Source organism: Hippopotamus amphibius, chromosome 17 (genome assembly GCF_030028045.1).
Source record: "Hippopotamus amphibius kiboko isolate mHipAmp2 chromosome 17, mHipAmp2.hap2, whole genome shotgun sequence".
NCBI classification, from domain to species: domain Eukaryota; kingdom Metazoa; phylum Chordata; class Mammalia; order Artiodactyla; family Hippopotamidae; genus Hippopotamus; species Hippopotamus amphibius.
The window spans coordinates 35,256,761-35,501,122 of NC_080202.1; the positions used below are offsets into that span (position 1 = coordinate 35,256,761).

Here is a 244,362-nt window from a genome sequence, read left to right on the forward strand (position 1 = left end):
TTTGCAGCAGCATCTTCAGTGACTAGAATAGTGCCTGGCAAACAATGCATGCTTAGTACAGCCAGTGAGTTAGATAATTCCCTAGAGACAAGAAAAAGTGTAGATAAATGGAAGTAATAGAAGAGCCATCAAGTTGCATTTAGTTAGGGCCAGGGGTAAAGGTTTTGTTTGTGGAGAAAGTTTTTTTTTTTTATGTGAGAATAACAAGCAGACTATTGGAGTCAGAGATAAGTAGACTTTTTAAAAAAGATATTAATGTTCGTTGACTCAACAGTTATTGTAGGGCACATGCTATAATCCTTTTTAAGGAAGGGAAATTAGACAAATAAATTCCTACAAAGAGAACTCACAGATTTTGATCTGCAGTAACTACCAATTTTATTGAACTGCTTTTTAAAAAAAAGATGACACTACCTATTCCCGTGTCACTCAAAATGTGCTAAAGGGGCCAATTCCAGTACTATGCACTTCAGCTTCAGATGGAGTAGCATGCTGGATCTGAGAATTAAAGTTTAAATTGGGGGACAAATAAAAATGTAAGCTCAAGCAGAGTTCCAGTCACCATAGGGTCAATTTAACTGTGCTGTCAGTTTATATTCAGCACCACCTGGTGTGCACTGTGCACTGTGTGAATGACTGTATCGTAATAAACAAACAGATTTGGGTTTTTCTTAAACAGTAGCAAGAAAAAAGCTTCCTGTGCAAATCTGGGGCTGCCCCAAGAGAGGGAAAGGAAAACTCCATGCCTGAATTCCTCACTTCCTATTTTATCTCCCCTCTGTGTTCAGGCCTTCCTCCTTTCCACCCCTGGGTTATTTCCTTAATCCTTCCGACCCCATCTGCAAGCTTCCATCCTGTGCCACATTGGAAGGTCTCTCCCAGGTACCTGGGCTCAGCAAAACACTATGCTTCTTCTTCTCCCCCTGGGTAGTAGAGCAGTGCCAGCCCAGGGTCTGAGCCTCATTAGACTGATCAGGCAAAGAGTCAGGCAGAATGCGGTATATGCTTGCACCGTTCCTCTCCCCAGCTCCTGATATCAGAGACTGGGATAACTCCCAAGCCTCTTTGGTGCTCTTCTTTTCTCTTTTTTCCTTACATGGACTTCACGAAGAGTAGATGATTATGATTTAAAAGCAGTAAGAAATCACATTTTATAGACTCTGAGCACAATATATTGTTCCTGAAAGCCAAGTTAGAAGAAATCTCTAAACTGAGATGCACAAGAACAGCAACTGAAACAAATAACCGAGCTGAATGGTCCCAAGCACTGTCAAAAGAAGAACCGTGTACTCTACCTCTGCAATAATGGGCATATAACAGGCTCGTTTTCAGCCCATTTCCCCATCCTGCTGGGCAAGAGTTGGTTCAGACAAAGAAAAAGAGCCGAACAAACCGGGGGGGGGGGGGGGGGACAATTATTTTTGATGCCTGGTAAACAGCCTGCGCCAGAGGATAAGGCTCTTCTGCCTCTCAAACACACGTCCTTCCCTTTCCTTGTGTCTGTGCTCCTCCCTGGAAGCTGCAGGGTAGGGAGGTCTAAAAATAGGCGGTGAATCACTGCAGATGCTGCTGTGCAGCAGTTATGTAAACAGCCGGCCCGCGCGGGCGCCGAGGGTAGGAACGGAAACGATCTGGGTCAGGGTTGTCACTCGGAATAGGTTCCCCCGGAGCCGGCCCGCGGGAGGCGCGGCCCGGAGGAGGCTTGGGCCCGGGGGCCGGGAGCAGCAGGGGAGCGGCGGGCGGCCGGCGGCGGGGAGCGGAGGCGCTTGGCTGGGCGCGGGCGGCGGCGCGAGCGGGGCGGACGTGCCCCGCGCGGCCTCCCCATGGCGGGGAGCGGGCCGCGACGGTGGCGGCGCTGACCGGCCGGGGCTGGGCGGGCGGGCCCGGGCGGGGGCCTGGGGCGGAGGGAAGATGAACGCTCTCTTGGAGCAGAAGGAGCAGCAGGAGAGGCTGCGGGAGGCCGCGGCCTTGGGGGACATTCGGGAGGTGCGGAAACTGGTGGAGAGCGGGGTGGATGTGAACTCCCAAAATGAGGTCAACGGCTGGTAAGTGGGGAGCGGGGGAGGCGTAGGGGCAGAGCGTCCGGCCTGGGGCGCGACCGCGGCCTGGCGCTGCCCCCGACGCCCGCCAAGGCGAGGCCTGGCGCCCCGGGCCCACGAGGTCACGCGCGCTGGAGGCCAGCCCCGGCCCCCTTGCCTCGGGCATGGGCGGCGCGTGGTGCCCAAACCCCGGCCCGCGCGGTCCTGCCGCCGCAGCGCCCACCCAAAACCTGGCCCGGCGCCCTACCGTCCCCCCCCACCCCTTAAAGTGGCCGGAAGGATGCTGGCTGCGACTCTTACCCTAATTTGGAGCTCACCCCGGTTCGAGGCTGGAATTACTCTGAGGAACACGTCTGTGCAGAGCAAAAAGCACAAGCAACGGAGCAAATGTGGATTTTATAAACTAGCACGATTTCTTTTCTCAAGACGAGGAAAAAAAGATCGCTCGTATCCCTGTTCGGCTTCTCTGTTGTTTCACTGTAGCAGTGATAGGCTGCTGCCTACAGCTGCCTGTTGCAGGAAGACTTAATGCATCTATCGTATAGAGTGTTTTGCTTTGTTTTCTTACAACAGCTTCAAATATGGGACTTTATCCGAGACTTCAGATGCCTGCCTGCAATTGAGTCCTTTCCAACTAAATAAGGAGTCTCATTTTAAGATGTTCTGGTGGTCAAATTTGTAGTATTAAGTTCCTGAATGTGGTATTATTCTGCTCTCTTCACATTTAAATTTTAAGTTTTTATCTGATCCAGGTAATGCTTAACCAGCCTATTTTGCTAGCTGAGAGTTCAAGTGAGTTTGCAGATGTTTCCTTTTTTAACGTGGAATCATACAGTTTGAAACTGAAAGGAACATTGGAGAGGGTTCAACCCCAGAGAATAACCTGCCCTAGGTCACACAACTATTAATGTAATAGCCAGGACCAGAATCACAGGTCTTCCTCACAAATCTGTCTACCAACTTACCCTCAAGAAAACGGCCTGGGTAGCTGTCCAGAAAGCCAGGAAACAGTAGAAACTCCTTTTTCTGTTTTGTTTCAAAGTGTTTGCAAACCAGCTTGCTTTTTCTCTGTGTGCCATTTGTAGCACTGTTCTGTGGTTCACCAGCTGTGAATCATTGTTTGGACACTGGGAGGCACTGTTGTGTGGAAGAATGAAAGAATGGTGTTTCCTGCAGGTTCTTCTCCATTCCTGCTTAGCTATATGACCTTGCCCATGTCACTTCATTTTCCAGTTATTTCAGAAGCGTGTTGTGAGCATTTAAGGAGATGCCGCAGAACATAAATAGCTAACATTAATTGAGCTTGCTGTGTAGTGCAAACAAGGTTCCAAGTGCTTTATGTGTATTATTTCATTCACAGCTACTCAGGGACATAGCTATTTTTATTCTCTCCATTTTGCAGATGAGGCTACTGAAGCCCAGAAAGATGAAGTAATTTCCGCAAGGTCACAGAATTTATAGTAACTAATGGAGCTGGGAAACAAACCCAGCATCTGCCTCCAAACCATACTTTTTGTTTCTTTTTTTTGTTTGTTTTTCTTTTTGCCCTTGCTGCTGTGGTGTGTGGGATCTTAGTTCCCTGCCCAGGGATGGAACCCCACACCCCCTGCATTGGAAGTGCAGGGTCTTAACCACTGGACCACCAGCGAAGCCCCCAAACCATACTTTCTTAACCACAGAGTAGGTGCTCAGTGAATGTAAGTTGGTTAAATTGGGAAAGATGTCTAATAGGACTTCAAATTCAACATGTCCAGGGTTGAGTTCCTGCTCTCCCTCGTAGCACTAACTGCCCCCAGCCTGCTCCTGCGTCCTCGTCTCAGCATCTGAGGTGCACAGGCCAGAAGCTTTGGTGCCCTCCTTGTCTTCTGTCTTTCCCTCACACCCCACATCCAATCAAGCGGCTAATCCTGCTAGCTCCACTGGCAGTGATGTGGTTAGAATCTGACCATTTCTCACTAGCTCTACCACTCCACCTCTGGTGCAAAGCCACCATCATTCTGTTACCTGGATTAATGCAATAGCCTCCTAACTACTCCTTCTACCCTACGTATTTTCTCAACACAGCAGCCAGAGGGATCTGGACTTAAAACATGTCAGGTCATTTCATTCTGCTCAAAACCCTTTAGTGGCTCCCATCTCACAGTGAGTAAAAGCCCACAGGGTCCTACATTTTCGACTCCTTGTCCCAGCATCCTCCGTCTTTACCTCTAAGCCTCATCTCCAGATTTACCCCCTTGCCCCCTTCATTCTGCTCGCCTGGCCTCCTTGCTTTTCCTGAATACACCAGGCACAACCTTGATTCAAGGCTTTTGTATTTTCTCTTCCTTTGATTTAAAATGCTTTTGCTCCGTCACCTCCTTCAGGTCTTAGACATCCCCTTAGTGAGTCTTTGCTTGGCCCTCAATTTAAAATTGAACCATGCCCCTCCCCTGTCTCTAGCATTCCCTAATCTCTTCCCTTGCTTTATTGTCCTTATGACCAGTTGCTGTGTACCATACTGCTTGTTTTGTCTATTTGCTGACTGCCTCAATTTCTTCATCTGTAAAGTGGGAGAATGTTGCTAATAGTACCTAACTCATGGGTTGTTTAGAGGATTAAATGAATTAATATATGTACAGCTTTTAGAACAGTGTTCAGTATCATATCTGTGTTAACTATTTTTTTCCTTTTTTAGCTATTATTTTTTTATTAAGCATTGTGCTAGATAATGGGATGGAAATGTTACCCTCAAAAAACATAGTCAGTAGCATAGAAAAGGAGAATGGTTACTGCTTTCAAGTTTTAGTTGCTCAGTAACCCCAATTTTTGCACAAATGAAATTTGTGCTTCTGGTGTGAAATACTTGCCAGCACTGAGAGGCTATTCTGACTACAAACTTAAAGCTTAAAGAGTTGAAGTTCATATAGAGCTCCCACATCAACTGGAATTCAGGTGTCATGTATACGCCTTGGATTTAAGGAATAAGTGTAATAGCTTATGAAGTTGAAAATATTGCCTGGCTGCAGTGCCTGTGAGCTATGGCTGCCCGGAGCTGCACGGGTCTGGGCTATGAATGATGATCATTCAGGGCACAGGGCTGATGGGGACATGCTGTGTTGGCTTAACCCCACTTTCCATGGCGATGCTTTAGCTAGTTGGTTTGTCCCAAATGATCTGTCCTCAGATCCACTGGCAGTGTATTATTTCCTTCACTCTCAAGCTTGTCATGAACAAGTGATTTACTACTAGCAAGTGGGCACTTTATTGCCAGAAGGGAACATAGTTTTCTCATCATGCTCCATTCTTTTTTGAGTGCTTGCTTCTCATTATAATTATTCATTTTTCAAGCTTTCAAGACATCCACACACAAACACACTCTCAGCTGTAGTTGGCCCAGAATCAGGGATATATGGGACCCTTCTACTCCGAGTAATGCCCTCCTTGTCCTTGGTTCACTCATTCAGCAAATATTAAGTAAGTACCTGTATATTCAAGCAGCTATTTCGTCATCTTCACAGAGCTTATATTTTAGAGGTCCATATCAGGACTCTTATTTTCCCCAAATTGGCATTGTTTTCATCATAGAGTACATTTTAAAGGCACCTGGGTAATCTAATTCTAATGAATAATCGTTTGGGATGTCAAATATCACTTTGAAACATCAGTGGAGTTGCTCCCAGCCAGCCTGAGAAGCTGGCTTTCTGTAAGTCATAAATATTAAGGTGCCCAGGGCAAATCAGCTTTTTTCCTGGAACCAAATGTACTTTCTAGGTGGTTATACTTCTCAGGTGGATGACCTAGTCCTCACTATTGAATATTTGTTCTGTTCTTTACCATATTTATATTCGTCTATAAGCTCTGAAGATATTAATCTCAGTTCAATTAGAGAGTTGGTGAATGAGGGCATTTCAAAACAGAAGGGAAAAAAGTAATTTCCTTCCATAACGTTCAGCTTTGGCAACTGGGGATGAATTTAGTAGCTCTATTAGATGGAGTTTTGGCGAGCATGTTAATTATATTTCTGTGCAGTGTTAAAATAATAGCTCTTTAGAGTGTACATAATCCCTTCCTGTGTGTACAATAGTAGATAACTAGTTTTGCGTAAATGAGTCTAATACTTTAGAGGAGTTCTCAAAATTTTTGGCTGTTGATGTACATTTTTCAAGTGCTTTAGGAATTAAAGTATGTGTGTAGTGCCTTGTGTTTAGGCAGATGAAGATATGTTTGTAGCCTTCTGGTGAGAACTAGAGAAGTGAACTTTTAAACATGGAAATTTGGAAATCCTTTTTTGTGTGTGTAAAGGCAAGTAAAGAGGAAAAGAGTAACTGGGATTCAGACAGGATTCTGCTGAGCAAGCTGCAGATGAGAGATGATCAGTAGCCTGACGATATTTAATCTTCAAGTGACATTTGATGCATATGAAGCAAGTTTCCATAGTCTCTCTCTCTTTTTTTTTTCTGTCTGTGTCAGGTGATAGTTGAGGCACGTGGGATGTTTGTTGAGGCATGCAAGATCTTTTGCTGTGAAGCTTGGGCTTCTCTCTAGTTGTGGCGTGTGGGGTTTTTTTTTTCCTCTTCTCTACTTGTGGTGTGCAGGCTCCAGGCCAGGGTGCACGGGCTCTGTAGTTTGTGGCACATGGGCTCTCTAGTTGAGGCACGTGAGCTCAGTAAGTTGCAGGGTGCTGGCTTAGTTGCCCCACAGTATGTGGGATCTTAGTTCCTGACCAGGGATCGAACCCATGTCCCCTGCATTGGAAGACAGATTCTTTACCACTGGACCACCAGGGACGTCCCTTCCATAGTCTCTTAAAAGGAATATGGCCATGTAAAAATATATTTTAAAGGGGCTGGGATAATCTTTTGAGCAACACTGATAGAGTTAACACTCAGCAGTGTCAATAGAGTTATCTGGCCAGCCAGGCAGCCAGCCTTCTGGAAGCCACTGAATTAAAGCTCTTAGAATAATTAGCTTCTCCCAAGGGCCAGAAATGAAATTTAAAAATAAATTTTCAGTATATTAAATATTTCGATCATCTGCTTTCTGAAAAGAGAAGTTAAGATTACCAGCCTGATTTTCTGGTTCTAACAGCTGAACTTTAACAGGCTTGCATATATTTATTTACTGCTGTGTAGAATTTGAAATCCCAAGTCACCTCTCCACTTTTTCAATCACTCTGTTTTTCTTTTCTTTGGCATAGGACCTGTTTACACTGGGCATGTAAACGCAATCATGGTCAGGTGGTCTCTTACTTGTTAAAATCAGGAGCTGACAAAGAGATTCTTACCACAAAGGGCGAGATGCCGGTCCAGTTAACATCAAGGAGAGAAATTAGGAAGATTATGGGAGGTGAGTCTGTGTTTTGAGGCAGCTTTTGATTTTGTCACACTAATTTAAGACGTATGGTATTATTGTATATGTTCTTGATGCCAAACAGCCAATCTGTTTCTAAAAACAAGATAGTCTTACTGAGCCAAGATAATTATTCCATGCTGTTTCTGGAAAGGTAGGCATTATAAAGTTTTGGTTTTTTACCTGTAAACTTTAAGATGATAAAAATGGTAACAATAAACCTGCAGTGAACACTGACCAAAACATTTGTGGTATACCATAGGACACCAGCTTTCACAAGATACTCTTTACTTGGTATTTTTTTTAATAAATTTATTTATTTATTTATTTATTGGCTGTGTTGGGTCTTCATTGCTGCACACAGGTTTTCTCTAGTTGTGGTTGCAGCAGGCAGGGGCTGCTCTTCATTGTGGTGTGTGGGCTCCTCATTGCCGTGGCTTCTTTTGTTGCAGAGCACGGGCTCTAGGTGCGTGGGCTTCAGTAGTTGCAGCACATGGGCTCAATAGTTGTGGTTCACGGGCTCTAAAGCACAGGCTCAATAGCTGTGTCACATGGGCCCAGTTGTTCCTCGGAATGTGGGATCTTCCTGGAGCAGGGATGGAACCCTTGTCCCCTGCATTGGCAGGCAGATTCTTAACCACTGCGCCACCTAGGAAGCCTCTTACTTGGTAATTTTTAAAGGGCTATGTGTTTTTGTCTTTTTAAGTGGAAGAAGATGACGATGACAGTGATGACCTCCCCCAGCTGAGGAAGGAGTCAGAACTGCCCTTTGTTCCCAACTATTTGGCCAGCCCCGCCTTCCCTTTTATCTGTACCCCTGTGTCAGAGGATTCAGCCCAGCTGCAGAATGGGGGCCCCTCCACACCTGCATCACCCCCTGCAGATGGCTCGCCTCCGTTGCTGCCTCCTGGGGAACCTCCCCTGCTTGGGGCCTTTCCACAGGACCACACCTCTTTGGCACTGGTTCAGAATGGAGATGTGTCTGCCCCCTCTGCCATACTCAGAACACCAGAAAGCACAAAACCGGGTCCTGTTTGTCAGCCACCGGTGAGTCAGAGTCGCTCCCTGTTCTCTTCTGTCCCGTCCAAGCCACCAGTGTCTCTGGAGCCTCAAAATGGGACATATGCAGGACCAGCGCCAGCATTCCAGCCATTTTTCTTCACCGGAGCATTTCCATTTAATGTGCAAGGTAACCTCTCATCAGCAAACAGCCTCTGCAACAGGGCAGATGGTATCCAGAGGTCTAGTGCTTTACTTCCTGGTTATTTTTTGGGGCGGGCAGTGTTGTTATTTCTTTTGAGTATAATTACAAACTTACAGGAAAGTTGCAAGATTAGTATAAGGAACTCTCTTTACTCAGATTTACAAGTTATCTTTTGCCTTTTTACCCTGAACTACTTCAGTGTGTTTTTTCTAACAAGGATAGTCTCTTACATAATCACAGTACAATGATCAGATTTAGAAAATATAACCTTGACATAATACTATTCTCTAACCCATTGTTTGTATTTTAGTTTCCTATTTTTTAATTAATTATTTATTTACTTTATTTATTGGCTGCACTGGGTTTTCGTTGCTGCACATGGGGTTTCTCTAGTTGCTGAGAGCGGGGGCTACTCTTCATTGCGGTGCACAGAATCCTCATCGTAGTGGCTTCTCTTGTTGTGGAGCACGGGCCCTAGGCATGTGCACTTCAGTGGTTGTGGCACATGGGATCAGTAGTTGTGGCTCACGGGCTCTAGAGCACAGGCTCAATAGTTGTGGCGAACGGGCTTAGTTGCTCCATGGCATGTGGAATCTTCCCAGAGCAGGGCTCGAACCCGTGTCTCCTGCATTGGCAGGCGGATTCTTTACCACTGCGCCACCTAGGAAGTCCCATAGTTTGTATTTAAATTTTGTGTCACCAGTGCCCTTTGTCGCTATCTTCACTTCCTCCACTCCTGCCCACTGCCCAGGATCACCCTTGTGTTTGGCTATCATGTCTCCCTTAATCTGAACATTTCCTCAGCCTTTAGCTATCATTTTAGACCTCAAATTTTTGAAGAGTCCAGGCCAGTTATTTTGTAGAATATGATTTTGTTTTATTTTTTCTCTATTTATTAGGCGGTATTCTATAAATAAAGGCTTTCCTTTCTCCATTTATATCAGTATGAACTCATAGATTCTTAGTTTATTTATTCAGTTATAATCCATTAGTAGGATTATTTTGATGTTCCAATTATGCCGGATTTATCCAGAGGGAGCCCCTTGGAGCTAGTTCTTGGGTCTCTTGGACATGTCCATCATTCTTGGAGCACTCCCTTACTTTGTGGTGCAGCAAGATGTTTCAGGCTCCCTCGTGTGACTTTCCCTGCTCCAGTCTTGGAATCAGCTATTTCTCCAAGGAGCTCTGGTTCTTTTTGGTGGAGAATGGTATTCAGAAACTAGAATGTGAACACTAGGTATGCTCTTGCTGCTAGTGTATCATTTCTTCTAGGCTTACTCAGAAGACAGAGTTAGAAAAGAAAGAAAAGCAAGCAAACAATAAAGAGCAATTGAATGATGAAAGGAAAGATTCACCAGGAAGATAGAGTTATAAACTAAACATGTGTGTACCTAGTAACATAACTTCAAAGCAGTCTAAGTTCTCATTTAATTGTTACAACAAAATCACAAACTGGGTAGTATTATGTACATTTTATTTTATTTATTTACTTATTTATTTTGGCCTTGCTGCACAACTTGCAGGGTCTTAGTTCCCCAACCAGGGAATGAATGTGGGCCCTGGCAGTGAAAATCATGAGTCCTAACCACTGGACCTCCAGGGAATTCCCATTATGTACATTTTATTTTATTTATTTATTTATTTATTTAAAGATTTTTTTTTTTCTTGGCCACCCTACGCAGCACGTGGGATCTTAGTTCCCCGACCAGGGATTGAACCCGTGCCCCTTGCATTGGAAGCACAGAGTCTTAACCACTGGACCACCAGGGAAGTCCCTATGTATATTTTAGAAATAAAGAAACTTAGACGCAAAGAGATAGGTAATTTGCCCAGAATCACACATCTAGTACATGATAGAGTATGGTCATACCCATTCGTACCACATCATTCAAGGTTCACAAGGGCACAAAAGACAGAGTTGAAAGCAGCTCCCACAATTTATGACAAAAGCAACAAACTCTCCATTGATACTTTAGATGGAAAGTAGAAAATGAATATATGCTTCCTGTATATCAAGATGTACGCTGACCTGAGTGGATTAGTGAAGTTAAAAAAAAAGAAAAGAAGGCGTGCAAACACACACCTACATATGTACTTTTTTCTGTATATCTATATCAAGTTAACCTAGATCTTTTAAAAAATATTAAAAACTGTAAGTTTATCCTAATACCTCCAATTCCAGTCAAACACCAAGGGTGTAGTCTAGTCTTACCTTTCTTTTTCTGTATAAGTAACTCCCTCACTTTCTGGTTTTGAGGACCTGTTACTATTGGTGCTGTTAACAGTGGCCCAGGGGTGCCGTGAGGGATTCATATATAAGGAGCAAAGCAGAACCACCAAACGCACATAGATGCATGGCTTGGGCCATCATGGCAGCCAGGCTCAGAATTTAGGGGAACATTGCTTAGATTCCAGACCTATGAATAATGGTGTTTGTTCACTCTCAAAGCCAAGATTCCTCCCTTATTAAGGTATCCTAAATTCAGATCCTAGTTAGACTTTAATTTTTTCTCATGGATTTTTTTTCCTTTTTCTATAAATGTGTGTATTTATTTATTGGCTGCATTGGGTCTTTGTTGCTGCCCACGGGCGTTCTCTAGTTGCGGCAAGCAGGGGCTACTCTTTGTTGTGGTGCGTGGGCTTCTCACTGTGGTGTCTTCTCTTGTTGCAGAGCATGGGCTCTAGGTGCACAGGCTTCCGTACTTGTGGCACACGGGCTCAAGAGTTGTGGTTCACGGGCTTAGTTGCTCCACGGCATGTGGGAGCTTCCTGGAACAGAGATTGAACCCGTGTCCCCTGCATTGACAGGCAGATTCTTAACCACTGCGCCACCTAGGAAGTCCCAAAACTTTGATTTTTATTAGTAGCTTATCTTTTTGCTTTGTACTGTGTTTATTGCAAGGAATTTCGTATATAATAAATGTCTTTAGATCCACGGTTGTTAAATCTTTGTAGAGTAACTTTTGTACCATATCGTTCTCGTGCCTTCTTTTCACCTCTCTTCCCCTTCCCTTGCTTATGTGTACTTTGATACCCAAATCCATTCTCAAGCCTTTACCCGCTCAGCTCCAGCAGCAGAAGTCAGTTGTCCTTCTGTACAGCTGGGATGATTGTCCACCATCTCCGCCTGCTGCCCCTTTACTGTGTGAACCACAGTCTTAGATGTAGGACAGTGCAGGCAACTGCACTAGCAGAGCCAGAATTGGGCCTGAGCAGACCATGCTGGTTGTGCTTCGTTTTCTCATTGGGTAGCATAGGCCTTCCGCACAGGGCATTATTAAGGGTAACCATCTTTGGAAAAGATCTTAAATTGCATCGACTTACTATGCCAGAATCTTTCATTAACATTTCTGCCGCCTTTTCCCTAGAGCTGGTACTCAAGGTGAGGATTCAGGACCCATCTCTTCGAGAAAATGATTTCATTGAAATTGAACTGGACCGACAGGAGCTCACCTACCAAGAATTGCTCAGAGTGAGTTGCTGTGAGCTGGGTGTTAATCCTGATCAAGTGGAGAAGATCAGAAAGTTACCCAATACTCTGGTAAGAAAGGTAAGAAAGGTCTGTTAAGGGATTGCTTTTTCCATTTGGAAAACATCTAGCTTCCTCCTTGGGTATATGAGTCATAGTTGAAGAAATGAGAAGAGAAGAGAAAAAGAGCAAAGAGTGGTTTTCCTTTGAGCTTTCTTTCCTCTACTGGGCCTATAGAGACATTGGCATTTCTGAAAGTTGTAGGATACCAGAGAGAATGTTCTGAATTACCATTCACATATGCCTATTTTGGGTTGTTTCTCTGTAGTGATCTGTAAGGATTTCCTTAGTGCACTGTCAGATGTGCCTTGTGTTTCATAGCATAAGAACAAGGCTAAATTATAGGGCAAATTTACGTAGATACATATATGGTCCTCCTAACATCTCTGGGTCCCCTGAACGTCAGGCTTCTGGCTTCTCAGGGCCCCTGAGGAAAACATCCCTGCACTGCCTCTCCCCTTGGGGTGTCCTCATCTTGTAGCAACTGCTGTTAAGGGCTTCTACCACTCCAACCCAGTTTATGCTCCTGGTGACTTTCCTGCACTATCGCTGGTATCAGCACAGCACAGCAGACACATGGAGACAAGTGGCTTCTCTTAATCTGTTTAACCTATTTTTGTTTTAGGACAAAGATGTTGCTCGACTCCAAGATTTCCAAGAGCTGGAACTGGTCCTAATGATAAGTGAAAATCATTTTCTGTTCAGAAATGCTGCATCCACACTGACTGAAAGGCCTTGCTACAACAGGAGAGCTTCAAAACTGACTTACTAATGCAGCAGGGACTTTGATCACTGAGTATTATGACAGTGTGCATCACCTCTGGGCCAAGGACAAGCCATTGATCTAAATGCCTTGGATGCCCGGGAGGGCCCCAGGTGCCACTGCATAGGATACACCAACATCGTTCTGCCAAGGTAGGAAGCCCCTGACCCCCAAGCAGCGGTGCCACTCTTCCAAGTCTCTTGGTGCACAATAAACCTATTGCTTGAAGCTGTGAACAGCTGAGAAGTGGCCTGGAGAGGCAGAAGCCAACAGTTCTATATCCAGTGTGTTTTTTGTGCAGCACGTAGAGAGTTGTCTAAGCTGAAGATGAAAGAGAGCAGAGCCTATTTCTAGCCAGTCCTGTTGACAGTGCACCTGAAGGGCCAGGACGCACTTCTCTTGGTTGCATGTTCACAACTCTCTTGAAACATGAACTGACTAGAGAGGAAACCTGGGAAAAGCACAGGTGCTGGACATAGGAATTTTGGTATGACTTGTGGCTGTGAGGTTTCACATAACATATTTATAAATGTTACTCAGGTTAAAAGTATTTAAGAATACAGTTACCTAATTGTAAATATGCTGTTAACCAAAAGAGCTTCCCCGCCCCCACTTTTTCCATTGTAAACACTCTTGACTGCTTCTGTCTCTAGACTGCCATTGCCTAGTCATCTCTGCATTAACTCCCCTTGGTAGTCACTAGAGGGCTCTCTGATGCTTTCTGAAAGAGCAAGGGCCTTTTTCTTTCTCTTTTTGTTTTTAAACTGAAGCGCTTCCTGTCTTCGTGTTTCTGTTTAATTGCACTGAAAGAGAAGAGCACAAACACTGCTGGTCCATGTTCTCCACTCTCATTTTCCACTACAAATGAAAACCAATTTTCCAGACTGAATCTGTTGCTATTTTAAAGGTTGTTGTGGGAAACTGAGCTAAAAGAGTTAGCATCTTTATTTTTGTATCAAAGATAAAGATTATTTTGAAATTATTGGGATTTTTACACAACTCTGCAATCTGTTGCTTTTGTAAACCAGTTGTTTGATTTTAGGGATTCCTCCACAACCACCACCAACCTACTTAACAAAGTCAATTGTGAATCTACCAGGCATTGTTCTGGAAACAAACACCTGATTAAACTCATAATTCATAAGAATTCTTCTAAAGAACGCACTTAAGGATTCTTTTCCTTCCCTTCAGTGTCATTAATGTTAAAAAGAAAAGCTACTGTCTTGTTGAAATAAACAGCTTAACTTTAGAAATAAGAACGAGCACACTTAGACAAACAGGAGATCAGGGGTTTGAAGCCAGCTGTTGAAGAGCATCCCTGCTGTCTTAAGAAGCTTTCTCCCCATAGTGCCTATCGTTTCCAAAGAAACTTAACTTCCTAACTGTGTTAATCTTATTGGAACACTACGATTGAGAGAGAATGTGCAGAAGATGTCAGTGGAAGAGAATGTTGTGCTGAGATAATGGCCTCCTGCTGCCTAAATGCTGAGCTGAGGTTGAGGTGTTTTCAAGGCTAACGTGGAGTCACTCTGTTCCCTGACTTAACTGTATTACACCACTACTAGTGGTGAGTTACTCACCCTTGTGCAGCGTTTACCTAGCAGAGTAAAGGTTGCCTATTACTCCCTTTCTCTGAAGTGCTTTAAAGAAGAAACTTCCCTTGTGTTTCAACCAGTCAGAAGCTAGTGTGTCTAGACATACGAACCGTTTTTTCCCTTACCTTTGAAAAAAGTTACAATTTACTGATACAATTAAGGCTCGTTTTATCCCGGAATATATAAATCCAGTATTAATTCATGTCTAAATCATTGTGGTTAATACTTTTCCAGCCATCCAGATCAATTAGAAATTCTTGGAAACAGGGGAAGCCCCTGGTGGGGAGGTGGCCTACAGAGGAGTAGCTCCAGGGCGTTTCCCGGGCTTAGAAAGGGAGGCTGAGGAAGTTGCAAGTGAGAGGTGGGCCCTGCGCTGCTCTCTTCTCCCTTATAAAGCCCTCTGTGGTCAACTGACTCCTGCATATGGCAGTGGAATTAGACTGCGCAGTTGCTGGTAGGTGAGTTTAAAGTCTTAATCTATGCATTCAGAGAAATATTTTTATATGCTTTGTGTAATTTATAACAAGGATGATTTTTTAGCTTTGTTAACAGTGGATTTGCCCCCCTCCTGCACTGCATAGTTAAAGCATGTGTTCACGCTGTGTGTAAACATTCACTGAAGATTTTTCTCTTTGTGCACTGCTGACTGTTCAAGCATAACAAGTGTTATTAAAATTAAATATTAACTAAGCCCATATTCTTTAATTTTGCCCTCCTAAACAGCACTATATTTCTAATCATAAGGGGTTCAAATTGTTGGACAGTTCCAGGGACAAAACCCTCTGGAGGGAAAATAGAAGGGACTGGTCCCCACCTGAGCCTCCTCCATCCTGCTGCTGTGGCGACGCTCACGCCTGTCAGTGGCTCCGGAGACAGATATTTTGTGTGGTGTCTTTCCTCTCAGTTCACAGCAGTCAACTTCATTTCCCCAGAGCAGCTGAGCCAGCTAGATGGAGGTCATCCTCCATTAACCACATTTTTTGATTATCCTATTTACTCTACACCACTGAGCCCCTCCTTTGGGCTGTCAGCGCCTGTCAGGGTCTCAGTGAGCTCAGAGGCAAACTCCCAAGACAGGAGAGGAAACACAGCCTTACACCGTCAGATTTTTAGCTGAGAATGATGCCGAGTGAATCTGCATTTCTGTTGGTTTGGGGCAGCTGGAGCCTCACAAAGCAGAGGTCATGCCAAATTGGCCTGATACATCAGGGAGCACAGCAGAGACCTTTTCTTAGCTCCAAGGAGAGGCAGCATAATTTGGGCATTTGTGCTTTACTTGCTTTATCACAAGGATGGAAGTCTTCTTCCATACACTCATAAACATCCTGGGCAGAAACAGCCTGCCAAAAAAAATGTGACTGACCTTTAACAAATAGTCCTGCAGCACAGGCTGGCCTGATGCATATAGAAAAATCAGATCAAAGGAGCCATCTCCACACCTGCTGCAAACCATTTAGGGTGGAGGAACACCACCAAAAAACCATCAGCCACAACCAGTCACATTATACCAAGAATAAAGGTCGCAGAAATGAGAGTCAGAGGAGACCAGAAAACTTAGTAAGCTAACAAAGAGACGAGATCCCTTCCAAATAGAAGGCCATGTGCCTGGTAAATTCTGACCTGCATAAAAATAAACACTTTATTGGCTTGCTCAAAAAAAGCAAATTGAATTTGCCCCCTCATCTCTTTTATCAGCCTGGGACTGCGAGGATAGGGTGCAGCAGCTTCACCCAGAGTAAGGAAGATGAACGACTTGGAGACCTCACTGGTGATGGGGACCTATCTGGAACAGACTGCTAAAGGGGCTGGGAAATAAAGCACCATGAACTTTTCATCCCCTAGAGAAGCAGGTGTAGTAGTCTGAGGGATGACATAACTGGAGGTGTTCACAGCAGCTTTCCCAAGAGGCCTTGGGTCAGATTTCAGGGGCTTTATTTCTCACCTTTTTACAGTATCTGCACAGCAGAGCGGGAACTACTGGCAATTACCCAGTAGGTTTTGGCTGTGAAGACAATATTTCCAGCCAAAAGCGCTTGGGTCTGAAGTTTTCAGATATTTCCAGCCATGTAGATGTGGATAAAGGCTACCTCTGCCTCTCCTTCCTTCCTCCCTGCCTCCTCTCTCTAAAGGTCCTAGTCCCCAGACCTTGTGAACAGAGAAGGGCTACATTGGGCTGTGTGTATGGTTGACACGTAGCTTTATTTCATCATTGTTCCATTTTTAATGGATCCAGGCCAGCACCCCAGGTACCAGACTTAGTTCCTAGGGACGACCTGACCTGGCAGTCTTCTGTTCCAGAAGGAAAAGGCTTTATTTAAAAAAAAAAAACTTCAGAGTAGAAAATATGAGAAATCATGGGGGTAGGGAGGTCATCCCATGAAATGATTGAAAACAGGACAGTGTGGAAATAACACCATATTAGGAATCAGGAGACTGGGGGACGAGTCTGGGCTCTGCCCCAAATTAGCTATAACCTTGGGCACGTCATTCCCCTCTTGGGTTTCACTTCCTCACCTGAAGCAGTTAGCATGGCTCTCCTGCAAAGCACTTAACAGGGACAGAAGCTGACAAACGTCCCCAGCGTTTGCCATCAAGTCCAATCTGTAGACATACTTGGTGTCCTTTCCCTTCCTGATGAAAACCAGGAAGACATCCCAGGAATATAGTTTAGGCAAGTCCAGCATCTCTGGCCATCCCGTAGAAGATCCCTCTGGCTGCAATGAGGTTGGTTGGAGAATCAAACTCAGCTATCGTCCCTTTGTCCAGGACCAGGACCCTAGCCAAAGAAAAGAAGCGATCAAGTCTCCATCAGCCCAGGTCTGGTTTCATGGTCCAACCCTGCCCTCTGGGTACTGCTCAGGTCCCGCAATGACATGCCAGCCCTCCCACTTCAGTCAACCCACCAAACACAGTGCTATGCCACATGTGCATGCCTGCAAGGCTGGTTATTTTAGCCACTCCGTTTGCTGTCCTGGCAGATGAGGCCGTTTCTGGGATCAAACGCAAGGTCCTATTCATCTCTGCTAGTCGGGGCTCTGAAAACCTTCCCTAATGAGCCCTTCCCCTCGCCGGGGTCACAAGGGCCTGTGTGCTTCCATCTGCTTTGTGCCAACTCACAAAGGAACACGGCGGGAAACTGGGCTGCAGTGAGGCCTGACGCTGGAATCTGGGACTTTGCCTGCAAATCTGGCTGCTGCTGATGGGTGGGTCTCCCCCCACCCACGCACCCAGAGTCAAGCCTGGGCCTGGGATTAGAATCTCTTGCCAACTAAACACAGGGTGCACCTGATGCAGGGCCAACAGGCTGGCTCCCAGGGTGAGGCAGAGGCAGAAAGGGCTCCCCCAAGTCCTGGAAATGCTCCTCAGTAGGAGGGCCTGGGCTGCACGAACTCTGTTTCCCAGCCTATGGGGCTCCCAGAAACGTGTCCTGGGAAGAGGTGTGCCTATGGACATCACTGCCTAGCCGCTGTCCAAATTGAAGCCCAGGAGACTGCCTCCCTCTCTTCACTGGCTTCTCATTGCCCTTAGGGTAAGGACTGAATGCTTTCCCATGGTCCTCAAAGTGCAGCAGAGTGAGGCCTGTCTCTTTCTCCCCCTCCTCTTGCTTTTACTGCCCCTTCACCCTTTCTACTCCAGCCTCATGTGCCCTCCTACCTCAGGGCCTTTGCATGTGGTGCAGCCTTTTTCTGAAATTTTCAGCTCCCTCCCTATCCCATCTCCTCCCCTGCTTCCCCACTTTTATTTATCCTTTAGGGCTTGGCTGGTGCTTCCCTTCCTTTGGAGAGTAAGTGTCCTGGCTGCCCTGTGTGGATTGGCTTCCTTTGGCCTACACACATGGACCCCTGCTTCCTTCCTGAAGGCTCTAACTACATGTTCAGTAGTGTGATTATTTGATTAATTTCTGCCTGCCCCACTCAAATGACTGAACTCTCAACCCCCAAGGTCAGTTCAAGTTTTCGCTCCTCAGGGCTGCTGGTGTAAACCATTTTCAGTTAGGCCTGGGAAGAGATCTTCCCAGTCCAGCCCTTTCCCTTGTCTGGGCCCAGGGCCCAGGCCTCCCTGCCCACCCTCCCTTCTCCCAGTGGGATCCTGGATGGGAGTGGAGAGTAGGGGGTATGGTCGGGATGGAACGGACAGTAGCATCAGGCAGTGTCAACTTGGTTCCCAAGCCCCTGGGAGCTGTGTGGGGACACTTCTGAGAGAGGGACAAGCTCTGCCCATTGCCCCGTCTGTGTATCTCCCCACCTCCCCACGCCCTGCAGGTGTTTGCTTTGTGAATGAAGCCTTGTTGGTGTACTCCCACCGTACTCCTTCAGTACAGATTCGTTGCAGCCTCCTGCCTCTTCCTCACTTTGAGCCCTCGTGTCTCCAAGGGAGCCAGCCTGGCAGGCCAGCACCAGCTTGCTTCCATCAGGCTTCTGAGTCACCCAGCCCCTCCCCTGTCCTCTGGCACCACACCTTGACATCAGCCACAGTGAGGGACTAGGTTACGTTTTTTTTCCTTTTGGCTGAATGAGCTGCCTCCCCAACAAAGCCATAAGATACCAAGAGCAAGGCTCCGTCCCTGATCCTTGGAGAAGCTGGTTCTAGGGAGAATTACAGTAAGGGGCTAGGGAGGAAATGAACATCTCAAGGATTACCCGTACTTTTAACGCTTTACGTCATTGACTCCTTAAAACGACTCTGAGGGAGAGGTTTATGAAGCTTTGGGAGTTGCCCAAGGTCATGCAGCAGTCAGCAGCAGAGCCAAGCTTGGGACTTGCCCTCTGCTTTCCCACAACAAAGCGTCTACTCCGCATGGTGCTGTCAGGGTCCATCCCACCGAGACAGGGACCCAAGCATCGTGCGTCTTTCCTCAGTGGCTTCCTGCTCTGTACGCCCACCTCACAGGGTGGAAATGAGGCGCAAATGAAGCCATGGCCACGTGGGCGCTCTAGAAACAGTGCTCAGGAAGTGACGGGATTTGTCATGAAGGATCCAGTTCCCTCACCTCACAGCACTGGGGGCGGGGAGGAAGTGGACCATGCCTAAGGAACCCCAGTGTGCCCCTTTCCCACATGTTGGTGACCCCTAAGTGTCCCTTGTGTCTCAGAAAGCATCACTGTGCCCCCAGTGCCCAGGTAACCCACACCGTTCTGCCCCCCCTAAAACTTAGGCAATCCCACGAGGCTCCCATATCCACATATCCAGATAACCTTAACCTGCCTGCCACTTCCCCACAGCCCAGGTGACCCCTCCAGGTCCCTCCCTGCTTGGATTCCAGGGCCCAACCTGGTGTAGTCCATGATGGTATTGAGCCGATGTGCAATGGTCAGCACCGTGCAGGTCTCAAACTGGGTACGGATGGTAGCCTGGATGAGGTCATCAGTCTCCAGGTCGACGGCGGCTGTGGCCTCATCTAAAACCAGGACGCGACTCTTGCGGAGCAGGGCTCTGGCCAGGCACACGAGCTGCCGCTGGCCCACGCTGAAAATGGGGAAAGCGAGGCATCTCCAGCTGGGTGCCCCCAACCTGCCCCCAGGCCTCACTCCCCAAACTCTTCCTGCCTCCACTCCTTCCCAATAGCACAGGGCTGGCTCTCGGTGTAACCTCTCCCATTTCTGCCTTAGCCCAGTCCTCCTGGAACACAGAGTTGAGGTCTGGACCCCACAGGGATAACGAGGGGCCTTGAGGGTAGAGCCAGGGCTTAACAACGTTGTGACATTCCCAGTCTGTCTCTGGCAGCCCTGGCCTCCTCTTTCTGTGCTTTCTTCCCTATCCTTGCTCCTCAACCTGTGTCACCATGTTTCTCTGCTTCAATCTAATCAGTCATTTACACCTTAGTAATACACACTTAAATGACTCCTCTTGGATATTTGCACACATCTTGCTGAGCCTAATATCACACAATTCAGGCATCTCTCGCCCCCATGGGGAATATAGGTCAGGGTTCTGTTGTGGGAACAAGGAAGGGACAGGGCAGAGGAGGATACGGGGGGCTTCCCGTGTCTGGTCACTGGGGAGGTGGAGGAGGGGCAGAATGCATGCCTTCAACCTCCTGCCTTGGAATCTAGAGCTAACGAACAAAGCCGGCTGTGTTCCCAACCACAGAGGCTGCAGCACCCCCACACCCAAGGACAAATACCTCAGCCCTTCCTAAAGGGGTGAGTCACTACAGCCCGAGTGAAGGCCAGGCTCTCTCCCTGGCCTATTCCCGCAACTAATGAAGGTTCTGGCAGCAGAATGAGCCGCCAGATAGAACTCAGGGCTGATTGATGGTGGGACTGGCACAGGATACAGGTTATACTTAGAGTGGCTACAAGCTCAGTGAGGGAGGAGGGGAGTGGATGTGGGGATGGAGGGGATGCTCTGGGGAGAGGTGCTGATGGCAAGCACGGATAGGAGGACAGACCAAAACACAGCTATGGGGCGCAGGGTCTGAAAGCCTGGGCTTGTCCGCCAGCCACCCCCAACCTGGTTGTGTAAGTGAAATCCGGGTACCGTGCACATTCATTCTTACCAGGCTGCCAGGGGAGGTGGCGGCGTCCCACCCATGGCTATGGTGCAGCAAGGAAAGTTTTAGGACAAAAGCTCCCACTTCCTTGAGTCCTTGCCCCACCTCTTGCTAGCTGAGCAGCTTTGGGCAAACAATTTTATACTTCGGAGCTTCATTTCTGGCCCACAGGACTACAATAAAGATTAAAGGAGAGGGCTTCCTAGGTGGCGCAGTGGTTAAGAATCCGCTTGCCAATGCAGGGAACACGGGTTCGATCCCTGCTCCAGGAAGATCCCACATGCCACGGAGCAATTAAGCCCGAGTGCCAAAAAAAAAAAAAAAAAGATTAAAGGAGACAGTAGAGGCCAAAGCGCCTTGAACACTATTAAGTGCTGAGCAAACATACAGGTTTTTGTTTTTGTTTTTGTTTTGTCTGGAGAGAGTCCAGTCCGTAGGTATGCACTGAGCAGAATAATAAGAATAGCTAAATTTCTCAGGAGCATATCCAGTTTAAGTGCTTTCCATTTCATCACGATAACCCTAAGACTGCTCTGTCCAAGTGATGGCCACTAGCCACATGTGACTGTGGACCACTTGAAATGTGGCAAGTCTGAACTGAGATGGCTGTAATAAAATACACATGGGATCTTACACTAGAAAAAATGCCGAATATCCATAATAGCTTTTATATCAATTACAATTTGAAATGATAATATTGTAGATATATTGGGCTAAATAAAATACACAAAATTTATTTCATCTCTTTCTTTTTCTAATGTGGGTACTAGACATTTTAATTACACCTATGTGGATCATAGTATATTTTTATTGGGCGGCGTAGTGCTAAAAGATATGGGACTGTTATTATTATCCCATACTCCTTTTAGAGTGAAGGCAAAGAAGGCACAGAGAGGTTAACAAATTTGCTCCAAATCACACACCTAACAGGTATAAGTATCTCAAGGCTTTAGACTCTGTAAGAAGTGACTCCGGCCCTCCCTAATACGTGGCCCAGCAACTGGGGATATAAAACCTGGGGCTATAAGGAAGCAAAGAAAGGCCTGGAGAGCTCACTTTGCCCACTTCTAAACCACAGACAAAACTGCATCCTCCTTGGAAAATATATAAGACTTCTCTAAAGCTCTGTAGATTTCCTCTTATCTGCTCCACAGGTTCAGTCCACACCCCCCTTCTCAGGCCAAGCGTAGCACTGACAATCACATAAGAGAGGACCGGTTACGGCTTTGGAATCTCCCAGCTGTGTGGCTCTGGCCCTGTCTCAGTTTCTCTGGGGCTTGTGTGAGGAGTCAATGAAGTAGTGCACAGTGCCTGACACACAGAATATGCTCAATACAAGACAGCGCCCCTTGCGTTCACGCCGGCTGAGATGGGAGTGGGAGGGCTGGAGCAGGCTGGAGTGGGGAGGGCCGGAGGGGGCTGGCCTGCATTTGGTATCATTTGATGCTAGATCCTCTAGTTCAGCAGAGTGCTATTACTGACCCACCCACTCCCAGCTGTTACCTGAGATTCTCCCCGCCCTCGGAGCACTGGAAGTCCAGGCCTGCCGGCTGGGAGCTCACAAACGTGTGCAAGTGGGACAGCTCCAAGGCTCGCCACATGTCTTCCTCTGAGTAATTGCCAAAGGGGTCCAGGTTCATGCGCAGGGTCCCCGAGAACAAGATGGGGTCCTGGGGACAAAGCATGGCCTCAGAGGAAGATGGCTCAGGCCCCATAGGAGTCATGGGCCCCAAGGCCAGGGAACAAGAAAGGGATTGAGGTGGCAGCATTCCCATTCTGTCCCTAGCCCTCCAGGAGGGCGGCAATGGCCAAAGAGATAGAAGATGCCTGTGGGGGAAGTGATAAACCTCAGCTTTGCCAACCCAAAGTCCTCCACTAGAGGAGAAACCTGAGCCGCTAATCTGACTCCAAAGTGTCCAGTCGGCAGAAAAAAATACCCCAGAGGAGCCAGAAAAAGTGAAGTGTAATTCAGAGCCGTGTAACCAGGAGACCAGGCTCGAATGCCTCTGGGGTGGGGTGTGTGGAGGGGCCTAGGGTCCTGCTGGCCCAAAAGGTTAGAGGACAGGGTCTTACTGGGTAAGAGACATCTGACCCTACCAGACCCACGACAGGTGGCCACTCTGTGGCTCTGTTCCTGCTGTCCTGCTCTCCAGCCTCCCAGAGAGAGGTCCCAGTCTTGAACCTCAAACCACAGAACAGGGGTGGGGCCTGGTCAGTGTGGCCAGGCCATGCCAGGCTGGTACCTGGGGGATGATGGTCAGCTGAGAACGCAGGTCATGGAGCCCGATGTCGGCCACATTGAGGCCGTCGATGAGGATTTCGCCTTCCGCAGCCTCCAGGATGCGGAACAGGCAGAGGGTCATGGAGGATTTGCCGGCCCCAGTGCGGCCCACGATCCCCACCTGCAGGCGGTGGGGGGCCATCAGGGAGAGGCTGGGGGGTCAGCAGGGCTGTCTCCATGACTCCCCTGGGAAGCCAAGCAGATCTCTGGGCTAGGCCCCTGCTGTCCCACAGACCCACGCTCCCCAGGCACAAACCCGCCCCATGCGCACCTTCTCGCCACCATGCACTTGCAGACTCAAGTCCTTCAGCACCAGCTCCAGGCCCGGCCGGTAGCGCACAGAGAAATTCCGGAACTCCACCTTACCGTGCGATGGCCAGCCCGCGGGTGGGCGGCTACCCTCCACCACCCAGGGGGCCTGGCCGCCAGGGGAAGACAGGGTCTGCATCAGAGGGGCACCTCTTCCCCAGCCCAGCCATCTCCCACCTTCAGTGTGCCTCTCTCCCCAGGCGCCTGCCATCCTCACCCGCCAGGGACGCTGGCGGGGAGCCTCTGGTGCTCATGTGGCCCAACCTTGCGGTTCAAGGATTCTTTATCCCTCTGATGTTATTCCCCACAGAACTCTGCCCTGCCCTACTCCCCTCATGCCCCACGCCCCTAAGCGGCCCCTCCCACTGGCCCTTTTCACCATTCTTTATTACTGAGTGGCTACTCTGTAACAGGTAGTGGAATCACAATGGTGAACAAGACCAAGTCCTTGTCCCTGTGAGACTTACATCCTAGTCTAGGGGGGCATAAAATTGACAAATAAGTAAGTCTACATATTGTCAGATGATGAGGAGTGTGGATAAGTGTCTGGTGTTGCTGTTCTATACAGGGTGGTCAGGGAAGGCTTCCTGGAGGAGGTGATATTTAAATAAAGACCTGAAGGAGGTGAAGGAACAAGACAAGTAGATATCTGGGGCACGGGCATGCCAGGCAGAGGAAACAACAAGTGCAAATACCTCCAGGTGTGTTCTGGAGCACAATGACAAAGGTAAGAGGTAGCAGACAGGTAGTGGATGGCCCCATCATTTAGGGCTTTGCAGGCCATTTTAAGGACTGTGGTTTTTTTATCCTGAGGAAGATGTAGGGCCATGCACAAAGGGATAATGTGATTTGGTGTGCTTTTAAAGGATCTCTCTGCTGCTGTTTGGGGTAGGGAGAGAGGGGGGGTGTTTTGAAATGGGGTGGGGTGTCAGACTGTCAGCAGTCAAAAAGCAAAGCAGCCAATATAGATAGACCACTTTCTTGAGGGGGTGTCAAAAAATGGGCAGCAGGGCTGGGGGCAGAATTTTTGAGGATGTGGAGACGATCACGTGTGTAGACAGGGCAAATGGGAAGGCTAGGCATGAAGAGGGAGAATTTGAAGGTCCCAGAGAACGGGGGATGCAGGGATGACAGGGGATGCCTGGGGAATATAGGGGTAGATGGGGGCCCCAGGGGCAAGAGAGGCCAGGTTGGGAGGAACAGGTGGCATGGGGACTCAGTGGGGGCTGACAGGGCAGGAGCTCGGGTCACAAAAGCCATGAAGTGCTTTCCAAGAAGGAACAAAGGGCTATTTTGTCTGAATGTTGCGAAGAGGGTGAATTAGATGAGAACAGAAAAGTGTCCCTAGGTCTGAAAGCAGGGAAGTCATTGGTGAGTGGGTTCAGTGGAGTGATAGGGCCAGAAGCCAGGCTACAGGGTGATGAGGCAGTGGGGAGAGCACCTGTGGACCATATTTTAAAGCCAGCTTCACAACAAAGGAGAGCAGAGAAATGAGACATAGGGACAGGGGAAATGGAGGGTTGGTTTGAGTGTCTAGAATGGAAGCTACAAGAGCCTATTTGTGTGTGTGGATGGGAATCATCCAACAGAGGGAGCAAAATGGGTGATGTAGCAGACGGAGGGTGTAATTGAGGAAGTGAAGTCCTTGGGTGGCCATGTGAAAAGTAGAGGGAGTGGCCTTTGAAATGAGAAGGGACATTTCCTGTTAAAAGAGAAAGGAAGAAAGTGAAAGGGACACAGGCAGATTTGAAAGTCTGAGGCAGGGAGGCTGAGGGAGTTCACACCTTATCACCTATTTTCTCATTGAAATGGTAGGCAAGGTTGATGGCTGAGCACAGGGAGAAGGGGATGTGGGGGTTTTAAGGAAAGAGAATGGTCGAAACAGAACTTTCTGAAACTGGGAACACATGCTTCTTGGAGAAGCAAAATAGGAATACCCAGAGGTGGTGTGTGGTTATAAACATGAAGTAAAATCTGTGATTTTTCCCCAGCAATGTTTTAGCAGCTGAGCTCCGGCATGCAGAAGGTTGGCAGATGGACCCAAATGGGGTGAGGGCGACTGAGAGAGAGAAGGGCAAGGGAGTTGAGGGTGTTGGCACTGGTGGAGCATAGAACCCAGGCTGGATGAGCTCATGGACAGAGGGACAGAGGCAGGGCACGGGAAGAGGGGGGCGGGTCCGAGGGAGGACAAAGTACTGTGACCAACAGGGCTAGGAACACGGGAGCTGTCATCTCCCGCTACATCAGGAACTGCTTGAGGGCAGACCCTGTCTTGCTCTACCCCTCTTCACATAGGCCTCTGGTTGACACTCAAGAAGGGTTGAATGAGTGAATGAAGAGCCACCTGAACAGCTGGCCTGGACGTGTAGGGATGGTGGGCCACCAAGCTCCCCTCCCTGCCTCAGGCTCATCCCGTACCCACCTCGGTCTCTGTCTTAGAGTACTCCTTGACTCTCTCCACGGCCACACTATTAGACTCCAAGTCTGAAATCGTTTGTATCATCCAGTTCAGAGCCACCGTCACCTAGCGAGAGGGACTGGGTCATAAGTGGGCAATCTCTCCTCCCCCTGAAGTGGCTTTGGGAGGAGCTCAGACTCCTTGATTATGCTCCTACCCCAGCTATGACCCAGGTGGGCCTGGACAAACCCACACCTGTGCCACCTGGGGCTCTCACCACAGCTGTAGCTCAGGCAGTGACAGTACAGACTTAACAGAAGGCCGCCCAGCCCAGTGTTTCTTAAACTTCATATGCACAAGAAAGATTTCCCAGGGAATCTCGTTACAATGTAGCTTCTGATTCAGTAGGTTTGTGGTGGGATGCAAGAGTCTACATTTCTAACAAGCTCACAGATGATGTGGATGCAATTGGTCCTTGGACCACACTTTGTGAATCCGAGAGTCTTGACAGAGGACGCAGAGCCCCAGGTCTGTAGTATCAGAAGCTACAGTTTCAGATCCCCAGGTGACTCATGTGCACATTAAAGCTGGAGAAGAGCAACCTGTCTGGATTGTCCTTTATTTACCAGAACATTCAAGACTTGAGTCACCTGAGGCATTGCAAATGGGATCTGCTTCACAAAACTTCCATCTGCAGTTACTTAACCCTTTGACAATACAGGCTGATATCAGGGTGACCTGCCCAGGCGCGTTACCTGCTCCGTGTACTTTCTCCGCAGGGCTGTGGAGTGAGGTGTATTCTAGCTCTCCACGTCCCTGCCCCAGGACCCTGTCAGGGTTGACCTCTAGAGCTTGTGCAGGCAGGGCAAAGTCTATTTGTCTCTTGGGGCCAAGCTCCAAGATAATTCCTCTAACACTCCCAGGGGGAGACCTCCCCTGGGCTCTTACAACATTTCCCTCTTTCCTCCACTAAGATCCGCGCACCCCGCAGCACCATCCCCCGCTGGTGAAAGTGACTCCACGCTTGACTGGGAGCTCACAGGCCGCGGAGCAGAACCTGCCGCTGGCCCCCACTTGGGCAGAGCGAGGTGCTCAGGAGATGCTTGTGAAACCTGTGTGGCCTCTGCTCCAGTGGTGGCCCTGCCCCGGGGCCCGGACCTCTACCTACCTGCAGGGCATAGGACACAGACAGGCCCACCAGCCCCGGACTCAGGCTGCTTCTCCCAGTCACAGCAAAGAGTGCAGCGAAGAGCACAACACAGTTGCCCACGAACTCCACTCGGATCCCCAGCCACCTGTGGGGCTCAGGCAAGGAAGACATGGGGCAGAGGCAGGAAGGGGGCCGTTTAGGGGAAGGAGGGGCTCAACCCAGAACACCAGGGTCTCTCCCGCAGAGACCCTGGTGGAAACTCACGGGGAGCAGGGGCTGAGGGAGTGGCTTCTGACCTGTTGGAGACGATGTAGGGGTAGCAGCTCCTCTGGTTGGTGTCTACCTTAGCATCATTGATGGCCTTAAAGTCCTGGCTGCGGCCGTAGGCCCGGATGACGCTGGAACCAGTCACCGTCTCCGAAAAGTGGGAGTATATGGGTGAACGGCTGACAGATTCCAGCCGCTTCAGTTGCCGTGACGTAGCCACATAGAAGCGCTGACGGAGGATGGAGAAAGAGCTTGGGGTCAGGACCGTGGAACCCCAACTCAGTCCAGCATGCCCTCCAGACCCATCTGAGCTGCCTCCCCGTCAGTCCCACTGCCCTGTAAGACCTTGCTCCCTTCCCCTGCCCTGAAGAGCCCAAGACTTGGGGGCCTGATATGGCTCCACGAATGCATCCCACCCTTGCCGTCTGCAGAGGGAAAGAGTCAGCTCTGCTCACTCTCCCAGGCCACTTTGTCCACGAAGCCTTACCTGATTCCCCCTCAGCTCCTGACCCCTCACCTCTGTGGGGGCCTGGATTATTGCACTGACTTTGCTTTGCCTCCTAAATCAGTGACTATGCCTATCTCCACTTAGAGGCCCTAGCAATGTGTTCACACAATCAAAATTTTGCAAACTTTGCAAAAATAAGGTAATTTTGTATTCTTTTCCTTGAAGAGCCTCTCCTCACCCCTCCCCCTGGTTGTTTAAACTTCAGCCCCACAAACACACAGTTCTGCCTCCAGCTTCCATCCTCTACACTCTGGGCCCCAAGATGGCCAGGGCCGTGTAGGGTGTGCAACTGAGAGTTCCCTGTCCCAGCACAGAGTGCAGCCCAGGTCACAGTCCTCACACAGAGGCTTGAGCTTCCAGTCACCTGTGGGGTACCTTCATCAACGGATTAATTAATGGCAGGACAGGGGCTCAGCAACACAAATGCCTTTCACAGTTAGCTGTATCTGAATGTTATCGACTTGTTTATGTTAAAAACATGTATACAGGGCTTCCTAGGTGGTGCAGTGGTTGAGAATCCACCTGCCAATGCAGGGGACACGGGTTCGAGCCCTGGTCTAGGAAGATCCCACATGCCGTAGAGCAACTAAGCCCATGCGCCACAACTATTGAGCCCATGTGATGCAACTAATGAAGCCCATGCAACTAGAGCCTGAGCTCCGCAACAAGAGAAGCCACAGCAATGAGGAGCCCACGCACCACAACGAAGAGTAGCCCCCACTCACCGCAACTAAAGAAAGCCTGCGCACAGCAAGAAAGACCCAACACAGCCAATAAAATAAATAAATAAATAATAAAAGAAAAACATATATACATATGTAAGTTTAGATATATCTAAAAAGAAGGGAAGGATAATGTGTCTCAAACTGTTGACCATATTTTATTAAAAAATACGCAGCACAATTTAGAAGGGCCAGTCACAATTTACATTTTATCCTATCAACAACTCTATGAGGTAGGTTCTCTGATTGTATCCTACAGGTGAGGAAAATGAGTTTCAAAGAGCTATTTACTGAACCAAATCCAGCTGTGAAGCTGCGGGGCCTGGCCCCTTCTACATCCCGCCACCAGCGGCTCCAAGAGAGCCCCACCCACACAACGGCCATGCTCACTAAAAGCCACACCCACCCACTCAGGGCACACCTGCACAAAGAGGTAGAGGACAGCCAAAGGCACGATGACCACAGCGAAGAGTGGTGTGCTGGCCACGATGACCACGAGGATGGAGATGGACTTGTAGAAGGCGTTCATCATCATGAGGATGGTGGGAGGCAGAACCTCATCGATGACGTAGATGTCCTTTGAGAAGCGGTTGAGGATGCGGCCTGAGGGCGTCGTATCGAAGAAGGACTGCGGCGAGCGCATCTTGTTGTGCAGCAGTGCCTGGTGAAGCAAGCGTGCAGCCTGGACACCACCCACCGCCATCGTGATGGCTGACAGCATCACCAGGAGCCCTGTTGGAGGAGGCGTAGCGGCGCTCGTTCACCTGGGCCAGGTGGCGGGCGTGCAGGGGAAGGTTCCGCGATGGGGGCTGGCTGCAGTGAACTAAGCAGGCTCAGAGGCAGGCGGACTGCAAGGGGGGTAGGGAGTCGTTGGCTGTGACGGTGGAGAGAGATTCAGAGGCAAGGGTGTGGTTTGGGGGACCCAGCAGCCCAGAGATGAGGACGGGGCCACTGTAGCCCCTTCTAGCATCTCTGCAGGCTCACCGTGCACAATTCCCAAGGCGGCATAGACACCCAGCCTCTGGGAGGTGTTGTTCTGCTGGCTGTTCACCACAGCCTCATCGGTCCAGGCACTGAGCCACACGTTGGCCCCAATGGCAGCTGCAGTTTGAGCCCCGCACAGAAGAGAGATGACCAGTGTGGTAAAGAGCCCCACAGCCTTGGCGTAATCCCAGTACACGCTCAGCTTCACCTGTATGGCCACAGCGGTCGGACAGAGGACTCCTGTGAGCCCCGGGACTGCTAGGGGCCTGCCCACCCTCTCCAGCACTCCTCATCCACCCTACTCACAGTGCCCATCTCCGCCTTCTCCTCCTGGGTCAGCGCGTGGCTTGCCTTTGCCTCTGTTGCCTGCACTACCTTTTCTGCCACACCCAGGCGCCTCCTGGGCACAGGCCGACCCTGGCCCTCTCCTTCCGAGGACATGGTACTCAGCTGTCTGTGGAGGCAGCTGATCAGGCCCAGAGAGGAGGCCTCCAGCATAGCCACAGACGGAGCCCGGGAGGAGGCTCCGGCCGCAGCCAGAGGCCTGGGGTGTGTCAGGGAGAATGCCCACCTGCGCCCCCGGCAGGGCTTGGGAGCCCTGACCCCGTCTCCTGGGGGCCGAGAGCCCTCAGGAGCTCACCTCATAAACTGCTTCTGGACCTCGTATGTCACCGGCTCATCGTCCGCCAGGTCTGTGTGATTGCTGAGCGTGTCTTCCACCAGCAGCACCTCCTCATCCTCTTTGTCCTCCAAGGCTGCAGCGGGGAGGCAGAAGGGAGAGGTTGGCGAGCTCACCCCGCAAGCCCCTGATGTCCCCCAATCCCACGCCGATGAAGAGGCCTGAATGGACAAGCCAGAGGGAAGATGAGAGGGACTGAAAGGGCAGCAAGAACAACAATAAAAATAAGTGATGAATTTCGTGCTAGGAAAAAAAAAAAGGGTGACAAGAAAGACTTAGGTTAGACAGGAAGAAAAGCTTCCCATCAGGGACTACATAGAAGGGGATTCAAATATAAGGGTCGGGAGCTTGGGCTCTAGACTGGCTGATCTTAAATCCCACTTCCTCACCGCATGACTTTAGGCCGGCATGTAAGATGGGGATACTAACAGTACCTATTTCATCCTGTCATCGTGAGGATTGAAGGAAAGAATGTGTGTCAAGAGTCTGCAAGGGGCATAGCCCTCAGTAAATGCTCGAGACCCGTTAGCTGCACATACGGAAGTAAGCAAGAAAGCCCAGGAGAAGGCCTGTGAGCCAGCCCGGGGCCTGGGCTTGGGGAGCCGGGACCAGAAGACAAGGAGGGGCTCAACATGCTTCACGAGGACAGGGATGTTCCTGCTTGTTCCTTGCTGTCTCAGGGCCTGGCAGAGTGCCTGGACATAGTAACTGCTCAATAAATATTTGTTGATAAATAGATGACTCTTCCAAGCATTTGCATATTTACTAAACAAGTCATCTGTGAAACAGTCTTGCTGTGCAAGCTGGGCCTGGACCCATAGCCCTTCTGATACATGAGGGAGGATGAGGAGGAGGCACTTGACTCCATCCAGTTCACTTTCCCTCTTGAGGATTTCTGATGTCACTCAGATGGTCCCAGTTCCCCAGAACCTCCCTTGTACGACACTGGGCCTGTCCAGAGACACGCAGAGGCTCCAGGACAGGGGGCCTGCGGGGAGGGCATGGGAATACCGAGGGCCAGGAATGGCAGATACCGGTCCTGCTGTCAGCCTTCTGGTGTTCCTTGCCCTCATCAGGTGCATGGTTGTGGAGGAAGTTGGCAAAGGTGCCATTGTGCTGCAGCAGGGCTGCGTAGGTGCCCACCTCAGACACGTGCCCGTCAGCTAGCACCATGACAAAGTCCGTCTGGGGCAGGAAGCTGATGCCATGCGTCACGAGCACCCGGGTCTGGGGAGGAGGTAGCAGGCTGTCACGCCCGCTGCCCTCAGCACGCAGCCCCGGCCCAGCGCAGGGCCGCGCAGCACGCGTGAGGCACCTGTGTGCCGGCAGCATCAGCAGGCCCGTTGGGGACTCACCCCGCGCCCATCTCGCCGGCTCAGAGCCTGAGCGGCATCGCCCCCAACCCCCTCCCCACTGCCCAGCCCATGCTCCCGTTCCAAAGGCCCTCCATACCTCCAGGTCTCACCCGAACCCCTTGGCCTCCCACCAGTCCTCTCCTGTGGCCCTAGACCTCACCTGAGCCCCCTCAGCCGCTGGGAGGCCTCACCTTTCCTGCCAGCACACCTTCTGGCCCAATGACGTGGTCAAAGATATGCTTGGCCACATGGGAGTCCACAGCTGACAGTGGGTCATCCAGCAAAAAAATGTCGGCATCACTGTAAACAGCTCGGGCCAGACTGACCCGCTGACGCTGGCCCCCAGACAGGTTAATGCCCTGGATGGAGGAGGGAGGTGAGAGGTGTGTATTGGGCAGAAAAGAGCTCTGTCCATTACCATTCAGCAAGGCAGACTTCTAAATTCACATTTCATATGCCGGGTCCTGCCTGGGAATCTCTAAGACCATGGAGGAAGGGGTGCTGCTCTCGGAGTCCTCCTAGGGCAGGTGAAGACATTCTGCTCCCTGCCCAGCTGGTTTCCCTGCCTTCCACCTTCATACTCTGGGAGGCTGGAAATCCCCAGGAGGTCCTTAACAGACCTTTAGTCTCCCAGCACCCATGTGGTTCACGGATGACTTTCATAACAATTTTCCGATTTGGTCCTCATGTCAGTCTTTCCAGGGAGGTATCATTAGCCCTACTTTCTAGATGAAGAAACTAGAGCCCAAGATGTTAATGACTTTGTCCAAGGTCCCAAACTACTAAGGGCAAAAGTAAGGATGGAAACCCAGCATCCACCCCAGAATCATCAACCCTGGTATCATTCACATACCAGAGGGGAGGAAAGATGGCTCTTTAAACTTGTTATGAGAAACTAAGGGACACAGCAGCAGGGCGGGGCCCAGAGGGCAGACCCCAGAGGTATAGCCTGCTTTCCTACCACCAGCTTTGCTCATTCCCTCTGGAACAGGCCCAGCTCTTTGGGGGTACCCTGAGAAACTGACCCCTGGGGAGAGCAAGTGTGGGGCGGGAGCTGGAGCTGCTGAGGAGCAAGGGGTGGACGTGGAAGCTGTAGTGACTGAGACATGTGAACGTGCCTACATTCAACCAACCAGCTACTATGTTCTGGGCACTAAATCAGGCGCGTGTGTGTAAGGTCAGTGTGGGTCCAGGAGAGATGGGAAGGAGGAGCTATATCACAGATGGGGAGGTTGACTCTGGGTTCCTATAATCTCGGACTCCCACTTAAAAGTTTCTCATCGCCACTGCCAGGCTCAGGCCTGCGTCACTTCCCCAGACCACCACGAGCGCCTCCTCACTGCTTCCTGTGCCAGGGCAGCTTTTCAAAATGCAATTCCTCTCCCTGCTTAAAACTCTTCACTGACAAGTTGAACAACAAGATACACAATGATGGTAATGGATTATAACCCATTGAATCAAATAAGAATCCACGAGCTCACATTGATATAAAGAAATTAATGAATAAGTAACAAGGGGGAAGGAGAGGAAAGCTCTTTCTTCGAGTAGAATGCCAACTAATAACTATAGAAGGAATGGAGTTACAAAATCAACATTTGGCCAACATCATAGTAAACTGACCACGATCCCACCTCAATCAAGAGATCAAAGTTAACACTTGTCAGTAAGGCATGAACTAACATCACATGCCTCCTTATATGATGTACCAAGAAGGACACAATGTTACTTCTTTGGTCCCCTCCCCCCCCAAAAAAAGCATATGATCTGCATCTGATCCTGTTCAAATTGAGAAACATTCTACAAAATAACTGGGCTGTACTCTTCAAAAGTGTTGAAGTTCTAAAAGGCAAAGACCGAGGAATCATCCAGACTGAGGAAGACTGAAGAGATATGACAGCTAAGCGCAGCTCCTGACCATGAGTTTAGATCCTACACCAGGAAAGAAAATAGCAAAAGAGACATTACTGGGACAAAGGATGACATTTCAAATGTCAGACAGTGAACTAGACAACAATCCTGTCTTAGCGATAAATTTCTTGATTTTGATAACTCAACTATAGTTATGTAAGAGGATGTCTGTTTTGAGGGAATACACACTGAAATCTTCAGTATGTAAAAATAGATGTGAAAATGTAAAACTCAGAAGAAAAGGCAAGGGAAAAGTTTCATGATATTGAACTTGCCAATGAGTTTTTGGATAGGACACCAAAAGCACAGGCAACAAAAGTAAAAACAGAAAAAAGGATCATATTCAGATCAAAAACTTCTGTGCCTCAAAGGACACAATCAGCAGAGTGAAAAGGCAACCGTCAGAATAAGAGAAAATGCTTGCAACTCATATATCTGATGAGGGTTAATATCTAGTATATACAAAGACCTCCTACAACTCAACAACAAAAAACCTAACAACGTGATTAAATGTGGGCAAAGGACTTGAATAGACATTTCTCCAGAGAAGATATACAAAATGCCAACAAACACATGCAAAGATGCTCAACATTACTAATCACTGGGAAATGCAAATCAAAACCTCAGTGAGATACCACCTCACATCCGTTAGAATGGCTATTATCAAAACCAAAAACCAAAAACCAAACAACCACCCCAGAAAACAATGTGCTGTCCAGGAGGTTGGAGTCCTTGTTGGAGTCCTTGTGTACTGCTGGTGGGAATGCAAACTGGTGCAGCCATTATGGAATACAGTATGGCAGGGCCTCAAAAAATAAAAAAAAAAGATTATGATTTACAATTCCACTTCTGGGTTTATACTCAAAAGAACTGAAAGTAGGGTTTTGAAAAGATCTTTGCGCACCCATGTTCATACCAGCATTAGTCACAAGAGCTAAAAGGTGGAAGCAACCCAAGTGTCCATTGATGGGTGAATGGATAAGTCAAGTTGTTGTTTACTGGGTATAGAGTTTTAGTTTGGCACAATAAAAAGAGTTCTGGAGATTGGTTGTACAACAATGTGAATGTACTTAACACCACTGACCTGTATACTTGAAAAGATTTTTAAGTTAAAGATTTATGTTATGTACATTTTGCAACAATTAAAATTTAATAAATTAATTAAAAAGTAAAAACTTTCACTGATGTCCCATGGTTTTCAGGGTAAAGGCCAAAACCTTAATCAAAATCTTCAAGACTCTACCCTACCCTGTGTCTTCCGCACCCTTTCTAACCTCCAGTCGCAGAAATCGTGCCGGAATGCCAGTCCACCCACCATCCCTTGCCTCACACCTTCAAAGGCTTTCCGTCACTCTTGGTAAAAGCCACAGTCCTTACAGTGGCCTTCAAGGCCCTACGTGACCTGGCTGCCTGGACACCTCACTAACCTCATCTCCTTCTCCTTATCCCTGCTCATTCCACTCCATCCACATTGCTCTTTTTCCTGGTCCTTAAATGCCCCAATCACACTCCTTCCTCAGGGCCTTTGCACTTACTGCTCTCTCTGACTCAAATGTCCCAGACAGGGCTTTGTGTTCCCAGATACGGACTACTCCCTCACTTTGTTCAAGTCTCTGATTCTCAGTGAGGCTTTCCCAAAGCATCCTAACAATACAACCCTGCACATATTCCTATATCCCTTCCCTGCTTTATTTTTTCCCCTTAGCATTTATCTAATATTATAGATGTTACGGGTTTGCTGTCATCTCTTTCCCCCACTAGAATGTAAGCCATATGAAAGCAGAGATTTTAGTCTCATATATTTACTACTGTATAATATTGCCTGGCATATAATAGGTATGTAATAAAATCTGATGAATGATGAGAGCTTATTCCTGAGCTATTAAGATTCAGCTCAAAAGTGATGCTTTTCCTTATGTAGACTACTCCCCTTACTATCTTCGCAGTACCCGGCACAGGCCTTCAGCCTGGCCCCCAGGACATTCTACAGCCCCTACCTGTCTACAAGTCAGCTTCCCCCGCTAACAGATCTGTTTCCCCAGTGCCCAGCACAGAGCTAGGCAGGATAGTACATGAATGTGTGAATGAATGAATGCATATATGGACCTGGGCTCGATGCAGGTGGGCAGCTGTGTGTGCTAACTCCCCAGAGGGTGAGATAGGAGCCTGTACCTTCTCTCCAATCTCTGTCTGGTCCCCACCAGGTAGCACCTCCAGGTCAGCTAGCAGGGCACAGGCCTCCAGGGCCTGTTGGTACCGCTTGGGGTTCAGGGCTTGGCCAAACAGCACGTTTTCCTGAAGAGAGCAGTTCTGGATCCACGCCTGCTGGGGCACGTAGGCCACAGAGCCCTGGCCAAAGAAGAAGGTTACCTTCGGGTTTGCCCAAGGCCTGGCCAAGCTTCCCTTCCCAGGGGTCCCTGCCCCTCTCACCTTCATATACACCTTGCCTTCCAGCTTCTCTATCTCTCCCAGCAGGGCAGACAACAGGGAGGACTTCCCGCAACCCACAGGCCCTACCACAGCCACTAGTGCCCCTTTTGGCACCTGGATATCTAGGCTGGGAGCCAGGAGACAAGGAACCCAGTCACAGGAGGAATCAGGGTTTTGGTCCCCCACCTTCCACCTGGAGACCCAAGCCCTCCTCCCTTTCAGACACCACCCTGGCAAACTGACGTTCCTCTTGCTTCCCAGGCCAAAGGCTGCAGAGTGAGAGTGGGCTTGGGCTCTGCTATTGATCTCAACTTGCCCCCCTTCAGGCAGCTGAGAAGGGAAGGAGAAGCTGTTACCTGTGCAGGGTGGGTGGCAGGTCCTGGGCCCAGGTGAAGGTGCCATTGTGTATGGTGACAGCGTAGCCTGGGAGGACAGAGGTGTGCAGGGTCAGGGGGCCCAGAGCAAGGGGGAGAGGATGCTGGGGTGCGGAGAGCTGTGGAGAGTCCTAGGGGAAGGAGCCAAGGGGGAGGGCAAAGAAGCTTGGGGGAGTGGCGAGGGCGAGGGGGCAGGAAGTCCTGGGGAGGAGCAAGGGGAGCCCTAGGGAAGGAAAGCAATGGGGGAGGCCTGGAGAGGGATGACGAGAGGAGAGAAAAGAGCCAGAAGAGGAAGAAGGCAAGCACAGAGTGAGAGCACATGGGAAAGAGGATGAAGCCGGGGGGCACAAGAGAGAAGTTAAAAGCTTGGAACAGAGAATTTTCTGGAACAGTGGCTGGGGCAAGGGCAGCCCAGGCAGAGGCTTCTAGACCTGGGGTGATGATCTTTCTCTCCACACACTGGGGGTCAAGTTCGTCTTGGCTCAGGAAATGCTGGATCCGTTTCAGAGACACACTGGTCTGCATGCAGGAGGGTGCAAGTCAGCCCTGGAAGCTGTTCTTTTCCTACACACATCTCCTCTTACCCTTGCTGGTCCCTAACTTCCTGGGTGAGGCTGGGCCCCCTGAGGGCCCAGATGCTGGTGCTGGCGCCCCTCCCATGACTGAGCCTTGGCTGGCTCCCACTGCCAAAGACAGGGTCCAGATTCCTAAGAGAAGGCTGCCTCCAGATCTTGGGTTTCCAGGGACCCTACCTGATGTCCTCAGACTCCAAATGGCCCCTGACTCTAATGACCTCATTCAGCCTGGAACAATTCTTCACAATGCCAGATGGCCCTCCCCTGATTCCAATAACTCCCTGTGGATCCGCTGACCCTGCGTGACCCCATCCACCTGCCCGAACGCCAGCAGAACCCCAGGCCCTTCCCAGGATTACCTGGGCCAGGTTGCTGATTAGCTGGGGCAGCATGTTGAGGGGAATTTTTAAGATGTTGAACAGGGACACGGACACAAAGGCCTTCTCAGCATCCAGCACATTGTTCTTGTCCACAGACACGTACACCCCGAGGGTGGTCAGGGTCACCTGGGCAGCAGTGGGGGCGGATGTCAGCGTGCAGTCTGTGGGGTCCAGATGCCCGGGCCGCCCAGGCTGGGGAGCCTCACCAGGAAGGGGGTGCAGATCCAGATGAAGGTGGACGTGGCATGGAGGTAGGCAGCCCGGCGCATCAGACGGAGCTCATCCTGCCGGATGCCCTCCACCTGCTTCAAGAAGCTGGGCTCCCAGGCATACAGCTTCAGCACCTTGATGCCACCCAGGATCTCGCTCATCAGCTTGATGCGTGAGTCCTTGAACTTCATTTGCTCTACCTATGGACAGTGTGGAAAGTGCACACCCCAAGGCCCTCCCCAGACCTCTACCCACAGGGGCTCACAGCTTCCCTGCACTCACACACGCAGCAGCCGGACTCTCACCACTCCTCCGCCTTTCTCCCTGCCAGCCTGTGCTGCACCCCAGCCTGCAACGCCCAGCCTGGCCCCCCCTCTTCTCTGCTGGACAAATCCAGCTCCAACCTCAGTGCTCCAACCTCAGGGCCCCAACCTCAGGGCCCCATCCCAGGCAGCATCCTCGTCCCTGGGTTTCCTAGGCACGTTCCCATAGGGGGCCCTGTGCATGCATCTGCCTCAAATCAATGTGGGCCTGAGGGAACAGATCCCTTACTTCCAGCCCCCAACCCAGAGCACGCCCGCCAAATCAATTTATTCACTCATCCCAATTTACTGCGTGTCTACTCTGTGCCATGTGCTAGACCTGGGGCAGATAACGATCAACAACTCCAGGCCCTGGCCATCGTGAAGCTGACAGTCTGACAGGAGAGGTAGACAGGAAGCAAACAATCACCCCAATAAATGCTTAAAAAATTATTATGCATACTCCGATGGGAGTAACAGGATTCTGGGAGAGAAGAATGGGGTGGTGACTGGGAAATCAAGAGTTTATGTGGGAGGTGAAGGAAGGGAGGACCTGGGCAAGCAAGGACAGGTGAACCGCATACCAGGGAACCGTGTGTATGGTAGCCCAGAGGGATGCAGAGCTTGGGGATCTGGAGAATAGAGAGGCCGTACTGGCTGAGACTTGACCATATCCCAGGAAGTGAGGGCTTGAAAGGTAAGCAGGGGCCTTGTGTGTGGTGCTGGGGGGTTGTCATTTACTCTATGTACAGTGGGAAGCTAGGCAAGACGTCCATAAATGTTTGGAAATAAAGGACAGAATGACTGGCTAGTCACACTCGGCACCGTGGGGTGCAGAAACTCTCATTAGACCAGAAAAGGCAAGTGTGAATCCCAGCTCTGTCTGATTCTGGATTGCTGTAATCTCTCTGGGCCTTGGTTCCTCAGCTGCAAAATGAGAACATTTCTCAAACCTTCTCAGGGTTGTGAGGCTAGAGTAAGCTAAGGTCTGTGGAAGGGGCCGGGAGCCATCCGCACTCAGTAAGCAAGGTTGTTGATGAGGCCCAGGTGAGGGACTGCCCTCCACCAGGCACCCGGCCAGGGCTCCAGGCAGGAGCAGCGCAGTCTGCTAGCACCCACCTGGAACGCACGCATCTTCACGGCCACGGCGCCATTGAGCGGGATCAGCAAGACCATGAGAGCGACTCCAGCCAGGACAGAGGGACCCAGGTTCTGAGGAGGCACGATGGATAGATTAGACAGACAGACAGACAGATCACCAGAGTACAGAGACACAACCCAACAGACAGAGGCCTACTGACCTGAAATACAGGGAAGAACAGGAAGCAAAAGATGGTGGTCAGACAAACAGATGGACAGCAGACACAGATAGAGCCCAAATGACAACATTAGCAAACAGCCAACCATCAGATAATGACAACAGACAGTGACAAACAGGCAGATGTAGAAGGGTGTCCAGACACACAGGAAGGCACATACACACAGATAGGCAACGACAGCCAGAGTCACACCCACCTTGCCTCCAAGTCCCTCTTCCCTCCCCCGGGTTCTGTGAGGGAAAGACTTGATGGCAGACACCAGCATCCTCACAGTCCTGTCCACCACCCCCTCTGCTGACCCAGAATAACCCTCTCTTCTTCCATCTGAAGCAAGGAGAAGGTCAGAGCAAGAGGGCAGGGGTCAGTGTGTAAGAGTCACCTGCCAGAGGAAGTACACTGCCAGGATGATCTGCAGGGGTGCTGACCACAGCAGGTTGATGAAAGGGACCACATCCATGCAGCGCTGGGCGTCCACTGACATGAGGTTGACAATTTCTCCCACAGTGGACTCACGTTTGACAGAATTGGTGATGACCAGAGCCTGCAGGTGGACAGCAGGGTGATGACTGGGCCCTCCAGTCTCTCCAGGATCCCCAGGGCTGGCCTCCCCAGCACCCCCTGCCCTGCTCCAGCTGACCTTCCTATAGATGACACCTATGATCCCTGTGCGGAACCTCAACCCCATCACAAAGATGCAGTGAAAATACTGGTGTGAGATCAGAGTCTGGATCACGGAGCACACAAACATCAGAACGGCTACCAGGAAGCCCCACCAGCTGGGGGCCGTAGGGTTTGAGATAAATCGGATGAGGATGCTGCAAGGGGAGGGGAGAGGCATGAGGGGGGATGGTTCCCCCAGGCTGCTCCCTCTACTGCTGCCCTCCCCTTTCCCCTCAGCCTCCCCTCTGTGCCTGCCTCTGAAACCTCTCAGCTGGAGGCTGCTGGCCCTCCACATCCCCCACCCAGACCAGGGGGACTCAGCCCAGAGCTGCCTCAAGACCCTCCATCCTTCCTCCTTTCCGCCTCCATCTCCTTTCCTATCGACCATGCCCCCCCACCCCCCACCCCTTTATCACTCTCTGGCCACCTGTCTCACCAGCCTGCCTTTCTTGCCTCCTTGGACCACGTGGCAGGAAGCAATGCAACATGTCTATTGACGAGACTCTCCTGCACCTTCTCCTGGGCTGCTGAGGGCTCTGAAGTCCACCACGTGATCACACAGACTCTTGCCCCTCAAATCCATCCTCTTTAATATCAGCGGACTCCAATGCTGCCCAGTGACCTTCTCCAGGCCCTAGTCCACTTCCTCTCCCTCAGTCCTCTTCACCTCTTACCTTCTGACCTGTCCTCACTGCCCACCTCTGTCAGCAGCTGCCCACTTATAGCTTCCCATTGAGAACTCCCTGCCAACTACAAACTTCCCTGCAAACACTTGCCTTCTTCCTTTGGTCCTGCTTCAGGACAGGAGGCATCCTTCCAACTTTCCACACCGGATCTCGCTCCCCACCGCACGCCCCCCAAGCCCTGGATCTCACCCGCCTCCTCAGGAACACACTTCATTGCTGGCCCCCTTTCTCTTCATCTTCAGTATTCTCCTCTCCACTGGCAGCTCTCTGCCTTGGCCAACTGACATGACCACGTCTCTTCCATGTTAGGACAAACCTCCCCTTGACCCATGGAGCTATCTCCACAGTCACGGTCAGGCCTCTTCTGCTGTGGGTTGGGTGTAACCCCCCAAAGCCATGTTCAAGTCCGAACCCCTGCACCTGTAAATATGACCTTATTTGGAACCGGGGTCTTTGCAGATATAACAAAGTTAAGAGAAGGTCGTATTGGAGTAGAGTGGCCCCTAATCCAGTGACTGGCATCTTTATGAGAAAATAGAGGGAGGTATGCGCACAGAGACACACACGCACACACAGGAGGATGTCACGCAAAGATGGAGGCAGAGATTGGGGCGATGAGTCTCCAAGCCTAGGCATGCCAAGGACTGCCAGCACCACCAGAAGCTGGGGGGCATGGAACAGATTCCCACTCAGAGCTTCTGGAAGGAACTGACCCACCAACACTTTCATTTCAGACCTCTGGCTTCCAGAACTGTAAAAGAATATCTTTGTGTTTTCAAACGCCCAGTTTGTGGTACTCTGTTACCTTAGGAAACTAAAAACCTTTATAGGAAGTTTCTAGACCTTCATTGGCCCCGTCTCCACTGCAGACACCCTGTTCTCAAGCCCTTCCCTTCTGTCTCAGCCTCTGTTCTTGGCAAAGTCACCAACAAACTGCATGTTACCTTCCTCAGGCTCTATTTTACTGGTCAACTTGCTTCACTGGAGGCCACGGCTTCTCCCGGAAGTGTTCTCTGTGCTCTGCTCCACAATCTGAGTTCTTTTCCAAACTCTGGCCCCTCCAAGCTAGTCTTCTGCTCACACATACTGGTCAGAATGCCCTAGGGCTCTGTCTGGGGCCTCTGCGTGGGCTCTCTGGGAGACGTTAGCCACAGATATGGGACCCTGGGCTTCCACCCGATGGCTCTGAAAATGTGATCTTCAGCGAGCTGGGAATCTCTCCTTGAGGGCCACCAGCACCACAGGCCCGAAATGGCCAAGAGGCAACTCACCACCTTGCCTGGTGCCCAGGTCTCTCTTCCTGCTGACTTCACCATCTAAGCAAAAGATCCATCATCCTCCAGGTACCCAAGTCAGAACCCAGGTCACATTTGTCCCCTCCCTCTCCGTGGCAAACACCCATTTCCAGACAGTAGCTCCTGAAACCTATCTCATTCCTGACCTGGACTTTCCTTGGACCTGGTTGGCCCACTTCCATCGGCCACCCTGCCCTACATCCCCCACTCGACGGGCAGGAGATCCTTCTGTAAGGCAAACCAGATGCCCCTCCCTGGCTTAAACTCTTGCAAGGATTTCCTTAGCTCTCCCTCTCTCCCTTTGTTGTTCTGCCCTCCCTCTGGTCACCCTCCCCCAAGGATTCACAAGTACCTGAAGTTCCTGAGTCATGCTGTTTCAGGCCTTTATGACTTCGCACCTTCCCCTCCTTCCTCACCTAGTTAGCTAATTGCCTATGCTCCCAAACCTGACAACCTCCCTGGCTGGCAAGTGTACCCTGCCCCTTCCCAGGCTGGCTTCCTTCCCCCTCTGGGGGTTTTTCAGACACCTAAGTACACCTCCGCCCACTTTGTGCTTTAATAGATTTACACATTGGTTTCTCCCACAAGACTCTAAGGCCATATCTTATGTACCTCTGTCTATCTAGTGTCTGGCACCATTCTGGGACCCTGGGGACTCAATAAATGTTCACTGAATGAATGAATGCACACATACCCGAATGGAGGTAAGGGATGGAGGGCTCAGCTGTTAGCTCCTTCCCATCCCCTCACTTGAGAACCCCTTCCAGCCCAAGCCACTCATGTGACAGATGGCAGAGCCTATCATCTGGAAAGAGCACCGAAGCTGGAGTTCAGAGCCCTGGACTCAAATCCATCTTTACCAGCCACGTGCCCTTGGCCAAATCACTTCACCTCTCTGAGTTCCTACTTCCTTGGTTGTTTGTTGCTTTTCATTTTTCTGCTTCCGTATTTGTAAAATGGGAAAAGGGCACCTCTCTGTAGGATTGTGGGGAGGATTTAAAGAGAGAATGTTTGTTAGCGTACACATCAGAGGACCTGGCAGCTGTACTTGGCCCAGATAAGTTGGATGTGAATGGGGAAATGAAGTGCAGAGGCCCTGCCACTTGCCAAAGGTCACACAGAAAGTGGGGACAGCCCCTTCAGTTCCTGGTCTGGGGCTCTTTTCTCTACATGCTGTCCCCGAGGCCAGCCAGCCGGCCCTTTGCCCTGGGAAGGGCTGCACGGGAGGGAACGTGGACAGACCTGAGCAGCTGTGGGTTGATGAAAGTCAGCAGGTCCTGAATCAGCTTGAAGCACATGCTGAGGAGGAAGCTGGAGCTGAAGGTGGCCATCAGGGCCCATAGGAAGGAGGGCTCCCGGGTCCGGGCCCGGCCACCCAGCAGCACCTCACCCTCGCTGGACAGTCTCTTTTCAGGACGCTCCGCAGCCTGGTATCTGGTCCGGGGAAGAAGGAGCAGCGGGTAGGAATGGGCACATGGGTTCCTTGAAGCCAAGGGCCACCAAGGCTGGTGAGGAGCAGGTAGGAGGGGGAGCTGCTTTCTTGGCTCTCACAACTGGGAGGAGGATGGGCAATGTGACTTTCCAGCTAAGAATCCCCAAGTGACTCTGTCTTCAGGTGCTAGAGGGTATATGAAGGGGTGTCTTAACTTTTCCCCAAGGACTATACACCCAGCAATTCCCAGCCTCTGGCCCTCTCTATGCCTCTCCAGGGCAGGCTCCAAGGAGGATGCGGACAAGAAGGGAGACAAGGGTAGGGCTGGCTAGCGGCCTAGTCACTGGGGAGCTGAGCAGGGCGGGGGTGGAGGTGGGGGGAGGGACAGAGAGAGGGTGCAGCAGGCAGACTGGGGGCCATTAAGTCTTCGAGGCTCCAAGCTGTGAACCCAAGACACAGATGACCAAGTCCAAGGTCCTGGCTCCTGCACAGCCAGGCCATCAAGGGCTCAGGTGGAGCCAGCACGGCACCTCTGGGCCCCAGGTTGGGAGGAAGCAAGAGGGTTTCGTCCTGGGGGGCACGGGGGTGATGAGGCAGACTCAGAGTCTCATCTTTCTTGGCTGGGTAGTTGGCCCAAGACAGGCTCCTCGGTCCTGGGCAGGAGGCTGCCAGTGGGCAGGCCCTTGGCCAAAGGGTCTCCAGCGCTACCTCCATGCAGGAGGCAGGACTGAGAGGGGGCGCTGGCCTCAACCTTCCTTTCCTGGTCCCTTCCCCTCCTGAGGGAAGTCCCTGGAATCCACCCTTCAAGTCAGGCAGGGCAGGGCAGTGGTGAGTGCAGTGGGGCCAGACAGCTGGGTGTGGATTCTGGCTCTGCCACCACTAACGAGGGGACCTTGGGTGCATCATCAACCTCTGTGTCTCGGTGACCTCATCTGTAACACGAAGACAAGAGAACCTGCACAGTAGGGCTGTCGCAGATCAACTGCGTTATGCTTCCTATGCCTGGGACAGAGTAAGTGCTACAAAAGCGGCAGCCATTCTCCAGCATCAGTAGAGTCGGGAGGGCTGACCCAGGCCTAAGCTGAACCCCCCACCGCACCACCTGCACCTGCTCTTCTCCCCACCCCCATCCACGTGGTTTCCCAGGTCTACTAGCCTCGCCCGCAGGAGACCTGGGCTACGTGAAGGGGCTGGGGCAGAGGGGCGCGAGGACGGGGGAGGGGCCCTCACCGCGCTGCCTGCTCTTGCTGCTTCTTCCACTCCTCCAGTAGCCTCTGCATCACCATCTGGGAGCAGTCCTCCTTGTTCAGGGACCAGAGGTCCTGCTCCTCCAGGGGCTGCCTGTATCCGAGGATGGCCAACCTGGAACGGGCAGGCAGCACCACACTGGGTCAGAGTTTAGCAGCCTGGGGACAAGGGTCTCCAGAGGGGAGGATGTCCCTAGGGAGCTGTGGCCGAGGAAGGTCGTTCCTTTATCTTCACAGTGAGCAGGCTGGGGGTCACCGCCTCCCACCCCAAGTTCCTACTTCCAGCCCTTTCTCCCTCCTCCCCAAACGCTCCATTGATTCCTCGGTCCCGGTAACGCAATCCATGCTGGCTGGAGCCCTGGGAGATAACAAGGCCCAATGGATGGAGCCCCAGCCCCAGGAGTCTCCTTCCTCAGTGCAACAGTTAATAAGCTGTTGCCCAGGTCACAGACACAATTCTCCTGCTCTAGCTGCAAGGAGACAAGGAAATGACAGCGGCAAGCTTATCCCTGACAAAATAGCCGGGAACTAATTATGGTCTCTCTCTAGGACCCTGGGCCTGTCCCCACAGCCTGCTAGACACAGGCCTGTGCCCTGGGATCAAAACCGGGCCAGCCCAGCCTCTGTGCTCAGCCCCCGGCCCAAACAGACAGGTCTCCCCACCCTCGCCTGCCCCATGCCCCCTGGGGTTCACGGCTCCCCAGGCCCCTGAACTCCTGGCCTGCTCCCCTTCCTCTTTCTCATCCCCCAACTATCCATCCCCACTCTGCCTCCCAGGCCCCCAGGCTTAGGGAAGAGCCAACTCACTTTGTAAACCACCAGAAAGATAAGCGGGAGAGGAAGCCAGCTCCAGCCTCTGGGCAGGGGTTCTAGAAGGTGCAAGAATGGGGCAGAGGAAGTCAGGAGTGCACACCACCCTCTCAAGGCGGAGCAGAGGGAGGAGAGTGCCTCGTTCCTTCCTGCTCCAAGCCCCAATTTGCACACTGTGGCGGTGACACAAAGACAGAATGAGCCGGAAGGGATGGGGGATGCTGGCAGAGGCTGGTCTGAGGAGTGGGCTGTGGAACCCCCAATGCCACCCACCTCCATGAAAACTCACAGGGTCGATATTCTTGGGGGAGAAAAACGGTGGCTTCTCCTTGAAGCAGGAGAGGATGAGGGCGGAGAGCACCAGGGCAAAGTAGATGTAGAAGGTGGTAAAGCGGAAGGGGTCTGAGATCTTGCCCTGAGGGAAAGAGGGGAGCAGCATCAGAGCTTGGGGAGCCCCGGGCTTGCAGTCCTTGTCCCAAGGAGTCCTTTGGGGCACCAGACCCCTCTATGGTAGACGTCAGAAGCTGGGGGGCACCTGGGTCCCCCACCAAGAGGGTTCTGAGAGATGGGAAAGGTCATTGGGGTCCACGGTTCCGTGGAGACTTGCCCTGCTCATTGGCACCACTCTGTCTAACGCTCCTTACCAGGCAGGAAATCTTATGATACTCAGTTTGCAACTGAGGAAACGAGGCTCCATGTGGCTCCGAAATTTGCCCAAGATCACACAGACAAAGTGGATCGTCCCCAGCCCATGCTCTCATGAGCACACCTGAATGCCTCCTCTTGAGCTGGAGAAATGGGGAGACACTGGATTGATCCCCAGTGTTCCTACACCCCTGCCCACCACTGAAGATCAAGAGGAAACCAGGACCTCAGGGAGGTGGGCAAAAAGGGGAGAACAAGACAATGGGATTGCAGGGAAGTCAGAACGCTCTCAGTGCACAGCCACTGCACTCGGTGGGGGCGGCTACACTCCCGCGAACAGCCAGCAATGGCTGCATCTTGCTGCATTCCCCTGGCTTACACTGGTCCTCACGCTGCTCACCAGTCTGCTTCTCAGCAGAGATACAAGTAGACAATGACACAAAAGGGACTGAACAGCAGAGGAGGTCCTGGGAGAGAGGGAGGGGCAGAGGGGAGGAGGCTGGGACCCAGCAGTGACCTTGAGCTCTGGGGTCAATCCCCAGACGGTGCTGGACCCGGCAGGTTCTTCTCTTCCCCTTACCTGTGCCAAAGCTGAAAGGATCTTGGAACGAAAGGGGACGATGCCACAGACCACACACAGGAACCAGAAGGCGATGAGGACCCCCGAGGAACGGACGCCCTGCAGCCGCTCATACTGGATCAGCAGGGTGGCCAGCAGCTGTGCAGGGAGGCCAGAGCACACACATCTGGACCTGCCTCCATTCCTCCCCGCACCACGTGCCCAGTTATTTCTGCGGTTGCCCACTCCTAAGACGACCAGCCTCCTCTTCAGAGCCCATGGTTCCCCCATCACAATCCCACAGCCCACTGGAGACCCTCCCCCACCCAGATTCCCTGGTCCCACACTGACCATGGTGACCCCCACCACCAAGGGGGTGACAAAGAAGATGGGGGCGGTGGCCCAGCCGTGGACCAGCCCATGGAAGGAGTAGAAGAGGTCAGTCCAGGAGACGCACCACAGCAGGACGCCCAAGGCCTACGAACAGGGCACATGTTGGAGCCTCCATCCCCAAAGAAAGCGATGGTCCCCACTGGGGAGGGGCCTTTGCTCCTGAAACCAACAGACCTGCCCAGACTTGCCCCCAGGGGCTGGGCTGGGCACTGGCCAGAAGCTTCTCCAGGGTGAGGAGAGCATTGCTGGAGAACTTGACTGCACTTCCCCAAGCAGAGATTATCTCAGTGGGCTGCAGACCCACCTGGCAGGCTGCCATGGCTCTGAGCACAGGGCAGGTGAGGCTGCCGAACCCAATCCAGTCACCGAGGGTGGGAGAAGGGACTCATTGAAAGGAGAATCTCCCAGGTCCCAGTCCCACCCAAAAGAGAGCCCTGAGCCCCTGACCGTCTTGAGCCTGGAGAGGTGAGAGAGCACAATGTAGCCTTGGTGGTGGCGCCGCAGGTAGAACAGGTAGCAGGGCAGGGCAGCCCACAGGTAGATGCAGGGCACCCAGGCCAGCAGGGAGTTCTGGAAGCAGGGAGTGAAGTCCGGGTTGTCTGTGTGCACGGAGAGATTGGAGTCCTGGGGACAAAGAGAAGAATTCAGGGGCAGCCTCGTGCAGCCCGGGGCTCACGCTCCAGGCAGGGCGCTCGGCCAAAGAGCTGCTCCGTGCCCTCTAGGGCTCAGAAGCTGTGTGAACGTGAAAGTCTAAGTGTGCAAACCAGCAGGCGTTGTCCCAAGTGTGAGCTCTCCCAGGAGGCTGAGGGCACTCCATTTCCTAATTTCCTCTTATTCTCTCTCTAACTGACGTATCATTTAATCACAGTAAACTGCACCCCTTTAAAGTGCACAGTCCAATGAGTGCCAGTTGCACATACCTGCAAAACCGCTCCACAGTAACGATATAGAATAGTCCACCATTGCACGAGTTCCTTTGTGTCCTCCTGCAGCCCATCCCTCCCAGGCAACCACTGATCTGCTTTCTGTCATTCTTTGATTGCCACTCTTTTTTAAAAAAAGAATTTATTTTATCAAAGCAATATGTGCACATGGTTGAAGAGCCTACTTCCTCTCTAAGCCTCTTTCAGGAAGGGATAGGGAGCCTCTCTGAGCTGTAGTTGCCTCTCCTTTAAAATGGGGAAGCCCATTCCCTGCCCCACCTGCCTCCCTGGGTGGGTGTGAACTCAAAGGAGCAAAGGGATGTGGAGAGAGCTTGTAAACAAAGCTGGGGTGACTGATCATCCCAGTTCGCATAGGACTGTCCCGGTTCTAGCACTGAAAGTCTCGTGTCCTGAGGAACCACTGAGTCCACACAAGACACCCTTTTAGCTTTGCACCTAAGAACTTTCTTGGAAAGAGATGGGGGAACACATTCAAACACATATATTTACTAAGATTGTTTCCCCCAAGACCACCAGTGAATTAATCTTTTGTTTTTCCCTCTTGCAAAGTATCAGACATTCTTTACAGAAAGCTCATAAAACATAAACAACTAAAAGACAAACAAACAAACAAAAAACCTCACCCACAATCCCATTCACTTAGAGGCAACTCTTAATACCAGAGGATAGAACACCCTACCTTTTAATTGCCAGTTTAAATTATTATCATTTTCATTTCTGTCAGTTATAGCATACACATAATTTTAAAAGTCTAACTGTGGGGGCTTCCTAGGTGGCGCAGTGGTTGAGAATCCGCCTGCCAATGCAGGGGACACGGATTAGATCCCTGCTCCAGGAAGATCCCACATGCCGCGGAGCAACTAAGCTAGTGTGCCACAACTATTGAGCCTGTGCTTTAGAGCCCATGAGCAACAGCTATTGAGCCCATGTGCTGCAACTACTGAAACCCACGCGCCGCGCCTAGAGCCCGTGCTCCACAGCAAGAGAAGCCACAGCAGTGAGGAGCCCATGCATCGCAACTAAAAAGAAAGCATGCAAACAGCAAAAAAAAAAAAAAAAAAAAAAAGACCCAACACAGCCAATAAAATAATAAATAAATTAATTTAAAAAAAAAGTCTAACTGTGAAAAAGAAAATGGTACCCTGCCTCATCACTCCCCATCCCTAGTTCCGTTTTCCAGGGGTAAATCTGTTCAAATATGTTAACTTTGTTCTGGTAGCTACTTCCATGTTTTTAAGCAATTTGCTTTTACTAGTATTACATGACCTACCACTATTTGATAATCGCTATTTTCTTTTGTTCTGGAAGGTGAGGCTGTACCTCTCTTACATTCTCTCCACTTGAACTCCCTCAACCTTCCAGTGTAGAAACATCACAGGCTTTTGTTAAATAAATATTCAGAGTTCACACTTTTTTTGACTATGTAAATATTGTTCACTGTGAAGTTTACTACCACTGGCTCTACCCCTTTCAAACTGTGTGACCTTAGGCAAGATGCTTGACCTTCACCTCTCTGAGCCTTAGTTTCTTCAGGGGTAACACTGGGATGATAACATCTCCCACTGGGCCCCTCCCACCTGGCCCCTCAGCTGTCAGTCTAGCCCAGGCCCCCACCTCTTCCCGAGCAATTTCCAGGGGATTCGAGTCTCTTCCCTTCCATGCTCTATGAGCCCAGATCCTTGCCCACACGCTCCTGGTCTTCCCCTTCCTCCCTGGTCTTTCCTTCTAAGTCTCTCTGCTGGTTCCCCTACTTGGCATCAGAGTGCCCTTGAGCTGAGGCCTTTCTTCTTCTCCATGTCCTTTTCCATCTGCACTCAGCCTCAGGGCAATCTCATCTAGTCTCATCTACAGGCCAGTGATGCCCAAGTTTATCTCTCTACCCCACCACTCTCCAAGTCCCCAACTCTATATCCAACTGCCGACTGGACAGCTTCAGTTTACACATCATACAAGAGCCTGCAAGGGCCCCACAGTGTCCCTTCCAGCCAACCTGCCTCTGTGGAGCATGAGGTCCAGGGACACACTACTTTGGGGCATTTCACTCAAACCCTGGAAGGCAGAGGTGGTACCATGTACATCTTGTATTCTAGAGCCCTGTAATCAGTAGTCACTCAAGCAATGAGAGCTAAGGAGCAGCAGACTCTTGCTAAGCTCCAGGCACGCGGCCCCAGGCTGGGCACTGGGTCACAGAGCAGGGATATACTGTAGGCCTGGTCAGGCGGTCCCGGGGGAGGGGAGGCAGATGCCCTCTCCCACATTGTTTTCTTCTTTAAAACATTTCTTACCCAGTCCAAAGGGAGTTCAACTCAAGGATGGAAGATGCCTTAGAGGACTGGGGCAGGGAGGGTGGGGGGGACTCGAGGGAGGGTGGTGGGGGGAGTCAAGGGAGGGAGGGAATACGGGGATATGTGTATAAAAACAGATGATTCAACTTGGTGTACTCCCCAAAAAATAATAAATAAATAAAAAAAATTTAAAACAAAACAAAAAAAAAACAAAACAAAAAAACCATTTCTTATCCAAGTATAATATACTTACAGAAAAGTGCACACAGCCTGAGCATACACCTCAGTGAATTTTCATACTGAACATGCCTGTGTAACCAGAACCTGAATCAAGAAATAGGGCATTGGACTTCCTAGGTGGCGCAGTGGTAAAGAATCCGCCTGCCAATGCAAGGGACATGGGTTCGAGCCCTGCTCTGGGAAGATTCCACATGCCACGGAGCAACTAAGCCCGTGCGCCACAACTATTGAGCCTGTGCTCTAGAGCCCGTGAGCCACAACTACTGAGCCCATGTGCCGTAACTGTTGAAGCCCACATGCGTAGGGCCCGTGCTCCACAACAAGAGAAGCCACTACAATGAGGAGCCTGCACACCACAATAAAGAGTAGCCCCCGCTCGCAGCAACTAGAGAAAGCCCGTGTGCAGCAATGAAGACCCAGCACAGCCTAAAAATATATAAATAAATAAATAAATGTATAAAAAAAAAAAAAAACAGGGCATTGCTGACCCCCAGAAGCCTCTCACGCCCCCTCCCAGCCACTCCTCATCCCAGGGGGACGCTGTTCTGAGTTCCAACCACATGTGATTTTCCCCGTGTGGGACTTTCCTGGAAAGGAAACACACAGCCTGGATCTTTGATGTCCGGCTTCCTCACTGGGCACTGTGTTTGGGGGTGTCCTCCTCGGTGTGGAGTGTGAGTGGGGATGCTCCCTCCCCACTTCTGCACGTGGTCCATTGTAGGAATGGACCCATGTACTCATCCATTTCACTGTGGAGGGGCAGCCGCACCCCACTCAGCAAGCCCATTAATCCCACCCACGTCGTTGCCATCCAGACAGCGGGCCCAAGGCCACCCCCAATTCAGACCATCCGGTCTCTGGGCCTGGAGGGAACTGCCGACCTCTCTGGGCACAACCTGAGCTTCACCTCCTACAGAAAACATTCCTGGGCTGCCCCAGCCTCCAGTGGGATTTTCCTTGCTTTATTTTCTACGGACTCGGCAGCCAGGTAAGTGACTATACCTGAGAGCAATCGAGGTCCCTTGTGTTTCAGTAGCATTTTATTATGGCATTTACGTGGTCATTATTCCAAAGAACAGAAGAGGAACAATATTAGGCCCAGCTTGCAAAGGAAAAAGCAGGCTCCACCTGCTCTGGCCACAAGTCCAAGGACACCTGGCAGTCAGGAGGTGGGACAGACACCCAGGCCTCGTAGCACCGAGCTGGGGTCTCTCCCACTTTGTGCTGCTTGGACCTGCACCCGTGAACACATCCTCTCTCCACAGCAACGTGAACCCTTCAGGATAGACCCTGGGTCCTACTCTTATTCCTCTCCTCTCCTGCCCCACACCTTCTAACTCTCAGTACAGGGCCAGGTAGGAGAAGCAGCCCAGATGGACCTTGTCAGTCAAGGTCTATGCGATGACTAACAAGCGAGAGTGTGTGTAGGCGGACGAGAGCCTGAGTTCAAAGGCACAACCAGGAATCACCACGTGCACTGAGTCAGGGTCAGGGCTCTTTGCGGCAGGCAGGGAGTGGCCATGAGGAGAACCAAACCCCGATGTGGAGGACCAGAGTGGGCTGCCTCTTTGGAGCCTTCATCTCTCTGAACTTCAGTCTCTGCACATGAGCAATGGGAGTAACGACAGCATCCCAGCCAGCGGCCGACGGGGGCAGAATGAACAGCAAACACCTTGACTCCAACAGGGCCACACTGGAGGAAGCAGGTGACTGAGCAGAGGCTGCTGGGACCTCGTTTTGGTTTCACAAACAACTTCCACTGTGGCAACAACAACCAAGAGATCTTGAGAGGATCAGATGACGGCTTTGACCCACAGGGAGATCCGTCCTGGGCTCCTTTCCTTCAGACACGCATGTCGCAGCTGGGAGGAGCCCTCCAGGAGACAGTGGGTGCCTGTGCTTGTCTGTGTCCCGAGACTATTCACCTCAGACTGCTTGCTAGGAGGACAGGACACGTCAAACACAACATGTCCAGAACGGAGCTCCCGCTGGCCTCCCTTCTCCAGCCTGCCCACCCTGAGGCAGGGCAACACTTTCCTTCTCCCAGGCTCTTCCGAGGCATCCTCGATTCTTTCTCCTTCTCTCACAACCCACACCCCACCTTCTAGCAAATCCTGTCCACTCTGCCTTCAACTTATTAGGCTGAACTATGTCAAAGGGCTGTATTCGACTCTTTCTAATCTATAAAAAGGCATCTTCGCCTGGATTTCCCTGATATACCCAGGATCCAGCAGCTTCTCTCCACCCCACTGTCTCACGTGGATTGTGGCATCGCCCCCTCCCTGGGCTCCCTGCTTCCACTCCTGCCACTTGCCCAGCAGTCCCCTCCAGCACAGCGGCCGGAGGCAAGTCTTCGTGAAATCGAAGCCAGACGTCTTAACGATGCACCATGTCACTCCTCTGGTTAAAAGCTGCCAAGGGCTCCTCATTTCATCTAGGGTAAAAGCCAAAGTCTCCAAGGGGCCCTCGAGACCCTCAGTATCTGCTCCCCCATACCTCAGCTCCCCCACTCACCCCACCCGCCTCCTGGCCTCTGCGTGGTCCCCAAACGTCAGGCCTGCACCTGCCTCAAGGCAGAGGGGATGTGCCTCGGGCCCTTGTCACCTGAAAGCTTGTGCCTGGATGTCACCTTCTTCTGCAGGTCCACCCTGACCTTCCTAATTAAAACTGGAACTGTAACCCCCATCCTGCTCCTGCATCCCCATCCCTCTGGCCTGTCCTATTTTTCCCAGAGCCCTTATCACTTTCTAGGGTAGTATATAATTGAGTCATGTCTTATGCTTCGCACTTTTCTATCTTCTCCCACTGGAATACGTGTTCCGTGAGGACCGGTTTCTTGGTTCTGCTGCCCGTCGTATTCCTCATTTGCCTGGAACAATCCCTGGCACAGAGAGGGCGCTCCTATGCATTTCATGAACAGAAGAAAGAATGAATGAACAAATAAATGAAAGTCACCCTCCACAACCCACTTCTGCAGCTGTATGCCCAGGAACACAGGATGCTCTCTCTTTGACACCAAGGCACCTGAGGGGTCTCTGACCCAAACAGAGCTAAGTATAAGGACAGGGCTGGTGGAGGGCACTTCCTGGATCCCATGATACTTCCTGAAATCCCACAGGGCAGGATGGGTGAGCCCTTCTCAAACCACTGGCTCCCAATTCCCATTCTGAAGAACATCATTTGGGCTGGGACCTGAGCCCACAGCCCCTCACCCTCTGCCACCCACACAGTTTCCATGGCAACAACAGCTACCTTAATAATGTCATTCAACAGCTGGACGGGGCTGATAAGCTCTGGCACCCAGAATGGGCCACACAGCAGGAGCCCCCTCATGGGCACCAAGACTGAAATCCCTGCACATCCCAGCAAGGGACACATGGCAGTAAGGACCACAGAGTCCTCTGCCCCAGCTGCCCACAACGCCTTTAAGGACTTCCCAACCCCGGAGCCCCAGGCTTGTTGATAGCCTCTGTCAAGAGAAGAGTAATGACTTCCTTAATCCTGTGCCGTGGGGAGAAGAGATCAATTCACAAGTTCATTTATCTCAGCAGAAATGGAGGTGCAGAAAGGGCAAGGGCCTGTTCACACGCGCTCACTTCCCCTGGCTGGAACTGCAGCCTTTGGAAGGGCTTGGGGGTAGGAACGGGGGCACAATCTGTGGCCCACAGCCTGGCCAGGCTGTCTGCTTCTGAAATGAGCCTTGCCAGCCAGCAACAACTTTGGCTATTTGAGCACCACTGTGTTCCAAGACTGTTACTTGATGTTCACAACAGCTGAGACTCACAGCTGGAAAGTGATTGGACCCCGTTCCCATGGGCTGATGCTGGGACTTGAACCCAGGCTGTGCCGCTCCAGAGTCCCAGTCCCCGTTAGGGTTCCAACATGACATCCCACCTTGGGGATAGAACACATGCGTCCAGATCACTTGAAACATCCAAAATCTCCTTTCAGCCATACATCCTGCCCTCAAGTCACCTCCTTGCTTTGCTTCCTCTCACAGAGCTGAGGGGAAGGGACTGCCATCACAGGGTAACAGACCAGCTGGCGTTCTGGGAGCCACTGGACTAGAAACCTGAACACCCAGTTAGAAGGAGAAATCCAATCCCAGGATTAGGCCCCTGTTAGCACCCACTCCCAGCCCAGCACCACCACCTGGACCCAGCACTGGACACAGGGACGGCTCTGGGTGGGGGAGGGGAGGGGCCCCGTCACAGAGCAGTGGCACATCCAAGTCTTATCCCCTCTCTCAGGGATCCTGCTGCACCTGTTGCCCCGGGGACAGCCACACAGGGAGGGGTGGACACAACTCAGGTGCTCTGATCCTGCCTTCTGGGCGGGTCAGCTGGCAGGCCCCACTCAGACCTCCCACCCTGGGCCGGCCCTATGCTCCAAGACCATTTCCTGGTCAGGGGACCAGCAGACCAGCTTGGCAAAGTTCCCTCTCAAATGCCACTTCCTTGACTCACTTCCTGTGCTAAGTCTCCAGCTCTCCAGGTCAGGTCCGGGGCAGCGGGGGAGCAGCAGAATTTGGGAGAAGCCAGCCTCGGGCCACAAGGGACCAAATCTTTCTACCAGAAGCCAGAAGCTCAGAGGCCCAAAGTGGTCCCGCACCAGCTTTGTTGCCCCAGATGGGATGCAGAGAAGGGCTTCTACTTCTCCTGGCCCGGCAGGGAGGACTGCGTTCTTGGCAGGGGTGAGGTTTGGTGTCCATTAGCTCGAGGGGTGTCTGCCTCCTACCCACCTGCCTCACCACAGAGGCCCCACCTCTGCCAGCGTCTCCAAAGCTTTGGGGGTCATTATCTTCATGAGAGTCCAAGCACATTGAAATCAGAGCCTCATCTATTATTCATGCATTACGGTGGCCACTTATTCAGGCTGTGCAATGACCCTGGAGGAGGCCAGGGACGCCCCTGATACCCTGAAGCCCTGAAGTCCGTAGGGCCCTAGTCGTACACCCTGAGGCTCAGCCCCTCAGAATCAGCACTGGGCCACTAGACCTGAAGGAGGTCCCAGAGGCCACCGAGGCCCAGCTGGAACCCGAAGGGCGAGTAGTCTGCCCAAAGTCACACAGCTAGTGAGGAACAGAATGGCACTAGCTGAAGCAGCAGGAGACACACAAGCTCCAAGGCACGAGGGCTCTGCCCCTCCCTAGGGTCGCTAAACCATCAAGGGAACAGAGAAAGCGCTGGCGCCTGGCCAGTGGGAGAGCCACAGGACTCCACCACGAGCAGCTACTAGGAAATTCCACGTCGAAAGTGGGGAGAGAGCCAGGGAAATCCGGAAATCTGAGGAGGAACTGCTGAATCTCCTATTGGCCACATCTTCCCACTTCCCAGCTGGTCGCAGAATTTCAGGGCAAGACCCTGCCTCCTTCCTCTTTCCAACATCCCCGCCAAGTGCCACTAACCCTGTGCTTGAACCGTCTAGTGATGGGGAGCTCACGATTTCCGAGGCAGGCGATGCCACCTTTGGACAGCTCTCTTGGTTAGGACCTTTGCATTTCTAAGCCCACATCACCCTCCCAGGAACTCCCTGGAGCCATCAGATGAGAGCTAATTCTGCCAACAGGTCAAGACCTCCAGAGGGCAAACAGCCCCCAGGCCCTTCCTCTGTGCACTCTCTTTACCACCTGGGTGCTGCCCTATCTCCACGGCTCAGAGCAGAGTAATCCTCCAGGCAGGGGGCAACATGGTGCAGCAAAGGGACACTTCCAGCTTCTCTGTTCTAGAGGCATCTCTGGCCTGATCCCTGGGCCATTTGGTCACAGTTCATTCTCTTGGAATTTATTTACAGGAAACTCCCAAACATGATAAGAGACATTGGTAATCCACCCCAAAGTGGGTAAGACGTAAGAGAGAGACAGTCAAAGAAAGGATGAATCACTCACCCAACACACAGTGTGTGTGCACATGTCCAGGGGTCCCTTTGGGGCTCCTACCCTCGCACTTAGCTGGGGCTGAGGTGGATGGATTTAGCCACAAATTCCCCAGAAAACAGCTGAAATGGGAGCCCATAGCCCTACAGCCATGCCAGCCCCTTTCTTGTAAGTCTTCCCAAACCTAACACCTCCTTCTAACCTCATCTCTCTTTCTCTTTATTCCTCACAGGAATATCACAATCTGTCACCAATGGAGAGTTTTAAGCTCTCAAATCATTTCACATTCTCTGTCTTATTTGATCTCCACAACAGTCTTGTGCGGTGGTTAGGAGATGGGTTATTTCCCCATCTCACAGGTGGAAAAACTGAGGCTGTGAGGATAAGCTAGCAAAAAGGCTTGGTAGAGTAAACAAGTGGTCCAGAGGGGCCTGAATCATGTCCCCCTCCCCCACCTTTTCACCCTTAGCTCCGGTATTTCCTGGCTGCCCTGAACTACTTCCAACAAGGTGGGTCACCCACAAGCCCCTAAGATAAAAGGTTCAGGGACAAGTATACCTGAATAATACACAATGAAAATAAGATGCAAAGTAGCACAGCACTAATCAGTAGTCCTGAACTCCAGGCCTTTGCAGTAACTGAGCTAGAACTGAAGTTATAGCTCCGGCCTCTGGGCCTCAGACTCTGCTCCCCTTGTCTCAGCCCTGCAAACCCTCAGAGGATGAGCTGGGAACCTTCCTGCTTTCTCCCACCCCACCTCCAGTTATCAGCCACACTGGGTACCTCCTGGAACAGCTTTCAGGAGCCAAAACGAAATGTGGAAGATGGAAGGTGTTTAAACATTGAGGGGAAGAGGAGCAGTCCGCTCCCTTGTCATTTGAGGTATCCATGCAGAAACCTCACGGGAGTCACCCTTTGGACCTAACATAGATGAGTTGATTTCCATGGACCCTGAGGTTCTCAGAGGAGGTACACACAGTTCATGAGCAACAAGAAGTTCAGGGACCAGGGAGTCCAGAAGCCCAAAGGTTCATAGGTAGGCAATGGCAAAATTGGAACCATATCTCAGGGTCCTGCTTCCCAGTCCAGCACTCTGTAGCTGATTGTCTTGTGACCTTAACAAGTCCATTCCTTCAGTTTCCCCAGTTCCGTAATGAGGGGCTGGGCCAGCTGCTCCAAGCGCCCAAGCTCTGACCCTCTTGGATTCGCAGTATCATGGAAGGGTAGAGCCAAAGGACCTCGAAGCTGAGAACAAGAAAGGAGTCCTGAGTTGCCCAACTCTTGGTCCCTTGAAGACTCTCCCTGCACAGTCCTAAGTTCTCAGGGTTATCTGTCCACCCAGGAATTGATCACAACTGCCCCCTTAATTTACAAGTCCTACGCCTGGCCACCTCAGACACCGTGACCATGACATAGCCACATCAGCCAGGCTCAAGTGGCAGTGAGAGGAAGTCTACTCTTGAGCCAAAGGGGCAACCTCTGGACTCTAGTAACAAGTGACCAGAGGCTGGATGACAAATGGAATTCCTGTGGCAAGTCGGGCAGTGCCAGAGAAGTTGCACCGTCTCTGATTAATCATTAAGTGACCCAGAGAAAAAGAGAGATCCTGAAAGATACATTTTTACCCCATTCCATGGGGTATTTCATTGCCCCATCTTTCAAAAATCCACGTAACCGGGACTACCCTGGTGGTGCAGTGGTTAAGAATCCACCTGCCAATGCAGTGGACACGGGTTCAATCCCTGGTCTGGAAAGATCCCACATGCTGCGGAGCAACTAAGCCTGAGCATCACAACTACTAAGCCTGCGCTCTAGAGCCTGCGAGCCACAACTACTGAGCCCGTGTGCTGCAACTACTGAAGACCGCGCACCTAGAGCCCATGCTCCACAACAAGAAAACTACTGCACTGAGAAACCCGCGCACCGCAACAAAGAGTAGCCCCCTCTCGCCACAACTAGAGAAAAGCCCACGTGCCACAATGAAGACTCAACGCAGCCCAAAAAAACCCCCATGTAACCCCCCTCAGTCCAGCCCAAAGACAAACCAAGAGTAGGGTTCCTGACTGTATACACACACACATGCACACACCCACACAAGCACCCCCACCCTCCCTCCCCTCACCATGGATAACACACACTGGACACACGCAACGCCAAGCACATATATACAAATACTTGAAATGGGAAAAAAGATTCAGAGATTGGGATTCTGAGGCCCAGGATTTGAGACCAGCCTATGCTGGGCAGCCCCCGGATGACCACTGACAAGCCCCTTGAATCTGAGCTCATCTGTAAAATGGAGACACACCGCCACGTGCCTCCCAGAGCTGCAATGGTGATCAAGGGAGCTGCTGTTGAGGCGGTTTTGAAAGCTGTGAGATAGCTCTTGGGCTGTCTACATAGACTGCACTGGACCTGTGCTGGGGGTCTGGAGTCAGCAGCTGGGGGTCTGGAGTCCCTTCTTAGGAAGGGATCTGGCCTGTGAATCAGAAGGCCTGCCTTTTTTATCTCAGCTCTGTGTTCCTCTAACGGGTGGACTTGGAGCAAATCTCTAGGCCTCCCTTTCCCCCGTAAAAGGACAGGTGGGACCATGAAATCTGGATATCCTGTACCTGTAAGGGCCTGCCTCCAGAGTGAGGTCTGCCTCTCCCTCCTGAGGTCGGGGCAGTGAGGATCGCCTGCTCTCTGGTGCCTCTTGCCCAGAGGAAAGAAGGGACCCTTCCCAAGAAGGCAGGAACCACTTAAGAAGGGGGAAGTCCAGTGGAGCCAGCCTCCCAAAACACCTGGTTGCCCAGGTGTGGGTGTGGGCATCCGAGTCCTAGTCCATGGGGCAGGTGCTGAACGGTCATCAGGATCCAGTAACGGGGAAATGCCCCTTCTGCACCCTGCAGTCAGCCTCAGGGAGGGACTGTGGTCAGCGGGCTAGTAAGGGCACCTTCTGAATTCAGGATGCCACCCACCGAGCCCTCGAGGAGCCTAGTACTTGGCTTTCCCAGCCTCTCTCATGCGGCTGGGGAGGACAGGCAGGTCCTGGAAGCCACTAGGGACCTGGCTCTGGGCAGTGCCAACAGGCCCCCGCCCAGCATCACATCGCCCCCTCCCCGGGGCTGTCCTAGTGCTCGCTGGTGCGCACCCTCAGTCCCGGGACACCTCCTTACCCAGAACTTGGAGCCATGCTCCCCGGAGCCACACAGAGCGTCCATCGGGCCGGCACAGGACTGCGAGGAAAAAGAGCATGGCCCCCTATCAGCCCGGAAGCGACCTAGGTCCCGCCCAGATCCGCCTCCGGCCCCACGCCCCGCCCCGGCCCGCCCATCCAAGCCCTTCCCCCAGGCCCTTTGGGTCGAATTGCAACAGCGCCTCCACGAAACTGCGCTGCGGCTTCGGGAGGGATTTTGGGACAGGGGTATGCGACCATTGACACAGTGACAACCCCTTCGGGTGGCCACTGGGCCATGCCGAAGACACGCCCCAGAAAGATGAGGCTGATAGGGCTGGAGCAGCGTCTGTTTCCAAGGAGTACACCCCCCCTCCCACCGCGCTCGACTCTGCAGAGAGGGGGGGTCCCCAGGAGTCAAGGGACATGAAAAGGGACTTAGCGAGACTCCCTCCTCGTCACGTTTATCTCTGAATGTCAGTCTCCTCATCTGTGAAGTGGGAAGAGCGGTTCGCCCCGACAATCCAGAGGCGATCTCTGCTCCACAGGTTGTGCGGGAACTGGCAGACACCAGCGCACAAAGCGCAGGTGTGCTGTACGCCTAAGGAGAGAGGGACGGGTGGGGGTCCCAAGGGCATCCAGAGGGCGGCTTCCCAGGACTCTCCTAAACTGCTACCTGCCTGAGGTTCTGGCCCTCCCCGATTTTGCACCTGCTGCTTCAGCACCACTCCTGCCTCCCCTTTCCTGTCTGTAAAACAAGGATGATTACAGTACCCACGTCACAGGGTTACTCTGAGGATTAAGTGGGAAAGGTAAGTAAAGCAGCAAGCACATCTCCTGACGCCTTTAGTAGGCATCCACCATGTGTTAGTTTCCTCCACTTCAGCCTGGTCAGTGTGGGGGATGGGCGGGCGAGGCCCAGGAAGGGCCCCACCTTAGCACATTCGTCCTGAGACTGCGTCTCCATGTTCCGCATCTGTGAAATGGCTTTGGGGTCCTTGGCCTCCTTTTCCTGCTTGCCACAGCTTGGCTTTCTGGGAATCCTCCCTCCCTCTGTTTTTCACTCCCCCAGCCATCCTCTCTTCCCTAAGGGGATCCCAGAAGCCAGTCCACCACCCCTCGGGGATGAGAAGGAATCCTGCGTTCCCCTGGCACCTCCTCCCCTGCGCTTGCCTCCCAACCTTGTTCCTGTCCTCACGGCCTGCCCAGGGGATTCCTTCCCTGCACTTGTTCTTAAGAGAAGGTGTGTTCTTGCTTGGCTGCTCAGCAGCAGGTGCAGGTGGGTGCCAGCCAAAGAGCACAGGAGCAGCAGCCACCTCCTGTCCCTCTGGGCAGGCAGGAAGTCACCCGAAGGAAGTCTCTTCAGCCATGGGCGATCAGAACAGGGATGTGGGCCGGCATGAGCTGGGGGGTGGGAGCAGGGTGGACAAGACTCCCCCGTGCCCAGGCCGTGCATGCGGGCTTCTCCTCCACCACTGGCCAAGTCCTCTCAGCCCTTTGTCTGCCCCCGTCCCCTGCACTGACCCAGTGTCCCAGCCCCGTCAGACTCTAGAGAGCTTTCACACTCTTGTCGCAGTGTGTCTTGGGTTATATTTAGTCGTGAAGAATCTGTCTTCTCTGCCTGTCTGAGAGGTCCCGGAGGGCAGGGATCGACTGAGTCACCTCCAGCCTCCCTCCACACTGTGGGCAGAACCTTTAGTATACTGTAGTGTACTGTGTGATAAGCCCCTTGACGTCCCTGGGACTCGGTGTCTTGAGCAGCTTGGACAAGATGCCAGCTAAGGTCTCTTCCCGTCTCGCTGGTCTAGGCTTCTATGGGGAGCAGCTGGGGATCCTCTGCCAACCCTGCCTCTAGGTCGGGGCTAGGATGCTTGGGTTCTGTCCTCAGCATTGTGGCTGCAGCACCATCCCCTGTGGCCCCAGCTTTCTCATCTAGCTGCTGGAGAGCCATCCCCAAGCCTGTGGCATTGGGTGGGAAGCTTCGAGATCGTGGTGGGATACCTGGCAATTCTTGCCTTCTTCCATCTCATCTCTCTTGAGGAATTCATTGGGAGTTTGCCCTCCCTGGCCCCTCATGGAATGTGGCCCCTTTCACACAGCCATTGAATAACAACTTCAGTATTCCTAGGACATTATGATTTTGGTCATTCTTACCAGAGCAAGAAAAGTGAGGCCCTGTGTCATCTCACCTGCAGAGGCAGGACGAGAACCATGTCTTCTGAATGTTGGGTTATTTCTATGCATCCTCTGGGCAGGATGCATTTCCTGTATCCTTAGCTGCTGCACTCATGCCCTCCCCTCTCAAGATTGCTTGGCGTAGTACTCTCCTCCCTATGCCTCACCTCCCTTTCGGTTCCTGACAAACACTACTCATTCTTTTTTTTTTTTTTTTCAATTTGAAAGCAGTCACTATGTATTAACTGACCAGATTACAAAAATAATCATGGTAGACACCTTAGTTCATTCTTCTAATAAGCCTGTTGATCTGGTCTTCCGTGTTGCCAGCATCTCCACCTTCTACAAAATGAGTGGTCTTTTTCTTCATTCCCCCTCGTGGAGAAGACAATGTGAAGGGCCACCGGAAGTTGTTTGCTTCTTTGAAACGTTCTCCAACAGCACAGATCTCATGCGTCATGATCCTCCATGCAGACGATGCCATATTTGCCAAGAGACCGAGCAATCAACACGTCGTCTGTCAGGGCAATTCGCTTCTTGTTGGTTTTGCCATAACCATGCTTGTAGGTTAATTCATTTACTGACTTCAGGTTTGGGTACCCCTATGCAATGTGTGGTTCCACGATTCTCAGCATGTTAATTGAAGCCTTGTTGAGCTTCACAAAGGTGCCACTGAAGATGTGACGGAGGCGAAGAAGCTGCAGCGCCTTTCGAACCTTTGGGCTCACACCACTGATACCTCTGATCCTGATGACAAAAGCCAATTTGGGTTCCGCAGGTACGTAGAAGTGGCCAGCTTTTCTTGCCACCCTAGCCATTTGGATTTCAGTTCTGTACACCTGCCTGGATTCTTTGTGATCGTGCTTAGCTTTCTCATAGACAAGCTTCCTCCTTGCCTCTCGAAGCATCTTGTGGGCAAGCTTCTTTCTCAGGCACTTGATCTTAAGCTCTGCGAAATTCTTTTGCTTTTTCTGAAGGAACCTTCTTTTTCTTCTCTTCTGCACACTCCATGGTTCCAGGCAGGAAAGAGGCCTACTCATTCTTGAAGCTTTTACTCAAGCGCCCCTCCCCCAAGCCTTCCTTGCACCTCCCCCACCCCAGTCCTGGGCTAGGGACCCTTCCTCTGCACAGCCCTTCCTGCCTGTGCTCTGTCACTGACTGCCTTGCGTATCTCCCCAAAAGACTGTGACCATCTTAAGGACAGGGACCGGCTTGAGGACAATCTTGTTTATCACAGTATCCTCACACCCGGGACAGTGCCTGGCAATGTTGGTCTTTAGGAAATGTTTGTTGACTGACTAAACAAGTATCCTGTGTCCTTAAAAGAGGTCATAAGTAGCAAGGCCACTAGCATTAGGTACAGTCCCAGCACTGGGCACTGTCCACTCTGCTTTTGAATTTTCAGAACCAAGATGTTTCCAGCTTGAGGCTCCTGAGAGGAGCGATGAAGACCTGTGGGTTGGGCAGCAGCAGGGAGAGAGACTGAGCCTCCGCCAGCTTTAATGGCCCCAGCCCCATCCTCTCTCCTCAGCTGGATGCAGCTCCACGCGGGATGCACAGAGTGTGCTGCGTCTCCCCTCCAGTGAGCGTCCCAGGGGAACTCAGCATCGGGACTCTCCTGGCACAAAGATGGAAAGAGAAGATAATTGCTAGGTACAGTTTCCAGCAGGAATGACAGCAGAGAGAAGAAAGCAGCGCACGTGGGGGTCGGGGAGACCCGGGACAGGAAATGTTGCAGACAGGAGAGTGAGGTGGGAACTGACAGGACAGGAGGAAGGGTGTGGCCCAGCAAAACCTGCTACTTCTCCCCTCCACTCTCTGTCTGGCCCCTTTTACCCCCAAGGCTCCTTAAAGTCCTAGAGCACCCCCAAACCAGCCTTCAGCTCTCAAACTCCAGCTCTCGCCACCCATGCCGTGGGGCAGGGCCTCTTTCCTCCAGACCCCAGCCTGGTGGGGCCTACAGTGGCCCCACCTGGGGCCCCTGCAAGGCTGCCCCCAACCCCCAATCTGTACTTTGGTCTGATCTGGCAGGCGTAAGAGCACTGGCTGCTGTGCCCCCTTCAGGAGTTTTCAAAGCAAGAAGAATTAATTAGCTCCATAGGCCACGGTCAGCAGCTTCCACACTTGGACCAGTGCTAAGACACATGGATTCCAAAGTCCTTAGCAGAATTCCCTCGGGGGTGTTTGCTGGAGCCACCACCTCCTTGACTATCTTGCTGTGTTCTCAGAGCAGGGCGCCAGCCCACAACTAAATTCGCTTTTGAGAGTTAACTCCCCTCCTGGCAACCACTGTGCTGGATTAGTCCTGGGTCCACTGGCTGTGTGCCGGGATCACTGGGCACCATGGGCTCAGCACCCCAAAGGCTGGGATTCCCCACGCACAGACAAGTCCATCACGGGGCCCTGCAAGCCTGTTTTCTGCTATGGGGGCTGCACACAGCCCCTGTCTGTAGAAGGTGTCCGTCCATGTTGGTCTCCTCTCCCTGGCTAGGTCCCTCTACAGAAGGGGCACCAGGGTGGCACCAGGTGAAGATGCCTTGTGCTGCCACCTGGTGTTTGATGCCCTCACTGCACTGCTGTGGCCAGCCCTCCCCCCACCTGCCCCCCCCACCCCAAAAGAAAGGTGAGAGGTTGCCATGGGGCATTGGTTGTGATGGGTGGGGATTAGGGGTGATGATGGAGGCAAAAATGTTTGAAAAGTGGGAGAGGTCTGGGTGGGGCATGTGAAAGGACAGGAAGAGGATGGGAGGAGGAGGAGGAGGGGGGGAGCAGGTGCTTTGAGGTTCAAGGGCAGCATTATGCCAGGGAAAGCTGGTGCCTAGGAAACTGAGTAATTGCAGAGTCAGCCTTGGCCAGCTCTTGGCCAAGCACCTGGAGCTGAGGGACACCTTCTCTTGTGGTCAAGCCTCTGTCCACACAGGTGGAGGGCTGTGGGCTCCTCTAAGCCTCTGAGGACACCAAACTGGGAGCTCAGGAGTACATTTTCAGGAACACAAATGTGACTGCTTTAGAAAAGTCCTCCCTGGCAAGTCATTTTGTGATCAGGACTCCTCACACCACGTCCCGTTCCTTCCACAATGGAAGAGAGGCTGACGTAGTGTGACGCCAATGGTCTGGAGTTTGGCCAGGTCAAGTGTCAAATCTCAGCTCCACCATTTCCTGGCTGTGTGATCTTGGGCAAGTCACTTAACCTTTCTGAACCCATTGCCTCATGAGAAAATGACAGTAACGGTACTTCCCTTGCTAGGGTGTTGTAAGAAGTAAATGAGAGGCTGCAGAGGAGCCTCAGATTTGTTTTTAGCACTAGCTCCGCTTGCTCCTCTTCCTAGTCCCCACGCCCCCAGATGGACCTTTTCCTGCAGTCTTGAGGTGGAGGAAGCAGAAACAGCCATGCCTGAGGTGGGGGCCTGCAGCTGTTAACACAATTTCCTCTGAACCCACAAGGGGAAGGCTGAGAGCAGAAGTGCCAGCATAGATGTTCTCACCTCCAAAAGCTCCCACAACCCTGACGCTCCTGGCCAGTTGCAACCCTGTCCTGGACGCCCTAATCCAAGACCTGCTGCCTCCACCAGCCCCCCACCCCAGCCTCCTTCAGACTCCTCCACTCCCCACCCCCACTGTATCCTAGGGCAGACTCAAATAACCATCTAGACAAGCACCGTGAGGTTAGCATCCTTGTCATTATTACTAGTGTTAGTAAGATTATTATTTCCACTTCAAAACCCTTTTAATGAGACACAACAGCTTCCATCAAGGATAAAGATTTTACATTTTTGGCGGGCAGGCCACAATTCTCTTCCCCCAGTATCCACTCTGACTCTGAGGGGTCCTGGGGGCAGGGGGTGGTTGGGAAGCCTGGGATTGAGGGGAAGGGGTAGCAGTCCAGTTCTCTGGCTTCACCTTGACCCAGAATCCTCTAACCATTAGAAGACAACAAGACCTCAGAGCATCCTCCCCAAATCTCCTACCTTTATTAAGGAATAGACTGATACAGAATGCTACCAAAATATAAAAGCTTAATCTGCAGACCCAGGTGACAAAACTCTGAAGAATTTTGTGTAGATTTGCTTTTTTTTTTTAAAAGCAGTTCTCACATGCACCCCCCTCTCCCCACCCAAGGAGGCCAGACAAAATAGTTTCACACTATTGCACACCCTAAGAAGATAAGACCAGGTGTTTGCTTCAAGGAGTGGTATCATTTCTGTCCAAAAGAGCAGTTAGAAAAACTTTCACCAGTTTAGAAAATACTGGGTTGGACAAAACTTCCATGTCCAAGCATCCAGCAGCCTTCCCCCTGACCTCCCTGGGATCCCAGGTTCAGATGGGGGCTGTGGGTGAGGCCTTTCAAGCCCAAGCTGCCTTTGAGGTTTCAAGAGTCCTGGGGTTTGAAGGTGCTGGGTGTACGGGGGTAGGGGTGTTCCAGGGAGTGAGGTTGGGGCAGATGTCTGGGGGTAGCTGGCAGGGACAGACTGGCTGAGCCTGTGGTTGGTGCCCTTGGCACCAGGGTTTCGACAAAAGCATATTGCCCATAGTAGCACCAGAAAGGAGGTTCTGGGCCATGCTGCTGGCCCCTCCTCCTCTCCCCCTCCTGGCCTCTGCCTGCCTGGCTGCCTTCACCCCCTCCCTCCTCTGTGGGCTCCCACTGGGCAGGCAGCAGCAGACCATGTAAACACCTTGAGGGTGTTCAGTCATCACCGCCCAGGGGGTCAGCTCCCCACTCCAGCAGCCTGGCTGCCTGACCCTATCAACCCCACTGGGAGGTCCTGGCCCTAGCCCCCTCCATCTCAGGAGGGAGCAGCTTGCTCTTTATATAGCTTAATCCCATTGCCAGCCTTGATGGGGCAGTGCCTGCAGTGCCAGTGCTGCTCAGTGCCACCACCACCACCTCCCCCACCCCCGGCCAGGGCGGCAGGCTGAAGCCCACACTGCTCAGGTCACCGAGGCTGGAGCCTGAGGAAGGAAAACCCAGAAGCACTTGCTTCTTCTTCCACTACCCCACAAACTCCCCACTGCAGCCGCTGAGGCGCCTCCTGCAGCCTCAGTGGGCTCCATCAACTAAACAGCTTCATTACACCGATTTCCAGCTTTCAGTGTGGGGCTGAGAGCTGTCAGTAGAAATAAGAGTTAATCTGGAATCACTCTCATTCACAGAGCTGCCTGGCAAAGAGCAAGCGATAAAGCTTTGATAAAAGCAGGAGTACACCCTGCTCATCCAGCCTGCCACCAGCAGAGGGGCTTCTCTTCTCCTTCACCCCTGGGAGGCCGGGCTGCAAGGCTGCAGCCCTCCCAGGAGAGGCGTGCAGTACCTCTCTCTCTCTCTCTCTCTCTGGTGCGCAGCGGGAGTATCATGCTGCATCTGAGAATTAAAGTTTAAATTGGGGGACAAATAAAAATGTAAGCTCAAGCAGAGTTCCAGTCACCATAGGGTCAATTTAACTGTGCCGTCAGTTTATATTCAGCACCACCTGGTGTGCACTGTGTACTGTGTGAATGACTGTATCGTAATAAACAAACAGATTTGGGTTTTTCTTAAACAGTAGCAAGAAAAAAGCTTCCTGTGCAAATCTGGGGCTGCCCCAAGAGAGGGAAAGGAAAACTCCATGCCTGAATTCCTCACTTCCTATTTTATCTCCCCTCTGTGTTCAGGCCTTCCTCCTTTCCACCCCTGGGTTATTTCCTTAATCCTTCCGACCCCATCTGCAAGCTTCCATCCTGTGCCACATTGGAAGGTCTCTCCCAGGTACCTGGGCTCAGCAAAACACTATGCTTCTTCTTCTCCCCCTGGGTAGTAGAGCAGTGCCAGCCCAGGGTCCGAGCCTCATTAGACTGATCAGGCAAAGAGTCAGGCAGAATGCGGTATATACTTGCACCGTTCCTCTCCCCAGCTCCTGATATCAGAGACTGGGATAACTCCCAAGCCTCTTTGGTGCTCTTCTTTTCTCTCTTTTTTCCTTACGTGGACTTCACGAAGAGTAGATGATTATGATTTAAAAGCAGTAAGAAATCACATTTTATAGACTCTGAGCACAATATATTGTTCCTGAAAGCCAAGTTAGAAGAAATCTCTAAACTGAGATGCACAAGAACAGCAACTGAAACAAATAACCGAGCTGAATGGTCCCAAGCACTGTCAAAAGAAGAACCGTGTACTCTCTCTGCAATAATGGGCATATAACAGGCTCGTTTTCAGCCCATTTCCCCATCCTGCTGGGCAAGAGTTGGTTCAGACAAAGAAAAAGAGCCGAACAAACCGGGGGGGGGGGGGGGGGGGGGACAATTATTTTTGATGCCTGGTAAACAGCCTGCGCCAGAGGATAAGGCTCTTCTGCCTCTCAAACACACGTCCTTCCCTTTCCTTGTGTCTGTGCTCCTCCCTGGAAGCTGCAGGGTAGGGAGGTCTAAAAATAGGCGGTGAATCACGGCAGATGCTGCTGTGCAGCAGTTATGTAAACAGCCGGCCCGCGCGGGCGCCGAGGGTAGGAACAGAAACGATCTGGGTCAGGGTTGTCACTCGGAATAGGTTCCCCCGGAGCCGGCCCGCGGGAGGCGCGGCCGGGAGGAGGCTTGGGCCCGGGGGCCGGGAGCCTCAGGGGAGCGGCGGGCGGCCGGCGGCGGGGAGCGGAGGCGCTTGGCTGGGCGCGGGCGGCGGTGCGAGCGGGGCGGACGTGCCCCGCGCGGCCTCCCCATGGCGGGGAGCGGGCCGCGACGGTGGCGGCGCTGACCGGCCGGGGCTGGGCGGGCGGGCCCGGGCGGGGGCCTGGGGCGGAGGGAAGATGAACGCTCTCTTGGAGCAGAAGGAGCAGCAGGAGAGGCTGCGGGAGGCCGCGGCCTTGGGGGACATTCGGGAGGTGCGGAAACTGGTGGAGAGCGGGGTGGATGTGAACTCCCAAAATGAGGTCAACGGCTGGTAAGTGGGGAGCGGGGGAGGCGTAGGGGCAGAGCGTCCGGCCTGGGGCGCGACCGCGGCCTGGCGCTGCCCCCGACGCCCGCCAAGGCGAGGCCTGGCGCCCCGGGCCCACGAGGTCACGCGCGCTGGAGGCCAGCCCCGGCCCCCTTGCCTCGGGCATGGGCGGCGCGTGGTGCCCAAACCCCGGCCCGCGCGGTCCTGCCGCCGCAGCGCCCACCCAAACCCTGGCCCGGCGCCCTACCGTCCCCCCCCACCCCTTAAAGTGGCCGGAAGGATGCTGGCTGCGACTCTTACCCTAATTTGGAGCTCACCCCGGTTCGAGGCTGGAATTACTCTGAGGAACACGTCTGTGCAGAGCAAAAAGCACAAGCAACTGAGCAAATGTGGATTTTATAAACTAGCACGATTTCTTTTCTCAAGACGAGGAAAAAAAGATCGCTCGTATCCCTGTTCGGCTTCTCTGTTGTTTCACTGTAGCAGTGATAGGCTGCTGCCTACAGCTGCCTGTTGCAGGAAGACTTAATGCATCTATCGTATAGAGTGTTTTGCTTTGTTTTCTTACAACAGCTTCAAATATGGGACTTTATCCGAGACTTCAGATGCCTGCCTGCAATTGAGTCCTTTCCAACTAAATAAGGAGTCTCATTTTAAGATGTTCTGGTGGTCAAATTTGTAGTATTAAGTTCCTGAATGTGGTATTATTCTGCTCTCTTCACATTTAAATTTTAAGTTGTTATTTGATCCAGGTAATGCTTAACCAGCCTATTTTGCTAGCTGAGAGTTCAAGTGAGTTTGCAGATGTTTCCTTTTTTAACGTGGAATCATACAGTTTGAAACTGAAAGGAACATTGGAGAGGGTTCAACCCCAGAGAATAACCTGCCCTAGGTCACACAACTATTAATGTAATAGCCAGGACCAGAATCACAGGTCTTCCTCACAAATCTGTCTACCAACTTACCCTCAAGAAAACGGCCTGGGTAGCTGTCCAGAAAGCCAGGAAACAGTAGAAACTCCTTTTTCTGTTTTGTTTCAAAGTGTTTGCAAACCAGCTTGCTTTTTCTCTGTGTGCCATTTGTAGCACTGTTCTGTGGTTCACCAGCTGTGAATCATTGTTTGGGCACTGGGAGGCACTGTTGTGTGGAAGAATGAAAGAACGGTGTTTCCTGCAGGTTCTTCTCCATTCCTGCTTAGCTATATGACCTTGCCCATGTCACTTCATTTTCCAGTTATTTCAGAAGCGTGTTGTGAGCATTTAAGGAGATGCCGCAGAACATAAATAGCTAACATTAATTGAGCTTGCTGTGTAGTGCAAACAAGGTTCCAAGTGCTTTATGTGTATTATTTCATTCACAGCTACTCAGGGACATAGCTATTTTTATTCTCTCCATTTTGCAGATGAGGCTACTGAAGCCCAGAAAGATGAAGTAATTTCCGCAAGGTCACAGAATTTATAGTAACTAATGGAGCTGGGAAACAAACCCAGCATCTGCCTCCAAACCATACTTTTTGTTTCTTTTTTTTGTTTTTCTTTTTGCCCTTGCTGCTCTGGTGTGTGGGATCTTAGTTCCCTGCCCAGGGATGGAACCCACACCCCCTGCATTGGAAGTGCAGGGTCTTAACCACTGGACCACCAGCGAAGCCCCCAAACCATACTTTCTTAACCACAGAGTAGGTGCTCAGTGAATGTAAGTTGGTTAAATTGGGAAAGATGTCTAATAGGACTTCAAATTCAACATGTCCAGGGTTGAGTTCCTGCTCTCCCTCGTAGCACTAACTGCCCCCAGCCTGCTCCTGCGTCCTCGTCTCAGCATCTGAGGTGCACAGGCCAGAAGCTTTGGTGCCCTCCTTGTCTTCTGTCTTTCCCTCACACCCCACATCCAATCAAGCGGCTAATCCTGCTAGCTCCACTGGCAGTGATGTGGTTAGAATCTGACCATTTCTCACTAGCTCTACCACTCCACCTCTGGTGCAAAGCCACCATCATTCTGTTAGCTGGATTAATGCAGTAGCCTCCTAACTACTCCTTCTACCCTACGTATTTTCTCAACACAGCAGCCAGAGGGATCTGGACTTAAAACATGTCAGGTCATTTCATTCTGCTCAAAACCCTTTAGTGGCTCCCATCTCACAGTGAGTAAAAGCCCACAGGGTCCTACATTTTCGACTCCTTGTCCCAGCATCCTCCGTCTTTACCTCTAAGCCTCATCTCCAGATTTACCCCCTTGCCCCCTTCATTCTGCTCGCCTGGCCTCCTTGCTTTTCCTGAATACACCAGGCACAACCTTGATTCAAGGCTTTTGTATTTTCTCTTCCTTTGATTTAAAATGCTTTTGCTCCGTCACCTCCTTCAGGTCTTAGACGTCCCGTTAGTGAGTCTTTGCTTGGCCCTCAACTTAAAATTGAACCATGCCCCTCCCCTGTCTCTAGCATTCCCTAATCTCTTCCCTTGCTTTATTGTCCTTATGACCAATTGCTGTGTACCATACTGCTTGTTTTGTCTATTTGCTGACTGCCTCAGTTTCTTCATCTGTAAAGTGGGAGAATGTTGCTAATAGTACCTAACTCATGGGTTGTTTAGAGGATTAAGTGAATTAATATATGTACAGCTTTTAGAACAGTGTTCAGTATCATTATATCTGTGTTAACTATTTTTTTCCTTTTTTAGCTATTATTTTTTTATTAAGCATTGTGCTAGATAATGGGATGGAAATGTTACCCTCAAAAAACGTAGTCAGTAGCATAGAAAAGCAGAATGGTTACTGCTTTCAAGTTTTAGTTGCTCAGTAACCCCAATTTCTGCACAAATGAAATTTGTGCTTCTGGTGTGAAATACTTGCCAGCACTGAGAGGCTATTCTGACTACAAACTTAAAGCTTAAAGAGTTGAAGTTCAGTGATAGAGCTCCCACATCAACTGTAATTCAGGTGTCATGCATACGCCTTGGATTTAAGGAATAAGTGTAATAGCTTATGAAGTTGAAAATATTGCCTGGCTGCAGTGCCTGTGAGCTATGGCTGCCCGGAGCTGCACGGGTCTGGGCTATGAATGATGATCATTCAGGGCACAGGGCTGATGGGGACATGCTGTGTTGGCTTAACCCCACTTTCCATGGCGATGCTTTAGCTAGTTGGTTTGTCCCAAATGATCTGTCCTCAGATCCACTGGCAGTGTATTATTTCCTTCACTCTCAAGCTTGTCATGAACAAGTGATTTACTACTAGCAAGTGGGCACTTTATTGCCAGAAGGGAACATAGTTTTCTCATCATGCTCCATTCTTTTTTGAGTGCTTGCTTCTCATTATAATTATTCATTTTTCAAGCTTTCAAGACATCCACACACAAACACACTCTCAGCTGTAGTTGGCCCAGAATCAGGGATATATGGGATCCTTCTGTTCTGAGTAATGCCCTCCTTGTCCTTGGTTCACTCATTCAGCAAATATTAAGTACCTGTATATTCAAGCAGCTATTTCGTCATCTTCACAGAGCTTGTATTTTAGAGGTCCATGTCAAGACTTATTTTCCCCAAATTGGCATTGTTTTCATCATAGAGTACATTTTAAAGGCACCTGGGTAATCTAATTCTAATGAATAATCGTTTGGGATGTCAAATATCACTTTGAAACATCAGTGGAGTTGCTCCCAGCCAGCCTGAGAAGCTGGCTTTCTGTAAGTCATAAATATTAAGGTGCCCAGGGCAAATCAGCTTTTTCCTGGAACCAAATGTACTTTCTAGGTGGTTATACTTCTCAGGTGGATGACCTAGTCCTCACTGTTGAACATTTGTTCTGTTCTTTACCATATTTATATTTGTCTGTAAGCTCTGAAGATATTAATCTCAGTTCAATTAGAGAGTTGGTGAATGAGGGCATTTCAAAACAGAAGGGAAAAAAGTAATTTCCTTCCATAACGTTCAGCTTTGGCAACTGGGGATGAATTTAGTAGCTCTATTAGATGGAGTTTTGGCGAGCATGTTAATTATATTTCTGTGCAGTGTTAAAATAATAGCTCTTTAGAGTGTACATAATCCCTTCCTGTGTGTACAATAGTAGATAACTAGTTTTGCGTAAATGAGTCTAATACTTTAGAGGAGTTCTCAAAATTTTTGGCTGTTGATGTACATTTTTCAAGTGCTTTAGGAATTAAAATATGTGTGTAGTGCCTTGTGTTTAGGCAGATGAAGATATGTTTGTAGCCTTCTGGCGAGAACTAGAGAAGTAAACTTTTAAACATGGAAATTTGGAAATCCTTTTTTGTGTGTGTAAAGGCAAGTAAAGAGGAAAAGAGTAACTGGGATTCAGACAGGATTCTGCTTTGGCAGAGCAAGCTGCAGATGAGAGATGATCAGTAGCCTGACGATATTTAATCTTCAAGTGACATTTGATGCATATGAAGCAAGTTTCCATAGTCTCGCTCTCTTTTTTTTTTTTTTGTCTGTCAGGTGTTAGTTGAGGCACATGGGATGTTTGTTGAGGCATGCAAGATCTTTTGCTGTGAAGCTTGGGCTTCTCTCTAGTTGTGGCGTGTGGGGTTTTTTTTTCCTCTTCTCTACTTGTGGTGTGCAGGCTCCAGGCCAGGGTGCACGGGCTCTGTAGTTTGTGGCACATGGGCTCTCTAGTTGAGGCACGTGAGCTCAGTAAGTTGCAGGGTGCTGGCTTAGTTGCCCCACAGTATGTGGGATCTTAGTTCCTGACCAGGGATCGAACCCATGTCCCCTGCATTGGAAGACAGATTCTTTACCACTGGACCACCAGGGACGTCCCTTCCATAGTCTCTTAAAAGGAATATGGCCATGTAAAAATATATTTTAAAGGGGCTGGGATAATCTTTTGAGCAACACTGATAGAGTTAACACTCAGCAGTGTCAATAGAGTTATCTGGCCAGCCAGGCAGCCAGCCTTCTGGAAGCCATTGAATTAAAGCTCTTAGAATAATTAGCTTTTCCCAGGGCTAGAAATGAAATTTAAAAATAAATTTTCAGTATATTAAATATTTCGATCATCTGCTTTCTGAAAAGAGAAGTTAAGATTACCAGCCTGATTTTCTGGTTCTAACAGCTGAACTTTAACAGGCTTGCATATATTTATTTACTGCTGTGTAGAATTTGAAATCCCAAGTCACCTCTCCACTTTTTCAATCACTCTGTTTTTCTTTTCTTTGGCATAGGACCTGTTTACACTGGGCATGTAAACGCAATCATGGTCAGGTGGTCTCTTACTTGTTAAAATCAGGAGCTGACAAAGAGATTCTTACCACAAAGGGAGAGATGCCGGTCCAGTTAACATCAAGGAGAGAAATTAGGAAGATTATGGGAGGTGAGTCTGTGTTTTGAGGCAGCTTTTGATTTTGTCACACTAATTTAAGACGTATGGTATTATTGTATATGTTCTTGATGCCAAACAGCCAATCTGTTTCTAAAAACAAGATAGTCTTACTGAGCCAAGATAATTATTCCATGCTGTTTCCGGAAAGGTAGGCATTATAAAGTTTTGGTTTTTTACCTGTAAACTTTAAGATGATAAAAATGGTAACAATAAACCTGCAGTGAACACTGACCAAAACATTTGTGGTATACCATAGGACACCAGCTTTCACAAGATACTCTTTACTTGGTATTTTTTTTAAATAAATTTATTTATTTATTTATTTATTGGCTGTGTTGGGTCTTCGTTGCTGCACACAGGCTTTCTCTAGTTGTGGTTGCAGCAAGCAGGGGCTACTCTTCATTGTGGTGTGTGGGCTCCTCATTCCCGTGGCTTCTTTTGTTGCAGAGCACGGGCTCTAGGTGCGTGGGCTTCAGTAGTTGCAGCACATGGGCTCAATAGTTGTGGTTCATGGGCTCTAAAGCACAGGCTCAATAGCTGTGTCACATGGGCCCAGTTGTTCCTCGGAATGTGGGATCTTCCTGGAGCAGGGATGGAACCCTTGTCCCCTGCATTGGCAGGCAGATTCTTAACCACTGCGCCACCTAGGAAGCCTCTTACTTGGTAATTTTTAAAGGGCTATGTGTTTTTGTCTTTTTAAGTGGAAGAAGATGACGATGACAGTGATGACCTCCCCCAGCTGAGGAAGGAGTCAGAACTGCCCTTTGTTCCCAACTATTTGGCCAGCCCAGCCTTCCCTTTTATCTGTACCCCTGTGTCAGAGGATTCAGCCCAGCTGCAGAATGGGGGCCCCTCCACACCTGCATCACCCCCTGCAGATCGCTCGCCTCCGTTGCTGCCTCCTGGGGAGCCTCCCCTGCTTGGGGCCTTTCCACAGGACCACACCTCTTTGGCACTGGTTCAGAATGGATATGTGTCTGCCCCCTCTGCCATACTCAGAACACCAGAAAGCACAAAACCGGGTCCTGTTTGTCAGCCACCGGTGAGTCAGAGTCGCTCCCTGTTCTCTTCTGTCCCGTCCAAGCCACCAGTGTCTCTGGAGCCTCAAAATGGGACATATGCAGGACCAGCGCCAGCATTCCAGCCATTTTTCTTCACCGGAGCATTTCCATTTAATGTGCAAAGTAACCTCTCATCAGCAAACAGCCTCTGCAACAGGGCAGATGGTATCCAGAGGTCTAGTGCTTTACTTCCTGGTTTTTTGTTTTATTTTGGGGGGGGGGGGGCGGTGTTGTTATTTCTTTTGAGTATAATTACAAACTTATAGGAAAGTTGCAAAATTAGCATAAGGAACTCTCTTTACTCAGATTTACAAGTTATCTTTTGCCCTTTTACCCTGAACTACTTAAGTGTGTTTTTTCTAAGAACAAAGATAGTCTCTTACATAATCACAGTACAATGATCAGATTTAGAAAATATAACCTTGACATAATACTATTCTCTAACCCATAGTTTGTATTTAAATTCTGTCTCACCAGTGCCCTTTGTCGCTATCTTCACTCCCTCCACTCCTGCCCACTGCCCAGGATCACCCTTGTGTTTGGCTATCATGTCTCCCTTAATCTGAACATTTCCTCAGCCTTTAGCTATCATTTTAGACCTCAAATTTTTGAAGAGTCCAGGCCAGTTATTTTGTAGAATATGATTTTCTTTTATTTTTTCTCTATTTATTAGGTGGTATTCTATAAATAAAGGCTTTCCTTTCTCCATTTATATCAGTATGAACTCACAGATTCTTAGTTTATTTATTCAGTTATAATCCATTAGTAGGATTATTTTGATGTTCCAATTATGCCAGATTTATCCAGAGGGAGCCCCTTGGAGCTAGTTCTTGGGTCTCTTGGACATGTCCATCATTCTTGGAGCACTTCCTTACTTTGTGGTGCAGCAAGATGTTTCAGGCTCCCTCGTGTGACTTTCCCTGCTCCAGCCTTGGAATCAGCTATTTCTCCAAGGAGCTCTGGTTCTTTTTGGTGGAGAATGGTATTCAGAAACTAGAATGTGAACACTAGGTATGCTCATTGCTGGTAGTGTATCATTTCTTCTAGGCTTACTCAGACGACAGTTAGAAAAGAAAGAAAAGCAAGCAAACAATAAAGAGCAATTGAATGATGAAAGGAAAGATTCACCAGGAAGATAGAGTTATAAACTAAACATGTGTGTACCTAGTAACATAACTTCAAAGCAGTCTAAGTTCTCATTTAATTGTTACAACAAAATCACAAACTGGGTAGTATTATGTACATTTTATTTTATTTATTTACTTATTTATTTTGGCCTTGCTGCACAACTTGCAGGGTCTTAGTTCCCCAACCAGGGAATGAATGTGGGCCCTGGCAGTGAAAATCATGAGGCCTAACCACTGGACCTCCAGGAATTCCCATTATGTACATTTTATTTTATTTATTTATTTATTTATTTAAAGATTTTTTTTCTTAGCCACCCTGCACAGCATGTGGGATCTTAGTTCCCCGACCAAGGATTGAACCCGTGCCCCTTGCATTGGAAGCACAGAGTCTTAACCACTGGACCACCAGGGAAGTCCCTATGTATATTTTAGAAATAAAGAAACTTAGACGCAAAGAGATAGGTAATTTGCCCAGAATCACACATCTAGTACATGATAGAGTATGGTCATACCCATTCGTACCACATCATTCAAGGTTCACAAGGGCACAAAAGACAGAGTTGAAAGCAGCTCCCACAATTTATGACAAAAGCAACAAACTCTCCATTGATACTTTAGATGGAAAGTAGAAAATGAATATATGCTTCCTGTATATCAAGATGTACACTGACCTGAGTGGATTAGTGAAGTTAAAAAAAAAGAAAAGGCGTGCAAACACACACCTACATATGTACTTTTTTCTGTATATCTATATCAAGTTAACCTAGATCTTTTAAAAAATATTAAAAACTGTAAGTTTATCCTAATACCTCCAATTCCAGTCAAACACCAAGGGTGTAGTCTAGTCTTACCTTTCTTTTTCTGTATAAGTAACTCCCTCACTTTCTGGTTTTGAGGACCTGTTACTATTGGTGCTGTTAACAGTGGCCCAGGGGTGCCGTGAGGGATTCATATATAAGGAGCAAAGCAGAACCACCAAACGCACATAGATGCATGGCTTGGGCCATCATGGCAGCCAGGCTCAGAATTTAGGGGAACATTGCTTAGATTCCAGACCTATGAATAATGGTGTTTGTTCACTCTCAAAGCCAAGATTCCTCCCTTATTAAGGTATCCTAAATTCAGATCCTAGTTAGACTTTAATTTTTTCTCATGGATTTTTTTTTCCTTTTTTTATAAATGTATGTATTTATTTATTGGCTGCATTGGGTCTTTGTTGCTGCCCACGGGTGTTCTCTAGTTGCGGCAAGCAGGGGCTACTCTTTGTTGTGGTGCGTGGGCTTCTCACTGTGGTGTCTTCTCTTGTTGCAGAGCATGGGCTCTAGGTGCGCAGGCTTCCGTACTTGTGGCACATGGGCTCAAGAGTTGTGGCTCACGGGCTCTAGAGTGCAGGCTCAATAGTTGTGGCACATGGGCTTAGTTGCTCCACGGCATGTGGGAGCTTCCTGGAACAGAGATCGAACCCGTGTCCCCTGCATTGACAGGCAGATTTTAACCACTGCGCCACCTAGGAAGTCCCAAAACTTTAATTTTTATTAGTAGCTTATCTTTTTGCTTTGTACTGTGTTTATTGCAAGGAATTTCGTATATAATAAATGTCTTTAGATCCACGGTTGTTAAATCTTTGTAGAGTAACTTTTGTACCATATCGTTCTCGTGCCTTCTTTTCACCTCTCTTCCCCTTCCCTTGCTTATGTGTACTTTGATACCCAAATCCATTCTCAAGCCTTTACCCGCTCAGCTCCAGCAGCAGAAGTCAGTTGTCCTTCTGTACAGCTGGGATGATTGTCCACCATCTCCGCCTGCTGCCCCTTTACTGTGTGAACCACAGTCTTAGATGTAGGACAGTGCAGGCAACTGCACTAGCAGAGCCAGAATTGGGCCTGAGCAGACCATGCTGGTTGTGCTTCGTTTTCTCATTGGGTAGCATAGGCCTTCCGCACAGGGCATTATTAAGGGTAACCATCTTTGGAAAAGATCTTAAATTGCATCGACTTACTATGCCAGAATCTTTCATTAACATTTCTGCCGCCTTTTCCCTAGAGCTGGTACTCAAGGTGAGGATTCAGGACCCATCTCTTCGAGAAAATGATTTCATTGAAATTGAACTGGACCGACGGGAGCTCACCTACCAAGAATTGCTCAGAGTGAGTTGCTGTGAGCTGGGTGTTAATCCTGATCAAGTGGAGAAGATCAGAAAGTTACCCAATACTCTGGTAAGAAAGGTAAGAAAGGTCTGTTAAGGGATTGCTTTTTCCATTTGGAAAACATCTCGCTTCCTCCTTGGGTATATGAGTCATAGTTGAAGAAATGAGAAGAGAAGAGAAAAAGAGCAAAGAGTGGTTTTCCTTTGAGCTTTCTTTCCTCTACTGGGCCTATAGAGACATTGGTATTTCTGAAAGTTGTAGGATACCAGAGAGAATGTTCTGAATTACCATTCACATATGCCTATTTTGGGTTGTTTCTCTGTAGTGATCTGTAAGGATTTCCTTAGTGCACTGTCAGATGTGCCTTGTGTTTCATAGCATAAGAACAAGGCTAAATTATAGGGCAAATCTACGTAGATACATATATGGTCCTCCTAACATCTCTGGGTCCCCTGAACGTCAGGCTTCTGGCTTCTCAGGGCCCCTGAGGAAAACATCCCTGCACTGCCTCTCCCCTTGGGGTGTCCTCATCTTGTAGCAACTGCCGTTAAGGGCTTCTACCACTCCAACCCAGTTTATGCTCCTGGTGACTTTCCTGCACTATCGCTGGTATCAGCACAGCACAGCAGACACATGGAGACAAGTGGCTTCTCTTAATCTGTTTAACCTATTTTTGTTTTAGGACAAAGATGTTGCTCGACTCCAAGATTTCCAAGAGCTGGAACTGGTCCTAATGATAAGTGAAAATCATTTTCTGTTCAGAAATGCTGCATCCACACTGACTGAAAGGCCTTGCTACAATAGGAGAGCTTCAAAACTGACTTACTAATGCAGCAGGGACTTTGATCACTGAGTATTATGACAGTGTGCATCACCTCTGGGCCAAGGACAAGCCATTGATCTAAATGCCTTGGATGCCCGGGAGGGCCCCAGGTGCCACTGCATAGGATACACCAACATCGTTCTGCCAAGGTAGGAAGCCCCTGACCCCCAAGCAGCGGTGCCACTCTTCCAAGTCTCTTGGTGCACAATAAACCTATTGCTTGAAGCTGTGAACAGCTGAGAAGTGGCCTGGAGAGGCAGAAGCCAACAGTTCTATATCCAGTGTGTTTTTTGTGCAGCACGTAGAGAGTTGTCTAAGCTGAAGATGAAAGAGAGCAGAGCCTATTTCTAGCCAGTCCTGTTGACAGTGCACCTGAAGGGCCAGGACGCACTTCTCTTGGTTGCATGTTCACAACTCTCTTGAAACATGAACTGACTAGAGAGGAAACCTGGGAAAAGCACAGGTGCTGGACATAGGAATTTTGGTATGACTTGTGGCTGTGAGGTTTCACATAACATATTTATAAATGTTACTCAGGTTAAAAGTATTTAAGAATACAGTTACCTAATTGTAAATATGCTGTTAACCAAAAGAGCTTCCCCTCCCCCACTTTTTCCATTGTAAACACTCTTGACTGCTTCTGTCTCTAGACTGCCATTGCCTAGTCATCTCTGCATTAACTCCCCTTGGTAGTCACTAGAGGGCTCTCTGATGCTTTCTGAAGAGCAAGGGCCTTTTTCTTTCTCTTTTTGTTTTTAAACTGAAGTGCTTCCTGTCTTCGTGTTTCTGTTTAATTGCACTGAAAGAGAAGAGCACAAACACTGCTGGTCCATGTTCTCCACTCTCATTTTCCACTACAAATGAAAACCAATTTTCCAGACTGAATCTGTTGCTATTTTAAAGGTTGTTGTGGGAAACTGAGCTAAAAGAGTTAGCATCTTTATTTTTGTATCAAAGATAAAGATTATTTTGAAATTATTGGGATTTTTACACAACTCTGCAATCTGTTGCTTTTGTAAACCAGTTGTTTGATTTTAGGGATTCCCCCACAACCACCACCAACCTACTTAACAAAGTCAGTTGTGAATCTACCAGGCATTGTTCTGGAAACAAACACCTGATTAAACTCATAATTCATAAGAATTCTTCTAAAGAACGCACTTAAGGATTCTTTTCCTTCCCTTCAGTGTCATTAATGTTAAAAAGAAAAGCTACTGTCTTGTTGAAATAAACAGCTTAACTTTAGAAATAAGAACGAGCACACTTAGACAAACAGGAGATCAGGGGTTTGAAGCCAGCTGTTGAAGAGCATCCCTGCTGTCTTAAGAAGCTTTCTCCCCATAGTGCCTATCGTTTCCAAAGAAACTTAACTTCCTAACTGTGTTAATCTTATTGGAACACTACGATTGAGAGAGAATGTGCAGAAGATGTCAGTGGAAGAGAATGTTGTGCTGAGATAATGGCCTCCTGCTGCCTAAATGCTGAGCTGAGGTTGAGGTGTTTTCAAGGCTAACGTGGAGTCACTCTGTTCCCTGACTTAACTGTATTACACCACTACTGGTGGTGAGTTACTCACCCTTGTGCAGCGTTTACCTAGCAGAGTAAAGGTTGCCTATTACTCCCTTTCTCTGAAGTGCTTTAAAGAAGAAACTTCCCTTGTGTTTCAACCAGTCAGAAGCTAGTGTGTCTAGACATACGAACCGTTTTTTCCCTTACCTTTGAAAAAAGTTACAATTTACTGATACAATTAAGGCTCGTTTTATCCCGGAATATATAAATCCAGTATTAATTCATGTCTAAATCATTGTGGTTAATACTTTTCCAGCCATCCAGATCAATTAGAAATTCTTGGAAACAGGGGAAGCCCCTGGCAGGGAGGTGGCCTACAGAGGAGTAGCTCCAGGGCGTTTCCCGGGCTTAGAAAGGGAGGCTGAGGAAGTTGCAAGTGAGAGGTGGGCCCTGCGCTGCTCTCTTCTCCCTTATAAAGCCCTCTGTGGTCAACTGACTCCTGCATATGGCAGTGGAATTAGACTGCGCAGTTGCTGGTAGGTGAGTTTAAAGTCTTAATCTATGCATTCAGAGAAATATTTTTATATGCTTTGTGTAATTTATAACAAGGATGATTTTTTAGCTTTGTTAACAGTGGATTTGCCCCCCTCCTGCACTGCATAGTTAAAGCATGTGTTCACGCTGTGTGTAAACATTCACTGAAGATTTTTCTCTTTGTGCACTGCTGACTGTTCAAGCATAACAAGTGTTATTAAAATTAAATATTAACTAAGCCCATATTCTTTAATTTTGCCCTCCTAAACAGCACTATATTTCTAATCATAAGGGGTTCAAATTGTTGGACAGTTCCAGGGACAAAACCCTCTGGAGGGAAAATAGAAGGGACTGGTCCCCACCTGAGCCTCCTCCATCCTGCTGCTGTGGCGACGCTCACGCCTGTCAGTGGCTCCGGAGACAGATATTTTGTGTGGTGTCTTTCCTCTCAGTTCACAGCAGTCAGCTTCATTTCCCCAGAGCAGCTGAGCCAGCTAGATGGAGGTCATCCTCCATTAACCACATTTTTTGATTATCCTATTTACTCTACACCACTGAGCCCCTCCTTTGGGCTGTCAGCGCCTGTCAGGGTCTCAGTGAGCTCAGAGGCAAACTCCCAAGACAGGAGAGGAAACACAGCCTTACACCGTCAGATTTTTAGCTGAGAATGATGCCGAGTGAATCTGCATTTCTGTTGGTTTGGGGCAGCTGGAGCCTCACAAAGCAGAGGTCATGCCAAATTGGCCTGATACATCAGGGAGCACAGCAGAGACCTTTTCTTAGCTCCAAGGAGAGGCAGCATAATTTGGGCATTTGTGCTTTACTTGCTTTATCACAAGGATGGAAGTCTTCTTCCATACACTCATAAACATCCTGGGCAGAAACAGCCTGCCAAAAAAAATGTGACTGACCTTTAACAAATAGTCCTGCAGCACAGGCTGGCCTGATGCATATAGAAAAATCAGATCAAAGGAGCCATCTCCACACCTGCTGCAAACCATTTAGGGTGGAGGAACACCACCAAAAAACCATCAGCCACAACCAGTCACATTATACCAAGAATAAAGGACGCAGAAATGAGAGTCAGAGGAGACCAGAAAACTTAGTAAGCTAACAAAGAGACGAGATCCCTTCCAAATAGAAGGCCATGTGCCTGGTAAATTCTGACCTGCATAAAAATAAACACTTTATTGTCTTGCTCAAAAAAAGCAAATTGAATTTGCCCCCTCATCTCTTTTATCAGCCTGGGACTGCGAGGATAGGGTGCAGCCTCTGGGCTGCTCTGTGCTCCCACATTCAGCTTCACCCAGAGTAAGGAAGATGAACGACTTGGAGACCTCACTGGTGATGGGGACCTGTCTGGAACAGACTGCTAAAGGGGCAAGGAAATAAAGCACCATGAACTTTTCATCCCCTAGAGAAGCAGGTGTAGTAGTCTGAGGGATGACATAACTGTGGAGGTGTTCACAGCAGCTTTCCCAAGAGGCCTTGGGTCAGATTTCAGGGGCTTTATTTCTCACCTTTTTACAGTATCTGCACAGCAGAGCGGGAACTACTGGCAATTACCCAGTAGGTTTTGGCTGTGAAGACAATATTTCCAGCCAAAAGCGCTTGGGTCTGAAGTTTTCAGATATTTCCAGCCATGTAGATGTGGATAAAGGCTACCTCTGCCTCTCCTTCCTTCCTCCCTGCCTCCTCTCTCTAAAGGTCCTAGTCCCCAGACCTTGTGAACAGAGAAGGGCTACATTGGGCTGTGTGTATGGTTGACACGTAGCTTTATTTCATCAGTGTTCCATTTTTAATGGATCCAGGCCAGCACCCCAGGTACCAGACTTAGTTCCTAGGGACGACCTGACCTGGCAGTCTTCTGTTCCAGAAGGAAAAGGCTTTATTTAAAAAAAAAAAACTTCAGAGTAGAAAATATGAGAAATCATGGGGGTAGGGAGGTCATCCCATGAAATGATTGAAAACAGGACAGTGTGGAAATAACACCATATTAGGAATCAGGAGACTGGGGGACGAGTCTGGGCTCTGCCCCAAATTAGCTATAACCTTGGGCACGTCATTCCCCTCTTGGGCTTCACTTCCTCACCTGAAGCAGTTAGCATGGCTCTCCTGCAAAGCACTTAACAGGGACAGAAGCTGACAAACGTCCCCAGCGTTTGCCATCAAGTCCAATCTGTAGACATATTTGGTGTCCTTTCCCTTCCTGATGAAAACCAGGAAGACATCCCAGGAATATAGTTTAGGCAAGTCCAGCATCTCTGGCCATCCCGTAGAAGATCCCTCTGGCTGCAATGAGGTTGGTTGGAGAATCAAACTCAGCTATCGTCCCTTTGTCCAGGACCAGGACCCTAGCCAAAGAAAAGAAGCGATCAAGTCTCCATCAGCCCAGGTCTGGTTTCATGGTCCAACCCTGCCCTCTGGGTACTGCTCAGGTCCCGCAATGACATGCCAGCCCTCCCACTTCAGTCAACCCACCAAACACAGTGCTATGCCACATGTGCATGCCTGCAAGGCTGGTTATTTTAGCCACTCCGTTTGCTGTCCTGGCAGATGAGGCCGTTTCTGGGATCAAACGCAAGGTCCTATTCATCTCTGCTAGTCGGGGCTCTGAAAACCTTCCCTAATGAGCCCTTCCCCTCGCCGGGGTCACAGGGCCTGTGTGCTTCCATCTGCTTTGTGCCAACTCACAAAGGAACACGGCGGGAAACTGGGCTGCAGTGAGGCCTGACGCTGGAATCTGGGACTTTGCCTGCAAATCTGGCTGCTGCTGATGGGTGGGTCTCCCCCCACCCACGCACCCAGAGTCAAGCCTGGGCCTGGGATTAGAATCTCTTGCCAACTAAACACAGGGTGCACCTGATGCAGGGCCAACAGGCTGGCTCCCAGGGTGAGGCAGAGGCAGAAAGGGCTCCCCCAAGTCCTGGAAATGCTCCTCAATAGGAGGGCCTGGGCTGCACGAACTCTGTTTCCCAGCCTATGGGGCTCCCAGAAACGTGTCCTGGGAAGAGGTGTGCCTATGGACATCACTGCCTAGCCGCTGTCCAAATTGAAGCCCAGGAGACTGCCTCCCTCTCTTCACTGGCTTTTCATTGCCCTTAGGGTAAGGGCTGAATGCTTTCCCATGGTCCTCAAAGTGCAGCAGAGTGAGGCCTGTCTCTTTCTCCCCCTCCTCTTGCTTTTACTGCCCCTTCACCCTTTCTACTCCAGCCTCATGTGCCCTCCTACCTCAGGGCCTTTGCATGTGGTGCAGCCTTTTTCTGAAATTTTCAGCTCCCTCCCTATCCCATCTCCTCCCCTGCTTCCCCACTTTTATTTATCCTTTAGGGCTTGGCTGGTGCTTCCCTTCCTTTGGAGAGTAAGTGTCCTGGCTGCCCTGTGTGGATTGGCTTCCTTTGGCCTACACACATGGACCCCTGCTTCCTTCCTGAAGGCTCTAACTACATGTTCAGTAGTGTGATTATTTGATTAATTTCTGCCTGCCCCACTCAAATGACTGAACTCTCAACCCCCAAGGTCAGTTCAAGTTTTCGCTCCTCAGGGCTGCTGGTGTAAACCATTTTCAGTTAGGCCTGGGAAGAGATCTTCCCAGTCCAGCCCTTTCCCTTGTCTGGGCCCAGGGCCCAGGCCTCCCTGCCCACCCTCCCTTCTCCCAGTGGGATCCTGGATGGGAGTGGAGAGTAGGGGGTATGGTCGGGATGGAACGGACAGTAGCATCAGGCAGTGTCAACTTGGTTCCCAAGCCCCTGGGAGCTGTGTGGGGACACTTCTGAGAGAGGGACAAGCTCTGCCCATTGCCCCGTCTGTGTATCTCCCCACCTCCCCACGCCCTGCAGGTGTTTGCTTTGTGAATGAAGCCTTGTTGGTGTACTCCCACCGTGCTCCTTCAGTACAGATTCGTTGCAGCCTCCTGCCTCTTCCTCACTTTGAGCCCTCGTGTCTCCAAGGGAGCCAGCCTGGCAGGCCAGCACCAGCTTGCTTCCATCAGGCTTCTGAGTCACCCAGCCCCTCCCCTGTCCTCTGGCACCACACCTTGACATCAGCCACAGTGAGGGACTAGGTTACGTTTTTTTTCCTTTTGGCTGAATGAGCTGCCTCCCCAACAAAGCCATAAGATACCAAGAGCAAGGCTCCGTCCCTGATCCTTGGAGAAGCTGGTTCTAGGGAGAATTACAGTAAGGGGCTAGGGAGGAAATGAACATCTTGAGGATTACCCGTACTTTTAACGCTTTACGTCATTGACTCCTTAAAACGACTCTGAGGGAGAGGTTTATGAAGCTTTGGGAGTTGCCCAAGGTCATGCAGCAGTCAGCAGCAGAGCCAAGCTTGGGACTTGCCCTCTGCTTTCCCACAACAAAGCGTCTACTCCACATGGTGCTGTCAGGGTCCATCCCACCGAGACAGGGACCCAAGCATTGTGTGTCTTTCCTCAGTGGCTTCCTGCTCTGTACGCCCACCTCACAGGGTGGAAATGAGGCGCAAATGAAGCCATGGCCACGTGGGCGCTCTAGAAACGGTGCTCAGGAAGTGACGGGATTTGTCATGAAGGATCCAGTCCCCCTCACCTCACAGCACTGGGGGTGGGGAGGAAGTGGACCATGCCTAAGGAACCCCAGTGTGCCCCTTTCCCACATGTTGGTGACCCCTAAGTGTCCCTTGTGTCTCAGAAAGCATCACTGTGCCCCCAGTGCCCAGGTAACCCACACCGTTCTGCCCCCCCTAAAACTTAGACAATCCCATGAGGCTCCCATATCCACATATCCAGATAACCTTAACCTGCCTGCCACTTCCCCACAGCCCAGGTGACCCCTCCAGGTCCCTCCCTGCTTGGATTCCAGGGCCCTACCTGGTGTAGTCCATGATGGTATTGAGCCGATGTGCAATGGTCAGCACCGTGCAGGTCTCAAACTGGGTACGGATGGTAGCCTGGATGAGGTCATCAGTCTCCAGGTCGACGGCGGCTGTGGCCTCATCTAAAACCAGGACGCGACTCTTGCGGAGCAGGGCTCTGGCCAGGCACACGAGCTGCCGCTGGCCCACGCTGAACATGGGGAAAGCGAGGCATCTCCAGCAGGGTGCCCCCAACCTGCCCCCAGGCCTCACTCCCCAAACTCTTCCTGCCTCCACTCCTTCCCAATAGCACAGGGCTGGCTCTCAGTGTAACCTCTCCCATTTCTGCCTTAGCCCAGTCCTCCTGGAACACAGAGTTGAGGTCTGGACCCCACAGGGATAACGAGGGGCCTTGAGGGTAGAGCCAGGGCTTAACAACGTTGTGACATTCCAAGTCTGTCTCTGGCAGCCCTGGCCTCCTCTTTCTGTGCTTTCTTCCCTATCCTTGCTCCTCAATCTGTGTCACCATGTTTCTCTGCTTCAATCTAATCAGTCATTTACACCTTAGTAATACACACTTAAATGACTCCTCTTGGATATTTGCACACATCTTGCTGAGCCTAATATCACACAATTCAGGCATCTCTCGCCCCCATGGGGAATACAGGTCAGGGTTCTGTTGTGGGAACAAAGAAGGGACAGGGCAGAGGAGGATATGGGGGGCTTCCCGTGTCTGGTCACTGGGGAGGTGGAGGAGGGGCAGAATGCATGCCTTCAGCCTCCTGCCTTGGAATCTAGAGCTAACGAACAAAGCCGGCTGTGTTCCCAACCACAGAGGCTGCAGCACCCCCACACCCAAGGACAAATACCTCAGCCCTTCCTAAAGGGGTGAGTCACTACAGCCCGAGTGAAGGCCAGGCTCTCTCCCTGGCCTATTCCCGCAACTAATGAAGGTTCTGGCAGCAGAATGAGCCGCCAGATAGAACTCAGGGCTGATTGATGGTGGGACTGGCACAGGATACAGGTTATACTTAGAGTGGCTACAAACTCAGTGAGGGAGGAGGGGAGTGGATGTGGGGATGGAGGGGATGCTCTGGGGAGAGGTGCTGATGGCAAGCACGGATAGGAGGACAGACCAAAACACAGCTATGGGGCGCAGGGTCTGAAAGCCTGGGCTTGTCCGCCAGCCACCCCCGACGTGGTTGTGTAAGTGAAATCCGGGTACTGTGCACATTCATTCTTACCAGGCTGCCAGGGGAGGTGGCGGCGTCCCACCCGTGGCTATGGTGCAGCAAGGAAAGTTTTAGGACAAAAGCTCCCACTTCCTTGAGTCCTTGCCCCACCTCTTGCTAGCTGAGCAGCTTTGGGCAAATAATTTTATACTTCGGAGCTTCATTTCTGGCCCACAGGACTACAATAAAGATTAAAGGAGAGGGCTTCCTAGGTGGCACAGTGGTTGAGAATCCGCCTGCCAATGCAGGGAACACGGGTTCGATCCCTGCTCCAGGAAGATCCCACATGCCACAGAGCAACTAAGCCTGTGCGCCACAACTACTGAGCCTATGCTCTAAAAAAAAAAAAAAAAAAAAAAAAAAAAAAGAGAGAAAAAGATTAAAGGAGACAGTAGAGGCCAAAGCGCCTTGAACACTATTAAGAGCTGAGCAAACATACAGGTTTTTGTTTTTGTTTTTGTTTTGTCTGGAGAGAGTCCAGTCCGTAGGTATGCACTGAGCAGAATAATAAGAATAGCTAAATTTCTCAGGAGCGTATCCAGTTTAAGTGCTTTCCATTTCATCACGATAACCCTAAGACTGCTCTGTCCAAGTGATGGCCACTAGCCACATGTGACTGCAGACCACTTGAAATGTGGCAAGTCTGAACTGAGATGGCTGTAATAAAAATACACACGGGATCTTACACTAGAAAAAATGCAGAATATCCATAATAGCTTTTATATCAATTACAATTTGAAATGATAATATTGTAGATATATTGGGCTAAATAAAATACACAAAATTTATTTCATCTCTTTCTTTTCCTAATGTGGGTACTAGACATTTTAATTACACCTATGTGGATCATAGTATATTTTTATTGGGCGGCGTAGTGCTAAAAGATATGGGACTGTTATTATTATCCCATACTCCTTTTAGAGTGAAGGCAAAGAAGGCACAGAGAGGTTAACAAATTTGCTCCAAATCACACAGCTAACAGGTATAAGTATCTCAAGGCTTTAGACTCTGTAAGAAGTGACTCCGGCCCTCCCTAATACGTGGCCCAGCAACTGGGGATATAAAACCTGGGGCTATAAGGAAGCAAAGAAAGGCCTGGAGAGCTCACTTTGCCCACTTCTAAACCACAGACAAAACTGCATCCTCCTTGGAAAATATATAAGACTTCTCTAAAGCTCTGTAGATTTCCTCTTATCTGCTCCACAGGTTCAGTCCACACCCCCCTTCTCAGGCCAAGCGTAGCACTGACAATCACATAAGAGAGGACCGGTTACGGCTTTGGAATCTCCCAGCTGTGTGGCTCTGGCCCTGTCTCAGTTTCTCTGGGGCTTGTGTGAGGAGTCAATGAAGTAGTGCACAGTGCCTGACACACAGAATATGCTCAATACAAGACAGCGCCCCTTGCGTTCACGCCGGCTGAGATGGGAGTGGGAGGGCTGGAGGAGGCTGGAGTGGGGAGGGCCGGAGGGGGCTGGCCTGCATTTGGTATCATTTGATGCTAGATCCTCTAGTTCAGCAGAGTGCTATTACTGACCCACCCATTCCCAGCTGTTACCTGAGATTCTCCCCGCCCTCGGAGCACTGGAAGTCCAGGCCGGCCGGCTGGGAGCTCACAAACGTGTGCAGGTGGGACAGCTCCAAGGCTCGCCACATGTCTTCCTCTGAGTAATTGCCAAAGGGGTCCAGGTTCATGCGCAGGGTCCCCGAGAACAAGATGGGGTCCTGGGGACAAAGCATGGCATCAGAGGAAGACGGCTCAGGCCCCATAGGAGTCATGGGCCCCAAGGCCAGGGAACAAGAAAGGGATTGAGGTGGCAGCATTCCCACTCTGTCCCTAGCCCTCCAGGAGGGCGGCAATGGCCAAAGAGATAGAAGATGCCTGTGGGGGAAGTGATAAACCTCAGCTTTGCCAACCCAAAGTCCTCCACTAAAGGAGAAACCTGAGCCGCTAATCTGACTCCAAGGTGTCCAGTCGGCAGAAAAAAATACCCCAGAGGAGCCAGAAAAAGTGAAGTGTAATTCAGAGCCGTGTAACCAGGAGACCAGGCTCGAATGCCTCTGGGGTGGGGTGTGTGGAGGGGCCTGGGGTTCTGCTGGCCCAAAAGGTTAGAGGACAGGGTCTTACTGGGTAAGAGACATCTGACCCTACCAGACCCACGACAGGTGGCCACTCTGTGGCTCTGTTCCTGCTGTCCTGCTCTCCAGCCTCCCAGAGAGAGGTCCCAGTCTTGAACCTCAAACTACAGAACAGGGGTGGGGCCTGGTCAGTGTGGCCAGGCCATGCCAGGCTGGTACCTGGGGGATAATGGTCAGCTGAGAACGCAGGTCATGGAGCCCGATGTCGGCCACATTGAGGCCGTCGATGAGGATTTCGCCTTCCGCAGCCTCCAGGATGCGGAACAGGCAGAGGGTCATGGAGGATTTGCCGGCCCCAGTGCGGCCCACGATCCCCACCTGCAGGCAGTGGGGGGCCATCAGGGAGAGGCTGGGGGGTCAGCAGGGCTGTCTCCACGACTCCCCTGGGAAGCCGAGCAGATCTCTGGGCTAGGCCCCTGCTGTCCCACAGACCCACGCTCCCCAGGCACAAACCCGCCCCATGCGCACCTTCTCGCCACCATGCACTTGCAGACTCAAGTCCTTCAGCACCAGCTCCAGGCCCGGCCGGTAGCGCACAGAGTAATTCCGGAACTCCACCTTACCGTGCGATGGCCAGCCCGCGGGTGGGCGGCTACCCTCCACCACCCAGGGGGCCTGGCCGCCAGGGGAAGACAGGGTCTGCATCAGAGGGGCACCTCTTCCCCAGCCCAGCCATCTCCCACCTTCAGTGTGCCTCTCTCCCCAGGCGCCTGCCATCCTCACCCGCCAGGGATGCTGGCGGGGAGCCTCTCGTGCTCATGTGGCCCAACCTTGCAGTTCAAGGATTCTTTATCCCTCTGATGTTATTCCCCACAGAACTCTGCCCTGCCCTACTCCCCTCATGCCCCACGCCCCTAAGCGGCCCCTCCCACTGGCCCTTTTCACCATTCTTTATTACTGAGTGGCTACTCTGTAACAGGTAGTGGAATCACAATGGTGAACAAGACCAAGTCCTTGTCCCCGTGAGACTTACATCCTAGTCTAGGGGGGCATAAAATTGACAAATAAGTAAGTCTACATATTGTCAGATGATGAGGAGTGTGGATAAGTGTCTGGTGTTGCTGTTCTATACAGGGTGGTCAGGGAAGGCTTCCTGGAGGAGGTGATATTTAAATAAAGACCTGAAGGAGGTGAAGGAACAAGACAAGTAGATATCTGGGGCACGGGCATGCCAGACAGAGGAAACAACAAGTGCAAATACCTCCAGGTGTGTTCTGGAGCACAATGACAAAGGTAAGAGGTAGCAGACAGGTAGTGGATGGCCCCATCATTTAGGGCTTTGCAGGCCATTTTAAGGACTGTGGTTTTTTTTATCCTGAGGAAGATGTAGGACCATGCACAAAGGGATAATGTGATTTGGTGTGTTTTTAAAGGATCTCTCTGCTGCTGTTTGGGGTGTGGGGGGGGGGTGTTTTGAAATGGGGTGGGGTGTCAGACTGCCAGCAGTCAAAAAGCAAAGAAGCCAGTATAGATAGACCACTTTCTTGAGGGGGTGTCAAAAAATGGGCAGCAGGGCTGGGGGCAGAATTTTTGAGGATGTGGAGACAGGATCACGTGTGTAGACAGGGCAAATGGGAAGGCTAGGCATGAAGAGGGAGAATTTGAAGGTCCCAGAGAACGGGGGATGCAGGGATGACAGGGGATGCCTGGGGAATATAGGGGTAGATGGGGGCCCCAGGGGCAAGAGAGGCCAGGTTGGGAGGAACAGGTGGCATAGGGACTCAGTGGGGGCTGACAGGGCAGGAGCTCGGGTCACAAAAGCCATGAAGTGCTTTCCAAGAAGGAACAAAGGGCTATTTTGTCTGAATGTTGCGAAGAGGGTGAATTAGATGAGAACAGAAAAGTGTCCCTAGGTCTGAAAGCAGGGAAGTCATTGGTGAGTGGGTTCAGTGGAGTGATAGGGCCAGAAGCCAGGCTACAGGGTGATGAGGCAGTGGGGAGAGCACCTGTGGACCATACTTTAAAGCCAGCTTCACAACAAAGGAGAGCAGAGAAATGAGACATAGGGACAGGGGAGATGGAGGGTTGGTTTGAGTGTCTAGAATGGAAGCTACAAGAGCCTATTTGTGTGTGTGGATGGGAATCATCCAACAGAGGGAGCAAGGTGGGTGATGTAGCAGACGGAGGGTGTAATTGAGGAAGTGAAGTCCTTGGGTGGCCATGTGAAAAGTAGAGGGAGTGGCCTTTGAAATGAGAAGGGACATTTCCTGTTAAAAGAGAAAGGAAGAAAGTGAAAGGGACACAGGCAGATTTGAAAGTCTGAGGCAGGGAGGCTGAGGGAGTTCACACCTTATCACCTATTTTCTCATTGAAATGGTAGGCAAGGTTGATGGCTGAGCACAGGGAGAAGGGGATGTGGGGGTTTTAAGGAAAGAGAATGGTCGAAACAGAACTTTCTGAAACTGGGAACACATGCTTCTTGGAGAAGCAAAATAGGAATACCCAGAAGTGGTGTGTGGTTATAAACATGAAGTAAAATCTGTGATTTTTCCCCAGCAATGTTTTAGCAGCTGAGCTCCGGCATGCAGAAGGTTGGCAGATGGACCCAAATGGGGTGAGGGCGACTGAGAGAGAGAAGGGCAAGGGAGTTGAGGGTGTTGGCACTGGTGGAGCATAGAACCCAGGCTGGATGAGCTCATGGACAGAGGGACAGAGGCAGGGCACGGGAAGAGGGGGGCGGGTCCGAGGGAGGACAAAGTACTGTGACCAACAGGGCTAGGAACACGGGAGCTGTCATCTCCCGCTACATCAGGAACTGCTTGAGGGCAGACCCCGTCTTGCTCTACCCCTCTTCACATAGGCCTCTGGTTGACACTCAAGAAGGGTTGAATGAATGAATGAAGAGCCACCTGAACAGCTGGCCTGGACGTGTAGGGATGGTGGGCCACCAAGCTCCCCTCCCTGCCTCAGGCTCATCCCGTACCCACCTCGGTCTCTGTCTTAGAGTACTCCTTGACTCTCTCCACGGCCACAATATTAGACTCCAAGTCTGAAATCGTTCGTATCATCCAGTTCAGAGCCAACGTCACCTAGCGAGAGGGACTGGGTCATAAGTGGGCAATCTCTCCTCCCCTTGAAGTGGCTTTGGGAGGAGCTCAGACTCCTTGATTATGCTCCTACCCCAGCTATGACCCAGGTGGGCCTGGACAAACCCACACCTGTGCCACCTGGGGCTCTCACCACAGCTGTAGCTCAGGCAGTGACAGTACAGACTTAACAGAAGGCCACCCAGCCCAGTGTTTCTTAAACTTCATATGCACAAGAAAGATTTCCCAGGGAATCTCGTTACAATGTAGCTTCTGATTCAGTAGGTTTGTGGTGGGACGCAAGAGTCTACATTTCTAACAAGCTCACAGATGATGTGGATGCAATTGGTCCTTGGACCACACTTTGTGAATCAGAGAGTCTTGACAGAGGACGCAGAGCCCCAGGTCTGTAGTATCAGAAGCTACAGTTTCAGATCCCCAGGTGACTCATGTGCACATTAAAGCTGGAGAAGAGCGACCTGTCTGGATTGTCCTTTATTTACCAGAACATTCAAGACTTGAGTCACCTGAGGCATTGCAAATGGGATCTGCTTCACAAAATTTCCATCTGCAGTTACTTAACCCTTTGACAATACAGGCTGATATCAGGGTGACCTGCCCAGGCGCATTACCTGCTCCGTGTACTTTCTCCGCAGGGCTGTGGAATGAGGTGTATTCTAGCTCTCCACGTCCCTGCCCCAGGACCCTGTCAGGGTTGACCTCTAGAGCTTGTGCAGGCAGGGCAAAGTCTATTTGTCTCTTGGGGCCAAGCTCCAAGATAATTCCTCTAACACTCCCAGGGGGAGACCTCCCCTGGGCTCTTACAACATTTCCCTCTTTCCTCCACTAAGATCCACGCACCCCGCAGCACCATCCCCCGCTGGTGAAAGTGACTCCACGCTTGACTGGGAGCTCACAGGCCGCGGAGCAGAACCTGCCGCTGGCCCCCACTTGGGCAGAGCGAGGTGCTCAGGAGATGCTTGTGAAACCTGTGTGGCCTCTGCTCCAGTGGTGGCCCTGCCCCGGGGCCCGGACCTCTACCTACCTGCAGGGCATAGGACACAGACAGGCCCACCAGCCCCGGACTCAGGCTGCTTCTCCCAGTCACAGCAAAGAGTGCAGCGAAGAGCACAACACAGTTGCCCACGAACTCCACTCGGATCCCCAGCCACCTGTGGGGCTCAGGCAAGGAAGACATGGGGCAGAGGCAGGAAGGGGGCCGTTTAGGGGAAGGAGGGGCTCGACCCAGAACACCAGGGTCTCTCCCCCAGAGACCCTGGTGGAAACTCACGGGGAGCAGGGGCTGAGGGAGTGGCTTCTGACCTGTTGGAGGCGATGTAGGGGTAGCAGCTCCTCTGGTTGGTGTCTACCTTAGCATCATTGATGGCCTTGAAGTCCTGGCTGCGGCCGTAGGCCCGGATGACGCTGGAACCAGTCACCGTCTCCGAAAAGTGGGAGTATATGGGTGAACGGCTGACAGATTCCAGCCGCTTCAGTTGCCGTGACGTAGCCACATAGAAGCGCTGACGGAGGATGGAGAAAGAGCTTGGGGTCAGGACCGTGGAACCCCAACTCAGTCCAGCATGCCCTCCAGACCCATCTGAGCTGCCTCCCCGTCAGTCCCACTGCCCTGTAAGACCTTGCTCCCTTCCCCCGCCCTGAAGAGCCCAAGACTTGGGGGCCTGATATGGCTCCACGAACGCATCCCACCCTTGCCGTCTGCAGAGGGAAAGAGTCAGCTCTGCTCACTCTCCCAGGCCACTTTGTCCACGAAGCCTTACCTGATTCCCCCTCAGCTCCTGACCCCTCACCTCTGTGGGGGCCTGGATTATTGCACTGACTTTGCTTTGCCTCCTAAATCAGTGACTATGCCTATCTCCACTTAGAGGCCCTAGCAATGTGTTCACACAATCAAAATTTTGCAAACTTTGCAAAAATAAGATAATTTTGTATTCTTTTCCTTGAAGAGCCTCTCCTCACCCCTCCCCCTGGTTGTTTAAACTTCAGCCCCACAAACACACAGTTCTGCCTCCAGCTTCCATCCTCTACACTCTGGGCCCCAAGATGGCCAGGGTCACGTAGGGTGTGCAACTGAGAGTTCCCTGTCCCAGCACAGAGTGCAGCCCAGGTCACAGTCCTCACACAGAGGCTTGAGCTTCCAGTCACCTGTGGGGTACCTTCATCAACTGATTAATTAATGGCAGGACAGGGGCTCAGCAACACAAATGCCTTTCACAGTTAGCTGTATCTGAATGTTATCAACTTGTCTATGTTAAAAACATATATACATATGTAAGTTTAGATATATCTAAAAAGAAGGGAAGGATAATGTGTCTCAAACTGTTGACCATATTTTATTAAAAAATACGCAGCACAATTTAGAAGGGCCAGTCACAATTTACATTTTATCCTATCAACAACTCTATGAGGTAGGTTCTCTGATTGTATCCTACAGGTGAGGAAAATGAGTTTCAGAGAGCTATTTACTGAACCAAATCCAGCTGTGAAGCTGCGGGGCCTGGCCCCTTCTACATCCCGCCACCAGCGGCTCCAAGAGAGCCCCACCCACACAACGGCCATGCTCACTAAAAGCCACACCCACCCACTCAGGGCACACCTGCACAAAGAAGTAGAGGACAGCCAAAGGCACGATGACCACAGCGAAGAGTGGTGTGCTGGCCACGATGACCACGAGGGTGGAGATGGAATTGAAGAAGGCGTTCAGCAGCATGAGGATGGTGGAAGCCAGAACCTCATCGATGACGTAGATGTCCTTTGAGAAGCGGTTGAGGATGCGGCCTGAGGGCGTCGTATCGAAGAAGGACTGCGGCGAGCGCATCTTGTTGTGCAGCAGTGCCTGGTGAAGCAAGCGTGCAGCCTGGACACCGCCCACCGCCATCGTGATGGCTGACAGCATCACCAGGAGCCCTGTTGGAGGAGGCGTAGCGGCGCTCGTTCACCTGGGCCAGGTGGCGGGCGTGCAGGGGAAGGTTCCGCGATGGGGGCTGGCTGCAGTGAACTAAGCAGGCTCAGAGGCAGGCGGACTGCAAGGGGGGTAGGGAGTCGTTGGCTGTGACGGTGGAGAGAGATTCAGAGGCAAGGGTGTGGTTTGGGGGACCCAGCAGCCCAGAGATGAGGGCGGGGCCACTGTAGCCCCTTCTAGCATCTCTGCAGGCTCACCTTGCAGAATTCCCAAGGCGGCATAGACACCCAGCCTCTGGGAGGTGTTGTTCTGCTGGCCGTTCACCACAGCCTCATCGGTCCAGGCACTGAGCCACACGTTGGCCCCAATGGCAGCTGCACTTTGACCCGCGTACAGCAGACAGATGACCAGTGTGGTAAAGAGCCCCACAGCCTTGGCGTAATCCCAGTACACGCTCAGCTTCACCTGTATGGCCACAGCGGTCGGACAGAGGACTCCTGTGAGCCCCGGGACTGCTAGGGGCCTGCCCACCCTCTCCAGCACTCCTCATCCACCCTACTCACAGTGCCCATCTCCGCCTTCTCCTCCTGGGTCAGCGCGTGGCTTGCCTTTGCCTCTGTTGTCTGCACTACCTTTTCTGCCACACCCAGGCGCCTCCTGGGCACAGGCCGACCCTGGCCCTCTCCTTCCGAGGACATGGTACTCAGCTGTCTGTGGAGGCAGCTGATCAGGCCCAGAGAGGAGGCCTCCAGCATAGCCACAGACGGAGCCCGGGAGGAGGCTCCGGCCGCAGCCAGAGGCCTGGGGTGTGTCAGGGAGAATGCCCACCTGCGCCCCCGGCAGGGCTTGGGAGCCCTGACCCCGTCTCCTGGGGGCCGAGAGCCCTCAGGAGCTCACCTCATAAACTGCTTCTGGACCTCGTATGTCACCGGCTCATCGTCCGCCAGGTCTGTGTGATTGCTGAGCGTGTCTTCCACCAGCAGCACCTCCTCATCCTCTTTGTCCTCCAAGGCTGCAGTGGGGAGGCAGAAGGGAGAGGTTGGCGAGCTCACCCCGCAAGCCCCTGATGTCCCCCAATCCCACGCCGATGAAGAGGCCTGAATGGACAAGCCAGAGGGAAGATGAGAGGGACTGAAAGGGCAGCAAGAACAACAATAGAAATAAGTGATGAATTTCGTGCTAGGAAAAAAAAAAGGGTGACAAGAAAGACTTAGGTTAGACAGGAAGAAAAGCTGCCCATCAGGGACTACGTAGAAGGGGATTCAAATATAAGGGTCGGGAGCTTGGGCTCTAGACTGGCTGATCTTAAATCCCACTTCCTCACCGCATGACTTTAGGCCGGCATGTAAGATGGGGATACTAACAGTACCTATTTCATCGTGTCATCATGAGGATTGAAGGAAAGAATGTGTGTCAAGAGTCTGCAAGGGGCATAGCCCTCAGTAAATGCTCGAGACCCGTTAGCTGCACATACGGAAGTAAGCAAGAAAGCCCAGGAGAAGGCCTGTGAGCCAGCCCGGGGCCTGGGCTTGGGGAGCCGGGACCAGAAGACAAGGGGGGTCTCAACATGCTTCACGAGGACAGGGATGTTCCTGCTTGTTCCTTGCTGTCTCAGGGCCTGGCAGAGTGCCTGGACATAGTAACTGCTCAATAAATATTTGTTGATAAATAGATGACTCTTCCAAGCATTTGCATATTTACTAAACAAGTCATCTGTGAAACAGTCTTGCTGTGCAAGCTGGGCCTGGACCCATAGCCCTTCTGATACATGAGGGAGGATGAGGAGGAGGCACTTGACTCCATCCAGTTCACTTTCCCTCTTGAGGATTTCTGATGTCACACAGATGGTCCCAGTTCCCCAGAACCTCCCTTGTACGACACTGGGCCTGTCCAGAGACACGCAGAGGCTCCAGGACAGGGGACCTGCGGGGAGGGCATGGGAATACCGAGGGCCAGGAATGGCAGATACCGGTCCTGCTGTCGGCCTCCTGGTGTTCCTTGCCCTCATCAGGTGCATAGTTGCGGAGGAAGTTGGCAAAGGCGCCGTTGCGCTGCAGCAGGGCTGCGTAGGTGCCCACCTCAGACACGTGCCCGTCAGCTAGCACCATGACAAAGTCCGTCTGGGGCAGGAAGCTGATGCCATGCGTCACGAGCACCCGGGTCTGGGGAGGAGGTAGCAGGCTGTCACGCCCGCTGCCCTCAGCACGCAGCCCCGGCCCAGCGCAGGGCCGCGCAGCGCGCGTGAGGCACCTGTGTGCCGGCAGCATCAGCAGGCCCGTCGGGGACTCACCCCACGCCCATCTCGCCGGCTCAGAGCCTGAGCGGCATCGCCCCCAACCCCCTCCCCACTGCCCAGCCCATGCTCCCGTTCCAAAGGCCCTCCATACCTCCAGGTCTCACCCGAACCCCTTGGCCTCCCACCAGTCCTCTCCTGTGGCCCTAGACCTCACCTGAGCCCCCTCAGCCGCTGGGAGGCCTCACCTTTCCTGCCAGCACACCTTCTGGCCCAATGACGTGGTCAAAGATATGCTTGGCCACATGGGAGTCCACAGCTGACAGTGGGTCATCCAGCAAAAAAATGTCGGCATCACTGTAAACAGCTCGGGCCAGACTGACCCGCTGACGCTGGCCCCCAGACAGGTTAATGCCCTGGATGGAGGAGGGAGGTGAGAGGTGTGTGTTGGGCAGAAAAGAGCTCTGTCCATTACCATTCAGCAAGGCAGACCTCTAAATTCACATTTCATATGCCGGGTCCTGCCTGGGAAGCTCTAAGACCATGGAGGAAGGGGTGCTGCTCTCGGAGTCCTCCTAGGGCAGGTGAAGACATTCTGCTCCCTGCCCAGCTGGTTTCCCTGCCTTCCACCTTCATACTCTGGGAGGCTGGAAATCCCCAGGAGGTCCTTAACAGACCTTTAGTCTCCCAGCACCCATGTGGTTCACGGATGACTTTCATAACAATTTTCCGATTTGGTCCTCATGTCAGTCTTTCCAGGGAGGTATCATTAGCCCTACTTTCTAGGTGAAGAAACTAGAGCCCAAGATGTTAATGACTTTGTCCAAGGTCCCAAACTACTAAGGGCAAAAGTAAGGATAGAAACCCAGCATCCACCCCACAATCATCAACCCTGGTATCATTCACATACCAGAGGGGAGGAAAGATGGCTCCTTAAACTTGTTATGAGAAACTAAGGGACACAGCAGCAGGGCGGGGCCCAGAGGGCAGACCCCAGAGGTACAGCCTGCTTTCCTACCACCAGCTTTGCTCATTCCCTCTGGAACAGGCCCAGCTCTTTGGGGGTACCCTGAGAAACTGACCCCTGGGGAGAGCAAGTGTGGGGCGGGAGCTGGAGCTGCTGAGGAGCAAGGGGTGGACGTGGAAGCTGTAGTGACTGAGACATGTGAACGTGCCTACATTCAACCAACCAGCTACTATGTTCTGGGCACTAAATCAGGCGCGTGTGTGTAAGGTCAGTGTGGGTCCAGGAGAGATGGGAAGGAGGAGCTATATCACAGATGGGGAGGTTGACTCTGGGTTCCTATAATCTCGGACTCCCACTTAAAAGTTTCTCATCGCCACTGCCAGGCTCAGGCCTGTGTCACTTCCCCAGACCACCACGAGCGCCTCCTCACTGCTTCCTGTGCCAGGGCAGCTTTTCAAAATGCAATTCCTCTCCCTGCTTAAAACTCTTCACTGACAAGTTGAACAACAAGATACAAAATGATGGTAATGGATTATAACCCATTGAATCAAATAAGAATCCACGAGCTCACATTGATATAAAGAAATTAATGAATAAGTAACAAGGGGGAAGGAGAGGAAAGCTCTTTCTTCGAGTAGAATGCCAACTAATAACTATAGAAGGTATGGAGTTACAAAATCAACATTTGGCCAACATCATAGTAAACTGACCACGATCCCACCTCAATCAAGAGATCAAAGTTAACACTGTCAGTAAGGCATGAACTAACATCACGTGCCTCCTTATATGATGTACCAAGAAGGACACAATGTTACTTCTTTGGTCCCCCCTCCCCCGAAAAAAAAGCATATGCTCTGCATCTGATCCTGTTCAAACTGAGAAACATTCCACAAAATAACTGGGCTGTACTCTTCAAAAGTGTTGAAGTTCTAAAAGGCAAAGACCGAGGAATCATCCAGACTGAGGAAGAGTGAAGAGATATGACAGCTAAGCACAGCTCCTGACCATGAGTTTAGATCCTACACCAGGAAAGAAAAAAGCAAAAGAGACATTACTGGGACAAAGGATGACATTTCAAATGTCAGACAGTGAACTAGACAACAATCCTGTGTTAGCAATAAATTTCTTGATTTTGATAAGTCAACTATAGTTATGTAAGAGGATGTCTTTGTTTTGAGGGAATACACACTGAAATCTTGAGTATGTAAAAATAGATGTGAAAATATAAAACTCTTAGAAGAAAACGCAAGGGAAAAGTTTCATGACATTGAACTTGGCAATGAGTTTTTGGATAGGACACCAAAAGCACAGGCAACAAAAGGAAAAATAGAAAAATGGATTATATTCAAATCGAAAACTTCTGTGCCTCAAAGGACACAATCAGCAGAGTGAAAAGGCAACCGTCAGAATAAGAGAAAATGCTTGCAACTCATATATCTGATGAGGGTTAATATCTAGTATATACAAAGACCTCCTACAACTCAACAACAAAAAACCTAACAACGTGATTAAATGTGGGCAAAGGACTTGAATAGACATTTCTCCAGAGAAGATATACAAAATGCCAACAAACACATGCAAAGATGCTCAACATTACTAATCACTGGGAAATGCAAATCAAAACCTCAGTGAGATACCACCTCACATCCGTTAGAATGGCTATTATCAAAACCAAAAACCAAAAACCAAACAACCACCCCAGAAAACAATGTGCTGTCCAGGAGGTTGGAGTCCTTGTTGGAGTCCTTGTGTACTGCTGGTGGGAATGCAAACTGGTGCAGCCATTATGGAATACAGTATGGCAGGGCCTCAAAAAATAAAAAAAAAAGATTATGATTTACAATTCCACTTCTGGGTTTATACTCAAAAGAACTGAAAGTAGGGTTTTGAAAAGATCTTTGCGCACCCATGTTCATACCAGCATTAGTCACAAGAGCTAAAAGGTGGAAGCAACCCAAGTGTCCATTGATGGGTGAATGGATAAGTCAAGTTGTTGTTTACTGGGTATAGAGTTTTAGTTTGGCACAATAAAAAGAGTTCTGGAGATTGGTTGTACAACAATGTGAATGTACTTAACACCACTGACCTGTATACTTAAAAAGATTTTTAAGTTAAAGATTTATTTTATGCACATTTTGCAACAATTAAAATTTAATAAATTAATTGAAAAGTAAAAACTTTCACTGATGTCCCATGGTTTTCAGGGTAAAGGCCAAAACCTTAATCAAAATCTTCAAGACTCTACCCTACCCTGTGTCTTCCGCACCCTTTCTAACCTCCAGTCGCAGAAATCGTGCCGGAATGCCAGTCCACCCACCATCCCTTGCCTCACACCTTCAAAGGCTTTCCGTCACTCTTGGTAAAAGCCACAGTCCTTACAGTGGCCTTCAAGGCCCTACGTGACCTGGCTGCCTGGACACCTCACTAACCTCATCTCCTTCTCCTTATCCCTGCTCATTCCCCTCCATCCACATTGCTCTTTTTCCTGGTCCTTAAATGCCCCAATCACACTCCTTCCTCAGGGCCTTTGCACTTACTGCTCTCTCTGACTCAAATGTCCCAGACAGGGCTTCATGTTCCCAGATACGGACTACTCCCTCACTTTGTTCAAGTCTCTGATTCTCAGTGAGGCTTTCCCAAAGCATCCTAACAATACAACCCTGCACATATTCCTATATCCCTTCCCTGCTTTATTTTTTCCCCTTAGCATTTATCAAATATTATAGATGTTACGGGTTTGCTATCATCTCTTTCCCCCACTAGAATGTAAGCCATATGAAAGCAGAGATTTTAGTCTCATATATTTACTACTGTATAATATTGCCTGGCATATAATAGGTATGTAATAAAATCTGATGAATGATGAGAGCTTATTCCTGAGCTATTAAGATTCAGCTCAAAAGTGATGCTTTTCCTTATGTAGACTACTCCCCTTACTATCTTCGCAGTACCCGGCACAGGCCTTCAGCCTGGCCCCCAGGACATTCTACAGCCCCTACCTGTCTACAAGTCAGCTTCCCCCGCTAACAGATCTGTTTCCCCAGTGCCCAGCACAGAGCTAGGCAGGATAGTACATGAATGTGTGAATGAATGAATGCATATATGGACCTGGGCTTGATGCAGGTGGGCAGCTGTGTGTGCTAACTCCCCAGAGGGTGAGATAGGAGCCTGTACCTTCTCTCCAATCTCTGTCTGGTCCCCACCAGGTAGCACCTCCAGGTCAGCTAGCAGGGCACAGGCCTCCAGGGCCTGTTGGTACCGCTTGGGGTTCAGGGCTTGGCCAAACAGCACGTTTTCCTGAAGAGAGCAGTTCTGGATCCACGCCTGCTGGGGCACATAGGCCACGGAGCCCTGGCCAAAGAAGAAGATTACCTTCGGGTTTGCCCAAGGCCTGGCCAAGCTTCCCTTCCCAGGGGTCCCTGCCCCTCTCACCTTCATATACACCTTGCCTTCCAGCTTCTCCATCTCTCCCAGCAGGGCAGACAACAGGGAGGACTTCCCGCAACCCACAGGCCCTACCACAGCCACTAGTGCCCCTTTTGGCACCTGGATATCTAGGCTGGGAGCCAGGAGACAAGGAACCCAGTCACAGGAGGAATCAGGGTTTTGGTCCCCCACCTTCCACCTGGAGACCCAAGCCCTCCTCCCTTTCAGACACCACCCTGGCAAACTGACGTTCCTCTTGCTTCCCAGGCCAAAGACTGCAGAGTGAGAGTGGGCTTGGGCACTACTATTGATCTCAACTCGGCCCCCTTCAGGCAGCTGAGAAGGGAAGGAGAAGCTGTTACCTGTGCAGGGTGGGTGGCAGGTCCTGGGCCCAGGTGAAGGTGCCATTGTGTATGGTGACAGCGTAGCCTGGGAGGACAGAGGTGTGCAGGGTCAGGGGGCCCAGAGCAAGGGGGAGAGGATGCTGGGGTGCGGAGAGCTGTGGAGAGTCCTAGGGGAAGGAGCCAAGGGGGAGGGCAAAGAAGCTTGGGGGAGTGGCGAGGGCGAGGGGGCAGGAAGTCCTGGGGAGGAGCAAGGGGAGCCCTAGGGAAGGAAAGCAATGGGGGAGGCCTGGAGAGGGATGACGAGAGGAGAGAAAAGAGCCAGAAGAGGAAGAAGGCAAGCACAGAGTGAGAGCACATGGGAAAGAGGATGAAGCCAGGGGACACAAGAGAGAAGTTAAAAGCTTGGAACAGAGAATTTTCTGGAACAGTGGCTGGGGCAAGGGCAGCCCAGGCAGAGGCTTCTAGACCTGGGGTGATGATCTTTCTCTCCACACACTGGGGGTCAAGTTCGTCTTGGCTCAGGAAATGCTGGATCCGTTTCAGAGACACACTGGTCTGCATGCAGGAGGGTGCAAGTCAGCCCTGGAAGCTGTTCTTTTCCTACACACATCTCCTCTTACCCTTGCTGGTCCCTAACTTCCTGGGTGAGGCTGGGCCCCCTGAGGGCCCAGATGCTGGTGCTGGCGCCCCTCCCATGACTGAGCCTTGGCTGGCTCCCACTGCCAAAGACAGGGTCCAGATTCCTAAGAGAAGGCTGCCTCCAGATCTTGGGTTTCCAGGGACCCTATCTGACGTCCTCAGACTCCAAATGGCCCCTGACTCTAATGACCTCATTCAGCCTGGAACAATTCTTCACAATGCCAGATGGCCCTCCCCTGATTCCAATAACTCCCTGTGGATCCGCTGACCCTGCGTGACCCCATCCACCTGCCCGAACGCCAGCAGAACCCCAGGCCCTTCCCAGGATTACCTGGGCCAGGTTGCTGATTAGCTGGGGCAGCATGTTGAGGGGAATTTTTAAGATGTTGAACAGGGACACGGACACAAAGGCCTTCTCAGCATCCAGCACATTGTTCTTGTCCACAGACACGTACACCCCGAGGGTGGTCAGGGTCACCTGGGCAGCAGTGGGGGCGGATGTCAGCGTGCAGTCTGTGGGGTCCAGATGCCCGGGCCGCCCAGGCTGGGGAGCCTCACCAGGAAGGGGGTGCAGATCCAGATGAAGGTGGACGTGGCATGGAGGTAGGCAGCCCGGCGCATCAGACGGAGCTCATCCTGCCGGATGCCCTCCACCTGCTTCAAGAAGCTGGGCTCCCAGGCATACAGCTTCAGCACCTTGATGCCACCCAGGATCTCGCTCATCAGCTTGATGCGTGAGTCCTTGAACTTCATTTGCTCTACCTATGGACAGTGTGGAAAGTGCACACCCCAAGGCCCTCCCCAGACCTCTACCCACAGGGGCTCACAGCTTCCCTGCACTCACACACGCAGCAGCCGGACTCTCACCACTCCTCCGCCTTTCTCCCTGCCAGCCTGTGCTGCACCCCAGCCTGCAACGCCCAGCCTGGCCCCCCCTCTTCTCTGCTGGACAAATCCAGCTCCAACCTCAGTGCTCCAACCTCAGGGCCCCAACCTCAGGGCCCCATCCCAGGCAGCATCCTCGTCCCTGGGTTTCCTAGGCACGTTCCCATAGGGGGCCCTGTGCATGCATCTGCCTCAAATCAACGTGGGCCTGAGGGAACAGATCCCTTACTTCCAGCCCCCAACCCAGAGCACGCCCGCCAAATCAATTTATTCACTCATCCCAATTTACTGCGTGTCTACTCTGTGCCATGTGCTAGACCTGGGGCAGATAACGATCAACAACTCCAGGCCCTGGCCATCGTGAAGCTGACAGTCTGACAGGAGAGGTAGACAGGAAGCAAACAACCACCCCAATAAATGCTTAAAAAATTATTATGCATACTCCGATGGGAGTAACAGGATTCTGGGAGAGAAGAATGGGGTGGTGACTGGGAAATCAAGAGTTTATGTGGGAGGTGAAGGAAGGGAGGACCTGGGCAAGCAAGGACAGGTGAACCGCATACCAGGGAACCGTGTGTATGGTAGCCCAGAGGGATGCAGAGCTTGGGGATCTGGAGAAAAGAGAGGCCGTACTGGCTGAGACTTGACCATATCCCAGGAAGTGAGGGCTTGAAAGGTAAGTAGGGGCCTTGTGTGTGGTGCTGGGGGGTTGTCATTTACTCTATGTACAGTGGGAAGCTAGGCAAGACGTCCATAAATGTTTGGAAATAAAGGACAGAATGACTGGCTAGTCACACTCGGCACCGTGGGGTGCAGAAACTCTCATTAGACCAGAAAAGGCAAGTGTGAATCCCAGCTCTGTCTGATTCTGGATTGCTGTAATCTCTCTGGGCCTTGGTTCCTCAGCTGCAAAATGAGAACATTTCTCAAACCTTCTCAGGGTTGTGAGGCTAGAGTAAGCTAAGGTCTGTGGAAGGGGCCGGGAGCCATCCGCACTCAGTAAGCAAGGTTGTTGATGAGGCCCAGGTGAGGGACTGCCCTCCACCAGGCACCCGGCCAGGGCTCCAGGCAGGAGCAGCGCAGTCTGCTAGCACCCACCTGGAACGCACGCATCTTCACGGCCACGGCGCCATTGAGCGGGATCAGCAAGACCATGAGAGCGACTCCAGCCAGGACAGAGGGACCCAGGTTCTGAGGAGGCACGATGGATAGATTAGACAGACAGACAGACAGATCACCAGAGTACAGAGACACAACCCAACAGACAGAGGCCTACTGACCTGAAATACAGGGAAGAACAGGAAGCAAAAGATGGTGGTCAGACAAACAGATGGACAGCAGACACAGATAGAGCCCAAATGACAACATTAGCAAACAGCCAACCATCAGATAATGACAACAGACAGTGACAAACAGGCAGATGTAGAAGGGTGTCCAGACACACAGGAAGGCACATACACACAGATAGGCAACGACAGCCAGAGTCACACCCACCTTGCCTCCAAGTCCCTCTTCCCTCCCCCGGGTTCTGTGAGGGAAAGACTTGATGGCAGACACCAGCATCCTCACAGTCCTGTCCACCACCCCCTCTGCTGACCCAGAATAACCCTCTCTTCTTCCATCTGAAGCAAGGAGAAGGTCAGAGCAAGAGGGCAGGGGTCAGTGTGTAAGAGTCACCTGCCAGAGGAAGTACACTGCCAGGATGATCTGCAGGGGTGCTGACCACAGCAGGTTGATGAAAGGGACCACATCCATGAAGCGCTGGGCGTCCACTGACATGAGGTTGACAATTTCTCCCACAGTGGACTCACGTTTGACAGAATTGGTGATGACCAGAGCCTGCAGGTGGACAGCAGGGTGATGACTGGGCCCTCCAGTCTCTCCAGGATCCCCAGGGCTGGCCTCCCCAGCTCCCCCTGCCCTGCTCCAGCTGACCTTCCTATAGATGACACCTATGATCCCTGTGCGGAACCTCAACCCCATCACAAAGATGCAGTGAAAATATTGGTGTAAGATCAGAGTCTGGATGACGGAGCACACGAACATCAGAACGGCTACCAGGAAGCCCCACCAGCTGGGGGCCGTAGGGTTTGAGATAAATCGGATGAGGATGCTGCAAGGGGAGGGGAGAGGCATGAGGGGGGATGGTTCCCCCAGGCTGCTCCCTCTACTGCTGCCCTCCCCTTTCCCCTCAGCCTCCCCTCTGTGCCTGCCTCTGAAACCTCTCAGCTGGAGGCTGCTGGCCCTCCACATCCCCCACCCAGACCAGGGGGACTCAGCCCAGAGCTGCCTCAAGACCCTCCATCCTTCCTCCTTTCCGCCTCCATCTCCTTTCCTATCGACCATGCCCCCCCACCCCCCACCCCTTTATCACTCTCTGGCCACCTGTCTCACCAGCCTGCCTTTCTTGCCTCCTTGGACCACGTGGCAGGAAGCAATGCAACATGTCTATTGACGAGACTCTCCTGCACCTTCTCCTGGGCTGCTGAGGGCTCTGAAGTCCACCACGTGATCACACAGACTCTTGCCCCTCAAATCCATCCTCTTTAATATCAGCGGACTCCAATGCTGCCCAGTGACCTTCTCCAGGCCCTAATCCACTTCCTCTCCCTCAGTCCTCTTCACCTCTTACCTTCTGACCTGTCCTCACTGCCCACCTCTGTCAGCAGCTGCCCACTTATAGCTTCCCATTGAGAACTCCCTGCCAACTACAAACTTCCCTGCAAACACTTGCCTTCTTCCTTTGGTCCTGCTTCAGGACAGGAGGCATCCTTCCAACTTTCCACACCGGATCTCGCTCCCCACCCCATGCCCCCCAAGCCCCGGATCTCACCCGCCTCCTCAGGAACACACTTCATTGCTGGCCCCCTTTCTCTTCATCTTCAGTATTCTCCTCTCCACTGGCAGCTCTCTGCCTTGGCCAACTGACATGACCACGTCTCTTCCATGTTAGGACAAACCTCGCCTTGACCCATGGAGCTATCTCCACAGTCACGGTCAGGCCTCTTCTGCTGTGGGTTGGGTGTAACCCCCCAAAGCCATGTTCAAGTCCTAACCCCTGCACCTGTGAATATGACCTTATTTGGAACCGGGGTCTTTGCAGATGTAATAAAGTTAAGAGAAGGTCGTATTGGAGTAGAGTGGCCCCTAATCCAGTGACTGGCATCTTTATGAGAAAAGAGAGGGAGGTATGCGCACAGAGACACACACGCACACACAGGAGGATGTCACGCAAAGATGGAGGCAGAGATTGGGGCGATGAGTCTCCAAGCCTAGGCATGCCAAGGACTGCCAGCACCACCAGAAGCTGGGGGGCATGGAACAGATTCCCACTCAGAGCTTCTAGAAGGAACTGACCCACCAACACTTTCATTTCAGACCTCTGGCTTCCAGAACTGTAAAAGAATATCTTTGTGTTTTCAAACGCCCAGTTTGTGGTACTCTGTTACCTTAGGAAACTAAAAACCTTTATAGGAAGTTTCTAGACCTTCATTGGCCCCGTCTCCACTGCAGACACCCTGTTCTCAGGCCCTTCCCTTCTGTCTCAGCCTCTGTTCTTGGCAAAGTCACCAACAAACTGCATGTTACCTTCCTCAGGCTCTATTTTACTGGTCAACTTGCTTCACTGGAGGCCACGGCTTCTCCCGGAAGTGTTCTCTGTGCCCTGCTCCACAATCTGAGTTCTTTTCCAAACTCTAGCCCCTCCAAGCTAGTCTTCTGCTCACCCATACCGGTCAGAATACCCTAGAGCTCTGTCTGGGGCCTCTGCGTGGGCTCTCTGGGAGATGTTAGCCACAGATGTGGGACCCTGGGCTTCCACCCGATGGCTCTGAAAATGTGATCTCCAACGAGCTGGGAATCTCTCCTTGAGGGCCACCAGCACCACAGGCCCGAAATGGCCAAGAGGCAACTCACCACCTTGCCTGGTGCCCAGGTCTCTCTTCCTGCTGACTTCACCATCTAAGCAAAAGATCCATCATCCTCCAGCTACCCAAGCCAGAACCCAGGTCACATTTGTCCCCTCCCTCTCCCTGGCAAACACCCATTTCCAGACAGTAGCTCCTGAAACCTATCTCATTCCTGACCTGGACTTTCCTTGGACCTGGTTGGCCCAATTCCATCTGGCCGCCCTGCCCTACATCCCCCACCCTACCAGCCAGGGATCCTTCTGTAAGGCAAACCAGATGCCCCTCCCTGGCTTAAACTCTTGCAAGGATTTCCTTAGCTCTCCCTCTCTCCCTTTGTTGTTCTGCCCTCCCTCTGGTCACCCTCCCCCAAGGATTCACAAGTCCCTGAAGTTCCTGAGTCATGCTGTTTCAGGCCTTTATGACTTCGCACCTTCCCCTCCTTCCTCACCTAGTTAGCTAATTGCCTGTGCTCCCAAACCTGACAACCTCCCTGGCTGGCAAGTGTACCCTGCCCCTTCCCAGGCTGGCTTCCTTCCCCCTCTGGGGGTTTTTCAGACACCTAAGTACACCTCCGCCCACTTTGTGCTTTAATAGATTTACACATTGGTTTCTCCCACAAGACTCTAAGGCCATATCTTATGTACCTCTGTCTATCTAGTGTCTGGCACCATTCTGGGACCCTGGGGACTCAATAAATGTTCACTGAATGAATGAATGCACACATACACGAATGGAGGTAAGGGATGGAGGGCTCAGCTGTTAGCTCCTTCCCATCCCCTCACTTGAGAACCCCTTCCAGCCCAAGCCACTCATGTGACAGATGGCAGAGCCCATCATCTGGAAAGAGCACCGAAGCTGGAGTTCAGAGCCCTGGACTCAAATCCATCTTTACCAGCCACGTGCCCTTGGCCAAATCACTTCACCTCTCTGAGTTCCTACTTCCTTGGTTGTTTGTTGCTTTTCATTTTTCTGCTTCCGTATTTGTAAAATGGGAAAAGGGCACCTCTCTGTAGGATTGTGGGGAGGATTTAAAGAGAGAATGTTTGTTAGCGTACACATCAGAGGACCTGGCAGCTGTACTTGGCCCAGATAAGTTGGATGTGAATGGGGAAATGAAGTGCAGAGGCCCTGCCACTTGCCAAAGGTCACACAGAAAGTGGGGACAGCCCCTTCAGTTCCTGGTCTGGGGCTCTTTTCTCTACATGCTGCCCTCGAAGCCAGCCAGCCGGCCCTTTGCCCTGGGAAGGGCTGCATGGGAGGGAGCGTGGACAGACCTGAGCAGCTGTGGGTTGATGAAAGACAGCAGGTCCTGAATCAGCTTGAAGCACATGCTGAGGAGGAAGCTGGAGTTGAAGGTGGCCATCAGGGCCCGTAGGAAGGAGGGCTCCCGGGTCCGGGCCCGGCTGCCCAGCAGCACCTCACCCTCGCTGGACAGTCTCTTTTCAGGACGCTCCGCAGCCTGGTATCTGGTCCGGGGAGGAAGGAGGAGCGGGTAGAAATGGGCACATGGGTTCCTTGAAACCAAGGGCCACCAAGGCTGGTGAGGAGCAGGTAGGAGGGGGAGCTGCTTTCTTGGCTCTCACAACTGGGAGGAGGATGGGCAATGTGACTTTCCAGCTAAGAATCCCCAAGTGACTCTGTCTTCAGGTGCTAGAGGGTATATGAAGGGGTGTCTTAACTTTTCCCCAAGGACTATACACCCAGCAATTCCCAGCCTCTGGCCCTCTCTATGCCTCTCCAGGGCAGGCTCCAAGGAGGATGCGGACAAGAAGGGAGACAAGGGCAGGGCTGGCTAGCGGCCTAGTCACTGGGGAGCTGAGCAGGGCGGGGGTGGAGGTGGGGGGAGGGACAGAGAGAGGGTGTAGCAGGCAGACTGGGGGCCATTAAGTCTTCGAGGCTCCAAGCCGTGAACCCAAGACACAGCTGAGCAAGTCCAAGGTCCTGGCTCCTGCACAGCCAGGCCATCAAGGGCTCAGGTGGAGCCAGCACGGCACCTCTGGGCCCCAGGTTGGGAGGAAGCAAGAGGGTTTCGTCCTGGGGGGCACGGGGGTGATGAGGCAGACTCAGAGTCTCATCTTTCTTGGCTGGGTAGTTGGCCCAAGACAGGCTCCTCGGTCCTGGGCAGGAGGCTGCCAGTGGGCAGGCCCTTGGCCAAAGGGTCTCCAGCCCTACCTCCATGCAGGAGGCAGGACTGAGAGGGGGCACTGGCCTCAACCTTCCTCCCCTGGTCCCTTCCCCTCCTGAGGGAAGTCCCTGGAATCCACCCTTCAAGTCAGGCAGGGCAGGGCAGTGGTGAGTGCAGTGGGGCCAGACAGCTGGGTGTGGATTCTGGCTCTGCCACCACTAACGAGGGGACCTTGGGTGCATCATCAACCTCTGTGTCTCGGTGACCTCATCTGTAACACGAAGACAAGAGAACCTGCACAGTAGGGCTGTCGCAGATCAACTGCGTTATGCTTCCTATGCCTGGGACAGAGTAAGTGCTACAAAAGCGGCAGCCATTCTCCAGCATCAGTAGAGTCGGGAGGGCTGACCCAGGCCTAAGCTGCCCCGCCCCGCACCACCTGCACCTGCTCTTCTCCCCACCCCCATCCACGTGGTTTCCCAGGTCTACTAGCCTCGCCCGCAGGAGGCCTGGGCTACGTGAAGGGGCTGGGGCAGAGGGGCGCGAGGACGGGGGAGGGGCCCTCACCGCGCTGCCTGCTCTTGCTGCTTCTTCCACTCCTCCAGTAGCCTCTGCATCACCATCTGGGAGCAGTCCTCCTTGTTCAGGGACCAGAGGTCCTGCTCCTCCAGGGGCCGCCTGTATCCGAGGATGGCCAACCTGGAACGGGCAGGCAGCACCACACTGGGTCAGAGTTTAGCAGCCTGGGGACAAGGGTCTCCAGAGGGGAGGATGTCCCTAGGGAGCTGTGGCCGAGGAAAGTCTTTCCTTTAACTTCACAGTGAGCAGGCTGGGGGTCACCGCCTCCCACCCCAAGTTCCTACTTCCAGCCCTTTCTCCCTCCTCCCCAAACGCTCCATTGATTCCTCGGTCCCAGTAACGCAATCCATGCTGGCTGGGGCCCTGGGAGATAACAAGGCCCAATGGATGGAGCCCCAGCCCCAGGAGCCTCCCTCCTCAGTGCAACAGTTAATAAGCTGTTGCCCAGGTCACAGACACAATTCTCCTGCTCTAGCTGCAAGGAGACAAGGAAATGACAGCGGCAAGCTTATCCCTGACAAAATAGCCGGGAACTAATTATGGTCTCTCTCTAGGACCCTGGGCCTGTCCCCACAGCCTGCTAGACACAGGCCTGTGCCCTGGGATCAAAACCGGGCCAGCCCAGCCTCTGTGCTCAGCCCCCGGCCCAAACAGACAGGTCTCCCCACCCTCGCCTGCCCCATGCCCCCTGGGGTTCACGGCTCCCCAGGCCCCTGAACTCCTGGCCTGCTCCCCTTCCTCTTTCTCATCCCCCAGCTATCCATCCCCACTCTGCCTCCCAGGCCCCCAGGCTTGGGGAAGAGCCAACTCACTTTGTAAACCACCAGAAAGATAAGCGGGAGAGGAAGCCAGCTCCAGCCTCTGGGCAGGGGTTCTAGAAGGTGCAAGAATGGGGTAGAGGAAATCAGGAGTGCACACCACCCTCTCAAGGCGGAGCAGAGGGAGGAGAGTGCCTCGTTCCTTCCTGCTCCAAGCCCCAATTTGCACACTGTGGAGGTGACACGAAGACAGAATGAGCCGCAAGGGATGGGGGATGCTGGCAGAGGCTGGTCTGAGGAGTGGGCTGTGGAACCCCCAATGCCACCCACCTCCATGAAAACTCACAGGGTCGATATTCTTGGGGGAGAAAAACGGTGGCTTCTCCTTGAAGCAGGAGAGGATGAGGGCGGAGAGCACCAGGGCAAAGTAGATGTAGAAGGTGGTAAAGCGGAAGGGGTCTGAGATCTTGCCCTGGGGGAAAGAGGGGAGCAGCATCAGAGCTTGAGGGGCCCCAGGCCTGCAGTCCTTGTCCCAAGGAGTCCTTTGGGGCACCAGACCCCTCTATGGTAGACGTCAGAAGCTGGGGGGCACCTGGGTCCCCCACCAAGAGGGTTCTGAGAGATGGGAAAGGTCATTGGGGTCCACGGTTCCGTGGAGACTTGCCCTGCTCATTGGCACCACTCTGTCTAATGCTCCTTACCAGATAGGAAATCTTATGATACTCAGTTTGCAACTGAGGAAACGAGGCTCCATGTGGCTCCGAAATTTGCCCAAGATCACACAGACAAAGTGGATCGTCCCCAGCCCGTGCTCTCATGAGCACACCTGAATGCCTCCTCTTGAGGTGGAGAAATGGGGAGACACTGGATTGATCTCCAGTGTTCCTACACCCCTGCCCACCACTGAAGATCAAGAGGAAACCAGGACCCCAGGGAGGTGGGCAAAAAGGGGAGAACAAGACAATGGGATTGCAGGGAAGTCAGAACGCTCTCAGTGCACAGCCACTGCACTCGGTGGTGGCGGCTACACTCCCGCGAACAGCCAGCAATGGCTGCATCTTGCTGCATTCCCCTGGCTTACACTGGTCCTCACGCTGCTCACCAGTCTGCTTCTCAGCAGAGATACAAGTAGACAATGACACAAAAGGGACTGAACAGCAGAGGAGGTCCTGGGAGAGAGGGAGGGGCAGAGGGGAGGAGGCTGGGACCCAGCAGTGACCTTGAGCTCTGGGGTCAATCCCCAGACGGTGCTGGACCCGGCAGGTTCTTCTCTTCCCCTTACCTGTGCCAAAGCTGAAAGGATCTTGGAACGAAAGGGGACGATGCCACAGACCACACACAGGAACCAGAAGGCGATGAGGACCCCCGAGGAACGGACGCCCTGCAGCCGCTCATACTGGATCAGCAGGGTGGCCAGCAGCTGTGCAGGGAGGCCAGAGCACACACATCTGGACCCGCCTCCATTCCTCCCCGCACCACGTGCCCAGTTATTTCTGCGGTTGCCCACTCCTAAGACGACCAGCCTCCTCTTCAGAGCCCATGGTTCCCCCATCACAATCCCACAGCCCACTGGAGACCCTCCCCCACCCAGATTCCCTGGTCCCACACTGACCATGGTGACCCCCACCACCAAGGGGGTGACAAAGAAGATGGGGGCGGTGGCCCAGCCGTGGACCAGCCCATGGAAGGAGTAGAAGAGGTCAGTCCAGGAGACGCACCACAGCAGGACGCCCAAGGCCTACGAACAGGGCACATGTTGGAGCCTCCATCCCCAAAGAAAGGGATGGTCCCCACTGGGGAGGGGCCTTTGCTCCTGAAACCAACAGACCTGCCCAGACTTGCCCCCAGGGGCTGGGCTGGGCACTGGCCAGAAGCTTCTCCGGGGTGAGGAGAGCATTGCTGGAGAACTTGACTGCACTTCCCCAAGCAGAGATTATCTCAGTGGGCTGCAGACCCACCTGGCAGGCTGCCATGGCTCTGAGCACAGGGCAGGTGAGGCTGCCGAACCCAATCCAGTCACCGAGGGTGGGAGAAGGGACTCATTGAAAGGAGAATCTCCCAGGTCCCAGTCCCACCCAAAAGAGAGCCCTGAGCCCCTGACCGTCTTGAGCCTGGAGAGGTGAGAGAGCACAATGTAGCCTTGGTGGTGGCGCCGCAGGTAGAACAGGTAGCAGGGCAGGGCAGCCCACAGGTAGATGCAGGGCACCCAGGCCAGCAGGGAGTTCTGGAAGCAGGGAGTGAAGTCCGGGTTGTCTGTGTGCACGGAGAGATTGGAGTCCTGGGGACAAAGAGAAGAATTCAGGGGCAGCCTTGTGCAGCCCCGGGCTCACGCTCCAGGCAGGGCGCTCGGCCAAAGAGCTGCTCCGTGCCCTCTAGGGCTCAGAAGGTGTGTGAAAGTGAAAGTCTAAGTGTGCAAACCAGCAGGAGTTGTCCCAAGTGTGAGCTCTCCCAGGAGGCTGAGGGCACTCCATTTCCTAATTTCCTCTTATTCTCTCTCTAACTGACGTATCATTTAATCACAGTAAACTGCACCCCTTTAAAGTGCACAGTCCAATGAGTGCCAGTTGCACACACCTGCAAAACCGCTCCACAGTAACGATATAGAATAGTCCACCATTGCACGAGTTCCTTTGTGTCCTCCTGCAGCCCATCCCTCCCAGGCAACCACTGATCTGCTTTCTGTCATTCTTTGGTTGCCACTCTTTTTTTAAAAAAAAATTTATTTTATCAAAGCAATATGTGCACATGGTTGAAGAGCCCACTTCCTCTCTAAGCCTCTTTCAGGAAGGGATAGGGAGCCTCTCTGAGCTGTAGTTGCCTCTCCTTTACTTACTTATTATTTTTTTGGCGCACAGGCTTAGTTGCTCCATGGCATGTGGGATCTTCCTGGAGCAGGGATCGAACCTGTGTCCTCTGCATTGACAGGCGGATTCTCAACCACTGCACCACCTAGGAAGCCCGCCTCTCCTTTAAAATGGGGAAGCCCATTCCCTGCCCCACCTGCCTCTCTGGGTGGGTGTGAACTCAAAGGAGCAAAGGGATGTGGAGAGAGCTTGTAAACAAAGCTGGGGTGACTGATCATCCCAGTTCGCATAGGACTGTCCCGGTTCTAGCACTGAAAGTCTCGTGTCCTGAGGAACCACTGAGTCCACACAAGACACCCTTTTAGCTTTGCATCTAAGAACTTTTTGGAAAGAGATGGGGGAACACATTCAAACACATATTTTACTAAGATTGTTTCTCCCAAGGCCACCAGTGAACTAATCTTTTTTTTCCTCTTGCAAAGTATCAGACATTCTTTACAGAAAGCTCATAAAACATAAACAACTAAAAGAGAAACAAACAAACAAAACACCTCACCCACAATCCCATTCACTTAGAGACAACTCTTAATACCAGAGGATAGAACACCCTACCTTTTAATTGCCAGTTTAAATAATTATCATTTTTATTTTTGTCAAAGTTATAGCATACACATTATTTTAAAAGTCTAACTGTGAAAAAGAAAATGGTACCCTGCCTCATCACTCCCCATCCCTAGTTCCGTTTTCCAGGGGTAAATCTGTTCAAATATGTTAACTTTGTTCTGGTAGCTACTTCCATGTTTTTAAGCAATTTGCTTTTACTAGTATTACATGACCTACCACTATTTGATAATCGCTATTTTCTTTTGTTCTGGAAGGTGAGGCTGTACCTCTCTTACATTCTCTCCACTTGAACTCCCTCAACCTTCCAGTGTAGAAACATCACAGGCTTTTGTTAAATAAATATTCAGAGTTCACACTTTTTTTGACTATGTAAATATTGTTCACTGTGAAGTTTACTACCATTGGCTCTACCCCTTTCAAACTGTGTGACCTTAGGCAAGATGCTTGACCTTCACCTCTCTGAGCCTTAGTTTCTTCAGGGGTAACACTGGGATGATAACATCTCCCACTGGGCCCCTCCCACCCGGCCCCTCAGCTGTCAGTCTAGCCCAGGCCCCCACCTCTTCCCAAGCAATTTCCAGGGGATTCGAGTCTCTTCCCTTCCATGCTCTATGAGCCCAGATCTTTGCCCACACGCTCCTGGTCTTCCCCTTCCTCCCTGGTCTTTCCTTCTAAGTCTCTCTGCTGGTTCCCCTACTTGGCATCAGAGTGCCCCTGAGCTCAGGCCTTTCCTCTGCTCCATGTCCTTTTCCATCTGCACTCAGCCTCAGGGCAATCTCATCTAGTCTCATCTACAGGCCAGTGATGCCCAAGTTTATCTCTCTACCCCACCACTCTCCAAGTCCCCAACTCTATATCCAACTGCCGACTGGACAGCTTCACTTTACACATCATACAAGAGCCTGCAAGGCCCCCAACAGTGTCCCTTCCTGCCAACCTGCCTCTGTGGAGCATGAGGTCCAGGGACACACTACTTTGGGGCATTTCACTCAAACCCTGGAAGGCAGAGGTGGTACCACGTACATCTCGTATCCTAGAGCCCTGTAATCAGTAGTCGCTCAAGCAATGAGAGCTAAGGACCAGCAGACCCTTGCTAAGCTCCGGGCATGCGGCCCCAGGCTGGGCACTGGGTCACAGAGCAGGGTTATACTGTAGGCCTGGTCAGGCGGTCCCGGGGGAGGGGAGGCAGATGCCCTCTCCCACATTGTTTTCTTCTTTAAAACATTTCTTATCCAAGTATAATATACTTACAGAAAAGTGCACACGGCCGTACATACACCTCAGTGAGATTTCACATACTGAACACGCCTGTGTAACTAGAACCTGAATCAAGAAACAGGGCACTGCTCACCCCCAGAAGCCTCTCACGCCCCCTCCCAGCCACTCCTCATCCCAGGGGGACGCTGTTCTGAGTTCCAACCACATGTGATTTTCCCCGTGTGGGACTTTCCTGGAAAGGAAACACACAGCCCGGATCTTTGATGTCCGGCTTCCTCACTGGGCACTGTGTTCGGGGGTGTCCTCCTCGGTGTGGAGTGTGAGTGGGGATGCTCCCTCCCCACTTCTGCACGTGGTCCATTGTAGGAATGGACCCATGTACTTATCCATTTCACTGTGGAGGGGCAGCCGCACCCCACTCAGCAAGCCCATTAATCCCAGCCACGTCGTTGCCATCCAGACAGCGGGCCCAAGGCCACCCCCAATTCAGACCATCCGGTCTCTGGGCCTGGAGGGAACTGCCGACCTCTCTGGGCACAACCTGAGCTTCACCTCCTACAGAAAACATTCCCGGGCTGCCCCAGCCTCCAGCGGGATTTTCCTTGCTTTATTTTCTACGGACTCGGCAGCCAGGTAAGTGACTATACCTGAGAGCGATCAAGGTCCCTTGTGTTTCAGTAGCATTTTATTATGGCACTTACGTAGTCATTATTCCAAAGAACAGAAGAGGAACAATATTAGGCCCAGCTTGCAAAGGAAAAAGCAGGCTCCACCTGCTCTGGCCACAAGTCCAAGGACACCTGGCAGTCAGGAGGTGGGACAGACACCCAGGCCTCGTAGCACCGAGCTGGGGTCTCTCCCACTTTGTGCTGCTTGGACCTGCACCCGTGAACACATCCTCTCTCCACAGCAACGTGAACCCTTCAGGATAGACCCTAGGTCCTACTCTTATTCCTCTCCTCTCCTGCCCCACACCTTCTAACTCTCAGTACAGGGCCAGGTATGAGAAGCAGCCCAGATGGACCTTGTCAGTCAAGGCCTATGCGATGACTAACAAGCGAGAGTGTGTGTAGGCGGACAAGAGCCTGAGTTCAAAGGCACAACCAGGAATCACCACGTGCACTGAGTCAGGGTCAGGGCTCTTTGCGGCAGGCAGGGAGTGGCCATGAGGAGAACCAAACCCCGATGTGGAGGACCAGAGTGGGCTGCCTCTTTGGAGCCTTCATCTCTCTGAACTTCAGTCTCTGCACATGAGCAATGGGAGTAACGACAGCATCCCAGCCAGCGGCCCACGGGGGCAGAATGAACAGCAAACACCTTGACTCCAACAGGGCCACACTGGAGGAAGCAGGTGACTGAGCAGAGGCTGCTGGGACCTCGTTTTGGTTTCACAAACAACTTCCACTGTGGCAACAACAACCAAGAGATCTTGAGAGGATCAGATGACGGCTTTGACCCACAGGGAGATCCGTCCTGGGCTCCTTTCCTTCAGATACGCATGTCGCAGCTGGGAGGAGCCCTCCAGGAGACAGTGGGTGCCTGTGCTTGTCTGTGTCCCGCGACTATTCACCTCAGACTGCTTGCTAGGAGGACAGGACACGTCAAACACAACATGTCCAGAACGGAGCTCCCGCTGGCCTCCCTTCTCCAGCCTGCCCACCCTGAGGCAGGGCAACACTTTCCTTCTCCCAGGCTCTTCCGAGGCATCCTCGATTCTTTCTCCTTCTCTCACAACCCACACCCCACCTTCTAGCAAATCCTGTCCACTCTGCCTTCAACTTATTAGGCTGAACTATGTCAAAGGGCTGTATTCGACTCTTTCTAATCTATAAAAAGGCATCTTCGCCTGGATTTCCCTGATATACCCAGGATCCAGCTGCTTCTCTCCACCCCACTGTCTCACGTGGATTGTGGCATCGCCCCCTCCCTGGGCTCCCTGCTTCCACTCCTGCCACTTGCCCAGCAGTCCCTTCCAGCACAGCAGCCGGAGGCAAGTCTTCGTGAAATCGAAGCCAGACGTCTTAACGATGCACCATGTCACTCCTCTGGTTAAAAGCTGCCAAGGGCTCCTCATTTCATTTAGGGTAAAAGTCAAAGTCTCCAAGGGGCCCTCGAGACCCTCAGTATCTGCTCCCCCATACCTCAGCTCCCCCACTCACCCCACCCGCCTCCTGGCCTCTGCGTGGTCCCCAAACGTCAGGCCTGCACCTGCCTCAAGGCAGAGGGGATGTGCCTCGGGCCCTTGTCACCTGCAAGCTTGTGCCTGGATGTCACCTTCTTCTGCAGGTCCACCCTGACCTTCCTAATTAAAACTGGAACTGTAACCCCCATCCTGCTCCTGCATCCCCATCCCTCTGGCCTGTCCTATTTTTCCCAGAGCCCTTATCACTTTCTAGGGTAGTATATAATTGAGTCATGTCTTATGCTTCGCACTTTTCTATCTTCTCCCACTGGAATACGTGTTCCGTGAGGACCGGTTTCTTAGTTCTCCTGCCCGCCGTGTTCCTCATTGCCTAGAACAATCGCTGGCACAGAGAGGGCGCTCCTATGCATTTCATGAACAGAAGAAAGAAAGAATGAACAAATAAATGAAAGTCACCCTCCACAACCCACTTCTGCAGCTGTATGCCCAGGAACACAGGATGCTCTCTCTTTGACACCAAGGCACCTGAGGGGTCTCTGACCCAAACAGAGCTAAGCATAAGGACAGGGCTGGTGGAGGGCACTTCCTGGATCCCATGATACTTCCTGAAATCCCACAGGGCAGGATGGGTGAGCCCTTCTCAAACCATTGGCCCCCAATTCCCATTCTGAAGAACATCATTTGGGCTGGGACCTGAGCCCACAGCCCCTCACCCTCTGCCACCCACACAGTTTCCATGGCAACAACAGCTCCCTTAATAATGTGATTCAACAGTTGGACGGGGCTGATAAGCTCTGGCACCCAGAATGGGCCACACAGCAGGAGCCCCCTCATGGGCACCAAGACTGAAATCCCTGCACATCCCAGCAAGGGACACATGGCAGTAAGGACCACAGAGCCCTGTGCCCCAGCTGCCCACTACGCCTTTAAGGACTTCCCAACCCCGGAGCCCCAGGCTTGTTGATAGCCTCTGTCAAGAGAAGAGTAATGACTTCCTTAATCCTGTGCCGTGGGGAGAAGAGATCAACTCACGAGTTCATTTATCTCAGCAGAAATGGAGGTGCAGAAAGGGCAAGGGCCTGTTCACACGCGCTCACTTCCCCTGGCTGGAACTGCAGCCTTTGGAAGGGCTTGGGGGTAGGAACGGGGGCACAATCTGTGGCCCACAGCCTGGCCAGGCTGTCTGCTTCTGAAATGAGCCTTGCCAGCCAGCAACAACTTTGGTTATTTGAGCACCACTGTGTTCCAAGACTGTTACTTGATGTTCACAACAGCTGAGACTCACAGCTGGAAAGTGATTGGACCCCGTTCCCATGGGCTGATGCTGGGACTTGAACCCAGGCTGTGCCGCTCCAGAGTCCCAGTCCCCGTTAGGGTTCCAACATGACATCCCACCTTGGGGATAGAACACATGCGTCCAGATCACTTGAAACATCCAAAATCTCCTTTCAGCCATACATCCTGCCCTCAAGTCACCTCCTTGCTTCGCTTCCTCTCACAGAGCTGAGGGGAAGGGACTGCCATCACAGGGTAACAGACCAGCTGGCGTTCTGGGAGCCACTGGACTAGAAACCTGAACACCCAGTTAGAAGGAGAAATCCAATCCCAGGATTAGGCCCCTGTTAGCACCCACTCCCAGCCCAGCACCACCACCTGGACCCAGCACTGGACACAGGGACGGCTCTGGGTGGGGGAGGGGAGGGGCCCCGTCACAGAGCAGTGGCACATCCAAGTCTCACCCCCTCTCTCAGGGATCCTGCTGCACCTGTGGCCCCGGGGACAGCCACACAGGGAGGGGTGGACACAACTCAGGTGCTCTGATTCTGCCTTCTGGGCGGGTCAGCTGGCAGGCCCCACTCGGACCTCCCGCCCTGGGCCGGCCCCATGCTCCAAGACCATTTCCTGGTCAGGGGACCAGCAGACCGGCTTGGCAAAGTTCCCTCTCAAATGCCACTTCCTTGACTCACTTCCTGTGCTAAGTCTCCAGCCCTCCAGATCAGGTCCGGGGCAGCGGGGGAGCAGCAGAACTTGGGAGAAGCCAGCCTCGGGCCACAAGGGACCAAATCTTTCTACCAGAAGCCAGAAGCTCAGCGGCCCAAAGTGGTCCCGCACCAGCTTTGTTGCCCCAGATGGGATGCAGAGAAGGGCTTCTACTTCTCCTGGCCCGGCAGGGAGGACTGCGTTCTTGGCAGGGGTGAGGTTTGGTGTCCATTAGCTCGAGGGGTGTCTGCCTCCTACCCACCTGCCTCACCACAGAGGCCCCACCTCTGCCAGCGTCTCCAAAGCTTTGGGGGTCATTATCTTCATGAGAGTCCAAGTACATTGAAATCAGAGTCTCATCTATTATTCATGCGTTACGGTGGCCACTTATTCAGGCTGTGCAATGACCCTGGAGGAGGCCGGGGAAGCCCCTGACATCTTGAAGCCCTGAAGTCCGTAGGGCCCTAGTCGTACACCCTGAGGCTCAGCCCCTCAGAATCAGCACTGGGCCACTAGACCTGAAGGAGGTCCCAGAGGCCACCGAGGCCCAGCTGGAACCCGAAGGGCGAGTAGTCTGCCCAAAGTCACACAGCTAGTGAGGAACAGAATGGCACTAGCTGAAGCAGCAGGAGACACACAAAGCTCCAAGGCACGAGGGCTCTGCCCCTCCCTAGGGTCGCTAAACCGTCAAGGGAACAGAGAAAGCGCTGGCGCCTGGCCAGTGGGAGAGCCACAGGACTCCACCACGAGCAGCTACTAGGAAATTCCACGTCGAAAGTGGGGAGAGAGCCAGGGAAATCCGGAAATCTGAGGAGGAACTGCTGAATCTCCTATTGGCCACATCTTCCCACTTCCCAGCTGGTCGCAGAATTTCAGGGCAAGACTCTGCCTCCTTCCTCTTTCCAACATCCCCGCCAAGTGCCACTAACCCTGTGCTTGAACCGTCTAGTGATGGGGAGCTCACGATTTCCGAGGCAGGCGATGCCACCTTTGGACAGCTCTCTTGGTTAGGACCTTTGCATTTCTAAGCCCACATCACCCTCCCAGGAACTCCCTGGAGCCATCAGATGAGAGCTAATTCTGCCAACAGGTCAAGACCTCCAGAGGGCAAACAGCCCCCAGGCCCTTCCTCTGTGCACTCTCTTTACCACCTGGGTGCTGCCCTATCTCCATGGCTCAGAACAGAGTAATCCTCCAGGCAGGGGGCAACATGGTACAGCGAAGGGACACTTCCAGCTTCTCTGTTCTAGAGGCATCTCTGGCCTGATCCCTGGGCCATTTGGTCACAGTTCATTCTCTTGGAATTTATTTACAGGAAACTCCCAAACATGATAAGAGACGTTGGTAATCCACCCCAAAGTGGGTAAGACCTAAGAGAGAGACAGTCAAAGAAAGGATGAATCACTCACCCAACACACAGTGTGTGTGCACATGTCCAGGGGTCCCTTTGGGGCTCCTACCCTCGCACTTAGCTGGGGCTGAGGTGGATGGATTTAGCCACAAATTCCCCAGAAAACAGCTGAAATGGGAGCCCATAGCCCTACAGCCATGCCAGCCCCTTTCTTGTAAGTCTTCCCAAACCTAACACCTCCTTCTAACCTCATCTCTCTTTCTCTTTATTCCTCACAGGAATATCACAATCTGTCACCAATGGAGAGTTTTAAGCTCTCAAATCGTTTCACATTCTCTATCTTATTTGATCTCCACAGCAGTCTTGTGCGGTGGTTAGGAGATGGGTTATTTCCCCATCTCACAGGTGGAAAAACTGAGGCTGTGAGGATAAGCTAGCAAAAAGGCTTGGTAGAGTAAACAAGTGGTCCAGAGGGGCCTGAATCATGTCCCCCTCCCCCACCTTTTCACCCTTAGCTCTGGTATTTCCTGGCTGCCCTGAACTACTTCCAACAAGGTGGGTCACCCACAAGCCCCTAAGATAAAAGGTTCAGGGACAAGTATACCTGAATAATACACAATGAAAATGAGATGCAAAGCAGCACAGCACCAATGAGTAGTCCTGAACTCCAGGCCTTTGCAGTAAATGAGCTACAACTGAAGTTATAGCTCCGGCCTCTGGGCCTCAGACTCTGCTCCCCTTGTCTCAGCCCTGCAAACCCTCAGAGGATGAGCTGGGAACCTTCCTGCTTTCTCCCACCCCACCTCCAGTTATCAGCCACACTGGGTACCTCCTGGAACAGCTTTCAGGAGCCAAATCGAAATGTGGAAGATGGAAGGTGTTTAGACATTGAGGGGAAGAGGAGCAGTCCGCTCCCTTGTCATTTGAGGTATCCATGCAGAAACCTCAGGGAGTCACCCTTTGGACCTAACATAGATGAGTTGATTTTCATGGACCCTGAGGTTCTCAGAGGAGATACACACAGTTCATGAGCAACAAGAAGTTCAAGGACCAGGGAGTCCAGAAGCCCAAAGGTTCATAGGTAGGCAATGGCAAAATTGGAACCATATCTCAGGGTCCTGCTTCCCAGTCCAGCACTCTGTAGCTGATTGTCTTGTGACCTTAACAAGTCCATTCCTTCAGTTTCCCCAGTTCTGCAATGAGGGGCTGGGCCAGCTGCTCCAAGCGCCCAAGCTCTGACCCTCTTGGATTCGCAGTATCATGGAAGGGTAGAGCCAAAGGACCTCGAAGCTGAGAACAAGAAAGGAGTCCTGAGTTGCCCAACTCTTGGTCCCTTGAAGACTCTCCCTGCACAGTCCTAAGTTCTCAGGGTTATCTGTCCACCCAGGAATTGATCACAACTGCCCCCTTAATTTACAAGTCCTATGCCTGGCCACCTCAGACACCGTGACCATGACATAGCCACATCAGCCAGGCTCAAGTGGCAGTGAGAGGAAGTCTACTCTTGAGCCAAAGGGGCAACCTCTGGACTCTAGTAACAAGTGACCAGAGGCTGGATGACAAATGGAATTCCTGTGGCAAGTCAGGCAGTGACAGAGAAGTTTCACCATTTCTGATTGACCATTTAGTGACCCAGAGAAAAAGAGAGATCCTGAAAGATACATTTTTACCCCATTCCATGGGGTATTTCATTGCCCCATCTTTCAAAAATCCACGTAACCGGGACTACCCTGGTGGTGCAGTGGTTAAGAATCCACCTGCCAATGCAGTGGACACGGGTTCAATCCCTGGTCTGGAAAGATCCCACATGCTGCGGAGCAACTAAGCCTGAGCATCACAACTACTAAGCCTGCGCTCTAGAGCCTGCGAGCCACAACTACTGAGCCCGTGTGCTGCAACTACTGAAGACCGCGCACCTAGAGCCCATGCTCCGCAACAAGAAAACTACTGCACTGAGAAACCCGCGCACCGCAACGAAGAGTAGCCCCCTCTCGCCACAACTAGAGAAAAGCCCACGTGCCACAATGAAGACTCAACGCAGCCCAAAAAAACCCCCATGTAAACCCCCTCAGTCCAGCCCAAACACAGCCCAAGAGTAGGGTTCCTGACTGTATACACACACACATGCACACACCCACACAAGCACCCCCACCCTCCCTCCCCCCACCATGGATAACACACACTGGACACACGCAACGCCAAGCACATATATACAAATACTTGAAATGGGAAAAAAGATTCAGAGATTGGGATTCTGAGGCCCAGGATTTGAGACCAGCCTATGCTGGGCAGCCCCCGGATGACCACTGACAAGCCCCTTGAATCTGAGCTCATCTGTAAAATGGAGACACACCGCCACGTGCCTCCCAGAGCTGCAATGGTGATCAAGGGAGCTGCTGTTGAGGCGGTTTTGAAAGCTGTGAGATAGCTCTTGGGCTGTCTACATAGACTGCACTGGACCTGTGCTGGGGGTCTGGAGTCAGCAGCTGGGGGTCTGGAGTCCCTTCTTAGGAAGGGATCTGGCCTGTGAATCAGAAGGCCTGCCTTTTTTATCTCAGCTCTGTGTTCCTCTAACTGGCTGACTTGGAGCAAATCTCTAGGCCTCCCTTTCCCCCTGTAAAAGGATGGGGTGGGACCAAGAAATCCGGATATCCTGTACCTGTAAGGGCCTGCCTCCAGAGTGAGGTCTGCCTCTCCCTCCTGAGGTCGGGGCAGTGAGGATCGCCTGCTCTCTGGTGGCTCTTGCCCAGAGGAAAGAAGGAACCCTTCCCAAGAAGGCAGGAACCACTTAACAAGGGGGAAGCCCAGTGGAGCCAGCCTCCCAAAACACCTGGTTGCCCAGGTGTGGGTGTGGGCATCCGAGTCCTAGTCCATGGGGCAGGTGCTGAACGGTCATCAGGATCCAGTAATGGGGAAATGCCCCTTCTGCACCCTGCAGTCAGCCTCAGGGAGGGACTGTGGTCAGCGGGCTGGTAAGGGCACCTTCTGAATTCAGGATGCCACCCACCGAGCCCTCGAGGAGCCTAGTACTTGGCTTTCCCAGCCTCTCTCATGTGGCTGGGGAGGACAGGCAGGTCCTGGAAGCCACTAGGGACCTGGCTCTGGGCAGTACCAACAGGCCCCCGCCCAGCATCACATCGCCCCCTCCCCGGGGCTGTCCTAGTGCTCGCTGGTGCGCACCCTCAGTCCCGGGACACCTCCTTACCCAGAACTTGGAGCCATGCTCCCCGGAGCCACACAGAGCGTCCATCGGGCCAGCACACGGCTGCGAGGACAAGGAGCACGGTCGCCTATCAGCCCGGGACAGACCTAGGTCCCTCCCAGATCCGCCTCCGCCCCACGCCCCGCCTCTGCCCGCCCATCCAAGCCCTTCCCCCAGGCCCTTTGGGTCGAATTGCAACAGCGCCTCCACGAAACTGCGCTGCGGCTTCGGGAGGGATTTTGGGACAGGGGTATGCGACCATTGACACAGTGACAACCCCTTCGGGTGGCCACTGGGCCATGCCGGAGAGACGCCCCAGAAAGATGAGGCTGATAGGGCTGGAGCAGCGTCTGTTTCCAAGGGGCACACCCCCCCTCCCACCGCGCTCGACTCTGCAGAGAGGGGGGGTCCCCAGGAGTCAAGGGACATGAAAAGGGACTTAGCGAGACTCCCTCCTCGTCACGTTTATCTCTGAATGTCAGTCTCCTCATCTGTGAAGTGGGAAGAGCGGTTCGCCCCGACAATCCAGAGGCGATCTCTGCTCCACAGGTTGTGCGGGAACTGGCAGACACCAGCGCACAAAGCGCAGGTGTGCTGTACGCCTAAGGAGAGAGGGACGAGTGGGGGTCCCAAGGGCATCCAGAGGGCGGCTTCCCAGGACTCTCCTAAACTGCTACCTGCCTGAGGTTCTGGCCCTCCCCGATTTTGCACCTGCTGCTTCAGCACCACTCCTGCCTCCACTTTCCCGTCTGTAAAACAAGGATGATTACAGTACCCACGTCACAGGGTTACTCTGAGGATTAAGTGGGAAAGGTAGGTAAAGCAGCAAGCACATCTCCTGACGCCTTTAGTAGGCATCCACCATGTGTTAGTTTCCTCCACTTCAGCCTGGTCAGCGTGGGGGATGGGCGGGCGAGGCCCAGGAAGGGCCCCACCTTAGCACATTCGTCCTGAGACTGCGTCTCCATGTTCCGCATCTGTGAAATGGCTTTGGGGTCCTTGGCCTCCTTTTCCTGCTTGCCACAGCTTGGCTTTCTGGGAATCCTCCCTCCCTCTGTTTTTCACTCCCCCAGCCATCCTCTCTTCCCTAAGGGGATCCCAGAAGCCAGTCCACCACCCCTCGGGGATGAGAAGGAATCCTGCGTTCCCCTGGCACCTCCTCCCCTGCGCTTGCCTCCCAACCTTGTTCCTGTCCTCACGGCCTGCCCAGGGGATTCCTTCCCTGCACTTGTTCTTAAGAGAAGGTGTGTTCTTGCTTGGCTGCTCAGCAGCAGGTGCAGGTGGGTGCCAGCCAAAGAGCACAGGAGCAGCAGCCACCTCCTGTCCCTCTGGGCAGGCAGGAAGTCACCCGAAGGAAGTCTCTTCAGCCATGGGCGATCAGAACAGGGATGTGGGCCGGCATGAGCTGGGGGGTGGGAGCAGGGTGGACAAGACTCCCCCGTGCCCAGGCCGTGCATGCGGGCTTCTCCTCCACCACTGGCCAAGTCCTCTCAGCCCTTTGTCTGCCCCCGTCCCCTGCACTGACCCAGTGTCCCAGCCCCGTCAGACTCTAGAGAGCTTTCACACTCTTGTCGCAGTGTGTCTTGGGTTATATTTAGTCGTGAAGAATCTGTCTTCTCTGCCTGTCTGAGAGGTCCCGGAGGGCAGGGATCGACTGAGTCACCTCCAGCCTCCCTCCACACTGTGGGCAGAACCTTTAGTATACTGTAGTGTACTGTGTGATAAGCCCCTTGACGTCCCTGGGACTCGGTGTCTTGAGCAGCTTGGACAAGATGCCAGCTAAGGTGTCTTCCCGTCTCGCTGGTCTAGGCTTCTATGGGGAGCAGCTGGGGATCCTCTGCCAACCCTGCCTCTAGGTCGGGGCTAGGATGCTTGGGTTCTGTCCTCAGCATTGTGGCTGCAGCACCATCCCCGGTGGCCCCAGCTTTCTCATCTAGCTGCTGGAGAGCCATCCCCAAGCCTGTGGCATTGGGTGGGAAGCTTCGAGATCGTGGTGGGATACCTGGCAATTCTTGCCTTCTTCCATCTCACCTCTCTTGAGGAATTCATTGGGAGTTTGCCCTCCCTGGCCCCTCATGGAATGTGGCCCCTTTCACACAGCCATTGAATAACAACTTCAGTATTCCTAGGACATTATGATTTTGGTCATTCTTACCAGAGCAAGAAAAGTGAGGCCCTGTGTCATCTCACCTGCAGAGGCAGGACGAGAACCATGTCTTCTGAATGTTGAGTTATTTCTATGCATCCTCTGGGCAGGATGCATTTCCTGTATCCTTAGCTGCTGCACTCATGCCCTCCCCTCTCAAGATTGCTTGGCGTAGTACTCTCCTCCCTATGCCTCACCTCCCTTTCGGTTCCTGACAAACGCTACTCATTCTTTTTTTTTTTTTTTTTCAATTTGAAAGCAGTCACTATGTATTAACTGACCAGATTACAAAAATAATCATGGTAGACACCTTAGTTCATTCTTCTAATAAGCCTGTTGATCTGGTCTTCCGTGTTGCCAGCATCTCCACCTTCTACAAAATGAGTGGTCTTTTTCTTCATTCCCCCTCGTGGAGAAGACAATGTGAAGGGCCACCGGAAGTTGTTTGCTTCTTTGAAACGTTCTCCAACAGCACAGATCTCATGCGTCATGATCCTCCATGCAGACGATGCCATTGGAGACCGAGCAATCAACACGTCGTCTGTCAGGGCGATTCGCTTCTTGTTGGTTTTGCCATAACCATGCTTGTAGGTTAATTCATTTACTGACTTCAGGTTTGGGTACCCCTATGCAATGTGTGGTTCCACGATTCTCAGCATGTTAATTGAAGCCTTGTTGAGCTTCACAAAGGTGCCACTGAAGATGTGACGGAGGCGAGGAAGCTGCAGCGCCTTTCGAACCTTTGGGCTCACACCACTGATACCTCTGATCCTGATGACAAAAGCCAATTTGGGTTCCGCAGGTACGTAGAAGTGGCCAGCTTTTCTTGCCACCCTAGCCATTTGGATTTCAGTTCTGTACACCTGCCTGGATTCTTTGTGATCGTGCTTAGCTTTCTCATAGACAAGCTTCCTCCTTGCCTTTCGAAGCATCTTGTGGGCAAGCTTCTTTCTCAGGCACTTGATCTTAAGCTCTGCGAAATTCTTTTGCTTTTTCTGAAGGAACCTTCTTTTTCTTCTCTTCTGCACACTCCATGGTTCCAGGCAGGAAAGAGGTCTACTCATTCTTGAAGCTTTTACTCAAGCGCCCCTCCCGCAAGCCTTCCTTGCACCTCCCCCACCCCAGTCCTGGGCTAGGGACCCTTCCTCTGCACAGCCCTTCCTGCCTGTGCTCTGTCACTGACTGCCTTGCGTATCTCCCCAAAAGACTGTGACCATCTTAAGGACAGGGACCGGCTTGAGGACAATCTTGTTTATCACAGTATCCTCACACCCAGGACAGTGCCTGGCAATGTTGGTCTTTAGGAAATGTTTGTTGACTGACTAAACAAGTATCCTGTGTCCTTAAAAGAGGTCATAAGTAGCAAGGCCACTAGCATTAGGTACAGTCCCAGCACTGGGCACTGTCCACTCTGCTTTTGAATTTTCAGAACCAAGATGTTTCCAGCTTGAGGCTCCTGAGAGGAGCGATGAAGACCTGTGGGTTGGGCAGCAGCAGGGAGAGAGGCTGAGCCTCCGCCAGCTTTAATGGCCCCAGCCCCATCCTCTCTCCTCAGTTGGATGCAGCTCCACGCGGGATGCACAGAGTGTGCTGTGTCTCCCCTCCAGTGAGCGTCCCAGGGGACCTCAGCATCGGGACTCTCCTGGCACAAAGATGGAAAGAGAAGATAATTGCTAGGTACAGTTTCCAGCAGGAATGACAGCAGAGAGAAGAAAGCAGCGCACGTGGGGGTCGGGGAGACCCGGGACAGGAAATGCTGCAGACGGGAGAGTCAGGTGGGAACTGACAGGACAGGGGGAAGGGTGTGGCCCAGCAAAGCCTGCTAGTTCTCCCCTCCACTCTCTGTCTGGCTCCTTTTACCCCCAAGGCTCCTTAAAGGCCTAGAGCACCCCCAAACCAGCCTTCAGCTCTCAAACTCCAGCTCTCGCCACCCATGCCGTGGGGCAGGGCCTCTTTCCTCCAGACCCCAGCCTGGTGGGGCCTACAGTGTCCCCACCTGGAGCCCCTGCAAGGCTGCCCCCAACCCCCAATCTGTACTTTGATCTGATCTGGCAGGCGTAAGAGCACTGGCTGCTGTGCCCCCTTCAGGAGTTTTCAAAGCAAAAAGAATTAATTAGCTCCATAGGCCACGGTCAGCAGCTTCCACACCTGGACCAGTGCTAAGACACATGGATTCCAAAGTCCTTAGCAGAATTCCCTCGGGGGTGTTTGCTGGAGCCACCACCTCCTTGACTATCTTGCTGTGTTCTCAGAGCAGGGCGCCAGCCCACAACTAAATTCGCTTTTGAGAGTTAACTCCCCTCCTGGCAACCACTGTGCTGGATTAGTCCTGGGTCCACTGGCTGTGTGCCGGGATCACTGGGCACCATGGGCTCAGCACCCCAAAGGCTGGGATTCCCCACGCACAGACAAGTCCATCACGGGGCCCTGCAAGCCTGTTTTCTGCTATGGGGGCTGCACACAGCCCCTGTCTGTAGAAGGTGTCCGTCCATGTTGGTCTCCTCTCCCTGGCTAGGTCCCTCTACAGAAGGGGCACCAGGGTGGCACCAGGTGAAGATGCCTTGTGCTGCCACCTGGTGTTTGATGCCCTCACTGCACTGCTGTGGCCAGCCCTCCCCCCACCTGCCCCCCCCACCCCAAAAGAAAGGTGAGAGGTTGCCATGGGGCATTGGGTTGTGATGGGTGGGGATTAGGGGTGATGATGGAGGCAAAAATGTTTGAAAAGTGGGAGAGGTCTGGGTGGGGCATGTGAAAGGACAGGAAGAGGATGGGGGGGGGAGCAGGTGCTTTGAGGTTCAAGGGCAGCATTATGCCAGGGAAAGCTGGTGCCTAGGAAACTGAGTAATTGCAGAGTCAGCCTTGGCCAGCTCTTGGCCAAGCACCTGGAGCTGAGGGACACCTTCTCTTGTGGTCAAGCCTCTGTCCACACAGGTGGAGGGCTGTGGGCTCCTCTAAGCCTCTGAGGACACCAAACTGGGAGCTCAGGAGTACATTTTCAGGAACACAAATGTGACTGCTTTAGAAAAGTCCTCCCTGGCAAGTCATTTTGTGATCAGGACTCCTCACACCATGTCCCATTCCTTCCACAATGGAAGAGAGGCTGACGTAGTGTGACGCCAATGGTCTGGAGTTTGGCCAGGTCAAGTGTCAAATCTCAGCTCCACCATTTCCTGGCTGTGTGATCTTGGGCAAGTCACTTAACCTTTCTGAACCCATTGCCTCATGAGAAAATGACAGTAACGGTACTTCCCTTGCTAGGGTGTTGTAAGAAGTAAATGAGAGGCTGCAGAGGAGCCTCAGATTTGTTTTTAGCACTAGCTCCGCTTGCTCCTCTTCCTAGTCCCCACGCCCCCAGATGGACCTTTTCCTGCAGTCTTGAGGTGGAGGAAGCAGAAACAGCCATGCCTGAGGTGGGGGCCTGCAGCTGTTAACACAATTTCCTCTGAACCCACAAGGAGAAGGCTGAGAGCAGAAATGCCAGCATAGATGTTCTCACCTCCAAAAGCTCCCACAACCCTGACGCTCCTGGCCAGTTGCAACCCTGTCCTGGACGCCCTAATCCAAGACCTGCTGCCTCCACCAGCCCCCCACCCCAGCCTCCTTCAGACTCCTCCACTCCCCACCCCCACTGTATCCTAGGGCAGAATCAAATAACCATCTAGACAAGCACCGTGAGGTTAGCATCCTTGTCATTATTACTAGTGTTAGTAAGATTATCATTTCCACTTCAAAACCCTTTTAATGAGACACAACAGCTTCCATCAAGGATAAAGATTTTACATTTTTGGCGGGCAGGCCACAATTCTCTTCCCCCAGTATCCACTCTGACTCTGAGGGGTCCTGGGGGCAGGGGGTGGTTGGGAAGCCTGGGATTGAGGGGAAGGGGTAGCAGTCCAGTTCTCTGGCTTCACCTTGACCCAGAATCCTCTAACCATTAGAAGACAACCAGACCTCAGAACATCCTCCCCAAATCTCCTACTTTTATTAAGGAATAGACTGATACAGAATGCTACCAAAATATAAAAGCTTAATCTGCAGACCCAGGTGACAAAACTCTGAAGAATTTTGTGTAGATTTGCTTTTTTTTTTAAAGGCAGTTCCCACATGCACCCCCCTCTCCCCACCCAAGGAGGCCAGACAAAAAAGTTTCACACTATTGCACACCCTAAGAAGATAAGACCAGGTGTTTGCTTCAAGGAGTGGTATCATTTCTGTCCAAAAGAGCAGTTAGAAAAACTTTCACCAGTTTCGAAAATACTGGGTTGGACAAAACTTCCATGTCCAAGCATCCAGCAGCCTTTCCCCTGACCTCCCTGGGATCCCAGGTTCAGATGGGGGCTGTGGGTGAGGCCTTTCAAGCCCAAGCTGCCTTTGAGGTTTCAAGAGTCCTGGGGTTTGAAGGTGCTGGGCGTATGGGGGTAGGGGTGTTCCAGGGAGTGAGGTTGGGGCAGATGTCTGGGGGTAGCTGGCAGGGACAGACTGGCTGAGCCTGTGGTTGGTGCCCTTGGCACCAGGGTTTCGACAAAAGCATATTGCCCATGGTAGCACCAGAAAGGAGGTTCTGGGCCATGCTGCTGGCCCCTCCTCCTCTCCCCCTCCTGGCCTCTGCCTGCCTGGCTGCCTTCACCCCCTCCCCCCTCTGTGGGCTCCCACTGGGCAGGCAGCAGCAGACCATGTAAACACCTTGAGGGTGCTCATTCATCACCCTCTAGGGGGTCAGCTCCCCACTCCAGCAGCCTGGCTGCCCGACCCTATCAACCCCACTGGGAGGTCCTGGCCCTAGCCCCCTCCATCTCAGGAGGGAGCAGCTTGCTCTTTATATAACTTAATCCCATTGCCAGCCTTGATGGGGCAGTGCCTGCAGTGCCAGTGCTGCTCAGTGCCACCACCACCACCTCCCCCACCCCCGGCCAGGGCGGCAGACTGAAGCCCACACTGCTCAGGTCACCGAGGCTGGAGCCTGAGGAAGGAAAACCCAGAAGCATTTGCTTCTTCTTCCACTACCCCACAAACTCCCCACTGCAGCCGCTGAGGCGCCTCCTGCAGCCTCAGTGGGCTCCATCAACCAAACAGCTTCATTACACCGATTTCCAGCTTTCAGTGTGGGGCTGAGAGCTGTCAGCAGAAATGAGTTAATCTGGAATCACTCTCATTCACAGAGCTGCCTGGCAAAGAGCGAGCGATAAAGCTTTGATAGAAGCAGGAGTACACCTTGCTCATCCGGCCTGCCACCAGCAGAGGGGCTTCTCTTCTTCATCCCTGGGAGGCTGGGCTGCAAAGCTGCAGCCCTCCCGGGAGAGGCGTGCAGCACCTCTCTCTCTCTGGTGTGCGCGCGTGCACGCACACACATAGACACACACACACACACACACACACACACACACACACAGGCAGCTCTGACCCCCTCCCTCCCCACCACCCACTCTCCATTTCCAGGAATCTCTCTCCAGTGCCATCTCGAAATGCCTAACTGTCCCTTTTGCTTTTACTCTGGACCGTGATTAACTTTTTATTTTGGAAAATTACTTTATTATTGATATAGATACTATATATGTATATATAAAAAGGTTCCATTTCATTTGTAAAATCTTTTTTCTTTTTCTCTTTTTTTTTTTCCTACAGAAAATGATGATGAGGTTAGAGGAAAAAAATAAGTTACATTACAGTTTCCAAAATGATTCTCGCTCTCCACTGAAGATAGGCCCCCATTAGGGCTGTAATGCACGCTCGGTCCCAGCTTGTGCTTTGCAAGAAGAGGGGATATAACTAGACTAGTTATTTTAGGTTAAAATAGCCAAGAGACAGACGCCTTCTCCTCAAAAATATTCTGAGACACATAAAAGCAGAAGGAAACAAGTCTCTTCAGTCAGAAAATGTCGTACATCCCGCAAATACTAGATTCAATTAATTTAATAAAATAGAATATACATAGAGACTCTGCACAAACGTATTGCTTTCTCCCAACAGCTCCTGGTGTCGGGAACCTCAGCTCCACTGGGCCTCCCTCTCTCCACCTGGAGCCAAGGCAGCCTGGGATGCTGCTTTTCACTCTGGAAACCCTGCTTGCCAGTGCCCAGTGCCACTGAGGTGAGGAGAAGGGCCTCCTTGGTGTCCATATGGGACTTTTCAGGAACACAGCCCAGGAGGAGGAGCTAGGATTTGGCACCCAGTGGAAAGAGGTGAGTGGGAGAGTGGGGAAGGACTCAGGGGTCCAGGTCTGCTGGGTCAGAGGATAAACCAGAGAGACTCAGCACGTCTTTCTTTGAGGGGGGCGAGGCAGCCATGCTGTCGGGAGGGCCGGAGGCCGAGGGATCCTTGGCGTCGCTGGACGGAGCCCTCCGGCGGAGGCAGACACCAGGGCTGGGTGGGGGCCGAGGGCCCTGGCTCTGGCTCTCTGGGGGATCTATGGAAATACTGGGTGGGCTGAGTTTCTTCTTGGGCCGGTTCCCAGGTCCCCCAAGAGGCTGACCTCCAAGGCTAGAGGGGCTGGGGCCCAGGCAGGGTTGGGAGCCACTGTCCAGGCAGCTGACGGCGATGGAGTGCCTCCTCTGCTCCTCCAGCCAGGACACGGGCCGGCGTGGGCAGCTCCGGGCCTCCACACTGTAGCACTTCTTCAGGTCCCGCAGGGACGGGGCTTCCTCCTGGCTGTCCACGGGCAGAAGGTCTCCTGAAATCCAGCTCAGCTCCGTGTCCAGCTCTAAGCTGCTTCTGGCCTCTGATGGGCCCTTGCTCCATGTGGGTTCTGGGCCCGGGCAGGGGGCTGACGGGGGCACATGCTTCGAGATCTTGCTCTGGCTGCGAGAATGCGGCCGCGTCCGGGTGCTGGAGCGGCCCCAGGAGGAGGAGGCCCGGGCCAGCGGCGGGGAGGGCCTGCTCACCTCTGACAGCAGGTCTTCCCTGCTGCCCAGGCCCTGAACGTCCAGGGAATCTGTCCTTATTGCTGCCTGTATGGGATGGGGGGAGGATTCAGCCCAGGGGCTTCCTCTCCCCTGTGAACAGTGCCACCTGGCAGGTCAGACAGCCCTTCCACCCCCTCCATGGAGTTGCAGGACCACCCTAAGCGGGAGGTACCAATATCTGCTCTTGTTGGGAGATGGGGGCTGCGTGCAGTCTGACCTCTTTGTCCGCTGTGCCCCCACTCCCCACCCCCAAGCCTGTAGGAATCGCTCTGTTCAGCTCCCAACCTGTGCGAACCAAGAAAGCATGGGCCAGCTCTGGCTCCCCAGCTGGCTCCTTCACGCCTCCCCATCTCTGCACAGGCTATTTCTTTGGCCTGAAATACCCTTCTTGAATGGAAAGCATCCCTTGATTTTATGGGCTCAGGTACCCTGTGATGTAATACCTGACCATCTTCACCCCAAAGTAAAACCAACCCCTTCCTCCTCTGCTCCCAGCTGCACCACACACGTGAGCACCCTGTGACCTGTTGCTGCAATGACTCCTATTATACCATGAGCTCCAGAGGGAAGGAGGGGGCCATCTCGTTTGTCCATGTCCCTGGTGCCCAGACACGGAGGTTGCTCAGTGCATATTTGCAGAACGGGTGGGGACTGTGCCTGCTCCCCAAGTGCGCCGGATTGAGCAGATTCTCCTGTGGCCATCCTCACATGTGAGGTACACACAGCATGGCCAGTGGCCTTGTTGCAGCCGGGGGCAGACAGGCCTCACCTGACTACATGGGCTTCTGCTCTGTGCCCCTGGAGTGGGGCTCTGGAAGGTGGGCCCCGGGCTCGGCCAAAAGTGGAGACACCTAAAACGTGCCTGTACCCCTGAGCTAGGTCCAGAAGTACAGAGAAGAGGGAGGCAGCTCTGTGCCACGGAAAGGGAGTCCAGAGGCCGGGTTCTACCTCCAACCTGACAACCACGGCCCCCCCGCCCCCGCCCGGTCTCTGGGCCTCCTCAGTGAAACGAAGGAGGAGGTACAAACTCCAAGAGGACACAGACCACTTCCACTTTGCTTCGAACTGTCCCTGGTGTCCAGAACTCAGTCCGGCACATCACTGGCACATGATAAATGTTTGCCGGGAGAATGACAGTAGTAATCTTCACCAACAGCTGAGGATTCCCTGCGGAGAGGCCAGCCCCGGCCACGCCCACCCTCTAGACCTGCTCACCTGGCGCCTGAGCGGCCTCTGAGCCAAAGGGGAGCGGCCTGGTGGGGGCAGTTTGGGGATGGTGCCCCAGGTGGGAGCACCGTGGGGCCGGAGCAGATGGGGTGCATCTTTGGGAAGCTGCAGGACGTAGCTGGTGTCTGCTGGCTGGGAGTGAACGGACAAGACGGAGCCTGGGAGGGGAAGCGGGGTGGGGGAGAGACAAGAGCTGGAGGGTCCATGTGCTGGCTCCCACCTGAGTCCCTCCCGCCCACTCTCCCCTTCAGGGCCTCTACCCACACCATTCCAACCCCGCCCTGGATTGAAAGCCACTCTCCTCAGGCTGGGGGCTCCCTCAGGCAGGGGCTGGCGGACCCCTTCAGGCTGGGGGCTCCTCAGAGGTAGGAGAGACCTGTGCCTCAGTACCCCCACTTCCCGAGGGCAGGACCGGGCTTAGGCAAGGATGGATCTCCCGGTGTGGGCCGAGCTTGCCTGCCCCCAGCCTTGGTACCTGACTGAGCTTTGGGGAGCCCCCAGCCCCTGTGTCCCAGGGACCCCTCGGCAGTGCTCCCATCCCGGCACATGTAGCTGTCATTGGGCAGAGAGTGCGTTCGGCTGACCCCAGACTTCCGCACAGTCAGCAGATCTGGTCCCAGCATGACAGGCACCTCCTCAGGGTGGGACTCCATCTGCCAAAGGAACAGGGAGGGAGGTGGGAGGAAGAGGGGGTATCCAGATTGGGTAACTGAGGCAGAGCTTGGCAACAGCAACCAGAAGCCCACCCCCCCCCCCACCCCCAAGGCCCTGGCCCCCATCCCCTCCCTGGACAAGGTGGTGATGAAATGAGTGTGGTCAGGGAGAAGGGACAGACACATGGATGAGCCTTCCATACACAAGGAGGAAGTGGGTAGGAGGATGCCCTGCCCCCAGAAAGCTATTCATACTGCATCACCTTGCCGCTTCCCACTGGGGCTGGTGGAGGGATGAGGAGGTGTCCAAAGGAGGGAGAGCAGCCCCTAGCCCCCAGCCCTGCAGGCAGCCCAAGAGCTCATTCTCAAGGCCCCATTGAGAGTCTCTCAAGCTGCACAGTGAAGAGTTAAAAGCTAACAGCTGTGCTAGGGGTGTGAGAGGATTGGGGAGTAGGAGAGGGCCTTCCTAATGAGCGGGAGACAAGGCAGCCGGGGACTGCCTGCAGAACAGAGGCTGTTTCACCATCCAATTCTTAAGGCAGCTCCAGCACCCAGCACTGGACAAGGGCTGGGCTAATGGGAGTTGAATGACAGATGAACACTAAAGGGATGTCACCCACCTCCCCACCTCCCTTTAATTACACAGTGACTCTGGCAGGTGGTGGGTGGGAGCAAGGCCTGGGTAACTATGGACTCAGGTCCTCCCTTAGTGGACAGACAGGGTGGGAGTGGATTTTTAAAATCTATTTCAGAGAAAGGCAGTAATCAGCCTTTGACCCCAGCTGGAAGGAGACAAGGTTTTTCCCCAAGAGATTTCTCCATCACCCTGTCCGTTCCTAGTTCTCAGAGAGGCTATAGGTTCCTGTCCCCACGTGGACCCAGCCAATTAAGTAGCCCCAGCAGGCCTGAGAATGGCTGTGTCAGAAAACTGTCTGGATCCTTTGCTTCCTCTCTCAGTCCCAGGCTCCACTTCTGCCAGACAAAGGGCAGAGTTCCAAGACCCCCAGGAACCCCTATCCTATGGTCAAGACCCTGCCCCGACAGAGCCCTGCTGTGAGGAAGGGGCCCCTATCCCTCCTTAAGTCCCAAGAGGAAGGGGAAGGCAGGGAGGAGGGGGCTGCTCACAGTCAGATGTGGACGGGGGGAGCCAGGCAAAGGTGGAGAAGCTGTCAGAACACAAAGAAGCCCCCCAGGACGTGGGGACACATAGGGACAGTGACGGGAGAGACAGGGACAGCCCCCCAGGTGGAGACGGGCATGGTGGTGGCCGCAGAGACGTGGCCCTCACCCACGGTGTGGTGGTGAATGGCTCACGTTTGGGGGAGGGGAGAAGGGGAGGTGGGAAGGAGGGGTACAGGGAGGGGGAGGGCTGGCTTGCACGGGGCTCCAAGTACAGCCACCAGCTCTGTGTCCACACAGGCCCTTTGGCCAGCTGCATGATGACACCTCTGTTTTGAGCTCTGTCACTCTTGGGTGTCTGAATTAACCCTTTCACAACTGCCGCCCCTGGGCCCTTCTGGGCAAGGCTCCAATTTAATCTCAACTAATTTCTTTGTCCACAGTGGAGGACCTGAAAGACCTAGCAGAGCCTGGGGCACTCGTGCTGCCTCTGGGTGGGGCCTGGTGACAGAGGGAGAGGAGGGGAGGGATCTGGAGCCCTGCAGCCAGCCCGGCCCCTGGGGAGGCTGGGGGAGCAGTGGGGGGGCGACGTGTATGTACATTGCTCTCCAGGGCACTAAGTAAGAGTGTGTGAGTGTCATCTGGCAAAGAGTCATCCGTCAGAGCTAGAGAGCAGGACGGTTCAGACACAATCTCTGACGTCAGAGACAGAGCCTCCATCTCAGCTAGAGGGATCTAGACAGGGAGAGAGATGATCAGGCATGAGAAACCAGGACAGTGCACACTCTCCCATGTGCACACACACACGCGCGCACATGCACACACACACTCGCGTGTGCACACACAGAGCCCCTCTTCCCCTGCTCACAAAGCGTAAGGAGAAAAGGCCTTTCTCTCTCCCCACCCCCTTCCCAAGTAAACTGAGTGCCTCCCCTCCCCCCACTTCAAACCCCTGCTCTGATCAGAGAGGCTGCGCAGGCACCGAAGAGCCAGAGCAAACACTGACAAAGCCAGGAGACACAGGAACGCGTTCTAAAGATGCCCCAGGAGACTGGACAGCCCCTCCCACACCACCACCACCCAGGGAGGGAGCAGGGAGCGGGGAGGGCTTCTGACTCTCATCGAGAAGATATCAGAAAATAAATGAAGAAAGGCCTGCAAAGCGCCTCTCTGTTCCCAGCACAGACAGAGCAGCGTGGCGGGTGCTGGGGACAAAGCTGCCAACCTGACGACTGCGTTCCGCCTATTCTCTCTGCTTCCTAAAGCCTGGCAGGACTCGGCCTGCCCCCAGATTCTGGCGTATCCCCTCCTGGGCCCTCCTCCACCTGCCCTCTCTAGCTTAGGTTCTGGGAGATGCTTTCCTCCCGCTGGCCTGAATTGGGCACACTTGGTGGGGCCACCACACCACCTGGCTGGCTCACCTGGGATCTGTAGCCAGGCTTCCGTGCTTACAGGACCCTGCAGGAGAGTAGGGCCATGCCTCCCAGCTGAGCGGACTGCCTAGTCACCTTCTCAACATCCTCTTCTTCCCCTGCACGTTTCCCCATGAGCTTCCTTCAGGATGGAAGGCCTCAGGAAGGGACTTGCTCTCCCACTGATCATTCTAGGTCATTGCCAGGTTCAGGTCCCCATCGTCTGAGACTGAATCCCAACAAGAGGCAAGGTCCCTTCTTATCTGAGGATCACCGTCCATTTCTCTGGTGAGGCTTCAGGTGTCTCAGGTACTGGGAACCTGCCTGCCTGCCCCTTCATCCGTCACGGCCGGCGGAATACTAGGCTTTCTACCTCCAGCGGACACCGGTCTCCTTGCTTCCCCTCTGGGTCTCCTGGGGGCTCTCCTGCAGGCCCTGATCTAGGAGCAGGGGGGGTGGGGTGCACCTCCAAGTGGAGAGGGTCAAAGGCGACCAGACAGGTCCCAAGAGGAGAAGGAGGAGGACCCCAGAAAGCAGAAGACCACGGAGAGATGGGATTGAAGAAGAAAAGCATGTAGTGCTGTGGGAAGGCGCAGGGCTTTGGGAGGAAGCCACGTCCTATTTCACGTGAGGTCCCCGGAACCCACCCCCAGCTGGAGGCTTCCAGCCCCTCTCAGGACCAGGTCAGAAGCCACTGGCTATGGACAGCACCCCTCGTGCCCAGCGGTTTCCACAGCTGAAGACGCCACCAGAGGACTGGGCTGGGGTTGGGGGGGTGGGGGGAAGGGGACTGGATATGGAAAAGAAGCAGACTGTGACCTAAGACATGTCCCTCAATGGGTCCCCCGGACACCTGCACTCTTCCTCAGAGCACCTCTCCCCCTGGATCTGGTACCTCACTCCCTCCACCCGCTAAGGCCGCACTGCCAACTTGTCTTCTGCTCCATCCTCCTCTTTTCTTCCAGGTTCTTTCTTACAGTTGCCCTCTCTAAACCCCTCCTCCCTCTATTCTTCTCCCTCAGAAGTGCAATCTCAGCATCCCTACCTTCCAACTATGTGTTCCAGAGGTTGATTTCAGCCTGAAGAACCCCTGGCTGCCTGCTGCCAGGCCCAAAGCTCTGCTGAGGCCCTGAGGCTGTTCTTTCCCCAGACACCCAGTGGGCAGGAAACACCCCCGCCTCCCTGGAAGCACAGCACAGCGTGGCACAGCCCAGCACAGTCAGGGGAAGGGGCATAGCACAGGGACACAGTAACCTGTGGGTCGGAGCCGCCCGGGCTGCGGGCAGGAGGGAAGGCAGAGGGCTGGCCCCCTGGGCCTGCCAGCTCGTCCATCAGCTTCAGCTCCCCCTCCAGGGAGCCCTGGATCAGCAGGGATATGGTGTCAAACAGCTGTCTGTCCTGGGGAGGACCAGCCCATAAAGGGAGCCAGAGAGTCAGGGGGGCAGGGGTCAGAGGATCAGTGATGGGAAGTGTCATGGCAGGGGATTGAGAAGAGACAGAGAGAGGGAGAGAGGAGGTCACACGTGTGCACACACACGCACACACACGCAACAATAACAACAAAGAGACAGAGAAAGAGGAGGGGACGGGGAAGGTGGGGAAGAGAGATGTGTGGGCAGAGGAAGGAGAGATGGGAGACAGAAGATGAGACGAGCCCACAGGGAGAGAAGGAGAAGGAAATAGAAGATCAGGGGAAAAGATGGAGAGATGGAAGCAGCCAGGTTGAAGGGCGGGGAAGGAAAGAGGTTTGGCAAAATCAGGGCAAGGGTAAGAAAGAAACAAGAAGGAAACAGAAAACAGCCTTGAACCTAAGAGCCAGGAAGGGGAGTCCAGGCCAAGCTGGAGGCACCGGGATGGATGAGCCAGCACTTGTGCCGGCAGCTTGCTGGGGTGGCCCCGTGCCACGAGTGTGGGCAACCATCTCTGGGGATGGGCAGGGGCCTGCTTACCCCTCTGCGTCCAGGCAGGAGGCTCAGACGATTCAGGAGGAGCCCTAGAGTCTGCTCACTGCCCACCCCTGTACACCACCCACCCACTGAGCCCCTAAGCCCCCAAGCCACCCATCTGCGACCCACAGCCCCTTGAGACGGAAGCGGGGTTTGCTCACCATGGGGTGCTCCAAGGAGAAGTGGGAAGCTGCTCCAGCGTGGGCCGTGGTGTGTGGGGCCCCAGGCTTGGGGCTGCCAGGGCTGTCGGGGCCCTCGACCCCAGGCCAGAGGAAGGGGCTGCCCAGTGGCGAGGGGGCCTGTGGGCTGAGCGTCTTCATCTCCAGCTCCAGCTCAGCCTCCAGCTCGGCCTCCTCCTTGGCCTCCTTGTTGCTCTCCTCCAGGTGCTTCATCAGCACGGCGATCACCACGTTGACCAGCACAAACTGGGCCGTCAGCACGAAGGACACAAAGTAGATGGGGGAGATGACTGTGTTGTAGCAGGTGGACTCCTGGTCGCAGTCCCGGAGGGTGTCCTGGGGAGGCGGGTTGGGGGGTGAGGTGGCAGGACAGTGGGCAGAGCCATCACAGGAAATCAGGTCTCTGGTGGCACAGAGCTTTGCGGGGGGGGAGAAGGAAGGGCAGGAGGAGGGAGTGACGGTGCCCTGGGGGCAGAAGGGCATCAGATACTGCCATGGGAGGCGTGAGTCAGAGCATGTCTTGGGGAGAGGGAGTTCCAGAGCGTTCCGGCTTGGGGGAAAGAAGGTTACATGCTTTCATTCACATCCGCTTCATCCTGAGCCAGGAAGTGGGGCTGTCTCCCTGGGGCCCGAGGCAGCTCTGGGAGGGCCCTCACGGAGGGGGCTCTCACCTTCATAATGCCATTCCAGTTGTCACCTGTGGAGACTCGGAAGAGGGTCAAGAAGGCCATGCCAAAGTTCCGAAAGGTGGCGTGCCGGCCCAGGCCCTCGCAGGGGTGTGTCTCGTCACACTCTGGAGGAGGAGGGAAGGGGAGAGAGGCCCGAGTTAGTCCAGGAGCCCCTGGGTCTGCAGCCCTGGCTCCTCTGCCTTCCCTGCCCCAACTCACCCAGGTCTCCAAAGAGCTCCACACCCAGAGCTGCAAAGATGAAAAACAACAACATGAAGAGAAGTCCCAGGTTCCCCACCTGGAAAAGAGGAGAAGAAATGGAAAAGGTGCCACCTGCTTCCTCCCAGCCAGCTTCCCTGAGCTCCCGCCCCTTTGGAAAGCACCCCTCCTTCCCAAGAGGACCCTTCCCATGCACCCCCACCTCCCAGCTACCTGGGGCAGGGCCTGCATCACTGTGTCCAGCAGCGCCCGCATGCCCACAGCCATCTTCAGCAGCTTTAGCACTGCAGAACAGGACAATGTCGTGAGCTGGCCCCTCTGGGTCCCAGGTCACACAGCTGGGGCAGCCAGGGCCGGGGCCAGGGCTGGGGCTGGTGGGATGGCCAGCCCCAGCCAGCCAGGCTGCCGTGGCGTCACCCCCACCCTCGGCCCAGCCCCCAGCTGTTCCCTTTGGCAGAGGCTGGAAGAACGGTTCATGGAATCCACACCCCCCTCATCCCTAGCCAGTCAGAGCTGACCCCTGCTTTCTCCCCTGGGCGTGTCACCCTAGGAGGGCGGCCGTGGTGGGCAGGCCGCTGGGCACTGACCTCGGGCAATACGCAGCACCCTCATGATGCGGATGATGGTGGGGTTGATGGGCAGCGAGGCATTGACCTCGATCTCCTCCAGCGTGATGCCCATGATAGACAGCAGCACAATGGCCAGGTCCAGCTGGTTCCACCTGAAAGCGCAGGACACAGCTCCCTGAAGGGGGCCCTAGGGAGGAGGGGGCAGTTGTGGCAACACAAGAGGCACATTCTCGGCCACAGAAAGGAGGGTGGAGGTCAGCCTCTCCATCCTGCAGAGAAGGTGTGGTTTATCTGTGGTCACACAGCCAGTCGGTGGCACAGGTAGGTCTAGGACTTTAGCTCTGCTTTTCGTTTTTATTCATTCGCTTTTTTATCTAGCACTTCTATGATATTTGCTCTGTGCCAAGCACTATTTGAAAGACTTTACAAACAGGAGCTCACAATCTTCACAGCTCTGTGATGTAGATATAGTTGATTATATCCCATGCTACAGATGAGGAAACAGAGAATTGAAGTAACTTAAGTAACTTACCCAAAGTTACCAGCTTCTACGTGGTGGAGCCAGGATTCAGATCTGGTCCAGGCAGTCTGGCTCCAGCCTAGCCCACACTGATTTTCAGCTGTCAGTGTCCCCAGGCTCTGTCTTGCCAAGCTCCCTCCCTTCCTTCCCATTTGCCAGGCCCTGGATATACCCCCACCCCATCATCAGCCCTGGGTAGGCCCTGGAGTGCAGTCTGAACCTCAGGAGTCAAGAAAGGTCTTCAGGGACTAGATCCTCCAGGGCATCTCCCCGGGAGACATGCCCATTGCCCCCCACTCCCCTCCCCTTCTTCTGACCTGTCCTGGAAGAACCGTCGAAAGCCAAAGGCCACCAGTTTGAAAACGGACTCCAAGACGAAGATGACAGTGAAGATGTAGTTGCAGATCTTCAGAGCCTCATCCAGGATCTGGCAGGGATGGGGCAAGATGCAAGGCCTCTCAAGGCCCAGGGACGATGCCTGCCCTGACCCCTCTATCATTCCTCCCAGATCTGGGAGACCGGTGAGTCTAAGGGGACCTTTCCTCTCTTCCCACCATGATGGCTGGCCACTGACCACCACTCTAGGATAGAGTAGGGTGCTCATTCACACGCTTGATCCTAACTTTGTGTGGAAGGATCTCTCTCCTTGAGGGTTGGTGAGGAGATCACGTGAGCAAGTGCTGGAAGGCACAGAATGCTAGAACTGGAAGGGGACTTTTGCATTATCAATTCAATGTCCCTATTTTACAGATGGGAAAACTGAGACATTGAAGGCACCTGACAGAGGCTGATTTGAGAAATGGCAAGATCACAGGTGAGGTTTGGAGCTGGATGTTCACTAGAACCTAAACTCCAGAAGGGCAGGTACTGGTATGCCTTCTTTACCCTCACAGGTCCAGTGTACTTAAGATAATAAATATCTGCTTGGCTGGGACTTCCCTGGTGGCTCAGTGGTTAAGACTCCACGCTCCAAATGCAGAGGGCCCAGGTTCGATCCCTGGTCAGGGAACTAGATCCCACATGCATGCCACTGCTGAGTTCGCATGCCACATGGAGCCCGTGAGCTGCAACTAAGGAGCCCGCTGGCCGCAACTAAGACCCTGTGCAACCAAATAAATAAATAAATAAAAATATTAAAATATATATATCTGTTGGGACCTCCACTTCCTAGCTGTGTGAACTTGGTCAAGTCACTCGCTGAGCCTCAGTGTCCTCACCTTGTAAAACCACGGGGAGACTGAGGTCACTACGAGGGGCACAAGAGGACCCCCGAATGGCGCCCAAATGGCGCCAGCACTGGCCGGAGGTGCGTGGCTCAGGCTGGGTTAGCTTCCCCCAGCAGGCGCATGGCTGGAGGTGGGGCCCAGATGGCCAGTCACTCCCTCCTACCTGGGGCTGCTGGTAGTGCTCCATGGCCATAGTGACCACATTCAGCCCGATGACGCCCGTGATGAAGAGATCCAGGTAGTGGCTGGTACACAAGTGGTGGACGAGAAGCCGGAAGCGGGAGTAGTCTGAGTAGTAGGGTTTGCACTGGGCTTCTGGAGGGGCAGTGGGGAGAACAGAGCAGTCACTGGGCCCCGCCCCCTGTGCCCCCTCCACCCACAGTCCCTCACAGCCACCAGCCTGTGATGCCAGAGCTGAAACATTCCAGTGTCATCAGCATCCACACCCTCCACGCACTGCGCTTTTTGGGTGAGGGCGGATCTCTCGGTGTCTCCCCTCCAAGCATTTGTTCTATTGGCTGTGGTTGGGCACAGAAGGGGTCAGGACATGCAGAGCCCCCCACCCACATTAGACACCAGGTGAGCCCCCTCCCTGAGGCAGCCTCCAAAATCCAGCCGCCCCTCCTAACACCCTCAACTTGGTGTTCTGCAGCAAGGCCAGATCAATAGATGAAAGACCAACCAGGCTTATTGGGCTCGGAGGAAGCCCCATCAATGGAGAGGTGAAGGCTCTTGCTCCTTCACCAAGCCCAGCCTCTCAAGGGGAGCAGAGGAGATTACACAGGGCTGGGATTTGGAGATAAAACCGGAGATTGGAAATTGGACACCTTGGCTGGCTGCACCCACCCACTCAGAGGGCTTCCGGAGGCAGGGCCAGGGCCTTGGGCCTCCTGAACCCTCATGTGGGGGAGGGTGGAGGGGAGGCCACAGGGCTCTGCTCTGTCCTGCCTGAAGGGCTCACCCAGTGTCTAATGAGGCCGTGCCCAGCCTGCTCCTGGGGGCCGCGGCAGCTTCCCCTGCAGGCTGGGCTGGAAGCACTGTCTGAGATCTGTCAGAGGCATCATATTTCTCTTGTAATTAGTGAACCACTCAGTTATAAAAATCATGGTGCCAGAAGGTTGACCTACTAAGCAGGCATAATGAATCTGGGGGCAGGAGATTACAGGGGGTCCTCCTCCAGGTGAGAGGAAAGGCCATCCCAAGTTGGGGATATATGTCATCAGAGGCAGCTGAGCGATTGGGCCCCCAGGCAGCCACAAAGAAAGAAGAGGCACCCCGTGGGGAGGCTTGGGGCAGCCTCAGGTCCCAGACAGCCCTTCCCCCTCAGGAAGTCTAGGGCAGAAGCCAGCCAGCCAGGGCTGCAGCCTCTAAGGACTGTGCCCGGGAGGCAGGAAGCTTTGGGCTCAGGCCAGCTTGGTTATAACTGCCCTTTCCCATGCAGGACTGTTAACAGAGAGGTAAACTGAGGCAGGGAGTGGCCTGGGTGGGCCCCCACCAAAGGCCGAAGGAAGAAGAGTACCCAAGAGCTGCCTGTTCAGCCTTACCAGATGCCACGCTCGAGCATCAGCCTTGAGGTGTGGATAACCAAGAGGCAGAAAGTCCCAAGTGTTCTGGTGCACCATAGGGTGCCTTAGACCATATTTTTGTTTCCAGAGGTGGGCCAGCCAACTGCGGCTTTGTTTGCTCTGGTGGCCCTCCTGGCCCCCAGGAGGATGGGGCTGGAGAGGCCACGGACAGGGGACAACATGAGACCACAGGTCATCCACACAGCGATGTGATTGTGGAGGGTGACCAGGCGAGCCAGCCTCTTCCTTCCTTCCTTCAGTACCCACAGAACCAGAGGGCGCTAGTCGCCCAGCGTTGCCTCAGCAGCCGGAACTCTTTCTCAGCATTAATCTCCATACGTGCCGAGAGCACCCGATCCCATTATGCTAAAATATGAATGGAGAATTAACTAAAATGTTTGAATACAATTAGGTTAAAAAAGCAGCTCCTCATGAGCCCCATTATTAGCTGAGACAATGCAGAGGAGAGGTTGGGAGTGTCCCCCTTCCCTGTCACCCCCGTCTGACTGTGTAGGCGGCCCCAGGCCACATGGAGCTGCTGCCGCCACCTCCTGGCCTTGCTCTAGGAGTCTGAGGAGTGGGCGGAGGCCCAGAGGGAAGACGGGGACAGGACGACTGAGGCAGGGCATCTGTTCACAGCGACTGGTCCCAGGCCCTTGAGGTCTGTGCAGAGCCCCTTCACCCCCGGACCTGACCCCAGACCAGCAGGCGCCAAGGCTGCCAGAAATCCCCTCATTAGAGCGCAGGTCCGAAGAGTCCCAGGGCTGATCTGATAAGCATCTCCTCGGCCAGCTCCTTCATCTTACAGAGGTAGAGAACGAGGCCCTTCAAAACGTGAGTTATCTACACATTGTGAGGCAGCAACTGAGCCAGGACCTGACCTCCCAGCCCAAGTCCCTCACCAGCTGCCAGCTGGATTTAGACACAAAGCCCTGGGGCTGTGGCCCAGAGGGTGCCCTCAAAGATTTTGCCCAAAGGCTCTTGCCGTTAGGCTCTGGGTGATGCCACCCCCGTGCTGCCCACGGACCTCCGTTCTACAGGCAAGCGCCTGGACTCAGAGAAGAAATGGAGACCCCCTGGGTGGCGCTTTGGGTGGGTCTGCTGCTCTGCCCACTCCAGCTAGAGCCCAGGCGGGGCCTTGACCCGCGGTCACCGGCATGTCGGCAGCCCTGGCCCCACCTCTCTGCCTCCTACCAGTATGACCTGCCTTAGGCGGAAGAATGACCAGAGTCAGACAGTGGGGAGAAGGGCAGCCCCAGAACTGCCCAGCCCCCAGCCAGGGGCAGGAGCAGAGGAGAGGTGCGGGAGGGGTGCGAGGCTGTGAGTGAGAGCCACAGGCGCAGGGAGTTAGTAGGCATCCCTAGGAGCCCGAGGCACAGCCAGGACAGGGGGTTTGCGGAGGAGAGTGGCGGGAGTAGGAGGAAGGCGGGGGTCACTCCCAGGGACACAGGCCCCCACGACAGAGGCCACCTTCGGCTTCTGTAGCCAGGCCTGACCAGCGGGTTCTGGTGGAAGGAGAGAGGGCACGTGCAGGTAGGGGCCACAGGAGGCCGAGGGGAGCGGAGCTGGTGCTGGAGGCTGAGTGATCACCTGGGGCTGCCCTGCTCGCCCAGCAGCCCCAGTCTCTCCCTCCACCTGGAAGCTGGGCTGGACCCAGGTGTCTGGTCAGGCCCATTTTCCTGATAATCGGAGGCTCTTCCCTTCTGCCTTTCCCTGGGGTGTGGGGACAGCACAGGGTGGGAGTGGTGCTGGCAGGGAGGTTCGGTACACGTGTTTGATTCCAGCAGCCCTAGACTAGAGGGTGTGACTTCATCCCCATCACACTCGTGGGTAGACTGGCGCCCCAGCATTGCCAGCCCCTGCAGGCTGATTGGAGATGCAGACGCTCAGGTCCTACCCGGGACCACTCGGTGAGAATTTCTAAGGTGGGGCTCAGGAACCTGTGTTTTCATATGTCCTCTGGGTGATTCTTAGGCACAGTGAAGTTTGAGAAGCTCTAGTATAGACCACCCAGAACACCAGCTTTGGGAAAGAGGTACGTGGGGTGATGTGAGCACTTGTTTGCGGTCTTTGAGTCTTCATTACCAGCCGGAAGGGCAAGACACTGTTGTAAGCAGTGCACACACCTGCCTGTGCCAGCAGGAGCTTGGCAGAATGTCCCCTGGGGGGGGGGGTGCAGTGTGAGAGTAAGGAGGGTGTTCAGCATCACGTGGCTGTGTCAGGAACCGGTCTCAGGGGCCACGGGAAACTGCGTGTGTTGATCCTCTGTGGGCCAGCCCTAGGGTGTCTGGGCTTGCGTGTGTATGTGTGGACACATCAGCCTACAGACCAGGGGAACCCATAAGGAAAAAGCTGTCCCCTCACCCTTCTCTCATCCCCTAACACACCAGGAACTCACAGTACAGCCTGACTCGGAGATGTGCGGCCCAGGCACTCCAGACACAAAGCAGCTGGAGCCTCCTGAGACCCCAGATGGTGTCTCAATGCCAAATATCAGAGCTCAGCACCGTGGGGACAGCAGATATCGACCCATCCAGGGCCTCAGGGGTGACCTCTCCAATGGCGACTCAGGGGGTCCCCTTTGATCAGGCAGCCGAGCACCCACAGGGCAGCATCTGCTGGAGTCTGGCTCCTGGTAGAATGTGGAAAAGTGGAGAAAGGTACAGCCCGTGGTTCCCAGCCTGCAGTCCCAAGCCCTCAGCAGCCTGAGGAGGCAGCCATGTGGCGGTCCTTAGGTTCTTTTCAATATTCCTAAATGCTTAAAAGAAATCATATGCCTGTGCTAAGACCCCACAGACTAATTTAATGGCAAAATGATCTTTCTTCGCTGTCGTTCAGTGTGAAAGCTTCTGCAGCTCAGAAGCTCTGATTAGCAATTAGATGTGCCTTTGATTAGTAATAAATGATGAAACAAAGTCATTACTGAAGTGCTCTCAACTTCAAAGACAGTCTTTCAAAATGCGGGGTCTGTTGGAGGAGATGACAAGGGGGCCCTCAGGGATGAGCAGGTCGGGAACCACTAGGTGGAGACATCGGAGGGTGTAACGAGGCCCCATGACCCTGTCACAGAGTCTCGAAACCTCTGAACCTCTGCCTGGGGGCTGTGTTGGGAAAGCAGGAGCCAGAGGACCAGGGGAGGCAGAACCAGAAGGGCCTTCCCAGGGACACGGCTCTCAAAGAGAATGACCCAACTCATTCCCGAATCTTTGGCTTTTGGGGGAAAAGCTTGTGGCTAACTCCGGATTTTGGTTCCTAACTCCTGCTGTTTGTAGTGATGACGTGGGCCCCTCTGCTCCTCTCCTCCTGCTTGATTGGATCAAAGTCTCTGCTTCTGACAAAAGGAGGCAGGGGAGATTTGCATCTCTAATAATCGGTGTGACCTGCGAGGAGGCGCGAGAATGGGGCTGCAGGGGGCTGGGAGCTTGGGCCTTGGAAGCCTGGCCAGACAAGGTGGGTCCACCAAGGGAAGTCGGATGGAGGGATGTGCTAAGGCCCCCGCCTCCTGTCCAGCTAGCACAGGCCTACGGGATGCCACAGAGCCCAGCACCCAGGCACCCTCACCCCTCGCCTTGAGAGGATGGAATCAGTGAGCCGTGGAGAGAGAGCAAAGAGGATGCCCACACGCAAGAGGTGGGCCTGACCGCCCGGGTCATACCCTGGAACCCACAACCCCGGACGCAGTACCTGGCGCCGCGCCGGCTGAGCGGCCGGAAGCAATTACATCGTCCAGCATAAGATCTAAAAGAATGAAATACGACATTGGTCACTGGCCAGACCAGGTGGGCTGGGCGGGGCCCCCTCTGCAGCTCGCGCCCCCTGGGCTCCGACCCTAACTCTGCCTGTGAACGGGGCGCACTGAGCAAGGGCGGCTGGTCCTGAGCGCCGGCCCCCAGCTCTGGCACAGGGCACCCTGGGAAGCTAGGCAATTCGGCCCGCTCACGGGTCACAGGGGAAGGGAGCTGGCGGCATGGGGAGGGGAGGAACCCTGTCCTCAGAACGGATGTCCACTCCTACCCACGCTGAGGCCTCAGAAGCACCTGAGAAGTCTGCAGACCCCAGAAGGGGAGCCAGCTGGTCAGGCAAGGCCACAAGTGCCTCCTGCCAAAAGGGTTCCATCTGCAGATGTCCTGCCAAGACAGCAGACCGCAAAGGGGGTGGACGGAGCAGGGGTGGGAGCGTGGCTGCTGGGGCAGCGCACCTGCTCAGCCTCAGCCACCCACAGGGAGCCAGGAAGGGGCCCCTACCCCAGATCTGCTGCCCAGAGGCCAGTGTCCCCGCCCCATCCGCCTGGAGCAGCCCCGCCTTCACAGGGGGCATGGGCTCTGTCCCGCCCCCCCCACAGCCCTCCCCTCTCTCCAGGTGCCCTCACAGGTAGCAGGAGGTAAAACCAGGGGCTGAGAGGGGCACCGCGCCCCCGACGCACTTGGTAGTACTCACATTTCAACAAACCAAAGGGAAAACTCAGAGCACCGTGCACATCTTATCGGCGGCATAGGAAAGATGGTTTGTGAAAGGGCGGAGAGAGGAGGGGAAACCCGCAGACCAGACAGAGACAGACACACAAAGGCTTAGAGAAACCCACACATAAAGACACTTAGAGAGACGTGGGCGGAGACTGAGGGAGAGTCACACAGACTGCCGAGTACCAGACTGACAGGCAGGAGCCCGGAAGACAGGAAGGGGTGCCACGTACAGACAGACCTAGAGACACACGGGGCAACAACAGGACCTGCACGCCTATGACCCCCGCGTCCTCCCTGGAATCTGGGTATCTTTCGCTTAGTCTTGGCCTGCCCATGGCATGAGAGCATGAGGAGGGCTGGGGTGGAGGCCTCACCCGGCCAATGGCAAGAGATGTTGAAGACGGTCATGAGCTTGGCGTTTCTGTGACCTCAGAGCTTCCCTGCGCTGGGGGAGTCTTTTTGTACAGCTTGGTAAAAAAAAGGACAGTCGGGAAGCCAGGGAGTTTTGCTGGAGATGTGGAGGAAGGAGGGCTCTGGGGTTCGCTCACACCGCGGTCCCTCTGCAGGGTCTGCCGAGGCCTTGCCCAGCAGTGACAGACACTGGGTGGCCACAGGTTGAAGACGACCGCTCGCCAACCCTGAGGCAGGCAAGGCTGACACTTGGGCCAAGCCTGGGGTCGCTGGGCACCGGCACGGCATGAGGCCCCTCTCAGAGTTGAGCAGGGAGGGCCCATGCGTCAGCTCCCACCAGGCATGGTCTGGGGAAGCACGATGCTGAGACCGGGAGCCCCGGGGGGCGCTGGCTCCCCTGCCCCCCAGGGCTGAAGTGGTGTGCGTCATGCAGGCTCTGAAGGCTGCCATGCTCTCGAGGGGAAGGAGGTGGGGAGGGGGCGGGAGCATCTTCTCCCTGCCCCAGCCCCAGCCCCTCGCCCCCTACAGTCGCAAGGCCAAGGTCAAGGATGACTCAGAGAGATGTGGAAAGACTACCGACCAGCCATCTGCTTCTCCTTACTCCTTCTCTTTTTCTCCAGTCTCCGTAGACGCTTCTCCTCCCGCCGCCGGGCCTCCTCCTCCTCCTGGTGCTGCCGGCACTTGTGGAAGTTCTCCACCACCACGCCCACGAACATGTTCAGGACGAAGAAGGCCACGATGAGCAGGAACGAGATGAAGTACAGCAGCATCCAGGGGTTGTGGTTCATGACGGGCTGGCGGGAGCAGCAGGGACGAGCAGAGACATTAGCCCGAGGGAACCGTCACGAGGGCTGCCCCACAGCCTGGGCTCCTTCAGGCGGGGCCTACACACTCAGCGACACGGCCCTGGCGGCTGATGTGAATGAGTGATGTGGGTCTGGTGTTAGGCTGTGGGAAGGGTGGGGACGGTGGCGGAGTGGAGAGTGGACGTTCTCTCCAAGAGGGGCAGCAGCTGCTTCTTTGCTTCAGCTGACTCCTGCCCTTTGGGAATGCAAGCCCAGTGTTTCCAGATCTTTGGACTTCTCCTGAGCAGGCCCAAATCTGGATTTTCATGTGAGATTTGTCCAGTTTTAACTGTTTACCACTAATTCAAAACAATGTAAATATGTTGCAAGCCAATAAAACATGACCGGATTTGCCCTCCGGCCACCAGTTACAGCCTCTGCTGTGGAGATGATGCCTCTTGAATGGTGTTTTGCCAACCTGCCTTGCTGTCTTTCTGCCCAGTGCCTACTCCCATCACACCTGGAGCTGGCCCATGGTGAGGGACCTGAGTCCAAAGATGGGTCCTGCCCACCTCAGCCCTACCTGCTGGTCCACACCGACAGCATCCAGCCCATCGTACATGATATCCACCCAGCCATCCTTAGAGGCCAGCACGAACAGGGACATTAAGGCCTGGGGGGAAGGGGAGGAAAGAACCACTTGAAACCTAGGATGTGTGGCCAAGCCACCACCATTTCCCCCCAAAACACCTCCTGGCAGTAGCTCGGGGTACCCTCGGCCTTCAGAGGTTATGCTGGAGTCACAGTCCAGGCCCCGGGAGAGCTCTCTGTCCCAAAGCTCCATGCTGCTATGAAGCCAGAAGAGCCGTGGGAGATGACCTCAGCCAGGTAGAGCAAGGGACTCCAGAATCCTGGAACTCCACAAACCAAAACCAGGGTGGGGCAGGGAAATAAACCAGCAAAACTGAGCCAGCTATTTCAATTTCTACATTTCTGTTTCTGTGAATGTGGGGTAAGAAAAAGAATCGTCCTGACAGTATGCCTGCACTTTGTACTGTGCTAAGCAGATACACACGTCAACTCACTGCATCCTCTCTACTCCCCCCAAGGAGCTCCCACTAGGACCCATTCACTAGCTGATGAAACACAGGCGAGCCAGTTGCCCTGAGTGCATCATTAAGCATGGACTTCGTCCTCCCCAGACTCCTGCCACCACTCCCACCTCCACCTTGGAGCCTGGGGCTCACCTGGCCAAGGTTGTCAAAGTTGTACTTGTGCCGGACCCACCGGTAACTGGCCTCAGCACAGTCAGACTTGTTAGTGATGTTCCTGGTGTCCTCACCCTGGCACACGAAGAACTTCCCTTTGAAGAGCTGAACACACACATACCCGGAGACAGAGAGAAGTGAGCTGTGAATACAGGAAGCCCAGACCAACCCTGGGGCCTAAGAGCTCCGAGCACATCCTGAGTGAGGGCCGGGTGCTCGGTCAGGTCAGAGAAACACTGACTGGAAGCTCCCCTGCAGGCACCCTTCCTTGGGACTCCTTGGAGCAGAGGCCCTGGAGAGGAAGGAAAGGTCCTTGGGGAGGACACTGGGAAAGGGTGGAAGGAGGGTTACAGTCATTCATTTTTTACAAAGAGGGGGCCCGTGCTTCTCCAAGTGGGGTCCTTGGACCAGCATCATCATCTGGAAACGTGCTAAAAATACAAATTCTTAGGACTCCCCTCGACCCAATGAGTCAGACACTCTGGGGGAGGGCCAAGGGGTCTGGCTGAATGGTGGGCGCGGGCTAGGTATGACGGACCCAACTTAACAGATGAGGAAAACTCCGGCTCAGAGAAGTGAATTCACTCACTAAGGTCATACAACAAGTAGGTGGTGGAAGGGGGGCTCGAGCTCAGGTCTCTCTGACTGGAAAGCTCACCCTCACTTCAGAACACACCGGGCTATGACTGTGGGGAGGGGATCTGAGGGACAGGAGGACCAGGGGGCCTAAGCGGTCCAGAAGTGAGGGAAGGGGAAGTGGCACCGGGTGTGCAGAGAGGCACCACACAGCCTTGGCAAAAGTGACCTAGCCTGGTCTCTGGAGCCAGAGAATTTGAGGAAACCCAAGAATACTCCCTCCCCAGGGGGTGGGGGTATCCCCAGAGTGGATACCCCAAGAAGCCAAAGCAAGGGATAGGGAGTGGGGTAGCCAACCAGGAGCTCCCTCTGGCCCAACAGCCAGCCATCTATGCTGCAGACGAAACATCTGGAACCTGGGGCGGTGTGGGGGCGTGGTGCTCTGGAAAAGCAGGATGGAGGGGCTCCCCTGGCTCCTGAAGCTGCCTGCTGAATCCTGCAGGCAGCTCCCTTTCTTTTTTCTCCAAAGCCAAGTTCCCTCCCCGGGCCAGAGGCCAAGTTTCCCCAGCAGCCCCCACTTCCTGCCTCGTCTGGGGTCTGCACCCGCCTGCATGCCAGCTCGCTGCTAACCTGGCCCAGCTGTCTGGGCCCTGGATCCCCAGGCCTGGCCTGCAGCCCACCCGCTCCAACAGGGAAGGAAGGGAGGGGATCCCTGAGCAGACTGTGGGCCAAGGCCAGCATCTGCGCGCAGAGCGGTGCATGACGGGGCAGAGTGGCAGCTTGCACGGGCACTGGCCAGAGCCCCTCGAGGCCCTCCCGCCTTGGTGGCCTCTTCCAGGCTCCCAGTTTTCTCCAAAGGGGCCTGAGGCCTCGGGCTTTGAGGGAAGCATCCCTATTTACTCTTCTCTGGGATAAAGGTGGTGGCAGCACCTGGAGCCACAGCATCCAGGGGCCAAGAGGAAGGCCACTCCTCAGGTTTCTGCTGACCGCTGGCTCCGGGCCCCCACAAACCTGCACCCCCAGGATGCCAAAAATGATGAAGAAGGCACAACAGATGACCACTATGTTGCCAATGGGCTTCAGCGAGGACATCAGCGTTTCCACCACCAGCTTCAGCCCCTGCGCCCGGCTGATGACCCTGGGGAAGGAGGCAGGCGGTGAGAGGGCTTCCCGGCTCAGACACTGCTTTGCCCCTTGTCCTACTTGCCACCCCCTCCCCTCTTGGCTCACTGGTCCCCATCCTGGGCTCTGTGGAGGGAAGAGGTTGACTTTCTGGGCTCACAGTGCAGACACCCCCATCCACCCCACACCTCCACCTCTACTGCCAGGATGTCAAAGTATTACCTGATGGGGCTGGGGTGATGACTCAACCCAGGGATGCAGTGTGTTGTGGGGACAGGAAGATAAACTTGTGCGGAGCACACAGAGGGCAGGCAGGGAGGGAAGGGGTGGCGAGGTGGATTATCACAGCCAGGACAACCTCACTGGTCAGTCGGTATCCGCCCCATCCACGTCTCCACCCAAGGACATTTCTGACTCTGGGGTAGGGGTCGGGGTGATTGTCTTATTGGGGAGCGTTTCCTGACAGGGCGGATCCCCTGCTAGATACCTGGTGGGTCGTCCCTGGGATGGGGAGGAGAGGGGGGAAGCAGGAAACAGAGTCTGTCACTTCACAGGGAGGGCCAAGCGTCACCCCGAGAGTACTGCCCAAGGGTGAGCTGCCGCTGAAGGACATGAGGAGCCTCTCTATGGCCCCTTGTACTGTGCCCCGCAGGAGTATGTCACATGGCGGGTCACTGAGGGGATGCCTGTGGAGGGAGACGACTGGCGCCACAGTTAAACCAAGTGAGAGGTGATGTCTGGAGTGGGGGACAAGGTTCCCCCTGGGGTCACAGGCAGGAAGCAGGGGCAGGTGGGATGCTGGCTGTCGGGGCGTGCCCGGCGGGGGCACCTGAGCGGGCGCAGCGTCCGCAGCAGCCGCAGCACCCTCAGCATGCCCAGGATCTTGGTACCGCTGTCCGAGACCATGGACACCAGGATGTCGATGATGGAGATGAGCACCAGCAGCCCGTCCAGCACGTTCCAGCTGCTGCGCAGGTAGGCCTGCTCCCCGAAGCACCAGCCCAGCGCCACCACCTGCGGACACCCGGGCATCACCCGCACTGCTGCCTCCCTGTGATCAGTCCCCAGCCCTGTCCTCCCTCTGGTGCCCAGGCTCTCCACCCCCCCAGGGATCCAGGTGGCTCCAAACCAATGCCGACCCCCCCATCACCTTCACTGTCATCTCAGCCAGAAAGACTGCGGTGAAGATGTAATTGGAGAGGGTCAGGAAGATGCGTTCCTGTAAGAGAGAGCAGGAAGGTGTTGCCACTGGGACCCCCTCCTTGGTCTGCTCTGCACACAGTAGCCAGGAACTGCCCCCAATGTTTGACTGAGAACAAAACCCCCCCACTCTTCTCAACAGTGCAGACAATCTTCTTCCTGCTCTCCCACCAGCCCCCCCCAACACACACACACACGTGCAGGCGGCGCGCGTGCGCGCACGCACACACACACACACGCAGAGCCAGCGTCAAGCCCCCGACTCCGCTGCAGCTCGGGGCACAGCCCCACGCTCGCCCCTGAACAGAACGGCCCCCCCGCCCGCCTCCAGGCGCGGCCTTGAGGGGAACGTGATCCCCACCACAGCGCTGTCATCCGAGCCCCATAGCTCAGGCCCTGTTCACGGATGCCTTTCTTCAGACTGGAGCAGGATTTCGCTTGATCTCCTGTCGCCCCAGCCTACTCTCCTCTGCTCCCCGTACTTGCTCTCCTGCTGCGTGCCCCAGAAATGGAGCCGCAGGGCAATCTGGGAGCCTGCGTGCACGCTGCGCATCCCCAGGCACCGTGTTTATGCCAGGCATAGGGGGAAGCAGGGCAGGAAAGAAGGCGACCTGATCCCCTGATGTCTGTGGGCTGATGCCACCATTTGGTGGCCAGGAGAGGGTGGAGAGAGCTGCAGAGGCAGCGGGCAACGCGTGCGTGTCAGAGGGAGCGAGAAGCAGGGAAAGGGGAGTGGGAGAAGCACATGTGCGACGAGCTAGAGGTGGAGGGGCAGAGTGGGAAAGTGGGGGAGAGACATGGCCACGGAGAGGTCTGCGGCAGGGCCCGCGGCAGGAGGCAGACGAGGGGCCAGGGTGACCGGCCAACGTTGCTCCACGCACACAAGCCCCAAGGGTGGGGGGCCCCAGTGCTGTGCTCTCTCACCTGTTCCCAGGATGGCCCCTCCGCTCCCCAGGCTCCCTCCACTAGCACCCCCACCCCCCGCCGGCCTGGCTGCGGCCCACCCTAATGGAAAACAGAAGCCCCAGCAACACTGAGAACGGAAGAGTGGTGTGGGAGGCGGCAGGGCCGGGTGGGGGCCCCCTCCACGCTAGCGGTACACGATGCCACGAGAGGCAACCCACCCACCGTCCTAGGACCCGGCCCATCGTGGAGAGGACAAGCTGTGATGCCAGGCTGGGGAGAGGGAGCTCCCAGGACCGGCTGCGCCCCTCGTGAAGAGGTCAGGCCGGGGGGAGGATGTCCACATACTCAGGCCGGTGGCCTCTCCTCTGCTTCTGAGGAGGACTGGCAGCTTCACAGCCAAGCAGAATTGACCAATACACCTCCAAACGCCCCTGAAACCCTACTTGTTTGTGGCCCAGCAGGACCCAGAGGAGCGAAGGGCCGCTTCCCTCCCCCACACGGCATCGCCCACGGGGTCGGCCGGGCAGGATGCCGCCCCATCAGTGCGCGGGTCCTGGTAAGACGAAGGCCCACCGCCACGCCGCCCGGCCACGGCCACCCGCGCTGTGGGCATCACTGTGACCCTCACGGACTCACACACGGCCTCAGAAGGCCCCAGCACACGAGAGCAGGCCATCTGCAAATAGCCGGGTGCAATGCAACTCACTTTTCCCCAGGCGAGGAGCAAGGCCCACTCCCTCAGCGGGCTGCTGTGTCACAGAAGGGCAATGGAGGCCGGCGGGGGACAAGGGAGGCACCCTGGGGCACCGGTTGCACGGGTCAGACTCAGGGAGATTCCTGGCTCCCTGCCTCTGTGTCTCTCTGGGCCTCTCTGCCTGCCTGGCCCGCTTCGTGGGTGCTAACCTGCTAACCCGGGAGGGCCAGGCACCAAGCAGGCGCTCAGCGGCCGCTGCGCCAGCCCCAGTGACTCACAGCGCTGTGGGGGTCGATCTTGGGGCGTTCCATGGCGATGGTGATGCAGTTGAGGAAGATGATGACGAGGACCACGTGGTCGAACATCTTGTGGGTGATGATTCGGTGACACAGGAGGCGGAACCTGCTCCGGGACAGAGGCAAAGGCTGATTGGGGGCGCCGGGCAGGATGACAGTGAGCGGCATTGCCTAGTTCCTACCCATCCTGGGCCCTCCCAGCCCAAGGTCCCGCTTTCACTCGCCCCTGTGTCAGGGGGCACTTGTAGCATCCCTGGGATGGAGTCACAGGAGAATTTCCCATGAGAATGAGAGGCTGGGGTACAGGTCAGGGACCCCCTTGCTGACCTTGACTGAGGAGGGAAGATGTAGGCAGACCAAGAGTCTCGCTCCAGGCAGCAGGCAGGCAGCCGCGCTCGGACCCACGCTCTCATCCGTTCCCCTTTGCTCTGTAGAAGGGTGGCCCAGGGTGTGAGCAGGGCCAGGCCTCCAAGTTCCTGATCCCTTGTTCCTCAGCAGCTCCATGGCCCTCACTCCCAGTCTGGCCTGGCCCTCTGTCTGGCTTCTTTTCCTGTATTCCTAAAACCACCTCCCCATCTCCCCAAAGCCCTGTCTCAGTCCCTGAGCATGCCTCACTTCCTTCATCTCCTCAGCCCCTCGCTTACCCCAGGCCCTCCTCTCTTCCCACCTCTGCCTCCAGCCCAGCCCCCTGCCTGCCTTCCCTCCTCCCCTCCCCCCTGGGCTTGGAAACCACATCAATTATCAAACATTATCTGCATCACAGCTGCCTGTTCAAAGACACACCTGAGATGAGGAGACACTGGCCCCTTCTCACATGCTAACCCTGAGGTCCTGGGTCCCTGAGCCCCATCCCTTGGTTTAAGGTGGTGGTGAGGAGGCTGGAAAAAGGGTGAATGGGTAAAAGCGGGTGTGAAATCAAGGCTTGTGATGAGGTTGAGATGAGAGAGGGGGACAGAAGAGGGCATCATCAGTTTGGAGAGATGAGTGATGGGTCTTCCTGAGTCACAGGGGAAGGGCCATGAAAGATTCATACACATCTGCCCAAAGCCATTCTCATCCACCAAGGATGCAGAGCCGCAGCCCCGGGCACGATGAGGAGCTGGGGCTCGGTGGGGTGGGCCGAGGGAGAAGGGGGTTGTTTGGACTTGGCTTCAGGGACGACACCCCTTGAGATCCCTTGGGCGTGATGGTTACTCCCTGAATGCCGTACAACCGGGAGAGGTTGTCCAGCCCGGCCCCAGGTCAGGCACAGCTCCCCCAGCTCAAGGTCGGGGTGAGAGGTCACTGTGCCCACAGGGGCCTCACCAAGTTGCCCTCGTCATCGCCATCGTCCCCATCCAGTGGGGGGCCGTCGGGCCGCAGGGCCCGGGTCAGGCGTCCCGGGGCCGACTTGCCATTGCAGTCCTGGTGCTCAGAGGCCGAGCTGCGGCCACTGGCGGTGCGGTGCAGCCCAGGCACCTGCAGTGTGTCCGGCAGGTCAAAGGAGCTCTTAGCTTCCCGCTCCAGGGAGCCCCTGTGGCGGCGGTCACTGCCCACTGGGCTGGTACGCTCCTCTTCCGAGCTTTCCTCCTCATCCTGGCTCTCCCGGCCCTCGCCTGACAACAGGGACCGCCGCTCCCCACTTGGGCTCCTCCGCTTCAGGCTGGGGGCGCGGCCCAAGCTGTTCCGGCTGGAGCGTCTGCTGGTCCAGCTGCTCGCTGCACTCCAGGGACTGTGTGGGGAGCTGCGGGCACTTGGCTGGGGGGTGAGCAGAAGAGAGTGGTCTCAGCCAGGACCTCATGGCCCTGCACCCCTTCACATGCATCCTGGCTCCTGTGAGCCTCCCTGGCATCACATCAGGTATAGAGGTGTGAGCAGGAGCCCTGGACCTGGATGCCTGGACTCACACCAGCTGTGTGACCTTGGGCAAGTCACTAAACCTCTCTGTGCTTCAGTTCCTCATCTGTAAAAGAGATATGACCCTAGCACCTATTTGTCATTTGGTTGAGTGGCAGTATAAAATCACAGTGAGAGCATGGGCCCTGACATCAACCTCCTGGATTAAAATGCTAGCTCTGTTTCCTGCTCACTGTGGAGCTCCCCATAGATCACTTTGGCAATCTGAGACTCAGGTCCCCATCTGAAAAATGGGGATCATATTGGTACCTACCAGAGGGTTGCTGTGAGGATTACATGCATTTAGAACACTTATAAGCAATGTCTAGAACAGTGTCTGGCACAGAATCAGTAACTGGTTGGGGTTTGCTGTTATTAAGATGAGGTATTAAGGAGGTAGGGACCTCCCATTTTACAAAGGGAAATAAGTCTCACTCAAGGACAATTGGAGAAGAGAAGAAGTAGAATTAGAACCCTGCTCTTTTGCCCCCAAGGCCAGGGCTCCTGGGCCTACCTGCATTACCAGCCCTACTGACGCCCACTGGGCCTTGTCTAGCCTGCAGCTCAGGGGCTGTCTCTTTGGGCCCGTCTGTTCCACCTCTCTCCCCTCCTAATGTCTGTACATCTCCCATGGCTGGGCCCACACATGCACCCCCTACCGGTGACTTCATCTCGTGGGGTGCCCCTGGCTCAGCCGACCCACTGCTGCTGGTGCGGCGGGAGGCAGGGCCCAGAACCTCGGCCAGGCCAGTGCTGGAGCTCTTGGGCAATGACATGGGCGTGGCGGCTGTGTGTATGATGAGAGGGGGCAACAGGCTCCTCCGCAGCTCCGGGTGCTCCCCCAGAGACACCACTGCAGGGCGAGAGAGGGAGAGAGCCTGCGTCCACTCAAGGCTGGCCTAGAGCCAGGGGCGACACCCACGGAGAGATACTCACAGGCCAGGTGCTTCTTCCTGTCCCCATCGCCATCCAGGCTGGGCGAGAAGCAATCAGGCTCCGACTCAGACTTGGTGGCATCTCCCTAGGGTGGGACAGCAGCAGGCCGTCAGGAACCTGGACGGGCAGGGGTTGGTGGGACGTACCGAGGTCTCCCTGTCTTCACACGCACGCACCACATATAGGCCACAAGGAACCAGCAACCACGGCACAAGGCATGCACTGGCTCAGGCCAGACCACCCAGGCTTGGGCCCCAGAGCTCCCAAGGGCCTCTGCGCCTCAGAGAAGGCCATGGCTATCCCAGAGCCCACAGCACAGCCATCCTGGCTGGGACTGGCTCCAAGTATGGCTGAGGGGAGAGGGGCCAGCCAGGTAGGCAAGTGGCACAGGCCAGAGGGAGCTGGGGACCTGAGTGAAGTGGTCACTGGAGCCTCAGTTGCAGAGGCCACTTGTGCCCTCTGCTTTCCCTCCATGACTGCCCTCCCCTGAGCCTCAGACCTGAGGACCCCAGAGAGAAATTGAAGGACCCCAGACAGAGCAGCTCAGCCCAAGGATGCCACTTCCGTCCCTTTACTTCTTCCCTCCATCTTCCCCAAGCCCCCGCCTCCTCCCCTGGCCCTGTTTTTACCTCTCTCCCTGTCTCTGGGACAGTTTTTTCTTCCTCCTTAGCAGGTCAGTAGGTTCCCCAGTAATTACACACTTCTCCTCAAGAAGTTATTAAGAAATACTTGATTGCTACTTTTGATAAGGACACAAATATTGCGTAATTGGCATCTCAGGGGATCATTTTCATTAACTCAGTTTACATCCCTAACGAGGCCTTTAATTATCAAGTGGGATCTCCAGGGGGCTGCTTATGATGTGTAGCACCATGGGGTCCCACGGGAATCCTGGCTTTGCCCCGAATTCTGGTGCCAGTGCAGGAAACAGCAGGGCACAGGCTCAGTGCAGGGGGCCAGAGGAGGAGCCAGCCCCTGAGTACCTGCTGGACCTCCTGGGTGGTCAAGGCACCAGAGACATGGAAGCAGATTTAAAATTCTGGTACACTCTGACAAGAGGCATACCCACCCCCACATCCTCCAAAGACTTGTTCTGAGCTCAGGCAGCTTGTGGGGTCTCCAACAGGGGCTTAAGGCAAGGAGGAGGGGAGAGAGATGGGGGAGCACCGTCTGCAGCCACAGATCCCCACCTCACCGAGGCCTGATGACTCAGACTCCTTGCGGACCGCAGAGGAGGCACGCACACGAGGTGCACCACACACGTGCACACAGAGGATTCTAAGTCCCTTCCGTTTCCGGCCCGCCCACTGGTCTGGCGGGACAGATCCATGCTCTTTGCAGGTGACCAGGGCAGAGGCAAGGAGGCCCTCCCCTCAATGTCCTCGAGGGGGAAGGGACTTAAAATCAAAGCAAACCTCACAACACCAAGGACCACCACGGCCACCACAGGTTGCACAGCAGCTGAGCGTGAACACGAGCACAGACACGGAGGCAGAGTGGGGCGTGGGGCACGGGGGGCATGCTGACCCGGGATCGCATACCTACCCCCTGGGAGTCGACAGGCAGCTGAATACAGCTTAACTGTCCACTCGCATCTTCCCGTTTGCTGATTTCCTACAGGGAGAGGGGGAGGCAGGGGACGGGCGCTGGTTACAGGCGCCGGGCTTTCAAACAGCAGCAACGTAGAAAGAGGAGGAAGAAGAGGAGGGGTGCAAACCCAACGATGGGGGAAATGAGACATGGGATGGGAGAGGAGAAGAAAGGGGACAGAATGGCCTTCCAGAATTCAGCCATAGGCCCTGGAGCCAGAATGAATCTGAAGGGTGAGGGCAGAGGCCACAGATGGGAACAAGGGCAGGGAAGGAGACCGAGCCCCCCACTAATCCTAATAATAGCAGCTACCATTCACTGGGGGCGTGCAAACCCGCTTCATTAACACTAGCTTACCTCCTCCCCAGGTGGGAAGGAGGTAGAGCCAGCACCATCTTAGAGGAAGCTCCTGTGGTTTGGAGACGTTAAGAAAACTGCCCCAAGTCATACAGAGAATAAGAGATGCATCTGGGCCTCATACCTGAGTCTCCAGCTCACCTCTCACTGGCTCTGAAGCAGTGGGCAGGGAGGGTAGGAAGGAGGAGTGGATGAGAGTCAGAGGCGGGGGAGGAGACGAAAGGCCAGGAGCAAAACCAGGCCTCCCAGCTCCTAACTCCAAATCAGAACGCTCCTACTGGGATGGGATGTGACAAGTAACACTGGGATGACGGCTACGATGTTGTTTGATATCAGTTAACGGCCTCACACAGGGCCTGCTGCCTGTTCATTTAATTAAGTGTGCAGATGATAAACACACAGAGAGTCAGGGCGCTGCCCCCTGCAAGTCAGGAGATCAGCAGCCCAGCTTGCCCGGGCCCCTGGGCGACCCCCTCCTACCTCTCGGCAGGGTGGCAAGGCCAGCAGGGGGCCACCCTTGAGGCCTCCTGCTGGTGATGCCCAACAAATGGGGGCAGCCACTGCTTCCACTGAGGTAGGTTGTCTCATTTGTAAAAAAGCAGGTCATCACCATAGCAAAAGCCAGCCTCTTCTGCCAGGCTGTGGGGCTCCCTCAGAACCACATGTGTGCCCCCGAAACAGTATAGTTGAGGGCAGGTGCCTCCGGAGGTGCCCAGGTCACTGGAATTGAGTGACCAGCCCCCCCCTCCCCGATCCAGGGATTTACAGGGCGGTGAGCAGGCGGTCCAGCTCCTCACACAGGTACCTCGGGGCCATGTCGCTGCCCACCCCCATGGAGAGGGGCTGATCCTGAAATTCTCTCTCCATTCCACCCCAGACCCAAAGCATCATGCCCTGAGTGAGACCCGCTCCCAAGCACTTGTCGAGGAAGGTATGGCCCCGGGCCCTGGCCAACCCCTCCTGCTAGGGCAGCCCCCAGCCCCCAGCGGGGCCAGAGTGACCAGGCCGGTCCCAAAGGCCAGGCTGCTCTCCATTCCCACACGCAGACTTTGCCGCTGCCTAGCAACCAGGTCAGCTCAATGGCTCTTAGTTTAACAAGGTGTCTGTGGGAAGGACCAGTGATGGGGAGGGGGCTGCCTGTGCTGGGCATCTCCAAGACTGCTGAATGGCCACTTGAGGGAGGGAAGTAGGCCTGGGATGTTTTCCATTTCCACAGAGTTCCACGGGAAGTTTTCTGAGGGAATCTTAGCTGTAGGAGCTGTGGTTGGAAGGGGCCGAAGGACCCCCATCCCCACCCCGCTCCTCCTCCCACAGGCCAAGGGCCGTGGCCGAGAGGTGGGTACCCATTATAGACCCGGACTCTTGTGGGAGCATGTGGGCATCCCTGAACTCTTCAGGCCCCAGGGAAACCCCAAATAAACGTCCTGTTGCAGGGAGAGTACCAATGTCGCTCCCTCCCATCAAGAGGCCCAGCCACCAACAAAGGCAGGGCCTGCCTCCCCCACCTGCTACCCCTCCCCCACCTGCTGCCCGCGCTGCCACCAGGGAGGAAATGCGATAAGGAGTAACTAGGAATCACAACAGGAGGAGGCCGGTGTGGGAGAGATACGCCCGCACCCATCAGCTCAGCCCAGCCCACGGGGAACAGCCCTCCCTCGCAAGGCTGGGAAAGAGTCAGAAAATAGATTTTTGTTTTTCCACCATGTGCTGGATATTTATAGACCAGGCCACAGCGGGAGATTCCATCCGGGTCACCCGGAGAGAACTGGACCGAGAGCATCTCCACACCCAACCTGGAGCATTTCTAGGTTGAGTTGACCTGCCCTGTGCTAGGTGCTGGGATGTGGGCTGGGCCTGGGGCTCTGGTGGGAAGACGGGCTGAGCTGAGGGAACAGAGCAGGGTGGAGCCCTTCAGGCAGAAGCCGCGTCCTGGCAGGGCAAGGGCGGGATCAAGGTAAATCAATATTAATTGGTGACGCTGCCTGTGACAAAGGTGATGGAGCCTGGGCTGGAAATAGGACGCTCATCTCTGCCATGTCCGCAGCTAATTGGGCTCATTTCTCACCCTGGGCAGCTCAGTCCTGCCCCAGTGCTGGTGGCATCTTCACTAGCTCAGCCTAAGTTCAGATGACTTGCAGGCAAGCTTCCCCACCCCCGCCTCGGCTCAGATGGGTTCCCTCCAGATGTCCCTGAGGGCACCTGTGCTCAGGGATCCAGCTGTACAGTGTGCCAACACTCATCTTGTCCGGCTCTCTGGGGAAGAGTCTGGCCGACTTTGTGGGGGAAGCCCACTCGGCAGGCAGCTAACCTTGGATCCAGGGACACTCCCCCCACAACCACCACGTCTCTCGAGCGCCGAGGGGCTGCCTGAAACCCAGAACCACCCACCCCTAGTTCCCCAGCCTAGTCTGAAGGGTGCTTCCTGAAGAACCTCCCAGGACACCAGCGCTCCAGCGGGGCAGCCGATTCCTCCTGGGAGTGGACTGCTGAGGGCAGGGGGTTACCTCTGCCTGGAAGCCCTCCACCAGAATGGCCACAAGCAGGTTGAAGAGCACGTAGTTGCCAAAGGTCATGAGGGCGATGAAGTAAAGGGCAGCCCATGACGACGTGGAGGCCATCCCGTTGTAGAGCACCTTGTTCCAGTCCTCCTGGGTCAGGATCTGCCAGCCGAGGATGGGAGTCAGGGCCTTCACCAGGGCACCCCACCGCCCTGCCCACCCTGCCCTGTCACCCTTGCACCTGAAAGACAGTGACGATGGCCCAGAGCAGGGAGTCAAAATTCTTCCGGTCCGGCAGCGTGTCCCCATCCCTCTCAGATGCAAATTTGCAGCCGAAGAGATGCATACCCAGGATGCTGAAGACACAGGAGCCGCAAGAGGGCGATCAGGGCCCGGGCAGCCCCCGCCCCTCGGGCCCCGTCCCCGCTGCCGCAGCTGCCGCCCTGCCCTCACCTGAAGATGAAGATGAAGAGCATGAGCAGCATGCAGAAGGTGGCCACGTTGTCCATGGTCTTCATGAGCACCACGAGCTGCCGCTGCAGCGCCGGCAGGAAGCGCACCAGCTTCAGCACCCGCATCAGGCGGAAGGTCCGCAGCACCGACAGGCCGCCCCCCTGCTGGCCCACGATCTCCCACACGCTGCAAGGGGTGGGGCGGGGGCCGGAGCCTGAGCCCGCTGCGTGCTCACCCTTCTCCTGCCCTGCCCTCTGGGGGGGCCCAGCAGCACCTGAGGGTCTGGACTGGCCAGCACTGAGAAGGCAGGCACCAAGGGGGCCCTTGGGCCTCCAGGCAGAAGCTCCAAGATCTGGGTGACAGCTCCAGCCCACCCCACCCTCCCCCCCAGGCCAGTCCTCTCCCTCAATCGGCCGATGCCACAGCCTCAAGTTATGGAATGTTTGTTTTGTTCTCTTCTAATGAAATCTAAAGCCAATTCCAAAAAGCAATAAAACAGTTCTGGCCCAGGGCCTGGGGGCCTCGGGGAGCTGGTGGATGGGGAGCAGTGGAGCACTTTCCCCAGGTTTTGGAAACCCTAAAGCAAGTTGCCAAGGTCTGCGAGGTCTGTGACAGTCTCCGAACACTTTGTAAGCAGGGACAGCTGGCTGGGCCTTACACCTCCTCCAACTCCTCTCCAAAGCCAACGCCCCAGTCCTTGCCCACCCCAGGCCTGCGTGGGGTCGAGGACAAGGAGTGCAAATGAGAGCAGAGACTTCAGAGGGGCCCAGCCAAAACAGATGGGAGGCCATGTTCGGTGTGAGCAAGGCAGGGCCTAGGGAGAGGGTGCAGTGTGGTGTGGGGGCACAGAGAGTCCCCAGCTGGGGAGTGGGGAGCCTGAGGGTCAGTGGGGCCTGATTCTAGATCCTTCCACCCGAGAGGAGCAGGCTGTGTGGCTCCTCGCCCCAGCCTACCCTGAAGGCATTCCTTGGGCCAGAGGCAGCAGAGGGGCCGTCATACCTGATGACAACGATGACACCATCAAAGATGTTGTAGGGGTTCTTGATGTAGCCAAAGGGACCATATACGAGCAGCTTCAGTAGCATCTCCAGGGCAAAGAGGCTGGTGAAGACGATGTTGCTGATCTCCAGGGCGTTGGTGAGCTCCTCAGGCTGCAGGGCAGGGTGGGCATGGAGAAGCCGAGCCTTGTCCCGGAGCCCTCATCCCAGTCCTCCCAAACACTCGGCCGCACGGAGAGCGGGAGAGCAAACAGCAGGCTGGGGCGTGAGGGGGAGGGGTGGGGGAGGGCTGGGAGAGGGGAGCAGTGGTGCTGAATGCTCAGGCTAATGGGGACGGCCCTCCCTCAAGGGTCCATGAGAAAATGCACTCAGGGCTGGCCACTGCACAAAGCCCCCAGCCCCTGGCCATTTTCAGCTCAGTCTCAGATCCTGGGGTCAGAGGCTTGCTGGCGGCCTATGCTGTGTGCTCTGCCCACCTCCTACTGGGTGCTCCGAGACCCATCCTGTCCAGTGCTGCCATGGATCAGCGCAGCAGGCCCAGGCCAGCAGTGCATCAATGCTGGCCGACACTAGAGGGTGATGCCAAGGCCTCACACACATACCCAGTCACACAGCCACACGCACAGTCCCATGTGCTCTACAATTATTCTGTAGACTTGGCAGCATTCTCTTGGACAGCTGTTGGCGACATTGCTTCCTTCCAGACATGCACGTACTGCATACACACACACAAACACACACAAATGCATACATGTGCACACAACACACTCATGTGCACGCAAGCACAAGAACAAGTATACACATGCAACACATGCATGCACACGCGCAGAAGCATGCACACACAAACACACTGATGAGCAGAAGGGAGGCCCCAAGAAGGGCTGTCACAGATGAGGTGGCACCTGGAGCTGCTACCTGGGTCTAGGACACCCGGGTTGATTCTCAGCCTATCCTATCAACACACTGTGTGACCTTCAGCAAGATCCTTAACCTCTCTGGTCAAATGTAAAACACTGGAGGTAATTACTTTTATGCTCCTACCCAGGGTCTGGGATTGGGACTGAGGACACACCCTAAAGAGGTCATTAGAACTAATGACAAATCCTACTTCATCTGCTATTCTGGCACAGAATACTAAGTACCTCCTCCCTCTTAATATTAAGTACCTACTGTATAATCCACCAGGTACTGTGAAATCCCCCAGGGTATGCAAAAACATGCCGGCTATGCTCGTTACCTCCTAGGAACAGAGAATCTAGCTGGAAACAAGTTGTACACACACAAAACAGCTGAATAACCACAAGACGCCTTAGATGTTTTGGTGCCAAAATAAATTATCCAGACAGTAAATCCAGGAATTCAAGGTAGAGAAGGTGAGGGAGGAACACACTGGGAAAGCCTTAGTCGAGAGGCGGCACTTGAAACGAACTCTGAGGGTGAGGGGGGTCCCTCCAGACAGAGGGGAGGGGAAAGCAACGCAGGGTCAAGCCGGGGAATGAGCCACGTCTCAGCAGAAAGGGAGGGGCTTGGCCAGGCTGAGGGCTGCAGCTGCAAAGTGAGATATGACTGGCTCATTGGAGCCCACTGCCCACCCGATGAGGTGTCTTGACCACCCAAAAGTCCAAGATCCATAGTAGCTACTCAAGAAGTTTGAATTAAATAACCAAACGAAGCCCTTAGTCCATCAGACACCTCCCCCTGTGTACCCAGCTGCCTCATCTGGCCGGCTGCCCAGGCAGGTCACCCAAGCATGGAGCCAGGCCCTGGGCACCACCAAATGTATCCTAATGGCCCCAATCTGTGTGGCCAGCCTGGGTGGGAGAGGCAAGAGCTGGAAGGCAGGGCCTTCTGACTGGCACGTGAGGGGCATTCGGGGGCTCAACAGCTACGTAGAAGGAGAGAGGCTCTCAGCCCACGCATGGATTCTCTCCAAAGGCGGGTCTGGGGAGCAAAGCCAGGGCCAGCAGGCAGGGCAGAGAGCCAGCCGTCCAGAGAGAGAGTGGCGGCTGTGGGGGCCAGCGTGGCACGCAGCCCGCTGCTCCAGCAGATCGCGAGTGAACATTTGCTCCCCAGACTGTGAGTGCGGGTGTGCCACCTGACCTAGTCAGTGGGGTCACGGAGAGACAGGACCTTTGGCCCCTCCAGCGGGAACACAGTGCAGGTGGTGGGGAAGGGGCCATGGTCAGGACAATTAAAGCCCAGGGCTCAGACCCTCCTGACTACGTAAATCTCCCACTTTCTGCTCCCAAGTCTGGTCGGCCAGAAAGCCATGGTCAGTGAACCTGCCTCCCTGTCCCTCTGCCATCGGCCCAGTTGTCCACCCTTGGATTGGAGAAAGACGGTACGCACAGGCCACAGCAGTGCAATGCACGGTGGCTTTCCAGGCTCAACGTGTGTCTCACCTTGTACTGTCCACACAACAGCTCCCCCCCCACCCCGGCCTTGTTTTACAGACAAGCAAAAGAGGTCAAAAGATGATGAAAAGCCACAGGGCAGGGAGAGCCAGGGAGCAGGATCCAATCCCACCTCGCTCTGACTCCTGTAATACTAGGCAGTCAGGATCCAAGGGTGACAGTGAGGGGCCTGTGAACCCAGACATGGGGATGGACTGAAGATGTAAGGTGTCTTCTTAGGTATATAAAACTATATTTCACATGAGCATAGATGTATGAGCAAAGAATGAGTTTGAAAGCATACCTGAGGTACACGTATAATGGGTGAATTTTATGGTATACAAATTATGCATCCAAAAAAGCTACCAAAAAAAAATTAATAAAATGGTGAAAGCACTATAGCTTTTGGTATCATGTATTTACGTAATTAGTGAATCCTTAAAGTACAACTACTACCAAGCGTGTAGGGGGGTATTCTCACCGTTTCCTGATGTTGTCTACAGGGCTCGCAACAGTCTGTACCTGCAGGCTCACAGATACACACAGACACACACACTCACCCGCCAGCTCACCAACCAAAAGCCTCATCAGAAGGATGTTGTGGGCTCGCCCAAGGCCTACGTCTCTGTCCCCGTCAAGGGGTGGCTGCACATGCCGGAGCTCCAGCCCGACCAGCCAGCCCCAGGAGGCTCCGGAACGGAAGAAGCAGGCAGAAAGGAGGGCCTGGCACTATCCCCCGACCTTTCCTCTCTCTCCTCATTGCACACACTTAGGGGCAATGCCTGTTCCCTTCCAGGGTCCTGGTATCCCCCGATCCATGGGGAAAAAGCCCTCCTCCCCCAGACAGCCAGGTCTGCCCAAGCTACTAAGTCAGAAGCTGGGGAAGTTCTGCAAACGCAGGACGAGGACACAGAGAAGCAAGCTTAGCAGCACCACTGCCCCAGGGACCAGAGCCGTGGTCACTGCCACTGCAGCAGCAAAGGGACGGGGAGGGAGCCAACTTCTGCTAGTGCCCTCCATGGGCCCTGAGCTGCTCACACCTTCCTCCCAGGGGTTCCTTTCCTCCCTCCTCACACCAAACGCGGGAGGGATGTGGGCTTCCAAGACGGCAGGGAAACCGAGGCTCCGAGGTGCGGAGACTTGATGGAGGTCACAGCGCTCGCTTAGAAAGGTTCCAAGCAAGGCCCATCTGCACGTCCCTGCACACCTCTCCACGCTGCCACCCCTGCCACACACCTAGATAGCCCACACAGACTCACACAAGCCCATCAGGCTGCCAGGACGTCCTTTCTCCGGTCTAGACTGCATCCTCCCTCCTGTTCACAGAGGTCAAGGCCCAGTGGGGGCTGCTGCGAGTCTCCACTCAGCCAGGCAGCCTGAGCTTCTCCCACCCAGAGACCCCAGGCTCTCCTCCGTGCTGACGATAGCTGATAACTGTAAATCTCCCATCTCCGGTCTCCCAACACTTCCCCTCCTCTTAGCCTGTCAGATTGGAGTAACTGGGCCCCAGGTTAGTTGCTCAATATTTCCCAGCACCAGGATTCCCCTGAAACCCAGTGCACCTCCATCCACTAACCCTTAAAGTGCCCACAGCGTGCACAACACTGCTAAGAGGTGGGCTCGAAGCTGAAGGCAGGAGGCCTGCCAACTCCAAGACGTCCTGCCTGGGTGACCTCAGGCAAGTCCCTTAACCTTCCTGGTTCCCAGCGGCCTCTACTGTCAAATGGGGTAACATCACCTTGTGGTGAGGCTGCTCTGCTGGACACAGGAGTTAAACCCTGTGAAAACACCCAGGCCAGAGTCCTGCTCAGGTGGCCGCGTGGGCACTCACAGTGGCAGCCGTCCTCACATGTGGCAGGACAGAGTGCCTGCAAGGCCGAAGCTAAGCACCACATGGGGACAGACACCAGAAGGGCCCCAGGAGCTCAAACCAGCTGAGGTCAGTGGGCCAGTGGGTAGGAGGCAGTGGGAGGAGAACTCCCGTGGAAGGCGTCCCCAGCCGTGGCCGCGTGAGCAAAGGAGCAGAGGAAGGAATGTGCAGGGCAGATTCCAGGACCAAGCGTCAAGTGTCTGCCCTGGTCAGAAGGTGGGAGGGGCTGCTGGGGAGCAAGGCTGCCAGGTGGGCGGGGCCCAGCTGGAATGGCCTTGACTCCCCTCCAGGACTTGACTCAGGCTGGACTTGCCTCTGCCCATGATGCTGCCATTGAGGCTTCTGGGGGGAGGGAGGAGATGTGCAAAGTGGTATATTAAGAAGATTAATCTGCTGCAGTGGTGGCAGCGTGCGGATGGCTTGGAGAGACGGAGAGATGGAGACCAATTAGGGGATACTGCAGCGGTCCAGGCGGGAGGCCTGAGAGCCGTCTCTGGCAGACAGGGGTGTGTCTTTTGCAGGGAAGGTGCGAGGCGGGGACAAGCCAGGCCAGAACTGAGGGGAGGCCTACATGAGTCACCCCAGCCCTGCCAAGTGCCACCTTCACCACCCATCTCCTCAGCTGCCACCTGTTCCACGGACCCTGAAATCTCTGCTCCCCGATTCTGACTCCTGGGCTCACCTCACCTCTGCTCTTGACATTCCTCCCTGCCACTCCCACACCCAAAAGAGGGGGTCCAGGTGGGCCACAGTGATGGGGCGAGGGTCACTGGGTCAGTGGGACCTCCCCAGCCCCCTCCTCCAGGGAGGTGTGGGAAGTCAGGGGACGCCTGTGTGGCAGGAGCTTTCGTCCACACAGGCCTCATCATCCGAGCACCCCCCGGAAGCACTGTAGCTTGGAATGTGGCCGCGCAGTATGTTTCCCAGCCCTTCATGTCTGCTGGGCCCATTGTTAGGTGTCCCAGTGCCCCAGCGCCATGTAACCAGGGGTGGCTTTAGCCCCTCCCCATGGTTTCCTGCCAGCTCCCCAAAGCTACCCCAAGGGAGCACAGAAGCGAAGTAGGTGCAGGGCACCCACAGTGCTCGCTCAGCTTGCAGACAGTCAACCCAAAGCTTCTATGACTTAAAATTTTGGAGCTGTGGCCCCTGCCCCTCACTCACCTGCACAACCTCTCGGCCCAGGTGTGGTGGACCATTTAAAAGCGGCTCTCGGGCCACGGCCCTCAGAGAGCTCCTGTCCTGCCAGCTCCAGCCCAGGTAAGTCCCCACCCCCTCTGCCTCTGCTGCAGCTGTCCAATTGCTGAGCTTTGCTAGTCACGCACCTGCGCTGACTGGACAGGGGGATACCCTGCGGGGGGGCCCCAGGGCTGCCCTGTACCCGTATTCACGTTCCTCTATTGTCGGGTCTCCATCTTGCACCCTCAAGCGCTGCCTCAGACCTTCTCCCTCTCCTCGGCCTCCATCCCCACTCCCAACCTGGCCTCCTGCTTCCTGGGGCTCCACTTCCCTCCCCCAAACAGCTCTGTGTCCTGCAACCTCCTCATCTCTTCCCTCCTGGAAGGGAGCCAGCCCCTCCTCCACCTGCACCACCACCCCACACCCACCCCCTAGGCTTCCTGGGCTCCATTTCACTCCATTATGCGTTCCTGTTTCCCTCACGTCTCCGATAGCTCTTCCCCTGCCTGAAAGCAGAAACCTTTGCATGGAGCCAGGTCTATTCACTGCTGAACCCTGGGCCCCACCACTCAGGCTGTCTCCAAGGATCCTCTTCCCAGCCCTCCGCTTCTGGATGCCTGGGAAGTACCTGAGCCTGCCACCAGTCCTTCCTGTCTGATGGCCAGCTCCCCTTACTTCCCTGGCCCTGTGCCAGCCGCCTCCTGCCCTCCTAGGGCAGCTCCTCTCCCTCTCCCGCTGCCTTCCTCTCCCCAGGCCAACATTCCTGAGTTCAGTAGAGCCCACTTCCTCCCCTGGACTCCCCCCTCCTCCACCTCCCACACTCCCACCTCTCCAGCTGTCACTGGGGTGTGGATGACACAAAACAATCTCTCTCCAAGTCCTGGCTCCTCACCCAGGGAGCCAACCTGCCTGATAGCTTCCCAGGATGGCCCATGGCCAGCTCAAATGCAGCAAGTCCAAAACAAACCGTCTCACCTCCTCTCCCAAACCTGCTCCTTTCCCAACTTCCCAGCTCCATCCTTCTCCAGGATTCAGTCTTAGAACCTAGCAGTTATCTATGATTTATGCCTGCCCTTCATCCCTCTAGCAGCAGGTGCCCGGGACCACAGACCTTGCCAGTGGGATGGCTGTGCTCCCACCCACTCGTTCTATTCCCCCTCTGCCATACAGGGGGCCCTCGTTGCCTCTGGTCTGAATGACAGAAATAGCCTCTGGGTCCCGCTTCCAAACCAGCCCACACCTACTGGAAGCTCCAGCTCCGACAGTGCTGCTGGACTCACTTCACTCCTGCTCAGACAACTTGGGTTGGGCTGGCGGAGGCAACATGCCAGTCCTTCAGGGCATCCCATGCGTCCCTGTGCCTTTCCAGGCCAGGCTGCCAGAACTCCCCCCGCCCCAATCCCTCCACTAGACCCCTCTGCTCCTGGCCTCAGCCGCCAACCCCACGTATCTTTCAAGGCCACCCTCAAAAGCCACCTCCTTCAGGAAGCCCTTCGAGATCCCCCATCTGGGTGTGAGCATCTCTCCTCTGTCCCCAGAAGTCTCGCTTATGGCATTTGGCATAATCATCCATGAAGCAGAATGACTTTTCTGCAGGAACCCGAGCTTCTCGGGTGCTCCTAGCACTGCCCCACCCCCATTCTATTGTTCTATTCTGATGTGCTGTGCACAGGAGGTGCTCCCCACGTTGACTGAACTGGGGGAGCCTTAGAGCCAGAGGACACCTGGAGGAATGTGAGCACCCCTTTAGCTGGCCATCTCCAAAAGAACACCCTTCTGCCTCCCACATCTGGAGAATCTTTGAAAGTCTGGGGTCAGAGCAACTGTAAAAGGTCATCCCCCAAAGTCTTGCTTGGCCCCCAGCCCCAGTTCCTCTGCCTGGAGCCAAGGACTGCTGGGGAGCCCAAGGGATTGGACAGGTACTGTAAACCCCTGTCCTCGAAGGCCACACTGGGGTATCCATGCATGTGTCTATCTTCTGGGGAGAGGGTCCCAGCTTTCAGCAGAATCCAAAAGGAGTCTGTGAATCCCCTCAAAGTTAAGACCTACCATATCTGGACTCTCCCCCACCCCCACCCCACCCCACCCCCAGCTTCCCTTGCCTTGAACAGCTGACCTCACTCACTTATAAATAGAAACCCTCCCTGGACATGTATCTAGAGTGACAGGATGGGCCCAGAGTCTGGGAAACAAGCAGAATCATCACCTGCCCTGTTCTCTCTTGGCCTGAAAGGCTGTGTATTCTGGACCCTCCCTCTCTCTTCTCTGCAGCCCAGGAGACCACTGGGCTGCATGCCCTACCCACCTTTCTGCATGCTGTGGTCCCTATTCTAGAATATGAGGTTGGCCCCTGCCCTCAGCAACCCAGAACCAGGAGGGGGGTGATTAGGAAGCTCCTGTGTCCTTAGGACCCCATCCTCCTGGAGGGGCCTTGCCCCTGCACATACCCAGGCAGGGACAGGTTCCAGGAGACAACCTCTCTCTGTGCTCCAACAACACATTGGATGTCCCACAGGCACCTTGTATACAACACCCTCCAGCCCAAACCTGCACAAGCCCCAGTGCTCCCACCGGAAGCAGAAACTTGGGTCTCATCCTTGCCACCGGCCCCCCGCAAATATCTAGCTGGTGTTGAGTTCTACAGATTCAGCACCTGCCAGCTCTCCCCAGCACTCTTCTCTTCGTCTACAGGGACAGAGATGTGTGAACCGGCTGGACCACTGCAGTAGTCCTCTGGTTGGCCTCCCTGCCTCCTGTCTCCCTCTCCCTTCTACTCCCCACATGGCTTCTGGAGGACTTTTGATAGAACACAAACATATATCATTTACCTGCTTAAAACCTTTGTTGGGAACCTACCACCTTCAGGATAAAATCCAAACTCCTTCCTATGCCTCTCAGGACTTGGCTCTGAGATTTTTCCAAACTCATCTCTTGTTACTTGCCCATCTGAGCCCTCACCCAATGCCCTATTCATTCTGAACTCCTTATAAATCTCTCTGTTTTGGTGTCTGGTGCCTCTGGCCCTCCCCCATGCTGTGCCCTACCCTCCACCCTTCACTAGCTACATCCCACTCTCCATTTAAACTCAGCTCTGAGGTCACATCCTACCGAAGCCCTGCTTGAATCCCTTCCCCAGTCTGGGTCACAGGCTCCTCCTCTGTGCATCCTTTCCAAGCACACACCACATCAAATAAGTGTGACTGTTTACTTGCCGGTGAGGTCTTTGAGAGGAAGGACAGAGTGCCCCGGGCCAGTGTTGTGCTGGAGCGTCTGGCTGTGCACCTCTATTTCCAGCTCCACATGCAGTGACATCACATTGGTAGCTTGAAATCAGCCATAGTGGGAGCATTTATACCATAGAAATTAGTGAACACTGCAAACACCACAAATTAAGACTTTTTTTCTTTTCAAAGTTCTGGTATGAAACATTTATCAGCATGCCACTGCTAAAGCCCAACTCTGATGCATAGAAAATGCATAGAAACTGTCCCTGGTGGCACAGTGGTTAAGAATCCGCCTGCCAGTGCAAGGGACATGGGTTCGATCCCTGGTCCGCGAAGATCCCACATGCTGCAGAGCAACTAAGCCTGTGAGCCACAACTACTGAAGCCCACGCGCCTAGAGCCCGTGCTCCACAACAAGAGAAGCCACCACAATGAGGAGCCTGCTCACCACAATGAAGAGTAGCCCCCGCTCACCACAGCTAGAGAAAGCTTGCAGGCAGCAAGGAAGACCCAACACAGCCAATAAATAAATAAATAAATGAATGAATAAATAACTTTATAAAAAAGAAAGGAAAAAAGGAAGTAAGAAAGGAAGGAAGGAAGAAACAGAGAAAGAAGGAAAGAAAGAAAGAAAGAAAGAAAGAAAGGAAGGAAGGAAGGAAGGAAGGAAGAAAGAAAGAAAGAAAGAAAGAAAGAAAGAAAGAAAGAAAGAAAGAAAGAAAGAAAGAAAGAAAGAAAGAAAGAAAGAGAGAAAGAGAGAGAGAGAGAAAGAGAGAGAGAAAATGTGTGTGGAACGGATGGTCGGATGGACAGTTCACAAGTTCCCTCTTCCAGGTACTGCCCCCTGGTGGACAGGGCACACACACGCCCGCCCTCCATCAGATGACACTTCCGACCTCCCTGTGTCTTTGTCCTGCTCACCAGTCTCTCTGCGCAAACCAGCCCTGCCACTTCACCAGCTGGTGGGTTAAGGGGTAGGGAAAGCGGGAAAGTGTGGAGAGCATGGGGCCCACCTCGGATGGGGTGGGGTATGACAAAACGGGTGCTTCCTTGGTCAAGAGGTGGAGCAGCAGGAGTATTGCTGTTCCCGACAGGAAAACTGAATGATGGGTAAGATAGGTGACAGTGGGAAAGGACAGGTCTGGAAAGGGCACCAGCAACGGGCTGGGCTCCTCCCCCAGGGAAGCACCAGAAACACCCTCTCCAGTGTCCAATAGTCTGATCAATACCAGCATCGATGGATACAATTGCCTCATTAAGAGCGCTGCAGGGAAACCATGAGCCTCTGGCCCTCACCTCCATCAGCATCTGCAGACACTCCTGCTCGCTGTGTCTCTCAGCGCTCTTGCTCAGCTGGCTCCTCCTCGCCTTCATCTGAGGCTCCATCAGAGCCTCTGTCTCCCAGACCCTGACCCGTCTGTCTTGTTTGCATCCAAGTCTTGGTCTGTCTTTGGCTCCCTCTCCGTATCTGTCTCTGTTACCCCTACATCTCTGTGCCTCCACCTGTCTCTGCCTCCTCCCCTGAGTCTCCATCTCCCTCTCTATATCTCTGACCCTCTTGTCTCTGTGTCTCAGTCTTCCTGTCTTTTTCTCTCTCTCCCCCTGGATCTCCATCTTGCTCTCTGTGCCCCCATCTCCCTATCTCTGTCTCTCCCTTTCTTTTTCTGTCTCCCTCTGTCTCCATATCCCCTCTGTGTCTCTGTCTTTCGGCCTCCATGTCTCCTTGCACCCTTCCCCGCCCCCCTCAGCCTGCTCAGCCTCTGGGTCCCAGATGGTGGGAAATTCACGCCGCAGTGCCTGCAAGCACAGGGCCACGGCCGCTTCTGGGATTTTCTACCGGTCCCAGCCCCTGAGCCTGCCAGGCCGCAGTCAGTCCCCTGCCTGGCCTGCTGAGGACCCCCGCTCACCCCTACGGGGCCCTCAGCAACCACGTACCGGGACAAACTCCTCCCTGGAGCAGACACGATGCCACCACTGAGTGCGGACTCCCTGCTGCTGAGGGCTTGGGAGGCTGTCCCCAACTCTCCTCGGGGACTTGGATAAGGAGGTGCTGCAGGCCGCGCTGACTGATTGCTATTGCTTCTTCCCCAAGGGGGTGTCCTTCTTGATGTCTAACTGAACGCCCTCTGGCTGCAGCTTCATCTGCCCTCAGTCTCTGTGACTTAGCTTCTTTCCCGCACAGTCAAAGCCTCCCCCGGCAGCCGAGGAGGTGCCCCCTGGGAGAGGGGCATCTGACCATGGCCAGAACTGGGGTAAGGCCGAGGAGGCTGAGGTTCAGGCTCGGGAGTCGGCAAGATGGGAGATTAGCAGCTGCCACCACCTGGACCCCAGCAGCAAAAAATGCTGCCCCAACCAGCCTGGCAGAGCTGTGCACCTCTCCCCAGGAGGTTGGCTGAGCAGGCCTGAGCACACACACCCACGCCCCGTGCGCCCAGACACAACACACCCACCGAAGTGCCATCCTCCCCCCCTGTGGACCCTGCAGCCGGTGTCCTGCCCCGCCTCCACCACACCTCCGCAGGAAAGGGACAGGGTGTAGCCCGCTGAGTGGGGGTCACTGAGGCAAAAGGAAGGGGCGTCGACACGGTTGATAGTGATGGGGGAGGGGCTGGGGTGTACCGGGGCTGGACAGGGCATTTGGGGTAGGAACCGACTGGGGTGGACGGTAAGGGGATTCAGAACCCCCTGAAAAGCGAACATGTCACGTTTGTTCCAGCCCGGGCCTGGACCTAGGCTAGCCCGCCTGGACCCAGAGCCCCGCCCCGGGGGGCACGCCCAGCGGATCCCAGGCCCCGCCCTGTGGCTGCCCCACCCCTGCCACAGCGCTGCGTGCCGGCGCTCACTCCACACCTCTGCTTCCTCCCTGCCTCTACCCGTTAGCAGCGGGGCTGGGGCAGTGCTTGGCTTCGGTCCACACCCGGGAAGGTCAGGTTCTGGCAGCCCCGACCCTCCCCGAGCCCCAGGACAGTGAGAACACCCAGGGGAGAAGAGCACAGAAGGGCCTGTGAGCGGCGGCACCTGCCTGCTGGCCTAGCTCCTTTCCCAGGAGTCCGCCAAGAGGGTGACCTGGAAGGCCACACTGGGGGGAAGGGCTGCCTTCTGAAAGGAATCCTGTGGGAGATGAAGCCGGAGTTGTTGTGAGGCCCCATGGTACCTGCTCCCACCTCCAGTGTGGGAGTGGGGGTCAGTGGGGTTCCCCAGGCCACCCCTTCTGTCCTCGCACAGCTCTGCGAGAGGAAACGGCCTCCGCCCCCCGCCCCCGCTTCGGCCCAGATGCCACTGCTTGCAGCCATTGGCCCTACAAAACAAGCCTGCTCCCTCTTCCACATGACAGCCCTTCAACTATTTGAAGACAGCTCGCCTGTCCCTGCTGAGCCTCCTCTTCTCCTGACGAAACATCCCGGTTCTTAGAACGATTCCTCAAACACAATGGTTTCAAGTCCCCTCACAGTGCTGGGAGCTCTCCTCCACCAGCGCCGCCCTCCCTGTTCACAGCATGGCTCCCAGAACAGAGGCCAGGAGCAGATGGCCTCCCTCCCTCCTCCACCCAGATGCTGACTCCAGCCCTCCAACCCTCACCTCTATCTGCACAGCCGCCTCCAGCCTCCAGTCAATTACACCCCTAGTTACTGCGTCAGGTGAATGCCAGGGGGCGCAGCCCAGCCCCTGCATGTGGCCTGTCCCTCCAAAAAGGCCTTGCCCACCTCTGATGCTCATCACTCATTTACCTCCTTTAAAGCCCACCTCCTCTCAGCAGCCTTTCCAGATAAAACGCCACCAGCTCAGACCCTACCCCGGCCCTGGGCAACCTCCACACGCAGAGACTGTGAGACATTCCCTGGCTTTCACCCTCCACGCATTGGTGCACCTGCCTCCTGTCTTCCTCCCTGCTGCGCAGGCTAGCAGCACGAGAGGAAACTGAACCCGGGCTGGGAGGGGAGGACGGTGGAGGGCCCCCAGACCCAGGGACCGCGCCCTTGCCCGTGCCCCTACCTGCTCGTGGTATTCGATGCCCATGCTGAGCGTGTTGACCAGGATGGCAATCATGATTCCCCGACCAAAGTACTTGCTGTCCACAATCTTCCGGAAGGTGTCACAGATCAGCCTCCAGAAGGCCAGCACGGAGCTGCGCTCCACGTCCAGCCCCAGGCTCTGTCGACGCCAGCTGTGGGGATCCCGGAGGTCACCGTGCTGGGCATCCTGTGTGAACTCATAAACCGCCTCACTGTCTGAGTCAGGCATCTCATGGCCGGCGAGCTCCACCTCCGCGGCCCCCGTCCGGGCACAGTAGGGACAGCTGTCTGGGCCACAGGCCCCACTGTCTGCCTTCAAGCAGGGGCTGGAGATCTTGCAAGAGCTTTGGCAGGTGCCTGGGACAGGAGGGTAGAGGTTAGAGGCTCCAGGGTTTCCTACGTGGGGTAACCCTCCCCTCAGAGTGTGTATAAAATGAGTGGGGGAGTTTGGGGCTCTTTCAATGACGGGGGTACTAGGCACTTGGTAGGCAGGGGTGCTGAATGACCTGCAGTGTGGGCAACCCTGAGCAATAGAATGTCCTCAAATGCCAAGAGCATCCCATGGATGGTCCCTGCTGGTTGTCCTAGGGTTTGGGCAGGTGGCCTAGGAGGCTTCAGGAAGGAGCCTAGACCACCTTTCCTTCCCAGGGAAGCCAGCCCTGCATTAACACTGCTCTAAGTAGCATTTTTCCAAGGGATCCTTAAGACACACAACCATACATGTGTATTCATGTACATTCTCACACCAGACACATGTGCGCTAGACACATATTCGCATACACACACATGTACGGTGTACATACCCATACCATTTATGAGTCCTATATACATGGACAGCCAAACACAAGTGTGCACAGACCCATGCACTTCACACAGGGCATGTGTGCCAGGCGCGTGCATGCACACCAGACAAGAGCACCACCCTGTGTGCACGGACGTGCACCTACACACTCCACACGTGTGGACACACGTGCATGTGAACACCAGACACGTGCACGCAGACAGGCACATACACAGGCCAGACCCCTTCACGTGCACACACCGCCCCCAGACTGCGCATGCGACCTATGTCTGTTTAAATCCAGCTTTGACCATAGACTGTGAGAGTCAAAAGGAACCTCAGAGGCCACCCAGGGAAACATGGATGTGAAGACGCCTGGCTCCGAGCCCAGCGCTTCCACCTGCGTGCAGGGGGACGTCAGTAAACACCACTGCAAGCTACGACGGTCCCAGCCCTGCCTTCTACACAGAAGGAAGTAGAACCACGCATGTGTGCAGCCGGCTGGCGCCCCGTGGCAGGGTAGCAGGAGAGCTGGCACGAGAACCCTCCCCACTGCGTTCTGTGATGGCACCTTCCTGCCCCAGCCCACATTCCCACATAACAGCCCACAAATATCCCACTTCTCCCACTTGCCACATCCTTCCTGAAACACAGGCCCTGGGCTCCGGCTACAGTGTGCCTGCCTGTGGAGGAGGGGGCACCACCCCTGCCTGACTGAGGGACGCCCCCCAGGCACAAGTGTCTCCCTTCCCCACAGCACTGGATGTTCCACCCATCAGCCTAGCAGCCCCTGAGGACTTGCTGCACCAAGCCCCGGCTCTCCCTATGTGGACAGAGTGACTCTCGTGTTTACAGGAATCCCCTTAGCATGGGGACACAATGCTCACCACGGTCGCACACCATCTCCCCTGAGAACCTGCAACAAGGACTACAGAGCGAGGGCCTCAGAGTCAGAGGGCCCTGGCCCCACCCCTCACCAACGGCAAAGCCTTGGGCAAGTCACACCACCTCTCCAAGCCTCCTTTGTCTCATCAGTAAAATGGGGATAAGAAAGTTTTTCACTTAAATGGATGAGAGGCTACAGTGGGGTTTTGCCTGAAAATGGGCACAGCAATCCGTCAACAACTGCAAACGACACAGAGCAGAGCACAGAGCAGGGGCCCGTCACGTGACAGCCATCGTTACTATTACAATGCGGGAATTATGATCCCCATTCGAACAGATGAGAAAATGAGGGCTCAAAGAAGCGATGTGACTAGTTGAAGGTCCCGAGGCCGAGGGCGGCAAATGGGGATCCAAGCCCTGTCCTTCTGACTCCAGACCCCTCAGTCCTCCCTGGGATGGGACATCAGCCAGTCCCTGTGTGAGGGGCGCCGACAAGCCCCCACCCAGAGTTCTCACCTGTACTTTGTGTCTCCAGTAGCTTGTGCATAGAGCTGTAGGGCCTGGGTGGGATGTTGAGGCTGGTGAGGGTTGGGGGTCCAGAGGTGGGGGCCACCTCCATTAGTGCCTTCTCTTTCAGCATCTCTGGGGGAGGGCTGGTGTGCACGGTGGGGTACACCTTCCCACTGCCCACAGTCCTGCCCGATGCCTCAGATGGTGACCTGGGAGGGGGCGCCTGGCAGCGGACTGGCTCCAAGTGGCAATCAGCATGGTAGAAGCTGTGCACGGACTCTGCAGCCCCTGGAGTGCCCCCAGAAAGGGCGGGTGTCGAGGGTGGTGGCAGCATGAGCCGGCGGGACCCATTAGCATCCCTGTCCTGGATCTGCGGGCTGGCCCGGGGGACCCGCAGCGTTCCATTGCCCAGGTGGTAGTGGTGGTGATGGTGGTGGTGGTGGTGCACCAGGTGGTGGACGGACGGACGGCGGTGGGAGCGGGAGCAGCTGCCACTGGGCTGGGGTTCCTGGCCTCCGCGGGGTGCTGGGCTGCTGAGCAGCCCAGCCCGCACCCCTGCTGCCCGGGAGACCTGGGCCAGCCTCCGAGCCGCTTTCCGGAGGATGTACACGAGGTACTTGAGCAGCTCCTCGTAGCAGCTGCCTGGCTCGGAGAAGCTGGCCAGGGTGCTAGCGTTCGAAAGGAACCGCACGCGCTGCTCCCGCATCAGCTGGCTTTCCCGCTGCTTGGTCTCTGAGAACTGCGTGGCAATCACCACCAGGCACAGGTTGATCATGAAGAAGGAGCCCACCTATTGGGGTGGGGATAAAAAGAAGAGACAGCCTGAAGGAAAGGGAATCACAGTGCCGGCCGCCAAGTCCCGAGTGCCAGGCGCTGGACTCAGTGACTGCCCAAACATCACCCTATTTTATTCTCATGAGGATCACAAGAGGTGACACTTTTATTATCTCCATCTGACACGTGAGGAAACTGGGGCTCAGAGAGGTTGAGGAATTTGCCCATGCTCATTCAGCTAATGCACAGCAAAGCTAAGACCTGAACCAACCCCTATGGAATTCCAAGGCATTGCTACTGATCATAAGGTTATCCAGCAAGGATATCTCCCAAACTCCCTGCCCCTAAACACACCCATCCTCCGAGATTCCGGGCACCCCCCTCCCCAATTCCCATTAGGAGTTAAGAGAAGGCTGTGGAAATGAATGCTATCTTGGGGACATGGGGTTTTCACATTGGATTGAGCTTTCGAGATCAACGGCAAAAACGTTGTTCACAAAACTCCTGCTTCTAGTCCCAAGTCTAGCTGTGTGACCTTGAGCAAGACCCTTAACCGTGGAGCCTCAGTATCCTCACGACCTGTATCACTTTCCCCCCTGCCTCTCCCCTCCCCCAGCTGGGTGATGGGCTGAACCCAGAACCCTGCAGACTAGCCAGGCTGCCACTCTGACTTGGCCACACTCCCCCATTGCCTCCTCCATGCCTCAGTTTCCCTTGGGCCTCTGGGATGGCAATTGCTTGGACAACAATTGAAAATGAAGGTAATGAATATTTATGGTGACAAAGCAGTTTTTTTTCTAGATTGTGTCCTAGTAATTATGATAATTAGCTTCACTAGTGTGATTTCAGAGAGCTGTTTGGAAAGATTTTTCATGGGGTGTGTAGGAGGGTGGAAACAAGGCCCCTTACCTCTCCGTCTGCTTCCTTCCAACTCCCCAAACCCAGGGAGAGCCGAATGGTGAAAAGGTCAAGTGACCAGTTCCCAGAAATGCAGGCCTTGCCGCCCATGTGATGGTGGGGGGAGGGGAACAGGCCCCAAGCCTGGCTACTCTTCCACGCCAGGGGCCAGGGACGGTTGGGGGCGCTGGGCTGTTCTTTCCCAGGGACACCTCTCACTCACCAAGAGGTCTTTATTCTGTCGCCACATCTCTCTGCGGCCTGCCTAAGTCCTGAGTAGATCTTAATCCCTTTCTCTCAATATCTGTCCCTCTGTCTGGCTCTGTCATTGGCCTCTTGGTGACACAGAAAAAGGGCTGGATTTGGAGTCGGTAGCCTGAGGGTGAATTCTCAGCTCTAGCGAAAGAGCTCTCTGAAGCTCAGAGCTCCTGTTTAGGAGATGAGGCCACCGTCCCTGCACCCGCCACCTCACAGGGGGCCCCGAGGGTGAAGCAGGCTGCAGATGGCACAGCGCCCTTCCACAGTCACGCTCACCCAGAGACACTAACCCACAGCACACGCACAGCACGTGATGGGGTCAGACAGACGAGGAGACGTCCGTTCCCTCATCCAGGAAAGGGAGACAGTAACAGGATCTTGGTGAGGATCAAATGCACCAGCACATAAAAAAGTCCTCAGAGCAGGGACTGGCACATAATAGATGCTCAATAAATATTAGCTGTAAGTGGTAGCAATTAAATTATTAATCATGAATGGTAGTGATTAAAACTATTAAATATTGCTACTTTTGCTTCTGTCTTCTGTCCTCATAAAGTCTTGGAACTTCTGAGCTGGAGCAAGAGATCAAGCAGTGTTTCTCAGCACAGAATGATGGGAATTTGGGGTGGAACAATTCTTTGCAGGACTGTCATTTCAGGGTGTCTATTATCTACCCCCTGCCCCCAAGCAAAATGCAAATAGTGCTCCCCTAGTCCTCATGGCAAATAGGACCACCCTTTGCCATTTCCAAATGCCCCCTGGGAGAGGCAGCTTCACCCTGGATTGAGAACTGCCCATTTTACTGATGAAGAAAGAGACGCCCAGAGTGGGGCTGGGGGCGCCTCATGGCGAACGACTTGCCCAAGGATTTAAGTGGTAGTAAGGGATAGGCCTTACCTTGGATTTCCTCCTGACTCCTCATGACAGGTGCCCTCAGCCTGTGTCTCTATGGGACTTGTCCTGAGAGCTAGAACTTCAGACCAAGCAAGCCTCCTCTCTGAACTCTCCCTACCCGTTTCACCAGGACCCCCCATCCCCTCAGGGGCCTGAGGAATCACTCACGATGATGAGCAGGATAAAGTAGATGAAGTTGTAGAAGGAGTGAGCATCCATCACAAAGTACATGATGTCGACCCAGCCCTCCAGTGTGATAACCTGGGGAGATGGCAGAGGGGCAGGCTGTTTCTGGGCCCCCAAAGCCTCCCGCAGTCTCCTCTAGAGGCCCTAATCCCATCCCAACCCTGAGGACGACCACTCCAAGCCCGGACTGTGTCCTGGCACTTGTGTCCTGGGGACTCTCCCCGTGCCCAGGCGGCCCCACCTGGAAGATGGCGATCCAGGCGTAGCCAATGTTGTCGAAGTTGATGGCGCCCTTGAAGGGGTTGTGCTCCCCCGCGGAGCAGTTGGTGTAGTACTGGTTCCAGTTGACACAGGTGGTGTTGCTGGAGCTATTGTAGGCCTCGTAGTCCAGGACGCAGGGTGGGCCGCCACCCCCATCTCCGCGCAGCGTGGGCACACTCCTGCAGGAGCGCATGCCATTCTCGCGAGGTTGGGAGCAGATGAAGGGGTTCTCGTCCTCGTTCTCGGTCTGGTAGTAGCGCTCCAGGTCCACACTCAGGGGGCTATGGAGGGGACAGGGATGAGGCTGAGAGCAGGGTTCTTGAGGGACAGGGCCCAGGAAGGGAGAGCTGGGTGGATACACTGAGGCACACAGGGCGAGCACGGGGTAGGGGCAGAGATTTGTGGGTACAGATGGGGGGCACTGGGAGCATGCAGACTGAGGGTGAAACTCCAGAGTCGGGGTGTGGGAAGGCTCCATCCTAGAGCAGAGGTTCTCAACGTGGCTGTACTCTAGGCTCACCGAGGAGCTTTTAAAAATCCCCATGCCCAAGCTGAACCCCACAACAATGAAATCAGAATGGGGGGGGAGGGGGAACCCAGGCCTGAGCAGTTGTTTAAACTCCCCAGGTGACTCAAGTGTGCAGACAAGTTTGATAGCTAGACATGTCGCTAATAAGAGAACAGATATGTCACCAGCAACAGGGACTGAGGGAGGTCCCAGCCCCACAGCCGCTCCCAGGTCACCTCCCAGCCCATGTGCCACTCACAGGCTAAAATTCTCAGGCAGGAAGCATCGGTTACGAAGCAGCCCTGCCCACAGCTGGACGCCAACGATTCCAAAGATGAAGAAGACGAAGAAGCACAGCAGCAGGACGTTGCCCAGCATGGGCAGCGTGTCCAGCAGCAGCGTGACGAGGATGCGCATGCCTGTGGAGGCAGAAGCCGCGCTGGGGGCGTCAGGCTGGCCGGGCTGCGCTGGCTGCCCTGTGCCTGGCAGCACTCCCAGAGGGGGCCCACTGGGGCCTCCAGGGCCGAGGGAGGCCGCCTCCAGCTGGAGGGAGACCAGCAGACACTGCTACGTCTGCAGGCAGCCCTCGCAGCCCCTGACCCCTACCAGCTATCCCTCCTGGCCCACCCATACCAGTCAGAGCACAGCACCACCAAGGACGGGCAGAGTGGCCGCCGTTTCCAAAGCACTCTCCAGCACCTCATCCCACCTAACTCTCCCAATGTCGCCACAGAGTGGCTATCACCCCCAATGTGCAGATGAGGGTCGAGGCTCAGAGGACTAACGTTCCTTGTCTAGTATCACAGAGCTGCTGAGTGTAGGTGCCAGGACTTAAACCAGGCTCTCTGCTTCTGCATCCCATTCTCCAACTCATGTGCACAAGGGCACGTGTGCGCGCACACACACACACACTCGCATCCTACTTCCTTCTCTCACCAGACATAATCACCTGACCTTTCTAAGTTATAGCCACCAACGTCATTGGGGAAACCGAGGCAGAGAACTGCAGCAAGAACGTGAGCAGGCAGGAATCTCCCTCTGAGAGCCAAGCCCTCAGCAGGGGCCAAGATGCCCTGCACTTCACCATGGTTCTGGGCCCTCTCTCTGAGTCTAGTCTCTGCTTGGTCCAGATCCTCACATCAGGACCTGAGGAGACACAAGGCTGTTTCCTCGGGTGGCCATCAGTTAACAATCCCTTCCACAGAGAAGGCCACCACAAACCTGCCCCTAAGATGTTGTTAGAGATACTGCCCTCCCTCCCCACTCCAGATCTAGGAGTCTAAACAAGCCCTTGTCAAGCACAGACCTCTGGTGGCTAGTTTCAACCCCCAAAGTGCCACTCGTGGTCCCCTGACCCCTCCAGGGAAAAAGCTTCCAAGCAGCTGATAATTAACCCTCCTGGTGACTGAAGCGGCCCTGCCCCGTCCCTGCCACTCAATCCCTCTACCCCTCTCCTCTCCCTCAGCCCCAGCCCCCTTCAGCTCCTCCGTGCTCCACCTGAGATCAATTCCTCAGAGTCTGCATAAAGGGAATTATACCAATAGTTAGAGGCCGATAAATCTGCCAGGCATCGCCTGGGGCGGGAGAGCAGGGAAGGCATGCCCCTCCTCTGGAGCTCCTGTTAATACCCTAACGCCTGGAGGATACACTGAGCAGCTCTGCCCACCTAGACACACGCACACACACGCACACACACAGGCACGCATGCACACACAGCAAAAGGGGCTACTGCTACATCAGACACTGAGCCCCAGAAATTTCCCCCACCCACCCCACTCCCGGGATGGCAGCAGAGACCATCTGCAGCTTGTGTAGGCTGGGGAGTTGCAAAGGGGGCCTGAGCAAGGGTAGGGGGCGGATGTAGGGGGAGCTGGAGCTGCCAAAGCCTGGCTGGCTCAGAAACCAATGCGGTTTAATTTAGATAATGGTCCCGGCAGTCAGTTGCTGCAGAGGCTTGGAAGGGGGTAGGAAGAGGAAGGGGACACAGGCAGGAGGATGAGGCATAGAGCGGCCTTGTCTTGAGAGAAGTCATGCTCAGTGTGGCCAGTGCAGTCTCATCAGGGAGAATCAGACTGCATGAGAGGCGGCTCTGGCTAGAAAAGGCCGTCCCACTTTGCACCCGCTACTCCTGGCCTGCCAGCCTCTCCACCCTGCTCCCACCCACCCCTGTTCCACTGGAGGGAGGGCGGTCTCGCTGAAGGGAAGGGGTCATCTGAGACACTCTTGAGACCCTGACCGAACATCAAGCTCCCTTTGGTTCCAGTGACCCAGCTCCCCACTGAGCCCTTCTCTGAGAGGGTCTGCCTCTGTGCCAGGCCCCCCATGAGGCCTGTGAGTGGCCAGGAGGTAGGCGTCAGGCCTGAGATTTCCACATCTCCTCTTGGGGTTCTCCTTCCAGGGGCCAAGAGCTCAGGGATCACTCACTGGGCACCCGGTTAATGGCCCTGAGCGGCCGCAGCACACGGACTGTCCTGACAGCTGAGAAGCTGACGTTCTGCAGGTCCAGCGAATACTCCAGCATCCTGCAGGGAGGGACCCAAAGGGAGGCCCTTTGAGTCTGAGGCCGTCGTGGGGGTCAAAAGAGGTCAATGAGGAACCCTGCTGTGGTGGGGCAGGAATCTCCCTCCTCCACCAAGGGACCCTGAAATACCAGCTCTCTCCCTGGGGGCAAGGCCACCCCCAAGCCAAGGACAGACTCCTTATCAGAGAATGAACAGAGGAGGGTTCGGATGGAGGGGCCAAGGAATTCAGAGACGTACAGGCTCAAGCACTATAGGCAGGACATCCCCAGACCCTTAGTGGACAGCCAGGGAGAAAGCAACACTGTAAGTGGGCTGGGGGTGGGTGCCGGGCCTAGAGCTGACCCTGAGGAAGGGACCGATCTGATTCATTGCTCTCCCTCTCCAAGCCCAGGCCCTCACCCTGCAATGACGATGAAAAAGTCAAGCCGGTTCCAAGTGTCTCCCAGGTAACACTTTTTCCCGAAGATGCCCAAGGCCACCATCTTCACCACCATCTCCACAGCAAAGAAGGCAAAGATGAAGTCATCAAAGGCCTGATGTGAGAACAAGAGGCTGCTGAAACGGAGGAAAGGGTGGGGGCATACCCCCTACTCCACCCCACCCCACCTCTGAGCTCAGGGCCTCTTGCAGAGAAGGTGTCAGGGTTCTAACGATCAGGAGCTGCCCCCTCCACCACCACACACACGCTCACCTGCAGGATCCGGCAGCGCTGGGAGTCACAGGCAATGTCTTCACATGGCCGGAACATGCCCAGGGTCACACAGTTGAGAAGGATGACCAACATGCTGATGCGCTCAAACCAGGTACCAGGCAGTCAAGGAAACAGCTGGCCAGGCTGGAGGCTGAGCGCGCACCCCCACGCCCTGCCCAAGCACCTCCTGCTGCTTGACCTCCCAACCCCACCTGAGATGTAGTCAGGTGTGCTGGGAGGGCTCTGGCCTACATCGCACACGAGCCCCCAGGCCTAGTCCTACCTCGGTCATCTCACCTCTCTGGACCCAGCTTTCTCTTCTGTAGAGTAGGAAAAGCCACAAATACCCTGACTATTTGCACAAGCCATTTGGGGGATGAAATTGATCGTGCTCATGGAAATGCCAGGCACCAAGAGTTTGCTGCTGAATCTGAATTCTATTCTCCTACCTCACAGGGAAGATGTGAGAAGCAAATGAGATAATGTATGTGAATGTGTGACACAAACCTAAAGTCGGATTATGCTTGCCTTACAGTTTACCAAGCACTTTCACAGCATGCCACATTGGATGCTCGCAACAGCCCCGAGAAGCATCCGGGCTAGATCATCTTCTTCCCCAGAACCCAAGGAAACTGAGGCCCAGATAGTCAAAGTCATGTGCTGAAGGTCACAGGAGAGACCCAGATGAGACTGAGGTTTCCAAGTTTTGATCTAGGATTGCAGCTTCCATAGCTGCTCAAACTGCAGGGAAGGGGCTGTCAAGACCACTGTCACGACTGGCAGCAGGCAGACAAGCAAGTGCCACAGAACCAGAGCCTCAGGCTGCCTCTTCCCCTGCTAGCCCCTGGCCTCTCAAAGCCCTCAGATAGCCTCCAGATACATTCACACAGTTAAATAATGAGGACCCACTACACACCAGGCCCTGGGCTGGACATAAGCTCCCAGCCTGTGCAGAACAGACAGTACCCTGTATATAGATCGTGCTGCCATCACACCTTCTTATAGCTTCCAGCAAAGCCCCACCCTGGACCAACTAAGACTCTGATCTGCAGCAGTGGGGAGAGAGGGGTCTTTCTAAACCCTGAATCTTTCCACATAGTGAATTTCATTCACTTCCAGCCCATCAACAGGAGAATGTACAAAATGGCCTCCGGACCTTAGAAAATTCTGGGCACCAGATTCATAGATAAGTAACCAAGGAAAATATGAGAGGAGTAGGGAAGAGTAAAGAGGCTAGAAACAAGCAGAGAGCTGGGGGCCAGGGGAAGGAGAAGACCTGGAGGATGGAGGTGGGGAGGGTGTCATGGCAGCCCACAGCATGACCCACCCAGCCAGACTCAATGCAACAGAGAGGGCCCGGAGCAGATGGAATCTTCCTGTCATAACTCTACTTCTAGGGTGAGAAGGCTTTGGCCAGGGACCCAAGGACTTTCCTTGAAGTTGGTCCCAGCCATACCCCATTCTTGTCCTGAACCTCAGACCACACCCCCTCTCCAGGAGCCCACATTCAACCCCCTTGAAGCCCTCCTACCCCCTCCTGTCACCCAGGCCCTTTCCCTTCAGACTCACATCCCTTCCCACTGACAGGTACCCAAACTTCCCTAGGCACTACAAGTTTCCCTAACCTCACATCCTCACAGGCATAAGAGTTAAAAAAAAAAAATTCTAGGCTTTTGGGGTGAGTAGATGGAAGGGGGAAATAAAAAGAGTGCTCTGTTTCCATGGAGCTGTTTTCCTGAATGGAGCCAGATCCCGATGGATCTCTCCCCAGAAGGAGGGTCAGCCAGGGGTCACCCTGGAAAAAAGGGGACAGGGAGGGAGCTCCCTTGGGACCATCATCTGGAGGGGGAAGGACACAATTACCTTCAAGAACTGGCCTGCTTTCCCCAACCGAGCCCCCTCTTCTCCTCTGTAGGGAAGAGGGTTCTGAAAGGGACCCATATGAGCAGACGTTGCTACATGGGAGGAGGTGGGTAGCTCTCCTGGGAAGCAGGGCTCCTGGGACACCTGTTTGGACCCCTCTAATGGCAGTGAGTCCACCATGTCATCTGTGCCCTTGTCTCATCTCCCTCCCTGAGGCAGGGGCACTCTGATATATCCAAGCCCCTGCAGAGCTTAGAGTAGTGCCTGGCATGTAGCAGATGATCAATATATGGAGAGAATGAATGAAGGAATGAATGAATGAGTCAATCAGTCAATCAATCTCCCTGCCTAGAAGCCAGATGTATCTCCCCATTCATGTTTTCCTACCTTGTTTGCTTTAATGATTGATGATAACTGCGGGGGTGGGGGGGAGAAGTGACACCATAAAGGAGCTGTCCCTCTTTCTGTCCCCACCTTACACATGCTCACACTGAGGCTTCTGATAGCCAGAGTCTGCCTCCAAATAATCCCACTTCCAGCTCTTAACCACAGAAGCCCCTTCTCAAGAGGGGCTCTTGGCAATTCACCTTACTCCCAGGTACATCCTGCCACTCTCTCCTCTCCCCTTTCCCTATAGGTAAACATAAATGGACAGGGAAAACACCAAGGCACAGGAAAATTTGGGACAATCTGAACTGAGGAATAATTAATGGGAGTGGAGGGTCTTTCACCCTTCTCAGGGTAGGGCTCATTTCCTTGGGAATATGGCCGTATGTCACTGTGTGATGTTCCTCTGTTGCCATAACAACAGGAGGATGTGTCACCAGGTGGTGTGGATTTCTTGCCATGGTAATTAAAGGGAGCCCCTCACACATGAACTCCCCTTACCCAGGCTGCTGTCTTGTCCTCATGCAGGGGAGGGGAAGTAGGGAGACCCACAGGTTATCAGGTTGGGGGAACCATGTGACAAATCCCCATGGCAACCAAGGGAATAGGGGACACTGGTTGCCATAGTGACTATGAGAGACCTGTGCGATCACATGTCTACTGTTGCTATGGTGACTGTCCAGGCTGGAGTGGATCCCAAAGGGGGAGGTGGGTAGAGGAAGGGAAGATCTTTTCTTTCCCTACAGCCCACCATCAAAAGCAGAGAAGAAGGAAATGGCAGGGCGAGGAACACCACTTCCATCCCTCCTCCTGTCCTCCCTCCAGGAGAGAGAACTAGAGCATGTTATCAGCATAACTCAGTCCTCTCAGTGGGGCTTTATCTAGAGCCCTTGCCTAGTAGGGAGGCTATAAGGGAGAGGAAGGTAGAATGAGGGAGGGAGGCTGGGCCACCTCCGGGGGCATGGGGGACTGAGAAGGGAAGCAGGCCCCCTAGCTGTTCCATTCCCCCCTAGGAGCCTGCAAACCTGAGGCTGAGGAGCGCTGAAGGGGAAAAGGGCCTGGACCCAGGAATCCTGGCCTCCTAGTACTCATTGGGGAGGTGGGGAGCTTGTCTCATCCGCCCCCGCAGAGGCTGGTGTCTATGGGACTCAGCATTCCCCAGAGCGGGGTGAGATCTAGGGGCTCAGGAGTGGGGCTCCTGCTAGGTAGGCTGAAAAGGGGATTCCCCCAGCTAAGTGCCACCCCCCCCCAACTCCCACAAGCCTGTTTCCCAGTGGTCTGCTTGAGGACTGCTCCAGAGTGTGGGTGTGTGGGGAGGGAGGCTTCCAGCTGAACTGAAAACTGCAGCCTGAAGAAAGGCAGCCAGCCCCACCCAGAGACAGAGACGTGAGACACAGAGACACAAGAGAGCCGGCCCTCTGGAATCTTTGGGAGGGGAAATAGGCCAGAAATCTGATTCAAACGTCTGTGACTCTGTGTGTGTGCGTGTGTGTGTGTCTGCATGTGTGAGCCGTTGTGTCTGTCGCCATCCTGGCTGAGGCAGGCAGGGCGGGGTGAGAGATGGGGCGGGAGCAGGCAAGGGGTGAAGGGGGGGTATGTGGTGGGGGTAATCCCAGGAACGGCTCCAACTGGCAGCCTGGGTGATGGGGAGTCCCCCGGCAGTCCCGTGGAGCAGCGTGTGCATGTGGCCGAGAAGGAAGGTGGGCTTGGGACAGACAGAGTGCCAGGGGCTGCTCTGGCCCCTCAGCCCAGTTCCGTTCTCCAGCCCCAACCCGTCTCCCCAGAACCCCCTCTGGAGAGCCTTGGGCTTGAAAATGAGAGGAGGGAATTGGTGAGGAGACAGGAAGAACACCCCCCTTCCCTTTCCTCTGAGGGCCAAAATGGAGATTTCTCCCTAGGTAAGAGAAACGGGGGAATTTGGGACACTAGGACAGTGGCAAGGAAAGCTCCAGAGATTCCTGGTGCCCCCTCCCCTCCAGACGCACACACTCTCAGACACACACACAGCGATGCAATCACACACTCACACTCACTTCTGGAAGCCATTAGGGCTCCTGCTGTTCAGGCCTCCCCCTTCTCCTCCCCCCACTCCTGGCAGGCTCCCTTCTCCCCCTCTGGCCCCCTTCCCACTCCCCCTCTCGGCATCCCAAATGCCAGCCTGTGATTTCCAAATGAGAAAAAGCTGTGCTGGGCTCTGAGCTTGGAGAAACTCCTACACAGACTTCCAGATGTGACACAACAGCCGGAGAGGGAACGCTCAGGATCTCCTTCCCGGGAGGGGAGACGCACTCCCTCACACTTGAAGAAACACATACTGAGAAGTCCAACACACTCCCTCTCCTACAGCCTGGGAGGAGGGGGCCTTTCTGACTCTGAACTGACTGTCCAGGAACCCCTGCTCTCCCCAGTACCAAAATATGCCCTTCTGAGCCCCTCCTTCTTTTCGCTGCCATTCTTCCCTCCCCAACACACACACACACACTCACACATTCACTCACATACCACTTCCCACCCGGGTCTAGATCTCCTCTCTAGGAAACCTGGTCTCATAAAGAGGCTAAGAGAGGAAGGGGCTGAGAAGAATGCCAAGAAGAGCCTAACTGGCTTCAGTGAGCTGAGGGGACGTGTCCTTATGTCCCTCAGGCCCAGAGGTGCAGCCAAGGGAAGCCTCGCAGATACCAAAAAGAGAGAGGGAAAGACTGAGGCCCAAGAGCCAGTCTAGAACTCCTCTGGCGGTGAAAACACAGGTTTCCCTTGATACGTGGGTGTGATGAGAGTAGTGAGGGCACGTCTTAGGCAGCCCCCTTGCCAAGAAATTATTCTCCACCCATCCTCAATCAATCCAGGTGTAGTGGCTTGTCCAGACCTACGGATGCTAATGCCCTACACCCCAGACTCTCACCACCCTAGAGGTAAGCCTCCTCCCCCACTCCCAAGGTGGGCACTAGGCCTGCATCTCTCTTCCCTCATTCCAGCCCTCTCCATTTACCCCTTCCCAGAATCCCTCAAGGAAGGAATCTAACCCCAGACCATCCGCTAGCACCCGAAGACAGCGCAGGTGGAGAGATGTGAGCCAAGAGGTCTGTGTGTTTTTGGAGGGAAAGGGAAGAGAAGATTTCTCCACACATACTCCCCCACCACGACACACCCTGCTGAGGGGCTCCTGAGAAGGAGGGGATGGGTCTGGTGCCTTTTCACATGCATCGAGCGAGTGTGTGATTAGGAGTGCAGAGGAGGGATGCCCTGAGCCTGTTCTTTTCTGAGACATTTGTTCCCCATCTCTACCACTGAGAAAGGGGTCTGGGGTGGGGGTGGGGCCCAGGTTGTGCCCGTTCAGCAGGTACACAGACGTTTGAGGCATCCCCCCCTTTTCTGCAGTTCAGAGAGAAAGGAAAGGGCAGGGGAGGGAGAGAGGGTGTGATGAGAGGAGCTTCCTAAAGACCCACAGGGTGTAGAGGATGGGGGTTGGGGGGGACCCAAGCTTACATCCCTGCTTTGCGCACTAGAGGCAGCAGAGCTGCAGATAGTGAGGGCAGCACTAAGCTCCCCCTGCCCGCCCCCCCCCCCGCATCTTCCCCAAAGCAGAGTCCTTGTTGGGCTCTCAGGGGTTACAAGGGAGACCTGACATCTCCCACCCTGGGTCCAAAAGAGCCTCTGAGCTGGAGGGAAAGAGCCAGGAGAAGCTGTCAAGACCAGGGATGGCAGCACACCACCCCCCCTTTCCTTCCGGCAGTGGAGGGACCCACCCGGGAGCCTGGAGCCAGGCATTAGCCAAGCAGTGCTTTGTGCTGTGGGCTAAGGGGCAGAGGCTGTGGGGATGAGGGGGCTGGGGTCTCTCACACAGTCCCAGACAGGGCAGAGGATAGAGGGCAGTGCTAAATCTATCTCCCTGGTATGTGGGGCTTGCATTCCACAAACCCATCCAAGGAGCAGACATGGGGTGGTGGACCCGAGTCTTCCTCAGTGAACTGGCTCATCGTCTCGCTGTCCCCCCAGTACTTTCTTAGAAGGCTGCAGTCTCCCATACCTGTTCTATGATCAGGCAGGAGCACTCCTATAGAAAGGGGATGGCTAACTTGGACCGGCTTAATCCCATCCCCCTACTTGCCAAAGCTCTTGCCACAGTCTTTCCCTCCACAAGAAAAAAATCTAGCACAAAACTCTCCAATCCAACCTCAAGCACCCCGCATTGAATAAAGAACTGGGGAGAAGGGAGGCACTCTGAGCATTGGGCTCCTACTGAAAGGGTCTCTACTCCGGTTCTGGGGGCAGAAGCTTTCCTCCACCACATCTTGTTCTCATTCTGCGCCCCTGACATCAGCCGCCGCCGGAATCTCCTTGTTGTGCCTCCAAGCCGCGGGGTGGGGGTTGGGGGGGGTAAGACCTGGTCCCCGCCCCCCAACATCTCCCTCAGGGTCAGTTAAAACGTCAGCCTCAAGGACCAGGTCCGGGCGGGGGTAGGGGGTTGGGGGAATCAGACCCTAGAATCAACCGCAAACTTTGGAGCTGGGGCAGGAGGGAAACCCAGGAGACTGCGGTCCCCCTCCCCCGTCCCCGCAGCTTCCTCCCCACCCCACCCCCCAAACTCGGAAACCAAACCCAGCTCGCTAACCGGCGGCGGGCGGAATAGAGCTTGCAGGCTCCCGAAGCTTCCCACATCTGGAGGATGACGACCCTCCCCTGCCCACATCTGGAGAGCATCCAGCTGCAAACCAATGGGGCACGTCTCCTCTCTTCTCCTGGCCTGGATCCCAAACCCCCAAGGAGGACTGAGGTGTGTGTACCGAGGTGGGGCTCGCCTGGGGCAAACCTGCTCCTGTCTCCGCTCCTACTCTGACACCCCCTCCCTTCCTTAGCAGTCCCCCTCTCATCTGCCCATCTTTCAGGCTCACTTCTCCGACTCACCTGGCTTTTGGTCCCCTCAGGCGGCGCGGCCCGCCCCCCCCCCCCCCCGCGGACCCCCCAGCCCGGTCGTCGTGCCCCGGAGGATATGGGTTACAGACCGTGCGGAGACACCAGCTCCGCGGGCGGCTGTCCTGGCTCAAGTAGAAGAAAACCACCGGGGCCAGTGCAGGGTACGGCAGCCCCTCCGCCTCGGAGTCCGCGCTGCCCGGGTCCTTTTCCGCCGACCCCGGCCCCGGCCGGCCCCGGGCCCCCGACAGGTCTTTGAGCCGCATGAAGCTCCGGGGCTGTCCTGACTCCTCGGCGCCCGCTCCATCCTCCTCCTCGTCCATCCTCTGGCCAGCCGGGGCCCCGGGTGGTTTCGAGAGGGGCAAGCGGCGCCCCTCACAGAAGGTGTCCTCACGCAACCGGGGGGCCCCGGCAGGGGCGCATGTGAGGGGCTCTAGGACGCAGGCTGAGCCCCCGGGAGGGCCAGTTCAGCCCAGCTTCCCCTGCCCGCAGGGGCATGCTGCCCGCGGGGCGCCGGGTCGCAGGGAAGCCCCGCCCGGCGCGAGTCCCGCTTCCCCAGGGCTTCTGGGGCCCCCCGGGCCAGCCGGCCGGCTCCCCCTCACTTTGTTACGGCTTCTTCGCTTCGCGCCTAGGCTCCGGTCGTCGGATTCGGCGCTACCTTCGGCGAAGCGGCCGCAAAAGGGGGAGGGAGAAGGGGGGTGGAGGGTGGGGGGGTCCGGGGAGGGGCGCCCCCTCTTCCCGCGGCGCAGCTGGAGCAGGATCTAAGGGGTCAGCATCGTCCCGGCTCCGCGCCAGCGGCGGCGGGGGAGGGGAGGAGGAATTTCTTTTGGGGTGGGTTTGGAGGGGGTGGGGGGCGGCTCCTTTCTCCGCGCGGCGTCAGGCTCACGGTCCAGGAGGGGGCGGGGAGGTGGTGGGGGGCCGTCCCGGGCGGGGGTGGAGGCGGAGATGCCGCTGCTGCAGCCGCCGCGGTGGCTGCCGCTGCCGTAGCTGTTGCCGGCGCCACTGCCTCCTCCTCCGGCCGAGACGCGGAGCGAGCAAGCGAAAGCCGCGGCGGAGAGCCCGGCGCACACCACAGCTGGATCCCTCACTCCAACTTCAAGCCTCGGCCCCGCCTCTCCCCAGCCAGCCTCACAGCCAATCGCCGCGCGACGCCGGCCCCGAGCCGCACGCCCATTGGCCGGTCGCCGTGGCAGTGAGGGCGGGGGCGCCGGGGAGAGAGCCACAGCTGGAATCTGGTTCCCACCCCAAAGCCCGGGACCGCCCCTCTCCCCTCCCCTTGCCCCTGGTGTCCGCTCCCGAAGACCGGAGCCAATTAGACCGCTACCGAGACCGAACCCACTTTCCTATTGGCCGCAGCGGGCTCTGGGACTCCCCTGGAGGGAGCCCCGGGGAATCAGAGTATTTGGCGCGGGGTCCTGGGATCGTGCCGCCGGCCCCCGGGCATCCTTTGTCCAAGACCCCAGAATTGGACCGCAGCCGGAGGGCGGGGCTCAGCTCTGGGCGGGCCTGGTGCAGAAGGGAGGCAGATAACCTGGTGTGAAGGGTGTGACCAGGATCCTAGCGAAATCCTGGGTCTCCACCTGATTAATATCCCACACGGGAGTTCAGCCTAGGAGTGGGACTGAGGAAGGGTCGAGCGGAGCTGCAAGTCCCGGGGATAGGACTTCAGGATGGAGAGGGTTGGTCTTAGGAAAAGCGGGCGGAGCCAAGGAAAGGGCTGGGCAGGCAAGGTCTGGGCGTGGCCTCCACCAACCTCTTGAGCTTGTCTGTCCTCCTCCCAGGTCCACTTCTGCGACTTTGACCGTAATCTCCTAACCTTAACCCGCTGACCCTGATCTCATGTTGACACTCCTGAGCTTCGTGCTTGAACACATGGCCCCAAGCAGGTCACGCCGGACCCAGAGCCCAAATCTCCAAGAGCAGCTGCGGAGCTGAGGGATGTTCCTGCGAAGGGACCTGCGAGGGTCTCGAGTGTGTGAGAGGTGGAAGCATAGGGCTTTGCCAACTCAACCTGCAGAGTTTCACCAAGCCCCTACTCCGTGCCTCAGTTTCTCCTTCCCGAGTTCCAATATGGCTTATGGGGAGGCTGTCCGCTGGACAGGAGATTGGCGAGGCTACTCTCCTCGCATATCTCCACCCTACCGGGAGCGGGTCCTCGAGGGTCTGCTGCTACCCACGCGCGCGCACTCACGTGCAGACCCCGGCCCTCGCCCCGCCTCTCCTTCCTGAGTCCCCGGGCTCTGTCTGCCCCAGTTCCCTCTCGCCACAAGCGCTACCCCTAAAGGCTGTGGGTACCCGGGAGCGGGGTTCTTAGCACTGGGGTGAAGTGGGGCGGGGGGACAAAGAGGGTTAAGACATCGGGAAACGCTTCCCCACCTCTGCGGGAGGTAGACACGGCGGAACCAAGCAGGTCAGTTAGTTCCTTCTCCGGAGACTTCGGGCCGCTTACGCCACTGCGGAGAGGCACAGGGATGGACCCGATGACCTCCTACACTCGCCATCCCCCCACCCCCCCACCCCCGCCTCCCAGATGTTTTTTGCTCTCCCAAAGCTACGCCACCCACGCCTCCCGCCGAGTGGGGTGGGTGTCTCAGCTCCCTCCTGGGCGGGTTGCGGGGAGTGCAGTGGGGAGGGCAGAGCGGCTGCTGCCTCCCAGGTTGCCCTTTCGCCGAATCCGGCACCGAGTTGTGCAAATGAGGCCGGGCTCATTTGCATTTTATGCTAATGAGCAGATCCCTTAAGTGCCTTTCTCTCCTGGCGGGAGTCTCTGTTCTCATTCCACGTGTGCTGGCGCCAAAGTCTTGAACTCTCAGTGGTCTTCTGGGAGAGGGGCCTATTTATGGTTTGCCCGCTGTCTGACACCTTCCCTCTCCCTGGTGCGCAGGCTGCCTAGTTGGCCTGCCCTTCCTAGGCAGGATTAAGAAGCCCCAGGGCTGGTACTGGAGGTAGTGACTCTAATTATCCCCTCTTAACAGAGGGGGAAATGAGGCCAGAGAGACTTGCCCAGCCCAATGGTCAGGTTTCCTGATGGTCAGAAGGCCCCACACCTTCATCCACCATCCAGACCACCCCTTAACCCCCATCTCTGGGCTGAATTCAGCTCTAGAACACACACAGAAAGGGGGCAGATACATGCACCATCTTGGTAAATCATCCCTGTGCTTGGGACCACCTAAGGCATCCTGACCCCTGTGCAGGACACCAGGAGACTTTGATATCCCTGTCAGAGATGCTCACTGTTGGCCTGAGTGGGGGAGGAAAGGAGGAAGGCAGGACCCAGGAAGAAGGCAAAGGAAGTCATGAAACCATCTTTAACTCCCACCCTCCAAGCCTCAGCTCTGACAACACCTCCTCGGGGTGGCCTTCTTTCAGCAAGTATTACAGTGCCTACTAAGTGTCAAGGTGCTGAGGACGCAGTACTGGATCAGACCAGAGTCCATAACCTAGAGTGCTGGGCCCAGCCTGGGCTCACGTCTGTATGTGTAGTAATGGAATGGTTGGCTTCCCCTCTGGGCTCTATGTTCCCTGAGGCCAGGGGCTATGTCTATTTTGCTCACAAAATGACAGAGTTTGGTGCACAGCAGGTGCTTAATACATCTCTGTTAGATGAATAAATAACCTCAGGCAGATAGGGGGAATGGGAGGGATAAGAAATTCCTTTCTCTGGGTCAGCTGGTCTAGGTGTTGTCTAAGATCTCCTCTGATTTTAAGGGGACAACCCCCATATACACCCTGCTCCACCAACCCCTCCAGCCTGCTCCCATTTACACCCCTCTCACAGCCTAGATGGTTTCCTCAGGAACTGAGAGAATCTTCCCATAGAGGTTCTCTGCTCAGCATATACATTGTCCCATTTAGTCACCTCACAGCCTTAGAGTTGGTGGCTGGCTAGGAGCTGGGAGTCGGGTGGTATTTTTTAGACAGGGAAACTGAGGCTCCAGGAGATGATGAAATTACTTCAGTGACTGCCCAAACTAGGAGACCTTGTCTCCAATGGCCCCAGCCCATAGCTCCTCCAGGACAGTCCTACCAGCGGAACAAGGAGCATACCCAAGAGGGACCAGCAAAGGAGAAGAGAGGCCAAACACTTAAAACCCCACATCTGAGCACGACTTATGGTCAGCCTTGCCCTCTTTAGAAAATGTAAGCACTCCCAAGGGCCTAACTTCTTCCTCTGAACTCATTTACCAAATTCCATTGTCAGGCGCATGCCTGATACCAGGGGAAGGAAAAGAGGAGACACAGAGCAGAAGGAAGACTGGATGGAGGGGCAGAAAACACCAAATGTGGACTTCCCTGGTGGTCCAGTGGTTAAGAATCCTCCTGTCAATGCAGGGAACACGGGTTTGATTCCTGGTCTGGGAGGAGATCCCACGTGCCACAGGGCACCTAAGCGTGTGCCTCCACAACTACTGAGGCTGAGTGCTGCAACTACTGAAGCCCACACACCTAGAGCCTGTGCTTGGCAACAAGAGAAGCCACTGCAATGAGAAACCTGCGCACCACAACAAAGAGCAGCCCCCACTCGCCACAACTAGAGAAACCCTGCACGCAGCAACAAAGACCCAACGCAGCACCTCCCCCCCCCAAAAAAAAAGAAAGAAAGAAAAAGAAAGAAAACACCAAAGGCACCCTCAGTCACATGTGGACATCCTGGGGGAAGAGGAAGCCTTAGTGGTCTTTGTTGTACACCGAAGACCCCAGAAAGAATGAGACACATTGAACTGTTTCAGGCCCGGCTCTTACCCTCTCTGGGCCTTGAACATCTATCCATATGAGGCCAAAGGTACCTGCCTTGCCACCTCACTCATGAGGGTCAATGGGACAACTGAGGCAGGAAGGCTTTGCAAACTGCCTAGACCTTTCCAAAGCCAGGGCTGGGGCTGCCAAAAGGCCACCTGTGCTTCACCATGCTCTACCCTCCCTCCTCACTGCCCCTCAGACCAGGTTCTGCTTGCCCAGCACCCAGACTTCCTGGCCAAAGCTGAGCAGGCTCCAGCCAGGAAGGGGCCAGCTGATCTTATTGACTGGAGCCCTAACCCTCCCCACATGGGCCGGTGGCTTGCACCAAGGGCCCAGCTGCCCAGACCCAGGTCCCAGTGACTATGTGTGGCTACGATTGACAGGATGCAGGGGGTGACTGTGGTCCTGTGCAGACGTTGGAGTGATTCAGTCCAGTCTCCCAGCCCCTTCCAGCCCTACTCCTCCCCACTGCTGATGTCCCCACAAACAGTGGCCCCGTTCAGATACCTCTAGCAGCCTTTTCTGGCTCTCTGTACTGCGTGGCTCTGGAGCTACAAGGGTGCCTAGGCTCATCAGACCCCCAAAGGGCCCAGGGTTGGGAGGCAGCCCTATTACCCTACACTTGCCCTTCCCAAAGCATGCTTCCCAGTCCCCTCCCCCTGGTGGGAACTAGGTGGGGGTTCCAGGGCCTATGAAAATGTGGGTGCCAAGGATGGGGCATGTGAGCATCTCCCAATATTGGGGGAACAGGAGGAGATCACAGGAAAGCACAGGTTTCCCTGCAGCAGGAAGGACTCAGGTTTGGAGAAGGACTTCCAACGCAACATATGCTCCAAATGAAAGAAAACTCTTTCCCTGGACTGACTTATGTGAAGACAGGGGGATGGACAATATGACCTCCTGCAGAAAGCCTGGGAGCTGGACGGATACCCCAAAAGAAATGTCCTTGGTTCTGATAAGAGCAGCTCCCATAATGGACCAGAACATATGCAAATTCCATGAAACATAAAAGCTCATATAAAGCATCCCCCTGCCTCTTCCCCAGCTTAAAATTGGAGGAGACAATGGGAAGGGAGGGCAGGCCCCTATCTTAACCCTGCCTGAGGGCAAGGGTTGGCCTTCGCCCTCCCGTGCAAGTCCGTACCCCCGCCCCCACCACTGGTAGTCATCACTGGTCCCCTGACCTCAGCTTCACTCAGGTTGCAATGACCATGGAGGCGGGCCTGCTGACCTCTGAAAGTGAAAGAGGAATCTGAGAAGGCAGATGGGTCAGCCAGGAGCTCCCAGAAAAAGGGGCCCTGGGCAGCTGGTTTCCATGCTGGAGCCCGAGGCCCCTCTCTCACAAGCACGGCGGAGGCCCTGAGGTTACCGCGGGACGCTGTTAGGTTTATTCCAGGGTGAGTGGGTGCCCATGGTGGGGCAGCGAGGATGGCCAAGGTCACCTGGTGACAGGGTGCCCAGGGGTGGCCACAGGTTCTGCAGGGCCCTTCAGGGCCTGAGTCTCTGGCTGGTTGGGACGCTCCACCTTCTGCCCCAGCCTGAGTTAGGGGAGGCAGTCACTGATGCAGCAGTTTCCGTAGTTCACAGGGCTCGGTGATGGGCATCGAGTAGGCCTGATTCTCACACACGTAGGCGGTGGCCCGATCTTCCAGCCGCCGCAGAGTACTCAGGAAGGGCAGCTGGCGTGACAGGAAGCTCGAGGGGTCCCCATCGGCCAGAATCAGCACCTAGGAGAGCGGCAGAGGAGGTCACCTGGGGGCACTGAGACACCAGCAGGGCCCACTGGTGGGTTTCTTCTCCCCAGGCCTTCACAGGAGCTAGAGATACTGGGGAGCTGAGGAGGGGAGGGCGCCCTGGCAGGGGAGGCAGAGGGTGGGGCCAGGCTCACAGACCAAACCTTGTTAGGGATGTAGATGGAGTGGACACACTGCAACAGAGCCTTGGTGTCCTTGGCCTGGGAGTCTCCACAGATCACAATCTGGCCAGAACAGAAAAGTAACTCCAGTGACAGGTGCAGGGGGGCTGGACCCAGACCTACCAGGGCTTCCCATCCTCCTGCCACCCACCCTATATGCCTAAGAAGAAATGGGGACTCAGCTCAGCATCCCCCAGACCAGCTGTCAGGAGGCTGCATCAGATTCACTGATCAGCAGGTGAGAACGTGTAATACACTCACATACACACACACACACACACACACAGGAATACACAAAGCGCCAGTGTCGTACATAGTGGTAGAGATTCAAACACAGGGAGACACACACATGGGCACAGACACCAGCACACACACACACAATACTTGATACACTGGAAGACGCACAAACACACAGAGAGACCCATACACAGGGAGACACAGAATGGTCATGTATACACACGTCAGGTGCCCATAGAGAGACATACCACACAGACACCGGACACACACACACACCCAGAGGCAGAGATGTATAGGCAAACAGGCAAATATAATCAGGCAAACCTGAACACTGGGCATACACATGCAGACAGGCAATCATGTACCGGTGAGCACTCACACCAGCACACACTCGGAAAGGCAGGCACACAGTCACATACCTCCAGAGTCACGCACATCCAGATACACACACAGCAATAACACATAAGGACGTACACACAGACAAGCATATATCTGCACACACGATACCGCTGACCTAACTACACCAACACACAGAGGCTCACAGAAACACTTCAGCAACCACAGGGACCCATATTTAACCTGCTCCTCGGAGAGCCCCAGTCACAGGCGCTCACACAGGCCAGAGGCCTGCCTCAGACACACACTCACACAGACTCCTCCACCTGCACAGAGCAGCCTTATGGACATTTCCTCAGAGACACCCGTACACACTCGCACAGGGCCATGCACTCACGGACCTGAGCTCTGGGGACAGCCCCAGGAACTCCACTCCATGTCTCCACTGCAGCCCCAGCTCCCCTCCCGCCGAAGGTCCCAGCCTGCGTGCCCCACCTGCTTGAGGGTCTGCTGGTGGGCTGAGAGGGCACGGACCATCTCGGGCAATGCCACGGGGACACGGCGCATGCGCTCTGAGAAGGCGGTCAGTAGGCACACACACTTGTCCATCCAGTCCTTGTGGCCCGTGAAGCCGTGCAAGCGAAGCAGGTTGTGGGCCGACACGGAGTTGGCGCTGGGCTCTGCGCCGTCCTGGTCTGCAGGGTGCAGGGGGTGCAAGGGCTGAGAGGGAGGGTCACTGGGCCCCACAACCCTGCTCCAGGACTGTGGCCAGGGTGGCTGGGGAGATGGGGTGGAGGGGTGTCTGCCCACTGGCTCCTGGCCCAGGTCTGAGAGTGCAATGCCGGCCCCAGCAGTTACTGACCTTTCGCGTGCTCACGTGCACCCTCAACTCCACCTGCCCCAGGCTGAGCTGCTGGTCCCCAGGCTCCCCCATCTGCCTGCTGACAGCTTCATGCAGCCACCCAGCTGCCTCTCCCTCTGTCTCCCTCACCTCCCACTTTAATCCATCGTGAATCTGCAGGGTCTGTGGCCAGAAAAGATCCAACCTGACCACTTCTCCCATCTTGTGCTTCTACCTTGTCTGGGCCTTCGCTATCGCCTGCCTGGACGGAACGCCACTAAGGGCTTCCTACCTGGCCGCCCTGTTTCCCCTGCCCCCATCTCGTCTCCACTGTCTGTCAGAGTAACATTCTTAGACTTAAACCAGAGCAGATCACAACCCACTCAAAACTCGCCAGAGCTTTCCACTCCTTGTGACACCTACAAGACCCTGCAGGGATCCAGCCCCACCTGGACATCCTCCCCTCACATGCTGATTTCTGCACCCCTGTCCTCCAGAACACAGGCTGCCCCCTCAGAGCCCCTCACAGGCTGTTCCCTCCACCTGAAATCCCTCTCCTGCTCCTCCGGGATCACACGGCCCCAACTTGCCCTCCAGCCCTCCCCTGTTGAGTTGGGCCCCACTGCTGTTCTCTCAGTGCCCTTTCCGTCATTGAGCTAACATTTATTGAGCACCTAATCATGCACCAGGCCTGCACTAGATCCTGGGGATACAGCAGTGTCAATATGCTGCCCCCAAGATGCTTACATGGGAGTGAGGGGGAGAGACCATTAACAGACCAGACGCATCAGGCGATGCTACATGCCACGGGGAAAAGTCAGAAACAGGGTACACAGCGGGCAGCTCCTACTTCTCCACGGCACTCACAATTTTAACTATGCATTTGTGTGTGCATTTTTGCTTTAAATATTACTATCCGTTAGTTGTCTCCCCTACTGCATAGTAAGCTTTGTGAGACTGTGGATGAAGTTGGCCTTGTTCAATCTATTTAGGCATGCCACTTACTGCCGCTAAGCATGCTCACAGATCACCTATATTAATTTTCATCTCAACCATGTAAGGGAATACCAACATTAGCACCACTTTGCATATTAAGAATCTGAGGCTCTGAAATGTAACAAGACCAACCCAAAGTCACTTGGTTAATGAGTGGTAAAGATGTGAGCAAAGGAGGGCCTGGCCCCTCCCCCCGCTGGCTCTTCACCACCACACTCCCCCAGGGAAAACCAAGCCCCAGTTGGGTCCAGGACCCCAGGCCAGCTCCACACCCTCACTGACCATCCTTCAGACGCAAGGGCAGGCCAGCCCCCAGCTCAGCCTCACTGCAGAAGTAGCCGCCACCCTGGGAGTCCCAAAAGAGTCTGTCCTGTGTGTCCTGCAGTCGCAGAGCCCACTCGAGCCACGCGCTCTCCTGTGAAGCCTCGTACAAGTCCAGCAGGCCCCGCACCACGAAGGAGTAGTCCTCCAGGAAGCCCCAGCAGGGCGGGTTGCTGGGGAGACAGGCGTTGGGGAGGGGACAAGCCAGGGAGAGAGGGGCTTTCACAGAAAGCGTCCTTTTCATGTGCTTTTGTTTAACCCTCAAAATCTAGCTCTTGGGTAGGGCCCATTAGCCCATTTCCCAGATAAGCAAATGGTCCCAAGGAGGTTAAGAGCTCACAGTGGGCAGAAAGCGGTGTCAGGACTAGCGCCTACCGGAGGGGGGCGAGGGACAGAGACAGGTGCGGCTGCCCAGCCCCTCACCTGTGCTCCACGGTCCCCCCAGAGCCTGCATAGCAGGTCCGCATCAGGCGGCCACTGGCCACATCAAACATGTGCCGCTTCAGGAACTTGGCACCATTGATGGCATAGTTGATCAGCCTCTCCTGGCCCAGGACAGCCCCGGTCACAGCAAAGCCAGACACCATCAGTCCTGGAGGTAGGAGACACGGGTGGTTGTGATGCCAGTCGGGGCCCAGCAGGTATGTCCATCCCAACCCCCCAATCTCCAACACCTTCCTGGAGCAACAGGGTAAGTGAGTAAGAGTTTGAGCTCCAGTGCCAGGCGGAGCTGGGCCGCTGTCTCTGTGTGTGACCTTGGGCGAATTACTATAACTCTTTAGGCCTCAGTTTGCTCATTTGTAAATTATGGACAATAAACCTGACAAAGAAAGAATTAATATTTAGCAGGTGCCTGTCACACGTAAGGGCCCTTGTGAAGGGTAATTCTGTAAACTGATCAGGGCTCAGACACAGCCACCCCACCATTCCAGGAAGCCAGCATCTTATTGTCCAGTTGCGGCTTCGGCCGACGTTTCCGGGCCTGGAAGAGCTTCTCAAGGCCTGAGTTGAGTAAGGTCCGTACGGCCTCCACGTCCAGGCCAAAGCGGGCAGCAGTCAGCTCCAGCGAATACCGGACGGTCAGCACGTTCTGGCCCTGCAGCTCCCCCTTGGGGTCCTGAGGAAAACAGCCCTTGTCCGAGGGAGTCCACTCACCTGTTAGGCTTCAGGACCCCTCCCAGGACCCCAGCAGTCCTCACCTGACTGGGGCTGATGTTGCCAGCATCCGTGAGCCCGTAATGCTTCATGAGGAGCTGGCCCGAGGTCAGAGGCTCGGTGGCGCCCAGCACGGGCTCAGGGAGGAGCTGCTGGACCTCTTTGACGGTCCACAGGTAGAAGGCGCCCTCTTTGGGCCGCATGCCCCGCTCCGGGGGCGAGTCCGCATCCTCTGCACTACAGAAGCCTCCAGACTGTGGGGAGGGAAGCGTTGGCTGGTCCCAGCCTTCAAGGCAGCGGAAGCCCTGAGCCCTCCCGCAGCCAGGCCTGCCTGCCTCAGCGGACACACACCCGGTGACTCAGGTTCCGAGCCACGTACTGCAGGATGCCTTTGGCAACTTCAGAGTAGAACTCGTCACCAGAGATCTGAGTGGGGAGGGAGGCTGTAAGCAGAGGTCCCTAGGTACAGCGGGCAGTCAGCGTTCCCCCAGGAGGGTGGGGAGGGAGGCTGGGTAGTGGACATATGAGGGAGGATTAGCGGTCAGGTTACGGGGGCACCACAAGTCACCAGGACGGCCCTGGAAGGGGCAGCCAGGAGTAGGTGGACAGGCAGGGCCTCTGCTCTGGGTTGGGGTCAGGGGTCACCTGGTAAGCCTGTGAATAGGCCACTGTGAGCTGGGCCTGGTCATACAGCATCTTCTCAAAGTGGGGCACGTGCCACTGGCGGTCCGTGGAGTAGCGGTGGAAGCCCTGTGCCAGGAGGAACGTGGGGCTGGAGGCCGAGCCCAGCCGCTGCCCCCACCCCACTGCCGCCCGCCGCCCTCCCCAGGGAATGCCTAGCCCCCCTCACCTGCCCCACGTGATCTCGGATGCCCCCATTGGCCATCATCTTCAGGGTGTGCAAGGCCATCTGCTGGGCCCGAGAGCCATCCTGAGTCAGCCGATGGCTGAGCCAGTAGGAGAACAGGAAGCTCAGGATCACTGCAGACACCAAGAGCACGTGGGTGAGAGAATGGGGAGCCAGGGGGGCCGAGATCGGGGTGATCAGGACTTTGGCCAGGCTGGGGTTCGGGTTTCCCTCAAGAGGCAGTCTCTCTGGACAGGCTGAGGGTTAGGAGATCAACCCACAGGACAGGTGATCGTTACCTAGATCAGCATCGGAGAGTGCCTGCTAAGACCAGAAGTCAGGGCTTCACTAGATAGCTACTGACAGACAGGCTGGGGGTCGGGAGGTCACTGGCCAGACAGGAGAGTGGTACGTAACCAAGACAGGAGTCAGAAGATCACTGCCTAGGGTAGGCTTCAGAAGGCCAAGCCAGGGCTGGAGTGGGCACGGGGCAGGGGGCACTGACCCGGCGTGGGGAACTTGGGGGCCTCGGCGAAGCCACCGTACTCCTCGTCATAGCCCTCGTCCAGCTGCTGGAAGCAGCGGCTGTTCATGGTGGCAGCGGAGGGTGGCAGCTGGCGGTCACCCGTGCTGATCTCTGACCGGGCCAGCAGAGCTGTGGTGACACGCTGGCTGTTTTCTAGCAGGGTGCTCTTGTTCTGCTTCCACTGTGGGAGGCAGGGTCAGACGGGCAGGTCAGCACGGGATGGTGGCCCCTCGTTCCCTCACCCTTGACCTCGGCTCCCCCTACTCCCCAGGGCACACCCACCTGCTCTCTTATCCTCATCAATACCGTGCGGAAGCCAACGCGGGTCAAGCCATCCTCAGGGGGGAAGTAGGTGCCCCCCACAAAGGGCTGTAGGTTGGGAGTCAACCACACACTCATGGGCCAGCCCCCACCACTGCTGGTGGCCTGGCGGAAAGAGGGCAAAGGTGAGGGGAGCAGCCCCACGTGCCCAGACAACCACCCCTCCAAGGGATGACCGCTCACCTGCACGAAGATCATATACACCTTGTCCACATCAGGCCGCTCCTCCCGGTCAACCTTCACGCTGACAAAGTCCTCACTGAGCAGGCGGCCAATCTCCTCATTCCGGAAGGACTCCTCCTCCATCATGTGGCACCAGTGGCAGGTGGAGTACCCCACTGCAATGGGGCCACGGAGCCAGGGAGCACCAGTGACTGGTCAGAGGGGTGCCAGCCAAAGGGTCCCAAAGAGGCCCTGGCCTCTGGTTTCCTGGGAGGCCCCCAGGCCTAGAGGACCCTTCCCCTATCCACCACCTCTTCCCTCCACCAAGCCCGGGGACGGTGGGTGCAGTACCTGAAAGGAAAATCGGCTTGTTTTCTTTCCTGGCCTTGTCGAAGGCTTCCTGTCCCCAGGGGTACCTAGGCCCGGCAGGGTGGGGCGTCACTCACTAGCCAGGAGCGGGGCGGGGACTGTAGGAGGGGTGAGGGGCCAGCTGCCCTGGAGGGGGGCGGCGGCATCAGGAAAAGGGCTCACCAGTCCACAGGGTTGTAGGCATGTTGCAGGAGGTACGGTGACTTCTCACTGACCAGGCGGTTAGGGACCTTCTGGGGCGTGGACTGAGAGCCGTCAGTCCGGCTCCCCTGCCCTCCAGCAGGCATGGGCACTGAACTGCTGACTGTCACATGTCGGTCCTTGTCCCGGGAGGAGCTACCCCTGTCTCGGGCAGGCGGGTCAGGTGAGGAGTCTCTCCCGCCTCCCCCGACGCCTACCCCAGAGGCCCGCCTGACCCCACCCTGCCCTCTGGCACCCCTCCCGGAAGCCCTGCTCCCAGCCCAACCCACCTTTCTGAACCACGGGGGAGACCGTGGCCTTTGGGCTCCCCCTTGTGTTTTTGGGGGGGTGAAGAAAGGTGGCTCATTGGGGGCTCCCTGCCAGGTTAGTCTCCCCCAACCTCTCAGACCTGGCGGTGGGAAGGATGATGACTGTGAGGTCAGGGTGCGTCACAATGAGCGGAATGCTCCTTCAGGCTCCATTCTCTCCCCCTCGCTGGGCCCCACCCAGGGTGGCTGTGCTGGAGGTGTCTCTCTGGCTCACCTGCCTGGTGTGTGATCCAGGCAGGAAGGCCACTCACTGCCGGAGGTGGGACTGGGCCAGGTGAGAGGCAATGACAAGAAACCCAGCATCAGGGACTCCCTCACTCAACGTCCACCCACTGGGCACGTCTGGGGGCCAGGTCCTGTGCCAGACCCCTCCATGACCCCCAAAGAATCAGAAACTGGCCCTGATCTCAGGGGGCTCAGCCTGGGAGGGTGGCACTGTGGGGCAGGCCTAAGTAATGACAGGCCCCTGCAGCATTAAGGACTGTGACAGGCCAGCCCAGGGTGCTGTTGGACAAGGACCCTTGGCCCAGCGTTGGGGTTCAAGGAAGGCTTCCTAGAGGAGGCGTCAGAACAGGGTTCCTGGGGCAAGCTAGCCCTGCAGCTGCGGGGAGGAAGGGAGGAGGGGGTTACTGTCTGGGCCAGGTTGCCGGAGCGGACATGGGGGTGGGGGGAAGGCAGGCATCGGGTGGGGAGGTGGCCGAGCAGGCACAGGCAACCAGCGCCAGGACGACAGGCCCCGGGACCCCGCAGGTGCAGGGTGCCAGAGCAGCCCCCTTGCTCGCGCGTACCTGCGGCTCGCGGCGTGGCCCGGCGGGGGCGGGGCAGCAGGAGGCCGCGGCACTGCCAGGCCCGCGCGCCCAGCACGGCTGCTGGGGGCCCGTCGGCCTAGACGCCGCGGACAGGAAGGGAGCACGCGAGGGAGGCTGTGAGGGGCGGGCCCGGGCACTGGCCGAGCCGCCGGCGCGTCTTCGCCCGGACTGCAGGCCGCGTGGCTGGTCTCCGAGCGCCTCCCGGTGGCCGATCGAGGGACTGCAGACCGGATAGCCCGGCCTTGGGAGGGCACGGGTCTGTGCACAAAACCCGGCAGGCTGTGCACAAAACCAGCTGCGGGGGTGTAACCCTCTTGAGGAGGAGATGCAGGGCTGTGAGGATGCCAGGGCCGGGGAAAGCTCTGAGCGCTCGGTAATTTTGTCCAACCCTTGCCTGTTTTACAAATAAGAAATGAGGCGAGAGGCAAAGGCGTGGCTTGTCCAGACCCTCCAAGCCAGGAGCTTCGCCTTTGCTCTGCACCCGCACCTCAAGGTCCTATTCAAACCTCACTCCCTCCAGGAAGCCTTCCCTGAATAATAATAATGATTCAACTTTATGTCCTTTCAGGTACTTTACACACATGTCTCATTTGCTGCATTCAGTCAACATTTATTGAGTGCGCATTGCCTACCAGACACTTTGTTAGGTGCATCAGTGGACAGAGAGTGACCAGGCTCCTGCCCTTGTGTTGCTCAGTCTGATGAGGGAGGCAGAAGCTAATCCGACAGCCAGACAAATTAATGTACAACCACAACCACCCACTGTGAAAAGTGCCATGACTAGGTATCACAAGGAAACTGGCCTGGTGGCAGAAGGGGGAAGGCCACTCTAAAGAAATCATGTTTGTGTAGCAGGCTTCCAAGAACAAGAGGATGGAATCTGGAAATGGCATGGGGAAAGTGCTGATGTGCAAAGACCCTGTGGCATAGCAGTGAGTCAGGGCTGAGGAACTGCAGAAGCCAGCATGGCTGCAGGACAGAGCACAGGGAAGAGAGGTGGTAGGTGAGGTGGTGAGGTTGAGGAGGAGGAGGGCAGGGGCCAGGTCTTGAAGTGTGAGCAAGAGTTTGGTTACTGATGAGAGCAGAAGAAATCTGTGGAAAGGGGAGTGGCCCCGCATTTTGGAAAGGTCCCTCCAGCTTCCTGGTGGAGAATGGATGGGAAAGAGACAAGAGTGGGTTTGGAGGCCATAGCAGGACAAAGGGGAGAGCTCCACCAGGCAGAGGTGGAGGTGGAGAGAGAGGGTGGACTTAAGGTCAGTGGAAGAGGAAACATCGTCAGGATTGTCTGTAAGGGAGATGAGGTGTCAAGAGTGAAGTGCAGAGTGGGGCTGGTGCTGAATGGGGGGGCATTTGCTGAGGAGGGGGGCACAGGGAGAGGCTCATGTCAGCGGTTCATGAGGTCCTGTTTGGATGTGTTGGCTTGAGATGTCCTGTACATGTGGAGATGACAAGGCTCTGGAATGCAGGGGAGGGGTTGGCGGGAGAGAGGAATCGTAGTGGGTGTTCAGAGCAGAGACAGTGTGGGATCACCCAGGGTGACTGCAGTGAGAGGAGAGGGGCAGGCTCAGGCCTGGGCCTGAGGAACTCAGAGGTGCACCCGTGAAAGATGCAGAGGATCATGGGAAAACCAGGAAAGGGTGCTGTCCCAGAGGCAAAGGGACAGAGAATTGCAAGGAGGGAGGTCAGACTCCGGAGAAGCCAGCTGGGATGGGACAGAAAAAGGTCCACTAGCTTCAGCAACATGGAGGCTATAGGTGGACTTGGCAGATGTGTTCCAGCAGGTGATGCTGACAGTAGAAGCTGATCGGAATGGGTTGAGGAGGGAGGGGAAAGAAAGGGGGCATGCACATGTGATGGGAGGGGGAAAGATGAAAAACTCTCAAGATGGATGATATTAATTATGACAAGTATCATGCGGAAGGATTTGGTTGAGAGAAGATATTTGATGACGTGGAGGAGAGAGGAGACCTCCGAGAAGCTGGGATAGTGGGGCAATGGAAGGGTTGGCAGGCGGGTGAGTCTGGTGTGTATGCTCCCTGGAAGGAATGCGGTTAAGATCAGAGAACAGGAAGCCTCCCTTTAATGTGGGGGAATCTGGGACGATGACGATCCCCAACGTGTGACGGGGTGAGAGCAGCTGAGAGGTCAAGGGGCGGTGAGGTCATCCTCTTGGATAATGGAGTCACACAGGATTGAGCAAGATCTGGGTGAGAAGACCGTGAGCCAAAGACTGGATCAGGGCAAGAATGAGGTGGAGCACAGCCCCAGGGGGAGGAGGCAGGACACCTGGTGGCTCCAGTTGCCAAGAAAGGAGGGGTCTTCCAGGAGGAAGATGGTCCAGAGCAAAACGGGGAGCAAGACTACCAACCTCCTCTTGGTGGGAAGCAAAACAGCACCCTTGGGAGTCCTTAGCGAAGTGGTGTCCACAGGGAGAGCCAGTTAGAAGAGGAGGACCCAGGTTGAGGAGGGGCCAGTGATGGGTCAGTGACCAAGAAGGATGGAGATCTTCCAGGTTTGCGCAGAAGACAGACAGGTCTGGGTACTGCCTGGTAAAACCAGGAATGAGGGGTATTGCAGGCTCATTGCTCATGGTTACTCTCTGAACAGGGTGGATCCTGGGCTGAATGGACATTTGCCTGGGAGGAGCCACATAGCAACCTCATAAGGGAGGAACCCTTGTTCCCATTTGACTAGTAAGGAAACGGAGGCACAGTCAGAGAGAGGTGACGTAAGTTACTCAAGGTCAGGGAGCATAACCACCTACTACTAAGTGATTATTGTTAAGTGCAAACCTTAGAGCAGTTTTGACTGTCGGTCTGACTCCTAAGTAGGTGCTCTTGTCCACTCTGCCTGTAACAGCTACGGTAGGACTGTCTCCATCCAAATAAACAAAGCAGCTCCTTTCCCCACCCCCACCTTAGGGAGGAGACCAGCACTGTGTCCTCCCCCCTACTTTAGTGTTTCTGGCCTATGGAAGGCCATTTTACCCCAGGCCTCTAAAAGGCCTGCTGCCTGCAGGGCCAGACCCTAAGCACAGAAGACACATCAGTGCCCAAGAGCTGGAGAGCATTGAGTAGGAAAGGAATGAGGTACCAGGCCCTGCTCTTCCCCTTGGTTTCTCAGGCCCCACACAAGCCCCCAGGAGGGGTCATGGTTGAAACTGAGTTGCTTGCCAGTCCTAGTGAAAAGAAGAGAGGAGGAAGAGCCAGATGTAAGGTGTCTCAGTAAAACAAAGGATCGTCTGGGCTCCTAGACCCAGCTTGCCTGCCCCACTGAGTTCTGAGCTCCTGGGGGCTATGGGCTTAGCAATTCTTGAATCCCTCCCAGACAAGCCCAGCACTTTGTCCACAGCAGCCAGTCAATATTTGTGAAGTAAATTTGGGGCTCAGCGTAGGAGCTCAGGGCTGTGGAGCCAGATCCTCTGACTCTTGAATGCAACCCCACTCTGCTAGCTTTGTGACTTTGAGCATGCCACTTAACCTCTCTGAGCCTCACCTATAAAGAGGGAGCAGGGCCAAGGGCTTTGCACTTGGTCTAATGCTCTGCTGCTCCTATTTTGATATTCTTAACCCAATTTTGAACACGGGGTCCCACGTTTTTATTTTGCACAAATCAATCATGTAGCCAGTCCTGAGTGGGAGTAATATTATCTACCTCAGAACATTGATGCAAGGATTAAATGAAATAATCTGTCTCAAGTGCTCAGCACATAAGGAGTGCGCAAGGGAACAACTACCTATTATTGTCCCTTGCTATTAGATCGTCCCCCGCGCCGCTGTGTGATAAATAGTCGAACAGTCGAATGAATGAGAGTCTGGGGAGCATGTGGAAGCGAAGGTGCCAGGCTGTGGGGGCTGCACGGGAAGTAGGAGCATTTTTGTGCCCCACATTGTGGAGCAGTCCTTTCCTCGGTTGCCGGTGATTCGTACTGTGGCCCAGAGCTGGCCGCCACGCCTGGCAAAAGGTCCACCTGGTGAGAGCTGAGGAGGTGGGTTCCAGTCTTTATTATGAGGCGTGGTCTCCGCCCCAGCGAAGTCGTCAGTCTCCAGCCCCAGGAGCTGCACCCCGCCTGCGGAGGCCGGAGACCAGGGTCCGCACGGGACTCGGGTTGGAGTCTATGCCTTCCGTCCTTCCCGGGGCGGGTCCTAGCGTGGCAGCCCCGCCCGCCCCGCGCCAGAGGGCGGGACCCAGCGCAGGCAGCGCGGGGCGGGGCCTCGCGCGCACCGGCCGGCCGGCTCAGAGCCGGGGCGTGGCTCAGAGAAAGGGGTTGGTGCCGACCTGCGGGGGCTGGGTGAGCGGCCCCGCCGAGCCCGAGGTGGGCAGCAGTGGCTGCGGCAGGCTCCCGGGGGGCGGCGGCGTGAAGGCGCGGGCTTGGGGGAAGACGCTGACCGAGGCGGGGAGGGCCACGCCGGCCGGCACGCTGCTGAGCGGGAGGGGCAGGGAGGCGCTGTAGGTCATGGAGCCGAAGGGCGCCCCGACCGACCCACCGGCCGGCAAGCCCAGCGCCGGCGACCCTGTGCGCATCTGGTTCAGGGTCGGCCTGCCCTGCTCGGCCCCGTCGAACGGGTTGGTGGGGGGTGGAGTGCTGAGACCTGCGGAATGAGAGTGGGTTGGGGGACTTGGAGCGGGCCAGGGAACATAGCCCTAAGTGAGGAAGGGGGCAGGGTGGCAAGATCGGGAGTCTTAGAAATAGGGAAGAAGAGCTAAGATTTTAGGGCAGGGGCTGGGCTCTGCAGGGAGAGAGAGCAGGGGACCCCCGTGTTGAGAGAACCGGCAGGGACGAGGGGGTGTCCTACCTGTTAGGAAGGGGTTCCGGGTCCTTGCAGCCTGGGGCACCTTGACTAATGAGTCAAGGTTGACCAAGGAGGAGGCCGAGGGGCCCAGGAAGGACTCAGGCGTCCGGCGTGCTGGGGTTTCCTTGCTAGGCTGACTTAGTGCTTCCCCCAGTACATCCAGGTCAAAGGCATCTGGCTCCTTTGTGCCATTTTGCTTGGAACTGAGGGTGGGGTCTTCAAACAGGTCCAGCTCTGGAACAGAAATGATAGAGCTCACTGACAGGGAGAATGAGTGGTCGCTCTGTGAGAGGAAGAAGGCAGAGGCCCCCTCTGGCCGGGCTCCTTTTTCCCAAGAGCTTCATCATTCCCTGCCTCCTGCTTACCCACTGGACTGCTGGGCTTCCCAGAGGGCAGGGCCTGGGCACACTCTAGCCCCTCCTTGGTCTCCGTGGATACTGGAGGCTTGGCAAATGGGTCAAAGGTTGAGGTACCATCTAGCACTAGCCAAGGAGGAAAAGGGAGATGAGATGGGTTGGCAAAAAGGGCAGGCACTGGGCTGATCCCTTTCCAGGCAAACTGCCCTCTTAACACGGGATCTCTTGCCCCTTGGCACTGGAGAGACGGGGACTCCAGCCCCTCACCCACACCCTCTGACCCTGCGCTTACCAGGTGTGTTGGAGGTCTCCACGGAGGGCCCCCAAGGGTCAGCCCCAGTGTTGGGGAGTTTGTGGTGGGGGGAGTTCTGTGCCCACGGGTCTGTGGCAGGTGGTCCAGCAGGCAGCACTGGGGTCCGGCTCCAGGGCTCAGAGGAGGAGAGCACAGGGGGCAGGTTCCAGGGCTGGCTTTGGCAGAGGATGCTTCCTGAGGGGCCTGGAGACCAGGGGTCTGCCGAAGGCCCCCAGGATGAGCCACTGGGCTCTTTGTTGGGCCTCAGACCTGAGATGGGGACAGCACAGATTTGGCCCCAGGCCCACTCAAATCCCCAGTCCGGGGCTTTCCCAGTTACCCAGACCAATGTGGGCAGCCAGGGGTCCCATTTCACAGATGGGATGCTGATTCAGGACCACCCAGCAAGCTGGAGCCCATATTCAGCAAGTTATCCCAGGATTCTGCACCCGCAGGCATGAGCAGCTCAGGCCACATTCCCAGTCAGGGAGAGGCTGGGCTAGGAAACCCAGGGTGACCAGAAGCAACAAGAGAACATTTCTGAATTTCCCATGACCTGAGTTCCTCAGCTGAGCCCCCTCCCTCACTACAACCCCAAGGCACAGAGGAAACTAAGGCTCAGTGGCCCTCAGCTATGGGCAAGGGATGCCAGCAAGCAGCTGGGAAGGAAGGGGCTCTCTGGGGCCAGCCTGGGAGCCCCTTGAAGCCCTGCATGCCCACCTGGGATGTCCCATGGGTCAGCAGAGCAGTGTGTGGAGGGCAGGGCCGGAGCTGGTGCGAAGATATCCACCAAGTCCAGGATGGAGGACTGTTGAGGGGAAAGGCAGCCATGCTCAGGAGAGGGTGGGACCTGGAGGAAGGGCGGGCCCTGACCTGTCATCCTCACTCCAGCTCATTCTCTCCTTTATTCATTCCACAAACATCTATTCATGATCCCTCACCGCTCACAGTGCTTTCCAACTTATAAAATGTTTCCTCATCAGTTTAGTGTCTGATTTTCATAACAACCTGTGCTTTGGTTAGGGAAAGTGGTGGGGTGCCCATTTTACAGATGTGCCGGCTGGAACCCAGAGAGGGGAATCGAATTCCCAAAGTCACACAGCCAGGGAGAGGCAGAGCTGGGTTAGAAGGCAGGCAGCTGTCCTGCCCCTCAGCCCATCCGTGGTAAGACACATTTTATAATGAGCCTACTTCCCTAAGTCACTGTCCAAGAGAAATTGGCCACAGTGAACACTGGTGGAAAGGGTACAGAGACACCCCAAGGGTAGCATGGACAGCTTTGGAAGGTAGCCTTGCTACCAGCGTCCACCCAGTCCTCCCTCTTGGAAAGCATGTGTATGAACCCAAGATGTTTTCAGCATCGTATGCCTGAGGCCACCCTCAGTCTTGATCCACAGTATCACATGACCCTAGAATCACATGACCCTAGAATGTCAGAGCTGGAACTGTCCAACAGGCCCACTGTACGGAGGAGGAAACTGAGGCCAAGACAATGACATGCCCCAAGTCATAAAGCAAGTGGCAGCAAATGCAGAATCCAAATCCAGGAGTCTCAGATCAGGATTCTTTGCATCCCACTTTGCCACCAGCTCAGTCACCAGCCCATGCAGGATGGGACCTGGGTCTGCTACACCCCCTCCACCCTATTTTCACTGAATAAACACTACTTAGTGCTTACTATATACCAAGCACTGTTCTACACTCTTTACAAATATTTAACTCAATTCATTTCCCAGGCTCTGCCAACCCACGGCCCCTAGTCCCCTCTACCTGACTGGTTTTCAGCTTCTCCTCTTCCTCCTTCTCTTCTCTTTTGGGCTCTCTGTCCCGACGATGGTGGGCTCCAGCCCCAGCACCATTGGCCACAGGGGAGTCATCTCCCCTCCAGGACCTCACCTCCTACAAAAGCACAGGAGTGAGGAAAGCATGAGCAGCCCAGGCTGGACTTGAGGGGACCTGGGCTGGAGTCAAGAGCGCAGGGTGGGAGAGGTCAGGGGCAGCAGGACCACCGTGGGGAGGGGAAGAGCCTGGTTAGTGCCTGTGTAGCACCTCCACCAGCACCAGCACCAGCACCAGCACAGGAGGCTCGGCGCACTACCTTCTCCTGCTCCTGCCGGCTCAGGTGCAGAGCCAGCTGCAGCTGCAAGTCCTCGTCCCTGTGGGAGGCTGGGGGGACCGGCTGCAAGGGAGGAAGAGAAGGGTGAACTTGGCCCCGTGCTCCCATTCCTGGGCCGAAGGGCAGCATCGCCTTGTGCCGGTAAGGGCGGTGGAGAGAGAAATGCCCACCCTGAGTGGGTGTGGGCAGCCTGTCCCCAGACAGCCGTGTGGGTGTGGTCTTCTCCCTGCCCAGATCTGGATCTCAGATGCAGTTTAAAAATCAAGAAGATTCATCTTTCTCTTCTGGGTCCCCTGAGTGCTCCCCAAGCCCTGCTGTGTGGGGCCAGCTGTGTCCTGCCAGGTCTGCCTAGATCCACAGAGGCGATGGCAGAGAGGAGGCTACCAGGGAGGCTGTCCCTACTCCCTGCAAGGACAGCTGACGGGTAGGGCAGCAGACTTCTGTGTCCTCTAGGAAAGTGTCTGTCAGCATACTCACCCCTTCCCCTCCATGAGGTGACAGGAGGCCCGTGAAACGAACAGTACTGCCAACCACCACACACACATGACCCCTTCCAGGCCCCAATCCCAGTAACCCAACCCATGAGACACAGGCCCTGTGCTGTCCTCGGGAGCAGGACCGGGGCTTTGGGGCCCAGAGTCGGGGAGCCTAAGAATCAAAGGTGTAGGACATCCGGGCACCCATCCCGCTTCCAGTCCCCACCTCGGCCCGTCCGCAGCCGCCCCAGGAGGGGCCTCACCTTCTCAGCCTCCTCGCGGCTCATGGCCAGGGCCAGCTGCAGCTGCAGTTCCTCTTCTCCTGACGTCTGGGGCCGGGCCCGCTCCAGGTCAGAGGTGTAGCGGGGGGATGAAGCGGAGGCTGCAACGACCAACCATCCATGGTGGCTTCCATAACCACACAGGTACCTGTGGGCTCCCCTGCCCCGTCTCGCCAGGAAGCTAAGGCTCAGGGAGGGAAACTGAGGGAGACGGGAACAACTGGCAGTCGCAGCCCCAGAGAGCCAGGCAGTGTGCTTGGTGCTTTCTGTGAGGTTTCCATTCCACCCCGAGAAAAGATTCCAGTTCCTCCTTTTCAGGTGCGCAACAGCTCTGTGGGGTGCCTGGCCAGGGTCCTGCCACACGACTTGAGCCCAGGTCCCCTGACTCAAACTCCTGGACTCTTACAGCTGCACCCCATCCAGCGCGGGGTCAAGTGTGGTGCGAGGGCGAGAGGGTCCAGTCAATCAAGGTCACAGCTCTCCCAGCCCTCAGCACACTGCCCAGGAGGGCCATTCCGAGCGCCCCTCGGATAAGGGAAGTGTTGAGAATACTCTGCAGCTGCCCCCATCTCCAAGGGCAGTGCCCTCGAGTCGGGGGACCGAGGGGAGTACCGCTGAGCAGCACCAGGTGCTGCGCGTCCGGGCACAGGGCCGCGGGCACTCCTGGGCCTGGTCTCATTTAATTCTCAAATTGAACAGACGAGGCAGATAAGATTATCCCTGCTTTACAGGTGAGGACACTGAGGTTCGGAGAGCTGGTTGTCTAGATCACATGGCTGGGATGGGGCAGAATAAGGACTGCTACTCCAGAGGCTATGCGTCTGCCACCATACCTCTACCAGCCAGCGAATTAACAGTAACAAACCTATAATAACATCGTTGTTCGCACTGACTTATCAGGCACCTACTGCGTGCAGGCATTGGGCCTCACGTGTTACCTTCTTTCTCTCGTGCAGTCCTCAGATACCCCTCTGAGGTGGGGATACTTATCCACAACTGGGGGTCACAGAGCCAGGGTCAGAACTCGGGCTGCCTCCCTGTTCCCAGCCACACCCCAGGCTCACTCACAGTTGTAGGAGGACGGGGAGCCGCGGCTGCGGCTGGAGCCCAGCTGCCCGCTGCCGATGCCCGTGCCCTCCAGCGCCATGCGCTCCTTGGTCTTGAGGGCGTGGGTCCGCTCCTGCCGGAGGCGCTCCTCATCCTTGAGCAGAGCCATCACCTGCTTGACCTTCTCACGCACGTTGACCCCCTGGTCCTTGCCGTCGCGGTCGATGTACTGGAAGTCCTTGAGCGTCTGGATGGTGTAGAGGTTCTCCCGGCACTGGTGGGCCACCCGCTCGGAGCCTGTCTTGAGCAGGTGGTCCAGCAGAGTCAGCGCCTTGTACACGTGCCTCCAGTTCTTGCCACTGTCGTTGAGCCGCCGCCACAGCATGCCCATGACCTCAGCGAAGGCCACCGTGTTGAAGGTCAGATCGGCAATCTCAGACATGAGTGAGCTGGGCGGGCCCCACGGGTCGTTGCTGGTGGCCTCGCGCACCTTGATCTCCGCCTCCGAGTAGTTGTGCACGATGTTCTTCACCTGGCGCCGCAGCGCTGACGTCGTCATGGCTGGGGACTCGGAGACGGGCAGCCCCAGCCCCAGCCAGAGGTAGAGGGCCAAGGGCCACCGTCGAGAGGTCACGGTCTCCGAGGGTGGGCCACTGTGCTCTCAGCAGGGCGGCTGTGTCCTTGGCTTCCACATGGGTCTGAGGAAGAGAGGGTCTGGAACTCAGGGGCAATGGCCCACCTCGCTGGCCACTCAGCCAGCGACCAGAGGCCTGGCCAGAGTGTCCCTGCTGCCAGGGACAGCCTTTGGCAGGCACTTATTTTTATTTTTCTTATTTTACTTATTATTCAGCAGGTACTTTTAGCTTTGCATGCTCATTAATCTTCACAATCACACCTACAAAGACATTACTGTTATTACTTCTGTTCGAAGATGGGGAAAGGTTCAGCGAAGGATTAAATGACTTGTCCAAGATCACAGAGCTGGTGAAAGCGGAACCAAGATTAAGCCAGGTAGACACACTCCACAGTCTTTGTCCTTAGTGAGGGACATGAAAGTGACCCCCCAGGGATGCCGACTTGCCTTGCTTCTGCTTTGCTATCTCTCCTGTTTCTGCTAGGATCTGGCTTAAGAACTTATCATTTCCCGGGGAGGGGTTGGGGTGGGATGAATTGGGAGATTGGGATTGCCATATATACATTACTAATAAGAAAAAAAAAATCAAATTGTACACTTTAAATATATGCAGTTTATTGTGTGTCAATTGTATCACAATAAAAGTTCTTAAAAAAAAAACTTATCCTTTCCAACTTCTCCGTCCTCACTTTCCTCTCTTCTTATATTGTTAATTTTTGTAGCTTCATTCATTCAACACCAATTTCCTGAGGACTTCTCTGAGCCAGGCACTATGGCAAGTCTTGGCCCACCCACATCCAGCTGAGAGGGCACGGGCAATCACAGTCGAGCGTGGGAATGCAGAGGAGCACAGGAGTACCAAAGCTAGGAAAATCAGGAGAGCCTTCCCAGAGGAGGTGATGGCTGAGCTGAGATCCAGGATTCGAAGGAAGAGTGAGGAGGAGTGAGGCAGCAAGGCAAGGAAGGAGCATCTCGGGGAGGCTGCCTGCCAAAGAGGACCCATTGTACAGACCAGAGCACTGAGGTCAGAGAGGGTATGGCATGCCCTCAGTCACACAGCATGTAGGTGGCAGAGCTGGGACTAACACCTAGGTGTCCAAAAGATGAATCCAATACTTACTGTCAGTGTCACCAGTTTGTAATCAATTCATCCGATTGCTTTATTGTCTCAGTCCCACCTTCTCAGCCAGAATGAAAACTCCCTGGAGGGCAAGGCCAGTCTGGGCTCCCCAAACCCTCAAGGCCCTGGGCATATGGTAGACCTCTGATCTCCCAGCTGAGGGAAGATTAGGGCCAGCCCACTGCCCTCCCCACAGCCTCAGGACCAGGCCATCCACTAAAAGCAAACCCAGGCTCAAGACACAGAAAGGTTCTCCCAGGGCCCTACCAGAAACCAAAACCTGAATCTTCCTGCCACCACTGTTCCTCTGGTGTGGGGAGATACACACACACACACACACACACACACACACACACACACGCACGCACACACACACACTGGCTGGACCTGGCCTCCATTCAACCCCCCACCAACACCAACCATGGAGACTGCACCTCTCAGCTCTACCCTGGGACTCAGCAGGAGTCAGAGGAGCCTGTCGACCCCTGCCCCCCGTCTCAGCTCTCCCCCAGCCAGCCCTGCCAACCTGGACTCAGTTCAAAACCTTGGCAGTTTTCATCAGGGCCCGAGTGCCTGGGAGAGCTTGGGCCCAGAGAGTAGGGCCTTGTGGGAATGCAGGCAGGATGGAGAGTGCTGGTTGAAAGCGGGCTTACCTTCTGTCTGCTGCCTTTCCGTCCCGGCAGTGGTGGGCCTTCTGTGGGGATGCCACACAGCCAGCACTTGTTTAACACCTGCCCTCCCCCTCACTAGTGACTCAGACCTGTCTTTACCTCCCCAGTCTGTGGGCTGGTGGGTGGCAAGTCAAGATGAGAAATAATTGTGCCCTAGAGCCCGCCCGAGCGCAAGTCCCTCCCAGGGCTGGCCACTGAAACCCGCAGGACCAGTCAGCCATCCTGACTCCACCAGGAGCACTACCAGGGCCGCCCTGGCCCTCTTGCCCGGTCTGGGGAGTGGGAGGGGGCCCTCCGTGTGCGCCCTGAGGCTCTGCCTGATCTCTCCTCCTAGAAGGTGGGAATGGAGGAACCTTCTCTGCACACCTCTGCCTGAGCTGGGGGAAGGGCGGGATCAGAAACACCAGGAGACCCTGCCCCCACTGAAGTTTGAGGAGACAAGGTAGGGGGGACGAGAGGGCAGGGTGAGGCCGAGAGAGTACCGCGGGGAGGGAGGGGGAGAGGAAGGAAGGCAGGAGGGGTTGCTGGGAGAGCTGCCAGTGGTGTTACCAGCAGAGGGTTTTATCGCACACAATATACCCAGAAATAAAAGGGAGTGAAACAGAAACCCAGCAGCCGATAAGGTGGCAGCGGCGGCGGCGGCAGCCGGGCCGCCGGGTATGGAATTACTGCAGTGACCTTGAGCCAGACCCTGTCAGGTGGAGGGAAGGACACAGAGAAGGCCAGGCTGAGAGGCCAATTCAGAGATGGGGTGAGGGTGGGGGAGGCGGGAGGCAGGAGGGGATGGGCTGGGGGATGGGAGAAGGCCCAGTAGGGGGAGGGGCAGACCACGGGGGAAGAGCATCCGCTCTCTCCTGTGTATGGGGTACCAAGAAGAACTTTACCGGGGACAGGAGGCTGCTCCTCTCTTGGCCCAGAGCACTGGGGGATCTGTCACGACTAGGGAGGCGGAGGGTATTCCCAGAGCAGGGATTCAGGGAGATGGAAGAAACCCAGAGATGTTGAGTCATGTGTGCGGGTTTGCCCAGAGACAGCGTGTGCCCCCAGGGGCCCACACGCCCACCCATCCTCTGCTGAGGTGGCTCTAGGGCCGGCCCCTTGCCCCTAGTCAGGTCTCGCTTGAGCAGTGGGGGGAGTGGCACCCTAACTTTTGCTGCAGATGGGACAAGTGGAGGGAGCGCTAGCTCTAAGCTTAAGTCAGCTCAAAGGGAGACGTGTCCTGGGGGTGCTGGAGGTGGTGGGGGCTGTCCTGAGGCCAGAGGGGCAACGGGGGCTGAGGAGAAGGAGTGGGCAGGAGTCTTGGGGAATGCCACCAAAGATGCTAATCCCAGGATGGGGAGCCAGCCCTAGGAGGCCCTCTTCCTGGGGGCTGTAGGGAGGGAGGGGCAGCAAGCAAGATGCCTCCAGGTTCCTCTGTGACCCTGCCCTCCGCACCGTTCTCCCCGGGACCTGGAAGTGAGACCAAGCCCCAAGCCTTCCATACCAGGCACCACTGCTGACGGGAGCTTACCTCCAGCGCAGGCTCCCTTGGCCCCAGCCCGGGGACCACGAGCGGCCTCTGCAGTGACACTCCAGCCCACGCAGCAGGGGGATGGCACAGCCTTGGGAGTGTCCCCAGAGCCATCCACCACGGGCCCTCGTCCTGGAGACCCACCCTCTCCCAGGAGGCACAGACCCCTCGGAAGGGCGGCTCAGGCTCCCCGGAATGGGCTGCTGCTCTGCCTCCTGTCTGTTTGTCTTTTGGACGCCCTGCCGGCAGGCAGCACTCAGGAGGAAAGTTGCTCAGCTGGCCAGGCAGGTCTGCCTCAGCAGTAACAGGACACAGGAGGAAGCGCAGGGCATGTTAACCCTTTCCTGCTGGCCAGGCAGGTAGCACCTTCAGAGGTGGGAGGCCTGCCTCTGGCTGTCCCCAGGAGGTGCAGATCTGGAGCCAGTGCTGGTGACCCACTCCCACTCAGCAGTGAATTAACCCTTCCTCTGCCTCCTCAGGGAAAATGAGGGGTGGGGAGGGGAGGCTCCAACACCCACCCCACCCCTAATTTCCTCCTCTGGGCCAGGACCACCATTCCCTGGGACTGGCCCTTTGGTGGAGTACTGCCTTGTGTGGGTTTCCAACTGGTCCCCTCAGCCACCCTGAAGGGGGCATCAGGACTTCAGGCACAGAGCCCTCTTTGAGTCTGTGACACAGGATCAGATCCAAGTGCCCTGCTCTCTCCAAATCTCCTCGCATGTCTCAACTGGAGGATGCTTGAGGCCCATGAGGTCCTTATCAGAAGGACCAAATGCAAAACCAAGTAGGCAGGAGACTGTAGCCACTCTTCCGGTCTCCCCCCTCCCCTCTGCTGCATCAGCATTTAAGGCAATAAGCCCACCATTAGCAAAGTTGTTCTTCAAACTCTGGGAGCCTGGAGCCCACTCTGCACAGGAAGCCTGGCCCAGAATAATGATGATAATGATTATTTTAAATACTTGTTTATTTATTTGGTTGCACTGGGTCTTAACTGTGGCAGGCGGGGTCCTTGGTTGTGACACGTGGGCTCCTTAGTTGCAGCATGCAGGCTCGTTAGTTGTGGCATGCTAACTCTTACTTGCGGCATGCATGTGGAATTTAGTTCCCTGACCAGGGATCGAACCCAGGCCCCACGCATTGGGAGCGTGGAGGCTTAACCACTGCCATCACCAGGGAAGCCCCCAGAATGATTTCTTGACAGAGAAGAATTTATGGTGCTGAGTCTGAGCTGACAGCACGTTTGTTTGCAAGAGTCATCTCATGTACTTCATATTTCTCTGAGCAAGGGAGGGAGCAGAAAGTCCAGAGGCTGTTTTTAAGGCAGAAAAAATGGCTCAAAGAGGCCAGGTTGTTTCACACGAGGAGGGGGAGAAGCAGGTTAGCATCCAGAATAATCTCTGGCTGAACGACAAAGGGGTCTGGCCTCAGGGCTTAAGAGTGTGGTGAGCACGATCCTCAGGGACTGGGATGAGACCCCCGGAGCCAGCGGAAGTGTGAGGGCCTCAGGGACCCAGGTCCCATGGGGTCTAGTTCTCCTCCTAGCACATATTTTGTCATACTTGGTGATGACACTTTGGGAAGACCTGTATCCAGGAAGCATGACCCCACAAGTATAGGCCAAGAAAGGCCAGAGGCAGGGGCTGCAAGGGGTGACGTTCTCTATCCTGTCACCTGATTCATTCCTTGTCCTGCTATCAATTTGCTCTTCCACTCCTTCTCCCACGTATCACCTCCCCAGCTGTGTTTCTCTCTTCCTGGGTAGGAGGGGAAACCTGAGGGCAGGTGGGACATAGGAGGGCCATGAGCTGACTTCATCAAGATCTGACCTTCAAGACTCGGAGACATAAGGGAAGTGGTAGGAACCCAAAGGTTCTTTATTGATTTGTTTGTTAAGCAGTTTCCCGGAAGGCAGCTCAGGCATGCGAGTCAGGTGCAGAGATGCAAAGGCTCCTCGACATTCTTTCTGGGGCTGAGCTCATCAGCCAGGACCAGCAGGTCGGTCACCAGGGCATCCAGCAGCCCATAGACCTGGAAGAACGGGATGAACATCACAGGTAAAGGTTCACTCTGTGGAAAAGCACCAGCACGAAGGAGCATCCCCCATGCTGCGAGGTGGACACATCTACATAAGAGGGACAGCTGGAGAGGGGAGACAACTAACGTTGTGTAGATAAAACTAACTTTTCTGTAGAACTTTTGTTTTTGCAAATAGTTTTATTTTTTGAACCAGTCTTGGGGGATAATCCTGCACTGCCCCTTGGACATATGGGGACATTAGAGCCTAGAGTGGTTAAAGGGGCAATTCCAGGGAGGCCCAGAGACCAGTGCCCGTTTAGTCCCTCGGGGTGGCCCAAATCTACCTCTTGGAGACCAACTTTCCTTCCCGTAAGATTACAGATCCACGTACTGAAAAATCTCCAAGATTGTACCCTCCAGTGGAGCTGGACCACGTAAGCCTCAGCAAATTGATTCTGAATTTCAAGGAGCCAAGCAAGAGTCTACCCCACAGGTCCTCAGAGCCCTATGATTACTTTCTAGGCCCCATGGACCCCCACAAATCTCAGTAATGTCACAGGCAGCAAATGGAGCTTCTGATTAAATGTGATCTGAGTGTTAGCGCAATGCACAATGCAATCTCAGCTAGGCAGCTGTCCACACCAGAGGAAGACAAAGCATTGCCATTAGACTCCTTGACATATCAAATGTGGCTTTGTGGATCTCAGCTCCAAAACCAACAACAATGACAAAGAACAGAACACAACACCTAAGTGAATCCCTAAAGACCTACTGCCTTAAAACACATTTTATTAAGTCTTTCCAGTGTTTCAAAACCCTTACACTTTGCTACATGGTGCTCACCCAAGGAACTCATCTGCCAAGACACACCTAACACAGAGAAGCAGTGGGAGCAGCAGAAAGGGAAAGGCTTCTGCTCTGTCCCCTCTAGAATCTGTTTCCAAATGGCAGCCAGAGTGATCCTCTACAGCATGAGTTGGACCATATCACTCCTCTATTCAAAACACTGTGTCCTCACAATGGCCTACAAAGCCCCACATGACCTGCTCCCTCTTGGTGGACTCTCTGCCCCTCTGTCCTCCTGGCCCACTCCCTCTTTTGCCCACGGCACTCTTCCTAGATGTCCACATGGCCACCCTCACTTCCCTTCAAGTCTTTGCTCGATGTCACCTTGCGATGCCCACCTGCCCCCACCTGGGCCTTCCCCATCCCCCAGCCCTGGCCTCTTTCTTTTTCCCATAGTGCTCATCGCCTAACATAGCAGAGGTGTGACTTATTCATGAGGTCTGTCTCGAACACTTACGATGCCCTTCACAAGGGCAGCTTTGCTTCCATCACAGATGCGGTAGGCACTTATTGTTTGTGGGGTAAACAGAATGAATGAGGGAGCGAGGGAGTGGAGGAAGGTATGCAGGGCAGGTGTGAGTGAGGGGAGGGCTGAGTGCCAGGCTCTTGCCCTCACCTCAGTGTGCAACCTCTGGGTGTATTTCTCCATGACCAGGGGATCTATGGGTTCCTGAGACGGGATGATGCTGTCAGGGGCAGAGTCTTCCAAGGAAAGCCTGTCCCGACTTGTAGACTTCATCGGTTTCTTGTCATCTTTTGCTTTGTGCTTCTTGCTGTTTAAACGGTCTTGCTTGGAGAGACAGAGACACGCCCAGCCTTTAGCAGCTCCCGAGGGAGGTCCAGGACTTTCTCAAGAGCAGTTTAGTGGGGAGCACAGGCAACACGCTGGAGTGACTGCCCACCTCCTGCAGCCCCTCCTATCCATTCTCCAGCTACCACCCCCCCACCCCCACAGGCCCAGACCACGTGCTACATGCCTCCTTCCCAGGTGACAGCTTGGCTCCTTTTTTATCATCTTTGTCTCTGATTCCCAACTGCTTCTTTTCCTGGGATGCCCCTTTCCGGTCCTCCTTCCCCACTCTCCCAGAAGTCACCTTCACTTCTGTGACAGGAGGTGATTTTCGATCTAAGGGAGGCGAATGGAAGACAAATGGCCTGTGGCCCAGCTCCTCCCGCAGGCAGGAGCTGGGAGAGCAAAGGGCCCTGGGCCAGCAGTGCTCTAGCCATTGGCAAGAATCCCCACAGACTGGGAGCAAGGCCCTTGTTCAGGGGCATGACCTTGTGGAACAGGACTATAGAGGGGGTGAGAAGCCCAGGCTCTAGTCCCAGCTCCACACTTCCCCACATACGGGATGGCAAGTCATCTCACCTCTCTGGGACTCCACCTGTAAAACATGGGCACTGAATTAAGGTGACTGTTAAGGTTGTTTCTAGGTCTCAAATTCTGGCAGCAGATAAAAAGGTAGCAAGAAGCCTATCCCATGGACCAACCTAACAGAGGTTCCACCAGAAGCGTACAAATGGCTGAGGCGCTACTGCCACTCAGGCAGAGGGATGGGAAAGACTACATGGAGGTGTGGCTGCACTGTGCTGACCTTGCTCTTCTGGCATGTCCAAGTAGATGGTCTCCTTCTCAGGCAGGCCCAGCTGAGCCCTCAACCACAGGGAATGGCTCACCAGACTGTCAATCACATCTCGCCACAGCTGCAAACTAGAGAACAAGCCCCTTGAACCTGTGAGAGGCTTGGTCCTTCCCTTCTAAGACACTGGTGCCAGAAACTGCCATGGAAATACCATGCCTCTGTCCAGCCAGCATCCTCACTGACACCCGTGCAAGTGCTGGGATGGGGATCTGGCTTCCCTCAGGCGGTAGCCAAGAAAAAGCGGCCCAGGGATAAGGTTAGGTCAGTCTTGAACTAACTCCAGCTTGAAACCATGGCTAGAACTAGATCCAGTCCCACTGGAGGGGCTAGACTTGCACAAGACTTCCAGGATGAGGTGGCTGGGGATGTGTTCTGAGGGCTTGCAAAAGGCCTCCCAAACCTATCAAAGCAAGTTTCAAACAGGCGATGGGAAGTCTGGCAACCAAGTGAGGCTTTTCATGGAATAGGCCCTCTTCTCACTGCCCTCTGCCATCTCCTCTGGTCATTCCTCTCTGCTCATTGAGAAGGAACAAGGAAAGAGGGGAAACAGGTCTAGGTGCTTACTCTGCTGTGACTCCTCCCCAGAGGGCAGCCGCTGTAGGGAGAGCAGCTGTAGGGGCTGCTGCGGCAGGTGCCAGAGCACAGAGTGTCTGTAGCATCTTTCAGCAACCTGGCCTCAAAGAGAGCTCAGCCCCCTTGAGTCCTGGGACTGCTCACCCAGAACCCCTGGCCAGACACTTGCAAAGGGGAAGGGATGGGAGCAGCTCTCCTGGTGGGGGTACCTACCACATCTGGTACAGGAAGTCAGACTGCAACGGCCGTGGTTCCTGGCACAGCTCCAGGGCTGCTTTGTTGAGCCTGATTAGGGCATCTTCTCTCTGGTTCTCCTCAGGGAGTGCTATCACTGCCTGGCAGGTCAGAGGTACCGTGGGCAACCGTTCTGCCCAGGATACCAAGGGTTCTTGGGTCCTCTACTAACAGGTGTGGTATGGTGAGAGCAGGTGGTCAGGAGGGGATGCAGCCATGGAGAGTCTGTCTGGGTGCCTCCTGTGGGAGCCTGGGCCCTCCCTCAGGAATCTGTACCCACGAACCCCTTGCCAAGGTTTGCTGGTGTCAGAGAAGGAGCCCCTCCTGCACCACTGTGGCGCAGGCACCCGAGATAAAGAGAGATGAAGAAGAGATTGCTTTATCTGGGCCCTCAGAAGGTTGTTTCTCTGCCCATAGGGGTGGGATGGGCTGCTGGGGCCCTCCCCCAGCTCAGGCCAGAAGCACTGGCACCCAGCTATGCCAGCTATGCCAGGGCCCTTCTCTACCAACCCCTTAGGGTTGGGGAGGCACCTTTCTGAAGTCCTCCAGGCAGAGGTTCCACTCAGGTGGAGGAAGGCCATCCAGCTCCCAGGGGCTCCTGATGCTCTCCAGGTCTGGGCTCCCCTCCACCAGGATCTCCTCCATAATGCTCTTCCGCTGAGAACTCCTGGCCCCCAGTCCAGTCTTCTGGGACCCAAGAGGATCTTGGGAGTCCCTGAGGGCCTCGCCCTCTTGCCGGGGCAGTTGAGGGTTCAGTGCTGGGCTCTTAAGGTGCACAGAAGACTCGACCTTCATTGAGGCCTCCTCCCAGTAGGCTGATGGGGCCATAGCAGCCTGGGTCCTGGGGCTGAGATGCTCCTCCTCGCCTGGCCTGGCCTCCTCAGCCTTGCGGGGCAGGATCATGTACTGGCGCCACAGTCTGTGCAGGTTTTGCACCACTTGGTGCTGGTAATACAGCTGCAGCAGAGGCAAGGGAAGACACATGACGAGGAGCGCTGCATTATGCGGCTCCTAGAGCTGAGCCAGGCTGGTCCAGCTTCCCACTCCCTCGAGAGCACAATGGAGGAGGCAGCAGGAGGCTGGCAGGAGCTGCTGGGCCCAGAGGGGCTCCCCACTTCCCTTTCCGTCTGAGCATCTCCAACTTAAAGCTTTTTATACATCTGGACTTCCAAGGAAGATTGAGTTTGAATTAAGACGTTTTTGAAGCTCTGTTATCACCAAGCATCCACTTACACTAGCCATCTGGGGCAAATTACTTAACCTCCCGGGGCCTCAGTTTCTTCCATGTAAAATAAGGAGATAAATAGTACCCATCTCACAGGACTGCTGTGGAGAAACTGAGTTACTCATGGAGGATGCCAAGAACAGGTCCTGGCACACCAAAGGCTTTGCCATTACTCTCTCCCAGGGCACACACTGGGGGCAGGGCCAGCACCGGGCCTGTACCCGAGGATTCCTGTGGTGGAAAAGGTCCTCCTCAGTGAGACAGGCATCCACGGGTGACTGTGCACGCTCCGGGGTCAGGATCCCCCTTAGCAGCTCCTGCAGCACGTTCTCCACGATGGTGACTGCTTCATGGGAAGCCAGCTTGCTCTGGGGAAGGGAAAGTGGCATAAGTGGCAGCTCAGGCTTTCAAAAGCCATGTTGCATCCTCGAGGGGAGCCAGATCCCTCAGAACTTTGTGCCTTCCTAGTGGTAGAGTTCCTGCCATTCTCTGTCTGTCACACACACACCCCTATTCCAAGACTCAACCCCTCCTGGGCCTCCCCAAACATCCTTGTTCCCAAAAGAGACTGAAAGGATCCAGAGGAGGGGTCAGACCCAGAGAAGCTCTCCCTCCTGGGGCCAGGAGGCCACACAGTCAGCATTTCCCCCAGATAAGGAAGAAGGATGAGGGCCAGGGGGCATACGGTTAGGCCCTGTTGAGAATGTGGCTTGGCCACATGGTCAGTGTCACAGAAACAGTGGAGGGGCGTCTTGTGAGAGAGGCCGATCCTATAGTCAGCGAGTAAAGCAGACTTTACATTTGTCAAAATCATCTTCGTTCACCAAGGGCTGAGCCCCAGCTGAAGTAGCTGGCTTGCATTTGGGGGCCACAATGAATAAAAAAGCACAGCTTTCCCCAGAGTCCCACACAGCACAGCACCAGACGGCCAGGCCCTGAGACTGACTGGGGCCGGCAGATGCCCAGTTCCCACCTCACACTCAGTCCTGCATGCCAGCCCCACTAGGTAAATTGTTCTCTCTGGTTCTGCCTGGTTTTGAAGTCATGCCAGTTAAACGCAACTCCACTGGAGAGCACCAGACAGCAGTGAACAGATACAGTGCCGGTGCAGAGGGCCATTCATTGCGTTTGTACTCGAATAAGTGCTTCCATGCAGTCTGCATCTTAAGGCCCAGTCTCGTTTCTCTCTAGTGCAGTGGGGCCCTGCCCGGTGAGCTCAAAGCTGCCCCTTCTCTTGCCTGCCCACCCATCATTTACATCACAAAGCCCCAAGGAGTGCGTTTTCAGCAACAGTGTTTTTGAAAAATTCACCTCTTGGGCTGGGAGAAACAAGATCCCTGCAGGCAGTACCAGGAAGAATACTGGGTTAACCTACGTAGTGTCCACAGGGGCAAAGAGCTGGGGTCCCTTACCTCCAGTAACTTCCTCTCATCCCTAAAAATGTCCTGGGTCAGGGAGACTGCGTGGAGATTGACCTGCAGGAGAGCACCTCCTAATAGGGTGGGGTGGGTTCCAAACTCCCAACTCTCCCTGAAGATCCCAGCATGCAAAGACTTGAAGAAGAAAGTAAAGTTTCTAGTTTCTCCAGGCAGAATCACACCTGAGAGGGACAGAGACAGAGGTTTTCACCAAATAGGAGCCACTGAGCCCCAAGTCTGCGTATATAAAGTTAACTAAGCGCTGGTTAGGGTGACTAGCTGTCCCAGCTTGCGCAGGACTAAGGGCTTTCTTGGGAGGTGGGACGTTTAGTGCTAAAACCGAGACTGTACCAGGTGAGAAGGACAGGTGGTCGTCCCAGCCTCCGGCCTGTGCATATGGGTAACTGAGCCCCTAGAATGCTTCTGCTCCCCAGTGGCTCATCCCCTGTCTTCTCAAGCATCCCACCATTCCCCCAGCTGACAGGAAGAGTTAGGACATGCTTCACAGAAGACATGGGAGGGACGGGAGGGAAGAGGGGCTCGCACTTGCAGAAGCTGGGCGTTAGCTAGACTTTGGCTGCAGGAGGGGTGAGTACTGCAGCTTCTCCCGGTACCTTCCCGATTGTTGAAGTAAAACCTCTGCATCCTGCTCCTCTTCAGGTCTTGGAAAGAGTCCAGCTGGGATTGCCGTCGCCAGTCATACCAAATGGCCACGGTGCCATTATTGACCACAGTCAGTTCTGAAGATGTTTTTTGCCCTTCTACAGTTTCAAAGGTCAGGCGGACAGCAATTCCAACATGCCTCTGGGGAGAGAGAAGGCACGAGAGATGTCTCTGCGGGAGCTCCTGGCCTAGGATGACCAACTCAGCCTGGTTTGCTGAGACTTTTCTGGGTTTGGCACTGGAAGTCTCCTGTCCTGGGCCTCCAGGGCCTGGCCACTCTCAAACAGATAGGCCTCATACCCCGAAAGTGGCTGTCTCTGCCATCAACAATGAGAAGAGGAGATAAAACAGATTTTATATCTGATGAACATTTCTGCTTCTTAGTATCTGAAGAATACTTTAGAACCTTCTTAAAGCCATACTTCTTTGAGAAGGTTTGCTTATTTACATGTTTGGGGACTAGGTACAAACTGGCTGGCTTGTGACACTCTTTTTTCAGCCTTGTGACTTTCTTCTAGCTCAGGTTAGCGTTGCCGTTACCATTTTCAGACATATGCTGAACGTGTGACCAGATAAAAAGGCAAATAGGAGACCGTGCAGGCTCCTTGTGACAGCCACAGTCACCCTGGGGCTGCCCCCCAAGGGAGGCTCTTCCAGCAGGCGGGTGAGGGCGAGGGCAGCTTTACCTTGTCCTCTGGGTTACTGCCTCGGACCCAGCAAGCGGGCTTCCCACAGAACAGCAGAGAAGGGCCAAGAACAGGCATAGGGACCACATCAGGGTAATTGGCCAGCAAGTCTCTGTAAGAAAAACCAATGACTTATTTTCCCTGAGTCTGCCACTGTCTTGCCACACAGAGCCCATGGAAATGGTTGCCAGAAAATCTGGAGATGTGCCCAGCTCTGCCCTCCGGTGGAGCATCATTAGCTTTGTCCCACTCCATTCCTGTGGTGGGAGGTTCTTGGACATAGACTCTTCATGCAGAGACACGCAGCGCTGGGAGAGTCCGGATGGGCCCCAATTATGAGCAAAGGAATGTCTAGGAAACCCCCACTAGGAGTTGGTTGCTGGAAGAGAACAGATGGCAACAGTAAAGCCAGCACAGGTGTTCCTTCGAATGGGCTAGAGGAGGGGGTAACAGCCACTGGCGAGAGGCTGGGATGGAGACATCCTGATTTTGGGGAGGGAAGCCTGCCCTACAATACTTGTAGGTGCTGGGGAAGCCACACTCTCCCTAGGGCCCAGGCCCAACTCACAAGTGCACTGTGTCTTCAGAGGAGCTTTCCTGGCTCCTTTCAAACACTGAATAGTCTTCCACTGTAACAGCGGAGAAAGGCTGCCCTTTGCCCACCACCTCCAGGCCATCAATATCCTCAGAGTCAGAGAAAGGAAAGGTTAGCTGACTAAAAACAGGTGCCACCGTAAGGGGCTTCAGACTAGGCACAGAGACCTTACCAACCTGCTGGCTAAAATCCAGCTCTGCCATGATGCCCTGTAGCTCCTTGCGTCGGTAGATCAGAAACAGACTCCGATCCCATGTGTAGCGGTACCAAGCATCCTTCTGGGCTGGCAATCCTAGAGCAGGGTCCAAGGACCCTCAGAACAGGCTGCTGCCATGCCCTCCTCCCCACTCACTTTCAAGGGCTCCGAAAGTGCCCATCCCAGCACCATTTCTGGAAGAGCTGAAAACACAGCTTCCCTGTGAGCTGGGCTCCCCTCCTCCCGGCCCCACACCTACTGCCTCAGCAGCCCTGCACAGGACTCCTGCAAAATTAGCTTCCAAACTGACAAATCTTTGGATTATAATACAAATAATAACAGCAGCTACCTATTATTGAGTGTTTAACAATGGGCCAGAAGCTCTTAATACACATCATGTCTCATTTAACCCTCTCACAACCCCATGAATATTTTACAGATGGGGAAACTAAAGACCAGAGAGCTTAAATAACTCACTGGTGTTCACAGACTCGACGTAGCTGGGACCTGAACCCAGGCAGTCTGGCAACCTTTAAAGCAGTGCTGCCCATTAGAAATATGATGCAAACCACAAGCGCAAGCCACGTATATGTAATTTTAAATTTTCCAGATGCCACATTAAAAAAGGTAAAAAGAAACAGATGGAATTAATTTTAGTAACATCGTTTAACCTAATACATTAAAAATATTATCATGTCAACATGTAATCAATCAAAAATTATTAATAAAATCTATTTTTTCAAAATGATCTTCCAAACCCAGTGTGCAGTTGGCACTTAAAGCACATCTCAGTTCCGAATGGCCACACTGCACGCGCTCAGCAGCCAGGGTGGCTCAGCTGCAGTAGGGACAGTGCCGCCCCAGAGCCCAGGCTTCCTCTGGCTCCTCCCACCGCTGCTACCGCAGTCTTACTAAAGAGGGGACTGGATCTCCGCACCAGAGCCTTGATCTCTCGCCCCCTAGGCAGTCACATTTACAGCCCCCTCCTCACCCAGCTCTGCCTGGATGGAGTGGGGCTTCCTGATGTGAGTGATTGGTTCCACGAGGCCACGCTGAGTCTTTGTCTTCGTCATTACCAGACCTGTCACTTCATCTCCCAGGTATTCCAGTCGACTCCAGAACGCACTGGTCAATTCACAGCCCTGGCAATGGAAGGTGGATGAGTCAGGCCACCTGCGCACCTTGGAGAGAGGCTGGTGAGGCGCCTGGGAGGACAAGAGCTCCACAGACTACAGATGCTCCCTTTGGGGGATTCCCGCTGCCCTGAGAGAAGGAGAGAAGTACCCACTTTCTTATTTTCAGGCCACATTGTTGCATGTTTACCTGGATCCAGCTGGGGTGGGTGGTCCAGGTACTGACATAGCAGAACACAGCATGGCACTCTGGGGTGACTGAAAGCTGGAGCCTCAGCTTTTAGGAGACAACACTAAGACAGAGACTATTCTAACTTAGTACCCGTGATGTCTTTCTCCTCAGACTAACAGTGACCACCACAGGCCGAATTATTTACCTGGCCAGTCCCTGACTGACCAGAAATAGGACCAATAATAGAATTTAGTAAAGACCTTGAGGGCTTAACAATGCTTTGCACTGGATATGTTTTTGTTTTGTTTTGTTTTTGTCCCCAGCTGTCCAGACCCCTCCTACAGGGTTCTTGGGAACGCTGTCCTTACCCTCCCATCAGGCCGTGTTGGCAGTGTGCGGTCAAGGAGCTCCCGTTCCTCCTGGATCTGTCTGTAGGTCTCCCCCGTGTGCATCAGCAGCTCACCAACCGGCTTCTTCAGCCGTTCTAGAGACAGAGCCAAGAATGCAGTCCCACCACCAAATCAGAACAAGCAGGGGCCCGCGTTCTCTGCACTGATCAGTTCCAGTCACTGGGCTGATTTCACGACCCACTAAGAGCAAGAAGCACTTGGGAGTGCCCGGCACAAATGTGACCAGCCTGAATCCAGGCTACGGAAGTGGAGGGAGAGAAAAAAACACAGCAGCAGAGCCTTGATACCAGACGAGGCCAGGCAGGAGCCCTGTGCACTCTGCTCACCACTGAGGGTTTCCTGCTGCTTCTTCCGAAGGGCTATGTTGCGCTGCCAGTTTTTCAGAAAGTTGTGCTGAGGAGGTGGGGCCCAGAGCGGATGAGCCTTCTCTTCTTTTGGGGCTTCCTGCTTTGGCTCTTCTTTAGCTGAGATGAGGGTCATCAGACAGGGTGGGGTAGGTATCAGCTCAGCCAGCTGAAAAGAGCAATGTGAGCGGGGAGGGCAGGGCAAGGTGCGGAACCAGGGCTGAGCAGACTTCTCCAGGCCTAAATCCCGGCTGTCCTCCCTCTCTGCTGAGTCCCTCCTCTCCAGGACCCCAAGGTAGCCAGTGACAGAAAGCAAACTGCAGAAGCAGGGGGGCTTGGAAGCTGCTGTCTGTCTCCTCTCCCCCAGAATGGGAAGCCTTGTTCTACGATTGTGGTCAACGTCCTTTACTGTGTCTCTCCTCCTCACAGCTGGTGTTGACACCCTCATCCGCTGCACGACTGAGCCATTTTTATTGGACCCCACGCCTCTTAGCACCTGATCAATCAGAGATTTCTTTGCCTGGAACCAGGGAAGTAAAGGAACTGAGAGAGAGAGAGAAGCTGCGTGACAGGAGAGTCAGAAAGACACAGACTCTCCACGTGGCCCCCGGAGCTGCAGGGAGCCAGCTTCCTCCACCATGTGGACAGAGGAGGAGAGCAGCCCAGTCTTCAGAGAAGGGGAAATAAAGCCGGGGCACAGAGGAGCCGAGGGCACGAGAGAGCATGGGCTCAGCCTGACGGGAGCCATTCACACTCTCGCCTTTGGGTTCCTCAAGGCACTTCTGTCTCCTTATAGTGAATTCCTGACTTCAGCTGAAGCTAGCTTACGTTGGCTTCAATATCTGGGGGAAGGGTCACTTATCACCTCGGATTCTGGGGCCCGGAGCCTGGACTCTCTTTGTAACCCCAGTTCTGCTAGACTCTCCCGGGTGGTAGGACTGCAGTGACCGCAGTGACTTCTCTCCCCCAGGCAGCTCTGTACCAACAAACCTGGGTGTTCCCTCGGGCAACTGCAATTCTTTTAAAGTCCTGGAGATGCCCCAAGATGTGGTGGGGCAGGATCTGGTCACTGCCATGGAAGATGTCACTGGGCCCTGGGGGTAAAAAGAAGAGGGGGAAATGTAAGCTATAGCAGGCTGGTAGAAATGCTTTCAGAGGCTACTCTCTGAGGGGGACCCAGCATTCTCTCTAGGACGACCCATGAATTCAGATGCCAGGGCCAAGACTGGGCATACCAGAGTAGTCCAGGGGCTTTGTGGCTGCGTCTGGAGTAGCAGGATGTGCTACTAAGTGGCAGACCTTCTTCCTATGATCCTTGGGTTTGAGTTTACGGATGATAAGTCTCTGGGTAATTACAGCTTTATCTTCTGTTTCAATAAGGCGAGGAATATGTTGCTAAAAAGAAATAAAGCAGAGGAGATTCCACATGAGATCAGGAGGAGGAAAAACACCACCCTTCTCCTCTGTCCTAATTCTTGGTGGAATTCCTGAAGGCGGACAAATCTGTTTATATCTGTCCATATGTTCTGTCAAAGAAATGCCTGTGTAACAGCTATGAAACTTAGTAACATCCTGGAAAAAAATAACATCCCATGCCTCTAGATAGTTCAGGTGAGAAGTGGCTGACTCTCCCAGGGAAAGCAGGGGGTTTTCCAAATCTGTAACTTTGCTTCTTAAACTCATTTTCCCTTATGTGAAATGGGGACAGACAGCAGCACTTGCTTCTATGGGAAGCAAATTACTTCATTTTCTCATTTCCCTGTGGTTCTATACAAATCTTAGAAATGTTAAAACAAACAACATAGTAAATTCTTTTAAATGCAAAAGTGAACAGATTTATGTTTGATGGATTTTCCCATGGAATTAGACACTCCCTCTGAGTAAGAAGGCAGTGGACAGACAATGGACATGGTTGAAGTTCTAGACCACCCAGGTGGCAGGGAGAGGTTCCTACAAGAAGGCATCCCTGGACATCATCCTTACCTTCTTCAAGTCTTCCTTCTTAATGGCTAAAGCAAGAATGTCATCTCCTTGTAGGACATTGCTAACAGGCTCAGGTTCTTCCTGAATGGGGGGTGTGGGCTGTTCAGGTACCTTTGCCCGCTTCTTTTCTGAAGAGGAGCAGAAAGTTCAAGTGCTTAAAAATAGATATATATTAGACTCTATGGTGAGGGTGCAAAGCTGACCACCTGGATGGAGAGCAGAGGCTGCCAAGGTGGCCTGGGCAGCACTTTGCTAGGGTGATAGGAGTTCTCTCTTGTAGGTCCCCCCCAAACAGTGACCGAGGCGTCTGTAGCTGGAACTGAGATCAGAAGATGTTCCATTCCAGGCTGTGCTACTTATAAGCTGGACAACCTTGGGCACATCACTTAGCCTCTCTTGGCCTCAGTCTTCTCTTTTGTAAAAAGAGGAAGCTGGACTAAACCAGTGGTTCCCAAATATTAGTCAAGTGTTTGCCTCAGAATCTTCTGGGGAGTTTTACAAACACAGCTTCCTGGCTCCTGTGTTTTTAAAAACTCCCTAGGTGGCTCTGATGCACAGTGCTTTGGGACAACTCGACTAGATGCTTTCTCATCCTCCTCCCTCCACTGATGGTACCGATCCATTCTTCTGGGTGAAGGCACTAGGTTTCCTAAGACACTGATGGAAATTCAGATGCCCTGGGGAGGGCAGAACATTCACCACTGACCATTTACTTCACATTCTTTCACTTAATAAATACTGTTTAAGCATCTTATACATGCCAGACACTGTGCTAGGCCTTGGGGATATAAGTCAAAGTCTTAGGCTTCAAAGAGCACATGCCCATGGGAGACAAGACTGTCAAACAGACTGAACCAGGGTGATTATGGGGGCATCCAGGGGGTCCCAGTCCGGTGTGTTGGATGGTCGGGGAGGGCTTCCCAAGGAGGTAGTAATTAGACTGAGAGCTGAAGGATGAAGAGAGACAAGGGAAAGGGAATAGAGAACAGGAATTCCAAAGGGCATAGCACAAAGAGGCCTAGAGGCAAGAGAGAGTGGAGCACATGCCTGGAACTCAAAGCATGTGTTTTTAAATAGCTGGAATGCAGCGGGGTGGGAGGTAGGAAGCACATCCTGGAGAGAAAAGTAGGAGCCATATCACGAAGGGCTTAGTGAGCCGTGTAAAGGACTTCAGTTTTTAGCCTGTGGGCCATGACGTGGCAAGGAACGGATTAGGGGGTGCAAGATTGAGCACAAGATTATTTAGGAGTCTACTGCAGTGGTGAAGTGGTTGGAGGAAGTAGCTCATGGGCCTGGAGGAAAGAGGAGCCATCTGAGCCTGTCTGTATCTCCCATGCACCATGCCAGAGCATGGTACCAAGAACGCATGAGGCGGAAACAAGTTACTCCCCGGCGAGGACACACTCCCTGCCTTCCTTCCACAGAGGTGGGTTAACAGTTTCAAGTGCATCTCATTTCTCTGGCTGGTATCCTCCTGTCTGCTGCCCTCTGGTTCAGAAAGCTTTGATATAAGGCCCTACATAAAATAATCAAGAGAAAACCTAAGCACTGCCTTTAAGGACTTTAAAATACAACTTGGTTTTGTCCACTGTTTCTCACAGCATTATCATTTTTAAGAAGCAGTATCATTAAAACATCGACAGTTGTTTTTGTTACCAAAATTGAACTATTTTTTAGAAAATGCCCACATACTCAGTGGCAAAAAACAATCTCTCAAGCCAGAATCATTCTAAACATAACTCTAAATTTCACCTATCAGCCAGAGTCCACCTCCTCAGCAACTGGGCCAGCAGAAGCTCAAGAGCATCTACCAGTCAAGCCACATGGCTCTGCACACACAAACACACAAAGGGCTGAATGGCTTGACCACGAATTCTGGTCCCATCCCTGCCACGTATGGAGATGCAGACTTAGGTTTTTTGTTTGTTTGTTTTTGGTTGCACCAGGTCTTAGCTGCAGCAGGCGGGCTCCTTAGTTGCAGCTCACTAGCTCTTTAGTTGTGGCATGCTCACTCTTAGTTGCGGCAGGCATGTGGGATCTAGTTCCCTGTCCAGGGACCAAATCCAGGCCTCCTGCACTGGGAGCACGGAGTCTTAAACACTGCACCGCCAGGGAAGTCCCACAGACTTAGGTTTTAATCTCTACTTCCCCTCTCCCTTCTACAGAAAGTCACCAAAGTTGGTGGTAGCCCAAGAGAGAATTGGTACTAGTTGGAAGTCTGCTTTTATAAATATGTTGGTATTATTTATATTCTCTAGGAGATTTGTTTCCTCTGTCCATCACCCTGGCTGGTTCTACATCTTCTCAAGGGATTAAACATCTCAGATATGTGCTTTTTACTGATGGGTGTATAATTATCATGTATAAATTTATAAACCTTCAACATTGCTGAAGATTCCTGAAATAGTCTGAGGTTTTTCTGAGACAGTTATCTTCAATGTAGTGAAATATACTGCTCTGCTACTGCATATAGTCAGGGAATGGTGTGTTCTAGTTAATATTCATAGAAAGGGTTAGATACATTTTAAACTTCAGTTCACTCTAGAGAATGTGAATATTTACCAAGCACCTTCTAGGTACTAAAAATTACAGAGAAGACAGTATAAAAGGTTAAAATATGGCTCTTTCTCTTGAGGAACTGAAAGATGCAGCAGACACTAACATACACCAGTCATAACCTAAGAGCTTAAATTAGCGGCACAGGCAATAGCTTTGGTTACACATCAAAGAAGGAACAGACAGATGTAGATCATGAAGTTAGGGCTCTAACAAAAGGTTGGGAAGAGCAGCTTCACCGGTTAAGTGAGACCTTGAAGGACTGTAAGTCCTCACATAGGCAGAGCAGCAAACAGAGCTGTTCCAGGTGAGATCACAATCAGAGCAAAGGTGGAGGTGGGGCTGAGCATGGCATCTGTGAGGCAGGGTGACACAGAAGGCCTATAGAGGAGGTGGGGGTGATAGCGGGGATGAGAGGGAAATCAGGGCATCATGGCTTTGTAAACTAAGTCTGAAGCATCTGATCTTCCTCTGTCGGTAAGAAGGAGGTTTGGTTCAGAACAGTGAGTTGATGAAAGCAGCATTTCAGAGTGACTCATCCAATGAGGGTAAGCCAGGTGGACAGGAGGGGCAGAGACAAGTTGGGGAGGCCAGGCAGGAAGGATGATCCTGTGGGGGTCATTTCAGGACCTGTGGGAGGTTTCCACAGGTCAAAGTATGCCTCACTACTGAACCTGTAGAGGCCCAGCTATTTCCAGTTCTTTAGTCTGGAAAGCCAAGCTGAGTGGGGCTCCTGTTGAGCCACACAGCTGGCACTTTGCCCCTGTCCTGACAGCTGTGAGGGGCACGGGGCAGTCAGGTGACACCTCTGCTGGAGCTAGCCCAGGGAGCTGGAAGCAAGGTGCTCAGGTGGGGTGGGAGGTACAGGGTTGGGAGAGGGAAATGGGGGAGCTATGGAGGGAGAAGAAACATGGACTCTATTTTTTCTGCTTCTTGTTTCATCTAAATGTTATTCTTTATTACTGTTGATTAAGGTCTTTGGGAAATTCTGACCTCACAGTTGCACTGGGGGAAACAAGGGAGGGGCTGTCCCTACCAGGTCTGAGCTTTAATTGATAATGGAGAGGGATCTGGTACTGCTGGGAGTCTTCCCAGTTTCTTAGCAACAAGAGCAGGGAGAAACCTAGGAGTCAAAAGTGCTCAGGTCCCGAAACAGGTTTAAAGTCACAATATTTGCTTGCCTTTTTGCTATAATTCAGAGACTTTGGAGAAACACAGCAAAAGTTTACAACTGTTGATTAACTTTATTATATTGGGGGGGGCGGGGGAGGGGAGAGTATTGCCTACTACATTAGAGGCTTCCCCCGAGATATTTAGGAACAAAAACGTACCCTGCATGCTTTCTTCTTTCCTCACCTTAATGCATGTTCTTAAATCAAGGGCTATTTATTTATTTATTTATTTTTAAGTTATTGTTTCTGATTTTTTTAATTAAAAATTTTTACTGAAGTACAGTTGATTTACAAAGTCATGCTAGTTTTAGGTGTACAACACAGTGATTCAGTTATACACACACACACATATAATTTCTTCTTTTTCAGATTCTTTTCCCTTATAGTTTATTACAAAATATTGTGTATAGTTCCCTGTGCTATACAGTAGGTTCAAGGTGTATTTAACAAACTAAATTTCCTTTTATTAAAAATAAATATGCAGTGAAAAAAATCCTTCCTTGATTTCTTTACAGCAGAAAGTTCAAATCTGATAAGATCCCCAGAAACTAGGTAAACAGGAGGCAGTAGCTAGGAAAGCCCTTGACTGCCCTTGGGAAAGAAGACTAGCTATTTTTCTCTCTTTCTCTCTTAACTATTGAAAAGTATATCATGAAAGAGCATTTCAATGTAACCTACACTGGACTTTTATACTACGAAGAAGCATTAAATAAAGCCATTCTTTCCAGGCCTCCCAGGGAACTACTGACTCCAGGCCTGCCCCCTCCCCACAACAAACTCACACCACGATCTGAGACTGGGTCTCCCCAAGGCCTGCAATGGCATGTGGGCTTTCTCACCTAGCATGTAAAGCCAGTTTGCAGTCTGGTCCCTGATCACCTGTGCAGTCCCCTCTGGCTCCTCTCCCCCCTCTCCACACTCACCACCTCTGCCCTGACCATCAGTATCACACTTCCATGCTTCAGCTGATGCTGCTCCCTAGACCTGGAGAAGCAAATCGCTTTTTTTTTTTTTTTTTAACTAGCCATAAATGTTATCTTCTTCAGAAAACTTCCCCCCTAATTCTACCATCCAAGGCCTGGGTCAGGTGCTCTGATCCCCCTTAATACCTATGGGCTCCTATATCACAGCCTTTATACTTGATTGGTTTCTCCTCCTCCGTTTTCTGAGGTCTGGGGTCCCAGTTACCCCACAGCGTTGATGCCCAGCACAGTGAACACACACAGCACGCCCCTGATAAATGTAAACAGCAAAAAGAGACTGAAGAGGATGTGGGTTGCAAATGGGAACATGTCCGTGGGGGTCAGCCTGCTGTCAAAGTACCCTGGGGTTCTCCCACTCGCAACCAGAGGGTAGCTGCAGAGGCCAGGAAGCAGGCGTGTCCAGTGACTACCTCCAGGTTAAACAAGTGGGACAGGTGTGAAACTATCTGGCTGGAGAGGGCACGTGGTGGGAAAAGGCACTCAGAAACAGAACTGGCCAAGTTAGGCATTTCTTCTGGTTTCCAGTAGGACTGTTAGGTGACACCTCCCAAAGAATCCCAGGAAGGTTGTTGGTTTCACCACCTCGACATGTTTCTTGCATTCTTTCCTGAATTTCTTTTCCCCAGGACTCCATGTCCTGGCCCTCCTAATCTTAAACTCTTTCCAGGCTCTTCTGCGCCCCACTTAGGTGAAGGATTCTGCCTTCTGCGTCCCATGTCTTCCTTCCCAAGGACGTCTCCCCGACTACTGATCCCTGAGACCTCTGTCAGTCCCCTGCTTCCTACGTCCCCATCTTCAAGGCCCCAGTGCCCTGTGCCCCCCTCCCCTGAGGGTCCCTGCCTCGTACATCATCCCCAAGGCCCCATCTACAGTACAGGGCATCCCTTGTCCCGTACCCCATTCCCGCGTGATCTTTACCTCCATCCTGGTGTCACCCCCATCCTCCAGGCCCTATGATGTGAATCCCAAGAACCCCTGCCCCTGTCGAGCTTTCCTGAGCTCCCAAGGCAGCCAGCGCCAACCTTTCACGCTCTCTGGGGCCTCCATGAATCTGTTTGTAGGTATTCTGAGACGGGACTCCTTCTTTAGAGACTTCATGGTGCCGCCCGGGCGGTGAGCGTGGCCCCGCGCCGCGTGGACCCGGAAAACCCGGCTGTGTGCGGGCCCCGCGACCCTGAGCGCGCCCGCCCGCCAGCGGCCGCCCGGGTGTCCATAGCAACCAGCGCCCCGCGCGGGGGCGCGCACGCACCGAACAATTTGGGCGGAGACTGCTTGGAAGCCACCTTTTTCATCCTGTATGTAGCGCGCACGCGCCGGCCGCCGGCCCCTCCTCCGGCGCCGACCCTGAGAACGCCCCCGACCCGGATCGTGACGTCACAGGCGGCGCCGGCGAGCGCCGAGACGTCACTAGCCAGGCGGGCGGGGCGGCTGGAGGGGTGGGGGAGAGAAATGGGGGAGGCAGGCAGGGGCTCTGCCACCCTCACGGCCCTTTCCCGCTGCCTCCGACGCCCGCCACGGCTTGCAGCCCGGCTGCCGCCATCCCTTGGCCCCTCCGCACAGCCTCCACGGGATTGGTCCTTTCACGCCGTACGGAAAACGCCCGATGGCTTCCCGTGGACTTCAGTTGCCCGGCGGCCTCTGCTTGTCCCCTGCACCCACCAGGTGACCGTCACACCGCTTCCCAGATAAGCCAAGCTTTTACCCCGGCCTGGGGACTCGAGGCCTTCTCACACTGTGTCAGTCCTTGGAGATACTGCCCTTGACCCCCACCGCCCACCCCCAATTTAAAGTAGCCCTCTCTGTTATCTCAACTTTATAAATGCACCCAGTATATTTTTTTCCAGAGTTCTAATGCATTCTGGAATTACTGTGTTTGTTTAAGTGGTTGGCTGCTGTCAAGCTCGCTGAGAGAATATAAAGGCCATGGGAGCAGGGCTGGGTTGTCCTTTGTCCCCATCCCAACTCAAAGTTTAGCACAGAGTAGTGGCTCAGAAACCGTGCGTGGAATAATGAAGGGGCTCTAGAACTAGATTCCAATCTCAGCTTTCCCTCTTTCCTAGCTGTTTGTTCTTGGGCCAGTCCCTTGACCCCTCTGAGCCGCAGTTATCTCATGTAAAATGGAGGTCATAATGCCTCCTACACAGGGCCACTGTAAGGATTAACTGAGAATATGCATTTAAACTAGCCAACACAGTGCCCTCCATAAACTGTAGGGACATCTCAGTCAATTCTCAAAATCATGCTGGGGCTGGGGAGACGCACTGTGTACCCATTTTACAGATGGAAAAACTGAGCTCCACCAAGGATGAGGATATAGAGCACTCAACTAGCCAGAAGCAAAATTTGAACCTGATTCTCCCAAGTCCAAGGCCAGGGCTCTTTGGATCCTGTCTCCTGGAATGTTTCTGAGCTTTCCTGCAGTGTGCCCCAGACAGAGAAGGAGCTAGGGAGGATGCCAGTAGGCCTGGGCTCCCTATGTGTTCTCCACTACTGGGCCTCTCCCAGAAGCATAGCCCCTTTGTCTTGCCCCTCAACACCTTCCCTCCTCTTATGATTGATACATGCTCCATGAGCAGCCCCTCCTCTCCTGCTCTCTGAGGCCTAGGCATCAACCTCCTTCCACCCTCCAGGGAGTCCACAGTTCAGTTCGCTTCATGAACATTTACTGAATGCTGGGGACTCTGTTATCTGGGCCCTCTAGGAGGCAGAGACAAGTGGAGATAGGAGTGCAAGAGGTTTATTATGAGGAGGGGAGGGGAGGAAGCAGGACCAGGCTGGGAGAACCTCAGACTGTGTTACAGATCTGACAAAGTCTTGGCCAACCCAGCGTGCACCTCTGGGAAAAGAATGTTCGTTCGGAGGTTGTTGGCTCACTGCCCTCCTTGCAGGAGAACAGCAAGGTTTTTCTTGAAGAGAGATAGGACCAGCTCACATCCATGGCTGCCACTGGAACTCTGAGATACAGAGGATAGTAAACATCTCTTGTTCTTGGGAGCTCAGGGTCCACTCTAGCACACAAGACAAACACTCATGAAACTTTTATCCATGCACTCAGCTTCCGGAAGGTCTTGGAACTTGAGGAAGTTACACAGCTTGTGGGTAGCCTGGCTGGGAGTGGGACAGAGGCCTGGGGGCTGTTCAGGGAGGGTACAGTGTAGGTTAAAGGACAGGGAAGAAGGGAGCGAGAGAGGGGCATGGTCAGGCAGGTGCACAACCTGGCAGGCAGGTGCCTCCATATCACCATCCTCGTCATGGAGTTATGGGACCAGATCTGAGCTGCTTTACCTTTTTGAGAATCTGATGAAAGCTAGGAACCTTCTCCCCAGAAATGTACATTTGATTTTTTTAATATTGTGGTAAAATATATGTAACATAAAATTCACCATTTTAATGAACACAATTCAGTGGCACTTAGTACATTCACAATATACAACCATCACCATTTTCTAGTTCCAGAACTTTTTCCTCATCCCAAAATAAACCCTGTATTCAGTCATGCCCCATTCCTCCCTACCCCTAGCCCCTGGCAACTACTTACTTTCCTGTCTTTTTTGATTTGCCTAGTCTGGATATTTCCTGTAAGTGGAATGGTACAATGTTTGGCCTTTTGTGTCTGACTACTTTTACTAGGTATGATGTAAAGTTTCATCAGTGTTGTGGCACCTATCAGTACCTCATTCCCTTTTATGGTTGGATGATATTCCATTGTGTAGGTGCACCATATTTTGTTCATTCATTCATCTGCGCGTTTGGTTTTGCACATGATTTTGTACTCAGTTCCAGGGATTCCCTGAAGTTCATTCATGTGGCCCTGGCGTGGAGTGGACTGAGCTCAGGGTGTCTTAGAAACAGAGCCGGGTCATCTGAAAGCGGGTTTCCAGCTCTGATGTGTATGTTCACGGGCTAGGGATTAGTCACAAGTTGGGAAAGGCAGGGTGTAAGTGCTAGGGGAGCCTTCTTAGGGGAGTCGCATTTGAGGTGGGCCACTAAAGACAGGCAGGTCGGCTGGCAGGCACCCCACACGAGGACACAGCAGGAGCCAATCCCAGAGGGGATGAAGCACAAGTTCAGGGGGCA

At 54.1% G+C, this 244,362-nt stretch overlaps 9 protein-coding genes, 1 long non-coding RNA gene and 2 pseudogenes across 48 annotated transcripts in view; 4 read left to right on the forward strand and 8 right to left on the reverse strand.

Annotated features, from left to right (window-relative positions):
• Positions 1-1,859, forward strand: part of LOC130839566 (60S ribosomal protein L15-like) — a 9,873-nt gene extending 8,014 nt beyond the window's left edge. Inside the window, 1 exon segment of the mRNA XM_057713814.1 lies at positions 1,659-1,859. Within this exon segment, the coding sequence (XP_057569797.1) occupies positions 1,659-1,859 (201 nt within the window).
• LOC130840203 (ankyrin repeat domain-containing protein 40) lies at positions 1,617-15,146 on the forward strand. 2 transcript variants are annotated; one of them, XM_057715461.1, is made up of 5 exons: positions 1,617-2,045; positions 7,216-7,364; positions 8,074-8,556; positions 11,940-12,121; positions 12,726-15,146. In XM_057715461.1, exons 1-5 carry the CDS (start codon positions 1,912-1,914, stop codon positions 12,870-12,872), a joined length of 1,095 nt encoding a protein of 364 aa, XP_057571444.1. In that variant the 5' UTR covers positions 1,617-1,911; the 3' UTR covers positions 12,873-15,146. The 2 variants fall into 2 exon arrangements, with proteins under 2 accessions (XP_057571444.1, XP_057571445.1); XM_057715462.1 differs by having other exon boundaries at positions 1,636-2,045; positions 11,940-12,112.
• Positions 15,147-16,638: 1,492 nt separating this feature from the next.
• Positions 16,639-59,428, reverse strand: LOC130839762 (ATP-binding cassette sub-family C member 3-like). Of its 6 annotated transcripts, XM_057714153.1 has the most exons (32): positions 59,332-59,428; positions 53,087-53,199; positions 47,277-47,453; positions 46,788-46,913; positions 46,458-46,595; positions 45,522-45,647; positions 45,230-45,291; positions 44,406-44,537; positions 42,986-43,177; positions 39,740-39,917; positions 39,482-39,643; positions 38,903-38,995; positions 37,478-37,681; positions 37,251-37,397; positions 36,748-36,835; positions 36,299-36,365; positions 35,943-36,069; positions 35,685-35,861; positions 31,796-31,963; positions 31,284-31,476; positions 30,211-30,325; positions 29,877-30,024; positions 29,571-29,778; positions 29,008-29,318; positions 27,386-27,585; positions 27,108-27,234; positions 25,964-26,065; positions 23,504-23,650; positions 23,195-23,353; positions 22,455-22,621; positions 19,730-19,924; positions 16,639-17,234 (listed from the first exon to the last, which is right to left on the reverse strand). In XM_057714153.1, exons 1-32 carry the CDS (start codon positions 59,408-59,410, stop codon positions 17,126-17,128), a joined length of 4,737 nt encoding a protein of 1,578 aa, XP_057570136.1. In that variant the 5' UTR covers positions 59,411-59,428; the 3' UTR covers positions 16,639-17,125. The 6 variants fall into 6 exon arrangements, 5 of the variants coding, with proteins under 5 accessions (XP_057570136.1, XP_057570133.1, XP_057570134.1 ...); XM_057714150.1 differs by having other exon boundaries at positions 39,482-39,917; XR_009049888.1 differs by lacking the exon at positions 16,639-17,234 and adding an exon at positions 20,958-21,211 and having other exon boundaries at positions 19,798-19,924; positions 39,482-39,917.
• Positions 59,429-61,738: 2,310 nt separating this feature from the next.
• On the reverse strand, positions 61,739-62,516 carry LOC130840649 (60S ribosomal protein L7-like; annotated as a pseudogene).
• Positions 62,517-68,015: 5,499 nt separating this feature from the next.
• Positions 68,016-81,173, forward strand: LOC130840140 (ankyrin repeat domain-containing protein 40-like). 2 transcript variants are annotated; one of them, XM_057715287.1, is made up of 5 exons: positions 68,016-68,412; positions 73,580-73,728; positions 74,439-74,921; positions 77,969-78,150; positions 78,755-81,173. In XM_057715287.1, the coding sequence occupies exons 1-5, from the start codon at positions 68,279-68,281 to the stop codon at positions 78,899-78,901; spliced, it is 1,095 nt and encodes a 364-aa protein (XP_057571270.1). In that variant the 5' UTR covers positions 68,016-68,278; the 3' UTR covers positions 78,902-81,173. The 2 variants fall into 2 exon arrangements, with proteins under 2 accessions (XP_057571270.1, XP_057571271.1); XM_057715288.1 differs by having other exon boundaries at positions 68,274-68,412; positions 73,645-73,728.
• A 581-nt stretch (positions 81,174-81,754) lies between these two features.
• ABCC3 (ATP binding cassette subfamily C member 3) lies at positions 81,755-124,371 on the reverse strand. Of its 10 annotated transcripts, XM_057713947.1 has the most exons (31): positions 124,278-124,371; positions 113,054-113,230; positions 112,565-112,690; positions 112,235-112,372; positions 111,299-111,424; positions 111,007-111,068; positions 110,183-110,314; positions 108,765-108,956; positions 105,518-105,695; positions 105,260-105,421; positions 104,681-104,773; positions 103,256-103,459; positions 103,029-103,175; positions 102,526-102,613; positions 102,077-102,143; positions 101,721-101,847; positions 101,463-101,639; positions 97,570-97,737; positions 97,058-97,250; positions 95,986-96,100; positions 95,652-95,799; positions 95,346-95,553; positions 94,783-95,093; positions 93,489-93,688; positions 93,211-93,337; positions 92,067-92,168; positions 89,608-89,754; positions 89,299-89,457; positions 88,559-88,725; positions 85,788-85,982; positions 81,755-83,292 (listed from the first exon to the last, which is right to left on the reverse strand). In XM_057713947.1, exons 1-31 carry the CDS (start codon positions 124,320-124,322, stop codon positions 83,184-83,186), a joined length of 4,590 nt encoding a protein of 1,529 aa, XP_057569930.1. In that variant the 5' UTR covers positions 124,323-124,371; the 3' UTR covers positions 81,755-83,183. The 10 variants fall into 10 exon arrangements, 7 of the variants coding, with proteins under 7 accessions (XP_057569930.1, XP_057569931.1, XP_057569933.1 ...); XR_009049870.1 differs by lacking the exons at positions 81,755-83,292; positions 85,788-85,982; positions 88,559-88,725; positions 89,299-89,457; positions 89,608-89,754 and having other exon boundaries at positions 92,073-92,168; positions 93,027-93,337; XM_057713948.1 differs by lacking the exons at positions 81,755-83,292; positions 85,788-85,982; positions 88,559-88,725; ... (5 more) ...; positions 95,346-95,553; positions 95,652-95,799 and having other exon boundaries at positions 94,789-95,093.
• A 2,325-nt stretch (positions 124,372-126,696) lies between these two features.
• Positions 126,697-127,455, reverse strand: LOC130840682 (60S ribosomal protein L7-like; annotated as a pseudogene).
• Positions 127,456-131,932: 4,477 nt separating this feature from the next.
• Positions 131,933-194,669, reverse strand: CACNA1G (calcium voltage-gated channel subunit alpha1 G). 11 transcript variants are annotated; one of them, XM_057715390.1, is made up of 38 exons: positions 194,136-194,669; positions 186,894-187,005; positions 186,602-186,735; positions 186,105-186,202; positions 183,940-184,099; positions 183,153-183,453; positions 182,894-182,986; positions 179,909-180,692; positions 177,707-178,083; positions 165,052-165,203; positions 164,053-164,238; positions 163,841-163,955; positions 163,606-163,761; positions 160,700-160,768; positions 159,155-159,239; positions 158,878-159,071; positions 157,649-158,080; positions 156,671-156,771; positions 156,326-156,449; positions 154,398-154,466; positions 154,077-154,261; positions 153,137-153,263; positions 151,529-151,654; positions 150,865-150,954; positions 150,098-150,290; positions 148,307-148,360; positions 143,221-143,372; positions 142,149-142,258; positions 141,330-141,463; positions 140,956-141,026; positions 140,743-140,821; positions 140,527-140,648; positions 139,838-140,191; positions 138,985-139,128; positions 136,919-137,053; positions 135,022-135,199; positions 134,535-134,704; positions 131,933-133,364 (listed from the first exon to the last, which is right to left on the reverse strand). In XM_057715390.1, exons 1-38 carry the CDS (start codon positions 194,375-194,377, stop codon positions 132,624-132,626), a joined length of 7,149 nt encoding a protein of 2,382 aa, XP_057571373.1. In that variant the 5' UTR covers positions 194,378-194,669; the 3' UTR covers positions 131,933-132,623. The 11 variants fall into 11 exon arrangements, with proteins under 11 accessions (XP_057571373.1, XP_057571376.1, XP_057571374.1 ...); XM_057715393.1 differs by lacking the exon at positions 136,919-137,053 and having other exon boundaries at positions 132,277-133,364; XM_057715391.1 differs by lacking the exon at positions 148,307-148,360 and having other exon boundaries at positions 132,277-133,364; positions 150,077-150,290.
• Positions 194,670-200,162: 5,493 nt separating this feature from the next.
• Positions 200,163-208,220, reverse strand: SPATA20 (spermatogenesis associated 20). Of its 6 annotated transcripts, none has more exons than XM_057715448.1 (16): positions 208,121-208,220; positions 206,986-207,165; positions 206,806-206,870; positions 206,476-206,630; positions 206,254-206,397; positions 205,951-206,152; positions 205,449-205,579; positions 205,244-205,348; positions 204,950-205,024; positions 204,643-204,852; positions 204,368-204,560; positions 203,867-204,035; positions 203,405-203,616; positions 201,781-201,980; positions 200,695-200,775; positions 200,163-200,524 (listed from the first exon to the last, which is right to left on the reverse strand). In XM_057715448.1, exons 2-16 carry the CDS (start codon positions 207,108-207,110, stop codon positions 200,354-200,356), a joined length of 2,238 nt encoding a protein of 745 aa, XP_057571431.1. In that variant the 5' UTR covers positions 207,111-207,165; positions 208,121-208,220; the 3' UTR covers positions 200,163-200,353. The 6 variants fall into 6 exon arrangements, with proteins under 6 accessions (XP_057571431.1, XP_057571428.1, XP_057571429.1 ...); XM_057715445.1 differs by lacking the exon at positions 208,121-208,220 and adding an exon at positions 207,547-207,650; XM_057715446.1 differs by lacking the exons at positions 204,950-205,024; positions 208,121-208,220 and adding an exon at positions 207,547-207,650.
• A 3,914-nt stretch (positions 208,221-212,134) lies between these two features.
• On the reverse strand, positions 212,135-221,705 carry EPN3 (epsin 3). Of its 4 annotated transcripts, none has more exons than XM_057715165.1 (10): positions 221,438-221,705; positions 217,524-218,200; positions 216,438-216,556; positions 215,681-215,761; positions 215,353-215,481; positions 214,303-214,432; positions 213,583-213,852; positions 213,300-213,416; positions 212,938-213,168; positions 212,135-212,733 (listed from the first exon to the last, which is right to left on the reverse strand). In XM_057715165.1, the coding sequence occupies exons 2-10, from the start codon at positions 218,059-218,061 to the stop codon at positions 212,396-212,398; spliced, it is 1,953 nt and encodes a 650-aa protein (XP_057571148.1). In that variant the 5' UTR covers positions 218,062-218,200; positions 221,438-221,705; the 3' UTR covers positions 212,135-212,395. The 4 variants fall into 4 exon arrangements, with proteins under 4 accessions (XP_057571148.1, XP_057571150.1, XP_057571149.1 ...); XM_057715167.1 differs by having other exon boundaries at positions 214,303-214,390; positions 221,438-221,703; XM_057715166.1 differs by lacking the exon at positions 221,438-221,705 and adding an exon at positions 219,910-221,373.
• Positions 220,168-234,552, forward strand: LOC130840090 (uncharacterized). The gene is made up of 5 exons (XR_009049962.1): positions 220,168-220,369; positions 230,053-230,489; positions 232,633-232,812; positions 233,217-233,648; positions 234,021-234,552. It is a non-coding gene; the product is annotated as an uncharacterized LOC130840090 (long non-coding RNA).
• On the reverse strand, positions 223,286-241,485 carry MYCBPAP (MYCBP associated protein). Of its 5 annotated transcripts, XM_057715164.1 has the most exons (19): positions 241,308-241,485; positions 235,575-235,702; positions 234,827-234,986; positions 234,582-234,685; positions 233,574-233,760; positions 233,206-233,321; positions 232,524-232,674; positions 231,513-231,628; positions 231,310-231,425; positions 230,742-230,853; positions 230,007-230,196; positions 229,387-229,574; positions 228,196-228,342; positions 227,281-227,706; positions 226,729-226,850; positions 225,895-226,010; positions 225,277-225,425; positions 224,916-225,089; positions 223,286-223,465 (listed from the first exon to the last, which is right to left on the reverse strand). In XM_057715164.1, the coding sequence occupies exons 1-19, from the start codon at positions 241,381-241,383 to the stop codon at positions 223,364-223,366; spliced, it is 2,880 nt and encodes a 959-aa protein (XP_057571147.1). In that variant the 5' UTR covers positions 241,384-241,485; the 3' UTR covers positions 223,286-223,363. The 5 variants fall into 5 exon arrangements, with proteins under 5 accessions (XP_057571147.1, XP_057571143.1, XP_057571144.1 ...); XM_057715160.1 differs by having other exon boundaries at positions 231,310-231,628; positions 241,308-241,472; XM_057715161.1 differs by lacking the exon at positions 223,286-223,465 and having other exon boundaries at positions 224,951-225,085; positions 231,310-231,628; positions 241,308-241,472.
• Between the last annotated feature and the right edge of the window lie 2,877 nt (positions 241,486-244,362).

What these genes read in the sequence shown, in the direction of transcription:
- LOC130840203 (XM_057715461.1), top strand. Translation starts at nt 1,912, where the DNA reads ATGAACGCTCTCTTGGAGCAGAAGGAGCAGCAGGAGAGGCTGCGGGAG. An exon ending in AATTAGGAAGATTATGGGAG is followed by an intron (nt 7,365 to 8,073) that starts GTGAGTCTGTGT and finishes TGTCTTTTTAAG; the next exon opens with TGGAAGAAGATGACGATGAC. An exon ending in CCAATACTCTGGTAAGAAAG is followed by an intron (nt 12,122 to 12,725) that starts GTAAGAAAGGTC and finishes TTTTTGTTTTAG; the next exon opens with GACAAAGATGTTGCTCGACT.
- LOC130839762 (XM_057714150.1), bottom strand. Translation starts at nt 59,410, where the DNA reads ATGCTCTTTTTCCTCGCAGTCCTGTGCCGGCCCGATGGACGCTCTGTG. An exon ending in GAGAAAGATCATCACCCCAG is followed by an intron (nt 36,366 to 36,747) that starts GTCTAGAAGCCT and finishes CTGTCCTCCCAG; the next exon opens with GCTACGCTGTCACCATACAC. An exon ending in AGCTGACCATCATCCCCCAG is followed by an intron (nt 22,622 to 23,194) that starts GTACCAGCCTGG and finishes CTTTGTCCCCAG; the next exon opens with GACCCCATCTTGTTCTCGGG.
- LOC130840140 (XM_057715287.1), top strand. Translation starts at nt 68,279, where the DNA reads ATGAACGCTCTCTTGGAGCAGAAGGAGCAGCAGGAGAGGCTGCGGGAG. An exon ending in AATTAGGAAGATTATGGGAG is followed by an intron (nt 73,729 to 74,438) that starts GTGAGTCTGTGT and finishes TGTCTTTTTAAG; the next exon opens with TGGAAGAAGATGACGATGAC. An exon ending in ATTTCCATTTAATGTGCAAA is followed by an intron (nt 74,922 to 77,968) that starts GTAACCTCTCAT and finishes CCTTTTCCCTAG; the next exon opens with AGCTGGTACTCAAGGTGAGG.
- ABCC3 (XM_057713947.1), bottom strand. Translation starts at nt 124,322, where the DNA reads ATGGACGCTCTGTGTGGCTCCGGGGAGCATGGCTCCAAGTTCTGG. An exon ending in CAGCAAGAGCAGGCAGCGCG is followed by an intron (nt 108,957 to 110,182) that starts GTGAGGGCCCCT and finishes TCCCCGGACCAG; the next exon opens with ATACCAGGCTGCGGAGCGTC. An exon ending in CAGTGTACTTCCTCTGGCAG is followed by an intron (nt 104,774 to 105,259) that starts GTGACTCTTACA and finishes GTGCCTCCTCAG; the next exon opens with AACCTGGGTCCCTCTGTCCT.
- CACNA1G (XM_057715390.1), bottom strand. Translation starts at nt 194,377, where the DNA reads ATGGACGAGGAGGAGGATGGAGCGGGCGCCGAGGAGTCAGGACAGCCC. An exon ending in CTCTTCATCTTCATCTTCAG is followed by an intron (nt 163,956 to 164,052) that starts GTGAGGGCAGGG and finishes CTGTGTCTTCAG; the next exon opens with CATCCTGGGTATGCATCTCT. An exon ending in CTGTCGGTGTGGACCAGCAG is followed by an intron (nt 150,291 to 150,864) that starts GTAGGGCTGAGG and finishes TGCTCCCGCCAG; the next exon opens with CCCGTCATGAACCACAACCC.
- SPATA20 (XM_057715445.1), bottom strand. Translation starts at nt 207,635, where the DNA reads ATGCTGGGTTTCTTGTCATTGCCTCTCACCTGGCCCAGTCCCACCTCC. An exon ending in CAAGCCGATTTTCCTTTCAG is followed by an intron (nt 206,631 to 206,805) that starts GTACTGCACCCA and finishes GCCCCATTGCAG; the next exon opens with TGGGGTACTCCACCTGCCAC. An exon ending in TGTATATGATCTTCGTGCAG is followed by an intron (nt 206,398 to 206,475) that starts GTGAGCGGTCAT and finishes TCTTTCCGCCAG; the next exon opens with GCCACCAGCAGTGGTGGGGG.
- EPN3 (XM_057715165.1), bottom strand. Translation starts at nt 218,061, where the DNA reads ATGACGACGTCAGCGCTGCGGCGCCAGGTGAAGAACATCGTGCACAAC. An exon ending in CTCCCCGTCCTCCTACAACT is followed by an intron (nt 216,557 to 217,523) that starts GTGAGTGAGCCT and finishes TGGTCGTTGCAG; the next exon opens with CCTCCGCTTCATCCCCCCGC. An exon ending in GCCGGCAGGAGCAGGAGAAG is followed by an intron (nt 215,482 to 215,680) that starts GTAGTGCGCCGA and finishes GTGCTTTTGTAG; the next exon opens with GAGGTGAGGTCCTGGAGGGG.
- MYCBPAP (XM_057715160.1), bottom strand. Translation starts at nt 241,383, where the DNA reads ATGAAGTCTCTAAAGAAGGAGTCCCGTCTCAGAATACCTACAAACAGA. An exon ending in TTGCCCGAGGGAACACCCAG is followed by an intron (nt 233,761 to 234,581) that starts GTTTGTTGGTAC and finishes TGCTCTTTTCAG; the next exon opens with CTGGCTGAGCTGATACCTAC. An exon ending in TTACTTCAACAATCGGGAAG is followed by an intron (nt 229,575 to 230,006) that starts GTACCGGGAGAA and finishes TGTCCCTCTCAG; the next exon opens with GTGTGATTCTGCCTGGAGAA.